The sequence below is a fragment of the Pan paniscus genome, chromosome 21, assembly GCF_029289425.2.
Source record: "Pan paniscus chromosome 21, NHGRI_mPanPan1-v2.0_pri, whole genome shotgun sequence".
Classification (NCBI taxonomy): Eukaryota; Metazoa; Chordata; class Mammalia; order Primates; family Hominidae; genus Pan; species Pan paniscus.
Window position 1 is genome coordinate 22,387,088 of NC_073270.2, and position 288,358 is coordinate 22,675,445.

At 43.6% G+C, this 288,358-nt stretch overlaps 2 protein-coding genes and 2 long non-coding RNA genes across 13 annotated transcripts; 2 read left to right on the forward strand and 2 right to left on the reverse strand.

Annotated features, from left to right (window-relative positions):
• Positions 1–12,541: 12,541 nt before the first annotated feature.
• NKX2-2 (NK2 homeobox 2) lies at positions 12,542–24,805 on the reverse strand. 6 transcript variants are annotated; one of them, XM_055104536.3, is made up of 4 exons: positions 17,044–17,316; positions 16,635–16,845; positions 15,456–16,159; positions 12,544–14,530 (listed from the first exon to the last, which is right to left on the reverse strand). In XM_055104536.3, the coding sequence occupies exons 3-4, from the start codon at positions 15,712–15,714 to the stop codon at positions 13,968–13,970; spliced, it is 822 nt and encodes a 273-aa protein (XP_054960511.1). In that variant the 5' UTR covers positions 15,715–16,159; positions 16,635–16,845; positions 17,044–17,316; the 3' UTR covers positions 12,544–13,967. The 6 variants fall into 6 exon arrangements, with proteins under 6 accessions (XP_063457102.1, XP_054960511.1, XP_034803669.1 ...); XM_034947778.4 differs by lacking the exons at positions 16,635–16,845; positions 17,044–17,316 and adding an exon at positions 24,630–24,805; XM_055104534.3 differs by lacking the exons at positions 16,635–16,845; positions 17,044–17,316 and adding an exon at positions 23,761–23,953.
• Positions 24,806–72,071: 47,266 nt separating this feature from the next.
• Positions 72,072–119,833, forward strand: LOC106634162 (uncharacterized). 3 transcript variants are annotated; one of them, XR_001337530.3, is made up of 5 exons: positions 72,072–72,294; positions 79,613–79,893; positions 113,674–113,856; positions 114,493–114,628; positions 117,331–119,833. It is a non-coding gene; the product is annotated as an uncharacterized LOC106634162 (long non-coding RNA). The 3 variants fall into 3 exon arrangements; XR_004668137.2 differs by lacking the exon at positions 113,674–113,856 and having other exon boundaries at positions 117,331–117,475; positions 117,561–119,833; XR_004668136.2 differs by lacking the exon at positions 113,674–113,856.
• On the reverse strand, positions 112,750–205,274 carry LOC130541040 (uncharacterized). The gene is made up of 5 exons (XR_008955081.1): positions 205,011–205,274; positions 129,268–129,361; positions 128,290–128,373; positions 114,299–114,622; positions 112,750–113,234 (listed from the first exon to the last, which is right to left on the reverse strand). It is a non-coding gene; the product is annotated as an uncharacterized LOC130541040 (long non-coding RNA).
• A 2,053-nt stretch (positions 205,275–207,327) lies between these two features.
• PAX1 (paired box 1) lies at positions 207,328–220,237 on the forward strand. 3 transcript variants are annotated; one of them, XM_034947087.3, is made up of 5 exons: positions 207,328–207,662; positions 208,102–208,731; positions 210,230–210,372; positions 210,894–211,116; positions 216,126–220,237. In XM_034947087.3, exons 1-5 carry the CDS (start codon positions 207,377–207,379, stop codon positions 216,215–216,217), a joined length of 1,374 nt encoding a protein of 457 aa, XP_034802978.1. In that variant the 5' UTR covers positions 207,328–207,376; the 3' UTR covers positions 216,218–220,237. The 3 variants fall into 3 exon arrangements, with proteins under 3 accessions (XP_034802978.1, XP_014198467.2, XP_063456963.1); XM_014342981.4 differs by having other exon boundaries at positions 216,136–220,237; XM_063600893.1 differs by lacking the exon at positions 207,328–207,662 and having other exon boundaries at positions 207,888–208,731; positions 216,126–216,357.
• The last annotated feature ends 68,121 nt before the right edge of the window (positions 220,238–288,358 follow it).

Genomic DNA, 288,358 nt, shown 5'->3' on the forward strand with positions numbered 1-288,358 from the left:
TGGGGTATTAGAATGTTGAAAGAAATACATTTGCTTTTAAGACCAGCCTTATCAGAATTCGTGAAGGCTATATTGTGGCATAAATGTATATATTATAAATGTTGGGGAAACAAAAAGAAAAAATCATATAAGAGTGGATAACTTCCTGTTGAATATAATATTACCAGTTTTTTGTTTTGGGATTTTTATTAAAGCATTCAGTATTGTCTTCTCGTACTTCTCGGCCACATAGTTGAACTCAAATCAGAACATGATCCTCCAACTTTATATTCATTAACAGTAAGGATTCAGACAAGTGTGGATTGCCTTGTTTATGTTGTGGCCTCTGCATGTGAACCCTCTGGGTTACTGCTGCAACACGGATTTTCATCCGCCTCCTCATTTGATTAATTAACCCAGCTTCGGTCATTGTTTCAGCAGCCCCTGCACAGGCAGCCTCTCCGGCCTGGCCCACCAAGTCTCCACTAGAGCCTCTTTCATTTCACCCAGGGAGTCTGGGGAAGGCGCTGGACAGCGGTGTTCATAATTCCTTTGTCTAATTGCATAGGATCAGGGTGATAAAGTTTAAAAGGGTGTTTGCATCAAGAGTGGTATTTCAATTTGCCCTGTTAAATTATTTTCACCTTTTGCTGATAGATAGCATGCCTAATTTTATGAAATGCCATTATGTTCACAGAAAGGAGATGGGAGTGGGGAAGGGTTAACATAAGAGCAAATGCTGCAGCCCATCTCAGCCCCTCACCCAGCCTACATGTCCATTAAGACCAAAATTCTACCTCAGGGCAGAGCTGCCCTTCAATACTGTTCCTTCTGTTGTCTCACTGTGTTGTAGCCCATGGTGACCGCAGGGGCTCTGACACAGAGAGCAGTCCTCTGCCTTCCATGGCACCCCTCCCAGGGGAGGGGGAAGTCCTGGCTGGCCCTTTCCTTTCCTTGACTCACCCAGGGTTGGCACAAAGGGCAGCTGGTGGGGGAGGGGCAGAGGTGCCGGAGCAAAGGGGCTCTGTTACTCTTTGCAGGATAAGAGTCCTTAATCTGCAGTCCCTCATCCCCAAGGGGTAGAATTACCTCTTAATCTAATTTACTTTATAACCTAAACTCATTCTTCTGAGAAGGGTTCTATAGGAGTCTTCAGCCTGGCAAAGGGGCCTGTGGGACACAAAGTGTTAAGAACCTCTGGAAGGTGGCACCATTCTTCCCTCCAGCTGAGCAGTAATGGCCATTTCTGACTGCTCAGCCACTCTCTTTGCTTCCCCCCACCCCAATTCCAGCCAGATACATAGTAAGGAATCAATCAAGACTCATATTTTTAAAATCTCTTTATTATTTGTGGAATTTTACACAGCCTGAGGCATTTTTGATTGAGGGCATAGAGTGTGTGAAGAGATGAATCTACATTGCCACTCCCAGCCCATTCTGTAACCCCTGCCACTGCGGCTGTTCATTTCAGAGTGGGCTGAGGTTCCACAGAGCAGCTGAAGAGCTGTGAATGGTAGTTAATTGCAGTGATGTTAATTAGCATGTTATAGGAGGTAAGAAGAGGGGATTCACATTTCTCTTTTTACTGCTTCAAACAAATGATCTAGATCTTTGCTACATAAGCCACTGGCCACATGTGGCTATTTAAACGGAAATTAATAACAACTAAAGAAAAATTAAAGATCAGTTCCTCGATCACACTAGCTACATTTCCAGTGCTTGATAGCCACATGTGGCTAGTGGCTGCCATATTGGAGAACATGGATACAGTACCTTTCCATCACCGCAAATATCCATGGACAGTGTGCTGCTAGTTCCCTACCTCGCTCACCTGCTGACTTCAGAGCCTAGCCTGGGCCTGTCCTTCTGGCTTCCTCCTTCCCCCGCCCCCCACCCCACTCCTTTGTCTCCCATCCTCATGCCTCTCCCCACCTCCCTCACCCCACCGATATCCTTGTCATGGAAAGGTGTGACAGGGTTCCTGCTGTGAGTTCAGCTCCACCGTTTTGAAGTGGTTCCGCATATTAACTACCTACCTCCCTGCGATGCCCTGTGAATTAGGAAGGGCAGGCATATCCTTTTCTATTTTTTCGGTAACCAGTGGGGAAACAGGCTCAGAGAGCAGCAATAAGTAATTAACTTGTCCAAGGTTGCACATGGACAAAAGCCATCTTCTGATTTCTGGTACAGGCTTTTTTCTCATGGTTTGTGCTTTGTAAATGTTTAGGGCAGTCATGGTCTTAATTTTAAAGATACTATGTTCAACATTTCCTGTGTCTCTCAGCAGGGTTTCACTGTGGAAGTGCATGGGAGTGCAGCAGGGAGACCTCGCTGACCGTCTCGCTCCTCAGCCACAGGCCACCTGGCTTTGTCAGTTTCCTTATCTGGAAAATTCATGGAGGGAGTCATTACAAAATGATGCTAAGATTTCCTCTGGTTCCAATATTCAACATATTTTTGATTACTTTTTACTCATATGGCTTGATTTATTTCCCAAATGATTCAAGGACCCTTTTCAAAAGGTTCTCCCCTTGATCTGGAGCGGCCGTCACTGTGGCAGCTACCTACTGACAGTGCAATAGCAGGCCATCTCTAGGGTGACACCTGGAATTGCCTGCCAAGCCCTTGCCACCCAAAGTGTGGTCCTGCCCCAGCAGCGCCAGCATCTTCCTGGAGCTCATGAGAAATGCAGAATGCCAGGGTTGCTGAACACGAATCTGCATTTTATCCAAATCCCAGGTGATTCGTTTGTATCCCAAAGCTTGAGGAACTGTGATCCAGGCCCTGGGGAAGCAAGAATGAGCACAACTCACCTGAGTAGAACTCGGCCGGAGGGGAATCAAGCAGACATGGGGGACGTGCCCAGCTCCAGACCCTCCTAGCCACACTGGGACATGGCTGTCCCCTCAGGGTTTGTCCAGGTGAGTCTGAGCTCCTTCCCTGGGTACAGTCATTCTTTTGGTGTGGAGAACACCTTTGGCTCTGGAGTCTATTTACTCAGGGACTCATTGTCTGCACTCACAGCCTCTTTCCTCCATCTCATTAATACTCAATTGAAGCACTCTGATTTGCAGCAGGCTTTTTACGCACACCCTGTGGTCCTGTAAGATCTTTAAAATTAGGATTAGAATACTGGTTCTACAGGATACACCTGGAGTTAGGTGGACCTTGGGCCATGTGCTTATAAGTCCCCAAAAGGCTCAAGGGAATGCTGACTTTACATTCCGGGAGTCCACAGGAGGCCTAGAGAAACATGAGGGAAGGAGGAACAGGATTTCATCAGATTGGGATTTGGGAAATGGCTGTTTCAAATAGAGGAGAGGACAAGGTGGGATTTAGCGTACAAAGACCCAAGGTGCCATCCTCAGAGGCACAGAGAGCATCATCATGTCATCCAAGCCCTATGGAGATGGGTGACCGGGATGTTCTGGGGCTGATACTGGACACTTGCCTGCTCCTGGGAGGGAAACGGTGATCCATCTGCAGGAGCCCTTGGCCATGGTGGCAGCCAATGGCTGGATGTGAAATTCAAGCTAGATGTGGACATTCCTAATCTGCCTTACCTCACAGATGGGAAGAACAGGATCGTCCACAATCCTGGACGTCCTGGATCGTCCCGCGGCGCTTACAAGCACGCTTCTTCAGAGTGGTGAGACTGAAGAAGGAAAGGTGCCAGGAGACATCAGGGAGGACCAAATGATGGAATACCACCTGCAGCTGAAACAGCTCCACCATGACCCTGACATGAAACATGGAAGCCTCCATACTCGGAACTGCAACCTGGGCAGCTGAAACATTTCTCCTTGTTTCTGAGGAAGTCATGGTTTCCAGGGGGAAAGCTCACCTTTTTGGATATTCTTACCTGTGATGTCTTAGATCAGAACTGTATGTTTGAGCTCAAGTGCCTGTATGAGTTCCCAAATCTGAGGACTTCATGCATCACATTGCAGCTTTGGAGGAAAGAGCTGCCCCTGTGCAATCTGCCTGTTCTTCGGGATGCCAGTCAGCAGCGAGATGGCCCGGTGGGGACCAAGAGCGTATGCTGAGCAGGACACAGACACACACTGCGTGTTTCGTTCCATCCTGTCTCTAGGGGCCTGCACTCTATCTTCTCTGCTCTTTTCAATAGGATTTAGGCTAAAAAACAAAACAGAAAAGTCTGAAGCAGAGAGAAATTCAAGATAGAACTCTAAGACCATGTGGCTTAAACAACAGAAATGTATTTTCTTACAGGTCTGGAGGCTGGAAGTCTAGGATCAAGGTGTCAGGAGGGCTGGTTTCTTCTGAGGCCTCTCTCCTTGGCTTGCAAGTGGCATTTCCTTCCCATGTCCTCACATGCCCTCCCCTCTGCGTGTCTGTACCCTGATTTCTTCTTCTGCTAAAGACGGCAGTCATACTGAAGTACGGCCTACCCTAATGAATTCATTTTAACCCAGTTAGCTCTTTAAAGGTTCTATCTCTAAATACGGTCACATTTTAAGATACTGGGGGTTAGGACTTCAACATGAATTTTGGGGCACATGGCTCAGCCACTCATCTCCACAGCCTCTTCTGAGGAATGAGAGTGGCTCTTTCTGCATGCAGTTGTCACACCCTGTGCCTGTGTCATGTGTCCCTGTGCCTTGAGTGTCCAAGTCAAAAGTAACCATGTGGGCTGGACTTCGAGAAGCCACTTGCCCCTCAGGTGTTTTGGAAACTGAACCTGACCAATGGGGGCTCTGCAAACCGGAGGTGCCTCCCTGACCCAGTCAGATTCTCCCTCTAGGAAGGGGGACTGCCACATTCTGGGAGCTCCTTTGTCATAGGAAAAGACCAAGTCACTGGCTTTGAGGATGGGTCCTGAGGGAACAAGTGCCATAGTTCTGGACCTGCACGAGGGCAGCTGTGTGTCCCAGGCTTGGCCATGAGAAACCAGAGAGATGGGCCAGCTGCTGTTTAGTCTCCATGTCCCTCACTACATAGTTCCCTGTGCTAACTGCCTCCTTGCAGCCCAAAACTCTACTTAGTACAGAAAGATGCATCAACAATGGACATTCCCAAGGAACACATGGGGAAAGAGGCCATTAAGATAGGCCCTTAAGTCATGAGTGACCTCTGGAGACCAATGCTAGGTCTAAGATAAAGGCAGAGTAAGAGCTCAAGTGTCTGTGTCTTTGGGGTCCCCCAGATGCAGACCCTGAGACAAAGATTCATGTGCAAGTAGTTAATTGGGACCAACAAGGAAATGGAAAAATGAGAAAGTGAAGGGAAAAAAAATCAACACGAGAGGTGGTAATGAGAAGATTGCCACTGAAGACAACTAGGACTCAGTCCCACCGGGGGCCTGTGGGAAATGGCGAACATGTCTCAGGGTTGTTCCACCTGGGGCCAGGAAGCTGGGCCATATATCCTGCAACCTCCACCTGAAACTGCGTGAAGACCATGAACTCCCCAGCCCTAGCCACTTGTCTAACGGGCCCAGCACCCTCCTGCTCACCTCCAGGCAGAGACTTGCAGATGCTGGCAGCGGGAAGCCAGCACAAGGGAAAAGGGAGTGCACAGGGGCTGTGGGCAGTGGCTGCATTCTGCGGCAAGCTCTGCCTCCTCCCCTGAGTCACAGAGCAGGAGTTCCAACCACAGCTCTCTCTGCTCAAAGCAGCTGGCTGTTCACTGGGTGAAAAGGACTGCTGATTTCTGAGCGATGCCTTGTGGTCAGACCATCAAGTATCAGATCCTCTGTCAGACACAAAAAGCTGATTCCTTTTGTTTTACCTTCTACATCTAACTATCCTTCATTTCACACCCATTCCACACAATTCATCTTACCCTACAGAGGCTGATGGGGTAATTCTTTTATTTTGTAGCTAGTAAAGAAACATGGAAAGATCTGGAAGTAGATACTTAAGTAAAATTCCTTTTAATAATTCTTGTGGTTAGACACAGTGGCTCACATTCGTAATCCCAGTGCTTTGGGAGGCCAAGGTGGGAGGACAGCTTGAGGCAGGAGTTTGAGACCAACCTTGGAAACACAGTGAGACCACATCTCTACACAAAAATAAAAAATAGCTGGGCACGGTGGTGCCTGCCTGTGGTCCCAGCTCTTGGGAAGGCTGAGACAGGAGGCTCTTTTGAGCCCAGGAGTTCAAGGCTGCAACGAGCTATGATAGCATCAATGAACTACATCCTGGGTGTCAGGGCGAGATCCTGTCTCAGAAAAAAAATGAAACAAAACAAAACAAAAAGTTGCAAATCTCTCAGATTAGGGAGCCCAACACTATGCACAGAAGAACAAGTTAACTTATTTTACCTTTTCCCCACATTAGGCAAAAAAGTAATCATTTAATTAAAGCAGTAAGATCAATTGGCTACTGAAAAATCTATTTTTTTGGTACACTTTATCATCCTGGGCGGAGAGGGGAGTTGCTCATGTCATCGAAACCATGGAAGGCCCAGGCCCAGGCCCAGGAGTGAGAACAGGCTCCGGAGTGTGCCCCTCAGGTGCACCCTCAGCCTACTCCCCCTCAGTTCTCGGGGGACACTCGCTGGCCGGGATGGCCACTTGGCACCCAGTGGAGGTGCTGGTGTACATACAGGCTTCCCCGAGGATGCCAAGGGGTTGGCCCAGCCCCCACCAACCAGGATGGGACCTGGGCACTGGCTGCCAGAGGAGAACTGGCAGAACCCTGCCCCGTGGAGAAGTCACCCAACTGCCTTCTGCAGAGTGGGAGGGCATCTTTGTCCTCCCCCACCCCTGCCCACTCTTCTGGAATAGGAGAGGACGCCCTGGTAGATCCCACCTCCACTTCCAGAATGCTTTTCTTTGTCAGAACACTGGCTTGATTATAAGATCGGGTGCTTAACTTCTCTGAAACAGGCTCCTCTGCAGAAGGACAGATTGGCTATGATGATCTGATTAGACGACGAGGAGAAGGAGCCTGGCCTAGAAGGTGCTCAGTACGTGGCAGCGGTGATGGTCATCGTCTTCAGGTGCGAGAGAGGCTGGGGTCAGCGACCTGGGGCTTTCTTTGTATCATTTTATGAAGAAAGGTAAAAATACCACAGGCGAGAACAAGCAACAAAGGGCGGATGAGATTTTTCATCTGCAGCTTTGAATTGATACCTTTAAGTATTGAGCTATTCTTTTGTTAGGACAGAACACGTTATTCCATTAGAAGGGAACATTTTGGGGTGGTGGAAGTGTTCCACGTCCTGTGTGGGGTGACAGTTACACGCATGTCACATCAGCAGCCGGAGGAGGGAGGGGAGAAGGGACGGGCTGGATAACTTCAGCCTCTTCATCGCACTCCAGGCACCAAGTGCAAGGGCAGGGAGTTTTCATTATTTAGGGAATGCAGCCCTGGTGTAGAGGACACCTCGCGGAGACATCTCGAATCCCGCAGGTGTCTGAGCTGCGCTGCGCGCCCCAGCCGGGAAGCCTTTTCTTATCCAACCGCGCCGCCCCGCGGAAAGCCTGGGTACTGCAGACGCCCTCACCGGCCCACCGACAGGTGGTTTTGAAGCGGGGGCTTAGAAAAGTAAAGGGGACAGTGTTTGGAGCCACGATGCCTTTGATGTGAGGCGGTTCCACCCAACAATCAACGAATCAAGCTGGAACTGAAGGCCCTGCTTTTGTTGGGGGGAGGACCTTAAGGAATGTCACCCTCTTGTCCCCTACCCTCTGCCCCACGCCCAGCCTCTCAGAAGGCACCAGGCGTGAGTAGAGTGCGAGGCATCCACACCCTCGTGTCCCTTCCATTCCCGGACACCTTTGCACCCTAGCCGAGGCCTCAGCACGGAGTGAGGGTTGCCTGGGGTGCCCTGCTGGGTGGGGGGCGTTCTTGCCTCCTGGGCCCTGACCCCACGGTCTGGGTCGGCGAGGCGTCTCCCCCTGGCGTCTGGACTGTGCGCCTGCCCCGCTTCCAGGCGACGAACGGCAGGAGCCGGGGGTCCGGCGGGACCCGGATCCAGGGCGGGCGGAAGGCGAGGGTCTCTCCTTCCCAGAACCCCCGCCCCGCAAACCTGCAACCAAACCGGGTCCCTCCTCCGCATCGCTCCCGCGCTCCCGGGCCGCCTCCCCACGCGGGCACCCACTCTCCGGGCCCTCGCAGCACCGCCCTCTCCGCGTCCACCCGCGCGGCCGACGCCGCCAGGGGCCCTGAGATCGCGGAGACAGCGCGCCCTGGCGCCTGGCGGGGCCCTCCCAGTGGCCAGAGCGCTCCGGGACCAGTCGGCTGTGGTCTGGCCCAAACACGATGGAAACCGGGGCTGGGACTGGCGGTGGTACGCACGTGGAGAAGAGGCATGGAGGGAAAACCACAGCCGAACACAGGTCGACTCGCACCTCCCAGGCACCCGCCGCCGTCTGACTCGCGGCTCTCCCCAAGGTTCCGACTCGCCGCCACCTCTTGGCACCACTCACCGGGCACCGACCCGGGCCGCGAGTCCGCTGATGCGCAGCTGCCTCCCGGCGGCTCCCGGGCTCTGCCCGGACCCGCGCGCAGAGACGCTCGGGAACGCTGGGCTTGGGCGCCTCCTGGCGGCGGCAGCACGCGGCACACGCTCGGTTCTCCGGCCCGAGGGGGCGCGTGGAGCGTACGCGGGATCCGCGCGAGGGCCTGGGCTGCTGGCCCACATTTCCCCGCTTGCTCGGATGGCGGCGCTGAGGCCTATTCGCCTCTTTATTAATAACGATGCCTCGGGAGGGAAAAAATAGAGACTTTAAAAATCAGAGTGCGAGAGAGGAGTGTGTGTGTGTGTGTGTGTGTGTGTGTGTCTCGGGGCGTTGGTGAAAGCAATAAAACTCAGATCGCTTCCTTGGCGAGATAGCGGCGGCTATAATGCGCCGGGGGGATCAGGGGTTTATTTGCAGATCCTGGATAAAAGATGATATATCGACACGGTTTAGAGTGTCACTGCGCCTGGCCTCTCAGGAAGCCACAAGTACATATTTCCTGAAATACCGCCCAGCACGGTATCTAATCCGCCCGCCACTTAACACCGGGAGGGGAACTTCAGCACCGCACAAGCGCGCTCCCGGTTTCCTGGTTCTGGGTGGGGAGAGCCCAAACGGGAAGGATCTGGTATGCCTAGACGCCCCCTCCCCTGGCCTTTGTCTTCAGTCCAAGTAATCACTTAGCGATGGGCCTTAATAAATACGTCTGAGAACTGTCCTTATGCTCGGTAAATATTGGATTAGCTTTTCAATGACCAGGCTCTTGAAAAGGCTCGAGAAATACACACCAGGTCTCAACTAAGCCCAACAGTCAATAGGTAAGGAAATAAGTTATTTCCCCATCTGAGGTGGGGAATGTTGGGAAGGGGGGGCTTCCACTCTTACCAAATTATCTGATTCTACTAAATATGACCGTTGTACTAAATAGGAAAGGGGGCGCCTCCAAGTTTCCCATTAGTCGGAATTTCCACCAGCTCAGTTCTGCTCATTAAGGGCCGAATGACTTTGTGGGGAACATATCTGGGTTCCAGTTTTTATTTCCACAGAGCTCAGCATAAACTATTTTTGTTTAGTACATATGGTTTATTTGGGGACTGCTTATGAGAGTTTTGACCTGGCAATTGCAGGGGAGAAGGCATGACCCAAATTATTTCCGACTGCCTCGCGCCAATTTGGACCGCTTAGAGGAGGCAAAAAATGGGCAAATTCCTTGGAAGCCCTGCTGTGTCTCCCTGGTACTGAATTTTGTAAGCACGCGATACAGGAGACATTGAAAATTAAAGAGGAAGTATCTCCCTCCTCCAACATGGGGAGAGACGCTGTTGGAAGAAGTTTCTGAAGTGGTTTCCCATCGCACCAAGAGGCCAGTGGGATGGATCCCCGCGCATAATTCAAAGGAACGCGCGCGTCTTTAGCTCTTAGGGGTTGGTAACCAAGTGGTCCGGCCGGGCGCAAGTCGCCTTGGAACCGGCTGCAGCCCAAGTCTAGCTGGGCCCGGGACTGAGCGGCACCCTTGGCCTCTCAGAACCTTTCTCGCGGTGAGTGGAAAGGCGGCTCCGCGCGCAGGCGCTTCGGGGCCGGTCGGTTGCGAAATCAGGGGGTGGATTTTCATCTACCCAGGAGCCGCTAAGCCCGTAGGGGACCGAGCATCACCCAGGCCCTGGGTACCCTGAGTTGCCTCCTGAGCCCCAGGACGGTCCGATGGTGCAGAGCTCCCAGGCAGAAGTTAGTTTCCTGATACACACACAGCAGTGAGCAAAGTGCGCACAAGTGAGCCAAACCCTGAAGGCGCAGGTTCGCCGACTCCCATCCCAGCGTTAGAGTCAAGGAGACAGAAGAGAGGAAGGAGAGAAGTGAGGAAGGGAGAGAGATTATGAGAAAAAGAGATTATGAAAGTAGAGAAAGAGATTATGAGAGCGAGATTATGAGAAGAGAGAAAAAGAGAGATTTTGAGAGAGAGAGAGACAGAATGAGAGAGATCCAGCTTTCAGTGTCACGGGGCCTAGGCGGGGCAAGCGCCCTCCGAAGCCATCAAAGACAGGGGTGGCTTTTTCTCCCCTCCTCCAGCCTCCTCCCCAATAGATATAGCACGAATTTTTAATGCGTCTTCCTTTCACAGACAACAATACAGGGTTTGAAAGCCGGACACAATTTAGGTTTTGTGCGGGTCCCTCCTCGCGCTCCCTCGGCCCAGCTGGCCATATGGAATCCAGCATGGAGCCCGTGGATGACAAAGGGACCCAGTGACAAGCCCAACAAAACCCCAAGGAGACTTCTGCCTGACTCCGGGATTCACTGCCCGCGATAAGCGCGCTGAATGGTGCGGGGTGGGGCGGGGGGTGGGGGGGGGCCCTTCTCCTTCTTCCCCTCTCTCTGTCCCCGCGATCCTTTCTCTGTCCCTTTTTAATATGCACGCCTCTAACATCTCCGGCTCCCAGCTTTCCCATTGTGCGGTTTTGTACCGCCCGCTGTAGATTGGGCGAAGATAGACTGCTGAAGCGGACCCCGCGCCGGGTGCGCTCCCAGGGCGCTGGGGTTAGGGCCACACAGGGCTCCGCAGGCGCTTTTATTGACTCCATGGGGACCCGAGGACAGAGAGAGGCGGGCGCCGGGTCCATCTCCCGGGCTCCCGGCCGGCCGCAGGAGCGCACACCCAGATTGCAGGCCCGCGGTCCTGGCCACCGCTCCAAATTTGTCCTCAATGAGCAAGTGGTGGAAGCCTGCCAGGGTGAGGACCTTCCACGCTTCCCCCTTCCTCTCTGGAAACCTGAGGGTCTCTTGTGATCATTCTCACCCTGGAAGCCCTGGGGCCTGGAAGAGTCAAAATGGCCTCAGGCCTTCTGACAGCTCCGCTCCAAGAGACTTGAAACCCTCACCTTTCCTCCCAAGAGGATTTTGGGATTAGGGGAAGTTGCAAGTGGATGTTGAGTGGTTAGTACCAGGGCAGGTTGGGCGTTCAATTATTGCACAACAAACTATTTGGGAGAAATTCGTTGGCCTTTAAAAACAGTAAGACATAAGCCCCCAAACATTGCCAAGCTAGTGTGGAGAACAAAGGGAGACATTTTAGCATTTAGAAAAACTGCCCTTTCCCCGAGGATGAGCCCGGAGATGGGAAAGGACCTTTACTGGGGTATTAGAAAGACTTCCGAGCCCTCAGTTATCCAGGGGCGGTGTGGAACGCGGGAATAAAGTGTCATCGCGTCCCTGGGCTGCTGCGCAGAGTGCTATCGACGCACAGATTTGGTCGCACGGATAATCATGTTTGCTTTAGATATTGAATTAAACCTGATCATCAACTAGAGGGAGCGAGAAAGTCAGCTGGGACCGCTCCTTTTGCCCGGCCTCCTCACTGCCACCCCACCCCCCAGCCTTGATGGTGCAGCTTCGGAGAGAACAGAGATACAATTTCCAAATGCACCGACGTTCAGTCCCTCAGCGTCTCGCAGCACCCGCTGGGCTCTGAGCTAGAGTCCCAAGTATTTTTAGAAACCCGCGAGATAGAGGAGAAAGGCTCATCCTCCAGTTCGCCAGGCTTCCTAAGACGCTCCCCCGCGTGGCCAAGTGTGCGCCAGCATCCGCCAAGGAGATCTTCCTCCAGCAACAAGGGTGGGACGGAATCCGTTCCCCGCCGGAAAGATGGATGCGCCCTTCCCGGGCGTGCCCGGGGCTGTGTGCCCACTTCCCATCCGGGGAGCTCACCCCACCCCTAAACCTCTACTTCCTAGCAATTCACCCAGTTCCACGCTCAAGGGCTGACCTGGGGGGACCGCACACCCTGGTTCGGACCGCCGAACGCTGGAGGGAAGGAGGCCCGGGATCCAGTCCCCGGAGAGAGGCCTGGAAGCCGGGAAAGGATGGGAGCGGAAGGGAAGGGAGAGGCATGGTTTGCTGGGATTGCCAAAGATTCTCGCTCCCTGGCTTCCTGGGGCCAAAGATCCTAGGGAGGGCTGCAGTATCCCCGCCCTCCCCCGAGCCCAGAACCCCGCGTACTTCCCCCAAGCCCCCTAAGCCAAAGCCTCGCGCGCCCTGACCGTTCCCACCCCCAGCCTTAGCGGTCTCCTAGGTCAGCACCAGCCCGCAGATTTTGAAAAGGAGTGGGGAGTGGGGAGAAGGCAGCCAGTCTTAACCCCAGACCCCCACCCACCCACTTTCTTAGCGTGAGGTAAGTCAAATGCAACAAAGTGAAAGTCATCGAGTGTAGTGGCTTCAACAGCTTCTCAGGCTGAAGGAGCCACTCACAGATTTGGGCCAGAGAGGGGGGTTTGCTCTCCTCGCCTTTGCGGCTCCCGAAGTCACTTTTCCTCCCGTAGCCGGACGCCGCCGCCCGGGGTTCAGACAGCGCGGGAGACCAGGAGAGAGGCCGGGGAGGGTGGGCGACCCTGGGCTTCCGGCCGACCGCTCGCAGGCCGGAGGCCGAGCGTTCCCCTCCCCGCCCCAATCCTAGGCGCGGGGTGCAGCCTGTGGTCGGAGGGGCCTGCACCGGGAGCCCCGCCCGCCCCAGGGCCCCGGTACCCCCGGCCTCCCCGCCCGAGAGGAACCGCCTGTGGGAGCCCCGCGGGCGGCCGGGCCCGGCTCCCAGGCCCAGGCCTCCGGCCCGGCGCAGTAGGACAAACGGGAGGGCAGGGATTTTTTCTTTTTTTCTTTTTTAAACACAGGATTTTTATTAAAATTCTTATTTAAAAAATCGAAAGCTTTCTGCGCCCGGCGCTGTTGGGGAACCGCGCCGAATAGCTGAGCTCCAAGTTCGGGGCTGAAGGCCCGGAGGACAGGGCAGAGGGCTCCCTGCCTACAGGGTTTTCTTTTCCATATTTGAGAAATGTTTGCACAATAAAATAAAAAGAGAAAGGAAGAAAGCAGGGGAAAACGCAAAAAACAAACAAACAAACAAACAAACAAACAAAAAAACCAAACCCAAACAAACCACAAAGAAAGGAGTTGGACCCAGACGGGAAACAGGCCGGTCCTGAAGGTCATTTTGGCAACAATCACCACCGATATTTACAACGAAAAGCGAAATCTGCCACCAGTTGTCAGAACGTTTACATGGCCATAAATATTTAGCATTTTCTTATTTTTTTTAAAAAAAGGAAGAAATTCTCTATATTTTTAAAGTGTTCTCCACTTGCTTTAGAAGACGGCTGACAATATCGCTACTCACACAAACATATTTTACAAAATGCACGAAAGCAGGGGTGGGGGGGTCGGTCTTTTTCTCGTTTTCAAGTGACGACATTAACGCTGGGACGGTTTGGTCCCCCCGGGGAGAGGCAAAGAAGTGAAGCTGCGCAAACATTCTGTAAACACGGCGTAGAGTTCAGCCCCCTCCAAAGGTTCAGAAGGAGAGGCATGGGCAGAGCTGGGTGGGTGGAATCTGCCACTCCAAGGAGACGCAGGCAACCTCCCGGAGCCTCCCTAGTGAGCCGAGAGTCAACTCGACTCCATAATAATAATTATAATAATAATAATAACCACCATAAGGACCGAGGCCTCCTCGCCGCCACCGCCGCCGGGGTGGGGCCTGGGCCTGGGGCCGCGAGTCTCGTTGGGGCGGCGCTCACCAAGTCCACTGCTGGGCCTGGACCAGGGGGTGTGCTGTCGGGTACTGGGGGGTGCTGGCCGAGCTGTACTGGGCGTTGTACTGCATGTGCTGCAGCGACTGCGCGCTGTAGGCAGAAAAGGGAATGCCCGCCTGGAAGGTGGCGGCTGCCAGGTCCTGGGCTTTGAGCGCGTGACATGGTTTGCCGTCCCTGACCAAGACGGGCACGGCCACCCGGCGCGGCGAGGGCAGGGGCGTCACCTCCATACCTTTCTCGGCCCGGGCGCGCTTCATCTTGTAGCGGTGGTTCTGGAACCAGATCTTGACCTGCGTGGGCGTGAGGCGGATGAGGCTGGCCAGGTGTTCGCGCTCGGGCGCCGACAGGTACCGCTGCTGCCGAAAGCGCCGCTCCAGCTCGTAGGTCTGCGCCTTGGAGAAAAGCACTCGCCGCTTTCGCTTCTTGCCGGCGTCCCCCCCGCCGCCCGGGGTCTCCTTGTCATTGTCCGGTGACTCGTCGGCCGAGGGCTCCGGGGACTTGGAGCTTGAGTCCTGAGGGGGCGCGCCGGCAGCCAGACCGTGCACTGGGGGGAGGGGGAGAGAGAAGCGCGTCAGGCGTCTGGAGGCCGCGCGCAGCCTGCACCAGACTCGGAGCACCCTGGATCCTCCGTGCGACCCTGGACCTCCGCGCCTGGAAGCCCAGCCCCGCTGCCTTTGCCATGACCCCTGCCTTCCTCTACGCCTGACGAAGACGTCGGGGCCTCCCAGGGTAAAGAGGGAAATCCGTAGGAGTGGGGGCTAGGGGCTCGCGTTTCAAGGGGCTCACATAGTGTGGGTGAGAATTTTGGTGGGGGAGTGGCACTGAAGATCATCGCGGGTTAAGGGCTCCGGCGCCCTTAAGCGGTTTCCTCTCCGGCGAGACGTGGGCAGATTTTTAAAAGAAATACCCCACAATCCCAGCATTGATCGGCTCGGCCATTTAAGGCAGGTTTTTGGGGGCTTTCGTTTCTGCTTTCGGGCCTTCTAGACACCCCCTGCACTGCACAAAGCGTCCTCTATGATCGCGCAGGGGGCAGGGTGAGCTATTTATACCCGGGCCACCCGAAGCCTCCCCACCCTCCACCCGTACCCGGACGAGGCTCGCTGACTACCTCCAGGGCGCCAGGCCAGTCCCTCCCAGCGGCCGGAGTCCGGGGGCTGCGGCTGGAGCCATCAGTCCGGGCTGACATCATATACCAGACCCTGGGAGGTATAGCCCTTCTCCCTCTTTCTCCTTAATTTCTCGCATTGAAAAAAATTTTGGAGACCAAGTTCTTTCCCGGAACTAAGGGGGCTTGAAGAGGAGGGCAGAGGACATCCTATACAAGTGTTAAAAATCTTTCTACGGATCCGAGTGAGGGGGTCCGGGCTTACATGGCCCCTTCCCCTTTCACTCCCAGCGTCCAACCCGGGCTGCGGCTGCAGGAATGGAGGGGACCACGGCCTCGGCAGCCAAGTTTTGCTACTTACGGGAGTACTGAAGGCCCTCGGTGCTGGCCAGCCAGCGCGTGTACGGGTTGTCGCTGCTGTCGTAGAAGGGGTTCTTCAGGGGCAGGCTCTGCACCGCGTCCAGGGCGCCCTGCCCCAGCGGCCCGGCCCTCTTGGCTGGCTCGGGCCCCTCGTTCTCTTCCTCCGGACCTTCGGCCACAGAGCCCTCCTCATCGTTGGTGTCCGGCAGGTCTAAGATGTCCTTGACCGAAAACCCCGTCTTTGTGTTGGTCAGCGACATGGTTCGAGACCCCAAAATTTATGTCGCAAAGTTGTAGCTTCACTTGGTCAATTCGTGGCGCTCCCCTGCCCCGGCGGGCGGGGGAGGGGGGAGTTGGGGGGAGGGACTGGGGGAGGGGAGGGGGGAATTGGCTTTAATTATTGGGATAATTATTATTTTTAAAAAGAGAAAGAAACTGGGGATGGGGAGGAAAAAAATGAAGCCCAACCCAGTGCCTCTCTCTGTCTTCTTTGAAAGCACGCGGAAATGGACGCAGGAAGCCGGGCGGCCTGCGCGCCCAGCGCCGCGGGCCCCGGCCTTAGTTTCTAACTCCAGGAGGGGTGCCAAGGCGGCGTCAGCTCGGGCTCCGGCGGCCGCTCGGCGCGCGGTGGCGGCTGGTGGCGAGGAAAAAATGGGCCATTGCCCGAGCGATCAGTCCATATAAGGCTGGGCTCCACTCACGAACCTGGGGAGGGGGGGAGAGGGGGAGAAAGAGAGGGAGGGAGGGAAAGAAAGAGGGAGGGAGGGGGAGCGAGAGAGGGAGCGGGAGAAGGGTGGAAAAAAGGGGGAAGAGATATTAAAAACGCAAAGGTTGGCCACGTGTGGGCGGGTCTTGGGAGTCAAGTGGATGAAGACAGTATTTGCAGATGTGAAATTGTGGGTTTTGGGGAGCTCCGCGCTCCCAGCCAACGGCCCTCTAGAGCAAGATGAGAGGTGTAACGTGTCAATTAATTGCAAAGACGGGGCGAGCCTTTTTTTTTTTTTAAACCCAGTATTTGCATACAAAGGGCCACCGCGTCGCTCGCGAGTCCACACACTTGAAAGGGCCGTTTTAACAAATTGCATCTTAAAAAAGATGGGGGTGGGGAGGAGGAGGAGAGAAAACAAAACAGAAACCAGGAGGAGGGAAAAAATCCTCTTTAACATTCACCGGTTCCTACCTCCCTGCCCCCGCGCGCCCACCCCAGGCAAGCCGGAAAATTGGCGATTTGTGGCGCCTTTGGAAAAGGGGGAGGGGGCGAAGGCCGAGCTGCGGAAATCTCTCCTTTCCATCGCTGGTGGTTCCCTAAACAAGATCCGGTTCAAATGGCAAGAGCCCAACTTCTGTAAGCCTCCTAGGTCAATATTTTGGTTGAGGCTTAAGGATGAGTGCTAGAAATGACAAGGCAAGTAATTGATTCCAGTTAACCGCGAGAGAGCCCGAAACCCAGGAGAGAGCTCCGCTCCGGGCCGGCCAGAGCCACCACCAAGCGACCCGCCCCCTTCCAGCCGCCCTTTATTTGCTAAAGACTCATTTATTTCCTTCACTCCGCCTCCCCCCACCTCCCACCCCCAACCCCCCGCCTCCACCTCTCTGCGGCCAAGGAGGACGCGCAGTTCACTTTCTGCTTTGCGGGCGGTCCCGGGGAGGGCGGGGTAAGAGTGAGGAGCTCCAACTTCGGCTGGGGTCGGACCCTGGCCCTGCTGCCTCTGGGGGCCTCTTTCCCCGGGTGGAGGAAAGGGCAGACGGCCCTGCTCTTTCCTGCCCTCTATTATCCCTCCCTCTCGGGCCCCCTCCCTCTCCAGCCTCCGGCTAGAGGTGGAGCAGCGGGAAGGCGGCGGGGCGGGATTGCGGGGGTGGGGGTGGGGGTTGTGTCTCCAGCCTGGGTGAAGACCCAGAAAGCTGCGGGGGAGGGGGGTCGCTGGGTGGCCCGACGATGCCCCGTTTTCTCCCCAATTTTCTTCTCCCACGCGGGTTCTTTAGTATGGTCTCTTTTTGGACGCCTTGGGCGCGTTCGGAGTACGCGCTCCACGTTTCCAGGTTAAGTCAGGTTAGTGTGAAGTTTCCAACCACTCTCGGCTCTGGGAACTGAACTTTCCCGGGACTTGCACTTCCTCCTCGGCGCTGGGGTTGGAAAAGACCACGCCGCATTTACCACCCCTTCTTCTAGTTAAAACTTTTTTGGAGGGGCGCAGGGGGGTAGATTGGCTACCTGATGCTCGTTCGCCCCAGAGGAGTGTCAGGAAGGAGCTTTGTCTGGGGGCAGGGAGGGGCACAGAAGGCCACCCCTGCGGGGTCCAGGTCTAGTTTTCTCACAACCTGGGCTCCTCCGCGCGGGCCAAGCTGAGCGCGCGGGCACCAGGTCCTCCTCGCGCGCAGCTGCAGCGGCCGCCGCCGCGCCCCAGCTGCCCCCGGGTTGCCAGCGCCGGGTGAGGGCACCTCTCCCCGAGCCGCTCGGCGGCTTTCTGCAGCCCTAGCTGCCTCGCCCCCAGTATGTGACGTGGGTGACAATGGCCCAGGTTAGAGCGAGCCCCTCGTCGGCGCGTCCTGGGTGGTCGGACCCGGGCAAACACAAATACAAACCGATTGCTAAGCTGCGGACAATGAGCGAAATGTAGACAAATGTCCCGCTCCCGTTGGAAGCCTTTGTCCCGGCTCGGTTTTTGCATTTATTTCAGTGGCGAAATAATACATGATTGACGCTCTCTTTCAATGTGTCCTAACTGTTTGGAATAAATCTAAGGTTGTTCCTAGTTGTCATGGCATTCAACCCTTTTCAATGGACTATCTCTTCATTCATTTCTGAATCCGTCCACAATATTAAGGAAACCCCTTCATGTCGACGCTCCCCGATTCCTCTTTCTCCTCCTACTTTTTCTTTTCTCCTTTCTCCCCCTCCTTCCCCCCTTTTTTCCCCTGGAAGAATTAGAAACTTGTTTGAATCGTCTTCCTCGAACCCGTTACTTTTCGTGCTTTTTTTTTTTTTTTTTTTTTTTTTTTTTTTTTTTTGCTCGCTTTCCGTCTCTGTCTTTCTCAGCGCCCCCCCTCCTCCGCCCTTTCACGTGGGAGCTCGTCGCTCTGCCCCGTCGGAGGAGGGAAGTGGGTTCTCCAGGAGTCGGGGAAGCGTCGAGTTTGGATCCAGGGGCGGGAGTGGGCCTGCCACTGCTATTGTTAACTCAGCTGCTAAATAAATAACTGGAGAGAAAAAAAGTTCCTCAACCCAAGCGTTGCAGCAAAGACCCTCCTTTTGTTCCTCCTCTTATTCCTCAGTCCTAAGGGGGTGGAGGCTCTCTTGGGGTCCAGGGCAGCCACTAGGTTGGGGACCCAGAATAGGACCTGGTTGGGCCAGGCAAATTCTTGGGTCAGGTGGCAAAGGGGTCTTTGGCAGCAAGTGTCGTTTCTCGCATATCCCCAGAGCCCTCTTAGGTGGGGGAGTGCCCGCAGAGGCCTCCCAAAGCGTGTTCATTTCTTCAGCTGGGAACCACCTCGCTGAAGTTCCATGTAGTTCCCAACTTCTCTCCCCCTTCCCCAGCATAGTGACCCTTTCTTCCCAGGATCTAAATCAGCACCGCTGCTATTGATCAAGTCCCCTCCCCTCACCCGTGGGAGCCTGCAAGGTCCGCAGAGCACCTGAGAGAGGATTGCTTTCCTAGGGGAATCCTGGCTCCTGGAATTAATCACGGGGAGGGAGTGCTGCCATAGGCGCCTAGAGAAGGAGGCCCTCAGCCCAGTTCTCAAAGGTCGGGTTTGCCTTTGCGCCTGCCCCTTAGCCTCAATGACCAGCCGAATCCTTCTGGGTCTCAGCTTGCGGTGTCCTCTTGTCGGAGCACCTGAGGCGCCCACTTCCCCTGCCCTCGCAGGACGCCTCCTGGACTCCGGCCCCTCCTACACTTTCACCCCAGCGAGTCTTCCAGTTTTTATTTCCCCTGGCCTAGGGGCAGCTGGGCAGGGAGGGAGAGAATTGGAGAGAGCTTCGGCCTTGCCTCCTCCGCGATCGGTGCTGCCGGGTCCACAGCACTCAGCCTCTCCCGGGACCTCGAGACTCATTTCCCCATCACTTCTCGTCCGTGTGGTTCCCGCGTCCGTTTCCAGAGCGTTAACATTTGCAATTGAAAAGGCGCTGGGAGACCGCTGGGAGGTCCGTAATTGAAGGGGAGAAACTGGGCTTGTTAGTGGAAGATCATAAAATGCAAGTCCCCCAGGAGCGGCCTGTGGACGCCGGGAGGCCTGCGCAGGCCCAGCTGGCGGCCAGGGCAAGTCCGGTGCCCAGAGCACAGTCCAGTGTCTCCTCAATTTCTTGGGCCCGGCTTGCGCCCAAAGAGCCTAGGGGCCAGGCGCCAAACGCACCTTTTCTGTCCCAATTAAACAGGTGATTGCATCCTGAGGACTCCCCAAGAGGCCTCCCCGAGAGTACCACAGCTAGGCCTTCTAGAGCCCAGGAGCTTTGGTTCTCCGCGATCCCGCACACCCGCAGGCTGAGAGGCCCTGTCCCGCTCCCTTCCCCCTCCGGAGGGTTCTTCAGTAAGGGCCCACCACTCCCACCCTGTCAGCGTCTGCCTGCACCAGTTTCAGCTCCTGGTCTCCCCCACTCGGCATTCTTTAGTAAATTCTTTCCAGGTACCATCTTGCACCCAAGCGAGTTCAATGTCCTCCGTTCCGTCAAGTTTGGGTTTGAGCTTTGGGCTCAGCTGCCGTGGTCTGGAGACCTCGTAGGCACTCTGCAAGATGCCTCGTTCTGCTGCATGCTTGGGGAGGAAGTTTAGGTGGGTGCTGGAAGTTCTGAACCCAGCGTGCCCCGGGCCGGAGGAGATTTGCTTGGTGTCTCCTTAGCGTCCCGAACACCGCGCACCCCTGCTGGGGTAACCTGAACAGCTGGACCCCCCAACTCGACCTTTATTATCAGCATTGGGGCTCCAGGTTCCGTACACATCTCTAGCTCTATTCATTCTTCCTAGGTTGAGAACGGACGCATTGGGAGTCCTACGCCCGGGGGAAAGGCAGGAGAGGGGAGGAAGAGAACCTGTGCCCCTGGAAGCTAGAGGAGAGCCCCGCTCTCTCTGCTGCTCTGGGTTCCGCAACGAATTGAGTTCGGGTTCAGGCGGCTGGAGCGGGCGCGGGGAGGCTGAACAATCGCCGGAGGCCCAGGAGGGGAGGCGAATGTACACAGGCTAAGTGGCCCCACTCCAGGACAAGTGGCCCTCTAAGTCGGCCCAGTGTTTACCTGTTTACTTTCCCAGGTAGCTCAAACACGAGCGCCTTTTCTGCGCTCCAGGGCACGGGGGCCGCCCAGAGGCACCCTGCTTTCCCGGCTTCTGCCCTCCCACGCCTCAGCTTTACGCCCCCTGTTGTGGGGGTGCGCTCTAAACAACAGCAAACCAGGCAAGAAAGGAAGATACAGGAAAGCAGGCGAGGCCTCGGCACACCCTACGGAGGGGAGCCTTTCTTGTGCCTGTGGAAGAAGTGGGCTCCGTGGACGGCATCCGACCCTTCCCCCATCTCTGTTCTGGGCACCTCTTTGGAGACGGCGCTCGCATCCTTCCCCGTTCAAGCCGGTGGTGAAAGCTTGCAGTGCAGGTACCTGCCCCCTGTCCTCCAGGGGAGTAAAGGGCAGAAAAAGTCTTCGGGGGTAGGGGTGGGGTCTTGGGGCCTGCTCTAAAGAGGGGGCGACCTTGAGGAGCCCAAAGCTTCAGCAGCCCTAGGCGGCACACCTCACACTCCCCACCCACAAAAGCGCTTCCAATCATTAAACACACAAGGTCTTTTCCCTTTATTTGGAAACACTAATTTGTTTGACTTCATTTCATTTCTTCGTCTTTTTTTTGGAATGAAAAAGGGTTGAAAAGAAACTCCTTTCCTGGTACAGTATGTGGCTGAGCTCTCAGGCCCTCGCACATCCCATCTCAGATAACAACCTTCAAGTGGATTAGTTTATTGTCTGGTTAGCGCCAAGGTGCAAGCGTTTGTCTTCATTCACTCCGGAAACAAAGCGCGTTGCACCTTCCTGCTCCAGCAAGGATTAACGGCGCGGACACAAAGGTTTTGTCGGAGGGGGAAGGTTTATTTTATCTTGGGTTGGAGACTCAGAGCGTGGCATGCACTTGAAATCAATGGGGAAGGAAAATGTCACCCAATCTGGTCCCTGAGTGTAGCGATAAAGACGTTCACCTTAAGGATGGCATCTCCAAAACAGCCCCACTTTGGCTTCGCCTTCCAATGCGGGAGCAGGGGCTGCAGGAAGCAGAGGTGTCAGCTCTCACGTCCTGGATGAAAGAAATAGGGGAATGTACCCCAGGAGTACTACCCCGTGCTGGGACCTTTGCTAACCAGAAAATGAAAATCAATCCCAGCTCCAATTGCCCTCACCTTCTGCCCCCAGAGAAGGAAACAGGGTCATAGGAAATCCCTTCTGTCTGTGGGGTGGCAGAGTGGAGTCTCTGGGTTGGGGAGGCCTAAAGCTGTGTGAGTCTGCAACTTTGGAGAGGCCAGACCGTGCCCGGCAGATCTCTGGCAGGAGAGACTCACAGCCATTGGACAGGTGGACGAGAAAGTGGGCATTAGTGTGAAAAGAAAGGAAATCTCAGCCTGCTTTGGGTTCAAGCCTAAGGTGAGTTTTTTTTTTTTTCCTTTGGTCCATATTATATTAACTCTTTAAATTGCCCCAGGAAGGGAAGAATGAGTGGATGCCTCCCAGATGGACAATCCTCCCAAGTCAACTAAGAAGGAGTTGGGTAGATAAGTTCTCCAGGCCCAGAGACTGAGTTCAGATTCTGTGTCTGGGGGAAAATCCCCACCCCGTTCCTACAGAGTGGCGGGAATCCCATTGATGCCACGGAGAGAACTGATCCTGGGACCTAGAGCCTGGAGTCCCCCTACGATTAACTGTGGGTGCAGGAGGAAGGCATCTAGGTGAGCTCCCTTCTCCCTATTCTTTTTCAAGGCAAAATATACAACACTTTCCCAATTATCTGCCTCCCTCCCACCACAAAAGGGGCTAATATCTCCCAAGGATGTAAATAGTAATAGAAATTAGTATTTGTCTTTCTATTAATCAGCCTCATTGTGTGGGCATAAGACCCTGCGGGCATATGTTAGGACTTTGATAAATGCACTTTAATGAGATCTTTAAAAATGCATCCAATAAAATAAAAGGCGAGGAAAGCCGTTTAACTTTCATGGATGTTAAATTGAACACGAACTGTGGCTCCGGGCACGCTACAAAATGGAACCGGCCTCTCTCCAATATTTTCTTTAAAAACCTAGCTTTAAGCCCCCCTCGGGCCAAACGAGCCTGTCCCAGCCAATCCATTATCACCGGTTTATTGGGGAACCAAACGCCACGTCCCCCTGGGCGAACTCCTTGGCTTTATTCGTTCGCGCTGCTCTAATGACTAAATATGTTACAATGAGATTACGCATCGTCAGTGTTGCCTTCAGGAACGTTCTTTCAGCCAAGCCCGACCTTCCCCGGATGAGGGCGATTTCAATACGGGAGATCTGGGTTTCTCCAGGAAACACGCGCTGAAAGCACTCTCTTATCTGAATTTACTTCTTAACACGTGACAAAATCATTACCACAAGACTTTGGAAAACAAGCGGCTCTCCTAACGGGTTGCATTCAGCACTTAAAGCTGGGTCGGGCAGGCTGATGTGAAAAGTAGTTGTCGGTGGCGCGGAGAAGGCACGCTCTTAGCTCGACCTAAGGGCTGGGTCCGGGAAGGACAGGGAATGCACCCTTGGGCCCTCGGACACAGAGAGGGGGTTCCTAGGGCTCTGTCTCTCTCTCTCCAATGTGAGCCCCAGAGGTCCACAACCTTCCCCTAGACGCAACGTCCCCTTTCCATCCCCAAGAGCCACTAAAGTCGAGAAGGCGCCAGAGGAGCTCCAAAGGGCCTCCTGGTAGTGTGTGCGTGTGTGTTGTGGGAGGAGGTTGGGGCGGAGGGGGCGCCCCTCGGAGACAAGGACCCCACCGAGGTTCATTTCTGATCCTCTGGCGATCTCTACTGACACAAACGAGAACTGTCCGGCGCCGGGCGCGGCCCAGGCGACACTCGCCTCCCAAACTCCAGTCTTCAGTCGCCTCTCCAGAGACCTCAGTCCACTGCGCGGGCCCTCAGCCCCGGCTCCTCCTGTCTGCGACTCCCACCACTTGCCCTCGTGCTCATCACCACCGTCCCCTCACGTCCCAGTTCCGTCTGAGGAGAAGCCCCTGTCTCCACTGGGCGCCATCTCCAAATTACCTTCGGGACTTCTGCCTCTGTTTCAATCCCCGATCCCGAGCTCCCCGCGACGCACAGGGGGCGACTTACCCGGTGGAGGTGGGTGCAGCGGCCGCCCCTTCCTCACCGCGGCCCCGCCAGCCGAGGCGCAACCGGCCCCGGGCAATCGGGAGGGAGCTAGCCAGGCGCTCCGCGCGCCCGCTCCGCCTCCTACTCCCGGAGCTGCGGCGACAGCCCCGCCGCATTTCAAGGCGCGTCTTTATCTAGTACTCCACCTACCCGGACCCCCCTCGCTCTGCGCCCTTCCCCCACCGCGCGCCCTACCAGGCGGGGCTCAGGGGACCGCAGGCGGGGACCGCCGCGGGTGCCGCGCCCCTCCCTCCTCCTCCGCCTCCCAGCCCCGCACCTTCCCAGCCCCTGGGACAGTCCCGCTTTCCCTGACCGCACCGGAAAGTGCGGAGCGGCGGGATCACCTGGCCTCGGCGGCAGGTAAAACTTTTCCTGACTGCAGGCGCGACAGAGGGGCCCTGCCGGTCCTCGAGTGCTCGCCACTCCTGCCGTGATCCGCAAAGTCGGGGAGAACTTCGGAGGCCCCGCACTTGCCCACCTGCTGCGTCCGGACTACGCGGCTTGGGGACCGAGCCGAGTCAGGACCCGGGAGAGCGAGGGGCTCATAACCGGGGTCCGCCGTGAACCCGAGCTCCGGCGCCGCTCGGCGGCGACGACGGTGCCCCGAGACCCCTCTCTGCTGGCAGGCCGCGGTGACCGTGCCCGGAGCGCGTTCCCGCGCCGGGCGGCTGTGGCAGGAGGACCAGACAGTCAGCGCCTGGCAGCGAGGGCGACGCCGGTCTTCCTCCATCGCCACCGCCGGGCTCCGCTGCGGCTCCCGGGCTCCGCCGGGTGCCCCGCGCCATCCCCATCCCGCGTTCACCGGAAACGCGTGCGAGCTGGAGGCTCACCTGGAGCGCGGCTGCGCCGCTGGAGCCTCGGCTGGGCGAGCGCGCAGGTCCCGGCCGCTCTTTATCCCGAGTCGCGGGCGGCTGCGGAGTCGCGGGCGGTCGGGCGGCGGCTCGACGCGGCCGGCGAGCGCTCCCCCTCCCGGCTCCGGGCTCCTGGCTCCAGGCTCCCGGCCCAGCGGCCCCACCCTCCTAGCTCCGGCCCCGCGGCCACCGCGCAGCCCCAGCGGAGGGGGCAGCTCCCCCGCGCCGCGCGCGCTCTGTTTGTTTTCCTTGCCGGACTGACGTGAGTCAAAATATTGGCCATATGTTCAGCGGTAATAAATTGGGTATGAGCGCAAACACACTTGGGCTTCGATGGCTCTTTCAGCTGCCACATGGTAGGCTTTGCGGGGAGGGGGCTTCCACCCCGCCTCGGCCCCCTGCCCCCAAACGCGCGGGTAGATTCCCTCCCTCCCGCGCCCCTCTGAGCTGGAGATCTGGGACCCCAGGTTTCTCCTGACCCTCGCCCCTCCTCCGTCCCCAGCAGTGCCTTGGACTCCGCAGCTCCTGGCGAGCCCGGACTGCTGGTTAACAAGGTCGCCATCTATAAATTGCTCGGTCGCTAAGACGCCATAAAACCAAAGGGCCAGATGTGGCACGTTATTTATGTGTGAAACCGCGTTTACACTAGATACGCGGATCCAAGGCCGATAGCACGACTTCGCGGGAGGTCACAGACCTCTCGCCCCGGCTCCAGGCTCCTCCCCCAGCACGATCTCCTCTCCAGGTTGAGGGGTGTCTGTCTTCCTGGGAAAGGGATTCACCCCTGCAGCCCAGGAGGAAAGTGATTTCAGTGCGCTTGTGCCAAAATGCCACCTGTCCAGGATTAAAGGCAGTCTCTGGGGTTTATTTCCGTAGCTTTCCTCTTTCCCCTGCTCTTGGCTTCCTTTTATTACGGGCCCCTGGGAGGCTGTTTTATTTTCCAGGCAGTTGATACGTTTCATGGGACCTAGATCTGACACAGCAAGGGTAGTGTGCTGGAGATGCCCAACTCTGTGGGTGGGCGGGATTTGAGGGTGGGGTCTCCTGAGCCCTGAGGGAAGGATTTTGGGAAGTGGAGCAGTTCACCTGGCTGAGGGAGCACCTGAAATTATTCTTGCCTCGGGCGGTGGTCGACTCCAGTGTCGCATGTCACCTGCCTTATTTAAATTGAGGGGCAGCCGGAGCACTGGGAGAGGCAGCCCTGGCCTCGGAATATGGAATCCGGTGGCCCTGGGTGCTGCAGGAAAGGGAAGTAAATACTCTGCTCTAATAGAAAACAATCGTTTTGCTTTCCTTCTTCAGAAGGCGGCCTTAGGACTGCAGGTCCCCAAACTGGTCACCTCGCACTTTACTCACATGAATTCATTAACTGTCACTGTCTCTCCATTGCCATTATTTTACTATTTCTTGAAGTGAACCAATTCTCTCTGTGGTTAATAAGCACTGAGTCAGGCCCCCTACCTTCCTTTTCATCTTCAAAACACCTGGGGTTCCCTGAATGGCATCTTCCGTCTGGCCAAGGAAAATAAGAGATGAAAAATGTTGCCCTACTGCAGGGAAAAACATAAGCATTTGACTTTACTATTACCAGTTACCCCAGGTCTGTGTTCACTAGATAACTGTCCTTAGGTGGCTGTTAAGGGTGGAAAAATGATGCTGTTGAAAGAGGGTGGGAGAGAAGGGGAGAACCAACATGAGCTGGGGGTGGGGAGGAGAGACCCATTTGATAGGGGCAAAAAGAGCTATAAAATGAACCTCTGAACCTGAAGTGCTGAGCAGGAACAGTGACTCTCTGGGTTTGCTCTCTTGGGCTTTAGATGAGCTCCTAGAAAGCTTTAGTTAACTGCAGAAAAACCTGGGACTAGCTTCAGTGCTGCAGGAGTGGTTGATCTTGGGAAATTACACTGTTTTTCACTCTTTTTTCTTGGATTTTTACATCTTTATTTATGGTTAAAAACCAAACTATAGGGTCTATTTTTGGGTTTACATTACCTCCAAGTGGAAGCGCTGAGATTACAGATCAATTGCTTCTTTGGGTGAAAATATTGCTTCATGACCAAAATTAGACAAGGGGATTTGAAGGCAGGCCTTCACATTTGTAGTCTTCATGGGAATGGGTGTCTTTGTCTCACAAGTGCCCTGTGAAGAAGCTCATGCTTTCTTCCTGCATGTACCACAGATATGTGCTAGGCAGAGGATTGAGACGCAGACAAGGAGCTTAGAAAGTCAGTGTCTGGTGCTCCCAGGGTGGAAAACTGAGAGACACGAAGCAAAGAGTATATCAAGGCAGGCTTTACATCATTCCCTAGTTAGGAAAACCCATTTTAAACCAGCAAATGTAGCAGGGCATCTACTAGGTAACTGATAATAAAAATCCATGACAAAGAAGATGCAGTGGGGAGCAAGCATAAATGAAATACGACTACTTAGATACAACTCCTGTTTCTTCTCTTTGGCCTTATTCAGCAATCCGGTGCTAAACTTCATACGCTACATCCTCCAACCTCAACAGATTGCATGCTGTTCTTAGTTCCACCATCTTTTATGCTATTCTTACTTCAGAAACATTCCTGTCCTACTCATGGACTCAAAATTCATTGACTTTTCACACTGGAAAAACCTTCCTCCATGAAGCTCCCCCCAGACGCACCATCAGCTACAGTTGTTCCCCTCTAGGAGTGATCAGTTCTCACTTGCAAGTCAACACATAGTCAGCGGAAATAAATACTCTAGTGTGTTTTGACTTGAACTAGGATATAATGGAATTGTCTTGAAAAGAGTTATTCAAAGGTCTTCTCATGGAGAAGTTCTTTGCTTGTTATAGCTGTTGGCACTGCTATGCAGTTGATTCAATTAAGGAAGCTAAGTGCCTTGCTCACACCTTACCTTAGCCTCACGTGTGGCCTCCAGAGAGGCACCATGGAGGTGAGAGCTGAGACGGAGTCTGAAGGAAGTAAGTACCCCAACCCCAGACCACAAAGGGCTGTCAGGAAGCAATGTACTTCTGCAAAGATCCCAGTGCACAATGGGGAGCTGAAGATGGGCAATGCCTCTCCGTGTGCCCTCAGCAAGTGAAAGTTTGAATGTGCTCTCCAGCAGACTTGATGCTCTTCCTTCAGTTCCTTCAGCAGCAGAGCCAGAAGGCAAGAGTCATGGTCTTATGAGGCTCCTGGGCTTTCAGAAGCCAAGAGTAATACCAGTTCCTTCTTATCTCCTGCAGAGAACCAGAGAACTGGGATAACAGACACTGCAGGACACAGATTGTTTTGTTAAAGAGTTGGCCACAGCCAAATAATTTGGCAACATGTATAAAATCTTCAAGAAGCAACAATCAAATTCATCTAGAGACAGAAACCAGACTAGCAGTGGCCTAGACTTGGGAGATAGGGGCTGGGGGGCTGGGGAGTAAGGGCTGAGGGGTGTGAGGTTTCTTTTTGGGGTGAGAGAAATGCTCTGTGATTGATTTTGGTGATGTTGCACAAATCTGTGAACACACTAAAAGCCATATTCAGTAGACATTAAATGGGTAAATTAATGTACACATTAAATGGGTAAATTGTATGGTGTACGAATTACATCTCAATAAAATAAAGCTGTTTAAAAAGCCAATGCATCTCTTGTTTATGTGGGCTAGAAGGTGCTGGGATAGAAGCCAGGAGGGGAGGGAGGCACTGGGGGAAGACAGGTGATCCTGAAAGTTGTCGTCCATCTTCCCAATTTTTATTCTGAGTATTTTCAAGCACACAGAAAAGTTGAAAGAATAGTGAACATTTGGGTATCTTCCACCTGGATTCAACATTTGTTAGTATTTTGCCACATATACTTTATCACTCTATATAAGTGTACTTTCATTTTGCTGAACTATTTGGAATGAAGATTGCAGAAACTTCCCCATGGAATAGTTCAGCAGGCATCTCCTAACAATACAATTCTTCAATATAATCACGACACCATTACCACACCTTAAAAATTAACAATAGTTACATAATACTGTGTGATATTAATTCTTTATTTACATTTCTCACATTTTACCAAAAACAAAATGTATTTTTATAGCCAGTCTATTTTTTCCATATCCAGGACTTATTCAGGGCTCATGTACTGTATTTGGTTCACAAAATATTTTAATGTCCTTATGCTCTTTTGATTTACAACAGTCTTCCTTATCTTCCTCCCTCCCTCCTTTCCTTCCTCCCTCCCTGACATTGACTTTTTAGAACCCAAGGCATTTTTAGAACACCCTACATTCTGGATTTGCCAGATTGCTTTCTCCTGGTGTTATCTGCCTTGTTCTTCTACCCCCGCATAACTGGAAACTGGATGCCAGATCTGGAGTCATGATGAGGCATATGCTACACATTTGTGGGAAGAATGCCACAAGGTAGTGTGTCACATTGCATCTCATTAGGAGGCAAATCATGTTCTTCTATTAGACAGGCTAAGTTTGATCACTTGGTTAAGGTGGCGACCACCAAATCATCTCATGTGAATTAGTAAGTGATTGAGAAGTCACTGAGGGATAAGTGACCTTTGGCATTGTTTCAATATTCTTTGTCACTGAGTAAATATCCCCATATTCTCCAACAACTTTTCACCTAGAGGCTTGTAGCATTCATTGTCTGAATTCTCCCGTTTTTTTCTACATGTACTTGGTTTTTCTCCTCCATTTCCATTTCTTTTAATTTTGTTTTCCCTTGTAGTGTTTTCCTTCTCTTCAGTCCATTCTACTGGTGGCAATGAGGGACACTATTTATCTCAGCTGCTGGCATTCAAGACTAAATAATGATTGACTCAGGCATCCTGTTATTGCTTTCCAGTAAAAAGATGCAGCAGAAGACTAGAGGTTTGCAGTGGAAAATCATGTCACTTTCCAGTAATATTGGTTTAGAGAAGTATTAAATTTGACATGTAAATCTGATCCTTTGGTTTTTGGTTGGAGGGTTTGTATTTGTGATGTATTTATCTTACAGATGCAAAGCCCCTAGACTGGAACAGGACTGAATTGCACTGAGTCCTGTGGTTAGAAGGGCTCCAGGCTCAAGGCAGTCTAGAGGGTGGGGCAGTTGTCTCATCACAGTGGGTTCACCATAGGTTAGCTCCTTCTCTCTTGCACTGCATGGATCACAGTCAGTGCCCCCTCCTTTTTCTTTGTCCTTCCTCCCTTTGGGGGTTATGAGTACCCCACTGAGAAAGGGAATGTCAAGGCAGGGCATATTGCTCTGGCAGGTACAACATGGAGAATAAATAATGAGCCTAGGTTTTTCCTCGAAGGCATCATGCAAATGTAAATATTGGAAGTAAAACACTTAGAAAAAGATGTGCAGAGAGAGTGGATTGGCATTTCATGGAATTATTCTGGATTCATGGTCACCGACTCTCTGACATGTCTAACGTGTTAGGAGTGGGAGAGCGAAGGCAGGAAATTATACTTAGTTATACTTTTCCCATCCTGAACAGATTTCCATAGGTGATGCACAATGCATCGGCTGAATTACAAGGTTTGCTTTTGAGCCCTCTAGGGTTTTCTTTGAGAAGTTAATATTTACCTGACCCTGGTGAGTTTACACGCTTTGGGTGATCTTTTGGGAAAAAAGGTATCATGGCTGATATCACAATAAAGTAAAAGATAAGGCCTGGTCAATTACAGCAGCAGGGGAAGAAAAAATTACATTTAGACCCAATCACAAAATTGTCATCTAGATTATGGTTGTCAAATTTTAACTGGTGTTGACGTTCTGTTGTGGATAGAAACAACTCATCATAAATCTCAGCGATTCTTTGACAGTTTTCAATTTCAATGGGAAGCATCATGGAAGTGAACTTGATAAAGGACTTGGCAATGAGGAAAAGTTTCCTTTTTTTTTCCTCTTGTCAATTTAGAGCTCATCTGAGAATTTAGAAATCTTCTTGGGTTTAACATTTAAAATTGTTTGCAGATCAACTTTTTATATTGTAAGGATTTCACTTCAGAGAAAATGGCATGGCCATTCTGCCTGCCACAGAGGGAATGAAATGACTCTAGACTTGTTCTAAAATAATTGAATTGATACATTAACAAGCGAACTGTTTTTACGTAAACGGTGTGTTTACTGGACGTATTTTTTTGCTGGGGGTGCAGTAACAAGTACCACAAACTGGGTGGCTTAAAAAGCAGAATCTTATAATCTCCCATTTCTGGAGGCCAGAAGTCCAAAGTCAAGGGGTTGGCAGCATGCTTCCCTCTGAGGGTAGTGAAGGAAGGGTCTGTTTGGGTCCTCTCTCCTTACCTTGTAGATGACCATCTTCTCTCTGTATCTCTACCCATCTGTCCATGTTTCTAAAGTTTCTCTTTTTACAAGGATGCCAGTCATATTGGAATTAGGCACCACCCTAATGACTTAAATTTAACTTGATTATGTTTGTAAAGACCCTATATTCAAATTAAGTCATATTCTGAGGTACTGCAGATTAGGACTCCAACATACCTCTTTCTGGACAGGAGGGAGCACAATTTAACCCATGACACTTTGGATGAGTTTAGGGTGGGGATGATGAAGATCATGGAAGGCCCAAAGGCTCCAAGCCATCGTACCCTCGTGATGCCAAAATTTAGTCCAATTCTAGTGCCTGCCTCTGAGTACAAACTCCTTGGGTTTGGGTGTTCAGTGCGGTGGCAGGCCTCTGGGATTTGATGTTATATGACTTTTAGGCAGATGAAAATAATTTGGGATAGCAATCCCATTAGGAAAGTGGGCATATATGTATTAAATAAAAAAGACAAGAAAGTTTCCTGGATCTGTTTTTCCTGCCAGTGAAACAATGATGAACTTGGCCTATTTGAGCTCTGCCTACTATGGCCCTTTCACATCTTTTTTTTTCACCAAACATACTTCTTTTGGATATTACAATATCCAACTGTATGTCTCTGATAGACATCTAATTCTCGCTGAATTAATGGGAGATTTTAGGCTTAATAATAACTTCCAGTGAATATAAAGATGTAATTATAAGGCCTCTGTCTTTATATGACTCAAGACTTTTAGGAGCTCACAGCATACCAAGCATGGCCTCATTACTGTAATCCTCTTAACATCCCTTGGACCCCAGTTACAAGTATCACTACCTCCACCTTAGGGGAGGAAAACCCAAGGAACAGGACAGCAAGGTCTATTGTCTGATGCTTCAAAGACGGACAGACAGGGCCCCACTGTTCCTTTATTTATTCTTTATTCTGGAGAGTTCTCCATTTAGCTAGATTGTCTTCCAAAGCTATCCTTGTTCTCCATTTTAGCCTCCCCAGTTGCTGTTTGCGTATGCTAGCTGGTATCTGGGGCAGGAGCAGTTCTGGATGAATTGAGAAGAAAAACGACAAAACTTCTATTATAATGCACTGTTTATTATTGGATCAATATGATCGATGACCACCTGTCAGATCTGTAACATTATCTGGGAACCAGCAGATGGAGCTGTTACAGATAGCATTCAGAGGTTTGTTTATTCTCCTGAGCACGTGTTTCCATCCTGGGGGAAATACCACTTCATTTTACAACAGTGGAGTTGTCTGTGGCCAGATGTTGAGCACACCTTTTCTCTTGGTCCACGTCTGCAGAACTGGAAGGTCATTTGTATGCAGGGCCAAGGTTTTTACTTGGAAAAGGTAGGATGACAATCTTCTACCTCTCACAGGCCCTTATAGCAGAAACAGATGATTTCTGTGAACGAGGAGAAAATTAGATGTATTGTTTTTCCAGAAACCGCACACTTCGAATCACAGAAGTGTTTACATAGGGCAGGCTGGAGGGGATGAGAGAGACCTTGGTTGATGGTGACTCAGTTCATAAACACAGCATCAATATTGATAGACTCCAAAAGATGCATATGCAGGACATCTCTTGGGATTTGCAGGGACCGACTGTTCAGGTGAACATCCCGTACTGTTCGTTCGAGCAGGACACGGCAGATGCTTCTTTCTTGTTTTATGGAGGGTGTTGGTGGATTACTCTTCCCATCTTGTGCTTTTGAGGATGCTCCAAAAACTAAAAATTTATCCATGTTCCCTTTCTCACAGTGGGTGTTTCTTTCCTCAGGCAGAAGGAAAACTTACCAATGGTTTTTGAATATGATAGGAAAGACCACCTGCAGGGAGAGAATGGGACCCCTGCTCTCTCCCTCTGGTGAGGTCAGAAGGAAAGGAAACGTGGGGGCCATACGAAGGTGGAGGTAACAAACTGTTCCAACAGCCAAGGTTGATAAGTGTTCAAAAGTGTGCCCAAGGCCTTTTCCTCTCCAGTGGTTAATACTGAATTGGAAAATAGTGTCTGAAGAATCTCAGATGATGTAAATGTGGGATGAAGAGGTGGGGTGGGAGACCTTGTGTGATGGTTTCTGAATTATGAGTCTTTAAAACCTACCTGCAGCCAGGCGTGGTGGCTCACACCTGTAATCTCAGCACTTTGGGAGGCCAAGGTGGGTGGATCGCCTGAGGTCAGGAGTTCAAGACCAGGCTGGCCAACATGGTGAAACCCCATCTCTACAAAAATACAAAAATTAGCCGGGCATGATGGTGGGTGCCTGTAATCCCAGCTACTCGGGAGGCTGATGTGGGAGAATCGCTTGAATACGGGAGGCGGAGTTTGCAGTAAGCTGGGATTTCGCCCTCACGCTCCAGCCTTCCAGTCTGGGTGGCCCTCACGCTCCAGCCTTCCAGTCTGGGTGACTGAGTGAGACTCTGTCTCAAAAACAAACAAACAAACAAACAAACAAGCAAACAAACACCCACTTGCTATTTTCCCTGAGGGAAGATGGTATGAAGCTCATTAGTATCAACTACTTCCTAAAATGTTTTGAGGTAAAAAAAAAAAAGTTTTCTTTTTTTAACCAAAACTACAAATCATTAGTGAGATTTTGGGTTAAATGTTTATTTTATTCCCTTCTAGCTGACATCATTTTAAGAGTAAAAATTTAAACTACAATAAGAGCTTGAAGAGTGGGATTTTTATGTGTAAAACACTTAAAATTTAATTTAGAGCTAATATAATTGTTTTGTTTTAATCTGCTGTTGGAAGTATTTCTAGAATGTATCTGTCCACAATTATTCCAATGTGATTAAAGTATTTTAAAGATAATTGAGCATTTTAAGAGGATCTTGTGATTTCTGGAGTTATTGCACAATTTCTGAAGACAAGAAGAGTGTGGGTGATTAGACTGGGTCCTAATGCTAGAGAATGACCTGGGTTTTTCCTTTTGGGGTGGGAGGAGTGGATGCTTTATCCCTGGTATGAGCAAGTTTATTCTAATGATGGACTTTCACCTTTCTCTAACAGGTAGCATGTCAAAAATTGGTTGGGGTTCTGATTAGTTCATTCCTAGTTAATTAAAGCTCTGGTATTTAGAATATAACTTCCCAGAGGGTATTAGGAGGAAAGTTCATTTTTTCTGTTTAGGTTTTTAAAGATTTGTTTATTTATTATAACTTTTTTTCACAACAAATAGAAATGAAGTGCTTTGCAGGAGAATTCTAATTTGCATAGAACCTTATGTGGATAGCACTGGGTCTGTGTGTACACACATGCAATGTACGTATATTCATGTACACACACAAACATATACATATAATATTATCATACAGTATGCATTGCTCTGTCTGCCTTTTTTTCACTTATCAATGTATTTTGAAGATCTCTGCAGGTCTCTAATCCTTTTTAATGGCTGCATAATATTCCACAGTATCAATGCATCACAATTTCTTTAACTTACCTCCTAATGGACATTAAGTTGTTTCCAAGTTTAACTCCAATTAATACTGCACCAAAACAATCCTCGAATGTACTAACCTTTGAACCCATAAGAGAGTATTTATTTAGTTTCCTAGAAGAATTTCTGGATTAAAAGGCTGAATTTAACACTTTTCTACATAGTGCCAACCTAAGGCATTAGTCTATGTGTCTACCTGCTGGTCCATAACACAGTTCCTGGAGAAAGTGGATCTTAAAAGAGATGAATAATTAAATCTGCAAGAGTTTCAAATATCTCTTCATAGCATTCCAAAATATAACTCCCTTCTCTACTTCCCATAACCATGCCAATCAGTCTCCTTACTTGCAGAAGAGGAAGGTAGTTGCTGTCTACTTTCTATACTTCTTGGCACTTGTCCTACAACAACCAGTCTTATCATATTTTTATGCTAGTAACTTTCACTGCCCTTGCAAAGTCATTTCTTTGAGTTGTCCTGAAAAGAACAGGATCTCAAGGTGGGTGGTGGTGGGCAAGGATCCCACCAGGCTTAAACTGAGGTGACAACAGGATTTTCCAGTGATGGGGATCCTCTGGACCATGGGGAAGGCATGCAAGCGGCACTGGGAATGGACAAGAGCAGGGCTGGAGCACATAAAGTGGACCTGAGACGGTGGCACTGGGCTTTATGTGTGCTACGGGAAACAGAAGAACCTAAGGGAGAGGGTGTTTATTTGAAAGTGGTGAGTTTGGAAAATGATATTGAGGAAATAAGCAGGCTGAATAGAAGGCACCAGAAAAAGAATGCCAGGAGAGAAAGTGAGCGACAACACCAGGGGACAAGACAATGGTAATTCCATAATTAGGTATGATCTGAGATCAATATGGTCTGTTTGCTTTGTGTTCACTTGTCCTTCATTCAAATGCTGCTCTTTGGTGTTATTTCTTGCCAGGCTTTTCAATACTTTATCTGACATGTGCAGTGCAGTGTGTGTGTGTGTGTGTGTGTGTACGTGTGCATTTTCCTTGAGGGATATTTTAATGCATGATTTGTGAGTAAGTTTGGATTCTCAAAACATGGCAATGCCAAAACAGAGAGAAGAAGTTGCTCATTGCCAACTCTGAGGTACAGTGGCAGTTCTCTTCAACAGGGACCTGTTTTCCAGAATCCAAAGAAGGGTATAAGTATAGCATCTTACAAGTCATGCAGCAAAACAGGTAAGAGATGGCCCCTCTTTCCCCTTGTGTTGAAATGTTGGTAATGCTATTTTTTGACATGAACAATATAGATATATTGCGGAGGAGAACACAGAATTTACGTGAATTTTTATGATAAAACATGAGTGGCCAAGGAAATTTCAAACCTGCTGCTGGTTGCTTCAGGCTGTACTACTCAAATAAACCAAAACATTTATTTTCATACACTTTGAACTCTGATTTCATCGTCTTTTCCATCTGGACTGTTAGGCGGGGACGACCAGACTATCTTTCTTTAATAGTCTATGTAATCATTGAAAGGGCCTATCTTTGTCATTTTAAAATGAGGATCTATGCATGTTTTATGAAATTTCATCCTATCCCACTTCAGTTCATCAGCTGGCCCAGATAGGTTACTTTAAAGAAAACCGGGAGAAGACCAGCCAGCCTGAGAACCTTGGAGAAGTGTTGGCTTTCAAATGGTTTCTGAAGTTAGGCAGATGTTTACTCTCTGTCATGGTTTGAATGCTCGCCCCTCTAAAACTCATGTTGAAATTTAATTGTCAATGTAATGGTATAAGGAAGTGGGGTTTTAAAACATGATTAGGCCATGAGGGCTCCACTCTCTTGGGTGGGCTTACTGCCTTTACAAAGAGGCTTTGGAGAGTAGGCTGTCTCTCTTCTCACCCTCTAGCCTTCCTCCATATTATGACACAGCAGGAAGGTTCTCGCTGGATACCAGCACCTAGATCTTAGATTTTCCAGCCTCCAGAACTGTGAGAAAATGATTTTCTCTTCTTTGTAAATTACCCAGTCTGTGGTATTCTGTTCTAGCAGCACAAAAGGGACTAAGACACGCTCATTCTTGCTTGTTACTACAGCATGGCTCCTACGAAGAGCGCCAAAACCTGCAGGGAAGTTGTGCTTTGGATGAACCTCTTACTTCTTGGGCACGGAAGTCCTTTCACCAAGAACAGAGACAGCCCTTGCCAAATCTAAACTCACCGGGCCTATGTTATTTCAGGTGAAAACACTGTGTTTGTTCCAGGCACAAACACATACAGGTGACTCATCAGGTTCTAAGATGGAACATAATGACACAAGAGTACCAGGCACAAAACCATGCTCTCAAGCCACTCAGAAGGCACTTTAGATGATGAAAACCAAACAGAAGCTGAGTGACCAACCTCCCCACCCCCATCACACTCAGCAAGCTGAGCAGAGTCACAGAACACACACACCTGGGTGGAACAGATGGCACCCCGGTGCTATTGTTATTTTACAGTCTGGCTGAATGGCAAGCTGAACTGTCAAGGACAATATGTAGACTATTGCAGTTAAACAGGGGATTGTGTCTCCCAAGAAAGGATTCCACCATCTCGGTGGAGTTAAGTATAGCTCCTCCTCACAGGGGAAGTGAGGACAGCTGAGATTTTCCAGGAGAAGTGATTTGATTATATAAAGACCCTTAATGAATTATTTCCAGGCATTGTCTGCAGTGTTATATTGCTTGAGCTTTCCGTTAGCAGCTTCCTGGAAAAGAACTTCTGCTTGTCTGGGTCTTGAGTTTCTGTTGCTTACAGCAGCCAGAGTTGCCATCTGTGCACATATAGAGCATATAATTTAAATTTTGAGATTTCCAAAATATGACTGTTTTGTAAAATTATTTGGATAAAATATGTCTGATGGGAAAGCACACAGCCTGTGTGTGAGAACTTGGGAAGCAAACTGACGAGAGGCTCCTGGCAGGTTGTATTAATTCTTAACATGCAAAACAGCCACATGTTGGAAGCTAATACTGTAGCAAGGCTGAAATCTATTATTATTTCAGAGTATTAGCATTGTTTGGTGTAGAATAACTTAACCGTAATGACACATTGAGAAATCAATATGACACGAAAGCCAGTGCGCATTTTCTTAAAGATGAACTGGCTGATGGTTTTAGCAATGTTTTAACAGAAGGAGTAAGCAAATTTCAAAAGTAGATGAATCCGAAGCTGATAAGCAAGTAATACATTTGTAGTACATAAATGATTTTGTTTGAGTTTGCGATTATCACCATATTGCTCTAGAAATATATAGTATGGCCTTTTACTTTGTGTTCCAATTACTCCACATGTGCTATAGTTGTATGCATTTTATATATTTGTCATTCATAAGCAAGGAACTCAAATTTTCTTTTCTTAAAAAACACTCAATTTAGTATTGTTTGACAAGATGGTATGAAAAGTTGAAGATGGAGAGAAAAAAGGCTGGATTGTAATTTTAGTGACCAAAAGAGAAAATAATCTCCTCCTCTAAGATTCCTTACTCTATTTTGTCAAAGTGGAAGTAACTTAACTTTTTGCTAATTACAAGAAAATTAAATTCTTGTTAAAAGTAATTTGAGTAGTACAGAAGTATAAAGTGAAAGGTGAAGGTATCTCTGTAATCCCACCCCACCGAGATTACAACTGTTAACAGTTTGATATGTGTATTTCTTGATTTCTAAATGCATAGGTATAAGCAAATATGTATAAATAAAATAATTGAGGTTACTTGGAATCCACTGCTCCATAAGCTGCTTTTTCATTTGACTGGATCTCTAGGACACCTTTCCATGTGAGTAAATATAGATCTAACATTTAAAAAGATGCTCCATAATTTATTTCACTAGTCTACCAACAGGTATTTAGTTGGTTTCAAATTTTTCACTTTTATAATCAATGTTGCAGGCATTATTTTGTACATACCTTAGAGTATAGTTTTTCAATTATATTCTTAGAATGAATTATCACAAGTACTGTTGCAGCTTTCTTTCCTCCTAATTTTTTAAGCAAAATACCTAGGTTTTAGGGTATAAGCCCCTCTCATTATCTACAAAGTGATTTATTATCCACAGTGAGACTGAATTCCTGGCTGAATTTCTCCTGTTACCAGCAGTCGTGGGAGATGAAATTCTAAGGGGGCCCCTGAGGTTCCAGCCCTCTTGTGTACACACCGGTATGAACCCTTCCCTTCTGCAAATATGACAGGATATCACTTTTGTGACTGGGTTACTCACCAGTTAACTTTAAGTTAATCACAGGGGATATTATCCAGGTGGGTCTGACCTAGTCATGGGAGCCATTTTGAAGAGGGTAAAACATCCAGGGTGACCTGGTGCTTGCCAGGAAGGAAGCAAACAGCTACTTTGGGAATTACCTAAGGGCCTGATGGCCGGGAACCAGAGCACCCCCTTGAAGGTGAGATGAGTCCCTGGCCAGAGACCTGTGTCCTACAACCACAGGGAAATGGATTCCATCAACAACTCGTGAGCTTGGGTGAGAACACTGAGCCTCATACGAGATAACAGCCCCAACCGACATCGTGAAGTCCCTGAGCAGAGAACCCCCATTAACCTGTACCGAGGCTAAGTTTGCCTTGGTTAAGTTCCTAACTTAGTGGTAATTTATCACACAGCAATAGAAAATAAATGTGACAGCAAACAGAGGCAGGGTACTTCCGGCATGTTCTGGATTTTCTCCAGCTATCATACCTGGAGAAGAGAACCCTTCCCTAGCACCTATCCTACAGAGAATGTGGTAGCCAGCTCTAGGGGTGAGCCTGAGGCTCTGTGGCCATAGCCTTCTTTCTAGACACCATAGTCTTGCCCTCAGGAGGATTTCTCCATATAAGAATCCAACTTTGCCTTCTCAGTTCTTAGAACTTAGGTCAGCTAACTAAAAGGCCTTTCTTAGTGACTTTTGTTACTCTAGCAGTTTTAAATTATTTAATTGACTTTACCTTTTCTCAAGAGATAAATAACTAATTAATACTGGTATGGTCTATTGATTCTTATTTTATTACAAGGATTATGACCTACTACCATCTTATCATTTTGATGCTCAGGTGGTCCTGGGTTTTTCCAGAGGGTGCTCCATTAAGCCGGCCCCAGTGTCCTTCTGGCCCATCTCATTATTTTTTGAGCACTTCTTTATGTGTTCTGGCACAACAATGTATTCTAGACTTATCTGGTACTTTCCATGGATCCTTTCCTTTCTCTAGACATATCTGGTACTTTCCATGGATCTCCTCTCCTCTCCTCTCCTCTCCCCTCCCCTCCCCTCCCCCTCCCCTCCTCTTTCTTTCTTTCTTTCTTTTTTTCTTTCTTTCTCTTTCTTTCTTCTTTCTTTCTTTTCTTCCTTTCTCTTTCTCTCTTTCTTTTTCTTTTCTCTCTTTCTTTCTTTCTCTGTCTCTTTCTTTCTCTCTCTCTCTCTCTCTCTCTCTCTCTCTTATTTTGTTTGAGGAAGGGTCTTACTCTGTCACCCAGGCTGGAGTACACTGGTGCAATCATAGCTCACTGCAACCTGGACCTCCTGAGCTTAAGTGACCTCCCACCCCAGCCTCCTGAGTAGCTGGGACCACAGGTACACACCACCATGCCTGGCCAAATTCACTATTTCTAATTCCCTTTTTTAATGGTGGGAAACCTGGCTCTGATTATTTATTCATTTGCTCAATCCCACATAATATAGAAAAAGCTTCAGTGTTGCAAACACATACCGTTGAGATAAACAAACATTCTAATTGAAGTTCAATATCTATTTAGTTCTTTTTGGTTTTAAACTGAGGAGAAATAGAGTACTGCATTCAAAATTACTTGGAATAGGTTTTTTTAATTAATTAAACATTTTTTTCTTTTCTCCAGTATGGATATGTTACTCATTTGAAGTAATATTAGATTCATTTGTTTCTGTTTGGTTTATCCTATTTTAATTTTCTTTCCTTTTTTTCTTTGAAACAGAGTCTTGCTCTGTCGCCCAGGCTGGAGTGCAGTGGCGCAATCTCGGCTCACTGCAAGCTCTGCCTCCCGGGTTCACGCCATTCTTCTGCCTCAGCCTCCTGAGTAGCTGGGACTACAGGCACCCGCCACCACGCCCGGCTAATTTTTTGTATTTTTAGTAGAGATGGGGTTTCACCGTGTTAGCCAGGATGGTCTTGATCTCCTGACCTCGTGATCTGCCCGCCTCAGCTTCCCAAAGTGCTGGGATTACAGGTGTGAGCCACCGCGACTGGCTTAATTTTCTTTTTTATCCTTTTTTAATTACCCATTTTATTCTTTTTTTTTTTTTCTTAAGAGATGGGGTCTTGCTATGCTGCTCAGGCTGTTCTCAAACTCCTGGCCTCAGGTGATCCTCCCACCTCAACCTCCCAAAGTCTAGAATTACAGGCATGAGCCACGGCACTCAGCCTTTTTTTTTTCTTACTGAGCAGGAAATATCTCAATAAGAGTTTATCTTCAGAAGTCCTTTTTGCCCCAGAAACTGAGTTTTAGATGCAGGGATCCTCTTGATCTTAAATGGCGTCCTCTAGGGAAAATGTGGTGGTTCTCAGCTGCTTCAGCACGAGCTCTCCAAGCCCGTCTACTCAGCATGAAAATCTAGGAGGGGTGAGCTGAAGAAGTGTCCTCATCTCCAGGAAAGTCCTTATGGTGGAAGGACGCATCCTTGAATGGATGACATCTCCTTACCAAACACAGTGCCCCAGTGCACATACATGGATGTAGCATCAAAGTACAGACAGCAAGCAAAAAACACGAAGAGAAATGTGCACAACACAAGTCTGCCAAATCTCTCTCAATCATACAGGTTAAAGGGAACAAAAAAATAAGTATCCTGGATCGGAATATGGATTGAAAAAATATTGCTTTGGAGGAGAATATTGGGAAAACTGGTGAAATGTGAATAAAGATAATATTAAATATATTTGATATTATATAATGGCATTGTATCAGTATTCAATTTCCCGAATTAAATATTTGCTCTGTGGTTTACAGAGATGGTTCTTGTTCTTAGGAGACACATGGTAGAGAATCTAGGGGTGAAGGGTCATTATATCTGCAACTTACTCTCAAATGGTTCACACACACACGCAGACATATACACACATCCACACACATCTACATATACACATACACACATTCACATACATATATATACACACAATCCACATATCCACACATAGACATCCACACACGTACACATCCACATACACATATTCACATCCACACACACACATACACACACCTCCACATATACACCCCTACATATACACACATCCACATATACACATATACACATTCACATACATCTACATATATGCACACACACATTCACGTACATATACACATACATGCACACAGCACACATCCACATCCACACGTGTACACATCCACATATTCACATACATACATACACACATCCATCCACACACATCCACATACATGCATTCACATACATATATGTATGCAGGCATCCACATGTGTACATATACACACCCATACATTCACATCCATATACATCCACATATACTCATCTGCATATACACATGTACACAATACACATATCCATACATACACATTCACATACGTACATGCGCACGTACATGTACACACATACACACCTGTACACACATACAAATGGCAAAGTGTGAGTAGCTGGTGAAGCATATATGGCGGTTCATTGACATTATTCTTATAATTTTCCTGTAGTTTTGAATTTCTTCAAAATGAAAAGTAAAAATATTGATAAGTAATAAGACAGATCAATTTTACATATGACAGACCAGCCACATCATGCATCTATGTTGAAATCTCTACACTTTTATTCAGACACCCATGTCAGAGTCACAAAAAAGGGACCACATTTTAAGCTACAACAAAACTTCCATAAATTTCAGAAAGAAAGTAAACAGTTTCATTATTAAACAAGAAATAATGAAAATAAAGGGTATTCTATTCAAGAAGTTAAGAAAACGATCAACAAAACATCTAAATAAAGCAGAAGGGTGGGATTAAAGTAGATAAAAAATCAGAAATAAGTGAATTTGTAAACAGAAAAACAATCATACCGAAGAAAAAACCCAAGCACTGGTTCTTTGAAATAATCAGTGATGTAGATAAACTATCACTGGTTTAATTTAAAAACACATTGTTATGGAGAGTTGTGCAAAACCCACTCATGTAGTTCAATCTATTAATAAAGCAATGAAGAAAAATTATACTGGAATCTCAAGAGTTGCCCAAAGTCACTTAATAAATTGTAATGCTCGATATGCGGGGGCCCTTCAGGCCTAAGCTTCATTAGCTGTGTGCAAAATCCACCGAACTTTGCCTCTGGATCCCAGGGTCCTGCGGGGACAATTCAAGTGTCTGCCTAGCATAGAGTTGTGCTTGCCTTAGCCAAGGGATGTGCAGGAGAGATTGGCTGCGGGAATCTCCACAGGACTCAAGGCAGTGTCCAAGAGAAAATATCCAGTGCATACCTGCCAGACAGAGGGGAGCAACTCCTAGCTGAGTAAGGATTGCTGAGTGCCTGGCCTCTTCCCCACATGCAGTCATATTCACCCAGGTGGGTTCTGGGGAGGAAGCTTGGCCCAAAACAATGACCAGGAAATGGAGGAGGAGGTGGGCATAGACAGGTGGATAGCAGAGGCTACCCACACCTGTGCCTGAAGGGGACATGAAGACGAAGATGAGAAAGGTGGGGAGAAGTCTTACTCTTGACTGAGGGAAGCCTTTTGATAACTAACTGGACACCCTGATTTATGACTCTGAGACTTTGGCTTAAAGTGTTTGTAAGACTTCTGCTTCCCAGGAATGAGCTGAAAAATCAGAGGCTCTGGCGGAGTTTCCATCTATGGCAAGGAAGGATTCCCCCGCACTGAGTAAAGTGAACAGGGCCAGTGGGAGATAAAAGTTAGGTGTGTTTTGCTGTCATCCTTCTCTCAGTTTATCTCTCTTCTTACATTTTACTATAAATTGCAAGAAGAGACCAAATGATATCTTCAGCTCTTTTCTTGGAAATCTCTTTAGACAAACAGGTTCATCAGAAGCATATTATGCTTTCTACGTAACTGCAGATGACAACTTTGCTAAGCTTTCTGCCACTACATAACAAGGATCCCTTTCCTCTAGCTTCTAAGAACATGCTCCTTACTTCCTTTTGAGCCCTCACTGGCGGCACCCTCAAAGTCCAGATTTCTACTAACCAATCTTTAGACTTTTTCTATGACGCCACTCAAAATCCTTCCCGCTGCTGTTCACTGCCTAGTTCCACAGCCACTCTTACATTTTCATTTGTTATGGAAGCACCCCACTTTCAGGTACCAAAATCTATACTAGTTATCCATTGCTTCATAACCAATTATAGTAAACTTAGCAGCCTAAAAGAGCATACATTTATTTCCTCACAGCTTTTTGTCTTTTGTATTGTATTGTATTGTATTTTATGGAGACAGGGTTTCACTTTGTTGCCCAGGCTGGTCTGAATCTCCTGAGCTCAAACAATCCTCCTGCCTCATCCTCCCAAGTAGCTGGTAGTACAGGCATGTGTCACCACATCCAGCTAATTTTTTTTTTTTTTGTAAAGATAGGGAGGGTATCTCGTTGTTGCTCAGGCTGGTCTTGAACTTCTGGTCTCAAGCAATCCTCACTCCTCAGCCTCCCAAAGTGCTGGAATTACAGGCGTGAGCCACCATGCCCAGCCTGTTCACAGTTTTTGAAGGTTGGGGATTCAGGCATGGCCTAGCTGGATTATCTGTTCCAGGGTTTCTCACACAGCTGAATCAAAGTGCAGACCGGGGCTGGGGTCTCATCTGAAGGTTCTACCAGGGGAGCTTCCACATCCTGGCACACAGTAGGATTCAGTTCCTTCTGGATTGTTGAATTGATGGCTCCAGCTCCTAGCTGGCTATTGGCTGGAGGCCACCCACAGTTCTCACCATGTGGGCCTCCTCAACATGGCAATTTGCTTCATCAGAACTGACAAGGAAAAGAGTCTACTAGCAAAACGGAGTCACAACCTTATGTAATCTAATCATGGAAGAAGCATCTCATCATCTTTGCTATATCCTGTAACTTTACAAGATAAAGTTTTGTAACTGGCCTCTGATGAAGAGTTGAAGATGAATTTTGAAAATACAGTCTTACTTCAATTGGAATAAAAATTTAAAGTGAATATTATAAATTTATTGAAATTGTTTAAAGAAGTTCCTAAAAAGGCACCTTTGTGGACAGGTTTCTCTACTGTGAGTGTTATTCAAGCCAAACTAGAAATGGTTTAGCTGTATATTATGCCCCTTGAGCAGAACTGTTGTCAGTCCAATCTGGGTTATATATGTTAACAAGCGAGAAGAAGGCTCGTTTGCTGTGTTAAAAACTTTACATATTTTTCTTTGGTTCTCTTTTTGGTTATGCTATAGAACAAACTGCCCTCAAGACTTAATGGCTTAAATACAAGAACAATTTTATTATCTTTTTTTTTTTTTGATGCAGGGTCTCAGTCTGTTACCCAAGCTAGAGTGCAGTGGTGCAATCATGGCTTATGGCTCACTGCAGCCTCAACCTCCTGGGCTCAAGCAATCCTCCGACCTCAGCCTCCTGAGTAACTGGAACTACAAGTACATGCCACCATGCCTGGTTAATTTTTGTATTTTTTGTAGAGACAGGGTCTTGCTATGTTGCCCAGGCTAGTCTTGAATGCCTGGGCTCAAGTGATCCTCCCACCTTGGCCCCGCAAAGTGCTGAGATTACAGGCGTGAGCCACCATGCCTGGCCCATTTTATTATATGTAGTGATTTTTTATGTTAGGATTTCAGATATGGCTCAACAGGCAATTCTGCTTTACCTGGCATTTGCTGGGATCCCTGGGTATTATTCAGCCAGTGGCTACTCTGGTCTGGAGGGTCTAGGACATTTTTGCTCACCTGCCTGGAGCCTTGGAGGGGATGGCTGGAAGACTGGGCTGTACCCCAGATAGAATCAGGGTTCCTCTTTGTGGTCCCTGCAACAAGGTCACTAGATTTTCTACTTGATGTTGTAGGGTTCCAAGAGAAAGGAAGTAGAAATTCCCAGCCTCTTGAGGTTCAGCTCCAGAAAGTGGTAAAGCATGACTTCTCCCACATTTAATTGGTCAATGTGGTCACAGAACCTGTCCAGATTCAACGGGAGGGGACACATCCCACCTCCCATGGGAGGACTGTTAAAGGAGGTATTGCCCAGATTAACTGTCCCACAATTGTAACTGCTGAGCAGCAAAAAGCTTAGAGTGTAATTGCAATTGTATATGATAATTGCCTATACACATCTTCTCAAAGGAGCATGTCCAGTTTTCACAATTTTTTTTCCTCATTATGTTTGTTTTGATCATATTTACTGAAATGTATGTTCCCTCTGATTAACCTAAAAATAAAGTTTGGGCTTATATTTTTAAAATTTTATTTTTCTGATAATTTATTTTTGTTGTATTTTACAAAAGTATGAATCTGAGGATGATAAAAAATTTAGAAAACCCTGGTTCTTACCCTCAGATAGTTTGCATAGTGCTATTATAGAAGATAAGAGTGTTAAATTAGGGAGCAATGTACACATGCTTCCCCCCTTATCATGGGGCTATCCCCTAACAAACCCATTGTAAAGCTGAAAAGTCTTAAGTCCAGTGATCATATATCGGGGACCATCTATACTGGATGGACTACCTGATGGATTGGAACAGGAGGGCAGTGGGGAGGGAGCCAGGACTCAGTCCCTGCTCCTATTTCGAAGCCCAGCTGTCTAGGACCTGGGCGTCCATTCAGAATAGGGATAACTGTTTATTCTCACAGACATGGGATTTGCTCAGCAAACCTGCATGGCTGTTCCCCAGCAGAGTGAGTGCTTTTTCCAAATCCTCCCAGAGAGATGGCTATCCATGGTTAAGCCATGAGCTGTCCAGTCAGAGGGGCAGCCATCTCTAGTTGGCATGGAGGCCCATAGATACTTGTGGCCATGTGAATCAGAGTCCTCATGGTCCTCATAAGTGGGACATCAGAGAAAAAGATATTCAGAGTGTGTTAGGCTGTTCTTGCATTGATATATTTTATAATGAGCAATTATAGACTGGGTAATGTATACATAAAAGGTTTAATTGGCCCACAGTTCTGCAGGATTTACAGGAAGCATGGTGATGGCATCTGCTTGGCTTCTAGGGAGGCCTCAGGAAGCTTACAATCATGGCAGAAGGCAAAGGGGGATCAGGCACTTCACATGGTGAGAGCAGGGGCAAGAGAGAGAGTAGGGAGGTGCCACACACTGCTGAACAACAAGATCTCGGGAGAACTCACTCACTATCATGAGAACAGCAACAAGGGGATGGTGCTAATCCATCGTCCAATCACCTCCTACCAGGCCCTGCCTCCAGTACTGGGATTATAATTCAACATGAGATTTTGGCAGGGACAAATATCCAAACCATATCACAGAGTTAAATGTAAAGGCTTGCATTTGGAAAGCCATACCCAACAGCACAAGGCTGGAGGAGAGATGACATGGAAAAGAGGGGCTTTAGTTGACAGTAAGGTCAATATAGGTCAAGATGTCTCCCCCCACCAAATTAACCTAAAAAAAGAGAGAATGTGTTCTTAGATTCCGGTCATGGAAATTCATATCTGGAACAAAGGAAGTGAGAGTTCCACTGTATTCCACCCTGCTGAGAAAATGTATTCATCCACTCATCAATTATGAATGAGCTATCTCCTGGGGTGGATGCTAGGAATACAGAAATGAAGGATACAAGGCTAGCCCCGGGGATGCTGCTCTGTCTCTATTAATCAGAATTTGGTATTCCTTCGTGGGATACCTGCAGAGGGATTCAGTTCTGATGCTACCCTTTCATGGGGATGTGGAAAATTAGAGTGAATCCCTGAGGACAGAACTGGGATGTGAAGGACTCAGATGATCACATATAGATGATGTGTAAAGGAACAGACAATGTTTGATTTAGTGAATAAAAGAGAGGGGACTCTTGTTGCTTTTTTAATGTCCAATACTTATGACCAATCTGAAAGCCACTAGCCATACGGGACTATTTAAAGCTAATTAAAATACAATAAAATAAAAATTCAGTTTCTTAGTTGTAGCAGTCACATTCCCAATGATCAATTGCCGCAGGTGCCTAATACTGGAGGCACAGATGTGGAATATTTCCATCGTCACGGAAGTTCTACTGGAAAGTGCTGGAAAGGCTTCCACGTGGGAGATAATTTATTATCTCCATGCTTTATTTAGATGTGAGGGTTGAAATAATGATGATAGATCGCTGAAAATTAGAGCAGAATAGATTTTAACTTTGTATTAGGAAAAACTTCTGAGCAGACATAGCTGTCCAGAGACGCCTGCAGGCAGTAAATCCCCTGTTACTCTAAGAATTCAGCTCAGAGTGGCCTGACTGAGATGCTCTGTATGATTGCTGGGGCTGGCCTTTCTCCCCTGGAGGCTTCTCTGTGGTGTGGAAGATGTTCTTTATCACATGCCTCTTCTGTTCCAGGGGCTCAGCTCCATGCCTTCCCTGCACAATCACATTTATCGTTTCATTGCAATTCTGCAAGTCAGGTAATATTATCCCCCCTTTTACAGATAAGGAAACTGAGACTCAGCCAGATAAGTTGTTCAGGTTCCGGTAAGTGCAGTGATTCAATGGATCCAGGTTGTCAGATTCCAAAGCTTGTAACTGGGACAACTTAATTCTGATTTTTTAAAATTATGCTCAGTAAATATTAGTTGATTGAACAAATTGCCTCAAGCACATGTTAGTTTCTAAAAAAACAAACACTTTTTTTGGGTGGCTTATATCTCAATGAAAGTAAAAATAAATTATGTACAGAAGAAAGGATATTAATAATAAAACATTAACATCAGTTAATAGTTCTTGGTAGAATTAAAGGTATTTTTTTCCTATTTGTCCTTTTTTTTAAATTGTTGTTTACTCAGCAAAACAAACAAACAACTTAAGAATGTAATATGGGCCCTGAGATAACTTAGTGCCTACACAGAGTATCAGTCAACTGTTGCATAAGAATCCACACCCAAAACATAGTGACTTAAAACAGCAGAGGTTTATTACTTCTTGTGGTGGTGTGGATTGGCTGGGTGTTTCCTTTGTTGGCTTCTCCAGGGCTTTCCTCTGCGGTTGTATTTAGCTTGAAGTGGGTGGGACTGGAAGGTCTACATGGCCTCACTCAGTGCTGGCACTTGGAACTGTCAGCTGGGGTAGGCTCTCCACGTGGCCCTTGCCCTCCAGGAGATTTCACCCACTTCCTTACAGAGTAGCTTTCAACATCATCCAAGGGTGTTCCAAGGGGCAAGGGTGAAGGTTGTAAGTTCCCTTGCAGCCTAAGCTCTGGACCATGTCATGTTCTGTGGCTCAAAGCCAGCTGACTTGAGGGATGGGGAAATAGACTTAACTTTTTGATGGGGGGAGCTGCAGGACATTACAGCTATGTTTTTAAAAACCTTCCATTTATTGTAAAGCATGCATTTAACCTCACAGAACAGGGCAGAGAATAGTCTAGGGATTGTCTCAAATACCATCTTGAAATGTTGGATTAATTTTTTGGTGGTCTGTGGATAATTTCTTTAGAATGTTCATAGCTGCTATTCATGGTATTCTTACCTCTATATACATCCTATTTTTGGCCTGTGATGGCTACAATATAATCCTGAACATTCAAATACCTAGGCTTTTCCCTTTTGAATGATTACGCTCAAGTAGAAATAATAGATGGAAACCAATAGTTTTTATCCAAGTGAAGGCACTCTAAATGATATTTTCAGGAGGGATTGATGATTGGGAGATAAAAGAAATAAAAACATGATCAAGGAAGCAAACCCAAATGTTTACCAACAGATGAATGGATAAAGAAGTGTGGTATATAGACACGTACAATGAAATATGATTCAGCCTAAAGAAGAAACGAAATTCTGTTGCATGCTGCAACATAGATGAACCTTGAGGACATTATGCTAAGTGAAATACATCAGTTACTAAAAGACAAATACTGTATGACTCTGCTTATACGAGCTACCTAGAGTGACAAATTCATAAAAACAGAAGGTAGAATGATGGTTGCCAGGGGCTGGGGAGGGAGAATGGGGAGCTGTTGTTCAGTGGGCACAAAGTTTCAGTTTTGCAAGATGAAAGACCTCTGGAGATCTGCACAATAATGTAGATATACTTAACCCTACAAACCGTACACTTAAAAATGGTTAAAACGGTTAATGTTTATTTTTTTTTAAGCACAGTTAAAAATTTAAAAATGAAAAAAAAAACTTGATCAAGGGCAAAAAAAAAAAAAAAAAAAAAAGTAGTGCATTCATTCAGAGGTCTTATCCCAGAGTATGGTTCCCAGACATGGTCTGCTTCTGTGCCTTTAGTTCTGGAAGCCTTGCTTCCCAGTGAGAACAGAATCAGGAGACCCTTTGAAAGAAGAAAGTAAGACCGGGCGCAGTGGCTCACGCCTGTAATCTAAGCACTTTGGGAGGCCGAGGTGGGTGGATCATGAGGTCAAGAGATCCAGACAATCCTGGCCAACATGGAGAAACCCCGTCTCTACTAAAAATACAAAAATTAGCTGGGTGTGGTGGCACACACCTATAGTCCCAGCTACTATGGAGGCTGAGGCAGGAGAATCGCTTGAACCCGGGAGGTGGAGGGTGCAGTGAGCCGAGATCGCGCCACTGCACTCCAGCCTGGCGACAGAGTGAGACTCTGTCTCAAAAAAAAAAAAAAAAAAAGGAGGAAAGTAAATAATATCTGGAGAAGATAGGGTTCCTGTCTTAGAAAAGCCCAAATGCAGCCTGTTGGTTGGAGCAGTTGAGTTAGTAAGCCACTCCACAGTGACCAGAAGATCTGCTTTATGCCATTTGTTTTAACTACGTTGCCGCGTAGGCACCCACTCAGCTCAGGGCCTTAAATGCCACCAGCAATAAAATCAAAACCTTACAGTTGCCAACCGTTTCATCTGGTTTTGCCCTGAGAATCTGCAAATCCTCTTCCATTGGTCAGAAGTTTCACAGCTGAAGAGATAGGTAATATTCTTGATGAAGTCAGTTCAAGATCAAGACAATGGAAATTTCTTGCAACGACTTTCATCTTCTGTGTCTATTGGCTGCATAACTTAAGCGTGTTGGTATCTCTGTTAGTGGTGAAGTCGGCTGCAAACCACAAAACACCTGACTGCTAGGGAAGATATTAACAGGGACTTTTTTCCTTCTGCATAACAAGAAGTCTTGAGTAGGTAGTCGAGGTTGGGTAGAGGACAATTCTGTTTCAATTCCACATCCCTAGGGCTTTGGAATATGAATGATTCATATTGCCTTGTGGTGGCTAAATGGCTACTGTCCCCCGTCCCTGAAGGCCTCACAATTCTTTTCCAGGTAGGGAGAAGGGTGGGGCACACTAAATGGCAAACAAATGTACCAGCTGAGTCTGTGTGTTCATCTGGAATGCAAAGCTTTTCTGGAAGCCTCTCCTAGCAGACATCTCACTGGCCCAAACCAGAACCCTACCCTATGACCACTGCTAGCTGCAAAGTGGCTGGGGGACAAGAGAGTATTTTTGGAGTGGGCTTGCTCAGGCAGGTAACAAGGCTACTACTGAAGTTAGTCATTAAAACCTTCTTTTTTTTTTTTTTTTTTTTTTTTTTTAGACAGAGTCTCACTTTGTCACCCAGGCTGGAGTGCAGTGGTGTGATCTCCGCTCACTGCAACCTCTGCCTCCCCGGTTCAAGCAATTGTCCTGCCTCAGCCTCCCGAGTAGCTGGGATTACAGGCGCCTGCCACCAAGCCCGGCTAGTTTTTTTATTTTTAGTAGAGACGGGGTTTCACCATGTCTGCCAGGCTGGTCTTGAACTCCTGACCTCAAGTGATCTACCCTCCTTGGCCTCCCAAAGTGCTGAGATTACAAGTGTGAGCTACCACGACCTGCCCATCAAAACCTTCTTAAAGGGGCACACATCCATATAATGCCCCCCAACTCCACACACCACTGTCTCTCCAGCAGTCACAAGCTGAAATGGATCTCCACCTTTGTGGCAGGGAATGCTTGTGCACAGCCCTCTGAACAGCCAGCCCATGCCTACCATCCACGTCCCAGGTCCTACTTCTAATAACTTCCTTAACAATGATAAATCCCTTAAAGATGGGAAAATTCTCATATCTTGATCTATTTGCAGGTATACCATACCTTGAATTTTGTTTGTGCTTAATATATATTTGCTGATTTTCTGAAGTGATTAAATTCTTTTCCTCTAAAGACAATTCCAGACTGTTCCAGGAGTGAACCTTGGGAATGGAGAATAGGAACACTTCTTAGCTGGATCTTAGGAACATTGGAGTTTTCTACCAGATAACACTGAATGACATTATCTTTCTGTAAGTTCTCTGTTACGGCTGGTGCTTTAATCTCATGCCTCTCCCTCCAGCCTCCATCTCCTGCTGGGTCTCTGTTGGCAGGTGTGTACCCAGGTACATCCAGTAGCTGAGTTGGTGACAGAAAGAACTGAAAAAACACAATCTCCAACCTCCACATGATGAAAATCACAGGGTTGTTTAAACAGAGGGGGCTATTAATATAGATTTGTCCTTTTCTCCCTTCTTCTGCTTAATCATTGTCAGGAGGGTGGTAGAATAGTCTGCACACCGACAAGGCTCTGGAATAACTAATTGAATACTATAAACTTCCAGCCAGGATTACAAGGAGGGACAGTTGCCCCTCCAGGGTGCTCATTTTGTTTTCGGATCCTGGCACAGGTGGGTCCCAGGCTCCTCTGCCGGGGCGACTATGTCCAGGGCCTCTGGGAACCATGGGCTGATTTGTATGTTCTCATTGTAACAGTTTCTGAAGCCTCAATTTCTGAGGTCTTCCATGGCACACTATAATTTCAGGATTGACAATGATGCTGACAAGAGTGAAAAGAAAACATATTTAGGGAAACGGGAATTTCTCTCAACCTTTATTTTGACATTCAGCAGTAGATGATGGATGTTTTAAATTACTCTTGATAAGAAGCTATCAGTAGGAGTTATTTTGTTTCACAGATACCTGGCAGGTCAAAAACACACTCAAATTGAACAAATATTCTCAAATTAAGTATGGGGAATAGTAAGGCCGAGTAGCTCGTGCTGCAGAGAGGAAGCACATCTAAAGCTACAGTGAGTGCTCAAGGGAGCCACTCCTACATCATTTCCACAAGAAGCAAAGAAGAGACAATGGCTGGGAGTCAGAATGGAAATTAGGTGCTTGCTAGTTTAATCTGGACAGCTGGAGCTGACTTAAGGAAGAGGTGGAGAAAACCTACCACCCGGGCTGTCGGGAAGCTGGGGAGCTTGGACTGAAAGAACACGTTGTTTCAAGGACTCTTCATTTTCAAATGTCTTTCACAATTCACTTAATCTCTCCGAGGCCTTAGTTTCCTCATCTATAAAATGGGCTGGTAATATCCTCATTGTTGCTGTGAGGGCCAAGGAAGTGATGCATATGAAACTGCTTTGAAAACTGTGATATACTCAGCTACGTGGGAGACTGAGGCTGGAGGATTGCTTGAGTCCAGGAGTTTGAGGCCAACCCAGGCAACACTGAGAGACCCTGTCTCAAAAAACAACACAAGAAAACAAAACTGTGATGCATTATGCAGCTGCTTTTCTTTGGATAAATAATATTTGCTAAGTAAAGATAGTAGATGTTCCTCCTTTGCAAACCATTTTCAACTTCTAACACAGCTATTAGAAGTTGCAAGTTACATATATAAAATTTATGTTATTTGTAAATAATATTCATTACGCAAACATTTATTGAGCACCTCTGTGTGCCATGCACTGTGCTTGGTGGCAGAGATATAAATCCAGTGATAATTTTCTCACTGTAAATTCCTACAAGTTCTTTCTTTCTTTCTTTTTCTTTTCTTTCTTTCTTTCTTTTTTTCTGTGACAGGGTCTTATTCTGTCACCCAGGCTGGAGTGCAGTGGCACAATCATAGCTCACCGAAGTCTCAACCTCCTGGGCTCAAGCGATTCTCTTCTCTCAGCACCCGCAAGCAGCTGGACTACGGTAGGGGCATGCAACCATGCCAAGCTAATTTTTGCATTTTTTGTAGACGTGGTTGTGCCATGTTGCCCAGGCTTGTCTCAAACTCCTGGGCTCAAGCCATTTACCTGCCTTGGCCTCCTGAAGTGCTGGGATTACAGGCATGATCCACCACACCGAGCCCCTATAAGTTATTTCTTTAAAATTATTGGGTTTACATGGAATACTATGCAGCCATAAAAAAAATGAATTCATGTCCTTTGCAGGGACATGGATGAAGCTGGAAACCATCATCCTCAGCAAACTAACACAGGAACAGAAAACCAAACACCGCATGTTCTCACTCATAAGTGAGAGTTTAACAATGAGAACACATGGACACAGGGAGGGGAACGTCACACACCGGGGCCTGTCAGGGGGTGGGGGCAAGGGGAGGGGGAGCATTAGGACAAATATGTAATGCATGCAGGGCTTAAAACCTAGATGACGGGTTGATAGGTGCAGCAAACCACCATGGCACATGTATACCTATGTAACAAACCTGCATGTTCAGCACATGTATCCCAGAACTTAGAGTAAAATAAAATAAAATAATTTAAAAGATAAAGTTATTGGGTTAAAGTAAGTGCAAATTTTAAAGATTTTTTATTTGTATTAACCAGATTGATTTCCAGAAAGAGCTTACTCTTTCATAGTTTATGAGAAGTGTTGGTTTTTCTGCCCTTTCGACAACACAGGGCATCATTTGAAATTTTTGTGCTGTTCTGGTTTATTATTTTAATTTTCATTTATTTTGTTGTTAATGCAACTGGATTTTTATAAAATGTGCTTAATGTATTTTACTATTATAATCATATTGAATTAGTGTTTTGTATAAAGCGCCCGCAGCAAAACCAAGCAAAAGAGAATATTGTCCTGTCTCTTTCTTCTACTTGCTGGATCATGGTTCTCATGAGTGGATGAGAAGGAAGCTGTGGGCTTTGGCGGGTCTAGAGAGAAGCTTGAAGTGACATCTAGGAAGGAGGGTCTCCCTTGGAGTCTTGGAGGGGCCATCGAGGGCTGAGGGAGACCGTGGTGGGGCAGACAGCACTATCCAGCCTCATCCACAGAGGTGGCATTTTCCAGGCTCTGGCTCCTATAAAGGTGTGGGTGACTTCTGAAGCTGGATCTATGGGCCACCCCACAGGAACAAATGGTCATGGTTGGAAATTCAGATGCCTTGGGAAGTACCAGTGAAAACACTGCCTAGTGGCTGTCTGCTACTACTGGTTGCTTAAAAAATTTTTTTTGTGTGTTTGGTAGAATACATATAATATAAAATTTCCCATCTTAACCATTACTAAGGGTACAGTCCAGTGTCACTAAGCACATCCATATTGTGCAACCATCGCCACCGTCCATCTCCAGAACCTTTCATCCTCCAGAATGGAAACTCCGTATGCATTGAACAATCACTCCCCATTCCCTGGTCCATTCAGCCCCTGGAAAACTCCATGCTATGAATGGAGGCTCTGTCTCTATGAATGTGGCCACTCTAGGTACCTCATATAAGTGGGATCCTACAGGATTTGTCCTTTTGTCATGGGCTTATTTCACTCATGTGTTCAAGGTTCATGCGTGTTGTAGCATGCGTCAGAATTTCCTTCCTTTTTAAGGCTGAATCATATTCTGTTTACTCTTGCAGCCCCCTTTGGGGCCTTATGAGGCTTCTATGTTCATGGAGGTGCCAGCATTGTGCTGGGGACCCAGCCTAAGATGAACCCACCTGGGAAAACCTCATGGAACTGAGCTACAGGGCCTTCCTCATGGTCCTCCCCCTCCATCCCTCTCAGGTCCCCAAAGGAGACCAGGAGGCCTCTCCTGATTCATCTGAGGAGGGTTTGGTGGGCTGGGAAGTGTCCTTCCACTTACTTGGAGCTTTTCAGCAGCCAAATCTCTATCTTTCTCCGTATAATAGGTTCTCTCCCTGTTTTTGCAGGGTGTTGGTGGTGGGATTTGTGACAGTATGGAAACAGTAAAGACAGGCCCAAAGGGTAACCGTACAGGAAAATATCTATTACTAGGTGAAAATTCCCCTTTTAAAAAAATGTGGGCTGGGCACAGTGGCTCACACCTGTAATCCCAGCACTTTGAGAGACTGAGGTGGAAGGATTGCTTGAGCTCAGGAGTTCAAGACTAGCCTGGGCAACACAGTGAGACCTCATCTCTATAAAAAAAAATACAAGAAATTGGCTGGGCATGGCGGCATGCACCTGTCCCACCTACTCAGGAGGCTGAGGTGGGAGGATCGCTTGAGCCCAGGAGCTGTGATTGTACCACTGCATTCTAGCCTGGGCAATCCTGTCTCAAAAAAAAAAAAGTGTAGAGTTTGAACACTTCACTTTTTTTTTTTTTTTTGAAATGGAGTCTCACTCTGTCACTCGGGCTGGAGTGCAGTGGTGCAATCTTGGCTCACTGCAACCTCTGTCTCCTGGGGTCAAGCAATTCTCCCGCCTCAGCCTCCCGAGTAGCTGAGATTACCGGCACCCACCACCACACCCAGCCAGTTTTTGTATTTTTAGTAGAGACAGGGTTTCACCATGTTGGTCAGGCTGGTCTAGAACTCCTGACCTCAGGTGATCCACCTGAGGGATTATAGGCTTGAGCCACCAAGCCCGTCCGCACACATTTTTTTAAAGAAAGAAATTTATGCACACCTTTTTGGAAAAGCAGGCAACTGAGATGGAATGGTCATTCTAGTCCTGTAGAGGATTTAAAAATATGAGAGCACTTTTGCCTTTTCCTACTCTCATGAAGCTGAAATCGTTTATTTATATAACTCCCACCTTAGGCGTGAACTTCAAATTAAACATAGTGTTATCAATTAATGTAAGAGAAACCCATCCAGAGAGGGGAGTGAGGCAGCTATAAAACCAGGTGGAATTGAATGCTTATAAAAGAGGTTCGACAATGTGATCTTCATGTCCTGGACTCCTGGGAGATTTTCCTTGAACTGGTTCACGTAGTCAAAAGCCTTACATTCTTTTCTGAAGGACAGTTGAGATCATTTTAATCATAATGGAGACTATATGCCGTGAAAGTCTTTAAAAGAATGAGCGGGAGAGTTTGCACGGTGAAGGATATAGAGCAGGCTGGCTTTGAGCTTACATTAGCATGCACCACCTCTTGTCTGGAAGCACCGCGTACCCTCACCAAGACTCATGATAACTATGAAAAGTGAAGCGAGGCTGGAAGAGAGGCCACGGATGTTAAGCATGTTAACATTTCCATTACGTCTAAAAGCAGAAAATGGAACAAATAAAGCAGGTTGGGTTTTCTTCCCCCAGTATAATGTATGCCGGAATGTCACAAGACTCATTGTCTGCAGTGAATACAAAAATATGGGCAATTCAGGCTGAACAATGGAAACGTTGGTGATTCCATAAAAGCATCCCATTCGCATTAAGTTCATCTGGCTTTGTTTTACCCTTATTTTTTCCCCCAATAAAGCTGTGTCTTGAATAATATGATCTTTAAAGTTTAAGCTGCATATAGAAGTGCTTCTTCTTTTCCTCTCCACTTTCTCTGGTTCTGAAATGCAAGAAATGCAGAATAAAAGACAATTGAACCATCGTATTTGTTTTTTCTGCCCCTTCTCTCCAGTTAAATGCTGTTGTGATTTTGATGTAAACATCCTAGTAATTTTCACAGGAAGTGGGTGCAGGGATCCTAGCAGTGTGTCTGCTCAATGGTACTGTTAGGCGTCTTTTTGTTCAAAGGAGGACTTGTTCCAACGCCCTGGCACTGATCCAGTGCAGGCAGCCCGGGGACTTGGTGGGCCACCAGGGCAGGTGGTCCAGGAGCTGGACTGTGCACTTAGAGGGGAGGCTGGGTGGTCTTTTCTTTCTACTCGGGATCTCCTGCTCTTAGAAGACCGGCCTTTTGGGATTGAGTCTTTGAGGACTCAGAAGTGATTTTGACCTTGAGCTGACATTTTCAGAGTGAACGAGCTTGCTGAAAGGATGGCAATGTGCAATGTTTGGCTCTCCCCATGATTACAGAGTTGAGTTTAAGAGACAGAGGGAGTAAAAGAAGATGACATTTGAGTTTTTGTGAGTCTTCATCTTATTCCTTTCTGCCTCTCGTTGGAACTGACTGCCAATTCAGAACAAAACAAATTGTGAAAACTCCCCTCCTGTGTCACTCACCCCTGGCCCTCGGGGCCCAGAGTTGGAACAAATTAGGATGGCTTTTGACATTAGGCACAGGACATAAAGCCACAAAAAGTTTGTGTATCCACAAAGAAGCAGAACCTTTGGGTAGACCCATACACCCATACATATATCTACACAAAACACTGTGTTTTCAACCCAACAAGAAAATCATATTTCTCAGTTCTGTTTGACTTCCTCAGCCTTGTTTTCTTATCCCTGTTTCCTCCCTCCCTCCCTCCCTCCCTCTCTCCCTCCCTCCCTTCCTCCCTCCCTTCCTCCCTCCCTTCCTTCCTTCCTTCCTTCTCTTTGCTGATCCTTCTGAGTCTTGAGTCAGGATACAGGGCAACACTCAAGACTGTCCTCATGCCCTTTCCTTTCCCCTGTGATGACGACTCCCAGACGTGTTTCTCAGGCCTGCAGCTTGAGTGCACATGATGAGCTGAAGGCTGGAAAAGTTGAGAGGCCAAATCAGTTCAGAAAATTTATTAATTTAAATTTTTTAATTTAAAAAAGGATTTCATATTTTACCCAAACAGAAATGATCGATACCCATGTACCCGCCAGCTTAATCTGACTGATGTTAATATTTCCCCTGTCTTATCTTCGGATCTCTCTCTCTCTCTCTGTCTCACACACACACACAGACACACACACACTCACACACAAAGTTTTTATTATTTTACTGCTTGTGCTCCTAAACTTTAGCTTGTGTTAGAATCCCCTGGAGAATGTGTGAAAAGGAAGGTTCTGAGTTCCCAGTCCAGGAAATTGGATTCAACAGGATGGTGGTGGTAGGGAGGTGACCCACATCTACTCTTTCTCCTGGTGGATTGTAAACCTTCAACGAGTGTTATCTTTTAGTAGTAATTTTAACAGTGGCTGCAGCAATATATATTTCTTTTTTGTAAATCCTTTGTATCTTGTAGTAATTTTAGACTTACAGAGGGGTTGCAAAAACAGTACAGAGAGTTCTGTTTATCCTTCACCCAGCTCATCCCACTGTTATTGTTTTATGCAATCATAGTGCAATGGTCAAAACCAGGAACTTACCATGGATGCAATGCTAGTGACTGAACTCCAGGTTTTATCTGGATTCCCTCAGCTCTTCTGCTATGTCCTTTTCCTGTTCTCAGGTGGAAGCCAGGACCCCACATTGCATTCACAGTCATGTCTCTGTAGTGTCCTCCCATCTGTGATGGTTCCTCCGTCTTTCTTAGCCTTTCATGACCTTGGCAATCTTGAAGAGTACTGGTCAGTTATTTTGTAGAAGGTCCCTCAGTCTGGGTCTGTTGCACATTTGCTTTGTAACAAGCACCCGAGTGCCCCTGACACAGGCTGTCCTCAGACCACGTTTTGGAAGCACTGCTTTATACCTGGTTTTGGATCAAGCTTTTTCCAGGTTGATCCCCATATGGTTCATAAACATCGAAATTCCAAAATATAATCCGTCCCCAGATTTGGGAGCTCCTCACCTTTGGAGATAATCAAAAGCATGTGTTCTAAGCCTTGACATGTTTTGAACAATTCCAGTGAACTGTACCATGTACCATGGCTTTCTAAAGTGACTACTTTGCAGAGAGAGACACTCCTTGGAGGCGTGACGGAATGATAGCTTTTTAAGGGATGGCAGAGGGACTGGAGAGCTTACTTAATTCTATCTCTCTTCATTTTACACAGAAGAAAACTGAGGCCCGTTATAGGGGCATGATTTGCTCAAGGTCTCAGAACTGATTGTTGGAAGAACCAGAAATAGAAACCAGGTTTACTCATTTTCAGCCTCGTGTTCTCCACCCCTCATCCACCCCCTGATTGTTGTTTATAAGCAGTCGCTGTATCACACCCAGCGGCAGTGATGAGCTCATACCCCTCCCTGGGCTGGCCCAAGGACACAAGCGGGCACAGGGCTGAGGGTGGGGCTCCTCATGGAGGTGGGCGGGGGACATGCTTTGCAGCCTCTGTCATCCCCCAGTGGCACCGCTGCTCTTGGCCACACCTGCCATACTCAGCTCCGACCTTGCAGAGCTTGCTGCATGGCCCCACATTCTTAAACAGAGCTTTCTCCCAAGTCGCAGGAGCTTTTGTTACCCAGCACAGCGGTGGGGGCTGCTCATGGCGTGCAGAGTGACTCCAACAACGAGGAACGTGACCGGGTAAGTGTGGTAGCCTCCTGACCTGCGAATGAAGAACCCGGAGGATGTGGAGGCTGGTTCTACAAAGTGCCTCAGGGTGACTGCTGTTCAGATGACGCAAACCATCAATGCGCCCTCATCTACTCTTCTTCGTCACTCTTGCTTCCTGCCACCCCCTCACAGGGGAGCTGCCTGTCCTGAGCACAGGAACCGCATCGGAGGGAACCCAAGCTAAGCCAGGAGGTGAGTGCCCATTGCCTAACCGCCAATTGTGGCTGTGCAGGAAGGTGGGCCCAGGGGTGCTAGGTATATTTTTTAGGGTGGGGTGCGGTGGTCAAGTTTACTGAGGTATGATGTATCGGTAGGACAATTCACTCTTTTTAGTGTGCAGTTCTGTGAGTTTTCAGCAAATAAATACAATAGTTGTGTAGCCACCACCAAAATCAAGATATAGAGCAGTTCTGGCACTCCCCACAAAATTCCTTCATGCTCATTTTAAGCAACACCCTCCCCACCCCAGCCCCTGGCGGCCATTGACCTGAAGTTTAGCCTTTTCCAGTAAGTCATGGAAATGGAATCAGACAGTGGACAGTCTTTGGAGTCTAGCTTCTTTTCCACTGCGTGAGGCATTTGAGATTCACTCATGTTGGTCATACCAGTCATGTGTTCTTTTATTACTGAGTGGTTTTCCAGGACATGAATGGACCAGTGCTTCTCTTCATTCACCTGTTGAAGAAGATTTGCGTTATTTTGGGGTAATTATGAATAAACCTGCTATAGACATTTAGGTGTGTATTTTTGTGTGAAGATAATTTGTCATTTCTCTAGGGTAGGGGAGGACATACGGTAAGTGCATGTTTAACTTTATAAGAAGCTACCAGGCTGCTTATGGACGCAGGTTCCAGTTGTTCTGTGCCTTCTTCAGCACTTGGTATTGTCAGCTTTACTGATTAAGTCATTCCAAGTGGTATCTCATCGTGATTTTAATTTGCATTTCTCTGATGACTAATGATGTTGAGCATCTTTGTTTGGGCATATTAGCTTCTTGTATATCTTTCTTTGGTAAAGTGCCTATTTGAAGTTTTTGGACATTAAAAAAAATGGGTGCTTGTTTTGATTTTTAATTTTTTTCAAGAGATTCTGGAAATTGAGATTTTTACACAAAATCCTCTGATTTTTAAAAATAAAAACCAGACGAGTCTCGATGGCTCACACCTGTAATCCCAGTGCTTTGGGAGGCCAAGGAGGGCAGATCGCTTGAGGCCAGGGGTTTGAGCCAAGACTGACCAACATGGTGAAACCCCATTTCTACTGAAAGTACAAAAATTAGTAGGGTGTGGTGGCGTGCCTGTAGTCCCAGCTACTCAGGAGGCTGAGGCAGGAGAATCGCTTGAACCTGGGAGGCGGAGGTTGCAGTGAGCTGAGATCCCACCACTGCACTCCAGCCAGGGTGACAGAGTAAGACTCTGTCTCAAAAAAAAAAAAAAATTAAAAAAAAGAAAAATTAAAATGAGAACCAATTTAAGAGATTTAGAGAGAGCAGGTGGCTTCTCCAAGATAACGAAGCATTGGATTTTCAGTCCCAATTCTTCTGAATCTAAACCCAGTGTGCCTGCTGCTACCCCAGGGATGTTCACATAAACAAATCCAGAGCAAAATACTGAGCAGAAAACCCCCACTTATGGCCACATTCTGTGAGTTCTGCTTTATGGTCATACTGGTATCCCAGAGATGCCTGAATCCGAAACTTGCTCGCTGAGGGGCTGAGACAATTTTACTCTCATTAGGATTTACCCAGTAACGAGTCGGGTAAAGGTCTCACTCAGAAACAGACTAGGGTCAAATTCGTAGAGACGGAAGGTAGAACGGTGGTTGCCAAGGGCTGAGGGAGGGAGAAACGGGGAGTTGTTTCACTCATAGAGTTTCAGTTTTGCAAAATGAAAGGAGTTGTGGAGATGGATGGTGGTGATGACTGCACAACCATGTGTGTTAATGCCCTGGGCTGCACGGTTAAGAATGGTTCAGATGATCGCTTTTATGTTATATGTATTTTATCCCAATTTAAAAAAAAAAAAACACAACAAAAAGAAATAGACTACAAAGAAACAAAATGCTGTTTTTCATCATTCTCACACCAATTAATCCCCAGAGCTGTCTTCTGATTTAAGACCACCACTGTGTCTTCATCTCAGGGACAGATGAACCCCGTCCTGAGACAGCACCTCTGGATTTTATGCCATCCTCATGAGTGACCAAGGTTTCTTTAGAGCTTTTATGCTCACGAGTTACATTTTGCATTTGGAGTCGAGGGTACACACAGTGCTGCGCTATAAAGACATTAAATGCGAGTCTGCTATCTTTTGAATGTCAGAGAATCCCACATAAACATGGTTAAAGAAATAGACGAACCCTTTAGGAAAGGGGTCTCAACAAAGCACTCTGCTCTCCTATTCAGTGGGGAGGTGGGTCCAACGGTGGCGACAATGATTTTCATGGATGTGGTTCAAGGCTGTTCTGAGCAGATGCGTCAGATTCACGAGGGACTGCAGCCCCTGGTGGGGCTGGGTTCAAGCATTCCGAGGGCCCCGCCTGAAATCCACGCTCTCATTATCAAGGAAACCACGTGCATCCCTGGTCCTTCTTAAGAATCTGCGTTCAAGGTCGTTATGGATACTCTGTGATTGTGAAGGCTCTTTCAGGCCCACCCTTCCCATGTGACGGGATGGTTTCACTGGGTCTCATGTGCTCAAGGTGAGCTGGGTTTGTATAACCAGCAGTGACTGTTATTCACCGGGAAATGTTCAAAGCCTTAGGGCCAAAACCTGTTTATCTATAACAAAGGGAAAGTCCCCAAGTCATCTGGGTAGATCATCTTAAAAGAGAGGACTCTTCTACTTTATAGTTTTCCAAATAGTGAGGGATAAACAGTCAAACAGGTAAACTCTCTGTCCCTCAGCAAAACAACACACAAACAAGTGATAAAGCCCCCCTTGCCAGCATAGGGGGACTCTTTCAGTGTTTGCGGGTGGGTTTAATCTCCCTGGGCTGTTATAGACCTTCCTTCCGTTGCACTCCTAGAGGATTCAGTGTTATAGGATGGCACTTCTTCATATTTGATCACTTCTGTACAGCTTCCTACATTTTTGCTATATTCACAAATCATTTACATTTACTTTGTAATTTTCATTAAATCGATTTTAAACCAATTTAAAAAATTTACTTAGCCGTAGCCAGTGGCTTTCAAAGTTGAACATGTATCAGAATCACCTGGAGGTCTTGTTCAATGACGTATGGCTGGATCTCCCCCTCAGGGTGCAGTAGGTCTGGGGAGGGGCTGAGAATTTGCATTTTATCAATTTTTCAGGTGATTCTGATGTTGCTAATTAGAAGGCTACAGTTTGACAAATACTTTTCTAAGCAATAGTATCCCAGGAATCATGGATTTGATATGGCTTTTTAAAAGGGGTGTGTTGGCTGGGGGTGGTGGCTCACGTTTGTAATTCCAGCCTTTGGGAGGCCGAGGTAAATGGATCACCTGAGGTCAGGAGTTCAAGACCAGTCTGGCTAACATGACAAAACCCCGTCTCTACTAAAAATACAAAAATTAGATAGGCATGGTTGTGGGAGCCTGTAATCCCAGCTACTCAGGAGGCTGAGGCAGGAGAATCGCTTGAACCTGGGAGGCGGAGCTTGCAGTGAGCTAAGATTGCGCCACTGCACTCCAGCCTGGGAGACAGAGTGAGACCCTGTCTCAAAAAAAAAAAAAGGGTGTGTTTTTTAGATTGCAATTAGAAACACGGAGACATTGAGAAGTGGGCAATAATAAAGCCACTTTTCATGAAGTAGTGAGATCCCCTCCCTACAGTGGGTGTCCTTGTGAAGGAGACCAGGGTGGCGCTCCCTGCTGGCTGTCACCCGCCCCCTGGCGTGGGTGTGCCTACTGATAGAGCCAAGGGCTGATATCCTATCTGGCTCTGTCGAAGGCACAACTTGGGGCAATTCCTTACCCTTCTTTGTCCCCCAGTCTTCCCATATAAGCAGGGAGGTGATGACACTGACTGACATCTAAGGGTTCTGTTGCTCCATCCTGGGGCCTTTTTGAAGATGGTTGCCTGATGGAGGCAGCCTCCAGAAGAGAGGCTGGAATCCCCCTCTGTGGGGTGGCGGGTGCACTGTGATGTTTCATGTATCAGCACTTTCTGAACTGCACTTGACAAAAACCCACCTCAAACTGGCTTGAGCAAGAAAGGAAACTTATTAGCTCATGCCACTGAAAAATGTATGTCTGGATTCAGGTTTGGCTGGATCCAGGGAATAAAAGGGTGCCATCTACTTCATCTCACAGTCTCTTTTGCTTTCACCTGCCTGCTCCATCCTCAGGCAGATTCCTCTTAGGCAAAGGTAAAATAGTCACCAGCAGCTCCAGGCCTATGTCTTGCCAACTTAGCACCTTTTCTCAAGGGTTTCAGCAAAAGTCTCAGCACTGACTCTCACTGGACTATATTATGCACCCATCACTGAACCCATTACTCACTGGAGCAGACACAGATTCTGTGGATTGGCCAGACTTGGGTCTGGTTTCTGCTCCTGAAGTGGTGAGGTATCACCTACACCTAAGAGTTGAGGAGGCATGGCTCTCCAAAGCATGTTGTCAGGAGCTATTACTAGAGAACAAAAGTATGCTGGGAAGGAAAAAACCCACAGTGGTCCTCCCAGATTCATCTGCATCAGTGGTGATCAAAGTGTGTTCCCTGGATCGAATGGGAAGCATCAACATCACACGGGAGCTTTTAGAAATGTGATTCATGGCTGGGTGTGGTGGCTCACGCCTGTAATCCCAACAGTTTGGGAGGCCAAGGTAGGAAGATAGCTTGAGGCCAGAAGTTTGAGACCAGCCTGGGCAACATAACAAGACCCCATCTCTACAAAAAATTTTAAAATTAGCTGATGTGGTGGCCTGCATCTGTGGTCCCAGCTACTTGGGAGGCTGAGGCAGGAGGATTGCTCGAGCCCAGGTGTTCGAGGCTGGAGTGAGCCATGATTGTGCCATTACACTCTAGCCTGGGAGACAGAGTGAGACATTATCTCTAAGAAAAAAAAAAAAAAGGAACAAGAAAAAGAAATGCAATTCTCAGGCCCAGCTGTGCAGTCACTGATGTAAACCAGAGGCTCTCGACCGTGATTTCAATTTCAATCACCTGGGGTATATTACACCATCTAGACTCTACTCCCAACCAATTTTACCACGGCAGGGAGGGGACGGGGATCCAGTCACTGGTGTTTTAAAAAAATGTTTCTCCAAATAATTCTCATGGCAGCCAAGGTTGACAGAACCACTAGCTTAAACAGACTCTTGTTCTCTGCTACTTCTCACTTATGAAATGGCAGTAAATAAGACTGTGGACAGTTTTTCTGTTGAGAATGGTGGTGCATTAAAGGAGCTATTACTAGACTTGGGAGATGGCAACTTGAGCTGAGGATGTGACGGTTTTTAGTTTTTTTTAATACACATTAAAATCAATATAGAACTGATTAAAATTTCTTCTGAGTACCAGCTAAAGTTACCTTGTACGCTATTAAGTATCCCTGGTGTAGGGGCAGGAACACTGGATTTGAATCCAGAAGACTTGCAGTTGAAAGCCAAGTTCGGTGATAGCTTGGAGAAGCCATGAAATCTCTCTTTATTTGCATGATGGGAAAGATCTCAGACACCTTTAAACCCCAAACAGAGAAACAGGTGGTGGCTTCAGTGGAGATGATGAGTGGGGTGAAGGCAGCCATTAAAGACAAGCACAAAAACCAAAAATACAAACAGGCAGTGGGATGGTTAGAATAGGATTACAGAATGTCTGTTGCTTTTTTTTTCTTTTCTTTTTTTCTGGAGACGGGGTTTCACTCTGTTGCCCAGGCTGGAGTACAGTGGCACGATCTCAGCTCACTGCAACCTCAGCCTCCTGGGTTCAAGCAATCCTCCTGCCTCAGCCTCCTGAATAGCTGGGACTACAGGTGCACGCCAACATGCCCAGCTAATTTTTGTATTTTTAGTAAAGATGGGGTTTCACCATGTTGGCCAGGCTGGTCTCGAACTCCTGATATCAAGTGATCCACCTGCCTCAGCCTCACAAAGTGCCAGGATTACAGGCATGAGCCACCGTGCCCGACCCACCAGAATATCTGTTGCTTTTGATGGGCTCAGTTTTGTGGAGAATTGTGAAAGTCTATGTGGAGGAAGGATCTCAGGTGGAAAAGAGGAAGAAATGACATTGGCGAGCTGGCTAGGACTGAGGGTACGGGATGGAGAGAGTATGCAGGAGTTGACTGAATCCAGAAAAAAGAGTTTTGGAGTTGGCTTAATTCAGGCAGGAAGTCAGCCCCTGAAGCAGACGTGTGACTAAACGAAGTGTGAAATGCAGGAGAGGCTCAGGGCAGAGATAACATTAGGAACCCAAGAAAGGGGCTGGAGAGCCCAGATGGCAGGCAGTGGAGGCCTTTCCTGGGTATTCCCACTGGGAAAAAAAAGGAAGGAAATAAGAGACTCAAGCGACTTTGAGGAGAGAGCGACTGTTTTAGTGTGGAGATGCTGAAGACCAGCATTTCAAGCTTGGGGAGCTGGATGGGTGGGCGGTGGCGGGGTCAATAGAGGGGAACCTGTGGAATGAGATGATCTGGGGGGGAAGCACCTGTGCGAATGGCAGGGGATAATGTGTAAGAAGGACAGGGTGCTTGTCCCTCAGGGACTCTGGTCTAATGGAGTCTTTCCAGGGCTGAGCGCCAGAAAATAGACCCAGGCTCTGCCCCAGGTTTCCGGCCGACTGCACTTCACCATGTGCCCTGTTGGACTCTGACCTCCTGTTCTCACACCGAGACATTTTAGCCATGGTCAGTGTTTATTTAAGTTACTTCCCCTTGAGTTCACTGGCACAAAACACTGCCCGGTAGGCAAGTACTGCCTGTGCCCCATGGGGTCTGGGACAGTGCCCGCGGGTGTGCGTCCAGGGGCATCAGGAGTGCAATGTCCAGGCTCTCTGCTCTGTGCAGAGGCTCCTGCAGAGCCAGAGCGCTACGAGGGGGAAGGGGAACGTCTGGTTTACATTTTAATTTTAAAGATACTATTCAAATGCGGTACCATTTTTTCAGATCCAAACTCAATTTTGCCCGTTTCATATTAAATTAGTCATCTCATAGTTTGCATTCTGTTTTGTCATTTGGAATTTTAAACACAAAAACTCCACGTGGTCCCATGGAGACAGAACTGAAATAACTCAAAGTTTGCATCTTCACCTCTCTAGGCATCCTGCTATCATTTTTTATTTGGAATCCGCCATTCATGGTGAATCTGCAGCATCCCAGGGCTTGTCTTGTGATTGCACCTGAAGGAAAGGCAGCTCAGACAACACAGCCATAGAAACCCACTTTTGAAACAGCCTGAGTCCACATGAGTCAGGTGCCGGCTGTAGAACTGAGAATTCTCTGAATTAACTTCTGAATAGGATGCAATGTTTATTAAAGGATCTGTAATAAAAAGATGCTATTTTGAAACTTACATTTATTTATATAAGATTATAACTTATCAGTAATCATCATGAATTATTTAGACCTTTGATCAACAAAATATTTTTTTTTAGAGAGGAGGATTTTATTCCTGATCTCTTTAAGAATTGCTGGACCATGATAATAAAAAGCAGAAAAGTTTTATCAGGATTAGTATTATTGTTAACTTTTCTACAGACAATGCCCCAGTGACTTGCCCTTGGTAGATCACTGACTCGCAAGGTGGTTATGAGGATTAAATGAATTAAAACAATTAAAGCACTTAGAAGAGGGCTTGATATTAGCTATTACTGTTTTTTTCTACAACACATAAATCCCACTGCTAAAAGAATCCACAGGTATTTGATGAGGGCTGCTCATGAATCTCAAAAATCCTTACATTAAGAAGGTGGAAATAGGCCAGGCACAGTGGCTCATGCCTGTCATCCCAGCACTTTGGGAGGCTGAGGTGGGTGGATCACTTGAAGTCAGGAGTTCAAGACCAGCCTGACCAACATGGTGAAATCCCTTCTCTACTAAAAATACAAAATTAGCCAGGCGTGGTGGTGCACACCTGTAATCCCAGCTACTCAGGCATGAGCCACCGTGCCTGGGAAGTTTATTTATTTTTATTGTTTGTATGGTATTGTATTGTATGACTATGCCTCCATTTATTTATCCATTCTACAGTTCATGAACATTGGAGTTGTTCCAGATCTGGGCTAATAGGAACACTATGTTAGTTACCTTTCCTTGGTTACTAACAGGGTTGGGCATCCTTCATATGTCTGTTGGCTATTTGGATTCCCTTTTTTGAAACGCATATCAGGGTTTTGGGGGCCCATTTTTCTATGTTTTGTTTATTCCTTTCTGATTTATAGACATTCTTTATGTAGTTTGAGCTCTCTGTCAGTTTTATGTGCCCCTAATATTTTCTCCCACTCTGTGGCTTGCCTTCTCGCTCTCTTAATGTTGTCTTTTGATTAACAAAATTCTTATATTTAATGTACTCGAATTTATCAGTTTTCTTTAACCTTCTAAAAGCTTTTTTTTCTTGGTCTTTTCAACTTGGTTTTCACATATACTGCACCTGGAATTGAATTTTGTATATGGTTTGAGGTAGGGGCCTCATTTCATGTTTTCCTTGTGGATACTCAATTGTCCCAGCCACATACATTTTTAAAATATTTTTTTCTCTATCCTCCTTCAATTTTATCTTTGCCATAAATCAAGTGTCCATATATATCTGGATCTCTTTAAGAACACTCTATCCTATTCCATTAATCTATTATCTGTCCTTGAACAAACACTAGGCTGCTTTAATTAATGTAGTGTTATTTTAAGTTGATACTGGGCAGAGCAAATCCACTCTCTTCTTTGTTCTTCAGGAATAGCTTAACTACTTTTGGTCTTTTCATTTCCATATACATTTTAGAATCTGCTTGTTGGGATTTCAGTTGGGACTACAGTAAATCTATACACCAAGTTCATGTAGGATTGGTATTTTTATGACATTGAGCCCTTCAGTGCATGAATATGGTGTTGCTTCTCATTTATTTAGGTCTTCCTTAATAAAAATTTACAGTTTTCTGCATAGAGGTCTCGAAATGTTTTGTTAGATTTATTCCTAGGTACTTGATATTCCTTTCAACATGAATGTAAATGATATATTTTTCTTTTAAATTAATATTCTAGCCATTTGTTACTAACACAGAGAAATGTAGTCAATTGTTGTGTAATGAGTAGCCTTGTGAAACTCACAGTTTCTAATATCTTATTCTGTCAGTTTTCTATGTATTCAATCATTATCTTCAAAATAACAATACTTTTGCTCTTTCCTTTTTAAATCTTTGTGCATTTTAGTATATTTTTCTTGTCTTACTCTATTGGCTGAAACCTCTACTCTAAATGTTGAAGGGAAGTGGTTATTATGGGCATCTTTGTCCTCATCATGATTTCCAGAGGAAAGTATCTAATATTTCATTATTAAGTTAGATGTTTGCTGAAGATTTATTGTAGGTAAACAATATCACATTAATAAGTCCCCTTCTTTTTCTAGTTTGTTGATAGTATTTATTTTAAATAATAAATGAATGTTACACCTTATACTTGATTTTTGGATCTGTGAAACAATCACGTTTTTGCTTTATATTCTCAGTGTGATAAATTATATTGATTGATTTTTTTAACATTAAGTCAGCTTTGTGTCTTTGAGATAAACTAAATTTAGTAATGAAGTATCCTTCTATTTCATATCCCTGGATTCAGACTGACTTTTTCTGTTGTTTAGAATTTTTGCATCTACGGTCATACATGATATTCATCTGTCATCTCCCTTCCACTACGAATTAAGGTTTCAAGTCTATACTAGTCTCAAAAATGAGTTGAAGAATATACTTTCTTCCATTTTCTGAAAGACAGTCTAAAAGATTGGAGTTATTTCTCACTTAAATATTTTGTGAAATTTATACATATGCAACTTCATTACCTAAAAAGGGCCATCTTCCAAATTACATTAAAATTTACACAATTACATAAAATTTCAATTGTAATAAGTTATAATCATGTAAAATTACAACCACATAATTAAAAAATTTAAAATGACGAATAGATAAAAATCACATAAATTACAATTTTATAAAAACTACATAATACATTACAAAATTACATGACAAAACCTTCCTCAAAACAGGCTTTGGAGTCAGACTGTCTCTGTATGAATTTTGGCGCTGAGGACAGGCTGTGCAATCCTGTGCCAATCTCTTTACTCCTCTGACCTCTCAACGTCCTTATCTACCATGGTCCCTCTACCTCCTTCAGATGTCAGGAGGAGTAAATGAAACAATGATATGTAAATCAATTCGCCCTGAGCTTGGTCTATAAAAGGTGTTTAATATTTGGTAACAACATTCATGATTATATGTTAATAATTTATTCACTCAAGTGTTTATTGAGCATCTATTGTGGGGCCAGGCATGCTGGATACTGGGAAAGCAACGGGAGGCAAAATTGGATGCGGCCTTTCATGCACCCGGAGCAAGGATTCAGCGTTTGTTCCCGCAGAACCATTACCCACCCCCACTGAAATGAAATGGAGGCCAGTGTTTACCGGGCCACCTCTGCGTACCTCTTTTGAGCTCTGCATATTGCTTTTGTGCCAGATGGGCAAGAATAAATGAAAGCAGCCATTTCTGCTAGGGAGCAATCAGAGCTTAATATTGAGCTTTTTGGAAACTGAACTCGTAGCAGTCATAGGCAAGGGCCACTTCCTTGAGGAAATGAATGAAGACGTCTTGCTTTTCCTAAGCTAGGTTCCCCGTTTGTATTTCTTGACAAGGGCCAAATGTGTCATACAAAGGACTGTTTTCATTGTCCCTGTTTTTCAGTTTCCTCCAAGCCCCACCAGCTTCTCTGCTTCTGCAGGAAGTTTACCAGGAAACAGGTGCACAAAAGGAAGAATTTGCCGAGGCCCTGGCAAACTGGAAACTGAATCCAGGTGACCAAGGTCTAATCCTCCCCTACACCAGGTAATTTCTCTCCCTTGCATCTGACCTTGTGAAGTCAATAGTTCTCAGGTGGCCCATGGCTCCTCCAGTACTTCTGGAAATCTTTGCACCAGTGCCTTTTTAAAAAATTTTTTATTTTTTGCCATACATGGCTTTGATTCTCTGCTACACATTTCTCAGATGGTTTTATGAGACCTCAGGAATAATACCTATTTCTTGGCTTTGTGTGAGGACTCAGTGAAACATGTTAGGAATGCTGAGATGTCTGGTTGGCAGCGCAGAATAAGGGCTCATTTATTGGACTGGTTGTTGGGTCAGGTGGGGCAGTCTATCTGTAGATATACAGACACATAGATCAATGAACATACAGATGGAGATACAGCTATAGGTAGATGCACATGTACACATACATATAGTGTATTCACATACATGTATTAATTCAACATTTTTTCTTTTTTGAGATAGAGTCTGAGTCTGTCACCCAGGCTGGAGTGCAGTGGTGTGATCTCAGCTCACTGCAACCTCTGCCTCCTGGGTTCAAAAGATTCTCATGCCTCAGTCTCCCTAGTAGCTGGAATTACAGATGTGTGCCACCACCATGCCTAGCAATTTTTTTTTTTTTTTGTATTTTTAGTAGAGACAGTGTTTCGCCATGTTGGCCAAGCTGGTTTTGAACTCCTGACCTCAAGTGATCTGCCCTCCTTGGCCTCCCAAAGTGCTGGGATTACAGGTGCGAGCCACTGTGTCTGGCCTAATTCAACACTTTAACAAATAATCCAGTGCCTACTATATGCAATTCACTGTATTCATATTTACATGAGTGGATCAATTATTAGTCCTATTTGTGAAATCCAAAAAAAGAATCTAACATTTGAATTTATGTAAGAAGTGTTGGAAAAACTGTTTTCCCAAATGAGCTAAGATGGAGCAATGGGACTTTTAGGAGTGGGCTTCACAAGTTACCTGCTAATCATTGATCTCAATGTAGGCTAATCCCGGGCAGTGAGAGATGGCCATTCGAGGACATCACTGCAGAAGACCTGGCATTCTGCCTCCTTGTGGAGTCAGACTTTGGTCCCCTGCAGTGTTTGCCATTGTGGGGGCATCAGATGCTGATGGGCAGAATGAATGTGGAGGAAGTTGGCTTCACTAGGGCAAGGAATGAATGGCCACCACTGCTTTTGTGCCAAAGGACTAAGCCTCCCTGGGAGAGAGGACAAGAACAGGCTGGAGGAGGGGTGCCCTTCATCATCTTGTGAGCATCTGGGCCAAGTTCAGGGCTGGTGCTCTCGTTCAGACAGATTTAGCTGGTGGTGCAGAGATCCGTGAGCTTGCTTTTACAGGACTTTAATGATATATAAAAGCAGCACGAGGTGCTCCTGACTGTGGATTAATTTGGAGATGACTTTCTCTGTTGAAGAGTAGCAAGACTCTCGCGAGTTCTTAAAAATGCACTTGTTTGGTATGAGAATGAAAAGCAGTGGCTGAAGAACCAATCTTCAATGGGCAAGCCTTCTCTGGTAAGTTAAACAAATTCAGGCTGGGATTTAGAGGAATTCGTGCTTGTGTAAGGATTAGGGCATGCCAAAGTGAAAACTCCAGTATGCAAAATATTACTGAGAGGTGATTTAGAAATACAGATACTTGCGTTTATTTGACAGATCTGGAGCAGTTACTGTCTGCTGCAAAGGTTGCCACTACAGATGCAAGAGGAAAGGGCCCTCATGATTTCTGTTTGATTGTGGCCACCAAGACTAAATGGCGGAATGTAGGAATTACAAAAGCATGGAGGAAGGGAGGGAATTTTTGCAACTCATGAATAACCTTGTAAATGGAAAAGCCTGTTTTACCCCTGAAAAAGGAATAAAAGACTTGAGTTTACATGAGAAGTGTTAAAAAAAATTTCCCGTATACCCTTGCCTTCTGGTTAATTCCATTTTAAAATTGTAATTTAAAGCTAAATTAAAAGTAAGCCAATGTTGTGGAGGCGTGGAGTGGAATACAAGTACCTGGGCCCCACTTCCCAAGATCTGGATTTAGCTGGTCTGAGATAGATCCTAAACTCTGAATTTCTAACAAGCTCCCAGGTATGCTGATGCTGCTGTTCTGCACGTCATACCTGGGGTGGCACTGAGTGAGAGGTTGTTAGTTTTCCATTTTTGAAGGTATTAAGCAGAGAATGGTTCTCAAATTTGGTTGCATTAGAGTCAACTGGGGAGCTTTAAAAAAGCCCTAGTATCCTGACTGCATCCCAGATCAACAACAGCAGAAAGTCCCATAAAAGCAAGCTCATGGATCTCTGCACCACCAGCTACACCCATCTGAACAAGAGCACCAGCACTGAACTTGGCCCAGATGCTCACAAGATAATGAAGGCTGTGGGGTTCAGGCATCTGTATTTTTAATAGCTTCCCACATAGTTCAATGTGTAGCCGAGGTGAAGAACTGCTGCTCTAGGAGGAAATTATTTGAGGCAACGGCAACCAAAGGTCTTAGTCATCATGAGGTGGCAGAATCACTTTGGAGACCCCGAATATTTTGTAACGCTTCCTGTCCTATCTTGAAATGAAATTCACAGATTGTATAATCTACTTACATGCATCATTACAAAAAGTTCTTTCTGTAATATAAAGGAGAAACAAAAGAGAAGTTGAAAAAGGTAACTTTTGGTAAACACACACACACACACACACACATATATTCGATAGGTAAATGCTTGGGCACAAGCTCTCTAGAAGACGTAATAAAGTATCCAGGTGTTTGTCTTGTAAGGATGTGATCCCGACAACCCCAGAGCCAGGCCAAGCCTGGAGCACAGGACCAGTGACTCAGACACTACCGGCTTGGCGTCATGGTGCCGTGGTTTTCCACACTGGTGAAAAACGCTCAGTAAATTGCTGGGCACAGCAACACACGTTGACTGACTCTGGGTTCCTGCATATTCCGCTCATACTAAACCAGGCGATAATGCTCTATGATTACGTGTCAGAGAGTTAGGGTCCAGGGTAGGTAATTAGCAACGGGTTGTTCACCGACATGCATTTCAGGCTGAATTTTGAGCATTTCAGAAATTCTAGCTTCCCTCTTCCTCCCCCAAATGCGAAGATGTCTCCACTATAATTGAGCAATCACAAACGGCCCCCTCCAATGTCTCAGGGCTCCCCGTTGAACACCCATGTGGAATAAGGAGTGAAGGTGAGCTCACTGAAATGCACTCGATGCCAGTTCCACCTTCCACACCGGAGCAGCGTCCCGCAGACCAGGGCTGGTGGGCGAAACTGGTGGGCAAAATGGGGTGGGCTGGATAAAGGACTCCCACCCGAAATGGCTGCAGGGGCCCATTCGAGGGAGTGGAGAGAGAAGGGCTGCGGGCTTCCAGCCAAGCTTTACCCTCACTGAAAGTTCAGGTTCAGGGCCCAGTCCCCCAGCGTGAAAAAGGGACCCTTATAAAGAGGTAAAGGGGCTTCCTTCAAATCCCCTGCACCCGCGCCCCCTCCCTCAAAGATAATCCTGGGAAATATTTAGCGATCTCCAGTGCCCTCTAGTGGCAGATACTTGTCATGCCAGGCACCAAAAGATGGTTAATAATTTTTATTGTTTAAAAACATCACACAAGCCCATGCAGGTTCATACAGTAACAATCTCAAGCTTTCCTGCATTTCCTTTTATCATCCCGATCTTACTACACCCCTAGAGAACATTTACATTCCTTTCCTATGCATTTACAAATGATATATATGTATATTATATATTCGTTTCTATATGTTACACAGAGATGTAGACATGTAGAAATATACATTACATGTGCACATATGAAGTGTATGACTTATACATAAGCATAAAATATATTTTGTATGGCATATATGTGTATATATTTTATATTTACAAATGTAAAAATATTTTAAAACTTTATATAAATATATAAAAATATAATACATTTAATTATATGCTTTATACAATATGTTTATATAAAGTTTATGCTTATATTGATAATATATTTTTATGTACTATATAAAGTCTGAAAATATATTGTATAAGGTTTATTTTTATTTTTATTTATTTATTTTTGCGACAGGGTCTTGCTCTGTTACCCAGGCTGGAGTGCAATGGCACAGTTCACTGCAGCCCCGAACTCCTGGGCTCAAGGGATCCCCCCACCTGAGCCTCCGAAGTAGCTAGGACTACAGGTGCAAGTTGCCATGCCTGGCTAATTTTTTGTAGAGACAGGATCTCCCTGCGATGCTCAGGCTAGTCTTGAACTACTGGGTTCAAGCAATCCTCCTGTCTTGGCCTCCCAAAGTGCTTGAATTACAGGTGTGAGCCACACACCCGGCCTGAGGTTTTTAAACACAAAGTGATCTGACTGTTTTACTGCTGCATGCTGTTGTGCAGTGTGGAAATAATCTGATTTGTTTGATTTTTCTCCCCTACAGATGGACATTTAGATGGCTTTCATTTTTCTTCCATTGCAAGAATACTTTGTACATATATGTGAGTTTTTCTATAAGAAACACTTCCAGCTTTTCATTTAAGTCAGAGACTCAAATCTGAAATGCAAAAGCTTGTAAAACTGTGAAGTGTTAAAAATCATCCCGCCAAAGGAGTGAGGTGAAGGGAAGTTTTATAAAATTGGAATGGAAGGAAAAGGCTGGACAGGAGTGGGATGGCATGGCTGAGAGGGAGATAGGAGGCTGGATATGGATGAGGAGTGGGAAGTGTGGGATGGCGTGGCTGAGAGGGAGATAGGAGGCTGGGTATGGGTGAGGGGTGGGAATTGGGAACACCGTTTTCACCTAAAGCTGTATTCAGGGCCTGGGGTTTTTGTTTTTGTATTTATTTAGAAAATAGATAAAACTTCTATCTGGTTCAAAATTCGACAACAACAGAAAGGTGTTAGATCTCATCTTCCTTATTCTTCTGTCTTCCAGCCGCTCCGTTCTCCCCAGCAGAGCCAACTAAAGTAATCAGCGTCTTCTGTATCCTTCCACAGATAGTTCATGCATAAGCAAAAAGAAAAAAAAAGTTTCTTTCTCTTTCTCATTTTCCCTTCAAAAACCACCAATAATTGTACCTGACATACACAGCCTGCCCCTTTTCCTCATTAAATAATGGGAGATTATGTCATTAGGAAGAAACAGATTTCTTCATTCCCTTTGCCTGGCATTCCATTATGTGGATGAGGTGTTATTTATTTAGGCAGTCCCCACCTGAAGGACATCTTGGTTGGTTCCAATCTTTGCTATGACAACAGTGCCACAATGAGTAGCCTTGTACAACTGTCATTATGTGCATGTGTGGGGACACATGTAGGATACAGTCCTGGTAGTGGAATTCCTGTCTCAGAGGGTTTTTTAAAAAAGAACTGCAAGTTGCCGTCTGTGGAAGCCTTGCCAGTTTGTACCCTTGTGTGATCCGCTTCACCTCTACCAGCACCTGAGTCACTGAGCGTTATGTTATTTGCCAACTGGATAAGTGAAAAATGGTATCTCAGGGCACGTTATGGGACATGTTAAAGTATAAGCGCAGCCAAATATCTTTTCAAACACTGATGAGGGGCCCTGGAGTTTTAGTGCCTTTCTTTAGAGGAATTTTAGGTGCTGGTCTTACTGACTCGGAGCCTCTTCCTCAATCTGCATCGCCTTAGCTGACCCCAGTGCACTTTAGGGCATTACGTGGATTTGGGGTTTTCTCATCCTGCTCTCCTTCCTTTGGGAGTGGCCTCCAAGGCAGCCGTCTTCCCATTCCCCTTGCTTCCCTCCTATCTCCGTCTCAGCCACGCCATCCCACTCCTGTCCACAAGCCGGGTGCATGAGCCATTCCAGAGGGACTTTACCTTGCTGGAATGAGCGTGGTAAGGGGCCTGGGTGTTGTGCTCCTCCCTCCTTGGGCTCTGGTGCTCTGGCTCCCAGACTGTGACCCACGATCCTCTCGCGTCCCATGTGCGTGACCTCTCCGTCCGATAGCACAAGCAATTCTCAAACAGCCACTTGAGCTGGACGCCCCCGGACATGCCCTGCACTTTTCCAGCTTTACATCGTGGCCTGTGTTGCCCCCTCCATGTGTGATGCCCTCCTTGAGTCCTGCATGGGTGCACGGCTGCCCGCTCCAGCAGGTCAACCCTCGGGCCCATGAACTTCCCCTACACACGCTCTTGTGGCACCAACTGTCTTCCTAGGTGGTGGCCACACCAGGAAACATTTCCCAGCCTCTCATTGCTCTTGAAAATTGTATCATCAAATAGCAGCACATGTTAAACAGTTAAGAAGAAAATTAACATGCAAAATTAACAGAAGAAAGGGAAGAAAGAGAAAATGCAATCTGCCCAAAGCTGTTCTTGACAATTTTGGGAGTGATTTAATGTTATTTTAAGTTTTATGAAGAAAGTACAATCTTATCAATATTTGTATCTTGCTATTTCATATTCACTGCAATTTAATATGTAAAAGTTACCACAGGGACACTAAGTGGTAAAGAGTTAATGGTCTTCCCATCCACTAAGTGCATGGAACCAGAACAGAACAGGGGCCTGATTCCCACTGCCTGAGGCCAAATTTCCATCCACGCCAAGCATGCTTTTCAGCATCTCCACCTTCAACTGCTGTTATCTGTCTGCCCTAGCTTCTTCCAGCACCCCAGGGAAAAAGCTGCATCACATTTTGGAGGGAAATAAAGAAAGAGAACTAAAGACCTATTGGATTTCAGTCTTTGGTTGGTGGTTAATAACCTAGATAGCTCAGGCGTTTTCCAGGCTGGAGTGCAGTGGTGCCATCATAGCTTACTGCAGCCTCGAATGCCTGGGCTCAAGCAATCCTCCTGCCTCAGCCTCCTAAGTTGCCTAGTTAATTTAAAAAATATTTTGTAAAGACAGGGGCTTCACTATGTTGCCCAGGCTGGTCCCAAACTCTTAGCCTCAGGAGATCCTCCTGCCTTGGTATCCCAAAGTGTTAGGGTTATAGGCCTGAGCCACTACACTTGGCCCAAGAATTTAATTAAAGAGGTGGGATGAGCAAAGAGTTCCTGGAGGGAAGCTAGCTTTCACCTGCCTTCCTGCTACCTGGAAGGTGCTGTTTATGAATTCAGGATTCATCTGTCCACATTGATGGTTTTCTTAGCTTGTGAGGTTACTGAAACACAATTATTATAGATAGAAAACTTTCCCCAGTGGCCCCTTGAGACAGGTTGAATAATGTCACTTAATCTCTATAACCTTCCTCTGAAATAGGCATGGTCATTCTCTCTTTTAATGATGAGAAAAACAGGAGAAGAGAAGTACATAGGAGGATGGAAACTTGGCCTCGGGCGGTGGGGCTCAGGCCCCTGTTCTGTTCTGGTTCCACGCACTTAGTGGATGGGAAGACCACTAACTCTTTACCACTTAGTGTCACTGTGGCAGCTTTTACACATTGAATTGCAGTGAATATGAAATAGCAAGATACAAATATTAATACAATTGCACTTTCTGCATAAAGCTTAAAATAATGTGAAGTCACTCAAAAAAAGGTCAAGAACAGCTTTGGGGCAGATTCCTTCCTTCCTTCCTTCCTTCCTTCCTTCCTTCCTTCCTTCCTTCCTTCCTTCCTTCCTTCCTTCCTTCCTTCCTTCCTTCCTATGGAGATATTGTTACAGGGAGGCCTATGGGATCCTGCCTAACTAGTTTTGGAGGCAAATGCTATGTGGGGGCTTGTAGGAGGCAGCGCTGTGCTTGCTGGAGTTAAGCTCTAACCTGAGTTGGGTTTGCATCCAGCTGCTGGTTGGTCCAGGGAGGTCTCTAGCTGCTGCTTGGAAACCAACAAAAATAGTAGTGAGTTCCAGAAACGTTGGAGTAAGGTGATGACTTGGTGATAAAAAGTCTTTCTGGAGGAAAGGGAAAACACTCCCATTTTATTATCTGTGAAATCTGGTGGCCAATGAAACCACTTCCCACTGACTTGGGTGAGGAAGGCAGATACTTAGATTCACGTTCCCAAAGAAGAACATTATGCAATGGAAGATGTAGCTTCACAGTATATCCCACTCTGTCAGGACTCTGTGCTGCATATAAACTCTGATGTGAAAGGCATTCTTCCTCCCTGGGATTGTGCAGTTCCCAGGCTGGGCAGCTGTATACTCTAGCCCTGGATAGGTTGATTTGTTTAAGGAAGGCTGTTTGCTAGCAGGTATACAGAGATAATGCATTTTATATGCAGAGTTAGTGTCTTTTAAAAAGAGAAAGCTGAAAAAGCCTGAAGACATACAAAACAATCTATTCACTCCTGCACCTCTCCCTTCTGCAGACACAGAACTTCCCTGGCAGCTCTGATCTGGGGGCTTCCTGTAGGTGCAAAGACCTGGTTCTTCAGACTCCATCCATGGAAGGAGGGAACACCAGTCACGGGGAGGTGGGCTCTGCACTGGGTTCCAGACACAGCAAAACAGGGCTTGGCATAGGTAGGAAGGGGAAAAGGAGGCCCTAGTCAAAGGGCAGGGCAGCCTCAAAGTTGACCCCAAGGCTGGGACCAGGGGGTACTTCTGCTCCTTTCTGTACCCAGAGTCAAAAGAAACAGTTCATTCCTCTTAACCCTTTCATTGAATCCTCCCTGCAACTTGGCACCCCTGAAACCACATAGAGAAATCACTTCTGTTGTAAACCCTTTCTTGGTGGCCCCCTGTGGCAGCAATGACTTAAAGCCTCATCACTCATGATAGTTGTGTTCTATAAAGCTGCCACGAACACTGAACTAGTAGACGCTGAATCGTTGCTCCTAGGAGAAGCATAGGGTTAGATTCCTGCTGGCCTCTGGTCATGTTTTGTCAGCTGATCGGTACATAACATCATTCTATGTATGTTTCTGTTGACAGATGCCTTGTTTGAGGTATAGTGTGAATCCATTAGCACTGAACTCAGGACCAGCAACGGTGTGACTCAGGCCTGAAGGAAGCTTTTCTAGCACATGGATTTCCTCTGTAAGGCACCTCACAGCCTCTCGTGCCTGGGAACTCTAGCCAGCACTGCAGCACGATGCCTAGGGCCATTATAAATGTGAAATCACCAAAGAAACCCCACAAAAATGTGAAAATCACGGCACTAAATAGACCACAAAAAGGATGCTTGTTTGCAGTATGAGAACTGGAACCAGAAGGTAGGATGTCATCTTGTTCTTCCTTAGCACTGGATGACTCAAATTTCTCTCCACTCTGCCAGTGTCTTTGAATGACCAGGAAATTGCTGGGAATATTGATTTTGGGATAACAAATAAATTTTATCGACTAGCTGAATTTGCAAATATGGAGTCCACAAATAATAAGGGTTGTTTGCATCTTGAGTTAATTGCCATTTAAAAACAATGTCCTTTTCCAGTTTGTTCATTCATCGTGGTCCAGGTCTCAAAAGTGATTCCTCCCAGGGGTCAGGTGGGCAGTGCCAGGGTCTGGTGGTGACTCAGGTGGAACAGAGGTCACTGGCCTTGTCCAAAGGAGGCTGCAGCTCCTTTCCTCCTGCAAGCTTGGTAGGGGTTGGGGCCTCATCAATTTTTCTTGGGTGGGGCCCATAGTGGCATCTGTGTGAGTGTGGCCAGGGATGTCTCTGGAAGAGGGGGTTGCAGACTGAGATTTTCTGTTTATTTGGAGGGTGAATTTGGGGTGCTGAAGGGCACTGGGCTGTCTAGGGCTTCCTATGTCTTCCCTTAGTGCTACCTCTGGGACTCCATTTTGTCAGAGTTCCTGATATTTCATGAGAAAGCTGGAAATCCAGGTTTTTTTTTAAATCAGAAATGTCAGGATTTAAAAATATAAGCAGCTAACTAAAAATTCAAAAATCCCTAACCATTGTGCAAGCCAAATGAAACAGGCATAATAAACATGAGCTGCTATGTTCCTAGGTGCCTGGTCAGCTGGGATACAGGTGAGGGGCTGACGGCAGGTGCAGGTGACCCCCTTGCCCACTGCCTGTCCATTCCATGTGTTGTTGCTTGGACCCATTAATATTGTCTGCCTCATATTTCTGTTTGAAGAAAGTTCTGCTACGTGGGTGAGTCTTGTCTATATTGAGAGCAGGGTTGAGCTGCAGTCAGTTATAAAGTCTACCTTCAGTGGGATATTATAAGGGTTCACAAGAATTGAATTAACAACATTTTTATATCTGAGGCTACACAATCCTAAAGGAAATGTGACTTCTACAGAGAGAATGAAGATGTTCCTAGCACTTTCAAGTATATCGAGCGTTCCTCCAATAAGTGTATTTTTTTCATCTTGTGCATCTTGTGTATGAAAGCTTTCTGTGAGGTTATGTCCATGAAAACAAACGCCTTTTTTTCTTTTCCTAATAAAAGTGGAATAATGAAAGATAAGGTTAAGGTTACACCATGGCTACAGTGGTTGTCAACAAGCCTTTTGAGATTGTCTTTTTCTGTTGAAATCAGTTAATGAATTGGAGTTTTCCACTGAGCTCACAGAAGGTAGCTTTTCAGATCTGGGAGCAGATAATCAGAGAGAGACTTTTTCCATGCAGCATGTTGAAGGGCATCATTTGGTCTTGTGGCTACACCAACTGAGTCTGGTCCAGGACCAATCTCGCTAATTACCACAGGTGGACCTTTGGCCCAAGGAAGCAAACAAGGCTTTGGGGCACTTCTCCATGGCCGCCTTGGGACCCTTCAGAAGTGATAAGCCGCCAATGTGGAAGCTGCTTGGGTGATAATGATTCTCGAATGGGCTTTTATGTGGACGAGCAACATGACCTAAGGCACCAGGGATACCAGAAAGGACACTTTTTATGCAGCTTGAAATGTGAGTAGAGAGCAAAACAGATTTCAAAAGATGAGCACCACCGCTCTCTCGACATTATAAAGTGTCTTCTGAGTGACAACAGTGCATCCTTGTGCATGAATTGCACTTAAGCTTTGTATTTTTGGAAAATAACAATCTGTGTTTTCTGGTTACTATAGACCCAGTGTGGGCCTAGAGGTTTTATGTGTGCAAGACCTCACTCGTGTAACCCTTTCAGTGATTGGGAGAGGCAGGAGTGGTTCTTGCCCCCATTTTACAGGGGAGGAGACGGAGATCCCTAAGCTAGTGAAGGATCCAGCTGGGACTCTCGAGCTGAAGTCTGTGGATCCCAAAGCTTGTGCTTGTTGAGGATCAAGAGACGATAGAACTTGCAGTGGCTTGGATGTGGCAGGAACTCATTTCACTTATCTTTTCTCAAGACATGGGTGGTGGGAGTCGTCAGGCTGATAGAGCATCTGACGGGAAGTTAAAAGAACTTTAGCCTGGTTAGTAGTGTGTTTGGAATCACCTTGTAGGGTTTACCTTAAATCATGGGGATTGTTGCAAATTCATTATCTATGTAAAAAAAAAAAAAGCCTCTCAGTGATGCCATGGGAGGGCCATTGTGGATTACTGCTTGATTAATCATGGCTGAGTAGGGAGAGTTGCTGTCATTTTCCTTTTTCTCTTGTTTCTGTGAAGTTCCTCACCTTCCTATCTCAGCCAGATGTCTTCATCAACCCCATCTCCTCCCAGCTCCTTGGGAAACTTACCACATCTGTTTTCTTTTTACTTTTGAATAGTCTTTTTCTGTCAACTGGACTCTTCTTATTTTCTTTTTCACCAATGTTGCAAAAGTTGAAAGAATTGTACAGAGAAAATCACGCACTTACCACCCAGATGCCACAACTGGCATTTGCTGTATGTGCTGGATCACACATCTGGTCTTCTGTCCATTCTTCTAACCGCCCACCAAGACTTTAAAAAAATGCATTTCAAAGCAGGTTGCAGACATTATATACTTGCTTCCTACACACTTCAGCCTGCATACCACTGACCAGATTTCAAGATTCATTTTTGTTGCTTTTTCTGTTAAGTAAAAATTTACAGTGAAATGCATAATTCTCATATGTAGCATTGGGCAAGTTTTCCCCATTAGCTTTTAATACATCTGCTAATCTCTTCTATTAAAAAATCAAGCCAAATCTGCCCTCACCTCAGGCCCATTCAGCTACTGCCCCGAATTGCTCCTCCTCATTTCCAATCAGACTTTTCGAAAGCACTGCACCCGTTTCTTCTCTCCAGCCTCTCCCTGCACCCATCTGGCCCCGTCCCTACCCATCCTGCCATCTTCACTGAGGTTACCAATTCCTTCTGTGTCACCAAATCAAGGGGTATTTTCTAGTCATCACTCTCCTTAGCCCTCGGTGGCACCTCAAGCTCCTTTCCTCTGGACACACTCCCTTGCCTGACTTGCAGGGTGTCATTCTCCCTGGGCTTTCCCCCCAGCCCTCTGGCCACTTTCTTTCTCTCATTTGAAGTCTCCTTCACCATTTTATCCTCTGAAATTAAGTATTGGAATTGCTTAGGGCTCAGCAATTCCATACTTTTTTCCTGACTCCATATTTTCACCGACATGATCTCATCCTCTTCTGTGGTTTCAATTTCTGCCCCCACACACATGACCCTCACATTTGCGTGCTGCCTGGCATCTCTCCTGGAGCTCTAGGCCTGTATTCCAGCTCAGTGCCCCTTCTTAGATGGTCCAGAAGCACCTAACATGTACATGTCCAAAACCTGAATCAGTCTTTCCTCTTCACACTTGTTCTCTGTCTTAGTCCATTTTGTGTTGCTAGAATGGAATATCTGAGGCTGGGTAATTTATAAAGAAGAAAAGGTTTGTTGGCTCATAATTCTGATGGTTGGAAAGTTCACGGTTGGGCCTCTGCATCTGGTGAGGGCCTCAGGATGCTTCCACTCATGGTGAAAGGGGAACCCCGGCTCTCAGAGATCACTGGTGAGAGAGGAAGCAAGACAGAGTCGGGAGGTGCCAGGCTCTTTTTAGCAAGCAGCTCTTGCTGGAACTAATAGAGTGAGAACTCACTCACTCCCATGGGAGGGCATTATTCTGTTCATGGGAAATCTACCCCATGACCAAAACACCTCCCACTAGTCCCCACTTCCCAGCATTGACACACTGGAATCAGACTTCAGCAGGAGATTTGGTGGAAACAAACCATGTTCAAACCACAGCATCCTCCTCTAGGATTCCCCCAGCACAGGGAGTGGCGTTACCATTAACTCAGGGGGCATTGCTTGTCCCTCCTCCATTGCCAAATTGTATTGATTTTGCTTCTTACAATTATGTCTTAATGCTACCTTCTGCTTCTCTCCACTGCCATAGTCAGGGTTCATATCCAGCTGGGCCTCCCACCCTCTTGACGCCCTCCCAGCATGCATTCTCCACCCAGTAGCCAGAGTTCTGTTCTCAAAACACTAGCCTGGTCCTGGTGCTCCCCTGCCTACACCCCCCAGTGGATTTCCAGTGTCTTCTGTCTTTGCAGGGATTGCAAGGATCTTCTGGGTCAGGCCCCTGCCCACCTCTTCAGGCCCCTCTCCCTACCCCCTGACCCCACCACTTTCTGCTCTCTAACCTCACCAGCCCATCATGCCTTGGTTCCTCCCACTGCTGGCCTCTGCCCATGCTCTTCCCTCTTCAGGAAGCCCTTGCCCCTCTCCTTGCCTGCCCAGGCCTCCCCATATACACAACTTGCCCTGCAAATGCCTCCTTCATGTTATGTGTCCCATGATGCCACATGCCTCTCCTTTCAGATACTTAGCATGGCCACACTTTTATATTTCACTGTGAGCATCTTTGATTAATGTCCTCTTCCTCATGGAAGCTTCATGACTATATTTTTTCCCTCTGCCTTTGTTTGATCTTCAACATCTAGTGAAATGCCTGACACATATTAGACATACAACTGTTTGCTGACTGAATACATGAAATTTCATTCTTTACATTTTCCTAATTTTTTAATGGAAGGCAATTAATGTTAGCCAAGGTACCAAAATTGGAGAATTAGTGTAATAGCTGTGGCTCAGATTTTAAAAAATATTTTGATAAATCTGGGACATCTAATTCCTTGGGCAGGAAACAAAGGCTCACTCATGTCACCTCAGTTTTTAAAAAAATTTGGACAGTGGTCATATACTCTGTGGCTTACAGAGCAGGGGCAGGAGACCTGGAGCCTGGAGCCTGAAAATCATGTGGCTATTAAGGGTGAATGCCTCCTGGTCGTGCTGTTATTCTTGTTTGCAGAATGGGACAGTCACATGCCCCTGGGGTCTCCAGGACTTGTGAGAATGGGATAATATTTGGGTGTCTCTGCAAAACGATAAAATCACATTAGTCCACCGCGGAACGGGCAATCATGTTTAGGATCAGGATTCCACCAAATTTTCCTGTTCTGTCTTGCAAAGGGCAGGACACCACCCCTTGGACCATAGTGGAAGGGGCTGCTTTATTGGGTCCTCCTGCTTTGGAGACTTGAGAACTGGGCTGAATCAGTGTCACTCTTATTATTATTAATGTTGTGATGATTGGTATTTCAGTAGGACTGGCTCTCTGTAAGCTCCGGCCATCCCATCAGGATTCAGTGGCCTGCAAGAGCTTGACCATGATGCTCCAGCTGAAGGGCGCTTTGGTCCCTGGTGCCAGGGTGATGGGCAGCTCAGTGGGAATGCACCTCCATCCGAAAGCACAGGGAGCCGGTAACCCAGGGGATGGGCTCTCGAGAAGCTGCCAACCCAATACTTCTGGGAATTGGCTTTCTCTTTTCCTTGTTGTGGAAACCTCACCAGCTGCTTCATGGGGGAGGTTAATTAATGCAATTAACAACAAATGCCTTAATTGCAGATGTTTAGAGAGACACTTTACTATTATTATTGTTATTATTGTTTTGTGTGCAACTCTCTGCACACTTGGATATCTCTTTATTAAAGCAAATAAAACCATAATTAGGTGCAGCCCAATTCAAACAGCAGCAGCAGCTTGGAGCAGGAAACCATAATTCAAGAACAAGAGGCGTTCTTGACAAATATTATGTTGTCTGCCTAGTAACTGGTTGTGTGCCAGGGTGCTGTGAGCCACTTCAGGAGAGCTCTTACCTGCTTTCTCTAAAGCCTGGACAGAGGGGAGAGGCCAGATTGAAGGAGACAGGCCGTGGGGAGCTAGGGCCATGCTGGCAGCCCCCTCAGAGAACAGGCCCTTGAACAAGCCCACGGGCCAGGGGAGCTTGTATTCCAGGAGGCTTTGATCAGAAATTGGGAATTACACAGGAGCTTGGAGTTAAGGGAAAAGAAAAGGAAGACAGTTTACTGCTCTTAAATTGTGGTTTTGGAGGATTAGAAGAAAGGAACCAGAGATCAGGTTAGCATTTCAAGGCGAAACAATCGATAAAACACACATTCCGGGCCTTGACCATGGATCAAGGCCTTGACCATGAAGTCTTTAGCTGTGTTTCCCGATTGCACGGACGGCTTATAGTGTGAAGTTGTGTGCATCGATATGCTAATGACGGCCTCTTTAAGTGAAATTAATGCCCGGATTGTGTGCTTAGAGCAGCCCTTCATTATTCCCTGTGATATGAAGATGTGTTGGAGATTCTTCCCGGCTTCTCAGTGACACTCTTCATACAAAATTTATCTCTTTTATGGGTTTGAAGCTCTTTCAGATACATATCAAAGACCTTTCCATGCCTCTACCCTGCATAATATATTCTGCAACAGCTTATAATAAATCATCCTCCTTCCCTGACTGGTTAGCCGTGAGCAAACATGGCTATTGCTGGCACCGAAAGGATGCGAGATCCTCATATTTAATGCTTTGCCTCTTATGTTACTACTGTCTGTCCTTCCATCTTCCCTGGGGAGCCCCACAAAATAGCAAGGGGCTGGAATCACCGGCAATGCTGTTCTGATTTTAAAGCCATTGTCTGGGTTGATAATATAGAAAATGTAACATGTTGTTCTTTCATGTTGAAAGAATCTTTTCCTCTCGTTTGCCTCATTTTCTGATTTCACAAGTAGACGTGGCACAGGTGCCCACTGTATTTCCAAAGGACTTAGGTTGACAAGGGTGACCATATTGGTGGTTGCTAATGAGCTGAGCATAGATGGGCTTTGTTGCATCTTGTTGAGGAGAGAAATCAAATAGAACAAAGGGAAAGATTGTCCAAAATGGTGGTCTCTGGGGTAGGAACTGCACCATGGCTGCTGGCTGCTAACACGGGAGGCGGATTCCACTCTAACATGGGTGACTTGGGAGAAAGCCTCCCTCAGAGAGGTTCCCTGTGTGGGCACAGAGGGATCAGGCTTTCCAACGCTCATGGGTCAATGGGGCTCTTGTGTTTGGTGTGAGTGGTGGGGTAGAAGGATAGGTATTTTTTTTAAAACAGAAACAGAATTTGCTTTTGGTGTGGTTATTCCCAAAGGCCAATGTGTGTTAAAGGAAATGCACCCTGTGATGGATATGGCTAGCTGCACCCCCTTTCCTCACCCAAATCTGCTGGCTTTATCTTCTGTAGAAATTTATAGCCGGAGAGATGGTTGCATAGAATAAATGGGACACTTTCCAGATTCCCTTGCAGCTAGCTGTGGCCACTGAGGTTGACCAAAGATTAAGTAAAATTCCTGAAGTCATACAGCTAGAAAAACAACAGAGGTAATATTTGAACCCATATCTGTTTGATTCCAAAACTATGATCTTTATTGTCTCCTTTCATTCTCTGAGAGGATGGAGAATTTCAATCAGGTAGTTTTTAAAATTTCCAGAGAATAAAGAATACACTTAACAAAAATGGCTTATCTTAAATTTATAGTATTATTATTAACTACAGATAATCTATTGAATAGGTAACATGTATTACCATACATCAACAGATAAAAACATATCATTGGGACAATTACCGAATGGTTTCTCATAAATTATAAAAGTATTTCAATTAGTTTTATTGAGGTATAATTTACATACAGTAGAATCTGTAGACTTCTGTTGGATAGCTTGATTAATTTGGCAAATGTACACAGTCATGTAACCATCCTCGCAATCAAGATGTAGGACATTTCCATTACTCCAAAAGCTCTCCATGCTGCAGTGTATTCAACCCATCCTTGCAACTCCAGCACCTGGTAAACACTGACCCGTTTTCTGGGACTATTGTTTTGCCTTTTCTAGAATCTCACATATATGAATTAACTCTTGCTTTCCAATTATTATGTTGGGGCAGTTTTTATTAGAAGGCTGTTTTGGAGTAGAAAGTTTGGAGTTTTCCTTTATAGCACTACAGACTGAAGTCATGTAGACCAAGTGGCTATTGCTTTACAGACTCAGTCAAGTGTTCTTTTCCCTATTGCAGAGGGAATGGGATTTACATTGTAAGCAGCACTATAAAAATGGCTGTGCACTTCCTCAGAGCCGCTCTGCCAGTTACCTAAACTGAGCCACCAGAATTTACTGATGACACTTGTGAGTAGGTGAACTCTTTATGCACTTAAAGAGGAATGTTTAATATTTGTGTAGAATATTGGAAATGTCCAAGTCAGAGCAGGTTAATTGGATGCATGCAGTAGTTGGGAGGTGGGCTGAGGACACTTCCAAGCTCTGAAGGCTCTTCCAAAAGTCCCATGACTTGCTCAAAGTCTGAGGCCCCCTGCTAAGTTAGCAAATGTTTTGTCCAAGTGTAGGTCTGAAAAAATGCAGCATTGTCTCTCTGCAGTTCTCACCAGAGCCAGACCTGCAAAATCAGGCACCTCTGCGGTCAGCTGTGTTGGGTATTATTCTTGGAGTCTTATGGACAGCACCAGAGTCTTGACTACAAAAGCCAGTCATGGCTGGACTCCCTCAGACGCTTCCCTACATCTGCCTCACATTGACTTATAACCCTTGAGTAGGTAGGACTAAGAAAACAACTTCTGTTTCAGGATATTTTAGTTTGGATTTCCCCAGAAGCAGACCCTGAGACAAAGATTCGAGTGACCATCTGGATAAACATCCTCAGGGGATGGGGCAGTGCGACAGGGAAGGGAAGCCAGTTACACTGGCAACTGGAGGACGGCTCCTCTAGGAAACTCTGGGAGATGGTGGCGAGCTCGCAAAGAAGAGGCCAGGAAGCTGAGGTCCTGGTGCTGCCAATCCCTGTCTGTGGCTGGGTGAGGGCTGCATCCAGAAGCATGGGATCGCCAGGACTCCTGGCTCACCCTGCGAGCTTGTGGTCAGTGCATTCCAGAGTACACAGGAAGCAGCCTTTGGTGTGCAAGGGTAGCACTGAGGGGCTTGGGCAGGGCACCTGCAGGGACTGCTACACAGGCCATACCAGGTTCCCTTCCTCATGCACCGTCTAAACCGTGCCTACTCTCCCTGCACCTGCCATAAACACTGTGTTCCTCATCAGTTTGCACTGGGCCATGTCTCTTTAGTATCTTACCATTATTGCCTTTTCTAGAAGACTTCTAGGATCTGCCTAGATAACTTCTCCTCAGCCATCAGATCTCATCTAAGCACGCTTTTCTCAGAAAGCCTTGCCCTGGCATCCTGGTGAGCGCAAGTCCCCCTGCCACATGCGGAGGGGGCGTTGGTGGACAGGCCTGCCCAGTGCTCCTCAAGAGGTTTTTCAGCAGAAAATCACATTTTCCAGACTCCCGTGGGGCTGGGCTTCTGGACATCATTGGGAAGTGTCTTTGTAGCACAGGTGGAGTGGAGCCTGCCTTCTGATTTTTCCACTTTGTGCTTTCTGCATTCCTGTGCATTTCTGGCAAGCAGACCTGGAGATGTGGGGTTGTTCTGTGGTTCCTTTCCAGCAGTCAAGTTTTGTAGTGTCAAGAGATCAACGGAGGGAAGGTCACTCATTATTTTGTCCTTGTGTATCTATCTGGTGTGCTGTGGTTTAGACCAATAGTTGAGATGATAATGGTTTCCTTACTGATCTTTGGATCAAAGAGAAGGTGGTGTGTTCCCAGAGCCTCTCGATTCTGTCTCTCTGATGGTCCCATGGTTGGTGGTTGTCCTTGAGGAACAGGCCCATGGTATTGTTGAGAGTAAATGGAAGTCTATCCTAGAGTCTGCTGCTTCCGCTCTTCCAGAGATTTTGTAAGCACTCAGCCCACCAATTAAATACTCTCTGCTACAAAATAAGATGTGATGGCTTATGTCTCCTAAAATTGAACTTCAGTGGATATGTCTAATTGCACCAATACTTTTTATTTTCTTTTATTTTTAAAATTAACACATAATAATTGTACATATTTATGGGTATAATATGATGTTTTAATACGTGCATACCTTGTGTAATGATAAAATCAGGGTAATTAACATATCTGTCACTTCATGCATTTATAATTTCTTTGTGGTGAGAACAATTGGAAACCTCTCTTCTAGCTATTTTGAAATATTCATTATATTATTGTTAACTATAGTTGCCCTACTGTATTTTTTAAATTTTATTTTTATTTTCCACATACTTCTACTTGGAAGCAGTTTTATATTTATTTGTGGGAGTATATAAAATAGGGGTCTTCTATTCAGAAGGTGCCGTGACGATGGGCTTATATCAGCTTTGGCTAGTATAATAACTTAGGGCAATGGTTCTCAAACAGGGGTGACTTTGTCCCCCAGGAGACATTTGGGAATGTCTGGAGACTTGGGTCATCAAAACTGAGAAAGGTGCTTTTGGCATTCAGTGGGTAGAGGATGGGGACACTGCTCAGCATCCTACGGTGCACAGGACAGCACCGACAGCAACGAGTTACCCGGCCCAAACTGTCAATGGTGCTGAGGTTAAGAAACTCGGATTTATGGACTTCTGTCTTTTTTTTGAGACAGGATTTCACTCCCATAGCTCAGTCTGGAATGCAGTGGCGCGATCTTGGCTCACTGTGCTTGGGTGATCCTCCCGACTCAGCCTCCCAAGTAGCTGAGACTACAGGTGCACACCATCACACCCAGCTAATTTTTTGTATTTTTAGTAGAGATGAGGTCTAGCCCTGTTGCCCAAGCTGGTCTTGAACTCCCGTGCTCAAGTGATCTGCCTGCCTTGGACCCTCAAAGTGCTAGGATTGGGCCGGGCGAGGTGGCTCATGCCTGTAATCCCAGCACTTTGGGAGGCCGAGGCAGGTGGATCACCTGAGATCAGGGGTTTAATACCAGCCTGGCTAACTTGGTGAAACCCTGTCTCTACTAAAAATACAAAAAATTAGCCAGGTGTGGTGGCAGGTGCCTGTAAGCCAGCTACTGGGGAGGCTGAGGCAGGAGAATCGCTTGAACCCAGGAGGTGGAGGTTGCAGTGGGCCGAGATCACGCCATTGCACTCCATCACTCTTGGGCAACAAGAGTGAAACTCCATCTCAAAGTAAAAAAAAAAAAAAAAAAAAAAAAGTGCTAGGATTACAGGCATGAGCCACTATACCTGGCTGGTTTTCTGAAACTATATCAGATAGTGTACAGGATCTTTGGGAGAGCAGAGAGCTTGGTGAAATGCACAAGCACAACCCAGACTGCTCCAGGAATCATCCTGATGCTGCCATCCCATGCCTTTAAGGACTAGATGCCAGAAGCCCTCCTGGGCAGGGGCGTGATTATTGATCCTTACTGTGCAGAGAAGGACGTGGAGGTATGCTTGTCTTGACACAAGCTTGGGTCTGTTCTAGTCCATGCTTTCCTGGACTCCCACACCCTTCCTTTTGTGGGACGTTTGTTTGGAAAAAAAATCACTAATAACCTGACTGAATGACTTGTAAGTTCTAGCAAGTAATAGAATGGCATTTGTCTCTTTTATCCAAATTGGTAATGTTTTAAAAGATTTTATGACTTTAAGGTAGTCATTTTGTCTAGTCATATTTCTGTGTGGGGAGGTGCTACATATTTATGCACACATAGGCTATTTATTTAATTTTTAAATAATTCAAGAATATATTATCATCATAGAAAACATCAGACAATAAAGAAGTGCACAGAGAAAAAAGTGAAAATACCATTTGAACCCCTCTCCCTCTTCACTTTCAAACCCACCGCCCTTCCCAAATGTACCTGCAGTTCCGTTCTGGTGTATATTCTAGATATTTGGTGTACATATATTTTCTATGTGTTTACATGCACAAACATGCATGTAAAAAAGGCATCGTCTTGTTTTCAGGATTTGTCTAATCCTTGTGATCATATGTATTATTTTGCAACTTCCTTTCTCCATCTCCCCTCCCACACTTTCTTTTTCTTTTAGCTTGATATGTCTTGAAGAACTTTATACCCAGGAATGTCTGGCTTCACCTCATTCTATTGGCTGCTGCGTAGTGTGGCTTGGGACAGATATGCTGCATTCAGGCAACTATAGAGTGGTGATCACAAGCTCTCATCCTGCTGTCAGCCTGCTGGGGTTGAAATTGTGGCTTCACTACTTTGTACATATGTGACCTTGGACACTTTACTTAGCTTCCCTGTTGCTTGTTTTTCTCATTTGTGGCCTGGTTCTTCATCTGTTAAAAAAATGTGAGCTTGTTGAAGTCATCCAACAGATTAACAAGATGTGCTTATACTGTAGACACCATCTACCACATTTTCCCCAGGTCTTGACATGAGAATGGATGCAGTTTGAATTGCATTGAAACATTACTTCTTCTTTTCTAAAATTTTCTTTTCCCTAGCAGAACAATTCTAAGCAGATGTAGTTGAAACCCAGGTTTTGAAAATTCTGAGCTTAAGAAATTATATTTTTTATAGTTTCCTAGAAACTTTTCCTTCATGACCTGCTGGCTACAGGCAGGATATCAGTTGATTCCAATGATTCTTTATTTCACCTTGGCATGTCTTTTATCAGAAATCATATGGAAACTTTTTAATTTATGGGCTTTTATTGCAATCCTCAATTCACCCTGAGTAGTCTATTATGAAGTGTTCTAGAGGTTCTTATTGTCCCTTATCAGAGAATTGTATCTCGGTGCAATTCATCTGTAGTCATTCTTCACAGAGAAAATCTTTCATATTACCTTTCTTTCATCATATAACGACAACTCTTGAATACATCATTATTCCACAATGAGCTTATAAATTATTATCATTAGGCAATTTTTCATATAATCTGATTTTATAAACTGTTTCTTTTTATTATCGTTAGAGGGGAACCAGTAAATGCATCTGTCTGTTTTGATCCACCATGATAACAGTAATAGAAAAACTAAGTAAGGACATCTTACTGAGTCGCAAACATACTGGATTTGTAATGACTTCAGACCAGGATATTCATGTGCAAATGGCCCAGCACCATGGCCCTCTCTTATGAGTCACAGTGCCACCCATAGTGGCATCTTAATTGGTAATGCTGAGCTATCCAGATGTCTTAAACGGAATTTTTTTCCCCACAGAAATGAGTTTTTATTTTTATTTTTTCTTTTTTGTTTTGATACAGGGTCTTGCTCCGTCACCGAGTCTGGAGTGCAGTGGTATGATTATGGCTTACTTGAACTTCTGGGCTCAAGCAATCCTCCCACCTCAGCCTCCAGAATAGCTGGGACTATAAGTGTGGATCATCAACCCTGGCTAATTTTTTGATTTTTTTATAGAGATGAGGTCTCACCATGTTGCCCAGACAAGTCTTTAACTCCTGGGCTCAAGCAATCCTCCCACCTCAGCCTCCTAAAGTGCCGGGATTACAGGCATGAGCCACTGTGCCTGACTTCCAGATTTGCATCTTAAAGGGCTGTTCCATTGAAGTAAGTTTTAAAAATGTAAAATAAAATATTTTTAAATGAAGAAAAAGCCAAAGTAGATTACAAAGTAGAATATGTGATTTGCTGTGTGTAATGGTAACCCAAGAAAGACCCCTCACCTGTGACCTACCTACCTCCCCGAAACCTACTTACCTGTTCTTAGAGAATGCATATTTTTTTCATATGGAAGTAGGGAGGTACATTTTTCACATATGGCTTTTAGATCAGCATTGTCTAACAGAGCTTACTGTTCTGATGATGCACATATTTATCCTCTGTTCTGTTCAGTATGGTGGTGGTGGCTGCATGTAACATTGGGTTGTGAAATGTGGCTACTGCTACTGAAGAACTGAATTTTAAATTTTATTTAACTTTAACACTGAAATAGGTTCATGTCGCTGGTGGCTATTATCTTGGATAGTGCAGTTTTAGGTTGCCCTTAGTTGTGGGATGTATATTCTGTGTTACTGCTTGTTTCCAATAGTATGGATAATTGAGAATTGACTACCTTTTTTCCCCCAGTCCAATTAATCCTTTAGGTGAGTAGGACAAGTAACATTCATTAGGAAGACAACTTTTTTTTTGAGACGGGATCTCGCTTTGTCTTCCAGGCTGGAGTGCAGTGATGTGATCTCAGCTCATTGCAACCTCTGCCTCCCAGGCTTGAGCAATCCTCCCACCTCAGCCGCCTGAGTAGCTGGGACCACAGGGGCGCGCCACTGTACCTGGCTAATTTTTTTGTATTTTTTGTAGAGATAGGGTCTCATTATGTTGCCCAGGGTGGTCTTGAACTCCTGAGCTAAAGCGATCCACCCGCCTTGGCTTCCTAAAGTGCTGGGATTACAAGTGTGAGCCATGATGCCCAGCCAGGAAGGCAACAATATCAACAATAGCCAGCCTTCTCAGGTTCTGGTTGTGTTCTCACACATTGCCTGGGTTAACTATCAAATTTTCCCACTAGTTATGAGGGAGGTAGTACTTTTATCTTCATTTTGCACTTAGGGAATGAAGGAAGCACAGAGAGGTTAAGTGCCTTGCCTAAGGCCACACAGCTGGTGGCTGTCCAGCTGCCCTCTTTCATATCCCATCTATGTGTGGGTTTGGCTTTTGATTCTGCTGCATTTACAAATGTGTCTACCCCTGTACTGCTTCCACATAGTTTTATTAATATTTACTAACATTTTATATTAAGTTCTGATAACTGCAGGCAAGTCTCCCTCTGTGTTCTTTTTCAAATTAGTCTTTATCCATTCCAGAGCCTTTGCTTGTTTATATTAGGGCCTCACAACTTTGGTACCATTGGTACTTGGGTCTAGATTATTCTTTGTGGTAGGGTCTGTCCTGTGTGCTCTAGATGATGAATAGCATCTCTGGTCTCTACACCTGGACTTCAGACATTGCCAAATGTCCACTGGGGCCAAAAATCACCCTTTGTTATAAACTATAATTCTGTATAAATTGTAGAGTCGGTGTATCAAATTTCAAAAACAGTTTGGTTTGAGTGTTGATTGAAACCCTGTCAAATTTATAAATTAGTTTTGGGAAGAATCACTATCATTATAATATTGAGTCTTCTCAAACATGGACCTGTTTCACCTCAACATCTTCTCAATCTCATTTCATGTCTTTTAATAACATTTTATAATTTTCCTCATGAAAGTTGTGTGCATCCTTTGTTAAATTTATTCCTGGGAGTCTTGTAGTGTTTTGCTATGATAAAGAGATTTTTTCTTTTCTGATTCCAAGAATTGGTCATTACTGGTGTAAAAGAACATTACTAATTTTTAGTGTGTCTTGCATATGAAAATCTTCTTGAACTCTTTTATTAATTCTAATAGTCTGCACATCTTCTAGAATTTTTTATGTAGATAATTATATTGTCTGCAAAATAATCACAATGTTGACCCATTGTTTAACATTCTTATACCTTTAACTTCTTTTCCTCATCTCATTGCATTGACTAAGACCTCCAAGAAAATGCTGAATTCTCGCAAGGACAGAGGGACACTTTCATTTTGCAAGCAAAGAGACAAAGACTTGGGCCTGTCCAAGGTCATTCAGCGAATTAGAACAGAGTCAAGGCTAGATTCTAAGGTTTACAAACTTCTTTTTCCTTTATTCCTTCTTGCTGCTTTTGTTTTTGGTTAATTTAGTTAACATAAAAACAATTTGCTGTCAGACCCTTTTCATTTTAAACGTATTAAAGTCTGAAAAGAAAGTTACTTACAGTCTTTTATTGCCTGCGGAGTATAATGCATCAGCACACTAATATTGACACGAAACCTCTGTTATTCTTTCATTACAAAAGCATGTCAACTCTTTAATATCTACTAGTCTGCAAGTATGTTTCCCCTTGGGAAATGCCTGCAGTAGTGTCTTCCTGTTAGTGAGAGATATTAAGAGGATCTGAGTCTTATAATAACAATAGCTATGTTTGATGGATCACTTAAAATGAAGCAGGTACTGTGATAGATACTTTACAAGTATGCCCTCACTATGTCTTTATAACAATACTCTAAGGTGTATATTATTATCCGTGTTTTACAGATGAGGAAACTGAGCTTCAGGGTATTAGGTAATTTGCCCAAGGCCTCTTGTTTCTAAGTTTGCTGAGCCTGGACTCAGACCTGGGTTGGACACCAAAGTAAATGGCCTACTTGCTATAGATTTTGGTTGCCGTTAGGTGTACAGATGTAAAATTAATATGGGATGAATTCAAATTCAGTTTGATGGGTCTAGGAATTAATTCTTTTCACTGCTTTAGCTTAAGCAAATGAAGTTATCTCCTAGCATTACTTCCACATAAATACATACAAAGTAGTAATAGATTTGATTTAGTAAATGCCTCCAATATGCTGGGCACATCATACATATTATCTCTTATCTGCGTAACAAATTTGAATGGAAAGCCTTGTTAGTACCACTTTAGGGATCAAGAGACTGGGGTTCATAGAGATTTAGTAACAGGTAAGAAGGAGCACAGCTAGGTTGCACACTGCTTTTTGCACCACGTCAGGCCCACCAGTTGGCTTGTGAGCCCAAAGCTGTGTTTTGGTCACACTAGATTCACAGTTGAAAGAATATAGTCCAGCAGCTGCATTTTAAAGAATCATTTCCATCATTATGCAGTATGTGGAACCCAAGAGAGGCTTCTATAAACATGAGTACATGTTCCCAGACAAAGGAGATAATATCGATGACAAACAGCCATTATCTAGAACATCTGTTAGGCTGTTTCTCCTGGTTTTAAATAATGCATGGCATGCTCTAATTCAGGTGTACTCTGAAAACCCAGCAGCTTCTCCCGTGATTTCTGTGATCTCTGGGTATGATGAATGAGAATATCTGTTGATCATGGAGTACACCACTTAATCAAGCACTTTGGCTGCAGATCAAATTTTCTGTATTTTTAACTATAATTATAGCTATAACCAACACTACTTATCTTGCTTTATAATTTACACAGTGATTCCACATTCAGTGTCTCATAAGCATTTAATCCCCAAAATGGCTCTGCTCGGCAGTCATTAATATTGTCCTCACAATAGTGTTTTTGAGATTGCCCACATGTATCAACAAAGAGAGACATCCAAGAGATATTGTTCTTTGAGAAGAATGGATTTTTACAATATGGTTTAATGTGGTACCATTTTAGTTTAATTGCATTCAGAAGAGAACATATATTAAGCAGTTAGTTGATATCTCTGGGGGTAAGAGTTTCAGAAAAGCTTCTTCATTCTATTTTACATATGCCTGAATTCCTTTTATTAGTTTTTAAATTTAAATTTTATAAATGCAGATGGTTTCTTTAAATATATATTTTACACAAATACAAAGTCATACAGGGATATTGTTTAAAAAATCATACAGTCCCATAAGGCTGGTAATAAGAGAGATATTCTACCTTGTCACCTCCCTCACCCCCACCAGTATTAGAAGGTAACAACTCTGAACTCTTATAGAGCACCGTTTTAGGGATTAGGAGACTGGGGTTCATAGAGATTTAGTAACAGCTAATGAAGAGCAGAGCCAGGTTTGATATTTATTACTCCATCTTAAATTGAGTGGTTTTACTGTTATTTGTTATTGATTGGTTTTAGATATTATATATTGACTTCCTGCTGTGGAAGATGAGGATTCAGACCCCTTCCGTACCTTCCTTCCATCCCTCATCATTCCACTGTGGTCATATCATTAGTCAATGTGAGATATGCACATTATTATGACTCTAGGTCAATACCACTTGCAGCCAAGCCACACCATGTGCTGTGTAGACTTATATTTCTATTCATGTACAACTTCTCCTCCAAAGTTGGTAATAGTCTCTTTTTAAAAAACTTTTGCTTGTTATTAAAAGAAAATCACTCATTCATTTTCAAGCTTTCTGCTGGGATCCTGTTTCTTCTCAAGATGATGCAGGGCAGGGAAGATTCAAAATTGAGACTTAGCATGAGAGGGTTCTTTGCTTCACCCAGGGAAGAATTCAAGGTCAGTGGTGAGAGAAAGCAACTTTTAACAAGCAGTGCCTGGCTCATAGGCAGTGTGCCCAGCATCAGCAGTGTACGCTGGCAACTGTATTTATACCACTTTGAATCACATGCTAATTAAGAGGTGGGTTATTGAGAAGTTTCTGGAAAAGAGGCGGGAAGTTTCAGGAACCATTTAAGTTAACTTCCAGGCTGTTGCCATGGCTTGTTGCCATGGCGTTTACAAGCTGCCATGGCACTAGTGGAAGTGTCTTCATGGTAATGAGCAGTTAGGCCAACTGGAGGTTGCTTTCGTTGCTGTCTGCTGGTTTTGGGTGGCTTCTTCCCTGCATCCTGTTCTGACTAGATCCTGCTTCCATCAGCGGGGTTGTGACTCAAAAATAAGTCCTGCCAGTCTCCTGCCTCAAGGACATTCAAGTATTTTGGGAGCAGTTTCATCATCTTGATGACACCCCTCCTAGATGTCCCCGTCCTCTTGTCCCAAGATTGCAGGCCTCTCTCCTGACCTGCTCGGCCACCCTAGAAGCTCCCTGAACCGTCATCTGGTTCTTTCTGCTTTTCTTTTGGGATGGATCTCACCTCAAAAGAATGTGCTCTGGATCCCACATCTTTCTTTCTTGATTTACTGCCTCCACCCCTGCAATTTCCTTGCCTCTTTTCAATTTCTGCTCCTTTAAATCATTTTAGAAGTGTTTGAGGAAGAAATAGTGATCAATACTTGCATTCGGTCTCCAGGTTTAACCTGAAGTTCCCCATATTTTATGACCAGAAAAAAAAAATAAAGATTTTTTTCCATTTGGGTAGAGAAACCTATATTTTCAAATTCCACTACTTGAATTATTCTGTGCCTTGTCTTCATTGTGTGGGTGTACCATTCACCAGCAACTTGTAAAATCCATGTAGGGAAGCACCTCTCAAGTTGCTTTCTGCAAAAGGGTACCCAAAAGAGACACAAAAGTTTGGCCTCAAAAGTTTGAAAATGTCTTTATTTTATCCTTGTGCTTGTCGACATCTTGCTGAATACAGAATTTCAGGTTGGAAACACTTTTTTCTAGCTTTGGTGGTGTTGTTGAGAAGTCCAACAACAAAGGATTCTTAATCCTTTGTATACACAATTTTATTTTCTTTATGGAAATGTTTAGAGCCTTCTCTTTGTTTCCAATACTCTAAAATTCCCAAATAATAAGCCTTGGTATAAATCTATTTTCATCTATTTTGAAGAATATTTGATATGGGATTGCAACCTGGAGACTCATGTCTTTCAGTTCTGGTAAACCTTATTGAGTTAATTTATTTACTTTAAAAAAGAATATTCTCCTCTCTGTGTTTACATTCTTGAACTTTCATTGCTGGTTATGGACCCTCCTGGACTGATCTTCTAATTTTAAAGGTATTTTAAAATTTAAATTCTAACTCTTTTATTTTTTTTTAGAAGAGCTATACTTCCCAAACTTCTTCTGAGTTTTTTTCTACTATCATATTTTTAATTATTTTTTTTAAGAGACAGAGGCTTGCTATGCTACCCAGGCTGGAGTGCAGTGGCTATTCACAGGTGGGATCACATAGGGCACTGCAGCCTTGAAATCCTGGACTCAAGTGGTCCTCCTGGCTCAGTCTCCTCAGTAGCTGGGACTACAGGCAAGTACCACCATGCCCAGCATATTTTTAAATTCTTAAGAGCTCATTTTTTTGTTCTCTGATTGTTCCCTTTCTACATAATGTTGTTTTAGATTCATTGATATAATAGCTTCATTTGATTTCTCTGAAAATATTAAAGATACTTTTTTGGTATAATTTTTGTCTTTCTACATGGGCTCTGTTTCCTCTAATTTACTTTTATCTGTTTTTTTCTTAGGGGGGATCTACTTCATGCTAGAGCTTTTCTTACATGTCTGGGGATCCTTAGCTGTCTGCTGAAATTTAAAAGTGGAGCATTGAAAAGTAGATTGGAAATGTTGAGCATATAGTTAAGGCTTATCACTTATGGGTTCCACTGTGTGGTAATCTTTTCGGGTCATCATAGGAGAACTCTTGATGTCAGGATCTAGGTCCTTTCTTTTGTGTTGGTCAAATTTCCCAGAGAATAAGCTTCTCATTTCCTTTTGGGCAGTATATTTATTGGCCAGTGAGTCTGGGGGTAAATAGGTTTGAGGGTTCCAATATTCAGTATGGAAATTCCATAAAATGAACTATTTGTAGTAGGGACACCTGTCCTCCCATGTGCCTGGTATCCCCCAGGCCAGAAACGTTCTACTTTATTTCCAAGAGAGTCAAGCTCAGTCTTCTAACACAGTGAGGGACATGCAGCTCTCTGGAAGTGTATCTTCCTCCATAGGTTTGCATCCAATTCCCCTATGTTCAATTCAGGCCCAGCTGGGCTCCCATTCTGTAGAGTAGGTACCTCCAGAATTGTAGACTTCATGGGTTCTGAGGTTTTGCTTCTGGGCACTCCCATGACCAGGTTAGAATTATCTTTCTCAGGTGTGCATAAGTCAGGAAGTCTATTATTTGTTGCAACTCCTTCATCAGCTCTCTACCACCTCCCCAAATTTTGTTGCTGCAATCTACTTTCCCATTCTCCTTGTCTCTTTTTAATCCCTCCTGCCCCACCCCACCCCACTTTAAATCATTTTAGAAGGGTTTGAGGAAGGAGCACTGATAAGTGCTTTTGTTCAACCTTCCAGGATTAACTGGAAGTTCCCTATGTTTTATGACCAGAAAAAAGAAAAAAATATATATTTTGCATTTGGGTAGAGCAAACTATTGTCAAAATTCTACTACTTTAATCATTGTGTGACTTGTTTTTATTGTATAGGTGCACCATTCACTAAGTATTGCTGAAATCCAAGTGGGGAGTGAATTTTAGTTTGCTGTAATAAGAAACAAAACCACTCAGTTTTTCTCTTTCTTTCTTTCTTTCTTTCTTTTTCTTTCCTTTCTTTCTTTTTCTTTCTTTCTTTTTCTTTTCCTTTCTTTCTTTCTTTCTTTCTTTCTTTCTTTCTTTCTTTCTTTCTTTCTTTCTTTTTTTTTTAAAGAAACAGGGTTTTTCTTTGTTGCCCAGGCTTGTCTTTCACTCCTGGGCTCAGGTGATCCTCCTGCTGTTACCAAAACACTAGTTTATTCTAGGTGCTGGTGCTTGCTGCACAGAAAGCCAATTACTGAGACAACAAGTATTGCCAAGGAAGAAGGCTTTAATCGGGTGCTGCAGCCAAGGAAATCTCAGTCTCAAATCTGTCTCGCTGACCAACTACAATTGGGGCATTTATATCATAGGGTAGGAATGTAACTAAGTGTAGGAAAACAGGAATTATGGAGGGGTAAGGAAGAGGAGTTGGTCTACAGGAAGCAGGTGGTCAGTTAGGCAATCATGATGAGTGAGGGGTCTGGTGTCTCATTGTCTAGATGCAGTGATCTGGTGAGTTTCAGTTCCTTGATACCATCTGGGAGGTCTGACAGTTGGTATTCTGAGGAAGGAACTCAGATAAGACAAATGCATTTCAAGCTTTAAGACCAAGACAGTATATTTCTATGTTTATCAAAAAAAAAAAAAAACCCAGTGAACATCAATTCTATGGGACAATTGGGCTAGTTTCCCCACCTCAGCCTCCTGAGTAGCTGGGACTACAGGTGTGAGCCACCATGCCTAGCTTAGCTCAGTATTTTTCAAATGATTTCCTTAATTCATTAGTAGGCTGTGAAATCAGTTCATTGGATTATGGGCAGTTTTGATTTTTTAACTAATGAAATTGAACAGACTAGAACAAAATGGAGTAAAATAGAAAATATGAGGGTTGTTATATATGGTAAGTGTAGGAATTATTTTATAAAATTGTTTTATATTGATATTAAAAGCATATGTGTATTACATTGTGATATAATTCTCATTTCTTATTCAGAGTATGTCCAACAACATTTGAAGGTCATGCTTTTGCTAAAAGTTATTGAGCTTAGCTAGAGAATTTTTGATGTTTGCCTTTCCAACCAGTTGAATCAAATTCAATTTAGTGGTTGTAGGACATGCCCTAATCTGAGGGCTTTTGGAAAATTTTCTCAGTGGGTTGATGAAGAAGGTAAATGGTTCTTGGTCACTAGGCATTTTTGTTTGTCCACATAAACCTTTCACTTTTCTATCCTAGCTCAATCCAAAACTTTAATGTGAGTGATAACAAACAGCTCATCTCTTCGGACCACTATTATTTTGTGTCTCTGACTAGAAGTCCAATGTCAACCTAACTGATACAGATGGGTACTAGCTGAAATTATCAGAATGGTGGTCACTCTAAGAGTTCTACTGAATGTTAAGTAATACTAAGTACATGAGATTTAATATTTCCAAATATTTAAGATCACCTATTAGGCAATGCATCACTCTTCACTTTTGTTATCTCATCTAATCATGAAACAGACTTAGAGAGTTATTAACAAGGAGCTATTCTTAGCTCCCATTTTATATAAAAGGCAACTGAGAACCAAAGACATGTGGAGAATTGACTCAAAATCACAAAGCTAAGTGACAGAGTTGGCTCTAATTCCATTGCTCCAAGTCAGAAGTTGTAGCTGTTTTGTGGAAGATGGCATAAAATAGCATTTAAGGAGGAAGGATTGGGGGCCACAGAGAATTTGGGTTAGGTCTGTCACATGATAGTGCTTTGATCAGAGGCAAGTAACAAAAGTTCTTTGTCTCTTCATTGGTAAAGGGAAGGCTAACACTATCTGCCTTACAGGGATGCCATGAGAATTAAATGGAATAATGCCTCTGTGGAAGATTGTGTTTTCTAAAAATGGCCACAACAATATTTTCAATCCCCATGGTTGCCTTACAATGTGATTTTGATACTCTTCTCATCAAGAGATGAGCTCTGTGTTCCACTATCTTAAATCCGAACTCATGTGTATGGTGGAAATGGCACTATGTGACATCTACGGCTAGGTCATAAAAGGTGATGCAGTTCTTACCTGGTCCTCTTGTCCTGTTTGTTTTTGAAACCAGCCACCATATTGTGAGGAAGCCCAAGCAGCTCATGGAGAGGCCCACATAGAAAGAAACTGAGAGGCCAGGCATGGTGGCTTATGCCTGTAATCCCAGCACTTTGGGAGGCTGAGGCGGGCGGATCATACGGTCAGGAGTTCGAGACCAGCCTGGCCAACATGGCAAAACCCTGTCTCTACTAAAAATACAAAAATGTGGTGAGCACCTGTAATCCTAGCTACTCAGGAGGCTGAGGCAGGAGAATCATTTGAATTCAGGAGGCGGAGGTTGCAGTGAGCTGAGATTGTGCCATTGCACTCCAGCCTGGTTGACAAGAGCAAGACTCTGTCTCAAAAAAAAAAAAAAAAAAAAAAAAGAAAGAAAGAAACTGAGAATCCTGGCCTCCCACCCTGCTTGAGCTCTCAGCCAGCACCAACTCACCAGCCACATATCTGAAGAATCCTGGAAATGAACTCCTAGACTCCATTTGAGCTTCCCCAGTTGACACCAGATGAAGCAAAGATGATGTTCCCCACTGGTCCAGGCTGACATGCCAGATTCATAAACTAAATAAATGATGTTTTTAAAAAGCCACCAAATTTTTGAGTGGTTTATTTATGCAACAGTAGATATATGGGAACAGATGTGCAGCACAGCATCTGCTGTTTAGTAGTACTTGATGAAAGCTCACAGTGATTATTATTACTAATATTATTCTTATTGTTTAAACTGCATTCTTTCCTCCTGACCACTGATGAAGATATTTGGAAACTGGACCAAAAAAGTCAGGAGACAGAAATCTTTTTGGAGATTTCTCTACAGAGCCTTAATGAAAAATGTAGGATTCTGACTCATGACTACAGTTTAGTGCCCATGGAATTATAAAAACAGAAAGGGTTCCATGTCCCTGTCTTATCAATTCCTCATCTTTAGATTGGCAAACATCCAAACTACTCAAACGTGGTATTTTCTCCTGCTATCAGAGCTTTTAGAGGGGAGGGGCTGCAACTTATTCTTCTAGGGGCAGGGAAGCCCGTAAAAATCTCCCATGACTCCATGGGGAAGCTGAAGGAAGTTTGAACTGAATTGTTGGTCCAGTGAAGTACCCTGGACCAATGCAGGGGAACCATGAACACCACCGAGATGATGATGAAGGTGGCATGGACTGCATCATGGGGATTCTGAGGACAGAGATAATCAGACTTCAGGGTTCTATTCACCGTTTCTCCTGTGAATGAAGCAACCTCTGGCTGGGGTTCCTTTCACAATAAACATCAATAAGCTCGTAGACAGCTATTTTGTCTTTCTTTTTCTGGGCTGGTTATGCAAACTCAACTTTCTTCATTGCTCTTCGCCAAATCTCCTCTACTGTTTTTTCCACACACACTTGAAAGTGAGAAGACTAAATCTAGACACAATTAGAGTTCAACCAAGCCTGCTTAAAACAAAAGGGCTGATCCCTGACCCCCACATTTCATACATGTGCAAGTGCTCCTAAGGGCACCATTCTCACATGCTACCTTTATAACTTTTATTGAGCTTAGGGTTCACTATAACTCCCAGATTTTCTCTATCTCCTGATATCTGTGCTCTTTTTTTCTTCCTCCCAATTGTTACTGCTTGGCATAATGTAGCCAATCCCAATTAATACACTTGGCTGACAGGGCCCTCCGTGATTCTTACCACTTTTCTGGCTTAATCTTACCATTCTCCCGCTTGTTCATTATATTCTTGATATATTGGCCTTCATTCAGTTTTTTAGTCCAGCTAGCTCTTTTTCTTTTTATTGTTCAATGTGCCTGGTGTTCAGTAATCTGTAGCAAATGCAGTCAGTGCCCCATTCATATCCCCTCAGCATTCACTATCAATGGCTTCCTCCTAAGCATATATGACGTCTCCACCTGAGGCTTCCTGGGGCTTGGGAAGAAAGCTCTACTGTGGGTAGGGAGGGCTGGAGGTGGGGATTGGGTGGAGTGGGGTGGGGGGAGAAGGAAATGGTTGATCCACTGGAAGCAGCTCTCAACCATGGTGGATGGGAATTTGTGAATCAACAATCCACCTTCATGTTCTACACCATCTCCCCAAATTCCCAAGCTGGAAGGGCTGCGCCTCCATTGCTCATAGCACTAACTTGCTCATTGGCGCTCTTCCCTGCCTTATTTCCTCACTCCCCTACCCATGTTTATTGAAGTCATCTCTCAAATAACTACATACACTCCAATCCTTTTCTCAGATCGAAGACATAGGGGTTTATTGTATGTTTGTGGTTATTATTAACAGCAGAATGGCTATGGTAAAACAAAATGTCTCAACCAGGCACCTCACAAGGTGCAACCAGCTTCAGTTCATAGAGGGTGTTTTGCAGTTGAAATACCTGGTTATACTCCGATAGGGTTCACATTCATTCATTCAGCCATTCAGCAAATATTGATTGAGTGCTTACTCTTAGCCAGAGGTAGGGATTTCAGCATCAGAAGTGGCTGCAAGTGGTTGCAAATCTGAGTTAGAATTACTGTTGGGAAAACAGAAAGGTAGCCCTAATTCCAGGGAAATAGAAGGGCAGCCCCAATCCCTTCCCACTCCACTCTCTGACTCCATTTCCCTTTCCCTCCCCTCAGCATTCTGGCTGCTCCTTAAACAGAACTCAGTCAGCTCCCCTCTGAAGTATTCCACCTTCTTCATGAGATCTTTAGACCTCAACCCCCTTTCTTTAACAGCTGCTCCTCCAACCCCTTAGCCTGAACTGGTTCCTCAGGGTGAATCAGCCTATTTCCTCTATCCCCTCTTCTAAGCATTTAGTTTCACCTCCCTCTGCTTTGGCATCACCTATTACCTAGATATGTCCTAGACTATGGCACGGCACATGCCTACTTGGAACTGTGTCTCCCTTTCTAATTTGTAATAGACATACATGGCGGCTATTGTTGCCATAACCATATCCCACTGCCCTTACCACTTCAGGGGCACACTGGCCCGATTTCCAGCTGGCTGCACCTGCATTTATTGATCTGAGCTTGACTTCCCACCTGTGCAGCGATCACCCACAGGGATGGCAGGCTTGATAATGGGCCCTTTCAAGGCTGCTTCCTTTCCCTATCCCACCTCCCTATTCCTCTACCGATGTTTTATTCACCTTCCAAATAAACCACCTGTGGCTGAATCCTTAATTTAGGATCTGCTTCTGGGTTAGCCCAAACAAAGATTTAGTTTTAAATTTATAGTTAATTTTAAGCAAAATATATGGATTTCTATTTTTTGTTCCATCAAGTACAGACACTATATCTTAATTCTTTTTTATTTTATTTTACTTTAAGTTCTGGGATACATGTGCAGAACATGCAGGTTTGTTACATAGGTATACATGTGGCATGGTGGTTTGCTGCACCTATAAACCCATCATCTGGGTTTTAAGCCCTACATGGATTAGGTATTTGTCCTAATGCTCTCCCTTCCCTTGCCCCCCACCCCCCGACAGGCCCCAGTGTGTGTTGTTCCCCTCCCTGTGTCCATGTGTTCTCATTGTTCAACTCCCACTTATGAGTGAGAACATGCAGTATTTGGTTTTTTGTTCTTGTGTTAGTTTGCTGAGGATGACGGCTTCCAGCTTCATCCATGTCACTGCAAAGGACATGATCTCATTCTTTTTATGGCTGCATAGTATTCCATGGTGTATATGTACCACATTTTCTTTATCCAGTCTATCACTGATTGTCATTTGGGTTGTTCCATGTCTTTGCTATTGTAAATAGCGCTGCAATAAACATATGTGTGCATGTGTCTTTAGTAGAATGGTTTATATTTCTTTGGGTATATACCCAGTAATGCGATTGCTGGGTCAGATGGTATTTCTGGTTCTAGATCCTTGAGGAATCGCCACAATGTCTTCCACAATGGTTGAACTATTCAGAACTTGTTATCGGTCTATTCAGGGATTTGACTTCTACCTGGTTTAGTCTTGGGAGGGTGTATGTTTCCAGGAATTTATCCATTTCTTTTAGATGTTCTAGTTTATTTGCGTAGAGGTGTTTACAGTATTCTCTGATGGTAGTTTGTATTTCTGATTCTTTTCAGTCTAAGATCAGATATTTCCCCTCCTTTCTCTTCCACCTTTTCTCTACTTTTCTATATGTATTTTTAGTTCTGTCTTCATTTTTACAGTGTTTACGTTGCTAACATTTACTTTCTGTAATAACATTTGAATAATCTTGAGATATTTTTTCCCTATAAGTTGTTTCTAAAAGTTGAAAACCAATAAACTAAGTATACATTATTATGCCTTTATATCCATCTAGAATTGCAGGGCCAAGTGGTTTTGCCTTTCCTTCTTCATGAGTTCCACACCAAGAATCCTACATCACTCAAAGGAGGATGTTTCTAGCACCAAGGGCAAATAGAGTCCCCCTTTTACCCACCATTGATTTCTCACAATCATGTCACAGTGTAGTCTGTTTTGCAGTGCGAGCTTGATTCTCTTGTGCAGTTTTATTTCCCTAGTACTCCTCCTCTTATCCCAGGTTTTGCTTTCTGCAGTTTCAGTTACCTGCAGTCAACTGTTTTTATATTTTGAGAAAGAAAGAGAACACACTTACCTAATTTTTATTACAATATATAGTTATACTTTTTCTATTTTATTATTAGTTTTTGTTGTTAATCTCTTACTGTCCCTAATTTATAAGTTAAGCTTTATTGTAGGTCTGTACAGAAGAAACAGTATACATAAGGTTTAGTACCATCTGTGGATTCAGGTATCCACTGGGGTTCTTGGAACATATTCATTGAGAATTAGGGAAAACTACTATATATTTTTTTCTTGTAGAGATATGTCACCACGTCACAGCTATTTTTAAACTTCTTACTGATTCTATCAGTCGGTTTCATCCCAGTCTTTCATGAATATATTCTTTGTGGAGCCTACTTATTTTCTGTTCTGATTTGGAGTTTTGCTTTATAGACCTACTTTACAACTCTCACCCTTGCATTTCTTTTAGTTGCACTTTAGGGCTCATTCTACTGTTTTTTTTGTATATGACTCTTTCAGTCTATTAATTTTTATTCTTCTTTTGTTGTGGCACAGCCTTAAGTAATTTCTATGAAAAAGATATTGGGAAATTTACTTTCTGAGTCCTTGAATTATTAAAAATATGCTTATTTTATCTCAGATTTAATAATAGTTTGGTTGGGTATAAAATTCTCACATACATTAATTTGAATATAAAATTATTGTAAATTAATTTTCTGATAGAAGCTTCAATACTTTTCTGCATTGGCTAATAACACCCAGTATTGTTGATGTTAGTATGATCCTCAATCCTTTGTATATGATCTAAGTTTTCTGTCTTTAAGCATTTTATATTTTCGTTATATCCTTGGGATTCTGATATTTCATAAGTATGTACACAGTTCTGAATCCTTTTTCACTCATTTTGCTGGCATGCTGTGGGCCATTTAAAGATGAAGATTCGGATTAAATTCTCTGGCAGCCTTTTTTCTGTCATTGCATGTCTTTGATAATCCCCTCTCCACTACCCCCGTGCCCCGGCATTTCATCTGAAACTGCTAATGCTCAGATCATTTTCCTGAATTGATTCTCTATGCATTGTATCTTCTCTATTATGATTTTGGCCATTGTGTATTTACTCTGGATTCCAGAAAATTACCTTGACATTATTTCTCAACATTTCCATCTGATTTTCAAAACCAGAAAACATATTTTTAATTTCCAAGAGCTCTTTCTTATTTTTTGTTCATTTTTTTAGAGCATTTCATTCTTGTTTTGTAGATGTGATATAATCTCTAATCCTTCTGAGGTCATTAATTAGAGTTTTTTTTTTTCTTAATTTCTTCTTTGGTTGCCTGAATTGTGTTTGTTTCCTCTGGCGTTGTTCAGTTCTGTTTGTTTGGTGCTTCTGCTTTGTGTAGTAGTTAGTATTCTCCATATTCTTGGTGATCTGTTTCGGTGTTCATTTTTAAGAAGGAAGACATGGATCCATTTTTCTAGGTAACTTGGTGTGCACTTTTGCTGCTGTAAGCTGTGTGGCTTGGGTGAGGCGCCTGCATGAGGGCAGGGCTAACTGACTGATAGGCTTCACATTAGAGAGAAGAGGCAGGCAAGGAGGTTTTGGGCCTGGGGACCCCCAAATGCCAGAATGAGGAGGGCATGGCCATGGGTGCTTTTACACACTCTAGGAGTCCTGGATCCTAACTCCTAGAAAGCGTGTTCAATTTAGAAAAGAAAGCTTTGTCGTCGCTGTTGTCTTTCTCTTCGCCAGGAGCCAGAGGTACAAGCTGGGTGGGCAGCCTGCCCTCTTTGTGCTCAGAGTTGGAGGAAAAGTAGGGCAGGGTGTAAGAAATGAATGGTGCAGTGGGTTGGGAGTACGTTTTTAATTCCTCTCCTCTTTTGCAGTCCTTTTTCCTCAATTGCTCAGCCCTGGTATGCTGGCTGAGGAGCCTGTGTCCTGCTGGCAGGGTGGCCCTTTCCCTGCTGTCCCCTCCTGTGCCTTCTGAGCCACCGTTTCCCTCACACAGCCTTGTTCATCAATACACTCCGGCCACGCAGGCCCTAGCATTGTTTTTTAGAAACCTCTCATCTTTTGCTTGTTGGTTTCCTTACTGTTATCCTTTGCTCTTAAGAGATTTTTATTCCTTGATTCCTCCATGTTCAAGGTGTCTTAGGAGAAGAGGAAGACAAATAGTATGCCCTGTCTCTATCTACAATTTGTCCCTTTTTTAAGATTTCTACTTTGGGTTAATTTTCCTGGTATTAGAACAAGTCCTGCTTTTGGCCAAGCCCAGGTATGGGGAATAATTTGGTGTTCCTTTCAACAGATGTTTCAATATTTGTTCATTTGAGGAGAGGTGTCTGGGAGGGGTGCTGGACAGCAGCAGCTGGTGGTGGCTTGACAGGTTCTTGGCCATCCCTGGTGACTGTGCCTAGTCCCTAACTCACAGGCCCCAGCCCACAAAACAAAAGCCAGTTCTTAGCCAGCACCATCCGCTCTAGGTAGAAGTTCACTGACCACCTGTAGTTACCTAAGCTTGACTCCTGGGAACTCTGATTCCCTACCCCTAGAAGCTTATTATAAAAATTCTCCTTTGGCCACACTAGATGAGACATGCTCCGGTGAATGCAGTTTTCTTCATGTGATTCTATTTCCAGTGGCGTTTGGGCATCTCTCATGGAGAGCTCTCCCATTCACGGGCACCTCTGTGCAGGTGGGTTTCCAGGAGAGCCCAGCTGGGAGCACAATTCGGGAGAGTTTGAGAGCCCTCCTTCTGTGCCCAGCAGAGCCACTCTAAGATCCACTGGCGCTGGGACTGCGCCCACTCTTGGCTGCCTTTCCAGGCCATTCAGCAGCCCATTGTTTGCCACAGCCACACTCGAGTCTCTCGGGCTGTGCCCATTTCCAGCAACTCTGAGCGGGGTCACCAATTAAAGGAGGAAACAAAACGTTTCCTGAGCCGGCGGCCTCCGGCTGGCTCTGCTTCCTGTTGCTGTGTGAGTGCGGGGTTCTCGCGTTGCCCACGGCTCCCACCGTTCTCCGTGTGTGTCCCTCTCCACGTCTTCATTATTCCTCATTAGCTTTGGTTTCCTCTCTCCCCCTCCCCTTTTTACACGTCTGTTATTTCCAACCCTTTAGCCACACAAAATGAGGGGTGCCCTTTTCCTGTCGCCTCGGGAGTCACTCCTCCCTCTGCCGTCACCTGCGGATGCCGGGCCATGGCACTCGGCCACTTCTCGGCCACAATGGGAGCTCTCAGAGCCGGGCGGCGCGGCCTGGGCCGGGTGCCAACATGCCACAGCGAGGCAGCTCGGCCTGCAGAGGGGCGTGAGCCTGGCAATCAGACCCTCGCAGAGCCGCCACCGACTTGCTGTGGGGTCTGGGGCAAGTCACTTGACCTCTGCTTAGCTCCTCGTCCCGGAGAGGAAGTGAAGATGGCTTTCCTGGGACGCTGGAGGAATTACCAATGAAGGCAGGATGCCTCCTGGCCCAGGCCTAGAGACCCACTGCCAGCCTCTTGGATGGGTGATTTTGTGCATGCTCTCAGACACACACACACACACACACAAAAATACACATGCACATGTGTAGACACACATGCAAGCATACATATATTCATGCATTCATATATGTACTCATAGACAAAAACATAAATACATATGCACACAGACATACAGACATACATTTACACACAAACACACATGAACAACCAATGCAGACACACACAAACACATGCACACTCAGGCACAAAAATATTTCCACACCCACACAAACACATTTATATACAGACTTACACACTTTTTGTACACTTATACACACAGTCACAGACTTATTCTTACCCAAAATATGCACATATACATACACACATTTACACACAGACATACACACTCACATACAAATGCATGTTCACCACATCAAGGATACATATAAGTGTGTGTATATGAGTGGGTTTCCCAATGAAACAAATATAAACCAAATAAAATTTCAACTTCTCTTTATGAAAACAAAACAAACAGCTTGAAATCTCTGGGATTTTGCCTGTTCTTTTCTTGTTATACAGCAGTCAAAAGTCCTTGGCCTGTGTGTGCTAGTCACTGCGCCAGGCACAGTGAGGCATATGACAAACAGCTGATGTGGCCTCAGGCCTTGAGGGACTTATGGGCTATTCGGGGAACACAAGCCAATGACTCAGGGCACTGACATGCTAACACACTCGGGTAGAGAGCTTATGGGAGGGTCCAGCTGTGGCACAAAAGATGGAATGTTGCATCCTGCCAGAGGAGAAGGATCAAGGAGGGCTGCATGGAGGCAGGGGCTCTTGATTTGGATGGCCCCGCCAGATCAGGGCAGACCACTCATTTAGCTGGGCTTGGTGTCAGAGCCACAGACAATGACTCTGACTCCAGACATGCATGTGGAATGTGTGGGAAAGAGCAAAGGGTCCCATCAATTCATTCTTCTTTGAAGAGGTGGCTTCAAGTGCCTGCCATGACCACAGTGGGTTGGGGGATTCTCAGCTACATCTGGGCCACCGCAGGCATCAAAGCTGGAGAAGCAGAGCTGACCGCCCCTCGAGCACCTTCACACCTAGCCTTGCTCGACACTGTCAGTGAACTCCTTGCATGTTTTTCTTCTGTAGCTGTGTATCTGTGGTGATAGACTGTATTTTTCAAAGGCAGTTGCGTCAGTATTTTTGTTCCACATGCTCTTCCAGAACCTTGCCTCATCTGCACCAAGAGGTAGTGTCTGTTTCCCTCCCCTTGCACTTTGTTGCAAGGGTATGGCTTTGTTGACTACCTTGGTGAATAGAATGTGTGACCTTGAGGCTATGTCATGGAAGGTGGTAGGGTTTCCTCATGGCTCTCTCTTTGGGTCAAGTGCCTTGGGAGCCTGGCACACATGGGAAGTCCAACTGCCCTGAAGCTGCTGGGCTGGAGAGACCATGTGGAGAGACCACACAAGGACAGAGAGAGATGCTGGGGTCAGGGAGGACCCCCTGCTTGTCCAGCTCCAGCTGTTTGCATCTCCCCAGGGCCGGCACCAGCCATGAGTGAGGGGCTTTCTGATGACTCCATTCCAGCCTTTGGGCTGCCCAGCTGATGCCTAGTAGAGCAGAGATGCACTCTTCCTACAGAGCCTTATGCAAATGGCATCTTCAGGAACCAAACACACTTGCTGTGGGCTTAAGCCACCAAGTTTTGTGGAGGTTTGGTACCCAGCAACAGACAACTGGAGCATCAGTTCAAGCAAATGTTTGGTCACGTTTGCCCTTAAGGGCTGAGACAAACCTTGCAAAATCTTGTTTACTCTTGGAGGTCTTATTCAAAAGGCAAAGTCTTCACATGTGGACTTTAAAAAAATTGCACTCCTCCTGGAACACTGGAGAGGAAAAGCCCAAAAGATCCAAGGTGCCTCTTTACAAGCAGGTGGCTTTATCTAAACACACGATCATACAAACCACCTGCTGTCCTGCCTTTTCATGAACTTGGCTTCTTTTCTACCAGGTGTAGGGAACACAGCCATTCAGCATAAACAACACTTACACTGGGCTTAGAAAGTCTAATGAAATGAAAGTGACAATCCTGGCATATTTGGGATTAGTCTTTGAATCCGTATGGTTCATTCTGCAAGGCAGGCTGACCTCCCACACTAGCAAAGGGACAGACCCTTACAGCCAGGGATCTCTAGAATGGAGAGCCGCCTGTTCCATCTGCTTCATGATGCATGAAGTACCTTGAATGTGCCTGCTAGTCAAGTCATGGAAAGTTAAGAGACAGAGAGAGGACATCTTGACTTAAAAATAGATGTTTAAGTGCATTTTCAATCCACCATAGGTGAGCATTTTCATAAAATACCATAACAGGCTGGGTGTGGTGGCTTACTCCTGTAATCCCAGTGCTTTGGAGGCCAAGGAGGGAGGATCACTTGAGCCCAGGAGTTTGAGGCTGCAGTGAGCTGTGATGGCAACCCTGCACTTCAGCATGGGCTACAGAGTGACTCTGTCTCTAAAACAACAAAAATAAACATACAATGCAATGACAATGAATTACTAAGAAAATGAAATAAAAATATACACTAAAATTCAAGCCTAAAATTATTATTAGATTTAACAGACCTAAAGTTACCCTGCTTAATTGGTATCAAAGTCTCTAAGTGGTTGCCCTCCAAATCTCCACCCATCTCACTGCAGATCAGCACAAATCTTCAGTGCACAAGCTCAGGTGCCCAGGACCACTCACTGACTAGCACAGGTCTAGAGAGCAAACAAGCTATTTTCAGGAAGGCAGAGTTGGAATGGGAAAGGTGCAAAGGAAAAAGCCATAAAATATGTGGGACCCAGGTGTAAGAAGTAAGAGAAGTGGGCTGTCTTCAGCAGGGGAAGCGCCAAGACAGAGAATGTTAGGGTTCCATACAGACTGACTTTGTTCACTCTTTGTTTTTTAGCCTGAGGTTGATCTTAAGATCAGATTAAGAAAATGTGGCACATATACACCATGGAATACTATGCAGCCATAAAAAACGATGAGTTCATGTCCTTTGTAGGGACATGGATGAAGCTGGAAACCATCATTCTCAGCAAACTATCGCAAGGACAAAAAACCGGACACCGCATGTTCTCACTCATAGGTGGGAATTGAACAGTGAGAACACATGGACACAGGAAGGGGAATATCACACACTGGGGCCTGTTGTGGGGTAGGGGGAGGGGGGAGGGATAGCATTAGGAGATATACCTAATGTTAAATGACGAGTTAATGGGTGCAGCACACCAACATGGCACATGTATACATATGTAACTAACCTGCACGTTGTGCACACATACCCTAAAACTTAAAGGATAATAAAAAAAAGAAAAAGAAAAAACACTGAACAGGAAAACACACACACACACACACACACAAAGAGTCTCCACTGGAGAGAGGGTGGACAGGGCATGAGGATTTGTAACTTCTGGCATTCTGGCAGAGACTGGTATTAGGGCTCCTTTAACTAAAAGCAAATTCTATTTCCAGTCCTTCAGAGACACCAAGTAGGCTCCAAAGAGCCTGGCCAAGCACACAGTCCTCACCCCACGGTATTCTTCTTGGACGTTTGAACCTGGGAGTTGCAGGAATTCTGAGGATGCTTCAGCATGTGTGTGTGTGTGTGTGTGTGTGTGTGTGTGTGTGTGGTGTATGCCAGCCCAGTATCTAGCAATCAACTTCCATGGTGGCATGACACTTGTAGCATGGCTGACAGATATGTCCTTTCCTTCTTGGATAGTGTCTGTTCTAACACGTGCCATTTGGGATCCCTTGGAATCTTCATGTACAGAACTGGTTGCTGCCTCGTTGAGTCGGTGGGGACAGAATAGCTCCTGGTTGACAGCATGGGTTGTGCAGAAGGACGGATCCTGCAGGTAAATCACAGCAGATCTCAGCCATGTTTGCAAGTATGTTACTTAAAAAATTCCAATTCTAATGCATTTAAGAGTTTTCATGATTCACGTCATTTTCACCCCTCTTTCATTCTGCTGTGCTTTCTTGAGTGGAAGGGAAAAGCATAGCCTTACAATTCACAAGCATCACCCACTCCTCTCTCACCATTATTGCATCTCATGGCCCTCAAATCTTACTGATGTTTTGTTACCACTTATAGCAATTTGAGGTTATTATAGAGTTTCAAATCCCAACATTTTTGGGGGGAGCCTTTATAAAAATCTCATATGATATTTATGTCAGTTTAATAAAATATGATGATACCCAGCAATTTCACTTTCATCATTTAGACCAAAGGAATATTTGTACACATGCATGAGGCAGTATGTGAAAGGAAATACATTATGGCAATTTCTGGAAAAATACGAATTTAGAAATGCCCTAAATGGCCATCAAAACGGGGATGGACAGATAAACTCAGATTCATTCATACAATGGGATGCTCACAAGACATATCTGTAAGTGGGAACATGGAAGGGTCTCAAGATGCACTGTTGACCGAGGAAAGCGATTTCCAAATAATACACGCAGCACGATAGCATTGCTGAAGGAAACAGAACCTCATAAACTATAAAGCGTGACCACAGGTTTTCTAAGGGTACATACCTCATAGAAAATAATTTGTAGTGCAACATCCAAAACGATGACAATATCTCCTGTAGTAGGAGAGGAGGAAACCGAGAGCGGTGGTGCTCAAAGGGGATTTTTAGTCTTACTTGTAATTCTTGGAGTTTTTTTTTTTAATGAGGAAACATTACTCACGTCTTATTTATGTAGTAATAAAATCATGTCAGAAATCTGGGTATACTGATGAGCATGACCATCACTCCGGCAACGTCTATCTGAGTAAAGGCCAAATAAAGACGAGAGAAAGAGACAAGAGCACTCACAGAGCAGTGCTCAAGGCCAGGGCCCATGACTCCAACTGCCAGAGCCTCTAGCTCCAGCTCCACCCCACAACCCACCCTGGCTGCGGCAGCCCTCAGAGGTTTCCTGGGCTTGCTGCCAGCTGTGGGGTTAGGAAGTTAAGAGAATGAACCCTGGAGCCAAGCCACCTGGCTTCCCATTTTTCCGATCTTTCCAAGCGATGTGATCCCTGGGGAAGTCAGGCACCCCTCAGTGCTTCAGCTCCCTTGAGTGTCAAGTGGGTACAAAAATATGGGGGTGTTATGGGAGTTAAATTAAATGATATGACCAAACCTTTAGAATGGTACCTAGGACAGAGACATCTCCAAGTAAATATTATCTGCTACTATTAATCTTCAAAAGCTTATTTTTCTTCCCTAGAAGTTTCTTTAGGGACTCAGATGTTTAATTTCCACTAAGATCAAGCCAGCTCCAAAGCCTCCTCCTTTATTTCAGATCCTTGATAAGTAGCAACATGGGAAGGTTTAAAAGAAAGTCAGGTCCAACATTTCCTTGTATGAATGGAGAAACTGAGGCCCAGAGACGCAAGTCTCATTGCTGATCCTCCCAGGAAGTTAGCAGAAGAGCTAGCCCAGATGTCCTCCCTCCTGACCCCTCTGGCCAGCTCTGTGACCATTGGCACTACACACTCCTCTGACAGAGGAAAGAGCGGGAGCTGAGCTGGGCGCCCTGGCTCATGCTTGGAATCCCAGCACTTCGAGAGGTTGAGGCAGGAGGATTGCTTGAGCCCGGGAGTTCAAGACCAGCCTGGGCAACATGGTGAAACTCCATCTCTACAAAAAATATAAAAAATTAGCTGGGTGTGGAGACGTGCACCTGTAATCCCAAGCTACCTGAGAGGCTGAGGTGGGAAGATCACATGGGACTATAGTGAGACATGATCACGCAACTGCACTCCAGTCTGGGCGATGGAGTGAGACCTTGTCTAAAAAAAAAAAGGAAGCTGGAATTGGCTTGTGGAACAACAGAATTGTAATTTTTCTCAAAAGACTGACTTATTCCACTTTGGAAAATGGGCAAAATACTCCTGCAGCTCCGGCAACATTCTATGGGGTCCTCAGTTATGACCATGACAATGGTACAGACAGGCTCGACCCTGCTGGTGCCACAGAGCAGGGACTGTGGGAGCCTGAAGATGAGCTTTCATGGCTCCAGGACAGGACAGAGAGGAGGCACCTCTGCAGGAGGCTCGGATATTGAGATGTGCTCATTGCAGGCAGGCAGCTGCCCTTCCCATGGATGAGAGCAGCCCCTCTCTTCTGCAATATTGACCAGCAAAGAAAAAAAAATCCATCTTAATACTTTTTCAGTAGAAAATGAAGCAGTTTATTTAATATTATTTGGATAACAAGCCTTCACATGAACAGGATTCGAATGTCAGTTGTCTTAGGGGAAAAAAGATTTATTGGTTGGTAAATATTGAGAAAGAAAAGCTGATAAAGAACAGTTTCAGCTGCGGCTTCTGCCCGGAGCAGGAGAACAGGCCTGTGTTGTATTTTGGGGCCCTGGGAAGGCAAAAAATTGTGAATGTCTTTCTTTGTTGGTGGGTGTAAAAGTGGAGCCCGCTACAAATAATTTCTTATTTCTTGTCGCATAGATTTTAAATTATGTAGCTTCCCTACCTTGTTAAGTATTAAAGCGGTCTTGTTTAAGGAAGAGACACTTAAATAATGAAGCTTATGTATCTTGTTTTCAGACATCAATATCTGGCTTTGAGTGGCACAAAGAAATAAAGGAATGTGGATTCAGACCTCACTGGGATGCTTGGCAATTCTAATTCTACCCCAGACTGCAAATGGACACACAACTGTTGTGACTTTTGTTGAAGAGGAGAAGGATGGGTGAGCATGTGACGTTGGGAAATTGTATTTTCTTCTTCGAGTTCTTCTGTTTCTGAATATTTAATCCTACTGTTCTCTTCTTTAGTGAAGGTCTCTTTAGTCAATAATCTCTTTGCTGAAATTGCTTCGGGCAGCACAGAAGCTGGATTCAGAAGCACACAGGTCTGGGGATGCAGGCTTCGGCCAGCCTGATGCAAGGAAAGACTGCCATCTCGTGGTCAGCTCAATCCTGGCACCTTGGTGAGGGTCCAGGCTGCAGAAAACCAGGCTTGGGGAGGAAATGGTGCTGCAAACTGGATTTCTGCCGGACAGTGTGGATGCCCTTAGAAAACACCCAGAAAAGAGCTGAGTGCCCCCCAAGGTAGGCTTCAGTGAATCCTCTGCAGGTGTGTTGTCATCCCTTGAGCCAAACACATGCTTCACACACACACTGCAGGCTGTGTGAAAATGAGGTAGAAATGTGGGGAAAACATAATCCCATGGAGAGAACAAAGAGCTGAACACGTAAATGCCTCCGGCGTGCCTGGCAGAGAGAACACTCAGGCTGAGAGAAGGGACAGTGACTTGTACCAAAGGTAGGCAAGTAGCCTCTGGGGGGGGTCTCAATCAGCAGGGCATCTGGTCAACCCCTCAGACAAAGTCAGGTCTGAGCAGGCAAGATCCATGGATCTGATTTATTAATATTTTTACAATTAAATAGAATCTGATTGTAAAACTGTTACATGTGTTGTAAGAAAAAAAGAAAAAACGAACGATATAGAAATGTACAAAGAAGGAAATAAAAGACTGGAAGCGTCCTCACCTTAGGGACCCATGATTAACGCTTAGGTGGCCAATCTTCCAGACATCTTGCTACGAATATATTCAAACGGAAATAAAAATGTACTTTTACACAAGTGCAATCAGACCTTGTACTCCTCTATCCCATAACCTGCTTTTTCATTCAACACTATGACAGAAGCGTCTTTCCAGGTCCATAAATAAAGGTTGGCCTCATCGTTTTTTATCAATTACATAAAGCTAATGGTATATAATACTGATTTCATACCTGCTATATGCCAGGCACATACATGATCTTGCATAATCTCATAACGACTCTATCAAACGGGAGTTTGTATTATGCCCATTAAGCAGATGAACAGGCTGTGGCACAAGAAAATTGATCAGCACTGCCAGGGTATCTGACCTCAGAGCCCAGGATCTTGACTAGTAGGCTAGAAATGAACATAATTTACTTACTAGTTTTCCAGTGATGGACATTAAGCTATTTCCTACTTTTCTGGTATAAAAAATAAGATTGCAGTGAAACTTCAGGGCATATACATCTTTGCACGTTAGTGAGTTCTCTCTAAGTTAACCTGAAAGTGGTGGGCTGTGGAGTTTGTGGGTCAAAGTGTATGCTCGATTTATGCTTTACTATGTGCCCGACTTCCCTCCAGGCAGCATGTGCCAGCTCACACTCCCAACAGCTGCGCAGGAGAATTTCCAGTGCCCCACGACCTTGTCAATACTAGGCTTCCTCATCAGTTTTTTCTCTCCTTTATTTTTCCTTAGGAAAAAAAAAAAACAGCCTTTGAAAAAAATTGTACGAACAAGTGCAATGTGCGCTTGTAAGTGCTTCACCAAATGTAGATCCACCCGGTGTTAACCTTTTGCCACATCTGCTCTCTATTAGTTTTTATCAAACTTTGGAATTATCTATAGACATCATAACACTTGATGCCTAAATACTTCAGTGTGTGTCTCTTAAGAACAAAGACACAACCTTACCTAAGCATAATATAATTGGTACACTTGGGAATTGCTAAAATACATTGCTAAAATACAGTTTTCTAATACAGAATCTATATCAAGTCATTGAATAAAGACACTTCTTGACTTAAAATGAGATTACATCCCATAAACCCATCATAAGTTGAAAAAATGTAAGTAAAAATGCATTTAATACACTAAATCTGCTGAATATTATAACAACTTTGCCTACATTAAATGTGCTCAGAACACTTACATTAGCCTACGGTTGGAAAAAACTATCCAACACAAAGGCTGTTTTATAATAAAGTGTTAGATATCACATGTAATGTATGGAATACTGTACTGAAAGTGAAAAACAGAATGGTTGTATGGGTTCTCACAATACGGTTTCCACTGAATGTCTATCACTTTTGCACCATTGTAAAACTGAAGAATTGTAAGTTGAACAATTGTAAGTTGGGGACTGTCTGTACTTAACAGATTTTTGTCTTGATCCCGAATGGAATCAAGGGTCACATATTGAGTTTTGCAGTCATGTCTCTTGAATCCAGAACAGATCTCCAGTCTTTTTGTGGTCTCTCATGACATTGGCATTTTGAAGAGTTTTACAGAGTGTACTTAGACCTGGATTTATCTGATTGAGCCTCAGGATTAGATTTAGCATAAATATTGTTGGCAGGTATATTATATAGATGCTGTTGCTTCCTTCTCAGGGCGTCATATCAGGAGGAACAACAAGATGCCAATTTGTCCACAATTTGTGACATTAACTTTGATCACTCAGTTAAGTGAGTGTCTGCTATATTTCTCCATTGGAAATGTACCCTGATCTTTTGTGATTATTAAGTGACCTACTGGGTGATACTTTGAGACAGAATATCGTGCTTCCCAACAATCTCTTACCCAGTGATTTTAGGATCTATTGATCATTCTTGCCTGGATCAGTTGCTGCTTTGCTGGCTATAAAGTGCTCTTTCATTTCCCATTCTTTCTACTTTTAAAAAAAGTTATCACTCTTCTATAAAGAAAAGCTTCTTATCCTATCCCTCAACTTTTTTAGTATCAGATTGTACTCATGGCTTCTTTCTCTATCCAGTGTATTTCTGTAACTATCCATTTTGACAGCCAGATCATCCCAAATTTGGCAAGTGGCAGCCTCTTCAAGCTGGACCTGTGTCCTCTGAGCCCCTCTCTGCTCTCTGGCACGAGATGCTCCAGGCTCATCTTGCATTTTCCTTGCCTCAGGCCTGGCATCAGCCATTTCTCCAGAAGCCCTCCCATCTTTGTTTATATATTTATTAATATTTAATATCTCTTATTATTATTAGTTTTAAAATTTATATAAAATAAAGTTGGCGTTTTTTGTGTAGTTGTAGGAATTTTAATATAGGTATAGGTTTGTGAAGCCACCACTGTAATTGAGATACAGAACAACTCCAAATCATCAAGTTACACACCTTAAATGTATACAATTTTTAATTGTCAGCTATACCTCAGTAAAACTGGGGACAAAAGATACAGTTTCATGCCCAGAAGCTACTTTGTGCTTCCTGTTTGTGGTCAAACACATCCTTCATCCCTGACAGCTGCTGGCCTTATCTCTGTCTTTATAGTTTTACCTCTTCTAGAATGTTACAAGAATGAGATTGCACAATATGCAGCCTTTTGAGTCTGGCTTCTACTTTCATTTAGCATAATGCCTTTGAGATTCAGCTGTTGCATGCATCAATAATTCGTTCCTTTTTATTGCTGAGTGGTAGATATTCCATCATGTGGATGAACCACAGTTTGCTTATCCATTTACCCATTAAGACAAATGGGTTGTGTCCAGTTTTTGTTGATTAAGAATAGAGCTGCATAAACATTTATGTATAGGGTTTTCTTGCATGAACGTAAGTTTTCATTTCTCTTGGGTAGGTGCCTCGGAGTGGGATTGCTGAGTCACACAGTAAGTGTATGTTTCACTTTTTAAAAGCCGTCAAGCCTCTTCCAGAGCAGCCAAGCCAGTCTGCGTTTCCACCAGCAATTTCTGAGAGTTCCAGTTGCTCTGCGTCCTTGCCAGTGCTTGGTATTGCCAGGTTTCTAATTTTTTAACCCATTCTAAAATATGTTTAGTGCCCCCCATTTTTTTTATCTTTGTAAATGTTATAGGTGAATTTTAAAAGTCAATCTCAATATATATTGGCTGTTAATAATACTATTAATACCTATTACTGTTAATAATGCTAATAAGTAACTATCAAATCTCATAGATGAAAAAGATGATTTATGATCTTTAAAATTTTGCATTTTTATTATTAGGAAAGTCAGAAGGGCTCAATTTTAAACAGAGAGAGAAGCGGATAGAGAAGTGTGTTCTTGCCTGAAGGTGTCTTTCTTCTTGGGCTGCCTCTATCTATTTCTGGAATCACTGGCAGCCCTTGTACTCCTATCCTCAGCTCTTTCTGTAGGCTTTTTCATTTCATTGAGGACATGGATGGGAAAGAATGTCCAGCCCATTCTCTCTCCCTCTTTTGGTTAAAAGGAGGGAAGGCAGAAGTGGAAAGGGCAAAACCAATTACAGGTTGTAGCCTACACTATCCAAAGCAATGTATACATTCAGTGAAATCCCTATCAAAACACCAATGACATTCTTTAGAGAAGCAGAAAAAAATAATCCTAAAATATATGTGGAACCACAAAAGACCAAAATAGCCAAAGTTGTCCTGAGCAAAAAAACAATCCTGGAGGAATCACATTACCTGACTTGAAATTGTACTACAGGGCTATAGTAACCAAAACAGCATGGTACTGGTATAAAAACAGACACATAGACTAATGGAACAGAATAGAGAACCCAGAAATAAATCCAGACATGGTCAGTGAACTCATTTTCGACAAAGGTGCCAAGAACATACACTGGGTAAAGAAGTCTCTTCAATAAATGGTGCTGGGAAAACTGGCTATCCATGTGCAGAAGAATGAGACTAGACCCCTGTCACTTTCTACCCACAAAAATCAAACCAAAATGGATTAAAGACAAATGTAAAACCTCAATCTACAAAACTACTAAAAACAAAAACAAAAACAAAAAAACATTGGGGAAGTTCCCCAGGACATTGGTCTGGGCAAAAATTTCCTGAGTAATACTCTAAAAGTACATGCAACTAAAGCAAAAATGGAAAAATGGGGTTATATCAAGTTAAAAAGCTTCTGGCCTAGCGTGGTGGCTCACGCTTGTAATTCCAGCACTTTGGGAGGCCAAGGCAGGTGGATCGCCTGAGGTCAGGAGTTCGAGACCAGCCTGATCAACATGGCGAAACTCCATCTCTACTAAAAACACAAAAATAAGCTGGGTGTGGTGGTGCATGCCTATAATCCCAGCTACTCAGGAGGCTGAGGCAGGAGAATCATTTGAACCTGGGGACACAGAGGTTTCAGTGAGCCAAGATTGCTCCACTGCACACCAGCCTGGGCAACAGAGTGGGATTCTCTCTAAAAAAAAAAAAAAAACAGTTTCTGCACAGCAAAGGAAACAGTCAACAAAGTGAAGAGACAACCCACAGAATGGGAGAAAATATTTGCAAAATATCCATCTGACAAGGGATTAATAACCAGAATATATAAGGAGTTCAAACAACTCAAAAGGAAAAAAATCCAGTGATTCAATTAAAAATGGGCAAAAGATCTGAATAGATGTTTCTCAAAAGAAAATATACAAATGGCAAACAGGTATACGAAAACGTGCTCAGCATCATTGATCATCAGAGAAATGCAAATCAAAACTACAATGAGATATCCTCTCACCTCAGTTAAAATGGCTTATATCCAAATGACAGGCAGTAACGAATGCTGGCAAAGATGTGGAGAAAAGGGAACCCTTGTACACTGTTGGTGGGAATGTAAATTAGTACAGCCACTAGGGAGAACAGTTTGGAGGTTCCTCAAAAAACTGAAAATAGAACTACCATATGATCCAGCAATCCCACTGCTAGGTATATACCTGAAAAAAAGGAAATCAGTGTATTGAAGAGATATCTGCATTCCCATGTTTATTGCAGCACTATTCACAAGAGCCAAGATTTGGAAACAACCCAAGTGTCCATAAACAGATGAATGGATAAAGAAGATGTGGTACATATACACAATAGAATACTATGCAGCCATAAAAATATGAGATTCTATCATTTGCAACAACATGGATTGAACTGGAGGTGGTTGCATTAAGTGAAACAAGCCAGGCACAGAAAGACAAACTTCACATGTTCTCACTTATTTGTAGGAGCTAAAAATTAAATCAATTGAACTCATGGAGATAGAGAGTAGAAGGATGGTTGCCAGAGGCTGGGAAGAGTAGTGATAGTGGGGGTAGGGTAGTGGGGAAGGGAAGTGGGGATGGTTAATGGGTACCAAAATATAATTGAATGAAGGATGTTCTGTCAATTGAATAATTGATAGAATGAATAAGATCTCATATTTGGTAGCACAACAAGGTAACTAGTCAATAATAATTTGATTATACATTTAAAAATAACTAAAAGATTATAACTGGAATGTTTATAACATGAAGAAAAGATAAATGCTTGAGGTGATGGGTACCCCATTCACCCTGATGTGATTATTACACATTGTATACCTATGTAAAAATATCTCATGTACCCCATAAATACATACACCTACTATGTATGTACCCATAAAAATTTATAGAGTGTGGTTATCAGAGCATGGAGTCATGTTCCTACATAGTGCTTAAAACTTCCACTAGGAATTATCATGCTCAATTCAGCTTGTTCCAGCTCTAGAAAAACAAGAGTATCAGCTAGGCTGTAGGTACCAGGCTGCACTTCCGATACATAAACAAGACCCTAGCCTTGTTTTCAAGAAGCTCATTCTAGTGGAGACAGGGTGGGAAGGAGACACAGACAAAACCAGCCATGGGGGTTAATGTGTCTTAACAAAATGACACATATGTCTGACCCAGGAAGAAAAGGAGATAGCTTTCAGAGGCCAGAGCTGAGCTCTGAGTAACTGTGGCTGCCGGAAACTACCTCTTCCTTTCCAGCACCGGCTTTCCCAACCTGAAAAACTGGTTCAGTCTCACATGTGGATCCTGAGGACATTTAAAGAAGACATTTTACAGTCGTCCAGGGAACTCTGATGAGATCTGAAACGTTCTGTTGGTTCTGCAGCTATAAAATAACCTGCCTAGCACAGAAACATATACCGACCATGCCTGAAAGAATGAATCTGGCTTTTGAAAGTGCTCAAATAGAAATCTGTTTACTGAGCAAAGCCATCATCCTGGCTGACTTACAGAAAATTGATAGCACCATTGTCCAAGATTCATGCTGTCTCCTGGCACATCAGAGACAGCCCTGGGGGACTTGATATCTGAAGTCATTTTCTTGGAGTTAAGGGACACTGTCCATGGGAACCACAAACTGCACTGGTCCAAACATTTGGTCAATGCAGCATACATACAAAGCCTGATTCATCTAGGAAAGCCACCTTCTCATCCTTTGGCAATGTGTCAGCATTTATGTAGGGGGGACTCTTTCCTCCCAGATTTGTACCTAATATAGAGCTTTAGTGGTGGTTCATAGTGAGTGCTTTCATCAGTCAGGAGATAAAACCATACCTTTTAACAGGCATAATTTTATATAAAAATTGTTAACTGGGTTCTTTCGCAGAAAGGCAAAAAGAGAACTCTAAGAAATCATGGTGGTGGCAACTGCAGGAAATAGCTACTTCCCCTAGGGGTGAGGGAATAGAAGGAAGAACAGAAAACTATTAAAATATAGAAGCTCAGAGGAGGGGCCCCATGGAGCTGGGACTAAGATGTCTGAGTGAGGACGCATTGAAACTGGGTCTGTGTATACTGTAAAAACTGCAAACTGGATGGAGTCACTGCTACAGGAAAGAACTTCCAGTGCCTGGGTTATCATTGAGGAAGTGATGCAGACAATAAGAGGAAGTATTCAGGAATAGGAGCTAATCAGAAACAGGAAGTGCTCAGGAACAGGAAATATTCAGGAGCAGGAAGTACTCAGGAACAGGAAGAAGAGGGCCACTTTCCCTTCCCCAGCCTCACGGTCTCCTTTTACTACCCACTCTTGGTGGATCCCAAGGAGCAGCTGGCTGGGCAGAATGGTGGATGCAGAGTTCTAGCCCTGGCATTACAAAGCTGGGTAGAAAAGGATAAGTTTGGAGCTTAGAGATAATAGCTCAATAACTGGCAAATTGTTCAATAGATATTTTTGAGTGACTGGATAATTTTACATGCAATAAAAGTCCAAGCTTTGACTTTCATTCAAAAATTTATTAACATTCCTAGGATTGCTTTCTCATGGGGAATTCTCATTTGTGCCAGACTCTCTCTCTCTCTTTCCTTCCTTCCTTCCTTCTTTGCTTGCTTCCTTCTTTTCTTTTCTTCCTTCCTTTTCCCCCCTTTATTCCCTTTTCCCTCCCTCCCTCCCTCCTTCTCTCCCTTCCTTCCCTCCCTTCTCTTCCTTCCCTCCCTTCCCTTCCTTTCCCTTCCCTTCTCCTTCCTTTTTTCCTTCCTTTCTTCCTTCCTTCCTTCTTTCCTTTCTCTTTCTTATTTTTTCCTTTCTTCCTTCCTCCCTCCCTCCCTATCCCCGTGTCTTGTTTCTTTTCTTTCTTTGTTTCTTTCTGAAATTTGGCCTCAATGAATCTTCTGAGACAATTTAGCATCCTCAACTGTTTTCACTGCCTCCGTCTCTATGTTCTGACCTTCCCCATATCTGTTCTGGGGTATTGCAGGTTTCTGTGACAGTGACAGAATGTGACTGATAGCACCTCTTGGCCCATGGAATCCCAGACCAGGACTCAGAGCCCAACATTTCTTATCATTGGATAAAGCATATGACTTCTTTGAGGCTCACTTTTCATGAAATGGGAATGAGAATATGGTCTTCACCCATCTTACATAGATGTTATTAAGATAGAAATGAGACATAAGGCTGGGGGTGGTGGCTGACACCTGTAATCCTAGCACTTTGAGAGGCCAAGGTGGGGTGATAGCTGGAGGCCATGAGTTCAAAACCAGCCTGAGCAAGAAAGCAAGACCCCATCTCTACAAAAAATTAAAAACTTAGCTGGGTGTGGTGGCGTGCACCTGTAGTCTCAGCTACTTAGGAAACTGAGGTGGGAGGATCTCTTGAGCCTGGGAATTTGAGGTTGCAATGGGCTGTGATCACACCACTGTATTTGCCCAGGTGACAGGTGAGACTCTGTCTCTAAATTAAAAAAAAAACAAAAAACAAAAAACAAATGAGATATAAGATGGATAAGTGAACCAAAAACTTTTCTAGGTGAAGTTTGCTGATTGAACATATGTGTCTGCATTTTTCTCCTCCTGAAGTCCCACTGGAATAATAACAAGCAATGGATTGTTTTGAAAAAGGCAAAACCCACTACAATGGAAAAAATGGGAGAAGAAATGACAACAACATGGTTTTGGAGTTGGAATACAGATAGATGAGTGGTAACTGATGAAAGAAAAAAAAGCTCAGAAGGCCATAGTGGGGGAAAATTATAAAACAGCAGATGTGTGCTGCAAATTCCACAAACCTTGGGAACTAGGGGCAGCAGGTACCTCTGAAGTTGGGGGTAAGGCAGAAAGACTCAAATAAGGAGGATTTGTTTAGCAAGCCCTCCGATCTCTATGTCTTCACCCCACTGTGGGCAGCCAGGCCACTGCCCACCTCTCTTAGCAAAGACTGGCTGGAGAGGGTAAGGCATGGTCTCTGGACACCTGGGCTGTGCACTGCAGCAGTGCGATGAGGGACAGCTGGATGCTGACGAGCCTCAGCCCGCTTTCCTGACCTGGGTCCCAGGATGCTGCAGTCAGTCTTCACCTTCCAGTCAGGAGACCTGGAGAGTGTTCTCTCGGGAGTCTGTCCAGCCAAAGAAGAAAGAGTTAAAGGTACTGAAATCAGCAGTTTCCCAGAAACATGGCCCATCCGGAGTCTCCTACAGTGGAGCTGCAGATGCTGAGTGTGGTTCTTGCACTCTGATCTTCCAATTAGCATTTAGTTCCTTACTCTGAAATGCTAGCAGAAAACTAAGAGTTACTAATGGGATTCATTTCCTATGACTACTATAACGAATTACCATCAACTTGGGGCTTGAAACAATACACATTTATTTTCTTGCAGGTCTGGAGGCTAGAAGTCTGAAATCAATTTCACTGTCAAGGCAAGGTATTGGCCAGGCTGGTTCCTGCTAGAGACTCCAAGGAATATGTTCCTTTGCCTTTTCCAGCTTCTGGAGGTGCTTAGATTTCTTGGCTTATGGCCCTTTCACTCCAATTTTTGCTTCTGTTGTCACATGTCCTTCTGTCTCTGTTGATCTTGCCTCCTTCTTTTAAGGACTCTGGTAATTACGTTTAGGTCTCGCTGAGATAATGCAGGATAATCTCCTCATCTGAAGATTCTTAATTTGATCTGAGAAGTTCCTTTTGTTATATACAAGTCCTGGAGATTAAGGCATGGGAAGCCCATTATTCAGCATACCACAACTATCCCATGAATAATCAGGATTTCCTTGAAAGAAGTAAGCCTAAGGCCTCCAGATGGACATAGAATCATCCTATTATGTACCATTTTGAGGGGGCAGAATTAAGAAAATAATCACAAATAATTTTCTATGATCTGTGGTTCAAAAGAAGAACCTAGTTGAGAAAGACTGACTTAGAATAAAATAAAGGTGAAAGTAATCAGACAGAAGAGGCATAGAATAGTTAGGAAGAAGACACTCTAGAAACAGACTATTAATACTTTATGGCAGTGGCCTGCAACCTTTCTGACACCAGGCACTGGTTTCATGGAAGACAATGTTTCCACTATGGGGGTTGAGGGGGTTGGGGGTCGGGATGGTTTCGGGATGAAACTGTTCCACCTCAGATCATCAGGCATTAGATTCTCATAAGGAGCACACAACCTAGATCCCTTGCATGTGCAGCTCACAATAGGGTTCACACTCCTATGAAAATCTAATGCTGCCAGCAATCTGATGGGAGGCGGAGCTCAGGCAGTAATGCTCATTCACCAGCCACTCACCTTCTGCTGTGTAGCCTGGTTCGTAACACACCATGGACCTGGCTTATGGCCCCTGGTTTGCATCCCAGGGATTGGGGACCCCTGCTTTGGGGAGATAAGAAAATAAACTGCAATAATCAAAAGAGAACAAGATGTTATAAAAAACGTTCAGAGAATACAAATAAACTCTTGGAAATGAAAATAACATAGCAGCAAAGAAAACCTCAAAATAAGTTTCCAGATAAAATTGAGGTATTCTTACAAAAAACAGAGCAAAAAGAAATAGATGGAAACCAGAAGAGAAAAGAAAATTAGAGAACGAGTCCAACAGACCCAACATCTGATTAATAGAAGTTGCAGAAATAGGATTAAAGAAAACTTATGGAATAAAATAATAAATGGAAAAAATTCAAAAAACTTTCCAAGTTTTTTAGAACATAAGTTTTCAGATTGGAGGGGTCCCCCAAGTTTCTATCATAATGGGTGAAAATAGGCCTATGACAAGGCACATCATCACTGTGGTCAAAAAAAAAATGTATATCTATCGATATCTGTAGATATATGTATATCTATCTATATCTGTAGGTATACGTCTATCTATCTATATCTGTAGGTATATGTCTATCTATCTATATCTGTAGGTATACGTCTATCTATATCTGTAGGTATACGTATATCTATCTATATCTGTAGGTATACATATATCTATCTATATCTATAGATATACGTATATCTATATCTATATCTATACCTACATCTATAGAGAGGCTTATAAAGAACCTAGGATTAGGAAGGCTTTGAAGTTCTCAATGCCAACTAGAAGGCAGTGAAGCATGCTTTCAAACTAGTGAAGAAAAATGATCTCCAACTAGAATTCTACTCCCACCTGAACCACCACCAAAAGCTATTCAAGGTGTGTGTTCCATCAAAATTACAGAGTAAATCCAAAAAAGGAAGACAAGAGGTATAGGAATGAGAAGATCCAACACAGGAGGTTACCGAGTGGCAGCAGACTCTGGAAAAGACCTGTTGCATTTGGCTGTGCAGGATGTACACTGCTCAACTTCTGGTCATGCCATTCTTTTCATTTTCTCTGTGGATGACATAGAAATAGAGAGAAATCAGGACAATTTAGAGCCCCTCTGAAGGCTCCTGGGGAGACCTCCTTAGGAAATTAAAATCAATAGAAAGCCTCATGCAGTAAGAAGAAATTTAGACAGTTGATAGCATTTGTGATTGAATGAATGATAAATACACAGAAATCTAAGCAAATCAAAAGAAAACAATGATTAACTTTGGAGTATTAATAACTACAAAAATTAAATCATAATAAGATCTGAAGAGTATTTACATATTCATAATAATTCAAGCACTGATGATTTATCTCTAACTACAAATTTTGAAATAATTATGTTGGGAGAGCCAGGGTTATGGGAAAGTGGCGTGTGTGCAGAGGGGTGACGTAAAAGTCAAGATGTAGCAATAAAAACATATTCTTCAAGAAAGGTCAGCATATGCCAAAACAGTCAGCTAAGATCCGTGAAGGGGGCTGATGAGTAGGGGCAATGATATTTTATAACAAAACTTGAATTGTTAGGCTCTTTAAACTGTATGTATTTGTAACTTTGCTAAAAATAGAAACTAGTAAACGTTTTAAAAGTTCTTTCAACTCTGGGAAAGTCATTTAATCTCTCTTAGCCTCGATTTTATCTGGGTGAGTGTGCACAGGGGCATATGTGTATCACTCCTGGCACAGCTGAAGTGCAGAGTGAAGGCTAGTGTTACACATGTCATCAGCATCATTGTGAGCTGATGTTACTGCCGTAGAGCTTGCTATGCACAGAGTTGGTGTTTGAGTCAGAGCAGCAAAACTGAGTCCCTGATACACATCATTTAATTACCTGCACCTGTGCTCCCCTCTTACTTCTGGCTTGCCAGGAATTGCTCACATTGACACTGGCCCAATTGTCCCATATAACTAATGTTTATGGTTTCTTTTGAATAAACATAGAAATTGACTCTCCCAGTCTTAAAACTTGAGAAAGTTACATTTGTCTTACCTGAGTTTCTTCCTCAGGAAACTTATAATCAGGCCTCCCAGATTGTATCAAGGACCTGAAACTCATCAGATCACTGCATCTGGACAATGAGATGCCAGACCCCCCACCCCCACCTGTCATGACTGCCTGACCGGCCACCTGCTTCCTGTGGACCAATTCTTCTCCCCTACCCTCCCTAATACCTATTTTCCCACACATGGTTACATTTCTTCCCTGCTATATAAACCCCTAATTTAAGTCAGTTGAGGAGATGGATTTGAGATTGATTTCCCATTTCCTCAGCTGCAGCACTGAAATAAAGCCTTCTTTCCTGGCAATACTCATCTCAGTGATTGGCTTTCTGTGCTGCAAGCAATGGGACCTAGACCGAAACTCTGGTAACATCAGCAGGAGAAGTTATGCCCAGGTGTGCGTGATGGTTGAGGCCAGAGTTGGGGATCCTGTCCATTCCCATGGCTGGGAAAAGAAGAAGCTTTCTGGTCTTGGAGATGAGGCAAATCTTCAGCTCTTAGAGAAAGATTAGAGATAACCCGTGTGGAAGCAACGGTGCCGATAGACCAAGGCAACACAGCTTTGTTCAGTGAACAATGACAATGAGGAAATCAGTCATTTCTAACCTGGGAACAGCTGGCAGCAACCTGGTCTCCTGGTGGGTAGGGAAACTTTACCTGTCTGAGCTCATCACTGGTGCTGAGGTGTGGAGATGCGGAGATTGTTCTGGATGCTCTTTTAGAAATGTGGGCTCGTAATGACGTGTCGGGGATCTTCTCCCCGGTCCAGACCAGCAAGGGCTCTAGATAAAAGGGTTCTAGGACAAAAGTCCATTCTCCTAATCAGACTCCAGGGGCCACAACAGCTGAGAAAGGAAGGTCTGGCTGTAAGAAGAGCAAGCTCTACAAACATGTGCGAAGGAGGGCCACACAACCCTGTCTCTCTCTCCCACCATCTGGAAAGCTGGTGAATATTTCCCATCATCATCATGTCTCATTTCTATCTTTGTGTGTCCTTAAGTAACCACATTGTATTGTGAGGGAGTGTAAGGAACATGGGTTCAAAATTTTGAAAAAGGAAGACTGGATTCAAGAATAGCCCATGTTATCCCTGACTGTGTGATTCTGTGTAATTTTATCTCTCTGAGTTTTCATTTCCTTGTCTATGGAATAGGGGTAACAATCGCTTCCCTAGCTACTGCAAAAGGTTTAACACAGCTTAACTAAAAGGTTTGACAAAGGGCAAATGGTACAGCATAGGTCAAAACTGCTTTGTAAGGAGCTGAGAGACAGGAAGGAAACCAGCATTTATAAAGCGCCAACCCAGTAGCAGGTGCACGGTAGCTACGGTGATACCTGCCCTTGATGTATATTCTCTTCTTCACATTGATATGGTGCTGTAAGTGTTAGGACTTTTTCTATGGAGCAAGAAACTGAAGGTGGCAGGGAGAATAACTGCCTAAGTCACATGTGAGTGGATGTGTGAATGAGGTCCTCAGGATGTCACTGGCTGGGTGCTGGGGCTTCAGTAATGAACAAGCCATTATATCCCACTGGTGGGAAATGAAAAATAAAGAAGTTAATAAATAAACCAGACAAGTATAGAAAAAATATTGTGCAAAAAATAAATGAGTACATGTAAGATGGGGCTGTCTCACACTAAGGGGTCAGGAAGGGGCTTTCTGAGGAGGTGATATTGGCACTGAGACCTGAACAACCAGAAGAATCAGCCATGTGAGGATTGTGGGGAAAAGCATCCCAGGAGATGAGAAGAGCAAATGCAAAATCCCCAAGGGGTATTGAGGTGTGTGCATATGAGGGGCAGAGAAAACCAGCACAGCCGCCACACTGTGAGCACAAGGTAGGGAGAGGATGTTGTAGAAGATGAGGATACAGAGGCTTATAGGAGCCCTTCTGGGCCTTAAAGGTCACAGCAAGGAGACTGATGTTCATTTGAGGTGTGTTGGGAAGACACTGGACAGGTCTAGGCAGGGGCTGCTCCGTCTGGTTTGTACTCTTGGTGTGGTCATTGTTACATGGTTTTGTGTTTGGCGGCTCCCCAGGCTTTGTTTCCATTAACATCGACTTGTTGGGAGAAATCGCACAGCTGGGGGATCCTCCTCTCCACCCATGGTTTCAGCACTTGCCTGCCACCCCTAACCAACTTTAGGCATTGGGGTGGTGTTGGGGTGGGGGTGGCTGTAGGGAAAGAAAGAGTCAGGGAAAAACCCCTAAGGCAAAAAGAAGTGCTCTTCTTCCCTGCCAGTAGTGAACCAACCATCAAAGCAGGGAGCTGGTGATCACTACAGAAGGCAGTCCTGAAATCTTTGGCAACAAGCACCAACAAGCACCAACAAGCCATCAACAGCCAAGCAGTTCTGTTGTTGTAAATAAAGACCTTCTATCCTTCTACCAGCTGGGGTGGGCTTTTTTGGCCAATAACAGACACATGGAATTTCAGGACCTCCTCAAAAAATACTTTCATTGATCTACCTCTGAAGACAAATAAATAAAAAATATAAAGAAATATTGACTGAGTGTGGTGGATCATGCCTGTAATCTCAACATTTTGGGAGGCCAAGGTGGGAGGATGGCTTGAGCCCAGGAGTTTGAGACCAGCTTGGACAATGTAGTGAGACCCCAATCTCTACAGAAAAATTAAAAATTAGCTGAGTATGATGGCATGCACCTATGGTCCCGGCTACTTGGGAGGCAGAGGTGGGAGGATTCCTTGATCCCGGAGGTCAAGGCTGCAGTGAGCTGTGATTATGCCACTGCATGATCATGGCTCACTGCCCTCCAGTCTGGGTGACAGTGTGAGACCCTGTTTCCAAAAAAAAAAAAAGAAAAGAAAGAAAAAAGAAAAATATTAATAAAAACATTTTTGCAAGGTAATTATTTGGTAAAATATGTATTTCTACGTAATAATTGATACATATGAAAGACTCTAATATATTTCATTTTGAATTGATGAAGCATTGTATTAAAATAAACATTGAACCCACCATCCACCTTGAGAAAGTGTACATTACTAAAACTGTTGAAATTAACTGTATGTATCTCCCTGATTCCATTCACTTACCTTCCCTGGAAGGTACCCTCTACATTACATTATATGGAAGTACAAAATTTATTTTTCCTTCTTCCTTTTCTAAAGAGTTTCCTTCCACATTTTTGTTTTGAAAATTTTTAAACCTATAGAAAGTTGCAAAATAGTACAACAGATACAAATTTACTCCTCATCTAGATTCACCAATTATTAACGTTTTGCTCAATTTGTGCTTAGTTATCTATCATCTATCTATCTATCTATCTATCTATCTATCTATCTATCTATCATCTATCTATTTATCTATCTATATCTTTCTTCCTTTCTTTCTCTCTCTCTCTTTCTCTAATCTTTTCTGAACCCATTTGAGATGCAGTTATGCACACATAACCTTTGATCTGCAGATGCTCTAAGACCAAGGATCTTTGCCTACACCAAAATCAGGAAATTTTGCATTGGAACAACACTGTTATCTAATATGGTGTATATTCAAATTTCCCCAGTTGTCCCAGTATGTGTCCTTAATAACCGTTTTCCTGTGTGTTTGCTCCAGGATCCAGCCCAGGTTCACACATTGCATTTGCTGACTTATCTCTTTAGCCTCCTCTATTCTAGAACAGTTCCTCAGCCCTTTCTTCCCCCATGGCATTGACAATTTTGAAAACCCCAGGCTGTTATTTTTGGAATGTCCCTCATTTTGGATTTGTCTGATTGTTTCCTCATGAGGAGATTCAGATTAATAAAAAATCAAAGCCCCTTTAAAGGCTTCAAACTGAATGAAATCTGCTCTCAATTTGCTTCAACACCGGGGACGCTATTGCACAGGGGAATTGAGTCTGGATGGCATAGTCCACCTCTGGAACAGATTTCAGCTAAGCTGGGTAAGGCTGGTAGCTGAGTTGTCAGCCTAACACTCCAACAGAGCTGACAGGAACTGTAGATATCCCTGTTACACCCTGAGTTAAGTCTTTATTTCCAGTTCATCTCTGCAGTGGGCCTTCCCAACCCAGAGGTCTGCTCTGTTCCATGCAGACTGAGATTATCGTCCATGAGGAATCGCTGAGATATGAGAGGAGGCCCTGGGTGCCAGTGAGGTGGACTCGATGGCTGGCAGATGTTCACTGCACTGGCTGCTGGGACAGAGGCCAGCAAAGTGAAAATGCATGTGGAGTCCCAGTAGGCAAAAAGCAATTTCCTGAGCTGGGCCTTGGCCAGGAGGCTGCAGTTTTACCCTTCCCTGCATTCAATGGCTATGGGGAGGCTGACGGCAGGACTTGAGCCTGATGCTTCATTTCCAAAGGCCCAGCCTTCAGGAGCCCTCATGTCCTGCACAGGCAAGAGGCAGTTCTTCACCTCCTAAGTGTGCAGGGCCTCAGCAGTGCTCCCTGGACACTGCTCATGCTGATATTAACCAGCCCCAAATGCGTGAACTCCCAGGAGGCTTGGGTTTCCTCATGAGGTGGCACAGTTTAACTGCAGGCCTAGTCGAGTGGAATTTTTCACACATTTATTTCCCCTCTGAAGGGCTTACATGTATAGCCACATTTCTCTCCATCACTGAGAACGGCTCGTGGGGAAGTGGGAAGCAGAAATGGCTGCAGGGTTGCTTGTTTTGTTCCTGGCGTTGGGGGTGTGGACTTTCCACTTCATCTCCCCTCTTCCTAGAGACAAGGCATGAGACACTGGCTTCACCACGATGAGGCTGCTGAGACAGAAGCAGGAAAACAGGAAGGCCATGGGCTCCAGAGCCGGGTCCACTCACTGCTGTGCCTTCCCATGGTTTAGCCTTTTCCAGCCTTAGTTTCCTGAACTGAAGAATGGGGATGACAACACTCACAGGGCTGCCAAGAGGATGGCTGTAGACACCCATACATGGATGTTGTAATGTCAGACACTCTAGAATGTCACTTGGTTCTTAGCCTGGGATCTGCTGAGAGTCCCTCAAAATTCTGGGAGTAGAATTCAAGAGAATAATATAATTGCACCTTTATTAACATGGAAAGTGATGCACAGCTTAGCATTTCCTTCAATTCTGTGGACAACAACTCGTGGCAGTGTTAGTAGTACCTGTGACTGTCATCAATAGAAACCATAGATATTTTCATATTACATTACATTTTTATAGGCATTTCAAAACATTATTTACACTCATCATGACTTCAAAATCATGTTAACGTTTAGACATACAGCTAGATCCTGCTATTTAGTGTGCCAATTAATAGTCACAGATATTAGCATATCATAAATTTGTTGTAAGATATTTTGATAACTGTAGTTCAGTATAAGTGGTTTCCTTTGTACTCCTGTGTATTTTACTTAATGTGCTTACAAGCATTTTGAGAAGGGATTCAAGGGCTTTACCAGAAGTGTCCTGTGTTCAAAAAATGGTTCAGAAGCGCTGCTCTAGCTACTCGGGCTTTGGGTAGTAACTTTCCCTTCTCAGGGGCTCTTGCTGGGTCCTGGCTGAAGACGTGAGGTGGCTTTCTTACTCGTAATTTCTTCCTTTGCTGCCCTTCTGAAAATGGAGATAGTTAGTGGGAAGGCAAGGGCCTTGAGGGGATCTGAACTGTTCCCCAGTGTCTTCAGATTGGTGGATGACAGACAGGCCTGCCAAGGGCATTCATATGTGCAACAGAACAGACATGCATGAAGTATCAGAGTTGTTGCCCAGATTATACCAGAAAAGTAAAAAACAAACTGAGCTGCAGGTCAAATTGAGGAAGCAATGACTCTCTTCTCTTCTGCAATGAGGCTGAGAATTAGAAATCCCTGCTGGGTGCAGTGGCTTACGCCTATAGTCTCAGCGCTTTGGGAGGCCGAGGTGGGCAGATCACCTGAGGTCAGGAGTTTGAGACCAGCCTGGCCAACATGGTGAAACGCTGTCTCTGCTAAAAATACAAAAGTTGGCTGGATGTGGTGGCGCATCCTCTAATCCCAGCTACTTGGGAGGCTGAGGCAGGAGAATCACTGGAACCAAGGAGGCGGAGGTTGCAGTGAGCTGAGATTGCGCCACTGCACTCCAGCCTGGGTGACAGAGCGAGACTCTGTCCCCCCCCCCCAAAAAAAAAAAAAAAGAATTGGAAGTCCTCACAGTCACGAGCTAGGAGATCCAGGAATCTGCCTCTTGAATTCTGGGAAATAGGGATGTGAAGCTGGAGGCTCTAGTGAAGCCTCTCAGGCTACTTTCTCTTGGATGCCAGCTTTGACCAACAGACAGAGAAGTGCATGATCGCCAAACTACAAAGCTAGACTTGTGGGCCAGCTTGTCATATCCAAATCCAACAGAATGTAGAGACAGGAGCTCCAGGAAGAAAAGCAAATAACTTCTAATCTGGACACGGGTCGAATCATGCCTTCTAATGGTGCAGCACTGGGCAAGTGGCTTCACCTCCTTGACCTTAGTATTCTCCTCTATAAAATGGGGGCACTGGGGATCATGTCTACCTTTGAGGATTTAATGACAGCATATAAATAGAGCCTGGCAAGTGGCAGAACCATGATATATGTTCAGCATTGTTAGTTCTTGAGGTGGGTAACTGTTGTTTTTTCCCAACCAAACTCCATCTTCCTCTTGTTCTGGTGACAGTACCTGGACTTTCCTTTAGAAAATCACCTTCCTCAGTTCTGGCCAGGGCAATCAGCAAGAGAAAGAAATAAAGGGTATTCAATTAGGAAAAGAGGAAGTCAAATTGTCCCTGTTTGCAGATGACATGACTGTATATTTAGAAAATCGCATCGTCTCAGCCCAAAATCTCCTTAAGCTGATAAGCAATTTCAGCAAAGTCCCAGGATACAAAATAAATGTGCAAATATTACAAGCATTTCTATACACAAATAACACACAGAGAGCCAAATCATGAGTGAACTCCCATTCACAATTACTACAAAGAGAATAAAATACTTAGGAATCCAACTTACAAGTGATGTGAAGGACATCTTCAAGGAGAACAACAAACCACTGCTCAATGAAATAAAAGAAGGCACAAACAAATGGAAGAACGTTCCATGCTCATGGATAGGAAGAATCAATATCGTGAAAATGGCCATATTGCCCAAAGTAATTTATAGATTCAATGGTATCCCTATCAAGCTACCACTGACTTTCTTCACAGAATTGGAAAAAACTACTTTAAATTTCATATGGAACCAAAAAAGAGCCTGCATAATCGAGACAATCCTAAGCTGCCTCAGAACAAAGCTGGAGGCATCACGATACCTGACTTCAAACAGTATTACAAGGCTACCATACATTACATTAATATTGTAATATTACAATATTACAAGGCTACCATAACCAAAACAACATGGTACTGGTACCAAAACAGATATATAGACCAATGGAACAGAACAGAGGCCTCAGAAATAACACCACACATCTACAACCGTCTGATCTTTGACAAACCTGACAAAAACAAGCAATGGGGAAAGGATTCCCTATTTAATAAATTGTGTTGGAAAAATTGGCTAGCCATATGTAGAAAGCTGAAACTGGATCCCTTCCTTACACCTTATACAAAAATGAACTCAAGATGGACTAAAGACTTAAATGTAAGACCTAAAACCATAAAAACTCTAGAAGAAAACCTAGGCAATACCATTCAGGACATAGGCATAGGCAAAGACTTCATGACTAAAACACCAAAAACAATGGAAACAAAAGCCAAAATAGACAAATGGGATCTAATTAAACTAAAGAGTTTCTGCACAGCAAAAGAAACTATTATCAGAGTGAATAGGCAACCTACAGAATGGGAGAAAATTTTTGCAATCTATCTATCTGACAAAGGGCTAACATCCAGAATCTACAAGAACTTAAACAAATTTACAAGAAAGAAACAACCCCATCAACACGTGGACAAAGGATATGAACAGACACTTCTCAAAAGAAGACATTTATGCAGCCAACAGGCATATGAAAAGATGCTCATCATCACTGGTCATCAGAGAAATGCAAATCAAAACCACAATGAAATACCATCTCACACCAGTTAGAATGGCAATCATTAAAAAGTTAGGAAACAACAAATGCTAGAAGGGATGTAGAGAAATAGGAACACTTTTACAGTGTTAGTGGGAGAGTAAATTAGTTCAACCATTGTGGAAGACAATGTGGTGATTCCTCAAGGATCTAGAACTAGAAATACCATTTGACCGAGTAATCCCATTACTAAGTATATACCCAAAGGAATATAAATCATGCTACTATAAAGACACATGCACAGGTATGTTTATTGTGGCACTATTCATAATAGCAAAGACTTGGAACTAACCCAAATGTCCATCAGTAATAGACTGGATAAAGAAAAGGTGGCACATATACACCATGGAATACTATGCCACTATAAAAAAGGATCAGTTCATGTCCTTTGCAGGGACATGGATGAAGGTGGAAACCATCATTCTCAGCAAAATATCACAAGGACAGAAAACCAAACACCGCATATTCTCACTCATAAGTGGGAGTTGAACAATGAGAACACATGGACACAGGGAGTGGAACATCACACACAGGTGTGGGGGGAGGGGGGAGGGATAGCATTACGAGATGTATCTAATGTAAATAATGAGCTGATGAGTGCAGCAAACCAACATGGCACATGTATACCTGTGTAGCAAACCTGCACATTGTGCACATGTACCCTAGAACTTAAAGTATAATAATAATAATAAAAAGAAAATCACCTTCCTCTATGTGTTTTACGTGGAACCAATGCTGCCTAAATCCTGCAGTGCATACGCAAGTTGGTGTTGGCCAACCAGAGCATCCTTACTGCTCTACACCATGATAGATTTAGGGTTGGCCCATCATCAGGCCAGATTCGTGAGAACTCCATCCTAGACTTATACTAGAACTGTCAAGGAAAAATAGTCCTCCTTGCACTGAGGCCACTAATCCTGGCGCTGCAGGCATCAATCTCAGCCCTCTAAGGATACAACCCCCCTAAGAAAGCAGAACTGAGAGATGGAGGTGGCATCATTTGAGCTCCGGACTCCCATGGTGCCTGAAGCTAGAAGACTGCTGGAATTTTTAGTTAAGTGAGCAATAAATCTCCTATTTCTCTGAGCTAATATAAGTTTGGTTTCTGCCCTTTACAGTTACAAGGGCATTGCATAATTCCATTCATTTTTGTCTCCCTCTCTATGGAAAGAGTGGCTAGGATGGGTTAAAACCGGTAGTCAAGAGGACAAGTAGCAGAGGTGAGGACCAAGGGGACAAACTAGGGGATTCTTCCTCCACCCCCAGAGATAAGAAGGCGGGCTCGGAAAGCTGCGGTATTCACCGCCACTCCTGCCTGTCTGTGGCTGAGTGTCTCACTAGGGGTAACTCCCCAGCACTTCCAGGGAGAATGCCCTGATGCAGTGATTCCGGAAGCCAAGAATAAGCACAGGGACAGTTCCCGGTGGGAGATGTGGCAGGCCTGGCAGAGACTGGCTCAGAGGTCACAGCACTCTCCAACTCTGCTTCATCTCTCTCTTAAAAAACCCAAACAAACAACACTTTATTGAGGGATGATTAACATACAATAATCTATATATGTATGTTATTAAAAGTTTTTATTTTTAATTTTCATGGGTACAAGGTTGTACATATTTAATGCATGCAACTTGGTATGTGTGGAGATAAGTATGCAAGGTGAAACCATCACCACAATCAAGGCCATAACCATATCTATCACCTCCCAAATTGTCCTTGTCCCCTTTTTATTTATTTGTTTTTGTGATAAGAACACATAACACAAGATCTATCCTCTTAACGAATTTTTAAGTACACAATACAGTATTGCTGGCTATGGACACTCTGATGTACAGTAACCCTTTAGGACTTACTCACCTTTATAACCAAAACCTTGTGCCCTTTGACTAATACCTTTCTCTTTTCCCCTCCCCTCAGCTCCTGGCAACCATCACTCTACTCTTTGCTTCTGAGTTTAATTATTTTAGATTCCTCATGAAAGTGGTATCTTGCAGTAATTTTCCTTCTGTATCTGGCTTATTTCACTTAGCATGGTGTCCTCCAGGTTCCTTCATGTTGCTGCGAAGGCAGGATTTGCTCCTTTGTTAAGGCTCTTTTGTACGCATCCGTTACATACTCATACTCTGCTTCCTCTCTTGAATGCTGCCTCCCAAGATGCTCATTTTATGCATGCCCTCTTCCCTCAATCATGCATCTTCTCTTTGCCCACTTATCTTAAAGTATAAATCTCTCTCGTCCCCATCAAAACTTGGCTATCTGGTGTTCCAGTCTGCTAACATTCTGCTAGCCAAGGTGGCACTTTGTAATAAACCAGGGATTCCAACCACACACCAGATTTTATATTGAATGACCCTAATGCTTAAAACGGATAAAAGTGGAGCTGCTTGTCAGAGGGCCAGCAGGCTCCACGTCCGGCGTGCATGGCCTCACTGGCCTCTGTGTGCTGGTCTGGGGGTGCCCTTCGGTATGGTAGCATCCTTATTGCAAGTGAGAAACTAGTCTCCTCTGAATCTTTGATTTCAAAAGAAATAAATTTGGAGCCTTTTTAGATGGGTCGGAGAAGAAAACGAAGGTGAGAAAAGTCAACCAAAGCATGAACATTCCCTGGCAAACTCACAGCAGGGCGTGGTTTGGAGCCAGCCTTGAACCCTGCATGCTTCCAAAATGGCACCTCCTCTCAGGTTTTGTCTTCACAGGCTCCTGGTGGAGCCCAACGTTTCATGGGAATTGGCTACACTTGGAGAGCCACAAGCATGTGCCATGTACCTAGCATTAACTGTCATTATCTCCTTGAATCTGAACAATGCTCCAAGTAGTCATTGTTAATGCCATTGTACAGATAAAGACTTTGATCCTCCATATGGACAGTGGAATAATGAGGCCTATCTTGTTCTCTCTTCTGTTAAGGTCTGTGTTAGCTTGTCTTAGAGATGGTGCCTACAGTCCTCCCCTCCACATAGGCTTTTATCATTTTATTCTTCCTGTTGATAGGTGGAATCTGTTTCCTGCTCCCTGAATCTGGGCGAGCCTGTGATTTGCTTTGATCAGTAGAATGAAGCAGAAGTGACACTGTGTCAATTTCAGGCCTAATGGTTGAGAGATCTGGGAGTTTCTGTGTTGGCCCTCCTGGAAGTGGGCTGCTGTACTGTAAGAACATCCATGCTATCCTGGTAGAGTGATGCCATGGGAAGAGGCCCTGGGGGATGAGTCAATATGTGGAGGAAGAGGCCACCCAGCAGCACATGCAGGTGCAGATACCTGACAGAGGCTGTCTGGGAAGCTCTAGCCCCACCCAGATGAACACAGGTGTGGCCACAGCTGACATGGTGTAGCTTTAATAACTTTTTTTAGTTTAATAATAAATTGTTTCAAGCTGCTACATTTTGAGGTGGTTTTTTATGCAGCAATACATAACTGAAAGAGTTTGCCTCTCTTTTCACTGAAAATTAACTTCTTGTGGCAAATGGTCAGCTCTGATGTTTTTCAAAATTAGGAACAATTGAGCTATATTCTTCCTGGAGCAATGGCAGACAACGAATTGGAACCAGGAAAAGCCCAACTTTAAACCCTGGCTTCCTGAGAAAATCAGCATCAACTTCACTCCCTGCAGTCCATTCTAGCCAGATTTTGTTTGGTAGTGGCGGTGGTCTGAGCTCATAGCCAGGAAATCTGAATGCAAAAATTTCCACTTTTGGTGGGTTGTGACACAGTCTACATTCCACTTTGGGAAATACTTGTGTTTTCCAAGGATAGCTTAGTTTATCATGTGAGATTCTGCTTCAGTGGCCATCCTTATGCTGATACTATGTGAAGAGACAGGATTGTCTTTCATCTTAGAAAGATCTAGATGACGTTTTTGCTTTGCTAAGGGGTGGGATTTTAGGCCCTGGCAAAGGCAGGTAACCTAACAGATGCCTCATGGATAAAAATTCTGCAGAAGCAAGGTGCTTGGGAAGGTGGGCCTGGAATAGTAGTTTTTCTCTGAATGTGGGGTAGTTCATCTCTCTATGTTAATTTTTATTGGGTAGGGCTTGCCTGCCTTTATGTTTTTAAAACAAATGTTGGTTCTATATTTGAACTCCCTGAGACAACTTTGATGAGGGGCAGGAAGACAGAGCCAAGATGGCAAAAGCATTCTGCAGGCATCGATTCCCTACATGGTGGCTTCTCATGTGATCATTTTCCAGCCCCTGAAAGCCTTTTGGGAACTCGGAAGCACTTATCCTCAGACATGTGGCTCATTCTTGTTTCCTCCAGGAGCCAATAGGTGGTAGCAACGGGCCAGCAAAGAAGCACCTGCTAAGGTGGGTGGTTCAGCCTAGCTGTCAAGGCAATAGAAGCAGCTATGTGGTTTAAGTCAAAGAATACCTCTAGAGAAGAACTTTAAGTCTGAATGTATGTGATGCAGACACTAGCTTCTCAAAACAGCCTGGCTTAGCACAGACTCCATCTTCCAAGGATTTTTCATCTCTCTGAATATCTCTCTAGAATATCTACCTTCTTGGCAGATGGGAGTAGCCAGGCACATTAGGAGTAGCCAGGCTGCATCTGAGCACCTGCCAAATGGTGTGCAGCCTTTAGGGGTTGTGAACACATGCCAGTTGTGCTCCTTTCCCTGGTAGGGCCTGACCGTACCCTGGGCATGTGGTCCAAGCCCAGAAAGGTGCAGGGAGGCACAAAGATGCAAACAGCTGGATGGGCAAACACAGGCACAAACATCCCATGAGCACTGACTGTGGGGATATGTGGAGGCTGTGAGGATGAGAAAGACATGATGGAAGGATGATGAGGCAGGGATTGGCATGAGGCTGGGCTGCTCAAGGAAGGTTTGGTGAAGATGTGGAGTTTGGGAAGAATTTGGAAGAAGGAACCCAACTTGGTGGGGAAAAAATACTGTGGAGGTGGAGGAAGCATCGGAGGAGCTGCTGTGATGGACTTTGATTGGTTCAGCAGATGAGAAGTCTTGGGCCAAAGCAGCTGTTGGCTAGGGGGGTACCTGGGAGCTGATGGTGAGAAACATTAGTGTGCGGATCCCTGTGCACCAGGTTATGGCCCATCGGGGGGGCAGCCGCATCAGTGTTGATAATATGAATGTCAACAGCAAACCAGATTCAGAGGCACTCACAAGGCTTGACTTGCCTGACACCTTTTATCCCACATTCATGTTCTTGAATAAATATCTTTCAGGACTTCAGAACTTTCTAGACTCAAGTCTTTATTAGAAAAGGTGGCATCATAAAGAGTCTATCACAGTCTCTAGGGGGCCTCCTGTAGCTCCGCTGACCCCTATTACTGCAGGTGTTCCGTACATTTTCTATTTGGTGTGATTTACACAGACTCACAAGGTGAAGAACCCCACTGGGATAAAAAGACCAGAGATGTCCCAACTTGGGGGCAATGATTTGCTTTTTAAGAACAATGTCTTTCAAATGTTATTGACCACAAGTTATACAAAAGAATACATTTTTACAATATAACCCGGTATACACATTTTAATGTGCAATTCGTAATGGAAATTAAAAGTTCATGAAACAATTTTCACTTTGTATCATATCTTTTTTATTTTTTAAAAAGCTGACAGTGACACACTAAATGGATCTGATAACCCCAGCAGTTTTCTTTTTACAGTTTGTATCTTTCTTTCCAACCAAGATACCTCTGGGTTGACTTCTAAAAACAGATGCTCTCACTTCTTCAGAGACCGCCATTAATCTGCTTCTTGTGATCACTTGACTGGGTACTGGGCAGAAGTTTGTCTTCTCGATAAGAAAGAGCAGTGCTCAGCAGATTGAGAGAACAAATTGTAGAACTTAAGACAAAAACAGTGACAGAAAGCCTAGAAGCAAGGATTTGATTTATTCACATAGAGTTGATGTGATTATGTGTTTAGCATGTAATTGCCTTGGTTGCTTTCTTTGGGAGCGTTTCTCCCCCATCCCCCACCTGTATTTTAAAAACCTTAGGGTCAAGGAGCAGGCAGTATAGCCTAAAATAGGCTTGTGGTACCAATGTCATGAACCCTTCCCAAGGGACGTGCAGTTTACAGCTTCTGGTGTCTTTCTGGGCATTGTGCAGCAAAATCGTTAAAAAGCCAGAACTCCAGCTTTCCAACACTGAGCATGGATCCCAGCTCCTCCATGTCTTTGCTGTGTGAACTTGTGTAACTTCAACTGTCTGTGCCTCAGTTTCTTTACCTGCATGGAGCAATAATCACAGTACCTACACCACAGGGTTACTGAAAAGACCAGAGGAGAGAATGCTGTAACATGAACTCAGTGCTGGGGACATGTGAGTGTCACCTGTTGGTATCTGATAGGGCTCCCTGAGGCTTCCTGTTAGACAATATCTTTTTACCAGCCTACTTCCAGCAATAGGCTGGAAGTGATAATAAAAGCATATTCCTTTCTTTAAAAAACCCTATAAACCTAAACTTTTAATAAATTCTGATAGGCCTTTCCATCAATAGACTGGTTTTTCGAGTCTCATAAGATAAGCTAATTTTTGGAAAAATTTTGCTTGTTAATATCTTACAGCCAACCCAGAGTCAGTAAAATCAGCAGAGAAATGAAATACAGGCAGGTTAACAAGTTTCAGCAATGTGTCACAGTGGAACCCTTTAAAAAATACTGACCAGGCTATAGTGTCAGTAAGATTCCAAATTATTGTCTAATAGTCATCACTTTCTTGAACTACATAGGAATGGACTAGATAAAAAAAAATACATTTAGAAAATCAACATAGTTTTACTCATAAGAGATTGCATGAAAGAAGTTACCTTGAGACGTTCATGGCAAGCAACACGATTCCATATACTGATGAATTTTATTTTTCCATTTGTGGCATTTCCTCCCCTAATAACTGCTCTGTTGTGACCACGGGAATGTCAGGTATATAAAAATACCCAAATAATGAGCCCTCTCCTAAAATGATAAAGAAAACCAATTTTTTTCTTTCTCCTTGTCCTCTCCAGCCCAGCTTCATACTGACCTTAAAACTTTGGGCAATAAACCTGTCATATAGTGTTGCGTGCTTGGTTCCATCAGCATTTTTTGGTGTGTGTGTGTGTGTGTGTGTTAGCCAAAACAAACAGCGTATTGTCTACTACGAACATGCAAGGACAAGTTTTTTGGAGGAGCTTGGGTAAGCGTTGTGCAGGGGCTTAAATTTCGGCTTCATGTGCATGATGGTTGAAGGCTCCCTTGTCAGTCAGCCTGGGGCAGCACAGGAAGGGGGAAGAAGGTGAGAGAAGGAAAGCAGTTGTCTCCTAGGAATACAATGAAAGGTGGGGCTGAGGGGAAAGAAAGAAGAAGGAAAGACATACAGGAGGCCTCTCTGACCTAACAGGACACCAGTAATCCATGCTGCTTTCCAAGATCCCTGGGATTAGCACAAACACAATTGATGCGTATTCCGCAGGTGCCTAGTATGGAGGCTTCCTCAGGCTACCTGAGAGGAATAATTTTCCTCTTGTGGGATGCTCTGCCTAAATCCACTTTGATTATTTTTCTGGGGTTCACTGTGGTTGCATTAAGATTTCTAAGGTAGGAGGCATTATTGTTTCTTCTCTCTGTCTTGCACCTGCTAAGGGTGATCAGTCACTTCCTATCTGGAAAACCTAACCTTCCACCCCATCATCACCCTTAGCCCAGGCCCACATCCTTCCTTAGCTGGATAATGGCAGTGGTCTTGTCTCCTATACCTGTTTCCTGTGTCACCTTTTCAACTTGTTCTCCCTCTTGGAATCATAATCATCCTTCTAAAATGAAACGCTGACCATGTTATTGTTGTAAGCTCATGGACATCCACTGCCTTCACAGTGATATTCTAACTCCTTAGCATGGCGTGTGAGACCTTTCACCATCTGACTAGCCCTGCTCACTTATCTCAGGAACACGTACCTTGCTACAACATAGACACCTATTCTCTATGAGTCCATACTTCAGTTCCTTTGTAGGTGTTATCTTCTCTTCTGAGAAGGTAACCTGCTCCCCATCCCTGACTCATTCCATGTTGTTCTGTGACAAACTCCTACTTATAAACATTAATCACAAATATTACTTAGTTAACCCTACAATGATAATTGGAGACTCCAAAACCCAAGCTCAACAATTGACATAAAAGCCAGAAAGAAGATAAGTAAAGAAACAGAGGACTTGACCAACAAAGTAAAACAACTAGATCTAATAGATATATACAGAACACTCCACTCAGCAACAACAGAACAACTTCCTCTCAAGTGAACATGGGACATTTTCCAGGACAGACCTTATGTCAGGCCACAAATCAAATTTCAGTGGATTTCAAGAAACAGATATATTCAAACTATCATCTGTGACCATGATGGGGTCAATCTATACATCAATAACAGAAGAAAAACTGTAAATTTCACAAATTTGTGGAAATTAAATAAGCCACTCTTACACAATTAAAGGATCAAAGAAGAAATCACAAAAGAAATTAGAAAATACTTAAAGATGAATGAAAATAAAAACACAACATACCAAAACCTATCGGATTCAGTAAAAGTAGTGATTTAAAGCTGTGAACACATTAGGCCAGAGGTGGTGGCTCACACCTATAATCCCAGTACTTTCAGAGGCCAAGGCAGGTGGATTACCTGAAGTGAGGAGTTTGAGACCAGCCTGGACAACGTGGTGAAACCCCGTCTCTACTAAAAAAAAAAATACAAAAAATTATCTGGGCATGGTGGCTCATGCCTGTAGTCCCAGCCACTTGGGAGACTGAGGCAGGAGAATTGCTTGAACCTGAGAGGCAGAGGTTGCAGTGAGCTGAGTCACGCCACTGTACTCCAGCCTGGGTGACAGAGCGAGACTCCGTCTCAAAAATAAATAAATAAATAAATAAATAAATAAATAAAGCTTTGAACGAATTAAACAAGAAGAAAGATCTCAAGTGAACAAATGAACTTTACAACTAAGGAACTAAAAAACCCAAATTAAACCCAAAGTTAGCAGATGAAACAAATTGTAAAGATTAAAGCAGAGATGATAAGATAGAGAAGAGAAAAATAATAGAGATCAACAAAACCAAAAGTTCACTCTTCAAAAAGGTTAACAAAATTGATAAACATTTAGCTAGATTGGCTAAGAAAAAAGATAGAAGACTCAAATAACTAAAATCAGGAATGGAAGTGGGGGACATTACTAACTGGTTCGCAGAAATAAAGTAGATTATAAGACGGCACTATGAACAACTGTATGCCCACAAATTAAATAAACTAGATGAAGTGATAAATCAGAGACACAAGTCCTATCAAATCTGAATCATGAAGAAATAGAAAATCTGAATAGACCTGTAGTTAGTAAACAGACTGAATTAGTAATCAAAAACCTCCTGAGAAAGAAAAGCCCTGGACCTGATGCCTTCTCTGGTGAATTCTCTTAAGCATTTAAAGAACTAACATTAATCCTTCTCAAACTCTGCCAAAAAATTGAAGAAGTGGGAACACTTCCTACCTAATTCTGTGAGGCTGGGTGTTGACTGATACCAGGCCAGACAAAGACATTACAATAAAAGAAAACTACAGATCAATATATATGATAAACTTTAATGTAAAAATCATCAACAAAATACTGGCAAAATAAATTCAGCGGCATACTAAAAGGTTTATACACCATGACAAAATGTGGTTTATTCCTGGAATGCAGGGATGGTTCAATATGCAAAAATGGGTCAATGTGGATCTGTCTTTATTTTGCTTTGTTTCACCAATGAGCTTAAGCCATTTTTAAAAAGCAAGAAAATATATGTGAATATAAAGGTATTCTCAAGTTAGAGTGACAAAGAATGCAAATGATTTCAACACTTTTTATATTGATTGCATGTTAAAATGATAACATTTGGATATGATTGGGCTAAATACAATATATTATTAGAATTAAAAAGTTGGTCAGTGTAATATACCACATTAACAGAATGAAGAAAAAAAATCCACAGGATCATTTCAATTGATTTAGAAAAAGCATTTGACAAAAGTCAACATCCTTTCATGATTAAAAAAAAAAAAAACACATTCAAGGTAACTACCTCAACAATATAAAGGTATATATAAAAAATCCACAGCTAGAATCATACTCAATAGTAGGAGGCTGATAAATTCCTTTAAGATCCTGAACAAGGAAAGGATGCCCACTTTCACCCCTTCTGTTCAGCGTAGTATTGGCAGCTCTATCCAGAGCAATTAGGCAAGGAAAACAAATAAAAGGCTCCAAATAGGAAAGGAAGAAATAAAAATATCTCTGTTTGTAGATGACATGATCTTATATGTAGAAAACACTGAAGGTTCCACAAAAAAGTCTTTAAACTAATAAACAAATTCAACAAAGTTGCAGAATACAAAATCAATATGCAAGAATGAATTGCATTTTCATACACTAACAATGAACAATTCAAAAATAAAATTAAATGAACCAATTCCATTTACAATAGCATCAAATATAATAAAATACTTAGGAATTAGTTTAACCAAAGAGTGAAAGACTTCTACACCGAAAATGATAAAAAGTTGGCTGGGCACAGTGGCTCACACCTGTAATCTCAGCACTTTGGGAGGCTGAGGTGGGCGGATCACCTGAGGTCAGGAGTTCGAGACCAGCCTGGCAAACATGGTGAAACCCCATCTCTACTAAAAATACAAAAATTAGCCAGGTGTGGTGGCATGTGCCTGTAATCACAGCTACTCAGGAGGCTGAGGCAGGAGAGTTGCTTGAACCCAGGAGGTCAAGGTTTCAGTGAGCCATGATGGCACCACTGCACTCCAGCCTGGGTGACAGAATGAGATCAATCTCAAAAAACAAACAAACAAATGAAAGAAAATGATAAAAAGTTGCTGAAAGAAATTAAAGAAGACATAAATAAAAAGAAAGATATTTATGTTCATGAACTGGAAGACTTAATATTGTTAAAATGACAACACTACACAAAACAATCTGCAGCCTTAATGCAATCCTTATCAAAATCACAATGGCATCTTTTGCAGAAATAGAAAAATTTGTCCTAAAATTCGCGTGGAATCTCTAGGGGTTCCAAATAGCCAAAAACAATTTTGAAAAAGACCCAAGTTGAAAGTCTCACACTTCTTGATTTCAAAATATATTACAAAGCTACAGGAATCAAAACAGTGTGGTACTGGCATAAACACAGACATATAGCTCAACAGAACAGAAAAGAGAGCCCAGGAATACATAACCCCACATATAAGGTTAAATGATTTTTGACAAGATTGCCAAAACTATTCAATGCAGAAGTATTATCATTTGTTGAAGGCACTTATCAAATGATACTAGAAAAACTGGATATCCATGTGCAAAAGATCGAAGTTGGACCTTTGACTAATGTTATATATAAAAACTAGAGATCATGGCGGATGGGAAGCAGGACTAGATTGCAGCTCCAACTTGGACGGACAGAGAAGCAGGGGGAAGATAACATCGTGAATTTTTGCTCCAGAGTGATTAGAGGAATAAATCAGAAAACCTGAGAGGACCCACAGACCCCCTGAAGGAAGTGGATTGCTCCTGCAGGACCCAGGAGACACCCCAAATACTGTGCTGTTATCCATGGCTGAGAGACCCAGAGATGGTTCACATCACAGGACTCTGCAGACAACCCCTAGTACCAGCCTGGAGCCTGGGTAGACTTTCTGGGTGGCTAGATCCAGAAGAGAGATAACAATCACTACAGCTGGGCTCTCAGGAAGCCACAAAGAGTACTACAACAAGGGAACCCCTGTGGGAAAAAAGAAACTGAACAACAGCCTTCAGCCCTAGATTTTCCCTCTGACAGAGCCTACCCAAATGAGAAGGAACCAGAAAACCAGCTCTGGTAATATGACAAAACAAGGTTCTTTAACACCTCCAAAAAATCACACTAGCTCACCAGCAATGGACCCAAACCAAGAAGAAATCCCTGATTTACCTGAAAAATAATTCAGGAGGTTGGTTATTAAGCTAATTGGGGAGGCACCAGAGAATGGTGAAGCCCAATGTAAGGACATCCAAAAAATGATACAAGAAGTGAAGGGAGAAATATTCAAGAAAATAGGTGGCATAAATAAAAAACAATCAAAACTTCAGGAAACAATAAACACACTTATAGAAATGCAAAATGCTCTGGAAAGTCTCAGCAATAGAATTGAACAAATAGAAGAAAGAAATTCAGAGCTCAAAGACAAGGTCATTGAATTATCCCAATCCAACAAAGACAGAGAAAAAGAATAAGAAAATACAAACAAAGCCTCCAAGAAGTCTGGGATTATATTAAACAATTAAACCTAAGAATAATTGGTTTTCCTGAGGAAGAAGAGGAATCTAAAAGTTTGGAAAACATTTTGGGGGAATAATTGAAGAAAACTTCCCCGGCCTTGCTAGAGACCTGGACATTCAAATACAAGAAGCACAAAGAACATCTGGGAAATTCATCGCAAAAAGATCATCACCTAGGCACATTGTCATCAGATTATCTAAAGTTAAGACAAAGGAAAGAATCTTAAGAGCTGTGAGACAAAAGCACCAGGTAAACTATAAAGGAAAACCTATCAGATTAACAGCAGATGTCTTAGCAGATACCCTACAAGCTAGAAGGGATTGGGGTCTTATCTTCAGTCACCTCAAACAAAACAATTAACAGCCAAGAATTTTGCATCAAGTGAAACTAAGCTTCATATATGAAGGATAGATACAGTCTTTTTCAGACAAATGCTGAGAGAATTTGCCACTACCAAGCCACCACTACAAGAAATGCTAAAAGGAGCTCTAAATCTTGAAACAAATCCTGGAAACACATCAAAACAGAAACTCTTTAAAGCATAAATCTCACAGGACCTATAAAACAAAAATACAAATTAAAAAAACAAAAACAAAAAACAAAAAAACCAATGTATACAGGCAACAAATAGCACAACGAATGGAATGGTACCTTACATGTCAATACTAACATTGAATGTAAATGGCCTAAATGCTCCCCTTAAAAGATACAGAATTGTGGAATGGATAATAATTCACCAACCAACTATCTGCTGCCTTCAAGAGACTCACCCAACACATAAGGACTTGCACAAACTTAAGGTAAAGGGGTGGAAAAAGACATTTCAGGCAAATGGACACCAAAACTGAGCAGGAGTAGCTATTCTTATATCAGTCAAATCAGACTTTAAAGCAACAGCAGCTAAAAAAGACAAAGAGGGACATTACATATTGATAAAAGGCCTTGTCCAACAGGAAAACATCACAATCCCAAGCATATATGCACCTAACACTGGAGTTCCCAAATTTATATAACAATTACTAATAGACCCGAGAAATGAGATAGACAGCAACACAATAATAGTGGGGGACTTCAATATTCCACTGACAGCACTAGACAGATCATCAGGACAGAAAGTCAATAGAGAAATAATGGATTTAAACTATACTCTGGAACCAATGGACTTAATAGATATATACAGAACACTCTATCCACCAACCACTGATTATACATTCCATTCAACATTGCATGGAACTTTCTCCAAGACAGACCATATGATAGGCCACGAAATGAGCCTCAATAAACTTAAGAAAATTGAAATTATATCAAGCACTCTTTCAGACCACAGTGGAATAAAACTGGAAATCAACTCCAAAAGGAACCTTCAAAACCATGCAATTAATATATGCAATATTAAATATTTTATACAATATTTAATACATGGAAATTAAATAACCTGATCCTGAATGATCATTCAGTCAAAAATGAAATAAAAATGGAATTAAACAACTCTTCAAACTTAATGACAATAGTGACACAACCTATCAAAAACCTCTGGGACACAGCAAAGGCAGTGCTAAGAGGAAAGTTCATAGCCCTAAATGCCTACATCAAAAAGTCTGAAAGAACACAAACAGACAATCTAAGGTCACACCTCAAGGAACTAGAGAAACAAGAAAAAGGCAAACCCAAACCCAGCAGAAGAAAGGAAATAACCAAGATCAGAACAGAGCTAAATGAAATTGAAACAAAAAAAAAATACAAAAGATAAATGAAACAAAAAGTTGGTTCTTTGAAAAGATGAATAAAATTGATAGACCATTAGCAAGATTAACCAAGAAAATAAGAGAGAAAATCCAAATAAGCTCAATAAGAAATGAAAAAAGAGATGTTACAAGTGACACCACAGAAATGCAAAAGATCATTCAAGTCTACTGTGAACACCTTTATACACACAAACTAGAAAATCTAGAAGAGATGGATAAATTCCTGGAAAGATACAACCCTCTTAGCTTAAATCAGGAATAATTAGATATCCTGAACAACCAGTAACAAGCAGAGAGATTGAAATGGTAATTAAAAAATTACCACCAACAAAAAAAGTTCAGGACCAGACAAATTCACAGCAGAATTCTACCAGACATTCAAAGAATTGGTACCAATCTTATTGACACTATTCCACAAGATAGAGAAAGAGGGAACCCTCCCTAAATCATTCTATGAAGCCAGTATCACCCTAATACTGTCAGAGGCATCTGAACCAAAGCGACACCATCTTGAGTGAGGGCTAGGAAAATGAGGCTGGGCCTTGCTGGGCTGCATTCTCAGAAAGTCAGGCATTCCTAGCCTCTAGATGTTTATAGTTAAGGGAACAAATTAATAATGTTTACTAAACAGACCCAGACTTGGGGGTGTCCAGCTATCCTAATATCTGGAGAATGAAGGCATTCCTAATTTTGCTTTGAAGACAATATTGATTCTTGCAAAATATAGTAATTAAGAAAATTAATCCTTTATCACAAACCCTTGTAGCAGAACACATCTCCCCATATATACAAGCATTGTACCTAAGGTGCACGCATTCCTTCTCTTACTTTCAGGAATGTCCTACACTGTCTATGGAGTAGCTGTACTTTCACCACTTTATTTTCTTAATAAACTTGTTTTTACTTTGCGTTGCAGACTTGCCCTGACTTCTTTCTTGTGCAATATCCGAAAACCCTCTCTTGGGGCCTGGATCAGGACCCCTTTCCTATAACATCTTTCTGGCGACAACAGAGGGACAATGGTGTGGAATCCCCCTTCCCAAATGCTACTTTTAGGTAAGTATTGGGGTCCTGTAACATATTTCTGGCAAACCATGGAAAGGACAATACTGAAGAAACTCGCCAACCCAAAGGATATAGACTGTAGCACTGATTGGACGACTCTGAGCAAGTGGTGGGGTACCTGGGTAAAGAATCGGATGGGATTAGAGGCCCAACTGGGTGAGTTAGAGTCTCTCCCAAGCCAGAGTGGGTTAGAGGCCCCTCTTAGTGAAAGGCAAGGACGCTTGACCCACCTTGGGTGGGTTAAAGTCCCTTCCAAGATTTAGGGGGCTGGAGGCCCCTCTCAGTAAAGTCCCTCTCAGCTAAGAATGAGTTTGGCACTGCAGGCTATGCTCTTTGTATTAATCTTCCTTGTTCTTCTTGCTGCATCAATCAATTTCTCGGTTGCTGTCTGTTTCGCTGTCATTTTCAGAAGACTTTATTTAACGGGTCTTAGGGATTTTAACTTACTCTTTTCCTATGTGCCTCCTGATTTTTGTCTGTTTACTTGTGAAACATTGGGAGCAAAAACCATTGAAGGCTCTGTCTCTAAAATTGCTCATTGAGATTTGGTATTTAACAGTTATAAGCAATAAAATTAAACAGATGTGGTTATGTTTGGTTGCCGCTATGCTGACTAGGTGTGATCGAGAAGCACTAGGATGGAAATCAGGGGACTTTTCTCCTTGCTGTTTTGTTTTATTTTACACACTAAAAAAACTTCTTTCCTTTCTTGGATTCAGGCAAACTGACTTTGCTTGTTCAATCCACACTGTCGCTATTTCCCAGAACCTGCTTGCTCTGGTCATTCCCATCTAAATCCTCTTCATTTCCTTTGCCTTATTTGACATTTTTGTCAAAGTCCATGTTGTGGTTTATCTGAGATTCATGGCTTGGCTCACTTATGTTATTTGGATAATGTGAATCATGTTTGATGAGAGGAAAGGAAGGAAAATAAGAAAAAGAGCTAGATATACTAGATGATTCTTTAATACACCCCTCCCCTCCCCGCCATTCAGTGGGCAGTTTTGGGTGGAGCAGACCCTCCTTCTCTCAGTTCTGATGGTTCAGAGCTGGTCCTTTCTCCCTCCAGTCCACCTGAAAGTTCAGTTGAGAACTTTTGTCCCCTCTTCCTTACCTGTCTAGCCTACTCTATACCCACCACTCCCTGAGGAACTTAGCCCAGTGAGTACTACTCATAGTGAAGCCTACTATCAGCCTCCAAAGGGAAATCTTTGTCTATTTAGGGAGGTGGCAGATGGGGAAGAAGGCACTGTGAGAGTACATCTTCCCTTTTCTATGTCTGATTTGGCTCTATGTAAAGAGAAGTTTGGTCATTTCTCTGAAGATCCAGGAAAATTCATGGACGAGTTTGAGAAATTAACTCTGACCTATACTTTAACTTGGCAAGATCCGCATGTTTTGTGTTCTCTGTGTTGTACAGTGGAAGAGAAACAATGCATTTTGGGGACAGCTAGGACTCATGCAGATGAAGTATTGGCTCATAATCTGAACCAAAATATATATCAGGCAGGAGGTATAGCAGTTCCAGATCAAGATCCAGAGTGGAACTATCAAAGGGGCAGTGAGGACTTGGGGAGGAGAATTATAAGGTCACTTGTTTGTAAGAAGGGATGAAGCAATGTATGAAAACTCCCATTAACTATGAAAAGGTTAAGGATGTTTCTCAGGGCAAAGATGAGAATACAGCTTTATTTCAAGGGCATTTAGTTGAGGCAATGAGGAAATATACTAACACTGATCTTGCTTCAAAGAAGGACAAACCCTCTGGGAGTGCATTTTATAACCCAGTCTGCCCCTGATATCCATAGGAAACTACAAAAACCAGCTATGGGTCCCCAAACTCCTATGGACAGCTTTTGGAGATGACATTTTTAGTTTTTAACAACAGGGACAAAGCAGAGGAAGCAGAAAGAGCAAGAAGGACCTCCCACAAGGTGCAGCTCTTGGCTGCAGCCTCAAACTTACCTCCCACGTGGGGCTGCCCTCCTGGCTGTTGGCCTGGACAAGGGAAGCTGAAAGGTGGGAAGCCCAAAGCTGGTAGTCTGAGTCACCATGCCTTGGGCATAAATCAGTGTGCACACTGTAAGAAAACTGGCCGTAGGAAGAAGGATTCCCCAGGGCTCGGAAGGGAATCACTGGGACCTGAACCAATGATGGCCGAAATAGCTGGGCAAGCCCAAGAGTGATGGGGCCCGAGACCTTCCACTGAAGCTCCCATTGGACAACTAGCCATATCTCCAGAGAAGCCTTGGGTAACCCTTAATGTGGCAGGTAAGAATATTATCTCCTTTATGGACTGCTTACTCTGTTTTGACCCATTATAATGGGAATTTGTCACCCCAAAATGGTATAGTCATGGGGATAGATGGACAATCCCATAGACACCATTTTAAGAATCCTTTAAGCTGCTCATCAGGGACTTTGGTTTTTCTCCTGAATGCCCCATACCTTGTTGGGAAGGGATTTGTTAACTCAGCTGCAAACAGTAGTATCTTTCATAAATCACAAGGCAGACAGAAATTGCTCCTTCTCCTTTCCTATGAATAAATATCAGGCTTTGTTGCTAAACATCCTTATATAATTCTTAAATTATGCCAGACTGAACCCAGCTACCTATTTACCTGAACTGGCACCCTAGATCATTCTTGTATACAAATTATGGAGCTAGTTTACTGCAGCCATCTGGATTTAAATGATCAGCCTCTAGATAATCCTGAGGTAGAATGGTTTACAGATGGAAGTGGCTTCGTGCACCAGGAAAACTGGCAAGCTGGGGCTGTTGTCAGTCAACATGAGGTAATTGGATCTCAAGGCTTACAAGCTTCTACCTTAGCTCAAAAGGCAGAATTAATAGCTCTTATTAGAGCCCTGCAATTGGGAAAGGACCTAAGAATTAACATTTACACTGATTCTAAGTATGCCTTTCTGGTACTTCTGCTCATGCTGCTATCTGGAAGGAATGGGGACTCCTAACTGTTAAGGGTTCCCCTGCAAAACATTACTTAGAAATTCGGAGAATATTGGGTGCTGTTTTGCTGCCCAAGGAAGTAGCTATAACCCATTGTAGAGGTTATCAAAGAGGAGACTCTGGTGCGGCTAAGGGAAACTCCTTTGTAGATGCAACTGCTAACGCAGCAGCACTAAAGGAGCCAATAGGACTTATTGGCATGTTGGTGCCCTCAGCCACTGCATTGACAGACCCTAGATATACTAAAGAGGAACAAGAATGGGCTAAAGGTCAGGGTTTAATTAAAGATCCTCTGGCTGGCTTATCAATGACAACAAACTGTTATTACCAGGTGCTAATCAGTGGAAAACAAGCATTTGTGTGACTCTAGTCATTTGGGAAGATATTCCGTTTCAATTAACTTTTTATAGGAAAAGACTTAAAACAGTAAAGCAGCTAACTCAGGCCTGTGAACTATGTGCCTGGAATAACCCAAATAACCAATCTTCACCTCCTCCTCTAGTAAGGCCTGTTCAGCACAGGGGAACGTACCCTGTTGAAGACTGGCAAATAGATTATACTCAAATGCCCCTATGTAAAGGGTTTAGGTATTTATTAGTATTTGTTGGCACCTTTTCTGGTTGGATCGAAGCTTTTCCTACCTGGTCTGAAAAGGCAATTGAGGTTTCTAAACTCCTGCTAAAGGAAATAATTCCTAGATTTGGTCTGCCTTAAGAGCTTGCAGAGTGATAATGGCCCATCTTTCACAGCGACAATTACCCAAAACATATCTTTAGCCTTGGGAATTCAGTACCACCTTCACTAAGCATGGAGACCACAGTCTTCAGGGAAAGTAGAAAGAGCTAATCAAACTCTAAAAATGACTCTTGCAAAACTATGCCAAGAAACATCAGAAACCTGGTTGTCTTTATTACCTGTAGTCTTATTACTGGTTTAAATAGCCTCTAAGGGAAATCTGCAGCTCAGTCCTTTTGAAATAATGTACGGCAGACCTTTCTTAACTACAGACTGCCTAATAGACATAGATACTTTCAAGTTACAGAATTATGTGATCAGCGTAGGACAAGTGCAAAACGCACTCCTTGAATATGGAAATCAAAGACTCCCTTCCCCCACTAAGGAAGAGAATCTTGTTACAACCCAGCCGGGAGACTGGGTCCTATTAAAAACTTGGAAGAAATGATCCCCAGCAGATCAACTGTTCCCCCAAATGGAAGGGATCCTATCAAGTTCTCCTTAGTACCCCAACTGAAGTTAAACTTCTGTGAATAAACAGCTGGGTCCGCTTATCTTAAATTAAATCTGTCTCTTATGAAGTCCCACAGGCCAGTGGAACACAAGAGACTAATCCTGTTTATTCCTGTGAGCCAATAAGTGACCTCTGACTCCTGTTCAGAAGAAATGAGAGGGATGAGTAACATAAAGATATGAATTGGCATTCTACTTTTGGGTGTAAGTTGGAATCATGCAGAGAGTAACTTATTTACTGAGTGGGCATAGACTTTAGCCTCTTTACATAATCAGACAAACTGTTGGATATGTGGACATTTTAACATACCAGCGGCCCAAGGGGGAACTCGCGTATGATCGAAACTGAATGTTTTGTGTATGTTCCAGACTATTCACATGACATTACTCAGGCTATGAAAGCTTTAGACACTCAGATCTCTGCCACCGACGTGCTATCAGTCAACCCTATATTGGCTTGGTTCCAACAACTGCCCAGTTCTTGGAAAGCTTTCCTGTTTAGTTTACTTGGAACGACTTTACTTATTTTGCTTTGCTGTTGTGGAATATATTGTGGCTGTACTCTTTGTGTAGAAATGCAAGACAAGCTCACTCAATGCTTTTTTAAATTGAATACTTATTAATCTTCCAGATATCACCTTTTGTCGGAACTCGGAGTTGGTAATGACCTTCACCATACCACCACTCTGGGACTGAGCTTCTCTCTACCCTGATGCAAGAGACCTTAATAGGCAGGAATATGACCACCCCTATTCAGCCTGAAGAAGTTACAGAAGTTCTGCAACCCTTAGAAATGAGGGTTTTCTTGTAAAGGGAGGGGGGAGATATATCAGAGGCATTTGAACCAGAGCAACTCCATCTTGAGTGAGGGCTAGGAAAATGAGGCTGGGACTTGCTGGGCTGCATTCTCAGAAAGTCAGTCATTCCTAGCCTCTAGATGTTTACGGTTAAGGGAACAAATTAATAACGTTTACTAAACACACCCAGACTTGGGGGTGTCCAGATATCCCAATATCTGGAGAACAAAGGCATTCCTAATTTTGCTTTAAAGACAATAATATTGATTCTTGCAAAATATAGTAATTAAGAAAATTAATCCTTTATCACAAACCCTTGTAGTAAAACACATCTCCCCATATATACAAGCATTGTACCTAAGGTGGATGCGTTCCATCTCTTACTTTCAGGAATGTCCTACACTGTCTAAGGAGTAGCTGTACTTTCACCACTTTACTTTCTTAATAAACTTGTTTTTACTTTGCACCAAGGACTTGCACTGAATTCTTTCTTGCGTGAGATCCAAAAACCCTCTGTTCGGGTCTGGATTGGGATCCCTTTCCTATAACATCCTTCTGGCAACCATAGAAGGGACTATAGTGTGGAAACTCCCTTCCTAAATGCTGCTTTTGGGTAAGTGTTGGAGTCCTGTAACATATTTCTGGCTGTCACAGAACAGATTATAGTGCAGAAACCCTGACCCAAAGGCTACCTTTGAGTAAGTGCTGGGGTCCTTTAATAATATCAAAACCAGGAAAGGACATAACCAAAAAAGAAAACTACATTCCGATATTCCTGATGAACATAGATGCAAAAATCCTTAACAAAATGCTAGCTAACCGAATCCAACAACATATCAAAAAGATAATCCACCATGATCAAGTGGGTTTCATACCAGGGATGCAGGGATGGTTTAACATACATAAATCAATAAATGTGATACACCACATAAACAGAATTAAAAACAAAAATCACACGATCATCTCAATAGATGCAGAAAAGGCATTCAACAAAACCCAGTAACATTTATTATTAAAACTCTCAGCAAAATCAGCATACAAGGGACATATATCAGTAAAATAAAAGCCATCTATGACAAACCCACACCCAACATAATACTGAATAGGGAAAAGTTGAAAGCATTCCCTCTGAGAACTGGAACAAAATAAGAATGCCCACTCTCACCCCTCTTCTTCAACATATTACTGGAAGTCCTAGCCAGAGCAATCAGGCAAGAGGAAGAAATAAGGGGCATCCAAATCAGTAAAAAGGAAGTCAAACTGTCACTGTTTGCCGATGATATGATTGCTTACCTAGAAAACCCTAAAGACTCCTCTAGAAAGCTCCTAGAACTGATGAAAGAATTCAGCAAATTTCTGGATACAAAATGAATGCACACAAACCAGTAGCTCTTCTATATACCAATAGCGACCAAGCTGAAAATCAAATCAAGAACTCAACCCCTTTTACAATAGCTGCAAAACAAAAGTAGGAATATACCTAACCAAGGAGGTGAAGACCTCTACAAGGAAAACTACAAAACACTGCTGAAAGAACTTATAGATGACACAAACAAATGGAAACACATCCCACGCTCATGGATGGGGAGAATCAATTTTGTGAAAATGACCATATTGCCAAAGCAGTCTACAAATTCAACACAATTCCCATCAAAATACCACCATCATTCTTCACAGAATTAGAAAAAACAATTCTAAAATTCATGTGGAACCAAAAAAGAGCCCATATAGCAAAAGCAAGACTAAGAAAAAAAAATCTGGAGGCATCACACTACCTGATTTCAAACTATACTATATAAGACCATAGTCACCAAAACAGCATGGTGCCTATACAAATAGGCACATAGACCAATGGAACAGAACAGAGAATCCAGAAATAAACCCAAATGCTTACAGCCAACTGATCTTCGACAAAGCAAACAAAAACATAAAGCGGGGAAAGGACACTGTTTTCAACAAAGAGTGCTGGGGTAATTGGCTAGCCACATGTAGGAGAATAAAACTGGATCCTCATTTCTCACCTTATACAAAAATCAACTCAAGATGGATTAAGGACTTCAATCTAAGACCTGAAACTATAAAAATTCTAGAAGATAACATTGGAAAAACTCTTCTAAACATTGGTTTAGGTAAGGATTTCATGACCAAGAACCCAAAAGCAAATGCAATAAAAACAAAGAAAAATTGCAGGGACTAAAACTAAAGAGCTTTTGCATGGCAAAAGGAATAGTCAGTTGAGTAATTACAGATAACCTACAGAGTGGGAAAGAATCTTCACAATCTATCCATCTGACAATGGACTAATATCTAGAATCTACAATGAACTCAAACAAATCAACAAGGAAAAAAACAAAAAATCCCATCAAAACGTGGGCTAAGGGCAAGAATAGACAGTTCTCAAAAGAATACATACCAATAGCCAACAAACATATAAGAAAACACTCAACATCATTAATGATCAGGGGAATGCAAATCAAAACCACAATGAGATACCACTTCACACTCATTAGGATGGCTATTATCAAAAAACAAAACAAAACAAAACAAAACAAGTGTTGGCCTGGATGTGGATAAATTGGAGCACTGTGCATTGCTGATGGAAATGTAAAATGGGGCAGCCACTGTGGAAAACAGCATGCAGTTACTAAAAAAAAAAATTAAACATAGAATTACTACTTAATCCAGCAAGTCTACTTCTGGATATATCTACATATCAATTGAAAGCAGGGAGTAAGACAGATATTTGTACTCCCATGTTCACAGTAGCATTATTTACAATAGCCAAAAGGTGGAAACAACCCAGGTGTTCATCAATGGATAAACAGATAAACAAATATGGTATACACATAATTAATGACACTGAAATACCTTCAGCCATAAAAGAAAGGAAATTCTGACATGCTCTATATAATATGGAGAAGCCTTGAAAATGTTATGCAAAGTAAAATAAGCTAGACACAGAAGGAAAAATATTGCATGACTCCACTTATATGAAGTATATAGAATAGGCACCTCATAGAGACGAACATAGGTTAGAGGTCACAGGGGCTGGGGGCTGGGGAGTTATTTTTTACTGGGTACAGAGTTTCTGTTTGGGTGATTTTAAAAGTTTTGGAAATAGTGGTAACGGTTGTACAACATTGTAGTGTAATTAATAGCACGGAATTATACACTTAAATATGGTAAAATGGCAATAATCACTGATCATACTTATATCATATTGATCATATATATTTCACCACAATTAAAAAATAGTAAAAGGAAACCCTACCCACAAAAAACATAAATGATTAAAGCATTTTAAAATATGATAGTAAGTATTTATCTGATCTTTAAATGGGAAAGGTAATTCAAAGGATAAATCCAATAAGAAACTCATAAATGAAAATATTAATAGAAATTTTCCAAACAGGAATTAAAATCCCTTTAATTTCCAAAAGGGTGTATAAACAAAATAAAGATGCATCCAGAAAGACATTTAATAATTATAACATTTGACAAAAGGTTAACCCTTAAAATATAGTATCATATAATTTAATAAAAATCACACCATGCCCCACAAAAATTCATGGGCAAAAGCAAAATATGATAATTCACCAAAGAGAAATACTTTTATTTAATAAATATTTTATGCTTTTCAGCCTCATTGGTAAAAAAAATAATAATTTTTAAAATGAAATATTTCTTCCCAATTATCATGAGAATATACAGGACTGGTGAAAGATTATAAATTTCTCCAACAATTTTTGAATGCCTTTTTAATAGTATGTACCAAAGAATGTTTGTATTTTTAAAAATAATAATTTCACTTCTAGGAACTTAGCCTAAGAAATGTTTCCCTGACTGCAGTATATAATTAAGAATTATATTCATTTTGCATTATTTAAAATTGTGAACAATTGGTAACAGAATGAACAATAGGGGAATATTTTGGAAAACCACATTTCATCATGTTAAGGAGAAAAGCCAGAAGATAAAGTTGGATATAATGTAGGATCACAATTAACTAAGTGTGCATGAAAATACACCAACAATTTTACAGCTATTGGTGATACTTTGGCCCCTTTTTTCTTTTTTGTACTTCTCAATTTTTCTATAATTAACTGTCACTTTTGTAATGAAGAAGAGAACTTAACCAATGGTATTGTATAAGATAATGACTTAGAAAATCTGAAAGAGTACTATTTATTTTGATTCTTTGGAGGCAAATAAAGTAAAAAAAATCTTCTTTCTAATTAAGTCAAAATGATTTGGGAACAAAATGAAATCCTGATAGAATAAGAGGGCATGAAAATGTCTATTTCAAGAGACCTGGCTTCTGGCTTTTCTAGAATCATGTGTAGGCAACAATTATTACTGTTATTCCTGCAGACTCAGTAGTTTAGTCTCAAAATATGTGATCTGATCTTATTTGTTTGGGTTCCATATTTATGCAACAAATATTAACTGAGCCCCTACTCTGTATCTTAGACTGTTACAGAGGGAAAAAAAAGAAAGTTTGTTAATAACAGCTGCTGCTTATTGAGTACCTACATGAATGTTGGAGGTGTTACAACTCTACAAGGTGGAACTATGATTCCCTCTTTACCAAGGAGGTAACTAAAGACCAGAGAGGAACCTGCTCCAGTTCCTTTATTGCTCCCATAGCAATAAAGTAATGGATGTGGTTTTTAACCCATCCCACAATCTTTCAGTTGCTCCATGCCATCATGCTTCCAAAATAGTGAGTGATGGCATTCCATTACAGAACATAGATACATCTTGCCATGAGCAGTCTTACGGCCCCAGGCTTGGCTGTGCTCTCTCCCCTGGCATACTCTCCTGTGCTATATGCCCCTCCCACCTCTGAAGTGCAAATGTGCCAGCTGGACAAAACACCTAGATCCCCAAGAAAGGTGCGGAGCAGGCAGCTCTCCCAATGCATGCTGGTCTGACAGGTTTGCTTTGGTGCCCAGATCCTATCGAGGTCTTGAACCTGTCCTGAGGGAGAGTTGTTGACAGAAAGGTGTAGAGGGATAACATATTTGTCAGCAAAATCACTAAGGGGTAAGCAGAGCTCTGCTGGCAGCCGAGTTTCTGTGGGATAAAGAGACACATGCCCTTAGTTGGTTATGCACACAAAGCAACCAATAGGTCCAGGCTTTCTGGCTCTCCTTCAGCTTAATCAGACAGAAAATCACTGAGGTATTAAAACATTTTGGAGAAACTCAAACAACTCAGCCCTCAGATGCCTCATCTTGTAAAGTTTGCACGCTGAGCCAGAACTAAATAATTTCCAAGGTTTCCTACAGTTCAAGGAGCTTGTGATTTGGTTTGCACAAGGCTTGGAAAATCATTTATCATTTGATATTAAATTAAAATCTAAGATAATACTATATTCCTAGAATGGTCCCAAATAGATTTAAAATAATTACATTTTCATAGGAAAAAGGATGGGAGAGATTTCTAAAAATATTTATAACATGTGATCATAGGTGATGTAAATTTTTTGCTTATTTCTCTTATGGGTCTTGTTAAATATTAAATGTCTATATTATTTAATTATTAAATGTGTATATTGTTTAATTATTAAATGTTTATATTGTTTAAGCAGTTACTTGCAGCTGAATGTAACCTAACTAATAGAAGAGATTATTTTAGAGTGTTTGGGGAAGGGTCTCTGAGCAGGTGACATTTAACTGATGTGAAGAAGTGAGCCATGTGAAAGAATAGGGAAGGACATTCTTGGCGAATGGAACAAGAACAAATTGGTTTGTTCCAGGACAGCAAGAAGGAAGACTAATGTGTCTGGGGCACAGGGAGGTGGGAGATGAGGTCACCAAAGGGGGCAAGGCAGATAGCGAGAGTGAGTATGGGTTAAGAACCAGGGCTGGAGAGGGAGGCATGGACTAGACCACAAAAGCCTTGGAGTTGTACCATGTTCTGTGATTCCAGGTACAATGGTAAGTAAGCCATGGTTGGGCTTCGAGTATAGTGACATGTTCTGATTTTTGGTTTAGAAAGCAAACTGCTGAAGGCAGAGAGATCAGTTAGGAGCTATGGCTGTAGTCCCTGTGTAAGATGATGGTGGCTTGGAGAGGGTGTCAGCCATGGGGGTGACAAGAAGCAGTCAGGCTTTGTTGATGGATTGGATATGGGGTGTGAGAAGTACAGAGGAGTGAAAAATGACTCCCAGGCTTTTTGTCTGAGCCACTGGGTGGATGGTTGTGCCATATTCCAAGATGGTAAGACTGCAGGAAGAAGGAGCTTAGGATGGGTTAAAAAGAAAGTTTTGCTTGGACATATTGAGTTTTAAATGCTTATTTGGCAACCACATTGAGATGCTAAGGAGATAATTGATGGCTGCATCTGGAACTTAGGGAAGACGTATGAGGCAGAAATATACATATGGGTGTCATCAGCATAGAAATGGTGTTTGGAATCAAGGGACAGAGATCGCCAAGAGAAGGAGGTAGAGAGGGAAGAGAAGAGCCCAAGGCTGAGCCTCAGGTACCTTAACACTTAGAAGTGCAGAAGGAGGAGCCTGGAGAAGGGGCTGTGAAGAAGTGGTCAGTAGGGTAGGGAGAACGAGGAGGGTGTGGGGTCTTAGAAACATGTGAAGAAAGTGTTTTCAGGAGGTGGAAGTAACCAACTATTCCAAATGTTGCTCAAAGTTTGAGTAAGACAAAGATATGGCATTGTCCATTGGATTTGGAAAAATGGAGATCCATTATGACCTCAAAGAGTGTGCTCAGCGGCATTGATTAAAGAGAAGAAGAGAAGTGAATCAATGGAGTTGTCAAAACATGTGCCTTTGTTATGAGTGCACATGGGGGAATGGTACAGTATGTAGAGAAGAACGTAGAGTCCTGGGAGGAGCTTTTGAAGACAGAGAAACCGGAACATGTTTGCATGCTGCTGAGGATAGTCCAAGAAGAAATCCATGATGTAGGAGAGAGAATTACAGGGAAGAATCCCTGGGAAGAGGTAGAGGAGATGGTGTCTGGGCAAGAGTGGTGAGCTAAATTTGGATAGAAGATGGGTCAATTTATGTATGGAGCTGGAGGGAAGGAGGCTGCATGGAGACAGATGCAGCTGGGCTGGGAAGTTAGTGGTGGGAATATGAGGCTGTTGTCCTCCCTCCTTTTTTCGAGACAGGGTCTCACTCTGTCTCCTAGGTTGGAGTGCAGTGGTATGATCATAACTCACTGTAGCCTTGAACTCCTGGGCTCAAGCAATCCTCTGACCTCAGCCTCCTGAATAGGTGGGACTACAGGTGTACACCACCATGCCCAGCTAATTTATTTTTATTTTTTAGTAGAGACAAGGTCTCTCTATGTTGTCCAGGCTGGTCTTGAACTCCTGGGCTCTCGCCTTGGCCTCTCAAAGTGCTGAGGTTACAAACGTGAGCCACCTTGCACAGCCAGTTCTCCATTCTTCTGATTGATTTTGCTCTCTCTGTGAAATAAGAAACAAAGCCATTGTATTGGAGTGGGAAAGTGAATGAACTAGGTTGGGCAGTTTTCAAACTTTTTGGTCTCAGGACCCCATTACTCTCTTAAAAATTGAGGACCTCAAGGAGTTTTTATTTGTATGGGTTATCTCTATCCAAATATACTGTTTTTTTAACTGAAAAAAATTAAATTTAATTATACATTTTTAAAGTAAGAGTACTAACCTCATTACATATTAGCATGACTCATTGTATTAAAAAATAACTATTATCCAAAACAAAAAAATAGTGAGTGTGGTAAGAACCAGGGCTGGGAAGTGAGTGAAGTGGCAGTTTTACCTTTCTTTCCCAAATTATTTTAATGTCTGGCTTAATAGAAGATAGCTGGATTCTCATAACTGCTTCTGCATTCGATCTGCTAAGATGACGTACTTCCTGTAGCCTCTGGGAAACTGCACTGTACAGTTGTGAGAAAAGGAGAATGGAAAAAATAACTTCTTGATATTACTATGAATATTTTTAGACCACACAGGCCCCTGAAAGGGTCTCAGGCACCCCATTCACACTTGGAGAAATGCTGGGCAAAGGAAAGATGGTAAGATTGCTTGGCAGAGCCTGGGCTCAAATTCAGGTTTGTCTGATTCCAAGTTCATGGAAGATTATCAGAACAGTGAGCCTGGGTTGACCAGCAGCCTCAAATAAGGAAACACGGTTTTCAACTCAGCCAGTAAGTTAATGCTGAAATGCTGTGGTTCAAACACCTCTTGTGGTACAAAAACCAAGAGGTATCAGTTTAACCAGGAATATTTCAAAGGCTAAAATTTTCCTGAAGTTTCTATAATCTCAGGAAAGGAGAACCCTGAAGGGTGGGCATAGTACTGGCTCAGCTAGCACTGTCTGGGGCTTAGAGCTGTACTTTGTGTTTCCAGCTGCAGTTTCTGATTTCTTTTGGTTCTATTCTATTTAACCATTCTCGGAAGGTCCACTGGATAGCAAGCCCTGTGGGAGAAGCTTGTATGTGGCTGCTCACTCCTTACACGCTGTAGGCAATGGGGAAACATTTTTTGAGCAGATTGACCCTAAGGAGACAAACATGCATGGGTAGCCCCATTCCATCTCTTCAAAGGGCTCCCTTGCACTCAGCAGACCCCTGCTGCAACCAGGGGTGTAGAGGAGTGTCTGAGGACGTGAGAGCAATGCTTCTGCTGACCTTCTCTTGGAAGCTCCTACCTACCCAATACGATGTCCCGGGGTATCTAAGCCACCTTGAGTTTCCTTTAAGTGTTATCAACAGTCACCTTCATGTTCACGTCTGGGGTCAGGATTGCAGCTGCAGGCGCAGCTTAACTTGGGAGCTCACTTTGCATTACAGCAGGAAAGATGTTGATAAACCCTCAATCTTCATTTCCCACATGCACTTCACTACCGTTGGTGTATTGCTTCTATCAATTCTACTGGAAGGTAGGGAGCAGAATATCCACCCCAAAGGGAGAAAACACTACAAATGCGGATTTGGGATGATGAAAAAAAGCTCCAGCGAGGGTAGAATTAGGGTCTAGCTCCACCCTTTGTGCAACAGTGTCATGTGACCTCCACAAATACTGGGACTCATTTTAAAATGATGTGCTCACCCCCGACCCTTTCTGCTGTGTATTTACTGACTTCCTTTGTCGTCAGTGATTCAGATCTGGGTGTTTACTTCATGAGCTCAGCCAGTAACCTTGAAGAACTTGAGTTTCCTCTACTAACCTTTTAACCAAAATTCCTTTTTCCTTCTCCAGGCTGTTTCCCATATAAGGTTCATGACCCCCAGTGAGGATGAAACTGCCTGCAAGGTTTGTCTTCTCTCCTGTTCACTGGTTACTCAACCGGGCTGATTCACGGGCTTCTCAAAGGAGCTTGTTTATCAGAAGCTTGTCTAAGACACCATGTCTTCCAGAAAATCTCACCTGAGTCACCAACAGATTCCTCTAAGAATCTGTAAGCCACTCCTGACCAGCAGGAAATCCCAACAGAGGCAAAGAATAGCAAATTAAATATTTCGTCAAGAAAAAATGAGAGGCTGGGTGCGGTGGCTCATGCCTATATCCCAGCACTTTAGGAGGCCTAAGCGGGCGGATCATTTGAGGTCAGGAGTTTGAGACCAGCCCGGCCAACATGGTGAAACCCTGTCTCTACTAAAAATACAAAAACAATTAGCTGGGCATGGTGGTGGGTGCTTGTAATCCCAGCTACTGGGGGAGGCTGAGGCAGGAGAATCACTGAAACCCAGGAGACAGAAGTTGCTGTGAGCCGAGACCACACCACTGCACTCCAGCCTGGGTGAGAGTGAGACTGTCTCAAAAAAAAAAAAAAAAAAAAAAAAGCAAGAAAGCTCCCATTTAGATCACTCGGACAAAAGATTTCTTTTTGTGCCAAAATGTTCCACTAGGCTTCCAGTTTTCACCACATAACTTGACAGTCATGCAAGACTTAAATGTATTTTCATCTATCCTTTCTCTTTCATTTATTTCTGTTTAATAAGCTCTGTCCATTGATTCTAGTTATTACATTATATATCTTTTTAATCACTTACCTGCAGTGAGCATCTTTCCATGTTGGTAAATACCGGTGCTACTACTGTTACTACTGAGTACTTACTCCATGTCAAATCCTCTGCCAAGCATTTTCAAGCATTGTCTCATTGCCTTCTTGCCACAACCCTATGAAGAGGCCGTGACTGTCCTCATCCAATGGAGGAGGAAGCTAAGGCTGAGAGCAATTAACACAGCTGTGAGTGAACAGGTAGGATTTAAAGCCAGGCAGTATGATTCCGGAGCCTACGCTTTTAATCACTGTTATTTTACTCTCCTCCACTCCCCAAATATACTGCATTTTTTGTGTGTGATTGTATTGTATTATTCTGTTCTAGATGTACTATGATTGATTTCACCCATGCTGTAATTACACTTCGGTTGGTTTTAGTTTTCACTACTACAAATGGTGTTGCAACGAACGTCTTTGTGGGCAAATCTTTACAGGTCATGAATGACCCTTTCCTTAGGACACATATTGCCAAGCTGATCTCCACAAAGGTAGTACATGCCCATCATATTGTACAAAAGTACCCTTTGCCCTCCACCCTTGACACTGGGTTGCATCTATTTTTTAATTATTGCTGTTAGGATAGAAGAACAAGGCTGACACATCGTTGTTTCAGTTTGTAAGCTAGAACACTTCATTGCACATTAGCTGTATTCCTTAGGTGTATTTCTTGTTCATGTCCTTTGCCCTCTGAGGTTTGTCTCTTTATCACAGATTTGAGAACTTTTTGTATATGTCTTATATTTTTAGAATTAATAAATTTAGGGCATAAATCCAATAGAAAGAAAAACAGACTCATTCTGTGTTTTGCATAGCATCTTACCTCCTATCCTTCCTCCATATTGACAGTAAAGCATAAGAAATTATTCCTGTGCCCAGAGGTTGAAAGCAGGTCCATTTTAACAAAGTCACTTGGAAGCATCCCCTTTCTCCAAAAGAAGCTCCCAGCTTCTCCTCCTGCTCTTTGGTCTCAGAGGAAGGGAAGATGTTGGAGAGGAGCATAAAAACTTACTTTGGGCCAGGCGCGGTGGCTCACGCCTGTAATCCCAGCACTTTGGGAGGCCGAGAAGGGCAGATCATGAGGTCAGGAGATCGAGACTATCCTGGCTAACACAGTGAAACCTTGTCTCTACTAAAAATACAAAAAATTAGCCAGGTGTGGTGGCGGGTGCCTGTAGTCCCAGCTACTTGGGAGGCTGAGGCAGGAGAATGGCATGAACTCGGGAGGCGGAACTTACAGTGAGCCGAGATGGCACCACTGCACTCCAGCCTGGGCGACAGAGTGAGACTTTGTCTCAAAAACAAAAACAAAAACAAAAACAACAAAATAAAACAAAACAAAAACTTACTCTGTAGGGGCCACATAATCAGACAACTGGCTTGAGCAGGCCCTATGCCATCTTTTATTGATAATGATGAATCGGAGTGGCCAGGCCTGGTATGTGAGTTTTGGACGTGATCCTAAGTGGAGTTGTCTTGTTTATACTTGTTTTCCCTTTGTTATTATTTTGGCATTATCATGGATAATTCCATACTTCTAGGGTGTAATTCCAGTGTAATTAAACTTGAACAGCCCAATATCACACAATTGATTACCTACAGCATTTATTTCTAAGTATTTCAGGGCTACGAGTGTGACCAATGCCTGGGGGTGTTGAGAGCTAATTCAGGTGCCACCCTGCTGGTCTGATGGCTCAAGAGGGCTGGTCACACACAAACCATGGGGTTCATGGGATGTAGATCTTCAGAGCTGGTTGGTTGGGTGGGACCAATGGTTTGGTGCCTGAATCTCAGGCCTCTCTTGGAAGGCTGGCCTCTCCACCCATGCCCCAGAGATCCCATAGGTCCCTATTGTTCTGTCCACAGTCTCACAGACCCTTGATCCCACCCGCCACAAGAAGGGTCCTCAGGAATCAGGCTCGACATGGAGTGTAGTGTGCAGGCTGTATATGAAGCAGCACCCTTGTAGAAGGGGAGGGAAGGAGGCAGGAGAGGGCAGAGGGAGAAGTGGAGCTGTGATTCCCATCCAAGGACACCCTTGGCCAGCTCCATAGGGAGATCTGCAGCAGGACGGCCCTTTCGAGTTGGCCTGAGTTGGTCAAGATAGCCAGCTCTCCACTCCCATAACAATCAGCTGTGGGACCTGGGACCACCTGGGAAGGGGTTTCATTGTGGGTGGGGCACTCTCTGACCCAGACCCTGAGGCTCTGATAGTTGGAGGCCCCTGGAGGCAGTGCTTTCCCCAGCAGGGCTGCAAGCGTGGAAGGAGATGGGGTCAGCATGCCTTGCTGTCCACCACACCCCTCCTTTCTCTGCTTCTCCTGCGCTACTAGGTCTTCTTCCTCCAGGCTGTCTGCATCTCAGAGTCTTTTCTTGACACTTGCTCTCATTCCTTCCTTCTGCTTCTAGGTATGCCTCTGTTTTGATATCATCACAGCCCCTTCCAGTGTGATGTGTCCTTCCACTCTACTGAAAATATTCCCCTAAGTCGCCAAAAGTCCAGGTACCCAGCTTGTCTCCCCTGACCCACCTCTGACTTCAGCTGCAGCTGGGAGACCATCCCTGGCATCTTAAGGCATCTGGATTGGTGATGGGCAAAATGCCTTCTGCCAAGTCACTGGCTGAATGTGTAGGTGCTGCCAGCCTTGCAGGGGGTTGAGGATGGCTTTGTCCTGCCCTGATATTCCACAGGTGAACACTTGATCCTAACCTCTCCTGGCCTCACTCAGGTGTTCACTAGGGACAGAGAGCAATGCCAGGACACAGTTTTGTCCTACTGATGTAACCAGGTCACTGCCCCAAGCAGAGGGTGGCCATGGTCATGAGGAAAGAGCAAAGGGAAGCCTGGGGTGCCGGGGAGTTGGGGTCAGGGAGCGGGTGGCCTAGAACTCATCCAAGGTTTTGGACTGCAAGACCATGTGTGAGACGCGGCTCCAACTACCTGGCCTGTGCCCCACTGTCCCATGGGATTCAGCTGCAAAACACAAATCCAAAAATAATACAAGAATTTCAAGATGGCAAATGCAGAACGATAAGCCCCAAGCACGAGTTCCTCTTGCAGCTTCCAGCTCTGCCAACTCGTTTCAGTCCCAGTCTCAGGTTTCTGGGTGCCAGGAGGGCAGTTCTGCCTGCATCTCCGTCATCTCGCAGATTCGACAGGCCCAAAGTCAAATTTCATATGCATCTCTGAACTAGTGTTACCCCCCAAAACCTGGGGTTTGTTTGCCTGGTGAGTAACAAACAACTCTCCACGAGAATTCAGGTTTTGATCAGGACTTTTATTCCTAACGTAAGGAGAGCACAGGAATACTTTCCAAAGGCGTGCTTCCCCAAGGGAAAGCGACAGGAGGGCTTTATGGGGCGATGGTGAGGGGAGAGGATGCGTCATGGCACGTGGAGGAGGGGTCCCAGTGGCACAGAGGCAGCGAGTCATCACGCCAGCATGTAGGTCGCATGTTACGGTAATGAAGCTGTGGCTCCTCCCAGGGTGGAGACGCTAGCATGGTCATGTGGAAAGTTCACTTGGGCCTGTCTGTAAGTTGCTGAGGTCTGTCAGGAGCTGGTTCCAATGACTAGGTGACCTCATTCCACTCAAGGTTTGGGAGAAAACCAGCTGCAGGCCAGGCGCGGTGGCTCACGCCTGTAATCCCAGCACTTTGCGGGGCCGAGGCGGGCGGATCACGAGGTCAGGAGATCAAGACCATCTTGACTAACACGGTGAAAACCTGTTTCTACTAAAAATACAAAAAATTAGCCGGGCGCGGTGGTGGGCGCCTGTAATCCCAGCTACTCAGGAGGCTGAGGCAGGAGAATGGCGTGAACCCAGGAGGCGGAGCTTGCAGTGAGGCGAGAGAGGGCCACTGCAGTCCGGCCTGGGCGAAAGAGCGAGACTCCGTCTCAAAAAAAAAAAAAAAAAAAAAAAAGAAAAAAAAGAAAAGAAAACCAGCTGCAAGGCAGGAGGCTGTAAAACAGGCCGATTGCTTAAGTCAATTAAATTTCTATGGTCCCTGGAGACCCTCCCCATCTGCTTACATTAGCACCCTACTGTCAAAGGTACCCCCATTCACCCAGGACAGGTTTTAAACTGGGGAATCATCTGTGTTTTATTTTTCAGAAGAGAGTTATTGATAAGCACAAGGTCAGTCTATCGGGTTTCCAACCTCCTTCCTACATTCACACACACACACACTACAGCCCCCCCCACATATACATACACAAATTCACACCAACACACATATTTACACACTCCCACATGCATACACACTCCCACACATACATGCACTCACACACATTTACACACACTCACACACATGCACACACATCTACACACACACATGCACATATACAGCCCCCCCCACACTTGCACATTCACACATTCTCTCACACACACACACACACTCACACCTCCCTTTGATTCTGTGGGTCCTGGCATAAGCCAGAACTTGACTCCTATCTTTGTGAATGTGGCCTGAAGCAGGATGGACTCAGAACACACTTTTTTTTTTTTTTTAAAGACAGAGTCTCTCTCTTTCTCTGTTGTACAATGGCACAATCATGGCTCACTGCGGCCTTTACTTTTTGGGCTCAAGTGATCCTCCCACCTCAGCCTCCTGAGTTGCTGTGACTACAGGCATGTGCTGCCATACTTGCCTATTTTTTTTTTTTTTTTGTAGGGCTGAGATCTCACTATGTTTCCCAGCCTGGTCTCAAATTCCTGGGCTCAAATGATCCTCCAGCCTCAGCCTCCCACAGTGCTGGGGATTACGGGCATGAGCCACCGTGCCCATCATGAGGACAATTTTGATGATGAGTGGCTTTTGCTCATGGTCACAAGGATAAATTCCACGTGCCTGGGAGTTATTTTTTATTTAACCTTTTTTAGGCTTTTAAAATATATTATCACTTGAACAGCATTAGGAATTATTGTAAAGTTATATTTGTATTGATGTAAATTACATTGTAAAGACTTTTTGAAGGGTGAGTTTTTGTTGGTGTGCACCCTTTTCTTTCTTTACTTTCTTCTCTTTTTTTCTTATAATAATTTTGTATCAGATTTGACTTCAATCATTTTTTTGGTTCTTATTTTTCCATGAAATTACACTTTTGGAGCTTTTAAAAGGGAAGTATACTTTGAGAAGTTTTCTAATGTCATGGCTCCCAAGGGCTCTTCCCTTGTCGGTGTGAGTGTGAACAAGCCTGGCAGCTGGCATTGAGATCTTCTGGGTCTGTGCCTCTTCCACATTTCTCTGGACTTTTCCTTTCTGTTGTCTCTTCTGCACCTGCACTGTTCAGGTTGGATTCTGATCTCGGCAGTTTATTCTGAGAGAGTTTAAGGGGTCAGTTTTGACAGCATATTGTTTGCTCCGGCCACTCAGACCTTAACTAAGCACTGCGGCAAATGCCTCCTGGCTCTGAGGAGAAAACTGGGTTCAGGGCTTTCAGACACCCCCTCACCTCCCTCTCCTTCCCCTTGCACAGCCCATGCTGACCCTGTAGCTACTGGGCGGTTCATCTCTATAGGCTGGTATTTTTCGGCCTCTGGGGTTTTGGTTTCTCCGTTTTAATATTTCTGTGTGTTGTGAAGGGGGCGATGGGAAGTCTTCAAAAATCATGCCACCCTTGCCACTGTCTTCCAGTATCCCCTCTTTATACTCTGGGATCCTCTGCTGCCCTGAAGAAGAAAGGCCACTCAATACCGTAACATTTCAGAGACACCTTTATCATCTATTTTTATTTATTTATTTTGAGACAGGGTCTCACTCTGTCAGCCAGGCTGGAGGGCAGTGGCCCAATCATGACTGACTGTAGATTCAACCTCCAGGACTCAGGTGATCCTCCCACCTCAGCCTCTCAAATAGTTAGGACTACAGGCAAGCACCACCATGGACGGCTAATTTGTTTGTAGAGACAGGTTTTCGTCATGTTGTCCAGACGGGTCTCAAACTCCTGGGCTCAAGTAATCCATGTGCTCCTTTGCTCACATTATTTGCTGCCTGTCCCAAGGAGAGCCTTTGAACCTCTCTGAGCCTTGGTTTCTTCATCAGTAGTGAGGCTCGCCCCTGCTACATCACAGGATGGCTGTGAAAATGCGGTAAGTTATTGTCGAAGAAATCACATTCCAAATTGTACAACTCACAATGTAAGATCTTGCTATTATTGTCATTAGAGCTCATGATCAGTCTGAGTATCCATCTATGTTTAAGGCATAACTGAAGTACTAGGGACAATGTTTATGAATATATCACTGTCTTTGCTCTTTGTGGCTTCCCCCCAGTTGCCTCCAGGAAGAACAGGATCATTACAAAAAGAATGCCGAGACAAGAATCTATGTCCAGCTTTTGAGATAGAAAGGAAGTCTTCTTTTTCTTTTTTGGTTCTCAACTTTAATATTGGAAGCTAGGCTTCGGGGAGAGACCAAATTGTTTTCTAATATCAAAAGCCCAACACTGTGGGCAATGTCAAGACATTTACTATGAGTCAGGAATAGAGGGAATCTCAAGACATGATGTAAGAGAAGCCCTTGACACATAGAAAAAAGATAAATGGATGAAGTACCTGCTGGACTTGGTACAATAGGAAAGGCACGTGGTCAGATGTGCACATGCTCTGGTTTTCTGGTTCTGAACCAAAATCCTGCAAAGGATATGTTGGATATTTTGAAGGGTTAAATGTAAAATCAGGGGGACTTATTGCCTTTGCTTGCTCTGAGACTTGGAAGGAGGAGCTCACTCACAGGGTGATGTGTGGACTCCATGAATGCAGGAAGGAATGGTGCCATGATAGAAGAAAGAGGTGGCCAGACAGATGAACCAGAGTTAGTATTCTCATCTCATGGTTCACATGTGGCACAGAAGGAGCCACATGACCAAGTGGGATGACAATGGCTTCAGTTATCTTTATTTAGCTGCCCTACAAACCATCTCAAAACTTAGTAGTATAAAAACAACAACCATATTTTTATGCTCAAGGATTCTGTGGGTCAGGAATCCAGAAAGGCCACTGTGGGAATGACTTGTCTTTGCTCCATAATGAGGTCTCGGTTAGGAAGATTCAAATTTCTGGGGGCTGGAATCATCTCAAAGCACCTTTCCGTCATGGCTGGTGCTTGGACTGGAATGCCTGAAGAACGGGTCAGCTGAGCCTGTTGACTGGAGCACCCACATATGACCTTTCCATGTGGCTTGGGCTTCCTCTCAACAAGGCCGCTACAGGGCAGCTGACTTCTAACATGGCAGCTCACAGTTTTAACAGAGAGCATTCCAGTGAAACAAGGCAGAAACTTTCATGGTCTTTTATACCTTAGCTTCAGAGGTCATAAACCTTTACTTCAGCCATAATCTATTGGTCAAAGTATCCACAAGTCTTCCAGATTCAAAGAGAAAGTACAGAAACACCACTTCTCAATGGAAACCATGTTAAAAAATGTGCAGCTATGTTGTAACAATGTATCTAAGAGTGTGGTTTGAGAACCACATGGACAGGGGAAAATGCTAGCGCCTGAAAGCTCCAGGGAAGGTAACCAGGCTGAAGACCAATTAGGAGCCAGGAGGGCTCTGCAGTCATGGTGTCATGTAAGAGCCTTGGTGTTGTGACTCAATAAGAGAAACCATCTGACCCTTAGAGAGCTGAGAGAAGACCATGAGTTCTCCAGGTGCAGAGACTAGAAGAAATCACCAGCAAGGTTCCCTGGGATAGACTCACATGAGCCACACCCCAGCTAAATCAGCCTGCACACACTCAAAGACCAGACCCACTGCCCCTCAGCCACATCTCCACAAGGATAGACAGGAGTCCAGGGAGACCTGCCGCAACCTCCAGGGGGACTCTCAGCTGCCCCAGGCGACATCTTGGGAAGGAGGCAGGGTGCTGCAGTTTGAACATATTGAATGTTTCATGGATGGAGCCTCTTTTAAGTAGAAGGTAATTAATTAAACCAAAGAAGGCAAAAATACTGTGAATTAGCAACCTATGTCTCCCCACTGGGGATGGCGGGGCCCCAGAGAATGATGGAAGCAGTGATGGAAAGTAAGGAAGCTGCATTTTTCGGCTGGGCACAGTGGCTCACACCTGTAATCTCAGCACTCTGGGAGGCCGAGGCAGGCAGATCATGAGGTCAGGAATTCAAGACCAGCCTGGCCAACATAATGCAACCCCATCTCTACTAAAAATACGAAAAATTAGCCGGGCGTGGTGGCAGGCACCTGTAATCCCAGCTACTAAGGAGGTTGAGGCAGGAGAATTGCTTGAACCCGGCAGGCAGAGGTTGCAGTGAGCTGAGATCACACTATTGCACTCCAGCCCCGGGGTCCGTGTGAGATTCTGTCTCAAAAAAAAAAAAAAAAAAAAAAAAGAAGTTGCATTTTCTTGTACATCTGAGTGGAGTGAATATGAAACACACCAGCAAAGGACACTTGCACATATACTATTTTTGGAAGTGATGTCACAGAACTTCTGCAGCAAATTCATGACAGACCATGCAGCTTCCAACGTGGACACTGGAACATCTCAGTCTTAAGCCACATGTAGGAAGTCCAGTATCCTGAGGCCACCATGTTGTTAGGAAGCCCAAGTCATGTGCAGGGCCTTGTGTTGGTGCTCCAGTCAGCAGGCTCGTTCTTCTGGTCACCCCAGCCTGGGAACCACACATGTGAGTGAAGATGTCTCCAGATGATTCCAGCAGCTGCAGTCACTCCCAGTCAGGTATCCCCAGCTGAGGCCTCAGACATGGAGGGGCAGAGACAACCACCCTCCCTTTTTCCCACTTTGACATACAGAATACTTGGGTGAAATCAAATGGGTATTCTTTGGCAGCGTTAAGTTTTGGGGTGGTTTGTTATGCAGCGGGGATCACAGAAGAACAGGGATGGCATTGTTCTTGCCAGTGTGTTCTCAACCTTATGACATACCCGGTGCCTTCAACCTCCTTCAACCCTCAATGCTCAATGTGTAGCTGCAAATTTAGGCCAATCTACTTTTAGCAGAACACTCAGAAAAACTTGGCTGCTCTATCTCACTGGGGGCCATTCTTGCTTAGACTGTTGTGATCAATTTGAATATATATATTTAAATTTAAGTAAAAATGTCACAGTTTCACATTGTGGACAGTTCCTGATTACCTTATGGAGAGGTCAATTTTCTTCCTTATTTTTTTAGAAAAAGAATTTGGCAAACAGAAATCCAAAGCAAGCAAGCACACACACACACACACACACACACACACACACACACACACGCATCAAGGTCATAAATTCAATGCCTAGTGCTCTGGAGAATTGATTGTGTCTGACATGACTAGAGTTAGGTGAGACAATGGCCAACATTCCTCAGTAGAAGTTCTTTGAATACCCGAATTTAGGAGAAAGAAACAAAGTATTGGACCCATATGAAGCAGCCCTTCTGCCTTGCCGCGTCCAGAATCCGTCCCCTGCTCCCCATTGGTAGCCTCTAGTTCCTGGTCCTCAGCTGGACTCTTCACTGTGCTTTTCCCTAAGTTGTTCTTCAGTTTTCAGAGGGATTCAATGGGCACAGTGTCTGGAGAGACTTGAGTTGTCAGTTCAACCATGTAATTGGATTGTAGAATGGAAGAGACATATAGGATGTCAGGGTGGGAGAGGAGGGGAGCTTTTTCAGAAAGAAAACCCAGTTCAGAAGGCAGGGCTGGAGTCCTGGGCCACAAGTTGAGTGGAGTGATGGTGACGGGAGAGTGGGACTGGAGCAGCCATCGAGGTTAGGGAGCAGTGGGAAGCAAGGCTGGTGAGCAGGAGGGATGGTACCAGGCTTCAGAGCATGACAGAAGGAGATGGGAACCAGGACAGGCTCAAGCCAGCCCAATCAGCGACTCCACAAACACAGGTGGTGAGATCCTTCTTCTCCCCAAGAGCCATTTCCTGGAAATGTTTTTGAATCCCCAGTGAGATTTGAGATTTCAACGTCTACAGAAATAAGATAAGCATGGACTACAACATCCCCCTCATCTCCTCAGCATGGGCATGCTGGTGAGCAGGACTGCAGGCCCAAGCAGGGGTGCAATGTGTCTGTTGATGGCGGGCCTGCCTGACAAATCGCAGACAGCTCTTGTTCAAAGCCAGTGTTTTTAGGCAACACAGAGGGGCCCTACCTAAGAGGCATCCTCCACAGTCTTCCCATTCCAGTCTGATGCAGTGGGGAAAGGCATCCCAATGTGTGACGTTCTTGAGCCCATGTCCTGCACACTGTGGGCAGGTGTAGTAGGCAAGTGTGGCTTGTCAATTACTTTAAAGAGAATGTCTTCTCAATTGGCTTCCCATCTTCCCTGGAACAAAAGCTTTTGGGATTTTCTTCACCAGCCTTCTCTCTTGGTAGAATTTTCCATTAAAAAGCTGCCTGAAGTCTGAGGCACATTCCCCTCTCCTAACCTTTTCAGTTTTGTATTCCATGTGACTGGGCCCAGCATATACATTTGAAATAGAATTATATGCATAGAAATAGGATTTCCTGATTGTGTGATAAAAGTTTATCAATTGCCTACCATGTACCTAAATCCTCATTTAATCTTTACAGTGCCCTTATGCGATTAATGTTATTATGACCCATTTTACAGATGAGAAAACTGAGGCACAGAGCAAGGAAGCATTTTGTCCAAGGTCACACAGCTAGCAAGTGGCAGAGCAAGGTCTGAGCCCAGGGAGTTTGGCATCAGCATCCATGCCCTAATTAAATATCACCGTTGGCTCCTGCACCATCCAGCTATGCACCACATTTTGATTTTGAACTTATATTGCAAAAAATATCACCTTATTTACTCATACAGAGTTCCCCCCACTCCACACCTTACTCAACTTTTCCTACAATCTGATTTATTTCAAGAAGAGGATAATGTTCAAAAGTCAAAACTTCAAATACCATTTTTCAGCAAAGAGGTTCCACAATCTTTATGTAGCCTCTATTTCTCCAGGCATAAAATAAACTGAGCCAGCCGTGGTGGTTCACACCTGTAATCCCAGCTACTTTGGAGGGTGCGGCAGGAGGACTGCTTGAGCCCTGGAGTTTGAGACCATCCTGGACTACGTAGTGAGACTCAATCTCTAAAACAATAAAGAACTGAAACAACATTCCAAAGCATTGCCACAGCCAGAGGTTCAAATATTTATATGTGTGCTTCTTGGGAGAAAAGATAACGTCTTGATTAGGGTTGTGGTTACATGACTATGCATTTGTCAAAACTCATAGAACTGTATACCAAGAAAGTGGAATTTCACTGTATGTAAATTGGAAAATTTTAAAAGTTAGAATGAAAGGGCGTAAGTATTTGTGTCAATAATTCAACAGAAGAAAATAAATCTTTCATGTCTACTTAAAAGTGTCAGGGCAGAAAATAATACAAATGTTTTCTTCAGTAGTTCATCAAAAATGATGTGTTCGTAAATTATTCTATGAGATCTACTTCTCACCACATAGTGAGGGTACAAGACTCACTTAGCACATTTGCCACAATAGCTGTAGGATTCACCCCCCCACTTCACATTGAATATGCCTTATCATTCCTGTAGGAAACACCGGGGAAAAAACAGAACTGGGATTTAATTTACAACTTCATGGAGCTGTTTGGCAACCAAGTGTATTATCACATCACTTCTGATGATTATCTTCAAGCCATCTGTAGTTTGGTCTCAAAGAAAAGAAAGTTTGGCCTCAATTTATAATTGAGCAACACACCTCTGAGGCTTTAGAAACTGCATGACAAACACACATTTATTTGTGGTAGTGATCACAAAATCTATTGGACCTCACGTGGGAGAGGTCCTCAGTGGCCCTTATAGGGTGGGCTGGAGGTGCAGAACCTGTCTACTCTACATGGCAACACTGGCCTCAATTTCCACTTCGAGCAGTGAGAGAAGCAAGGTTATAAAAAGCAACTTCTAATTCAAACTGACACATTTTCTCAGAATGTGAACATAAGCAAGCCATTTCTAATTCCGATACTTAGAAATAACCCCTTTTGACATTTTCACAAAAAATGGAATGAAATATATTTAAATATCAGGAGAAATGTCATTAAATATTCTCTGTCATCCTGTTCCTTATATTTTTAATAACAATTTCAAATACAGAAAGGTGACAGAAATTATAGGCAGAGAACACCTGCATATCCACCACCTATTTCTGTTACTAATCTTTTGCTATATTTGTTTTATTAACTATCTGTTCATTTCTCCATCACTGTATCCATCGATCATTCCATCTTCTGTTTAACAGATTTCAAAGGTTTTAGTCTGTTCGGGCTGCTGTAACAAATTACCACAGACTGGGTCACTTACAAACCAGATAAATTTATTTCTTACAGTTCTAGAGGCTGGGAAGTCCAAGATCAAAATGCCAACAGATTCAGGGTCTGGTAAGGACCCACTTTCTGGTCCATAAATAATACCTTCTTGCTGTGTCCTCACATGGTAGAAGGGTTAGCTGTCTTTCTGGGGTCTCCTATACAAGCGCACCAATCTTGTTCATGAGAGCAGAGAGCAGAGACCCCATGGTAGAAGGTTTAGCTGTCTTTCTGGGGTCTCCTATACAAGCGCACCAATCTTGTTCATGAGAGCAGAGAGCAGAGACCCCATGATGACCTAATTACCTCCCAAAGGCCCCACTCTCCAACATCATAATATTGGGGATCACGTTGCAGTGCATGAACATTCGGGGCACACATACATTCAGACTAGCCTCAAGTAAGTTGCAAAAAACCAGTACACTTCAGCATGCACACAAGTAACTAGAGCTCAATATTTCTTTATGGCTCTTTGCTTAAGGGAGATTTAATACACTGAAACGCACAAATCTTGAGTGAACAATTCAAAGAATTTTGACACATGCATACACCTGGGTAATACACACCCCTGTCAAGGTATAAAGCATTATCGTCAACCTACAAGTTCTCCCGTGTCTCTTCCTGGTCAAACCCCCACTCCACTCTCAAGAAAGTACTGCTCTGATTTTTTCACCACTTGTTAGTTTTTTGATATCATGTTCATTTTGGTTGCATATTACTCTATTGTACCATAGTTTAAACAATTTTCGATACAGTCATGTGCTATGTAACAATGTTTCCTTCAATGTCAGACCGCATGTATGACGTGGTCTCTGGCTGCATAGAGCGCACATAAGTTAAGTGTTTCGCTGAGACTTAGGATGCCTTGAGGATGGAGTGGTGAATTCATTCCTATGGATTAAAAATGTTTCCGGAATGCACCACTTAACAGGGCAGAGACAAGTGATGTGGTATGCTCTCTAGGACCTGTATAGAATAATGTCTCCTCGGCGGAGCTTGCAGTGAGCTGAGATCGTGCCACTGCACTCCAGCCTGGGTGACAGAGCGAGACTCCGTCTCAAAAAAAAAATAAATAAATAAATAAAAAATAAAAGTATAATGTCTCCTCAACCTTTTTATGGCATAATAGAAGAATAGGATGGTTTATGGTGTAGGCTTATGGGAGGAGAGAGGAAATAGATAAATAGATTTATTTATTGAAAATAAAAGAAAGGGCTGGGAGCAGTGGCTCATGCCTGTAATTCCAGCACTTTGGGAGGCCAAGGCGGGTGGATCACCTGAGGTCAGGAGTTTGAGACAAGCCTGGTCAACATAGTGAAACCCCATCTCTACTAAACATCCAAAATATTAGCTGGGAATGGTGGTGTGTGCCTGTAATCCCAGCTACTCAGGAGGCTGAGGCAGGAGAATCATTTGAACCCAGGAGGCAGAGGTTGCAGTGAGCCCAGATCGTGCCACTACGTTCCAGCCTGGGCAGCAGAGTGAGACTCCATCTCAAAAACAAAACAAAACAAAACAAAACAAAACAAAACAAAACAAACAAAAAACAGAAACAAAAACAAAAAGCCAAAAAAAAAAAGAAAAGAAAAGAAAAGAAAGACTGAATTCTTAAGAGCTTTGGGTCACCAAAATGAAATAAATATATGTCCATGTCACCATCATGCAAAGGCACTCAGGCCTTTGAAATATACTCCATTTATTTACTTTTCAAGAGTTTGAGCTGAATTCACTTAGAAAACCCCATGTTCTGTCAATAGACTAGGTTTATGATGATGATTTTTAAACCCAGTAACCCATACATTCCTCACTGCCACTGCCTTATGCATGGGTGGTCACTGTATTACTCCCATTTTGCAGATGAGGGAGTGGAGGTGCCAGGTTGTTAATGAGCTGGTCAGGGACTGCTGGAAGTAAGTGTCAGGAGTGAGACTGGAACACTGTATATCCCCACCTGGCTGCCTCTCTCCCACAGAACGTGTAGATTGAAATAAAATGAGCCTGACAGGGGTTTCACCCAGTTCCGGACCATTGCTTCTCCCTGCAGAGCTGGCTTTGATGAGGGCCACCTCCATAGGAAAGAAATCAGCAGAGGAATCAGCTCTGGATTCTCAAGAAGCCAAGGTGTATTATAATAATTCTGCTTTCAAAACCCCCGGGACAGGCTAAGTAGCCCACCCACCAAATGCACACAGAATGACCGTCATCTGTCCAGCAGATGAGACGCCTGGGAGGTCAAGAGAGGAGACTGAAGCCCATGTGGAGGCTTGTGGCTCACAGTAGCCTCAGCCGCCAGGCCTCCCTCCCTTCCTTGAAAGCTGCAGAGATATGCATGCCTGCAGCCTGTTGAGAAATCCGGTCTCGGGCCAGACAATCTGAACTCCACTCACACACACTTTTCTAAGGTCTGAGCTGAGAAGGGGCCCCCAGATGTAGATGTCTAGGAACAAATCCCAGGCAGCTGGTGGGATTTGCTCTCTGGTTACTGCTCATGCCTCTTCCGTCTTCCCCACTCTTGCATCTACTCTCTGTTTCAGACACTTGGTTTTGTGCAGCTTTTCCCATGCCAGACAGGAGGCAACACCCATTGGAAGCTGTTGGTGCCGCAGCGTGCTGGCCTGGGCTGAGATGGTGTGAAAACCCTGCCTGTCCCGCTGTTTCCTAACTCTCCCAGGCAGTGACAGCCTCTTGGCCTGCTCCACTGGCAACGCCTGCCGTGGGGTCCCACCAATTCATCATATCTCCAATGTGCAGTTGCTGCAGGCAGTGCGATCTCTTGGCGCTTCGCTGGGCTGCCACATTTGGAAGTGATTTGGGACTCAAAAAGGCTGTGGATCGAGGAAACTCTGAAGCATTGTTCCCTTCTATTTCTGGCCACCTATTTCTGAGCTGAGGGAGTGGGATCTGGCCAAGTTGAGCCAAAGTGAAACTGCTGAAATCAAGAAAGATAGTAGCCAACGTGACGGCAGTGGGTGGTGAGAATCCCCTCCTCCCTCTCAGTTTGGTGGACTGTCAGTCCGGACGCCTGAGTGGGGCCTCGCTAACCCTGCCTGCTGCTCTTGCTGCCAGGCCTGGCATCCGTTTTCCATCTCTATATGATTGTTTGCCCTGAGCCCAGTGAGTGCTGTCTGCATCTCTGGCTGCCGCAGACAGCAGCCTGATTTCTCAAGCTGGACATTGCTTTGATTTCCCCTTGGCCTACAGACCACACCACAGTTCCCCCTCTTCTCATAAGCGCAAGCATCCCTTTGCAGTATCTAAAGGCTCCTGACGCAGTGGAGGTCCTCAAGATTTTCCTCCCCTTAAGCTGGTGCACCGTCCCCTCCCCATTCCGCTCTTACGCCTCAAATCCAATTGCATGGACATCACCAACTGCATGTCAAGTGGTGATGTTAGAAACGACTTTCCCTAATGATCCAGAAAAAGTCCCATTTTTCACAAAGGTTTTTTTTTCTTTCTCCTTGACTTAGTTTTACATATGACTATTGTTTGCAATAAAGATCAAGTTTTGCAATCCATCATGCTCCCTTCCGACTCCCCTGTCCCCATGGTACTGTCTCCCACTCCATGTCCGAGTGCCCTCCCTCCTCCCTCAGCCCCCACCCTTTGGTGGGCTGTGCCAACAGTGTAGCAAGAGGAATTTCTGGAAGGAGGCCAAATTTGGCTTCAGATCATTTCTCTTCAACACACACTGGCCTCTGAAAACCAGATTCTGTTTGTCATTTGGTTTGCTCTCCCAGCGTTGTGTCATTCCGATGGTAATGCTGATGGATTTCAAGCTTGCCTCGTAGAGTAACGCACAAGGTTTTCATAAGCACATTAATCTTAAAAGAAAAACTGTCAGATGCAAACAATACCCATATGACTGATGTTGTAAAGACACAAACTAACTCTTAACATCCATTCCCAAGGAATATTATCTTACAGGGGCCTGATGCTGCCTTTAACTCTCTTCCAACATAGGTACTTGTGTTGCAGGATTTTGTGGCACCTAAAAAGCTTGCTTTCTACACCAAAAGGCTGAGGATTAATGGCCTATCTGCTCATTTGCCAAGTCCAAATAATAGGCTTGGTCACATGGTGGTGTAAATAAGACCATGATTACAAGAAATATGTAATTTCATTAGTTTTCAGAAAATATAATATAAGCAGTCCTTATGAAAACCAAATTGGAAAATCATTATTCCTCAAGAAAAGGGATTCTGATCTCCGCAAAACCCTAAAATCTCATTAGCAGATGAGACATGCTGCCCCAAACTCTTTCCATGGTGGAAGAGTTCTTAGCTCACAAGCTGATTTGAAGGCATTTTCCAATTTTGTTCCGAGGTTTGCAAAATGTGTGGTATGAATTAAATATATGATATTGCTATAAATGTGTGCCAGGCCATGATCAAGAACAAGCTAGTAGCTTGCATTAATTTAATGGTGTTGAAGTGTTCCACTGTAATTAAGCATCTGAAATTCAAATAGAGACAGTCATTAGGCTCAGCGATACAAAGCCACCAGACCAAAGACTATAAATTATTTCAAATAGAGGCCTCAAAAAAGTGTTACAGGGTCTGAGATGAGGTTCTTCAACAGGGGTGAGTAGTCACTGGCCCTTAGGGCCATCAGTATTAATGAATACGGTTATTAATGAATACATTGAGACTGTCGACGGAGGAGCCTGCAATTTGTTAGCAATTGCCATATTTGGCTAAAAATTTCTGGACAAGGTTAGGCCCAGCTACTGTGATTCCACCTTCCTCCTACAAGGTCAGTGTGGTTCATCACCTGAAACAGAGGTGGGGCCAAGCAAGACAACTTCATAAAAAGATAAAGGAGACTCAAGCCTTTAATGTTCACTGCCAGGCCCTGAATTCTCAGCGAGGGTCTCCTCTGGCTGTAGACGGACCTCATGGCACTTGGGCCGCTCAAGAGTCCAGAGTCCTTGCAGCCTGAGAAGGCAGCAATATTTCCCAACGTTCAACATAAGGACAAGTAGCTGCTTTTCCTTTCATTTTAATGCCCACCTTTCATGGAAGTGAAAGATTGTTGTGAATTTGGCCAGGCAAGAGGATTGCTTGTCCTTCAGATCATTCCCTGAAGGACAAATATTGTCCTTAGGAAATATTATCCAAAGCTTAGGAAAACATTGTATCTAAACTCCATGGACATTTTCAAGGGCTAATGTTCTTTCACAAGACAATGTAATATTTTTTAAACCCATAACTGAACCATTGGATTTAGCAGGCAGGGCAAAATCTTGCTATCCTCCTTCTACGAAACAAGCCAGCTGAGAAATACAGGCCTTTCCTTGGGACACACAGCTGGTGAATGGCTGAGCCGGCCTAAGAACCGAGGTCTTCTGATTTCAAGATCAATGTCTTTTCTAAGAAGCAAAATTGACTCCTGGTAGGAAACAGAATAAAACTTGTGCTACCTTAAATGACTGCATTTGCCACTGTGTTGCCTATTTCACAATACACTTTTACTTATTCACAAGTTTGAATAACAAAGATAGCAATGATTTTAGAAATTTTTTAGTAAGACTTTTGACAATATAATGAAAACAAAGGATTATTTAAGGTACACAAATTTGCAATCCGTGTTAGTGGATTTGTGGATCCAGAAGCCATCCATGGCACCTGGGATCTCCATTAAAATGTAATGGATAGATAATTAAAATCTGTAAATTCTATTAGGTCTTCACCTTACAAATCATCTACTAAATATTTTTGAAAAGAGGCTTAGTCAAATTCCCCAATTGCCTTCTTTGCCTCTCCTCCCATCAGCCGCCTCCTGGTGGAGGCAGTGGTGAGCACTCAGAGCATCCCAGTGGGGCTCTAGAGGGGGCTACAGGAGTCGTTCAGGGACTGGGTAGCCCACTGGTCAGAAATCCCTCTGGGAAATTCTGAGTGGGCTGCATATTAAACCTTAGAGGAGGGTTGGATGTTCCTGAATTGAGAACAAAGTGTTTGTGCCCCAACGTTCTCATCCCTTGAATAGCACAGGGAAGTAATGTGCACTCTGGAGTCAAATGCCAGGTTCAAATCTTGGTTCAGGCACTTCCTGGTTTGCATGGCTGGAGGTGAGTTGTCATTTATAGCCCTCAATTTCCTCGTCTGTACAATGGAGATAACTTGGTTAGTTTAGCCTCCCAGGGCTGTTGTGAAGCTCAAGCAAGATAGTAAGTGGAAATGCCTGGAACGATGCCTGGCACAGAAAAGTTGCTCAGCAAGCCTCAGCTCTTCCTAGCAAGGCCAAGAAGGAGCACATCAGTTTACGACCATACGGACCCAGTGGAGTGGGATAGTTGACAGTGAGGCAGCTGCTGTAATTTCTTCGGTAACCAAGCAAGACCCGACCTTGAGGTTTGCTCATCAGCTGCATTTGTAGTCCTTGTGGGGCTAAACATCCAAGTTGGCATTTTTCTTCACTTAAATTGGTAAGGTAAAGAATGTTTTATCAAAAAGGGGCCTGTTTCCTTTGGAAGTGACTGCATTGTCTCCTTTGTCCCCTTTAATTGTTCATTTGCTCTATGTGTGCGGCTACTGTGATTTTCCAGTATTTCAGATGCAGGTCCTCTCATGCAGGGGCTTAGCACTAGGTCATAAAACTATCCTCACCTCACAAGTTTCACCTTGGAAACAGCTTCTATTCCTAGGCATAAAAGGAATGTTCCCTGGAAATAGTCTTTTTTTTTTTTAAACTTATAAACACCTTATCTTCTTTTTTTAAAATTTATTATCTTTTTAACACAGGAAGCCTCTTCACCTCTTTTGAAATTCAGAGTTCCAATTCTGCTTTCATGACCTGAATGGTGAGTATAATGCAATTCAGGTGATTCCCAGCTGGAAATACTAAACAACACTTTTTTTTTTTTTCTGTGCTCCAGTGACTGCTGCAGAAAGGGACACTTAGAGGGGCCTTCATTATTAATGAGATACAGTTGACTCCCTGGCTTGGGCAGCCATTTCTCAGTGTGTGCTCCCATCTGGGGCAGCTCTGGCTTGGGAGTACAAATGACTCAAGTCAATCCACCAGTGGTGGGAGAACTCAGACTTCCTTGCACTGCCAAGAGCCAGATGCAGATGCCTCTGTGGCGGAATGTGCAGTTGAAGCAAAGGATCAAGAAGTCCTAGGAATGATGACACACTGAAGGTCATGGTCAGAGCATTGCTGCATCTGAGCTCCAAGCCACTCTGTGGTTTCTGAACAGAATCTGCTTGTGGTTATCAGGAATAATGTGATAATCTCTTTGCTGTCCAAAGTTACCCACACAAAATTTCTGAGACTAGAGATGAGAAAAACAAATGGAACGGGATGGCCAATGTCCCATTCCAGAGAAAACAAAATGTATCCATTGGTAGAGTGTTTTATGCAAGATCATTATGAATGGTGAGAGGACTTCCCCTCAGATCACCAGGCCATCACCCATCTTTGCCTCCCATTACATCAAAACCTGACATTTTTCAAAATCATATCCAATAGCATCTGACAGCTTCTACACATGTTAGGCTTCCATAAAAGTTCTAAATATCTGCTTTATTTTATATTGGTGTGTCAGTAGGGTTGTATGTCAATAAAGCTAATAAAATAAAAAATTAAACAGCAAGGCCAAAAATGGATGATGAATATTCCAGCAGTGATAGCCAATATAGTAGTTGAAGTTGAACATTAAAATGTTGGGGAAACATGATGGAGTATAGAGTAGCGCATCTGAAGAGGAAGCAGGCCAGCTCTTTAAGAAAGACAATTTGGGTCTAAAAAATGTTCTCCTTGATGGACATGTTTTACTGGTGTTCTTCATGCTGATTTGCTGATAAAGTTAAAGCTGGAAAACTGTGCTTCATATGACATGAATAAACTCAGCCTCAAACTTTACATTTTTTTTTTTTTTTTGAGATGGAGTCACTCTTTTGCCCAGGCTGGAGTGCAATGGCATGATCTTGGCTCACTGCAACCTCTGCCTCCCAGGCTCAGGTGATTCTCCTGCCTCAGCCTCCTGAGCAGCTGGGATTACAGACACGTGCCACCATGCTCGGCTAATTTTTGTATTTTTAGTAGAAACGGGGTTTCACTATGTTGGCCAGGCTGGTCTCAAACTCCTGACCTCAAGTGATCCACCTGGCTCGGCCTCTTAAAATGCTGGGATTACAGGTGTGAGCCACCACGGCTGGCCTCATCTGTGTATTTTAAGTAAGCAGGAATTGTAGCTCTCTAAATTGCAGGTGAACAGGAGGTTAGCATTTAGGAAAAGAAACAGAGCAGTGGACTCTGGCCTGTCTTTAGAGAGCTCTTTGAGTTCAACTATGTTTGGGAACAAAACACTAAAAGCCTTAAAGACCATTTTAAGTGGACTACATAGTGTTTTATTTTCCTGTGCTCCACACAAGGGGGGTTGGATGTTACAATAATGAAGCTCTTGTTACTGCCATTTCCCAGGCTTCTGTTGGTGGAAGGAGACTAGGTGCTGAGCATAAGTTTGGCAATGTTTTCCATGAAAAACTAAGAAGGCCAACTCTCACCAGACTCCTATCATCTTGTCATATTCATGTGATGACCCAAGTTACCCAACCCTCAAAATGAGGGACACTTGGCAACCAAGCTCTGCTCCTCTGCTGATGTGAATGTGTTCAGAAAATTCAACATATGCCTCCTGGAAAATCTACACTCAAGGACCAGTGGAAGAATGTCTGCTCCCTGACCTTGAGTGGCTTCTGATATAATAAGCATGGGCAAGAAATGCATTGGAATATAGCTTGTACATTTGCTGGATTGTGCTGAAGCCAATCTCAGATGCCATTTCATCAGAAAATGTTTCAGTATGTCTCGCTAAGAGATTAGGACGTAAAAAAAAAAAACACACAACACTACTATGCACCTAAACAATTAACAATAATTTAAAAATATTTTCTAACATTTTGTCAGTGTTCACATTTCTGTGGTGGATCAATAAATGAATTTTCGCAGTTGATTTGTTTGAATCAGAATTCAAACAAGGTCAACCCTCTCCACTGGTTGATCTATCTCTTAGGTGTCTTTTATTCTAATTTTACTTTTATGTGTTACATACCCTTCTGTTTTCCACTGCCATTTATTTACAGAACGTGTTAGGCCATTGTTCTGTAAAATTTCCCACATTTCAGATTTGGCTAATTGCATCCTCATGAGGTCATTTAATAAGAACCTTTATCTTATAATTCCTGTAAGCTGGTGATTAGATTCAAAGTTTTTATCAGATTCAGTTTTACTCCATGGGCCTGGGGCTTCCTACTGCACCATACAGAGACACATAAGGTCCGGTTGTTTCTCTCTTTGTGATATTAAGATTAATAATTGGAGACCAGGAATGGTGTCTCACACCTGTAATATCAGTGCTTCAGGAGGTTGAGGCAGGAGCATCACTTAAGTCCAGGAGTTCAAAGGTGCAGTGAGCTATGGTCGTGCCACTGAACACTGCACTCCTCTAGCCTGGGTAACAGAGAGACACCCTGTCTCCAAAAAGAAAAAAAAAGAAAAAGAAAAAGAAAAAGATTGATCATTTGGTTCAGATGTTGACAGCCTTATTGATGAATAGGATTTCATTAGGGCCGTGAAAGATCTGAAGACAATTTTTTAACTCTAAAGTGTTCTGGGTATAGCTAATAAACTAATATCAAAAATGGAAACCTCATAGAGGGAAGCAAAGCAAGATGAAGCTAGAAATATGGATAATAATACTTTAAAAACACATATAACAGGCCATGTGCTAAGTGCTTTGTATATATATACTTAGAACAGAGTCTGGTGCATTGCAAGACTAAATAATGATATTATTGCCATTGTTAGCTTGAACCACTTTATTCTACTACCTCCCTAAGTCAGCCTGGTAATACAGAGGAGGTGAAGATTCCTCCCTAGGCAGAATGACCTGGTTGCTCAAAAGTGAGAAATGGGAACTCCTCTCCTTTCTGTTTTTGGTAACATTGAGCCTGGACCATTTGTGGAATGTTTGGCCATAGGTGCTGCAGAGTAGGGAGGAGGAGTATTGAAAGTTGTAGGTTGGAGAATAGCATTGTCAAAGGCATTTGAGAATGAAGAACTGGTCAATTACTGTACACTGAAGGAACCGCGTAGAATGGCAGGATAAGATGCCAAGAGAGTGGGTTCAGAGCTTTGGTAATGGTCAAGCTCAGACCTCCAATTCTATGGGTTGTTCCTCTACTAGGTGACTTGAAGAAAGACAGATTCATAGCTCACACCACACACTTAGGTTTACCCTAGCGGGTTAAATATGGAAAATGATGCCATGAAAGTACTAGACAGAAGCATGGAATAATTTTTTATATCATGGAGGAAGGAAAGCTTTTCTATTTGTAACACAAAAATCCAGAATCCATTAAAAAGAAAAGACTACTCTGACTCCTAAGAGTCAAGAACTTGTACATCAAAAAAAAAAAAAAAATCACCATAAGCAAAATCAAAAGACAACTGAGAAACTAGGAAAAAATATTTGCATCTTATATGACAGAGAAGTACAAATCTTTCCAGTATGTGAAGATTTCCGAGAATCTGAGAAAAGGGCCAACAACCCAACATAAAAATAAACAAAAACATTTCACAAAACCACTACAAAAGGGCTTAAACATGTGAAAAGATGTTTAATCTTATTCTGAAGAAGAGAAATGCAGATGTAATTGTAATAACTGTCATGATATGTAATAATAACTTACCATCCAGCCCTATTAGATTGGCTGAAAAAAGTGACTGTTGGGGGCAGAAGATGGTACAACCCTTGGAAAGGACCATTTAGGAATATTTATCAAAATTACAAATGCATATATTATCTGCACAGAAATCCTACTTCTGGAACTTATCCCACAGATGCATACCTGTGTGCCCACAAAATGTCAAAGAACTAGACACAATTCAAAGGCTAAAAACACTTTGGTACCTCAGTCAGTGGAACACCACGCAGCTATTAACAGAGACTGTGAGGTTTTCCATGTGCTGTTATGGAAAAATCACTGGAGTCAGTGAATACAGGCAAGTGCAGAAAGAGTACCTGGCATGCCGCCTTTTGGGTAAGAAAGGGAGAGAAAAGACCATGTACTCTTATTTGCATGTATTTGCATAAAAGGAAACAAAAGAAACAGATTAAAAACTGACCTCAGGGAGGACAGGGCAGGGTGTGAGTAAGAAGAAGGCTTCTCAAGGTGAACCTTTACGTATCATGTGGACCCTCAAGTCACGTGAATATCTTACATTTTTAAAAAAAAATAAAATTTAAAAACGGCTGAGTGCAGTGGCTGTAATCCCAGCACTTTGGGAAGCTGAGGTGGGTGGATCACCTGAGGTCTGGAGTTCAAGACCAGCCTGGCCAAAATGGCGAAACCCCGTTTCTACTAAAAATACAACAATTAGACGAGAGTGGTGGTGGGTACCTGTAATCCCAGCTACTCAGGAGGCTGAGGCAGGAGAATCGCTTGAACCTGGGAGGCAGAGTTTGCAGTGAACTGAGATCATGCCACTACACTCCAGCCTGGGCAACAGAGCAAGACTACGTCTCAAAAGAAAAAAAAAATTTAAACATGAATGGTACTGGGTCTGAAAGATATACAGCTTGTTCAGGAAGGAGAAGGCTTGTGTACCAGTATGTGTAACAGGAAGCCCCAGCAACAAGGTGCACCCTGCAAAAAGCACTCACTGGGGAACAGTGGCCCATGATTTTGAGGGGGCAATTTTAAAAATGTGTCATGGAAGGGGAAGCACTTGAGCTGGATCTTGGTTTCAACAGGTGCTGATTGAGGAGAAGCTGACAGGCAGTGGATAGCAGGAGGAAAAGCTCAGAGGAGCAATGTCTGGGTGAGTGTGGGCAGCAGCTGAGAGCACCATGGGCCTGCTGGGAGCAGAGGGCACTGGAGGACAAAAATGGCCCTTGGGGTCAGCACTGGGGGGCCCCACCTGTCCAGATGGGAGCCTGAACTTTATTCTGCAGGTGGTGGGGTGCCATTAAAGGGTTTTGAGTCTCTTTGAATCCACTGGAGCTGCAGTTCTATTTATCTGTTCATGCATTTCCTGTGTGCCTAGGACAGTGGGCACTGCTCCAGGTGCTGGGGCACGGAGATGAACACCACTCAGCACCCAGCCAGTAGCTGGTGATCTCCTGGGGAGACAGGTTTATCAAAAATGACTAGGGGCCATGTGCTGAGGGAGGCACTAGAAGTCTGAACCAAGTAACAGGAAACAGGTTCAATTCATTCATTTTAGGGGAAGATGGAGGGTTGGGGAGCCTCCAGAGAAGTTGGGATGCTTAAATAAAAAGTGGAAAGGCTCATCTGGTGGATGGTTACTGTTGTAGGGATTCGGGAGGAGAGAATGGTTAGTGTTGTGGAGATTTGGGAGGAGAGAAGATGCTGGAGTCAGGAATCCAATCAGCAAAGCAGGTGAATCAAGGCATCTAGGAGAAGTTGCCTGGAGATGGAATGAAGGGGGTTCCAACTGTACGAAAAGTACCAGTGAAGCAGGACAAACAGGATTAGGGGTGATGGTTGAGGTGAGGTCATGGGGAGGTGGTGAAGTGGAAAACAGGGTGCCGGAGTCACAGCCAGGAGAGGGGCAGAGCTGGGAGAAAGAGCCTGTCAGCTTCCCAGGGTCCCGAAGGCCTGTGTCATGGGGCGGGAGTGCAGCTGGTGGCTGGAAATGAGAATCAGGGCTCTGGGAAGAGGTGGCAGCTGGGGAGGGGGCTGTGATGCTGGAATTCCTGTGAGCATGGCTTGAAGCAGTGGATACAGCAGAGGTCCTCCAGAGAGGAAAAAGTAAGACTAAAGAGATTGAGAATAGTTACATTTTAGGGTGCAGGGGCTGAAAGGAGGAATAAGTGAAGGAAGAGAAAAAAATCACAAGATTTGGGCGATCTTGGGGAGATTAGAGCCTTGAGAGCAGAAAGGCAGAAGGGACGGAGGGCAAGGCATGGTGCAAAGACCACTCCGGAGAAGCCTGGAGCACGTTCTGACACAGGCAGCAGCAACGGAGGACCACAGCAAGAGAGGCTGGCTGAGCCAGAGGTGAGGAGAGTGAGGAGGGAAACAGCACTGTCCTTTCCATGGAGCTCGAAAGTGAGAGAAGACAGGAGGGTAGGCCAGGGGTCCATGCGAAGCAGCGGCACGGTCCCACAGCAGGCTGAAGATGGGGCTCCCTGAACTGCAGGGCTGACCCCACCATCACATAAGAAGCCTGAAGGCTGGACCCAGCCCTTGGCTTTGGGGAACCCCCAGTTACTAGCAGCTGGGCAGAGACCCAGAAGACAGAAAATGGCGGAGAAGTTGGTGTCTGAAAGTCAAAGTTAAAGGAAGCAAACAGGTGATTCTGCCCAGAGTCCTCCCCCACTGAAGCCCACGGGGGCCCTTGACTGGGCTCCTTGACTCCTGCCTTTGCTTCCCTCTGCGGTCCGGCCCCTCAAGGCCATCCTCCAAGGGCTGCTTTGATTTCCAGGGGTTGCTCCCAAGACTGAGTGTTTTAGGGTGGGAGCACAGAGAGGAAGAACATTGTGAAAGTGCAACTCAACTCAGAAGAGATTTTAAAAATGAGGCTTTGTTGCTTTCCAGGGAGGAATATCTAGGATGCCAGCAGGCTAAGGCTTGCAGAAATTCTGCCTTAGTGAATAGCTAAGATCATCTCATAGTTAGCCAAGCAAGGAAGTCTGTCCGAGCATCTTTCCTCTCTTGGCATTCTGAGCTCACAGCTCATCTGGCTTCCTCTTGATTTCTCAGTACTCTCATGGTTAGTCTTGAAAACCATGATAACAATTATGTATTATATGAAAATTGTCATCTATTATAGCTATATAATATTATTATAATAACAATCATTTATTGAGCACTTGTTATGCAGCTGACATTGTACCAAACTCCTTATCTTTTTCATCTCATTTAATTGTTGGCCATCCTCACAAAATGGGTTCTGTTGTAACTTCATTTTCCAGATGGAAAAACTGATGTCTGGAGGTTAGATGACTTGCCTGGGTCACAGGATGCAAGTGGGTGAGTCAGGAGGCCTCTTCAGGCTGAAGTCAATGTTCCACCTCCCAGGACTTGGGCCTCTCCCCTCGCTGGATGCCCCCCTCAAATCAGTAACCGCACTTTAACCTGCCTTTTGGGCTCATGAGTGATCAACTTCAACCCTCTTTCCTGCTCTCCGCGCCACCACATCCCACACTGCCCAGCTCCTTTCTTGAGCCAAACTGTCTCAAGCCTGCTTTCCTGTGACTTTACCTCTGCGACCACCTTTGCTTTCCCAGGGAGACGTTTCCTGTCCTTCCTTTGGCCTCTGGACTTCCGCCTGTCAAACTCCACCCATTGGTCAAGGTCCGTCTGAGATGCCAATTCCTTCCTGAAATGCCCCGTATTCTTTGGCGGCCCGTGGCCTCCTCAGTCTCAGAAATGTGTGTTTACCTTGTTCCCTCTGCTTACAGTGGGGCTCAAAGTATTCTGCTACAGCACCCCCTCCTGGTTCCCAGAGGTAAATGTCCTGCCACTCTGGAAAGGGACCTCAACCTGTTCTAGACAACCGGGGCGGCATTTTTAAATGTTTTCTATTCTGTCCTTCAAATGGACAAAAATTTCTATCCTGTGCCAGGAAGAGTTTACACTTGTTTTGATATCAAAATAATGTTATTTTCCAAAATCATTAGGTGAGGTTGAGATTTCAGGAAGATGTGCTTTCCTGTGGTGGGCCCTTCCTCCATCCCACTGCCAAGTACTAAAAGGAGAGGCACATCCAAGTTTAAGAAGCAGGTGAGCAGAACACAAAGTCCTCAAAGGCAAAAACTGCCTCTCGCCCTGCCTCACCAGCGGGTGTCGACTGTAGAAAGAATGAACTTTATATTTGCTCAAATGGATTACACGTTAACATCACCTCTTAAAGGGTCTGAAAATCATTTATTTCTCAGCAGATGTGGGTTTTCCTTGTGATCAAAATGACTTGATTAATTTGCTCAATGAAGCTATTTTTTAGAGCTGGTATGAGCCCACCAACATAGTTTATGTTCCCAAGTTCTAATTTGTGGGGTCCCTAGGAAGTTCTGTCGCTTTTCCATTTCAGAAGTCTACATGTGCTGGAAACAGAGCCAGACCACATTCTTAAATCGCTGCATTTGTCCCAGAGCCCTCCCACCTCCATATTCGTTGCCTTTCTCTTGCCGCTGAGATTCTAAGAGACCCGATGTTAACCTAACTCTGACGTGGCCCTGCTGTAGCTCAGCCTGTCCCCTCCTTGCTCTTGGGGCACCACAGGCTAAATCATTTCCTTTGGGCAAGAACTCCCACTTTCTCAGAATAATTCCTCCTGCCAGGGCAGGGGGGCTGTGGCTGGAGCCACAGAGATAGAAATCTCTGTGTGATTGGGTAGCAATGATTTTATCTCCATGCCTTCATCTTTGCAGCAACAAAACTGTTATAACAAACCCACATGGTTGGCATGGCATGGGCTGGATTTCCCGGCAGGCAGCTGGTGTACTGGGAAGAGTTATCGAGATTGATGCCTGTGAGGGATGAGGAGCAGGGCTGACCAGGAGAGAAGTCTGACTGTGATGCAGTAGCAAAACAGATCCAAGCTGATCTTCCGTGGAGCTCTGGTGCTGGGATGGTCCTCAGAGTTGTCCTCCATTGAAGCTTTTGTACCCCACAGTGAGTGGTCCCCAGGAAGGGGGTGTTTGCTTGGGTTTTATGGTTCTCTTTAGCCTAAGGCAATGGAAAGGAGGCTCTGCTGTGAGCCACCAGCCTTGAGGGAATGAGCGTCTCAGTGCTGGTGGGGGGATCTAGGCATGCTGGGCAATGTTAGCTACAATACACAGCTGCCCAGCCTCATGGTGAACAGAGGCCATGAGCTCCCTACAGCACTCCACCGCATTAATAAGGACGAATAACTAGGAGCCTGCTTATCCCAAGAGTACAACATTTTCATAACAGAAGATGTCACTTCACTAAAATCTTAGACATCAGGCACCTCAGGGAATGGGGAGAAGTTATAGATGGGGGCAACCCAAGAGAGGCGTGAATTTTTTGAAAAATGGTAATTTGGGATAAATGGAAGAGTCAAGTCTCACTGTTCCTTAGTCAGGAACCCTTGTCACAAGCAGGGGCCTGCTCAGAGAGCCAGTCCCTGAACCCCAAGCCCAGGCTTGATTTGTAAGGGACTGGGCCCATTCCCTGAGGGAGCGCCTGGTGAAGGAACATGTTCAGAAGGCAAACAAGGAAGGGGAAAAACCACACTCAGGACAAAAAAGCATAACAGTAAACACAGAAGTAAAATATCTTCTTTCTGGCAAAGGAAGAGCTTGATGTTACAGTGGGTTTAGCCAGAACAAGCCGGTGATTCCTGTTTAGCGCAGGGCCCAGCATTTCAAGAGGACTGGACCTCAGGAAGAACCATAGTTCTCCCATGATACAGGAAAATACCTGGCCAGCTGTGGATTGCCGTCTTCCTCAGCTTTCTGAAACTGGAGAGCGTATAGCTGTCACTCACCACCTCCATCACTCATCTTCTATTGGCAACAGACGCTGCTGACCCTGTTTCCCTAGTGAGTGTCACTTCAGGGTCTTGAATGCAGCCCTGTGAAGTGCTTCTCAACCGAGGAAGAACGTGACAAGCTAATGGAAACTCAGAAAAATAGGGCTGTTTTCTTCTCGAGACTCAATTTAAGATGGCTTGATTTATACATATTTCCATTGGCAAATCATTCACTGCATGTTTAACAGATGTCCTATAAAAGAGACACAAAGGCCGGGAGCAGTGGCTCACGCCTGTAATCCCAGCACTTTGGGAGGCCGAGGTGGGCAGATCATCTGAGGTCAGGAGTTCGAGACCAGCCTGACCAACATGGAGAAACCCCATCTCTACTAAAAACACAAAATTAGCCGGGCGTGGTCGTGCATGTCTGTAATCCCAGCTACTCGGGAGGATGAGGCAGGAGAATCACTTGAACCTGGGAGGTGGAGGTTGCGATGAGCTGAGATCATGCCATTGCACTCTAGCCTGGGCAACAAGAGAGAAACTTCGTCAGAAAAAAAAAAGACAGAAATTAAAATGTATTAGTTTTTTAAAAGTATAGAAAAATAAGCAGGGCATAGTGGCTTATGCCTGTAATCCCAGCATTTTGAGAGGCTGAGACAGGAGGATTTCTTGAGGCCAGGAGTTCAAGACCAGCCTGGGCAGCATGGCGAGACAAAAAATTAAAAAATTAGCCAGATGTGGTGGCGTGCACCTGTAGTCCCAGTTACTCAGGAGGCTGAGGTGGGAGGATGGCTTGAGCCCGGGAAGTCGAGGCTGTAGTGAGCTGTGTTTGTGCCACTGCACTTCATCCTGCTTGACAGAGCAAGACCTTGTCTCAAAAAAAAAGTATAGAAAAATAGTGTAATGAGAATAATGGCCAGTGATTCAGCATCTCCTGTCATCAAGTGTTTTCTGTGGTTAGGTCATTTGGCCCTGGCCATGACCCTATCATATAGATGAAAACACTGAGGTCCATGAGATCCATGAGATTAAGCCTCAGGAGGTGGAATCCAGAACATGGATTTCAGCCTGAGGACTTTTGAGCTAAAAAAAATGGCTGGACTTGTCCATATTGTGCTTTTCTGTAGCCAGGTGGTTTTCTGAGTTCGAGGTGCATATGCATTTTTTGACCTATAAACACTGAGCCTTAAAGAGCATGTGTAGATCCTCTGTGTGCTTACTCGACAATGAAATACACACACACACACACACACACACACACAGGCACTAGCCATGGGTAGTAGCTCTAATAGTGTCTGGTCACAAATTTCTTCAACCTTCCTAGCAGCCTAAATACTAGAGCTGCAAAGAGAAGCTCTGAAGGCACAATGAGAACAGAGGGTCATTAATTAAGTCCCCACTCCCTCTGTAATGAAGGGCAGGTGAGTACAGCCTAAAATGGCAGAAAATCCTCAAGCCTGAGTCGTAACAAAACGCCATCAAACCCTGCCTAAAGCTATTCATCCAAATTAAAGTTCTGCTGAATGTCAAGCCCCAGCCAATTCCACAGCTCCTCTTCCACAGTTACCTACACCCCAGTTTAAAGAGAAAGTAAGACGAAAGTGCCTGATTCACTCTGCCCAAATCAGCTGGCTGACATCGGAAACATGAACACATATCCCGCACATGAAATGACCAGCCCCTTGCAAAACGAACTGGGTTATATTTTGGATAACAAAATTGCATAACAGAGATTAAACCACACAGAATTTGGGCTCAGCCAGAGGTGTTATTATGCAAAACGAAATGGACAGTACCGTTACAGGGTACCCATTACAGGGGAGCAAACCTCTCGCCTTGTTGGCCTGCCAAAAAGAGATATTCCAAGTATAGAGCATTTCCCAGTCTGACGGATGTTGATTCAATTAGCCACTTTGCCAATGTTGAAATGCCTAGAAACCTTGTCAAAACTCATTTTCTCAGCATACTCGTTCATAAAATCTACAGTCCTGCACCCTCGTTCAGCATCTGTTACTGCATTTCCTGTAACCCTATAACCCTTAAGCTTCTGGGTGTTGCCGAGAAATACCATATATTAAATGTCATTTTAAGGACATTTTAGTTTCTGTTGTTGCTATTATTAATTTTCATGTACCTATAAATTATTTTAACATCATCATATAACACACAGTTAATTTTAGTAAAGTAGATGAATGTAAAGAATATTTTACAAGATACTTTAAAAAACTGATGAGGTTTCTAAAATATGCATTTCAAGATCTTCTCAAGAGGTGTCCATGCAAGATTTTAAAAGATAAACGAGACCCAAAGCCCCTCAAGAATTTGTGTATTTGCTCTTTTAGTCTTAATAGTGACTTAGTAACAACATTTTACAGCTAAAAAGAATCTGAAAAACCATTGCTTACAATGCTGCACTTTTATGTACCTTTTGAGGACACAAAGGTCCTACAGTGATGCGGTTACTTCCAGATTTTTTGCAACTTGTTTAAAAAATGAAATGACGTTTGTATTTTAGAATAAGCTTACAAAACAATAAAAATCAAATCAAATCAAGCAGTTTAGATTTTAACATGTATTACCAAGGTGAGGCTAGCGAAAATGAAAAGGAGCTTTCTTTTACTTGATTTCTGAGACTTGGAAGAGCATAAGTGAAGTGTTCTATGAGGACCACAAGTCTGGGTCTGGATAAAAGCAACACTCAGATCTGCAATGCAGTAGTCCCTAGCCAGTGTGCAAAAGTCACCCCCGTTCTAAGCTGCATGGCAATGAAATAATGTTAACAACCCCACTAGTCATAAAGATACAAACTACACTGAGCCCTTCAGAAGATTCTGTATTTCTCAGATGGCATCAGAAGCTTGAGGGTTATGATTGCTCTGTGACCTTACATATCTAGAGAACTGTGCTATTTAACAGTGCTAAGAGTCGAGTTCAACTCCCACCTCCTCAGACAATGAAATCATTCTGACTCCCTCACTGGGTAGCATTTATGATTCATGGCCACCTCTCCCAAATTTGATCTGTCAGCCCGAGAGGCTAAGTCAGTCGCTAACTCTCTGCTGCTCCCCAACCCCTCCAGCTTACTGAACAGTGAAGCTGTACAGACGGTTACACCTAAGCAGGAGGCTGGGGTCACCTGTGTGAGGGCAGGAAGACAAAGGGATCTTTAAAGACGACAAACGTCAGGCAGCCAACCCAGCCTGGGAAGGCAGTGTTCTCCCTGTTTCCAGGAGGGGTCAAAGTGACATAGTGTGAAAATGCACAGGAAGGCTGTTTTAGACATGGATTTAAATATATTTTCGTGAGCCACTGTAAGGTGTTCACAGAGGTGAGACCAGTGAGCCACCAGCCTTTCCTCTGGCATCCAGGAAAACACTTGTGAAGCAAGAAGTATCATGTTACACCAGCCCTTCTCTTCCCAGTTTCTCCTAAAGCAGATTCTGCAACTTTAATACGCATTAGAATCACCTGGGCAGCTCTTAAAAATCCCAGTGTCCAGGCCACAGCCCAGAAAAATTCAATCGGAATCTCTGGGGATGGGGCCCAGGCATCAGGGCCTTCTAAGTCTCCCTTTGGTGAATTCAACATGCAGCACCAGTTGAGATTCGGTGTTTCTTAAAGAACCCTTTACAAAAGCAGGACTGGTTGAAGTGGTGTCTATTCAACGGCACAGAACTGAACATCGACTCTAAATGACTGTTCAGTCGGCTTATTGCTGGACTGGGGAGAAGCACTCACCCGCGGTGGTGATGCGGGTCTTTTCCTGCATAAAATCTACAGACCCTGTCTAATATTTTCCATGCCAGGCAATGAGATCACAAACTCCAAAACATTAAATCAAAACCGGAGGCATTACAGGTCTTCAATAAAACTTCATAGTCCGTACACAAGGGGGAGGGAGAAGAAAATTAAAACCATCACCAAGCTGCGGACATATTATATGTGTGTGTGTGTGTGCATTTTTTTGTGTGTGTATGTATGCATGTACGTATGTATGTATATGTAGCAAGCATTGGGATGTCATAGCAATTAGAGACAAAAATATGTAGAACAATAATTAGTTAAAAGTGATTGGCTAGGCAGACAGTAAAAAGTTACTCACAAGTAAAAAGAATCCATTTGTGCCTTAAAGAAAGCTCATCATAAAAGATCCTTGATTTCTAACAAGGAAAATGATTTATGCCAAGGTGGGTGGAAATAACAGTGATATACATATGATAAATTAAATGAACATGAAGGAGATCCTACTTTCATGAGAATATTCAATTATAAAGGACTTCAAGACTTCTGAGTTTACAAAACCCTGTAACAAAGTCTTTATTCCAAAATAGCGGTGTTTCTAAATAGTATGCTGGATATAAAAAATAAAAGCCTTAACATCTAATTCTAATCATAATTTTAATAATGGAAGAAATGGATAACTGAAGATGAGAGCAGTACTTTGGTTTTAACACCTGCAGTAGCTGCAGGTGTTAGCGTTCCTTTGGCAAAACTTCTACCTATCTCATTTTCAGGGCTTGAATTATGTTTTTGTGTGGGTGTGTGCTGAAGATTGGAGAGGACTGATCTTTAATAAGAAACTAGACAAATCCAGGCAAACAAGGACTGGCTTGACATTGTCTTTAATCAAGACAAAGGGCTCCACATGGGTCCTTCAGCTTCCTTGTCCATTATTCAGGTTCTATTACCATGTAGGAACAGAATTTCCAAAGCACTACCCTTGCATTCAAGGGCAACACACTTCAAGCTGGTTCCAATTAGGCTGGGCCAGTGTGGATGTCTCACACGCGTCAATATTTGCAGCTGAGCTAGTCAGATCTGCAGGGGTATCCTCTAGACAGCAGGAGACTCTCCTTACTGCTGCCTTTGTGAACAATCCTGCAGGCATTTACACCACCTCCCTCTCACCTCCCTTCACAAATACCATTTCTATCCTTTGTACCCCTGTGGCTACTCTTAGATCTCCCCTTTTCCAAATACCTGGGAGATATGCCACATGGACATTTCAAGTTTCCCAAATAATTTCCATTTTATTAGTGACATTTAGACTTAATACTGTCACTTAAACATTTTTTGAGTGCTCACTGCAAAGGTGGAATTTTGACCCATGTCTGGAAATTTCTGCAGGCATTAATGTTGATGAAATGAAATTAAATAAGATCTAATTGCACGGTAGAGGTCATTTTATATAAGAGGAAATTGAGGCTTATTTGACATGCTCATTGCCAGGGAAAGAGAGAGACATAATAGCAATCTGCAGAACTCGATTTGGGGCTAGTGAGAATATACACACAAGAATGGCAAGAATGCCAGATCCTCCTGAAGGCTCTAGAAACCGTTTCTTCCTACGAAGGGCACCAACCCTCTGTAGTTTATTTTTATCAGCCAAATTCCACGTTTAAAATATTTCTACTCCAAAATAAATGTTATTAATGTAGTAGTCAGATCCCTGCATTGCAGGGTAGAAAGTATCTCAGATCTTCGTTGCCAATACTCAATTTCCCCCTATTTATTTCTAGTGCAGGTTTCACAGCAAATCTGTTTTCTAATCTGCTTTTTTCTTACATCTCTGAACAGAACTGAGGAGCACTGGGCTTCCACCGTTTTGTTAATCACATTGAAAATGTTCACCTATTCTTTTTTATTCATTTCACTTTAGGAAAACGAAAAAAGTTTTCCTGGCTTCTCTCGCCATGCATTGCCAAGGACGTTGTTCGCTGGTAGTGGCCGGTGTCAGCGGAAACGGTGCTCCATCCACCACTGCTGACCCGACTCATTTTCGATAATAAACATTTCCAGGGTAGCGAACATCATGGAGGCCTAGGCAAAGAACCAACTTTACGACCGCCTTGGTCAGCAGCAGGCCAAATGAAAATAAGCCGCGGGAATGGGTCCGCGAAGCCAAGGACGTTATTTCTCGCTCTTGGGGGCTCTGTTTTAATGCCAGTTGGCAGGGTCCTCAACACCTTCCATTTGGGGTCTGGAGAGTGTGTGTGTCCTAGTCAGGAGAGGCAGGTTCTGTGCAAAACGCACTCCCCACCTCGTCTTTGAGGATCCACACTGTTGGGAGGACGCTCTGACCTTGCGCTCCGAGGCGGCGCTCACAGGCGCCAATTCAGAATCTAGTCTTCCTCTCCCCTTCCTCGCTCCCTCCTTCCACCGCCGCAGTCACTCCCCGCGGAGTTTCGTTGCTTTGTTACACAAGCCAGCTTTTGGTTTGTTAGTTGTTCGCATTCCCCCAGGGTTTGCAGCTCCCGGATCTGGCTCAGCTCTTCTTCCCATAGTTTCTTTGCAGCTAGCAGCTCCTCATTTCTCTTTTCGTCAATTTTCTTCTTATTTTTAAGTATGATGTGGCGGATCTTTTTTGCAAAACTATGGGCATGTGTACGTGTGGAGCTTGGTACTATAACCTGATGCATAAAGTGCGTTTTTAGCCCGAGCTGCTTTTTTCCCCCCTTCAAACGTAAATTTAAGAAGAAAATTAAGAGACTCAATTTGACTTTGATTTTGAACCACAGGACTCACGGCTCAGTGCTCTTAAAACTCTTAAAAACACAGTAAAAGCGCAGGTCCTGAGCAGAGCCAGGACTCATGCAGGAGCGAAAGCGGGCCTATTAAGGCCTGAGGCTAGGACGTCGTGAGGAAGACCCGGGATCCCGGCCCTGCGGCCCCTGCGGGCTGCTGCTGGTGGGTACCAGCTTTCGTTGTTAGGCCCAAGTCTGGTCAGGGCTCTCGGGGAGTGCCACCTGTGTTTTCTGCCCTCTGTTACTTCCCGCAAGAACCGAAATGCGCACCTGTATGCCCAAGTTGGACTTAAATCAGCTTTTTCTTAAGGTTTCTCCTGGAGTCCTTGAAATGCATGGGCCCGGGGAACATCCCGGCCTATTGCTTGTTTTAACTCCCGGAAACAAACCCACCAAAAATCAAAGCCAAGTATGAGACATGAAGTGGGGGCGACTGTAGCTCCAAGAGCGGCCCTGTCACCGAACCCCTGGGTGTTTAGCAGTGTGAAGTTTCGGGTGCTGAGTTCACGGCTCAGGTGGCGTGCAGCAAGGGAGTACTCATCAGTAACCCCCCTTGCCGCCAACCCCCAGTCCCCAGAAGGGCAGGCACCCCTTCGCGCCTCCTTTTTGACTCCCGCTTTTGGCAAAGAGTTTTCCTCTCTTTCTTTTCCTGCCTTGGGAAAACTGGGCGAGGGCCCGAGGCCTCTCGGGTGCCCTCAAATCCATCCTCTGCCCTGCTAGGAGTCCAGCCCCAGGCGGAGGAGTTTTGCCCCAGGTTTCTGAGTGCGCCCTCAGCTAACAGGCTCCCGCGACCCTGGAAGCGGAACTTTGTTGCACTCCGCGTCCAGAGGACGCTGAAATACGGTGCCAAACCCAGCCAAGCAAAAACGCAGAATCCGCGAGCTCTTTACCTCTGTGCGCTCAGCGCTGACTAGTAGCTGTCCCCGGGCCATGGAGAGGGCTAAGCTGCCTCCTTGGGAGGTGGGAGAGACGTTTCTTTTCCATCTGCAATCTCATCTTAGGGCCATCTCTCACCAAGCCTAGCCTGCAGCTCGGGAACCCGCGATACCCGGCCGGGGGACGACAGGGGGCGACAAACTGTAAGGTTTTCCCTATGCCCGACCGTGCAGAAGGCTGCAGCGAGGGCTGTGTGCTCCCGATCGCGCACAGCTGGCTGCGGGAAAGGGGCCAGGATTGAGACGAGGGCTCGCGGACTCTGCTACCGGGGAGAACCACCCCCTCTCATCGTGCGCAGTCCCCAGACTCACCCCTCTACAGTAGCCCCCAGCCACGGGCGGCCTTCACGGGGACGGGGGCGGAGTTTTGTCCTGGACTGCGACTCCTTGCCACTTTTCCAAGCTCGGCAGCAGAGGTCGGGTGGACGTTCCCCTGAAAGGGTAGTTGGGCGAACCAGCTCTCACGGTGTCACGACCGGCTTTATTTCCTCATCTTTAGAGTGTGCCTGTTGGCTCCTCACCTACTGGGGGGAAGAAGCGGCTTTAGCTGCTTTTCTGGATCACGAGTATCCACTGGACTGGGGCAGGGATGTGGCGTTCCTTTATCTCAGAGACTCCAAGGTCTGGAAATCAACCTTTCTTGGTATCTCGCGCCCGACGAAGCTAGCAGATTCCGCAATGGAGAGCACTGGGCAGGGTGCCCCGGAGCCCCGGGCATACTGTGCGTGCTTAGTCCTCTCTTCGCTGCCTTCGCGGAACTCCTGGCTTAGGCGTGCCCACTTTAATCCAAACCATTCCCTTTCCCTGTTCCTTACTCCAAACCTACGCTGTCATGGACAGGCCTAATCTTCTACATAGGTTCCCCTGCTCCCACTCTCGCACCCTCCTGCCAGTGCACTGACCCTCAAACCTCCTCCAGGTCTCCAGGACCTCCCAGAGCCAGAGACTGTACTGTGTTCATGCCGCCGGAGAGGAAGAGTTCACTTCTTTTAAACCTGATTTTTCTTTTTCCAGGGGTAATTCTTGTCTGTGGCCCCACCGCGTGCTCTCTCTAGAGAGCCCAGGAATTATGAGCCAGTCACTCCTGACAGATACATTTAGACAGGTGGATTAGGAGCCAGGGATGCTCTCTGGCCCTACAGCGGAGGCAAAGGTGTCGGGGCCTCCGCAGCCATGGCACCCCAGGGTGGGCTGATAGGGTCCATGTGCTCCTCAGCCACTGTCACCGCGCTGGCGCCATACTCAACTCTGGGTGGCTAAGGAGAGCTAGACCCTTGGGGTGGGCAGGAGGGAGGGGAAGAGGGTTCTCTCCTCTAGGGGAGCGCTGGGAGTCTCAGAAACCTCGGCTGTTCCTACTCTCTCCCCTATGCCCTCTTCCTGGTCTAGCACATTCAGCCCAATGCCTTTGGTGCTTACTGGGCTCAACCTCAGAACTCTCAGATCCTGACCCCCTCAAATCAGTTCATGTTCAAAACCACGAGTTTCCTCCTCTTGGCCCTCACCGCATGGCTCCCGGACACAGTTAGCTGCACAGGTTGGGGAGTTCAGAACTGCTTTGGTGCAGGGTAGAAACAGAGAAATTGTTGATGTTCAATCTCAGGGGTAAATAATTCAGGGCTGCGCAAAACCTCATTTAAATGAAGGAGAAATGACCATTCTGTGGTTTAACAGAGACTTCCTGAAGCTGCAGGTGCTGGGAGAAAGACGAGGCCAGGCCACCTGGGATAGAGTGGTGCGAGATTCTACCGCCAGGGAGAAAGGAACTTGTCCTTCAGACCTAGAGCTGGAGCTATGCATTTGGCCTCCCGCTGGTCGCGCTTGGGGACAGGAGGGCGCCGGATCTATGCGCCCCTTAGCAGCAGATCGGGATCCTTTTGCCTCCTGCCCCTTCTGTCACTTCTTGGAGAGGGATGAGTTCTGGTGGCTGGGCCTGGCTGTAGGAGACAGGATTTGGATCGTGCCCCTCTCGCGTCACCGAAATCACCCCCACTATTCCAAGAGTGGTTGGCTATTAAACGTGAAGATTTCCTGAGAGAAGGATTGAGGACCTGGCCAGGAATGGGACACAAGTTCCGCCTTGTGTCTTCCTGACAGGAGCCCTGCACCGCGCTGGACGCTCCCCTTGACACTCCCAGCCAGCTGGGGTACTGATCCCACCCTTCCCCGGCCGCTGCCCCGGGAGTGGGGAGGTAGAGAGAGCCACACCCGAAACACCTTTCCACGATAAACTTTTATTCTCTATCTTATTATTAATGGTGGCGGAATTAAAACTAAAACCCAAACGAAAACGAGTACTAGTACTAACACACTAATCAATTTGAGATGACTTCCCCATCATTCCCAAAGCTAGAGGAGGAAGGGGGCTGCAAGGGGCTTAGAGCAGTGGAAGGTCCCAGGCCCAGCTGGGGTTGGGACGAGTGTGTGTGTGTGTGTGTGTGTGTGTGTGTGTGTGTAGAGGGGTGGGTTCCGGGGGGGGGTGGAAGAGGGCCGAGGGGGGAGGATAGAAGGAGGCGGTAGAGTTTCAGGGCGGGGAGGGGGGCGCTGGGGCGCAGTGACGGGAACCAATGAGCTGCCAACTCGCGCGTCTCCGGCGTGACTGCCGAGATTGACGTGGAGGACACGTCAAATTGATTCCCGCACGCTGCAGCCTCCCGGTCAGACGAATTTCTCCCAATCGGATGAAGTTCACCCTGGGCCTGGGGTCGCGGGCGTGGAGAGTGTCCTGGGAGGGGGCAGCAGCGGCGGGGGCAGGCCCTGGAGCGGGCGGCAGCGCGCTCCGCTGCCGCGCACAGCGCGTCTCCAGCCCGCGGCTGGGCCGCCGCGGCTCTCGGCTCTCGCGCGCCCTCCCTCTATGCCTCTCCCGCGGCGGCGGCGGCGCCCAAGCTCTCCCGGACTGCGCCGGGCCCAGCCCCGGCCACCCCGGCCACCCCGGCGCCAGGCAGCTGGCCGGCCCGCTCGCTATGGGTAAGGGGCGGGCGACAGGCAGGGCTCGGGCGGGCTGATGAGGTGGGTCGGGTCCGCCTGCCTCCCTTCCCTCTCGTCCGCTTTCCCTGGGCGACCCAGTCCTGGGTCCTGGAGAAGCTGCATTCTCCTCTGATCCCCAGCCTTCAGGGGGCAGTTGAGCAAGTCTGGGAAGGGAGTGTTCCAAGTAGACGCGCTAAAAGTCGCGAAAGGGCACGGAGGGCTACAATGCGCCGCGCTCCACTCCGCGGCTCCTCTGCGCCCTTGCCCACTCCAAGCCAGACCCAGGCGGTTTGCCCTTGGACTCCGAGCTGTCTGGGGACCCACAGGTCACCTTTGGAAGTGCGCCTGGGTGCAGTCCCTCGCTCCGCGTGGGGACCCTTGGCTAACCCGCCGGGTGTTTTCTCCCCTTCCGGCTCACTCTTGTCTGGCGCATCCGCAGAGCAGACGTATGGCGAGGTGAACCAGCTGGGCGGTGTGTTCGTCAACGGCCGCCCCCTGCCCAACGCCATCCGCTTGCGCATTGTGGAGCTGGCGCAGCTGGGCATCCGACCCTGTGACATCAGTCGGCAGCTCCGCGTATCCCACGGCTGCGTGAGCAAGATCCTGGCGCGCTACAACGAGACCGGCTCCATTCTGCCCGGGGCCATCGGGGGCAGCAAGCCCCGCGTCACCACTCCCAACGTGGTCAAGCATATCCGGGACTACAAGCAAGGAGACCCTGGCATCTTTGCCTGGGAGATCCGCGACCGGCTGCTGGCCGACGGCGTCTGTGACAAGTACAATGTGCCTTCGGTGAGCTCCATCAGCCGCATCCTGCGCAACAAGATCGGCAGCCTGGCGCAGCCCGGACCGTACGAGGCAAGTAAGCAGCCGCCGTCGCAGCCTACGCTGCCCTACAACCACATCTACCAGTACCCCTACCCCAGTCCCGTGTCGCCCACGGGCGCCAAGATGGGCAGCCACCCCGGGGTCCCGGGCACGGCGGGCCACGTCAGCATCCCGCGCTCATGGCCCTCGGCACACTCGGTCAGCAACATCCTGGGCATCCGGACGTTTATGGAGCAAACAGGTCAGTTGTGGCGGCCTCCGTAGCCTTCTATTAAGGGGCAGAACCTGGGGCGGGCAGGCTTGCAGGAGAGGACTCACACTCGCTCTCCTCCCGGGACCGGTTCTGGCTCAGGGGAGGGCTCCACACTGGCCAGGGAGGCTGGGGGTCCTGGGCCTTTTGTAAGAGACCTCGGACATCTTGAACTTTTTATGACAAATATGGAAAATATTTCCCAAATAGAAGAGCAATCGCCGACCACAAATTTGGAGGCCTGAAATTGTGCCTTTTCATTCTTGCAAAAAGTATGCAAGCCCCTTTTGCCAAATCTAAGGGGGAAAAAAACCCGCTCAATTTTGAGACCCTTTCTTTAGCTCTCAGAATCATTCACGATTTCCCAAGGGTTCTGTCCCCCACTCCCAGGCCCAGTGGCTCTTCTGAGTTAAAGGAAAAGGGATCTTGTGGTCGATTGAGTGGCCTACATCTCTAAGGTCCTGTGGCCTTGCAGGTCCTGGAGTTTGCGGTGATGGCTGGTGGGGCTGCAGCCACCTTCACAAGGATTTGTCATTTATCTGCAATTAAAGCGTAACACACTATAGGTCAAGTGGGTGACGAGGAAGATGGGGAAGGCGAGAGGTTTGGAACAACTTTGATGCCTGGCTGGGAAAGAAACCAGCCAGAATCGGGTCTGGATTTCTTTGCGCTCTCCCCAGCTGCCAGCAGCTGGCCAGGGGATGGCACACTCTTAGGTGATCAGACTCAGGAGGAGGGCAAGAAGCAAAATTCACCATAGCCTAGGAGGAAAGAGTGGTGGCTGGAAAGAAACTGTGAGTGCTCAGCTCCAGCAGCAGCAGCGCCTCTGTGGCCCTGCTCTGGCTTTGTGTCTCCTGGTGGCTCTAACCCAGCCTAAGGCTAAAGCTTCCCATGGAATGGCAGTGGGCAGCTGGTCCGGAGGTGACTCCACCAAGCCTGCACGCAGATCTGGAGGTTTCCCTTGGTTCCTGGCACACACAAGGGCCCGGGGAGCAACTGTGTGCTTCTATCTGACCGGTGGGGACAACAATGTTGACGCTTCTTTTGGGAAACCCTGGGCGTTTCCAGAGGCAGTTCTCGTAGAATCGTCTCCCTGCCCTCCAGATGCTTGTGCAGATGTTGAGAAATCAATACAATTTTCATGAGGTTGCTGTAGCTTTGAACTCGGAAATTTCTGGGAGCCGTGTCTGGACAATGGAGCGGCCGCTTTGGCCGAGTCTGCCCAGGCTTTGACTCAGCAGCAGCCTCCCGTTCGTGGGAAACGGGTTGAAGTCTAGGAGGACCGGGCAGCAGGCCTGGCTGCCTTTCCTCTGCCCCACCCGGAGTGGTGAACATCCCAGTCCCTGCCGCCTCCTGGTGGAGTGTCAGGCCACCTACAAATTTTGTGGGACCCCTGGCCGTGTCTTCAGATACAAATTGGGTGGTTGGCCACACGTGTGCCCAGGGCAGATTCGGAGGCACCTTTTAATCCGTCCTCTCTCTCCTGCAGGGGCCCTGGCTGGGAGCGAAGGCACCGCTTACTCTCCCAAGATGGAAGACTGGGCCGGCGTGAACCGCACGGCCTTCCCCGCCACCCCCGCAGTGAATGGGCTAGAGAAACCTGCCTTAGAGGCAGACATTAAATACACTCAGGTAACCAGGAGGCACGTGAGGCCGTGACCTTAAGTAGGGAAGCAGAAGGTTTGGGGAAGTGGAGAAAAAGAGAGAGAAAGAAAAGAAAAAATTTCCAGGCAGAGAGATGGTTGTATCTGGCAGCCGGCCAGCAAGCGTCCTTTCTGTCCTTTCCTCAAGCGTACTAGTTTGGGAGAGTCTGACTTTAGAGGGGTTGACTTGCCTTTGCCAAGATAGCTTAGCTAAAAAAAGCTGGAACTCCAGATGACGAATCCACAGTCAAGGGCCTTCTTTCTCTAAATCCCGATATGAATACCATGACCCCTTCAAATCGTTATTTGTAACAGTTTGAGTGAATTCTTAGAAATCACTTTGCCAAAGAGTCCTGACTAGGAAATTTAGAGGCCAGGCCTCGCATGGGGATAATGGATGGGCACAGGACGTGGGGGAGCGATAATGGACGAAAACCCCCGTCTCAGTGATGGCGTGGGCTAGAGAAGGCAGGATTTTCTGCTGCTGACGGTCCCTCTCTGTCCCCGCAGTCGGCCTCCACCCTCTCTGCCGTGGGCGGCTTTCTCCCCGCCTGCGCCTACCCGGCCTCCAACCAGCACGGCGTGTACAGCGCCCCGGGTGGCGGCTACCTCGCCCCGGGCCCGCCGTGGCCGCCTGCGCAAGGTCCTCCTCTGGCGCCCCCCGGGGCCGGCGTAGCTGTGCATGGCGGGGAACTCGCGGCAGCAATGACCTTCAAGCATCCCAGCCGAGAAGGTGAGGAGCGCAGGGAGTGGGGCGGGTGGATGCTGGAAGGGTTAGGAAGGGTACTGGGGAGCGGGTGTGAGCCTGGGAAAAGGGAGAGCGGGTGGGGAAGAGGTGGGTCCTGGGCATGAACCCTTCTTCTGGGTTAACCTTTAAGCATGTAGCTTCTTGGAGCAGATTAGTTCTGACAGGTGTCCCTATAAAGGTACCCGAGGTTGATAGAGACTGGCCCCAAGACTGTCCCCTCCACTTATGATGGGAGAGGAGAAAGGAGGTCCTTCTGGCACACGGGACGCGTGGGTTTGGATCCGGTTCTGGCACCTTCGACCAAGTTCCTGCTTCTTTCTGGGTTTCTGTTTCTCCATCCAGAGACACGTCTAGCAGGCACCCTCCAGGCTCACCTTTCTGTAGACCTGTTCTGGCACCTAAGCCCTTTAGGTGGGGTTGGACTTGCTAGTGGCACCTAACCTCCATCCCAGGACCCTTCCCGTCTCTGCCCCACTGCCCATCTGTTTTTTCCAGGTTCCTTAGAGAGAAAAAAAGGCGTTTGGATTCTTTTTCTTAAATACACACTGTGGGAAAGTAGAGGCCATGTGAATCAGTGTCCTTTACTCCAGGCTCAGGAGCTTTCTGTGGTTGTGGGTGGTGGTGGTGGTGGGTGTGGGGGGGGGGGGTTCTCTCTTTCTGTGGAAAATGTGCCTGGGAGTCTTGCCTCCTTTTCCGCTTCCTCCTCCTCTTCCTTTTCCATAAGTCCACTTCCTGAAAAGTCAAGGAACAGATTTTAGGTATTTCACTGACAGTCAGCAGTGTGAGGGGGATCTTCTCACACAACCAGGAGGGTTCCAGTTTTTCCTTTAACTTGGGAAAAGCTCACCAGCCCTTGAGTCCTCATTTTCTTTGTTGTTAAAAGGAATGGCTTGATTTGCTAAGTTCAAACTTGCCAGTGCTTAGGTTCTGAGCACCAGAAATTTGCAACTTCAACCAACCTGGGAAAGGAAAGGGTCACCCCAGGGCGTCCCAGCCCCAGCAGAGAAAGAGACAAGGCACAAACCTGGGGGACAGCGTGGAGTTCCCAGATTATAAAAGGATTTTTACTAGCTGCTTTGCCTCCACCTGTCCAGGGCTGGAAGCGAGGTGGATGTAGTGGCAGGTGGCAGTGGGCAGGCAGGGGACAGGAGGGCCATCCTCCTTGGTGCTGCCCAGGCAAAAAGTGCTATTTCCAAGTAGTCTTGATAAGATAGGAGGGCATGCCCTGGGGAGTGGGGGTGGGGTTGGGGGCAGGAAGGAAATAAAGATGCCATCCACAACAGTGAAATGAAGGGAGAAAAATACTTTTTCTATTTCTACCTTTCCTAGAGCACAGACATCCTGGGATATTAGGATAATGTTCACTTGCATAGTTACAGACAAATCCAAATAAGGAAAATTTATAAAAATTGGGATTTAGAGCTCTTTTAAACTTTAAGTTTAATTTAAATAGGATACTATCATTTACTCATTTATAGAAAAATCCAAGTGAAGGAAATGTTAAAAGTTGAGAGTAAGAACTCCTTTAAGCTTTATGTTTAAGGATAGTTAAGGGGTCGCAGATGAGCTCTTCACTCATCCTCAGCCTCCAATCAACCTGTTTTCTCAACAACTGAGGTTATCTGTCGAAATCGAAATCAAAATAAAATTTACCACATTACACAAATCACTTAAATAAGCAGGTTCTTTTGAATTAAAAATGTATAACCACAGATTTGAAATATTTCCCTGGGTTCATCTTAAGGAGAAGGAAGACTTAGAAAAAAGACCCACAGTCTTCAGAGGAATGCATTTGTTTTCAATAGAGCCACTTTGCTCTGGAGGCATTTTAAGCTCTACATTAGACACAAATTATAAAGTGCAGATAATAAGCCAAAGGTAACACACACAGTTCCTAATTCTAAACTACCTGTCTTAATTTGTGGTGAAGTTGCGGGGAAGCTGATTTTAACATTAAGCCTCACTGGTGATTGATTTTCTTTAGAAGACACTTTCCTTTTCAGAAATACAGGGTCATTGAATGGTGCTGGCATAAGTCCCTTTTACCATTATATCGGTTTCCTATTATGTAATATCCCACCTGTTTTTAAAAACTACAGCAATAATTTGTTACTCTAGTTATTAAATTAATAATTTAATTTTGTGGTCCTCCAAGTTCTTTAAAGGTTCTAATAAAAGATAATCAGATAACTTGGGGACACCATTAGCAATGATTTCTCAAGCTGGCATGCAACTGTTTGTGTTCGAACAGGAATATAGAAATAATCATTCATTATCTATCTATTTTCACAGCCTGAAAATTACATACATGCTTGGGTTATGGATTTTTACTCCTTACTGGTAGAACAGCTGACTTCAAAGATCTATTCCCTCAACACAACTGGTCTTTGGAAAGACAGAAAAATAATAAGAATCACTGCCTTTTATTTTCTGATCAGTTCTTAAGAAATTAATATCTTCAAAGAAACCTGTCCCAGAGGACAATTTACTATCAGCAATTGTTCAATTCATAAGAATAGTGAGAATAGTATTTAGTGAATTCCTTTTCAGTAAGAAAAAATTTTTCTGTGTAATGAAAAGCAATTTAATACAATAAATGCTCAGTAAAAGCAAATACCTTTGATCACCTAACACATACACACCACACACGCACAGTGCAATATATATCAATATGTCCTCCAAATTAGTGCAAATGAACAGCTTAACAGTTACTCTAAGTGAAACTTAATCAAATGTCAAATAGAAAATTTAGCATTTAATTAGATATTAATTGATTAATTGTGTTATTTAATACTATAATTAATTTTTTTTCTTATTTTTTAAAAAGGTAGTGAGTCTGGGTTTCCTATTATGTAGGTAAAAAGTATGATTTACATTTCCCATCCCCTGAAAGGAAACTTTAATTTTTGGGAATTGAGAAGAATAGAAAAAGTTTCGCTTAATCTTCACTTGGAGAGGCTGACATTCTAGCAATCTCCACCCACATCCAAATGTCTTTTCACAGCCAGGGCACGACCATCTCCCCTTCCCCACCCTTAGGTGACAGACACCACCAGATGTTCCCTCAAGACAGCTGGTATTTACAGGATGTTTTCAGAGACCCTCGAAACCTCAGGGTTTTAAGTCCCTCCTCGTGGGGCTCTGGAATGACTAAAGATTTGGAAATCAAATCTATAAGATATTGCATACGCACAAAGAAAATGTATTGCTTATATTTGTTAAAGATAACTTGCAGCTTCGCTCCAGTTACCTTTGCCTCGGGATTGGTTCTTGGAAGATCCTAAAAGTAAACTTTGTCAAAGAGCACTAGGGCGCTGGCATTGTCGCACCCGGACGCTGGCAACCCCGGCCTCCGTTTGACCCAGCCCCGGGGATCCCTTCCCAGACCCGTGCCTCCCCTCAGCGGTGGTCTCAGAGTGCCCTGCAATTGCAGTTGAATATTTAAAAAATGCCTCTCCCCATTCTTAGCCCCTGAATTAAATGAGCCTGACCTAGGCCCCGGCCTCCGAGGGCCCAGAAGTACCCATCCATGTTGTCCTATGGAGGGAATGGAGGGCAGGAGGGGCCCTATGAGGAAGGATGGCTCGGACAGGGCTAAAAACACAGCAGGATTCGCCCCTGTAGGGTGGGATGCAGTCTTCCTGGGTGTTTATTTTTCATGAGTTCAGTTTCTTGCTTGTCTCTAAGGTAACCGTCCCTTGGCTGAGAAACCTCCACCTCCTCAGATGTTTTCTAAACAGGTCCTCACTTTGAAGTGTGTGTCCACGGTAGAAAGAAAAGGTCTGAATACTTGTTGGCTGGGCGGCCACAACTTTGTTTAGGAAAAAGAGCTGAGAGCCAGGGAAAAGCAGAGGGGCCACTCTGTCCTGGGAAGGTCTTTAGACCTCTTTAAAACCTCAATGAAACCGTGTGTTTTCGTGTGTGTGTGTGTGTGTCTTGCACAGAGGTGGTTGGCCCAGCTCTGCGCAGCCACAGCAAGTTGCGCCTGAGGCTGAGGCGAGGGAAGCTGCAGGAGAAAAAAAAATCCAGAGTTCCCCTTACTTCAAATCGAGGCGCTCCAAGCTCCCCCTTTAAAGGAGGACTTGGGGAAAAAAGAAAATTGAAAATAGGCCCCTGTAGGTATAAACAAACTGTGGATCCTAGTGTAGGAGAAGCAGAGTGGCCCAAGGTTGGGAAAGGAAAAACAGGCTTGCGCAATCGTGGCGTCACTTTCTGGCTTCCAGTGGCAAAACTTGGGCCCCTTCCCAAGCCCCTAAATAATAGAGTAAGGCGCAGAATACTGCCCGATCTGGCAATCCCACTGTCACTTAATCCGGAGGCCCACAGGTCCCAGGACGTGCTGTGCCCACAGTGGTGAGCGCATCTGGATCCCCGGACCTCGTGGGCACAACGTAGTTTGCCGCTCACTTAAAGCGCAACTGCCTCCTACGTCGGAGGAATCCAGGCCGCTCCAGGGAAATCTCTGGTGGCTCATTTCCCGCAAGATTTCCCCATGCCCACAGCGAGCTCCGAGCCGCGGGTGTCAGCGGACTCGACGCATTGGCTGCTCTTCGCACTTGTGCGCGCGCCTGGGGTTTGGAAAGGGTGAGGGTCCGCGCAACGTTAGAGTCCCGTTCCCTTCTGCGGAAGTCGCCATCAGACCTGAAACCTTCCCAGCCCTCAGCGCCCTTCACTTCCTTTACTGAGCAGGTGGTGAGGGGGTTGGACGGCAACGGGAATTGCACCTGGCCAGCGGTCAGTGTTTGCAGATGGCCTTGCGAGGAGTCCCGCTTGCCAAGGCTCTCCTTGCAAGTGGCTCTCCTAGCGGGAGAGGAAGGGCTGGTCGCCCATGGAAGCTTGGGGTCTCTGGAGAGCGCGAGTCTCTGCTTCACTCTTCCAGAGCCTTCAAGGGTTGAGCGCTCACGACCTCGCTCTGCAGGCGTCCTGAGTCCCAGTGCCTCTCGCACTGCGCGGCGCTAGGTAGTGATCCGACGCCTCTGTGCTTCCTCCCGCAGTGGCTGACAGGAAGCCTCCCAGCCCCGGCAGCAAGGCCCCGGACGCCCTCAGTAGCTTACACGGACTGCCCATCCCGGCCTCGACCTCCTAGGGGCAGCTCTCCCCGGACCCAAGCCCGGAGGGAACGGCAGGCGGACCCGGGCGCACAGGTCTGCGCGGCGGCCCCGGCAATCGGCGCCGGCAGGATCGGAGGACTCGCGGAGGAGGAAGCCAGTGCCGGCCCGCGGGGTGCACGCCCAGCCAGCCCCCAGGCCCAGCCCTGCCTCTGGCCCGACCCACCACACTTCCTTTATTGGTCTGGGTTTTTAGGCTTCTCTGAACTTTGGTTTTAGACTGTCGTACCCTCTTCGCAATCCTTGCTCTGACGTGGCCTCCTTCGCTCTGCCAGCTTCAAATTTCTTTTTTGTCACTCTCTTGTCCGTCTCCGTCTCGCCTCTCTCCCTCTTTCCTTCCCCCCTCTTTCTTTCTCACTCTCCCTCCCTTCCCTTTCTCTTTCCCTTCCGCCCTACCTTCCACCCCGGCTTTCCCCGACCTTCCAGGGCTCCCTCTGCCCTTCCACTCTCTTTTCCTTGCTCCGACCTCTGCTCCAGTCCCGCTCCTTCCCCCGTCTCCTCTTTCTAGTCCTCTATATGCTATCAGCCCTTTTTCCTGGTCCATCCCTGTCGTTCCTTCTCTCTCTCTCTCTGGTTCTACTGCCAAGGGCCCTAGTTCCCTTTGTTTTACTGCTTCCCCAACCCTCCCTCAGTCCCTGAGAGCCCTAGAGCCATCTCGGTGACAGTCCCTTCTCTGGCACCTGGGACTTTGTAGCCTTCACTCCTCTGAGCCCACCAGCCCTAATGGAGGGGGGCTCAAACCTAGGAAGTGGACAGAAAAGCCACAGCCTTTATTTTGTATATTTTTTTGTAATAACAAACCCTAAATAACCCTCCATGAACTGTCCTCTCCCGTCGATCCCCGCAGCATATTGTCTGGAAATCTGTTTTCTTTCTCAGAGCCCAGTGGCCGCCGGGCTTCTCTTCCCTTCTGAGATGATGTCACCCCAAAGAAGACTGGGGTAGGAGTAGGGAGCACAGGGGTTGTTGGTGTTTTCAGTGCTTAGAAAACTGGGTTGTCCTGCAGGTGTCTCCTCCCACCCCTCCACTCGCAACACTTGCTAGGGAATCCGACCAGTGGTAAACACATCAGCACCTTTTGGTGTTCAGGGGTCAGCACATTTGTTAATTTAAACCACAGACTGCTTCCAGGTACAAAGGTTCATTTGGACTTCTGGTTTGCAAGGGATGAGGGTTAAAACAAAACAAAACAAAACAAACAACAAAAACAACAACAAAAACAACCCAGAAAGTATCTTCTAGAGCCAGCCGCAAGAGCTGTGAGCTGCTTCCAAGTTAGGCGAGCTGGTGGTGGTACCCTGGACATAATGCAATTCTGTAGTCATAGCAATATCCCTGGCGAGAGCCTAACATTGCCTGTTAAAGGTGGCTGCCTCTGAATAAAGGAAAGCGTCTGAAAGGTGTGTGGTGAGGTGAGCAAGTCTGTTTCTGAGCGCAGAGTGTTGAGTTCTTACTCCGCAGCTACCCTCTCCCCTGAGTTCCTAGGATGAACACTATCAAGGGAAATTATGCAGAAACCACCTTAAAATGCAGTTAATTCTGAAAAGAGTAAAATGGGCAAAAGGCAATGAGGCAGAATGGAGGATTTCTTCAGAACATTTCTAGGATTCTAAAAGCTAAAGAAGACAATCCCAGGCTACCAAGTAATCTAGGGGGTTTGCACTACAAAGGGGCTTCCGGCTAATTGTTTTTTTTTTCCTCCCTCTGTTTGACTTTCTAAAACTGATGGAAGAGATTTTTGAATTGAAGTTGCTGTTTGTGAGTGGAGCTGCCTGCTTGGTGTGTGCACTGGTCCCACCTAGGGGACTAGTGGTAAACAGTTTTTGTCTCAACTCTTTGTGATAGTATCTGTTGAAGGTATCAATTATAAAACAGTACTTACTTTTTTCCTAGAGAGACTCTTCTTCTCAGATTCAAAGTCTCTTGTCTTTTTTTTTTTTTTAAAGTTTCACTTTGTAGACAGTGTTAGTGATGGCTAGGGATTTGATTTATTTTCTTTAGACTACATAGCAAGGTATGAATTAGAGGGCTTGTGCTTGGAAACTGGGTGACACTATCTCATCAGAGAGGCAGGATTGAGACTTGGACTTTGAGACTGAAGTCCTCAGCCTTCCATGGCAGCATATCCTGTAGAAGAGCTTGTCATACTGATAATAGGATAAAAGTATGACAGAGAAGCATGTTCGCAAGTCCCCCATCCTCTCAGCCTGTCTCCTTGTGCTTAGATGAGCATTGCATGCTCCATCGTGACGTCCTGGACAGAATTTTCATGCACCCATTTGTGCTGCCTGGAGAAGGACTGGCTTGCTCAGGCCAGGAGGAAGACATCACATCCCTTTCTGAAGGAATGAGAAGAATCTATATGACAACTTCTACCTTTGAGTTGTCACCATCCCCATTTCCCTGCTATGGCCCACTTCTGTGTTTGAGCTGATCAGGGTTATGGGGGAGAAGAGCTGGGAAATGTGCCCCAGGGTGGATGCAAAGCACCTGTGTTTTAAGTGCCACCTGCAAAGGGAGGCATTTTTCAAATCTGCCTCTTGTTCCCTGTATCCTGTGGCTGGAGGCGGGTCTTTGAGTTCCCTGGCTCTGGGGCGAGCATTCACTGAGGATAGGCAGCCTTCGTCCCAGAGACAGCAGGCTCTGACATTTCATGTGGGGTGTGGAGGGACATACCCCCTCTCTCGCGGCTGGGGGTCACGGAACATCTTAGTGAACTTGGCTTAAATCTCTGCTCCACTGTATGTGTCAGGGGACTGGGACCTCTTGGAACCTGTCTGTGAAATGTAGCCTTCAATGCAGTAACGCGCAAGGTGACCTGGCCTGTAGGAAGACTGCCACTGGTGTGGCTTCACCTCTCTGGAGACAATTTTGCTTATCTGTTAACAAAAGTTAGAGGAATCACTTGTAAGGTTGGTGGGAGACCCAGAATTTAAATATTTTCCAAAAGATCCCATTGGAATATTGCACTTTTGCTCTTTGTTCGTATGGATCTGTGGAGGAACTGAGAGCTCATAATAAAATTATGCAGCATCACGTCAGGTAGAATAATTTGAGAAACAATCACTCCCTAAACGCAGTTTGTCTTTGCCTTTTATTTTTTTAATTTAAGAATAAGTTTTTTTAGAAAAATATAGAGATGTAACCCAAAGAAAATAAAGACATAATCAGATAGCCCTCTGATTTTTTGAAAGAATAGAAATAATATATGCATATCACTAAAAAACTCAAGCAGTACAGAAACATTAAAATGAAAAGTGGAAGTTCTTCCTGCTCTCATTTTTGTTCTTAAAGGTGAATGCTGTTATAGTATTTTGTGAATCTTTCCAGGAAAAACATGCATGCAGGAAAATATCTGTTTCTGTCTATGTGTTATTTGAAAGTGCACACTAATGAGTTGTGCTGTGCACACACAGACATGAGCTGAAGATCTGCTCTTTGTGTACCACCAGCTTCAGCTCCAATGTACCCACTTTATTCTCGTGAATGGATGTCTATTACCGAGGATTTATTAAAAACAGGGTATTTGTAAAGAGGGCCAGCTTCGTGCTTTAAATGAATAAAGACAGGATTTTGTTGTGTTCATTATTGGAGGAAGTACTTGCAATGGATTGTAATAACTTCCCTGCCAAAGGTAGCTGTTTTTTGGCAAGAAGTAAGGAAAACAAACCAAAGGAAAGGAGGATTGAGGGGCAAGAGGCATGAAGTTTTGCCCTTCTTGAATATGCCCCGAGTTGTTCTACAGATCACTGAAGGGCATTTGAAAGTGTGAGGGGAAGGCTTCCTCTCCTTTGGAGGGAGTCAGTCTCTCTGGGCCAGGAAAGAGACATGGAGGCAGAGGGGTGCGGGAAAACCTTGTGTGAAGAAATACTGGCTACAAATAAAGTTTAGATTTTCAATACTGGCACAAGCATTTTTTTAAACCTATCCCAAATTCAATTTACTAAAATCCACGTGGAATTAACCTCCTGACGAGTGAACTCCACTCACTGACAACTGTATTTCTGCCATTTGTGTGTTTCTGGTAAGAAGGATGGAATTTATTTAATTGAACTGTGGTTTCGGTAAAGCACACTGTAGATTTCCTGGCATCAGCTTCCCTAGCTAGGATTACATTGGCCTGGGTTTCTTTTCAAAAGAAACTCTACCTGCCCCATGTAATGCTGGATGATATGAATTTAGAATCTTGCTAGAATGTGCCTGAGGAACTCAGTTGAAAGGACTGTGCATCCAGACAGGCTATATAATAAGAAACATTTGAATCCCTTCTTTTAATGGGCAAGATTTATGCACAAAGTGGTATTTGGTTTTCACCTTGACCTTGCTGTCTGAACCATAGCCTTACTCACTGAAGAAATGTCCTATGGTTGAGATATTTCTAGCCAAACGTTTGTATCTCAACCTTAAATTTTTTTTTCGGTTTTTTTTTTTTTTTTTAAACAGAACAAGGAAGAATCACACTGTCTTCTTTTTCAAGGCCATAAAATGAGAACCACACATTTAGCCCCAGTCCAACTTGGGAATTCTAAACACTTGGAACAATTATACTCAGTTTAGTCTGGTCCTTTCTTTGGAGTTGAAACCAGTTGAAACTCCTGCTGCACTCTAAAGAGCTCTTGTCCAGGAGATGCAGCCTGTGATTCTTGTTGGAACACACATCTGTTTCTGGCTGGCCAAATCCAAAAGTGGAATCCCAATTGCAGTTTTCATGGGTGGCAGAATTTCAACTGCATTATAATGTAACCACCTGGGTTGGCTTCACTTTCCTTTTTCTTCTTAAGGATGAAATAGGCAGATTAGTATTCATTCAGCTATTAAATTACATTTCCATCCTGTAACGTCTTATTTCCTTTTTCTCTGGTGAAATATATTGACTTGATGGATTATCTGCAGTGTCATTTCTTATATAGACCTCACAATTTTAACTTTCAGAGTTTCTTCCAGTCATTTGCGGATGTGGTTTTAGCTTTGTAAGATTTTATTTTACCCCAAACAACAAACAACAAAACAAAAATTACTAGATGGTTTTGATTTAACAACAATCTCTTGGATGAAAAGTAAGCAAGATATTTAAATGAATGGAAAGAAATTGACTTCTTAAAAAGTTGAATTGGAGCCTGAAACTTGTGAAACATAAAAAATGCTTCTCTGGCAAACAAGTTGTAATATGATTAGCTTGAACCGGGAAGCTGAAAGTATTATTCTGGCCACCAGGGGGAGCACATATTGTTCCAGGAGATGAAGACAAGCATGAAGATAAATAATACAATGTAAAAGATTTGTCGTTTTGTTAAAGTGGCGACTTTCCTGTTGTGAAGGTCTACTTACAAGAGAAGGGCTCTTGTTGTTGTTGTTATTATTATTATTGTTAGCCAGATGCTCGCACATGTGGTAAAAAATGGACTTTCTAGGCTCATCAACACATGACTTAGCAAACAAGTTAGCTTAGACATCAATAGCACCTCGAAAATAAGTTTCACTTCCAACTTTGACTGTAATATATACATAGATTGAAGTCTTTGAGTTTAAAATAAACATATGTGAATTTTAAAAGCAACTAGCCAGGCACAGTGGCTCACACCTGTAATCCCAGCACTTTGGGAGGTTGAGGAGGAAGGATTGCTTGAGCCCAGGAGTTTGAGACCATCCTGGGTGACCTAGCGAGACCCCATCGCTACCAAAAAAAAAAAAAAAAAAAAAATTAGCTGGATGTGGTGTGCATGCCCATAGTTCCAGCTACTTGGGAGGTTGAGGCAAGAGGATTCCTTGAGCCCAGGAGAGGGAGGCTGCAGTGAGCTGTGATTGCACCACTGCACTCCAGCCTGGGTGACAGAGTACGACTCTGTCTCAAAAACAAAAAACAAAAAACAAAAAACCAACCTAATCTAAACTGATATTTTTGGGAAATAAAATCAATTTCATTTATATTTGTGAAATTTTAATTTTTTTTTGGTTCATTTGAGTTTGTCTCTCATTTTAAGCAACTTATCTATATTTAGTGATCTTTTTGAAAGTTTTAATCATTTAAAGTGACAATACAATATTCTCTGTAAGGACCAACATATTACAGAGGCAACAAACAGCAAGGAAAATGATTATCTTCTCACTCTCTATTTATTTTAGGATAAAATCCAGAAAGATTACCATGGGTGAGGCAACGATAATTTATTTCTTAGATTTAAAAAAAGGAGCCTCTCTTACCATCTGTAATGTGGTCGTTTGCACATATTTAACTCAGAATACCAGCTGTGGAACATCTTTATGCAGGAGGCAGTTTAGGAAAAGATAGGGGATGTGTAGCTAAAAGTTGGCAGAGCTATCTGGTTCAAAGTCTCAGTTTTACCACTTACCAGTTGTGTTGCTTTGGGTAAATTTAGGCAAAACCTTTCAGCCTTAGTTTCCTCATCCGTTTAATGGAAATTATACCTCTCTCCCTGGGCTGCTGTGAGAACTAAATGTAATAATATACATAAAGAGTAGGGACTTGCTTTGGGTCACAGTCAGCTTTTATTAGTGTTATTATTGTTGCTGTTTTCTTCTTTTTCTTTGTACATCAACATTTTATGGTGAATTAAATCATGTTTTAACCTTGTAGACCACATTGGCTATTACATATATATTTAATATATATGTAATATATATATAATATATATGTAATGTATATAATATATGTAATGTATATAATATATGTAATGTATATTATATATGTAACGTATATAATATATGTAATACATATATAATATATGTAATGTATATTATATATGTAATGTATAATATATGTATTACATATATGTACATATATGTACATTACATGTACACATATATGTAATACATATATAATATATATGTTATACATATATATATATAATTTTTTTTAAAATTGTTTCTTGAGATAGGATCTCACTCTGTCACCCAGGCTGGAGTATAATGGTTTGATCATAGTTCACTGCAGCCTTGAACTCCTAGACTCAGGTGATCCTCCCACCTCAACCTCCTGAGTAGCTACAACTACAGCCATGCACCACCACACCTGGCTAATTTTTTAATTTTTAATTTTTTGTAGAGATGCAGTCTTGCTGTGTTGCCCAGGCTGGTTTTGAACTCCTGGGCTCAAGCCATCCTCCCACCTTGACCTCAGCCTCCCAAAGTGTTGGGATTACAGGCATGAGCCACCGCACCTGGCCTTGGCTATATATTAGATTCGTTGATGATCCAGAGCCCATCAAGACTGCTAACGCAAGTCTCTGAATTTACTGGAGCACTCGACAGCATCAGAGGGAAGAGCCACCATCACCTACTAATCATATCTGATGGCCCTGGGACATTCACCAAGACCTTAAGACTACTTGATGATTTCATGGCTAGACCTGTGAGGATTAACAGCCAGCAGGTCACTGCCATTACTGCATTGAAGCAGAGTTTGTGTAGCAAGTCCACTTAGATCAATTTTATGTGATCATGCTTTGTGTCATGTCTACAGATCCAGAATTGGTGTGCAGAGACCTCGTCCTGCTTGGAAAACGCATTCACCTCCAGGGGGCTGAAAAGCCTGTTGCATCTGCTGCTGACTTTAGTGCAATGATTACGGGCAGCCATGTTGGGCTTCAGTTTGTGTCTCTTTGATGAGTAAATGACTTTCGTTAAGGCAAAGCTACGTATTCTAGCTGCTACTGGAGACACCGCAAGATAGCACAAAAGCCTTTAACTCATCATCTTCGGGAAGAGTTACATTTCAAATCTTCCCTCTTTGAAAGATCCTATCAGATTTTTATGGCCATTGAGAGAGGAAACGTCCTGTCCATCTCAGATGTCATTTGAAATTCAAAATGTAGGTAAGAGCTTCATATATTGCTGAACTTTAACTAGAGGAAATCCTCAAATTCTCAAAGCCTTCCAAGGCACACACACCAAATTAGTGACAAAAGATGACTTAAAAGGTAGCAGTAGAATTTACTGTTACAGTAACATTCACAAGCATTCATCAGGCCTTCTTACTTAACAGTGCGTCTTAGTTTTAGAGTGTCCACGAGTTTGTTCCAGATGTCTACAGCCCTATTAGTCATCTGTGAAGGGTGCATGCTAATTGAATATGGCAGCTGGGTTCTGATTCCAAATTTTTGGAGTTTGTCCTCACAAACCGGATGCTTGCAAAAGTAAACAAAGACATTAAAAGATTTATGAAGAGACTCTGTCACACATTTTGAAGTGCAAAGTGTAAATGAATTTTTACAAGCATATGGATTTCATTTCTCTGATAATATGCATGAATTTAAAAATTAAAAGAAAATGTGCTGGCTACAATATGTTTTTCGTTCTTGTTGAAACTTTGAAAATAATCAAAGGTGCCTAACATATTCAAAACCGCGCAGACTCCTCTATCCTATGATGTCATTTGAACCATCAGATAGTGATTAATATTACCCCAAAAGGATGCTTTTCTGAAAGAAGCTCCAGAGAGGCACTTGCAATTTGAATTTCTATTTTTAAGCACATTCCACAGCTTATGGCCAGTCTCATCTCTTCCTGTATAAACTTCCAGGTTTCTATGCTCAGCGCACTATCACTCTCTTAAATTTGGATAACACCGTAGTCAAGTCTAACAGTTGAGGCTTCATGATAATATTTACATTGAGGCATAAGAGGACTGAGAGAGGAAAAAAGTGCAGGGAAAGCATGTTCAGTTCCTTGTGGTCACATGGAATGGATTCTGTCAAGAATGTAAAATAACATTTGTATCTGAGTGGTGCTTGGAATCAATTAAGATCTACCAGTTCAGTCAAGAATGCAGCCAACATTTTATTTTTAATTGTCTTGATAACATAGCCTTAGAGAATTATTCAGGTTACACTAGGCTCAGCATCAGAAGGAATTTTGGCTGCAAGAATTTCATTTTGTTTAGTTAAATAAAAACAAATTAGCACAGATTTTTTTTTTTCTTGCAATTTCCATTTTTAGCTGTGATGTTACAATCGGTAATGGTGGTAAGTATTGGTCCGGTAAAAGGTTTATTTTGAGAGTTTAATACAAATGAAAATAATAAATGGTCTAGTTCACTTCCATCTGTTTTTATCCATGTAGAGCTTTTAAACTTGTGATTCCCTTGGATAAAAATAAATTTCTCATACCCTCACATGTGTAAAGTATTCAAAAGAAGTATTATGGCTTACAAAAGAGAGAATAGTAGGAGAAAAAAGTTAAAGGCTTGAAAGAGCCATATTTTTTATGAAACTCTCTTGTATAGGTATAAATGTGGAGTCCCTTGTTTTCCCCAAACTTTTCTGGAAAGAAAGACGTGACACTGACGGCATCCAGTGCGAAGGCTACAGTTTTAAAAGTCAGAGGACAGGAAAGCCAGCTGCACAAATGGAGGCTGTCATCTTCTGATATTAAATTTGCTTTTATGAAGTATGTAGGCTTTCTCTACCTCCAATGATAAAGGCTAATATTTATTACACTCTTACTAGGTACCATGTATGTTTCAAAATATGAACACTTTCTAATTCAGTCCTTGCAGACTTCAGGGGAAGTACTTGTTTCTATCCCTGCATCCCAGATGAAGAAATTGAAGTAACATAACCTGACTGAGGTTACCCACCTAATAATGGCAGGGCCAAAACTTGAATTTATACAGTTTGGCCTCAGAGCCCTGCTTAATCCCTGCAAAACCAGGAGATACTTGTAAGTCCTTCAGTGGCTCTTCTCTCCCTGCCCACAAGTGAAGAGTCTACCCTTGAGATCTCACTTGTTTCTGGTGTCTGTATAATGTCACAGTTGGAGAGTCCCTACATTTGCAATAGCCTCCAATGCAATGCAGAGTTATTTGTATATGACATTTGCAACATTACTGTATATATATCAGCCATCTATTGCTGTGTAACAAACCACACCAACATGTGGTAGCTTAAAGCAACAACAATTTATTATTTATCATGATTCTGTGTGTTGGCTGGGTGGTTCCTTAGCAGGTTTCCCCTGGGCTCACTCATGCAGCTTCCTTTAGCTGGAGGTTGGCTGGGCTGGAAGGCCCAAAGTGACCTCACTTACGTGGCTGGCCGTGGCTGCTGACTGTTGACTGGGGCTCTCAGCTCTGCTCTGCATGGCTTCTTTTCATCCAGGAAGCTAGACCAACTTTCTTACCTAGCAGTCCCAGGGCAGCAGTCTAAGAGGGTGACAGTGGAAGCCGCAAGGTCTCTTAAGAGCCAGCCTTGAAAGTTGGATAATATCACTTCTACAGCATTCTAATGGTCAAAGCAAATCACCAGGCCAACCCAGATTCAAGAGATGATAAAGTAGACTCTACCTCTTTATGGAAGAACAGCAAAGTCACATTACAAAGGGGCATGCATACCTGGATGGAAGAAACTTATGGCCAAGTTAGGTGATCTACCAGAGTAGACACCACTAAAAAGATAAATAATTGATATTAAAAGGGTTTTTCAATTTCTAAAATATTATAAAATATAGTTTTTGCAGCATCATATTTACAATATTATTTTTAATGGTTGGAAGTCACTTCTGCATCTTATTTCAGGGTTCTCATTAAAAGCACTGGCTATCACTGTGCTAAACAAACATTAGGTATGAAATTGGGGGGCCCTCTGAATTCTTATCAAGTGAGATATGAGTGAGAAAAACAAATAAATGTCTTTTGAAAACTTCAGTCCAGTTGTCTGCATCCTGAAGGGACTGTGGGAAGTATGAAAAGGTAAATATGTTTGATATTTTATTTTGATGTTTATATGCAGAAAGTAAACTGGAAAACTGAAGAAGTTACATATATACATGGAATATATTTAAAATATATATATTTTTTCCCTGATTTTGGCTTAAATCATGCAGATGGTTCAATTCTTGTTTTTAGCTTTGTTTTGGGTCTGTAGGCAGCCACAAAAGCAGATAAGTAACACAGTGCTATGAACAGGTCATTTTGATTCTACTGTTTTTGGCAGGATCAAAGGCAGAAGGTTAATCTAATGCAAATGCTTGTAACTGTCGGCTTTTAAACTCTGCTGGGTGAGGGCAAGGTTTAAGTAAGCACCTGAAATGCTGGCCACTTACATGGAACCTGAACACTTGGGATTTTGAGATGCAATTGCCCAATCCTTAATGTTCTATGCAAAAAAAAATTTTTTTTTTTAACTGAAGCTTGGCATTCAGTTTAGAACTAGGAAAACAACCTGCTGTTTATACAGAGGAGAAAAAAATTCCTTGCCTTTATACGAAAACAGAGTAGCTCCACCTCCTTCAGCCCTGAAATGCGGGCATACAAGTTCAGTGGCATTCAGGAGCTTTGGCTCTTTTACAAGTACGAGGATCATCTTAAGAATGCATGACATGCAATACGACCAGGTGAGCCTCCCTACTGCCTTCCTGTCTTGGTCCATTTTCTGTTGCTTACAGTAGAATACTTGAAACTGGGTAATTTATGAAGAACAACATTTATTTCTTACAGTTCATGGAGGCTGAGAAGTCCAAGACTGAGGGGTTGCATCTGTTAAGTGCCTTCCTGCTGGTGGTGGACTCTGTGGAGTCCGAGGTGGTGCAGGCCATCACGTGGCAAAGGGCTGTCTGTGCTGGCTCTTGTCTCTCTTCCTCTTATAGAGCCTTTAGTCCTAATCTCCTGATAACTCATTAATCAATAACCCATTAATTCATTAACTCATTAATCTTTTAATCCATGAATGGCTTAATCCATTCATGAAGTCAGAACCCTCATGACTCAATCACCTCTTAAAGGTCTGACCTCTCAATATTGCCACATTGAGAATTAAGTTTCAACATGAGTTTTAGAGGGGGCAAATATTCAAACCATAGCACTTTCCAAATCCAGATTTTCACTTGTGTTTGTAGAAGGTGGGACCAGTCATCATGATGTCAGAACAACACGGAGGCCAAGAGTGAGGCTCTGAATTCAGACCCGAATCTGAGCCCTTGTTCTGCTGCTGACTGTCAGTGTTAACTGGGGAAGTTACTTGCTCTCCTTCAAGCCTCAAGTTCTGCATCTGTAAAATCGGTGAGCCATCCATGGGTGAACCATCGGTAAAATGGGTGACTCCTTGACCCATGAGATTGCCATGAAGGTTTTCCTGTAAACACTCTTAGCCCAGGATCTTGGCCAGAGATCACTATTGGCAGTTATTATCTAATTATGGAATTATACTTTGGGATCTTCAAAGATAATAGATCTCAGATTTTAACTTCAAATATTGCCCCCAAATTGTTTGCAGAACTTTCAGCCTAATGACATCCTCACATTTCCCCCCATCCTAATAGATCCACCTAATTCAGTTAAAAAGAATTCAATCACATCTTTTTAAGAACTAATCAAGTGAAAAACTCATGAAATATATTTTTGACTGACTTGACTAATCTAATTGGTAAAAGGAATTGATCTAGAAGGTTTGCTCTTTGTGTTCTGAGCAGGATAGTTTCATGGGTGTGAGACCCCTGTGCAACCTCATACTTAGTTTAATGCTTTGTTGTTACCCTCTTGACATTCTTAATACTTTTTGAGCAAGGGGCCCCACATTTTCTTTTCACACTGGGCCCTGCAAATTATGTCGCTGGTCCTGGTCCCAGGAAATACAGTTTACAAGGCAATAAAGGCCAAGATAGTCCTGGAGAAGACTGCACCAGGACACCTGGTTGGCTTGTGAAAATGAATGAGTTCAGAGTCTGCAAGAGGGAGGGCACAGGCCTTTCTGAATGTCATAGTCGTTGATTTTTATCTTCTCCCTTGATAAATTAAGAGTTTTTTTAAACATTGACAAAACAAATAACAGTTTTTCCCATTTATAGACAGCTTCATAATGTTCACTGAAATAATTATAGACATCTTTTCCCTCTGGTGAATATTCATATAATCATGGAGGGACTGAGAATTGTGTATATATGATATTAGAAACGCTAAGTCACAAAGGAAAAGACTGAGACATTTGGCCTAATACAAACAAAAACCAGCTTATTTCAAAACATTATAAATAGCATTAGACAATAAAGAATACATCTAGGAATAGAATTGTAATGTATAGCAAAGCTTTAACAATTCATCTAAGAAGCTCTTACCAATCAGTAGGAGAAAGTGGTTGAGTGAAAATAATATGATTTATATAACAGTCACAAACTGCAAGTGAAAATGCCCAGTAAGCAAGAGAAACAAATGTCCACTTCAGTAGTGATCAAAGAAAGGCAAAATAAAATCAGCTACCATTTTTTTTTTTTTTTTTTTTTTTTTTTGAGACGGAGTCTCGCTCTGTCTCCCAGGCTGGAGTGCAGTGGCGCAATCTCGACTCACTGCAAGCTCTGCCTCCCGGGTTCACGCCATTCTCCTGCCTCAGCCTCCGCAGGAGCTGGGACTACAGGCTCCTGCCACCACACCCAGCTAATTATTTTTGTATTTTTAGTAGAGACGGGGTTTCACCGTGTTAGCCAGGATGGTCTCGATCTCCTAACCTCGTGATCCACCCACCTCGGCCTCCCAAAGTGCTGCGATTACAGGCGTGAGCCACTGCGCCTGGCCCCATTTTTTTTTTTTAAATGAATATACAAAGATCTGTTAAAATGTTGAGGGGCCAGGGGAGCCTGGTGGTCCGCAGAGGGAGGAAAAATCGGTGCTGCTGTTTCTGGGATCCCATCTATCAGTGCAAGGCTGGGGTCCCCAGTGAGCTGACTCAGATGGAGATGAGCCTGAGGGATGCCTGTTGGTGAGAGGTGAGGCCAGCTGAACTTCCTGGATGGAGTGGGGACTTGGGGAACTTTTCTGTCTTACAAGAGGATTGTAAAATGCACCAATCAGGAACTTTCTCACTCCACAAGAGGATTGTAAAACACACCAATCAGCACTCTGTAAAATGCACCAATCAGCAGGATACTAAAAGTAGCCAATCGCGGGGAGGATTTAAAAAAGGGCACTCTGATAGGACAGAAATGGAAAATGAGAGGGGACAGTAAGGGAATAAAAACTAGCCACCCCAGCCAGCAGCAGCAACCCGTGCGGGTCCTCTTTCAGGCTGTGCAAGGTTTGTCCTTTCACTCTTCACAATAAACCTTGCTACGGCTCACTATTTGGGTCCGTGCTATCTTTAAGAGCTGTAACCCTCACCCCTAAGGTCTGCGGCTTCATTCTTGAAATTAGCGAGACCATGAACCCACCAGCAGGAGCAAACTCTGGACACATTGGGAGCTGTTCCTGGGATCTGCACCTGGAGGGCAAGGGGCAAGAACGAAGCAGGAGTGGGCGGCAGAAAACTGTCTGCCAGGCTGTAGGGGGCAGCTCTGAAGATGAGTGGCCCTCCAGAGCGGTCCCAACTTCCGGCGAGAGAGTCGGAACTTTAAATCCCGGAAGTGGGCCAAGTTGAGCATAGTTTGGGGGTGACTCTGCAGCTAAGGCCACCCCTCAGGGTTGGCTGCTGTGGCCTGGGCGCTGTGGCACTCTCAGCAGCTGCTCGATGGGTCCTGCGTTCCAGCACATTCCACACCATCAGAGGCGGAGCACGGAGGACCTAGGATGTGAGGACTGGGGTGCTGGGGAGGAGCGGGGAGGAGCGGGGAGGAGGTGGATGGATATGATTCCCTTAGCTTTTTGAGGGCCAGTATGGGATTCCACGGATGCAGCTGACAGCACGTCTGGGCCCAGAAGTGGGGCACGCGGACGCTTCCACGGGTGTGCTGGGACATAGCCGCTTCCTCTCCACGCTGCGCCCCAGGGCCAACCACAGGCCCGCTCGCTGCTGCCAGTTGTAGATTTCCCTGTGAATTACCTGCAATTTCACTAGGCCTATCCACAAATATCAGTTTACAGTATGCTTACATTTTAATAAAAACTATTTACATAGCAAAGGTCTGGAAGTATATACAGTACATCGAAGTATTGAAAATGCTGTCCAAGCGGTCGTTCAGGAGTTAAAAAAAATTTTAAATCTATCTGTATTTCGAAAATTTTTCAATAAAGATGTTTAATGTGACAGTATATTTTAAATTTCTACTAAAAGTGGTGTAAGAGTAATAAAAATGCCCAATAGAATCATTCGAATTTATTAAAATATGTGACTATAAAATTAGAAATAAAGAAGGTTTAGAAAAAATAAAGAAATGAAAAACTGTGGAAGTGTAAGCATAGTAGAAAAGAACAGTAAAGGAATAATGTAGGGAGGATGTAAAGACAGTGAGGTAAGAAAAAAGAAGGTATGGCAAGAAGAAGGTAGAAAACTAACTTTATTCATACAATTTTTCTTCTGTGAGTCAAGAAGTTAGAAGGTGAAAGTGTATTGAGAAAAGATTAAAAGTGCAAAGAAAAAAGATTTGAAATTTTCATACATCAGTGGTAATAACATTTAAATCAATACTGGAATTTGAATTTTAAAAGAGAACTCATTTTTTTTTTAAGGAAAGAATCTTTGAATTATTGTCAGAAAAATTGAGGAACAATATTTTAGTTTTCCACTATTTAAACATTTTTACTATTAGCAGGGACCTACGATGACAGCATTTTATTAGTACAGGAGCAGAGAAACAATGGTTTGGGAAACATAATTGAAACTGGAAAATAAATTGACCAGCCTTATTTTATGAAGAAGACAAGGGAAAGGAAAATATCACCATAGGAATTAAATGTGGCTGTGTTTAACTTATAAGTGAGAGCTAAATAATGAGTACACAAGGTCATAAAGACAGAATTAAGAGACTCTGGGGACTCCAGAAGCTGGGAGGATGAGAAGGGGTTGGAAAATTACCTACTGGGTACTGTGTCCTCTATTTGGGTGATGGGCTCATTAGAAGCTCAAACCCCAGCATTACACAATATACCGACGTAATAAATCTGCATGTGTACCCCCTCAATCTATGTATGAAAAAAATTCCCAGAAATCTAAGCCATTGATTTTCAAATGTTTTAAGTTGGGAACCCCTGTTTTGCTTTGTTTGTTTTCTAGAGGGGATCTTTGTGCAGGAGCCCAGTGTATACAGCAGGTAAGGTGGTAATGATGGCTGTTCTGGCTGGGGGTGGGATCCAGCCGCCTCTACCCTGACAGTTACGCACTTTCCCTTCCCCTCTCCCCCATGCATCCCCCGTTCCCAGCTCAAAGTACAGGTTTTTAATATTTATGTAATAATGGATAATACAGGTTTAATATTTGTGTAATAATGGATCAGAGCAGCCTTGAGACCTCATACTTAGCGTTACACTTGAACAGATCCTTTCACCCACATATCTAACTAAGCAAGTATTACGTTTAAACTTTCTCCTGAGGCCCAGAAAGATGCCCTTCACATCATGGAGAGTCATTTATAGTATTTTGGAAAACAAGTCTAAAACACAAATTTGTGTTCTCATTAGGAAGATTTAAGTTCCCCGAGGAGAAGACCAAATTCATTTATTGAAATGTGCGTGTAGGAGTTGAATTGTTGAATTGTCGAAAGATGTGTTGAAGCCTCAATCCCCATTACCTGGGAATGTGATCTTATTTGGAGACAGGATCTTCGCAGATGCAACTAAGTTAACATGAAGTCATTAATGTGGGCCCTAATCCAGTATAACTGGTGTCCTTATAAGAAGAGGAAAATGCCATGTGGAGACAGACATACTGGGAGGATACTGTGTCACAACAGGGCAGAGGTTGGAGTTGATGCAGCTACAAGCCGCAGAATGCCAAGGACTGACAGCTACCCTCAGATGCAGGGAAGAGGCAAGGAAAGGTTCTGTCCAGAGTCTCAGAGGGAGCCTGGCCCTCCTCACACCTTGGTTTTGGGCTTTTGTTGTTGTTGTTATGAATGGCAACCCTAGGAAACTAAGGCAGTATGCCTTAGTTTTTAATGCCAAATAATTCCTATTTTTAATAATTTTAAGAATAAAGGGAAAACATTTATTCTCAACATCTTAGGTAAAGGCAAGTCCCTCAAAGACAGTTTCTATGTCTGATTTATTTTTCCACTCATGTAGTTTACAGAACTGTGCCTGGCATACTTTGGACACTCAATGATTGCTGGCTGAACAAATAAGGAGATAACCACGTGGAAGATTTGAGTCAAATCCTGATTGAGGGAGGTTAGAACCTGAACCTACACAATGCTGAAATAATCATCTTTGGAGGTGAAATGTCTGTCATCTTAATTTTGGGGATTGTGTGACAGTCATATAATGTTTTCAGAGGTAAAACACGGGAGAACGGAGTCACATGAAATTTTATACTCTGACTTTGGTTTTAAATATAAATCCAGGCAGCACCAGCAACATTTTAATTAGGGTTCACGCTCTTGAAATTTTACTTTTAACCAGAATTTGAGCCAAAGCTGTGGGAACAGTTGAGGAACCCAAGATGAAGGTCTTTGAGCAAATTACCCACTCACCCCTATTTTAAAGGGCCACTCTGCCAATTAATTTGATTCCTAGATGGTATAAGTTTAGGCACATTTTGCCTTTGGTTTCAACTTACTGTATCAATAATTCCTCGTTACATAAATATGCAAGAATGAGCAAATGGATATCCTCAATTTTATCAGGTACTGTGGGTGCTAGATGTGTTCAGGCACACACAAACACAGACACACCCACACGCACACACTTTTTTTCAATTGCAGAGTTTTAAAAGTATTACTTTTCTGTAACTTTTTTTTTTAATTTTGAAATAATTCTAGACTTACAGAAAAGTTGCAAAAATGATACAAGGACTCTTCACCAAGATCCCCCAAATTTATATTTATGTCTAAATCCTTAAGTGAAAATTTCCAAAAGACAAGAACATTTCCTATAAACCACAGCACAATTACTAAAATCAGAAATTAACATTCATATGATGCTATTATCCAACTGATAGACTTTCTTCAAATTTCATCAATTGTTTCCTTCGTCTGGGCCAGAAGCCAGTCTAGGATCACACATTGCATTTAATTTGTGTCTATTTAGCCTCCTTTCACCTGGAACAGTTCCTTAACCATTGTTTTCATAACCTTGAGACTTTTGAGTACAGGTTAGTTATTTTGTAGAATATCCCTCGATTTAGGTTTTCTTTTTTTTTTAATGATGAGATGCAGGTTTGAGATTTCCGGCAAGAAAGTTGCAAAAATGATGCTGTGAGCCTTTCAATTTCTTCTATCATGAGGCCCACGGTGCCCTATTGTTTCATGACTGGTACACATTGTCATGGGCTGAGTCATGTTCCCTAAAATTCAGATGTTGAAGCCCTAACCTCTAGTTTCTCAGAATGTGGTAGGATTTGGGGACAAGTTCTTTAAAAAGGTGATTAAGTTAAAACGAAGTCATTAGGGCGGGCCCTAATCCAACATGATTGGTGTTTTCATATGAAGAGGAAATCTGCTGGGTGCGGTGGCTCGTGCCTGTAACCCCTGCACTTTGGGAGGCCTAGGTAGGTGGATCATTTGAGGTCAGGAGTTTGAGACCAGCCTGGCCAACATGGTGAAACCCCTGTCTCTACTAAAAATACAAAAATTACCTGGGTGTGGGGGCACACCTCTATAGTTTCAGCTACTTGGGAGGCCAAGGCATGAGAATTGCTTGAACCTGGGAGGCAGAGAAGGCAGTGAGCTGAGATTGCACCACTGCGCTCCAGCATGGGTGACAGAGTGAAACTGTCTCAAAAAAAAAAAAAAAAAAGATAAAATTTGGACAGACATGTACAAATGGAGGATGCTATGAAGACTCAGGGAGAGAGTGGCTGTCTGCAAGCCAAGAAGAGAGGCCTGGAAGAACAGTCCCTTCCCTCATGGCCCCCAGAAGGAAACAGCCCTCCTGATGCCTCGATCTTGAACTTCCAGCCTCCACAGGTATGGGAAAATATATTTCTGTGATTTAAGCCACCCAGTCTGTGGTACTATGGTAGCCCTTGCAAACTAACACATATGTTAATGTTGATAAGTTGATCACTTGGTTAGATGGTGTCCTCAATTCTCTTTATTGTAAAATTACTATTTTTTTCTTTGCGAGTGATAAGTGTGTTGTGGGTAGAGAGTGAGACTCCAGATCTCCTGTTCTCCATCATGCCTTCAGGCCACACAGTTCAGCATCCACTGATGATTCTGTCTTTTTCCCCTCTGTGGGGCTTTGCTTTACTTTTATTTATTTATTTTTATTTCAATAGGTTTTTGGAAAACAGGTGGTGTTTGATTACATGAATAAGTTCTTTAGTGGTGATTTCTGAGATTTTGGTGCACCCATCATCCAAGTAGTGTACACTATACCCAATGTATAGTCTTTTATCCCTCATCCCACTCCCACCCTTTCTTCCGAGTCCCCAAAGTCCATCATATCATTCTTATGCCTTTGAATCTTCACAGCTTATCTCCTACTTGTAAGTGAGAACATATGATGTTTGGTTTTCCATTCCTGAGTTACTTCACTTAGAATAATGGTCTCCAATTCCATCCAGGTTGCTGCAAATGCCATTATTTCATTCCTTTTTATGGTTGAGTAGTATTCCATGTTATATATATAACATTTTCTTTATTCACTTGTTGATTGATGGGCCTTTGGTCTCGTTCCATATTTTTGCAGTTGCAAATTGTGCTGCTATAAACATGCATGTGCAAATATCTTTTTCATATAATAACTCATTTTCCTCTGGGTAGATACCCAGGAGTGGGATCGCTGGATCAAATGGTAGATCTACTTTTAGTTCTTTAAGGAATCTCCACACTGTTTTCCATAGTGGTTGTACTAGTTTACATTCCTACCAACAGTGTAAAAGTGTTCCCTTTTCACCACATCCATGCCATCATCTATTATTTTTTGATTTGCAGGAGTAACATGTTATCTCACCGTGGTTTTGATTTGCATTTCCCTGATAATTAGTGATGTTGAGCATTTTTTCATATGTTTGTCGGCCATTTGTATATCTTCTTTTGAGAATTGTCTATTCATGTCCTTAGCCTGCTCTTTGACGGGATTGTTTGTTTTTTTCTTGCTGATTTGTTTCTTTGTAGATTCTGGATATTTGTCCTTTGTCAGATCTATAGATTGCAAAGATTTTCTCCCACTCTGTGGGTTGTATGTTTACTCTGCTGATTATTTCTTTTGCTGTGCAAAAGCTTTTTAGCTTAATTAAGTCCCATCTATTAATCTTTGTGTTGCATTTGCTTTTGGGTTCTTGGGCATGAAGTCTTTGCCTAAGCCAATGTCTAGAAGGGGTTTTCCAATGTTATCTTCTAGATTTTTTTTATGGTTTCAGGTCTCAGATATGTCTTTGATCCATCTTGAGTTGATTTTTATATAAGGTGAGAGATGAAGATTCAGTTTCATTCTTCTACATGTGGCTTGCCAATTATCCCAGCACCATTTGTTGAATAGGGTGTCCTTTCCCCACTTTATGTTTTTGTTTGCTTTGTTTAAGATCAATTGACTGTAAGTATTTGGGCTTATTTCTTGGTTCTCTATTCTGTTCCATTGGTCGATATGCCTGTTTTTATACAAGTACCATGCTATTTTGGTGACTATGGCCTTATAGTGTAGTTTGAAAACAGGTAATGTAATGCTTCCTGATTCGTTCTTTTTGCTTAGTCTTGTTTTGGCTGTGCAGGCTCTTTTTTGGTTCCATATGAATTTTAGGATTGTTTTTTCTCTATTCTGTGAAGAATGATGGTGGTATAATATTTTGATGGGAATTACACTGAATTTGTAGATTGCTTTTGGCAGTATGGTCATTTTCACAATATTGATTTTACCCATCCATGAGAATGGGATGTGTTTCCATTTGTTTGTGTCATTGATGATTTCTTTCAGTAGTGTTTTGTAGTTTTCCTTGTAGGGGTCTTTCACCTCATTGGTTAAGTATATTCCTAAGTATTTTATTTTATTTGCAGCTATTTTAAAATGGGTTGAGTTCTGGATTTGATTCTCAGCTTTGTTGCTGTTGTTGTATGGCAGGGCTACTGATTTGTGTACATTAAGTTTGTATCCTGAAACTTTGCTGAGTTTATTTACTAGTTCCAGGAGCTTTTTGGATGGGTCTTCAGGGTTTTCTAGGTATGCAATCATGCCATCAGCAAACAGTGACTGTTTGGCACCCTCTTTACTGATTTGGATGCCCTTTATTTCTTTCTCTTGTCTGATTGCTCTGGCTAGGACTTCCAGTACTATGCTGAGTAGAAGTGGTGAAAGTGGGTATCTTTGTCTTGTTCCAGTTGTTAGTGGGAATGCTTTCAAATTTTCCCGTTTAGTATAATGTTGGCTGTGGGTTTGTCATAGATGGCTTTTATTACCTTAAGGTATGTCCCTTCTATGCCAAGTTTGCTGAGTGTTTTAATCGTAAAGGGATGCTGGAGTTTATCAAATGATTTTTCTGTGTCTATTGAGATGATCATGTGATTTTTTGTTTTAAATTCTGTTCATGTGATGTATCACATTAATTGACTTGCAGATGTTAAACCATCCCTGCATCGCCTAGTATGATACCCACTTGATCATGGTGGATTATCTTTTTGACATGCTGTTGGATTTGGTTAGCTAATATTTTGTTGAGGATTTTGCATCTATGTTCATCAGGGATATTGTTCTGTAGTTTTCTTTTTTGTTACGTCCTTTCCTGGTTTTGGTATTAGGGTGATGCTGGTTTCACAGAAGGATTTAGAAACGATTCCCTCTTTCTCTATCTTTTGGAATAGTGTCAATAGGATTAGTATCAATTCTTTGAATGTCTGCTAGAATTCAGCTGTTAATCCATCTAGCTTGGACTTTTTTTTGTTGGTAACTTTTATATTACCCTTTCACTGCTTGTTATTGGTCTGTTCAGAGTTTCTGTTTCTTCCTGGTTTAACATAGGTAGGTTGTATATTTCTGGGAATTTATCCATCTCCTTTAGGTTTTCTAGTTTATGTGTGTAAAGGCATTCATAGTAGCCTTGGATGATCTTTTGTATTTCTGTGGTGTTGGTTGTAATATCTCCCATTTCATTTCTAATTGAGCTTATTTGGCTCTTCTCTCTTCTTTTCTTGGTGAATCTCACTAATGGTCTATCAATTTTATTTATCTTTTCAAAGAATCAGCTTTATGTTTCACTTATCTCTTGTATTTTTTTGGTTTCGATTTCATTTAGTTCTGCTCTGATCTTTGTTATTCCTTTTCTTCTTCTGAGTCTGGGTTTGGTTTGTTCTAGTTTCTCTAGCTGCTTGAGGAGTGACCTTAAATTATCTATTGGTGCTCTTTCAGACTTTTTAATGTAGGCATTTAATTCTGTGAACTTTCCTCTTAGCACACCTTTGCTGTATCCCAGAGGATTTGATAGGTCATGTCACTATTATCATTCAGTTCAAAGAGCTTTTAAATTTCCATCTTGATTTCATTGTTGACCCAAAGATCATTCAGGAGCAGGTTATTTAATTTCCATGTATTTGCATGGTTTTGAGTGTTCCTTTTGGAGTTGATTTCCAATTTTATTCCAAGTCTGAAAGAGTACTTGCTATTATTTCAATTTTCTTAAACTTGTTGAGACTTGTTTTTTGGCCTATCATATGGTCTATCTTGGAGAATGTTCCATGTGCCGATGAATAGAATGTATATTCTGCAGTTGTTGGGTAGAATGTTCTGTAAATACATGTTAAGACCATTTGTTCTAGGGTATAGTTTAAGTCCATTGTTTCTTTGTTGACTTTTTGTCTTGATGACCTGTCTAGTGCTATCAGTGGAGTACTGAAGTCCCCCACTATTAATGTGTTGCTGTCTATCTCATTTCTTAGGTCTAGTAGTAACTGTTTTATAAATGTGGAAGCTTCAGTTTTAGGTGCATATATATTTAGGATTGTGATATTTTCCCCTTGGACTAGTCCTTTTATCATTATATAATGTTCCTCTTTGTCTCTTTTAACTGCTGTTGCTTTAAAGTTTGTTTTATCTGATATAAGAATAGCTACTCCTGCTCACTTTTGGTGTCCATTTGCATGGAGTATCTTTTTCCATTCCTTTACCTTAAGTTTATGTGAGTCCTTATGTGTCAGATAAGCCTCTTGAAGACAGCAGATACTTGGTTGGTGAATTCTTACCCATTCTGCCATTCTGTGTCTTTTAAGTGGAGCATTTAGTCCATTTACATTCATCATTAGTTTTGAGATGTGAGGTGTTATTCTATTCATCATTGCTATTTGTTGCCTGCCTGAAAACCTTCATTTATTTTTTAATTTTTTAATGTTTTTTTAATTGTGTCATTGTTTTACAGGTCCAGTGGGATTTACGCTTTAGGACATTCTATTTTGGTGTATTTTGAGGATTTGTTTCAAGATTTAGAGGTCCTTTAAGCAGTTCTTGTAGTGCTCGCTTGGTAGTGGCAAATTTTCTCAGCATTTGTTTGTCTGAAAAAGACTATATCTTTCCTTCATTTATGCAGCTTAGTTTCACTGGATACAAAGTTCTTGGCAGATAATTTTTTTAAGGAGGGTAAAGATAGGACCCTAATCTCATCTAGCTTGTAGGGTTTCTGCTGAGAAAATCTGCTGTTAATCTGATAGGTTTTCCTTTATAGGTTACCTGATGCTTTTGCCTCACAGCTCTTATTTTTTTCCTTTGTCTTGACTTTAGATAACCTAACGACTATGTGCCTAGGTGATGATTTATTTTTATGATGAATTTCTGAGGTGTTCTTTGAGCTTTTTGTGTTTGGATGTTTAGACCTCTAACAAGGCCAGGGAAGTTTTCCTCAATTATTTCCTCAGATATTTTTCCAAACTTTTTGATTTCTTTTTTGCCTTGAAACACCAATTATTCTTAGGTTTGTTTGTTTAACATAATCCCAATTTCTTGGAGGCTTTGTTCATTTTTTTATTCTTTTTTTTGTCACCATTGGGTTTATTTGAAAGCCTTGTGTTTGAGCTCTGAAATTCTTTCTTCTACTTGTTTGATTCTGTTGCTGAGACTTTACAGTGCATTTTGCAATTCTCTAAGTGTGTCCTTCCTTTCCAGAAGTTGTGATTGATTTTTATTTATGCTATCACTGAAGATTTTCCTATTCATATCCTGTATAATTTTTTTTTGATTTGTTTAAGTTGGGCTTCACCTTTCTCTTGTGCCTTCTTGATTGGCTTAATAGTAAACCTTCTGAATTCTTTTTCTGGCAGTTCAGAGATTTCATCTTGTTTTGGATCCATTGCTGGTGAGCTAGTGTGATTTTTTGGGGGATGTTAAAGAACCTTGTTTTTTTCATATTACCAGAATTGTTTTTTTGTTTCCCTCTCATTTAGGTAGACTACGTCAGAGAGAAGATCTGGGACTCAAGAGCTGCTATTCAGATTCTTCTGTACCACAGGGTGCTCCCTTGATGTAGTGCTCTCCCCCTTCCCCTGGAGATGTGGCTTCCTGAGAGCTGGACTGCAGTGATTGTTATTTCACTTCCGGATCTAGCCACCCAGCAGAGCTACCAGGCTCTGGGCTTGTCATGGGGAGTGTCTGCAAAGAGTCCTATGATACGATCTGTCTTCAGTTCTCTCAGCTGTGGATACCAGCACCTGCTCTGGTGGAGGCAGCGGGGAATGAAGTGGACTCAGTGAGGGTTCTTGGTTGTATTTTTGTTTAGTGCGCTGGTTGGCCTCCAGCCAGGAGGTGGCCCTTGCAAGAGTGCATCAGCTGCAGAAATATAGGGAGGATCAGGTGGTGGGTGGTAGAGCTCCCAAGATAATATGTCCTTTGTCTTTGGCTACCAGGGTGGGTGAGGAGGACCATCAGGTGGGGCAAAGTTAGGTGTGTCTGAGCTCAGCCTCTCCTTGGGCAGGGCTTACTGCAGCTGCTGAGGGGGATGGAGGTGTGGAGGCCAATGGAGTTATGTTTCCAGGAGGATTATGGCTGTCTCTGCTGTGTCATACAGTTTTCCAGGGAAGTGGGAGAAAGCCAGCAGCCACAGGCTTCCCCCAGTTCCCATGCAGCCCAAAAAGCTAGTCTCTCTCCCAGCATGCCCTGCTCCCCCTGCCACACCCCAACAGCACTGAGTTTATTTCCAGGCAGCCAATGAGCAGGGCTGAGAACTTGCCCCAGGCTATAAGCCTCCCAGCTGGGAAAGCAAGCCGACTCACAGTTCCTCAGCTGTCTCACAGAGCCTGCAGGGGCAATTCACCTCCTTCAAAGGGCCTGTGGATTCTCTCAGCTTTCCTGGTATGTTCCTGTGGTAGTTCCTGGAGCAAAATTTCACAATGTGGTCTCTGCATGCTGCTCTGTCTGAGTGGGGCTGCAAGTTACACCTGCCTCCAATCAGCTATTTCCCCCAACTGATGATTCTTGCTTGAAAGAATGATTATTGTGGTGGCAGCCAAATATATTTTTAAAGTAAACTATTTTATCAAAGTAAAGCATATACAGAAAAGTGTACAAATTAAAGGTTCATATCTTGATGAATTTTCAGATGGTGAACACATCCATGTGGCCTCTGACTTGCTCAAGAAGAGAATAATATCTGCACCCAGAAACTTCCTTTTGTCCCTCTCAGTCTCCATATCCCACTTTCCCTCAATGCTAACTGCTCTCATGATTTCTTATCCCAAATGAATATTAATTTTTCCCAATTTGTCCTAATTTCCATTTATATTGTGGAATAATTCATTGTGGATTATTTTTGTGTATGTTTTCTTTCAGTTAGCATTCCTTTTATGACTGTATACTATTCCATTGTGTAGAATATACCACTATTTATCTATTCCAATGGGGATATATATTTGGGTAGTTTCCAGATTGGGGCTGGTATGCATAAAGCTACTGTGAATATTTTAAAAGTATTTTTGTTGGCACGTTTTTGTTTCTCTTCAATATCTAGGAGTGAGATTTCTGGGTCATAGAGTGTGTATATGCTTCTAGAAACTATGAAACACTTTTCCAAAATTGTTGGCTTCAACATACTCTTCCCACCAGCAATGGGTTACTCCAGTTACTCCACATCCTCACCCACACTAAGAAAGTTTTGCCTTTTTCATTATGTCTATTCTAGTGGGTGTACAGTGATATCACATTTTGGTGTAAATTGTATTTTTGGATGACTAATTATGCAAATGCTTTTTATTGACTTGCTGGACATTTGTATAATTTCTTTTGTAAATCTTTTGCATATATGTATGCAAAAAATCTTTTGGGAGATAGAGATAGAGAGAGAGAAAGAGAAAGAGACAGGTCTTGCTCTGTTGCCCAGGCTGGAGTGCAGTGGCATGATCACAACTCACAACTCACTGCAACCTGGACCTCCTGGGCTCAAGCAATCCTCCAGTCTCAGCCTCTCAAGTAGCTGGGACTACAGGTGTGTGCCACCATGCCTGACTAACTTTTGTACTTTTTGTAGATACAGAGTTTCACCATGTTGCCAGGCTGGTCTCAAACTCCTGGGCTCAAGTGATCTGCCTGCCTTGGCCTCCCAAACTACTGGGATTACAGACATGAACCACCCTGCATGGCCCTTTTAATTATATTTTAATTGGGTTGTTTGCCATCTGCTTATTGGGTTATAAGACTATATTTCCTGTATTGGTTTCCTAGGAATATCTCTTTTAATTTAATTTTTAAGTGGTTGCTCTATGGCTAACAATATGCATCCTTCAATTATCAAAGCTTACTTAAAGTCAACCTTGTACCATTTCTCAGTTTGTACTTCACACCTGGTCTGAAATGTTTCACTTCCTACTTTACAAATGTAATAACCTTACAAGAGTAAACTCCCCTGAACCTGTTCCCCTGACATGAACTTCAATATACTTTGTAAACCTCACCTTACAGTGTTATATTTTTCTCTGTATAGTCAGTTGTGTTTTAAGACAATTATGAGAAGAAAAGAAACTCCATGTTATTTTATGTTTTCCTACTCACTTATCATTTCTCATGCTTTTCCTTCTTTCCTGTAGATAGACATTCCTATCTAGAATCAATTGCCTTTGGCCTGAGGAACATTCTTTACTATTTCTTATAGTACAGATCTGCTGGTGATGATTTTTTTTCAGTTTTTATTTTCTGTGAAAATGTCTTTGCCCTCATTTTTTGAGGTTCTCGGTGTTCTCTTTCTATTGTTTTGCAGCAGAATGCCCACATAGAACATAACTGCAAATATTTGGCGGTGCAAATGAGGAGCCAGTGCTTAAGTACAAATGGGACACATGTTTCTTTTGTTTTACATAAATATTTACACACATCTCAGGCCCTACAAACAACTAGACTCTAGGTCTGAGCAGCAGAGAAAATGCCCCTGGGCCTGCTTCCCCCCAGCGATCAGTTCATGGAATTGATCATGGTCATTGATTGTGATGCTGATGGTCGAACGTGATCACAATGCACCCAATTTCTAGAGCCTTCCCCCACCCTCCACAGACATATCTGGCCAGGACAGACAATTGGAGTTTCTTGAAGGTCAATGGTCTGCAGCTGTTGAGTACTCACCATGATTCTGTTGTTTCCTGTTTCTGTGGAGGAGACAAACGCACTTCATGACTTTCTTCAGCTCCTCTTACAGGACCAGCACCAAAGCCCCTGACACCTCCAAGGACATTGGACCTCGCCCTTGAAGAAGCCTTTGCCCTTTTCATCTTTAAAGATCTTCCTCCAACAATCTAGGGTCCCTGTATACATGATGTGGGCTCCTTTGAGCTCCATGTGGGAGGATAGGAGATCATGTTGGCCATGGCCCTCATAGTCTTTGCAGTAACTCAGCTTGCCAGGATGTGCATGTTCTTGGGGCTGGGGAGTATGCCCTCAGCTGTATCCTACTAGTGGAAGGAGGCTGCTGGGTAGATGATGATGTCTTGCATGAGATGCTGAAGCCCTGGTACAGGCCCTGGGTCCATTGGATTTGGTGATCCTCACCGGCCAGGCTCCCAGGTCTTTGAACTCATGCACTGTGCCCAATTTCCCAATGTCTGCTGCCAGGAGGTTCTGGGAAATCCAGGGAGTACATGAAGCAGAGTGAGGTGGTGCCAGCCAGGCCACCCAAGGCCGGGTGGCCAGCGAAGCACCTCCAGAACTGCATGCGCTTGTCTGCACCCCCAGGAAGAACTGCTTGTACTTATCCTTGAAGGCAAAGTTAAGGGCTTGCATGGGAAGTAATGGATGGCACTGGCAAGGTTGCCCTTCCAGGAGGACAGCCCCATGCTCCTTGGAGATGCAGAGGACGCAGTCCATCCACCATGCTTCGTGCTGCTTGTGGGCTGCAATCTGCTACTGGCATGTTGCCCCTGCAGCAGCAGCAACTTGACCTGCTGGATCTGAGCCACGGCCATTTGGGAGTCCTTGGTGAAGGAGTTGGACTGTTCCATCATGGTGGCAGGCAGGACAATGGAGTGTGGAGAGCTAGGGAGCAGAGGGAGGTGCTGGTGGCTCAGCCCTGCCACCTTGGACCAAAGGCTACCCTCAATGTTGAAGGGTATTGTCACCGGATATTAATCTCTGGGTTGACAATCTCTCTCTGCCTTTCAGCTGGCACTACAAATGTAGTGTTCTATTGTCCTTTAGTTTCTATTGTTTAGGACATGAAGTCAGCTGTTGTATTTGTCTATTATTTTCATACTGCTATGAAGAAATGCCTGAGACTGGGTAATTTATAAAGTAAAAGGTTTAATGGACTCACAGTTCCACATGGCTGGGGAGGCAAAGGAGACAAAGGCACATCTTATATGGCAGCAGGCAAGAGAGCATATGTAGGGCAACTGCCCTTTATAAAACCATCAGATCTCATGAGACTTACTCACTATCATGAGAACAGCAAGGGAAAAGCTGACCCTCATGATTCCATTACCTCCCACTGGGGGGGTTTACGGGATTATGGGAGCTACAATTCAAGATGAGATTTGGGTGGGGACATAGCCTAACCATATCAGCTGTCATTTGTAATTATTTTTTTCTTTTATGTAATACATCTTTTCTCTCCACTTTCTGTTTTTGAGATTTTTCTTTTTACTTTTAGCAGCTTTACTCTGATATATCTAGATGTGCTTTCTTTGTATTGTTTGGGGTTTGCTGAATGTCTGGAATCTCAAATTGATGTTTTCCATTGTATTTAGTTATATTTTGGAAATTATTTCTTCAAATATATATATATTTGGCATCATTCTCACTCTTTTCTCCTGTTGGGCTCCAGTTACACATATGTTACATTGTTTGATATCATCCCATAGTCTCTGAAACCATCTTTTTTCTTTCTACCCTGTAGATTGGATAATTTAAGTATCTTTAGAAAAAAGAAGTCCGGGTCCAGGTGCAATGGCTCATGCCTGTAATCCCAGCACTTTGGGAGGCCGAGGTGGGCGGATCACGAGGTCAGGAGATCGAGACCATCCTGGCTAACACAGTGAAACCCCGTCTCTACTAAAAATACCAAAAAATTAGCTGGGTGTGGTGGCGGGCGCCTGTAGTCCCAGCTACTTGGGAGGCTGAGGCAAGAGAATGGCGTGAACCCGGGAGGTGGAGCTTGCAGTAAGCCAAGATTAGGCCACTGCACTCCAGCCTGGGCGACAGAGCGAGACTCTGTCTCAAAAAAAAAAAAAGAAAGAAAAAAGATGTCCGGATACTATTGGGATACTATTGATATGTGATCATGTAAATTTTCCATCTTTTTCTTTAAGATTGTTTTGACCACATTGGCCCTTTGCATTTACATATAAATTCACAACTTTCTACATAGAAAAAGTCTGTCAGCGTGTTGATTTGGATTGCTTCAGATCTAGAGAGTAAATTGGAGATAATTGATATAAATACAAATTTGAGTCTTCTAATTCCTGAAGATGGTGTACCCCTCTATTTATAGTCAGATGTCACTTAAAGATGGGGATACATTCTGAGAACTGTGTCAGGTGATTTTGTCATTGTGTGAACATCACCAAGCGTACTTACACGAAGTTAGATGGCCTAGCCTACTACACACCGAGGCTATGTGGTATAGCCTATTGCTCTGAGGCTACAAATCTGTACAACATGTTACTTTGCTGAATACTGTAGGCAACTGTAACATAATGGTAAGTGTTTGTGAGTGTAAGCATATCTAACATAGAAAAGGTACAGTAAAAATATGATATAAGAGATAAAAAATGATGTACTTTGTATTAGCTTGTTCTTGCATTGCTATGAAGAAATATCTGAGGCTGGGAGAATAGAGGTTTAATTGGCTCATGGTTCTGTAGGCTTTACAGGATGCATGGTGCTGGCATCTGCTTCTGGTGACACCTAGGATGATTACACTCATGGTAGAAGGCAATGGGGAGCCAACATGTAACATGGTGAAAGCAGGAACAAGAGAGAGCCAAGGGGGAGGTGCCAACTTTAAACAACCACATGCTCATGTGAACTCAGAGCAATACTCACTGGTTATTTTGAGGACAGCACCGAGAGAATGGTGTCAAGCCATTCATGAGGGATCGACACCCCAATCGAATCACCTCCCACCAGGCTCCACCTCCAACATTGGGAATCATATTTCAACATGAGATTTGGTTGGGGGCAAATATCCAAACCTTATCACACCTGTATAGGGCACCTACCATGAATGGAGACTGCAGGAATGGAAGTGGATCTGGGTGAGTCGGTGAGTAAGTGGTGAGTGAATGTAAAGGCCTAGGACATTACTGTACACTACTGTAGACTTTACAAACACTTTGTACACTTTATACAGAGTGTATCATTTTATAAACTGTACACTTAGGGAACACTACATTTATAAAAGTATTTTTTTCTTTAATAATAAATTAACCTTGGATTACTATAACATTTTTACTTTTTAAAACTTCAAATTTTTAAAAAAGTCTTGACTTCTGTAATAATATTTAGCTTAAAACATGAACACACTATATAACTGTATAATTATTTTCTTTCTGTATATCCTTATTCTATAAGCTTTTTTCTACTTTGTTTATACTTTAAGTTCTAGGTTACATGTGCACAAAGTGCAGGTTTGTTACATAGGTATACATGTGCCATGTTGGTTTGCTGCACCCATCAACTCGTCATTTACATTAGGTATTTTTCCTAATGCTATCCCTCCCCCCTCCCCCCACCCCACAACAGGCCCTGATGTGTGATGTTCCCCACCCCCGTGTCCAAGTGTTCTCATTGTTCAATTACCACCTATGAGTGAGAACATGTGTTTGGTTTTCTGTCTTTGTGATAGTTTGCTGAGAATCATGGTTTCCAGCTTCATACATGTCCCTGAAAAGGACATGAACTCATTCTTTTTTATTCCATGGTGTATATGTGCCACATTTTCTTTATCCAGTCTGTCATTGATGGACATTTGGGTTGGTTCCAAGTCTTTGCTATTGTGAATAGTGCCACAATAAACATAAGTGTGCATGTGTAGTTATAGTAGCATGATTTATATTCCTTTGGGTATATACCCAGTAATGGGATGGCTGGGTCAAGTGGTATTTCTAGTACTAGATCCTTGAGGAATTGCCACACTGTCTTCCACAATGGTTGAACTAATTGACACTCCCACCAACAGTGTAAAAGCATTCCTATTTCTCCACATCCTCTCCAGCATCAGTTTTTTCCTGACTTTTTAATGATCGCCATTCTAACTGGTGTGAGATGGTATCTCACTGTGGTTTTGATTTGCCTTTCTCAGATGAGCAGTGATGATGAGCATTTTTTCATGTGTCTGTTGGCTGCATAAATGCCTTCTTTTGAGAAGTGTCTGTTCATATCCTTTGCCCACTTTTTGATGGGATTGTCTTTTTCTTGTAAATTTGTTTAAAGGGATATTAGCCCTTTATCAGATGGATAGATTGCAAACATTTTCTCCCATTCTGTAGTTTGCCTGTTCACTCTGATGGTAGTTTCTTTTGCTGTGCAGAAACTCTTTAGTTTAATTAGATCCCATTTGTCTATTTTGACTTTTGTTGCCATTACTTTTGGTGTTTTAGTCGTGAAGTCCTTGCCCATGCCTATGTCCTGAATGGTATTGCCTAGGTTTTCTTCTAGAGTTTTTACGGTTTTAGGTCTAACATTTAAGTCTGCAATCCATCTTGAATTAATTTTTATATAAGGGGTAAGGAAGGAAGCCAGTTTCAGTTTTCTACATATGGCTAGCCAGTTTTCCCAGCACCATTTATTAAATAGGGAATCCTTTCCCCATTTCTTGTTTTTGTCAGGTTTGTCAAAGATCAGATGGTTGTAGATGTGTGGTGTTATTTCTGAGGCCTCTGTTCTGTTCCATTGGTCTATGTATCTGTTTTGGTACCAGTACCATGCTGTTTTGGTACCAGTACCATGCTGTTTTGGTTACTGTAGCCTTATAGTATAGTTTGAAATCAGGTAGCGTGGTGCCTCCAGATTTGTTCTTTTGGCTTAGGATTGTCTTGGCAATGTGGGCTCTTTTTTGGTTCCATATTAACTTTAAAGTGTTTTTTTCCAATTCTGTGAAGAAAGTCAGTGGTAACTTGATGGGGATGGCATTGAATCTATAAATTACCTTGGTCATTTTCACAATATTGATTCTTCCTATCCATGAGCATGGAATGTTTTTCCATTTGTCTGTGTTCTCTTTTATTTCATTGAGCAGTGGTTTGCAGTTCTCCTTGAAGAGGTCCTTCACATCCCTTGTATGTTGGATTCCTAGGTATTTTATTCTCTTTGAAGCAATTGTGAATGGGAGTTCACTCATGATTTGGCTCTCTGTCTGTTATTGGTGTATAGAAATGCTTGTGATTTTTGCACATTGATTTTATATCCTGAGACTTTGCTGAAGTTGCTTATTAGCTCAAGGAGATTTTGGGCTGAGACGATGAGGTTTTCTAAATATACAATCATGTCATCTGCAAACAGGGACAATTTGACTTCCTCTTTTCCTAATTGAATACCCTTTACTTCTTTCTTTGCCTGATTGCCCTGGCCAGAACTTCCAACACTATGTTGAATAGGAGTGGCGAGAGAGGGCATCCCTGTCTTGTGCCAGTTTTCAAAGGGAATGCTTCCAGTTTTTGCTGATTCAGTATGATATTGGCTGTGGGTTTATCATAAATAGCTCTTATGATTTTGAGGTATGTTCCATCAATACTAGTTTATTGAGAGTTTTTAGCATGAAGGGCTGTTGAGTTTTGTCGGAGGCCTTTTCTGCATGTGTTGAGATAATTGTGTGGTTTTTGTTGTTGGTTCTGCTTATGTGATGGATTACATTTATTGATTTGCGTATGTTGAACCAGCCTTGCATCCCAGGGATGAAACTGACTTGATTGTCGTGGATAAGCTTTTTGATGTACTGCTGGATTTGGTTTGCCAGTATTTTATTGAGGATTTTCACATCAATGTTCAAAAGGAATATTGGTCTAAAATTCTCTTTTTTTGTTGTGTCTCTGCCAGGCTTTGGTATCAGGATGATGCTGGCCTCATAAAATGAGTTAGGGAGGATTCCCTCTTTTTCTATTGATTGGAATAATTTCAGAAGGAATGGTACCAGCTCCTTTTTGTACCTCTGGTGGAATTTGGCTGTGAATCTTTCTGGTCCTGGACTTTTTTTGGTTGGTAGGCTATTAATTATTGCCTCAGTTTCAGAACCTGTTACTGGTCTATTCAGAGATTCAACTTCTTCCTGGTTTAGTCTTGGGAGGGTGTATGTGTCTAGGAATTTATCCGTTTCTTCTAGTTTTTCTAGTTTACTTGCGTAGAGGTGTTTACAGTATTCTCTGATGTTAGTTTGCATTTCTGTGGGATCGGTGGCGACATCCCCTTTATCTTTTTTATTGCATCTATTTGATTCTTCTCCGTTTTATTCTTTATTAGTCTTGCTAGCGGTCTATCAACTTTGTTTTCAATCTTTTCAAAAAATCAGTTCCTGGATTCACTGATTTTTTGAAGAATTTTTTTGTGTCTCTATCTCCTTCAGTTCTGCTCTGATCTTAGTTATTTCTTGCCTTCTGCTAGCCTTTGAATTTGTTTGCTCTTGCTTCTCTGGTTCTTTTAATTGTGATGTTAGGGTGTGGATTTTAGATCTTTCCTGCTTTCTCTTGTAGGCATTTACTGCTATAAATTTCCCTCTACACACTGCTTTAAATGTGTCCCAGAGATTCTGGTACATTGTGTCTTTGTTCTCATTGGTTTCAAAGAACATCTTTATTTCTGCCTTCATTTTGCTATTTACCCAGTAGTCATTCAGGAGCAGGTTGTTCAGTTTCCATGTAGTTGTGCAGTTTTGAGTGAGTTTCTTGACCCTGAGTTCTAATTTGATTGCACTATTGTCTGAGAGACAGTGTGTTGTGATTTCTGTTCCTTTACATTTGCTGAGGAGTGCTTTACTTCCAACTATGTGGTCAATTTTGTAATAAGTGTGATGTGGTGCTGAGAAGAATGTATATTCTGTTGATTTGGGGTGGAGAGTTCTGTAGATGTCTTTTACGTCCGCTTGGTGCAGAGCTGAGTTTAAATCCTGGATATCCTTGTTAACCTTCTGTCTCATTGATCTGTCTAACTTTGACAGTGGGGTGTTAAAGTCTCCCTTCATTATTGTGTGGGAGTCTAAGTCTCTTTGTAGGTCTCTAAGGACTTGCTTTATGAATCAGGGTGCTCCTGTATTGGGTGCATGTATATTTAGGATAGTTAGCTCTTCTTGTTGAATTGATCCCTTTACCATTATGTAATGGCCTTCTTTGTCTCTTTTGATCTTTGTTGGTTTAAAGTCTGTTTTATCAGAAACTAGGATCGCAACCCCTGCCTTTTTTTTTTTGCATTTGCTTGGTAGATCTTCCTCCATCCTGTTATTTTGAGCCTGTGTGTGTTTCTGCACGTGAGATGAGTCTCCTGAATACAGCACACTGATGGGTCTTGACTCTATCCAATTTGCCAGTCTGTGTCTTTTAATTGGGGCATTTTAGCCCATTTACATTTAAGGTTAATATTGTTATTTGTGAATTTGATCCTGTCATTATGATGTTAGCTGGTTATTTTGCCTGTTAATTGATGCAGTTTCTTCCTAGCCTCGATAGTCTTTACTATTTGGCATGTTTTTGCAGTGGCTGGTACCAGTTGTTCCTTTCCGTGTTTAGTGCTTCCTTCAGGAGCTCTTGTAAGGCAGGCCTGGTGGTGACAAAATCTCTCAGCATTTGCTTGTCTGTAAAGGATTTTATTTCTCCTTCATTTATGAAGCTTAGTTTGGCTGGATATGAAATTCTGGGTTGACAATTCTTTCCTTTAAGAATGTTGAATATTGGCCCTCCCTTTCTTCTAGCTCATTGGGTTTCTGCTGAGAGATCCACTGTTATTCTGATGGGCTTCCCCTTGTGGGTAACCTGACCTTTCTCTCTGGCTGCCCTTAACATTTTTTCCTTCACTTCAACCTTGGTGAATCTGACAATTATGTGTCTTGGGGTTGCTCTTCTCGAAGAGTATCTTTGTGGTGTTCTCTGTATTTCCTGAATTTGAATGTTGGCCTGCCTTGCTATGTTGGGGAAGTTCTCCCGAATAATATCTTGAAAACCATTTTCCAACTTTGTTCCATTCTCCCCATCACTTTCAGGTACACCAATCAAATGTTGATTTGGTCTTTTCACATGGTCCCATATTTCTTGGAGGCTTTTTCATTTCTTTTTACTCTTTTTTCTCTAAACTTGTCTTCTCACTTCATTTCATTAATTTGATCTTCAATCACTGATACCCTTTCTTCCACTTGATTAAATTGGCTATTGAAGCTTCTGCATGTGTCATGAAGTTCTTGTGCCATGGTTTTCAGCTCCATCAGGTCATTTAATGTCTTCTCTACACTCTTTATTCTAGTTAGCCATTTGTCTAACCTTTTTTCTAGGTGTTTAGCTTCCTTGAGATTGGTTTCAACATGCTCCTTTAGCTCAGAGAAGTTTGTTATTACTGATCTTCTGAAGCCTACTTCTGTCAACTCATCAAAGTCATTCTCTGTCCAGCTTTGTTCCATTGCTGGCGATGAGCTGCAATCCTTTGGAGGAGAAGAGGCACTCTGGTTTTTAGAATTTTCAGCTTTTCTGCTCTGGTTTCTCCCCATCTTTGTGGTTTTATTTACCTTTGGTCTTTGATGTTGGTAACCCACAGATGAGGTTTTGGCGTAGATGTCCTTTTCATTGATGTTGATGCTATTCCTTTTTGTTTGTTAGTTTTCCTTCTAACAGTCAGGTCCCTCAGCTGCAGGTCTGTTGGAGTTTGCTAGAGGTCCACTCCAGACCCTGTTTGCCTGGGTGTCACCAGCAGAGGCTGCAGAAGATCAACTATTGCAGAACAGCAAATATTGCTGCCTCTGGAAGCTTTGTCCCAGAGAGGCACCCGTTTGTATGAGGTGTGTATTAGTGTCTTCCACCTCCACGTCTCGTCCCAAGAGAAGATCTTCTGGGGCAATAACACACATGGAGCTGTCATCTCCTTCTGGAATACCTGGTGAAGGACCTGCCTGAGCCTGTTTTACATTAAAATGTTTTTTATGAGTAGAAAGAGTGCACTCTAAGGTAATAAAACAGTATAGTATAGTAAAGATGTAAACAAATAGCATAGTTATTTATGATCATTATCAAGTATTATGTATTATACATAATTGTTGTGCTATACTTTTATATGACTGACAACACAGTAGGCTTGTTTTCACCAGTATGAGTAATGTTACAGTGACTAAGACATCACTAGAAGATAGAGATTCTCAGCTCCATTATAATAATCTTATGAGACCACCGTTGTACGTTGTATATACAGTCTGTTGTTGTCCAAAACATTGTTATGTGTTTCATTACTCTATTTAGGTTTTCTTTAATTTCTCTCAATAATGTTCTCTAGTTTTATGTGTAGAGATCTTGCACTTTTTTTTAGGTTTATTTCTAGAAATTGGATGCTATTATTAGCATTTGTAGAATCAGTAGGATCTGTTTAAAATTTCATTTCCTAGATGTTTACTGCAGTGTATCGACCTCTGTTGCCCCAGCTAAAATTCACTTACTGATTTAAATAATTTATAAGTAGATTATTGTGTATTTTAAATACATGCTTTTATGTATTCTGTAATTAATCACTTTATCTTTTTCCTTTTCAACCTGTATTTTTTACATTTCCTTTTCTGCTTTATAATGTTCTAGACTAATATTTAACAGTGGACATCTTGTGTCAATCCTCATTGCAGGTAAAAACTTTAAATAGCTCACCATTATGTATCATATTTGTTTTAGATTTTCACATATCATTTTTATTATATTAGGAAAGTTTCCTTATATTTTTAATTTGTTAACAATTTTTGTTTTCTATTATGAGGGTATTGAATTTTTTCAAAAGCTTTTCTGCATTTCTTATATAGTCATATGATATAACTTTCTTTTTATTCTAACAATGTGGTAAATTATGTTGTCATCTTTGAATTTTAATCACCTTTGCATTTCTGAAATAAACTCAAGCTGGTCATGATATATTATTCTCTTACGTATAACAACTTGGTTTTCTAATCTTTTGTTAAAAATTTTACATCTGTATTTACAAGTGACATTAGTCTGCCAATTTCCTTTTTTGTAATGACTTTTTCAGATTTTGGCATCAAGGTTATGCTGGCCTAATAAAACGATTCGGAAACTTTTTCTGTTTTTCTGTATATAGGTCATAGAAAATTTTCAGCTGTATTATAATAATCTTATGAGACCACCATTGTATATACAGTCTGTTATTGACCAAAACATTGTTATGTGGTGCGTTACTGTATTCAGATTTTCTTTAATTTCTCTTAATAATGTTCTCTAGTTTTATGTGTAGAGATCTTGCACAGTTTTTCATTTATTATCATGATAATAATAATAAATGACTATGTTATTGATTAATGTCTTTTCTATACTATATTATAGTATCTACTATCTACTATACTATACTGTTTATTATTTTAGTGTACTCTTTTCTGTTATAAAAAAAATTAATGTAAGTCAGCCTTAGGCAGGTCCTTCAGGTCCTTCACTATATTGCCCAGGTTTTTGGTACATGGTTTTAAATTAGTTGTTTATCATGTTCTCTCATTATGTAGAGATGTTCTCTCTTTCATTCCTGATATTAGTAGTTTGTGTTCTCCTCCCTTCATTTCTAGAATCCACTTCTGACTTTCTAGATTTTTCTCTATTGTATGTTAGTTTTGTTTCACCAATTTCTGTTATCATTTTTATTATTTTTCATCTTTGTCATTTCTTTGGGTCTAATTTGCTGTTGTTTTCCTAGTTCTTTGGTTGCTCATTAATTCTACCTTTATTACTTTCTAAAATATTCACAGATGACCATACATTTTCCTCTGCGTATGGTTTTATCTGTATCCCAAAGGTTTTCATGTCACATTTTTATTACTATTCAGTTTCATATAATTTATAACTTCTATTGTGATTTCTTCTTTAGCCCATAGGGAATTTAGGGTGTATTACTTACTTTGCAAACACTGGGATTTTATTAGTTATCTTTTTTCTATTAATTTCTAGTTTAATTCTGCTGTGACCAAAAACATGACATCTCTGATGTCAAACTTCTGATATTCATTAAGATTGCTTTATTACCCCTTACTTACATTTACTTTTATCTTTATGTTTACTTTTCTTATTTTTTACATGGGTTTGAAAACAATGTCTATTCTGCTATATCCTACATATGTCAAACAATTCAAGCTTATTCATTGCCTTATTTAAATCTTCTATATTCTTCCTGATTTTTTCTTCTGTTTGCTCTATTTAACAAAACCCTGATAGGCCTTTGTGGCTTTCTTTGTATGTTTTTCTTTTCGGGTTCATAGCACTTCCTAAATGTAAGACATTCTGTCTTCCATTGCTTTTGGAAAGTTTTGGGTCATTATTTCTTTAAATATTGCATCTGTCACATTCTCTCTCTCCTCTACTTTGAGATTCCAGTTATACTATGTATTATGCTTTTTCATGTGTCCTGTATTTCTTTTATGTTCTTTTCTGTACTTTCCATCTGTTTTTCTTCTGTGCCTCAGTTTGTTTAATTTCTGCTGATCTTTCTTCCCCCAAGTCTAGTCTGCTTTTGGACCCATCTAGTTTAGCTTTTATTTCCAGTTTCTTTATTTTTCAGCACGGAACCTGGATTTAATTCTTTTCTAAAATTGGATTTATATGCTGAAATTTTTTGTCTTCTATTTTCTAGAACATGTTTATCACAGCTGTTTTAAAGTTCTTTTCTGACAACTCTGTTAACTGGATTACATTTACATTTACATTACATTCTATAAGACTGTTCTTTAAACTTCTATATTGTCATTTTGTCTTATCTCCTGGTATGCCTGGTATTTTTTATTAAATACCAGATATTATATATAATACATTTTAGTGATAATTGGAGGTTCTGGACAGTCGTATCTTCCTGTAGATAGGGTTTACTTGTGCTTCAGGCAGGCTGTGATGGAAGGAGAGATCATCAGTCTAGCCCCAGGAGGTGAGCCAGTGTTTGTCATGGCTTGTTTAATTCTAGTTTGCCTTACTCCTAGGGTTCATCCCTGTGACAGTCCCAACCCAAAGCCTGTGGTGTTTTCCAGAGCTTCTCTTCTTTGTCAGGCTCTGAGTTCTAATTTTTGTTCCTCCCACCCCGCTTTGTGAGACTGCTTAAAGCTATGCCTAGTATATCTCAGACTTTTGGAGCTGTCACTTCCTTCTCTGTTCTCCTCCCCTTCAGTTTCTAGGTCCCTAGGCTGCTGCTTTGGAATCCGTCAGTCTCTCAAGGAGAAAGGCTGGACTTTTTTCTTCTGTCTTGGATCATGGCTCTTCAGATTCAAGCAGCCTTCACAGTACTCTGATATCTCCAAACAGGTATTTTTCATGATTTGTTTTCCAAGTTTTCTAGTTGTTCTGGATAGAGGGTTTGGTTTATTCTAAGCTAGCCCACCATAGCTGGATTCACACATACAACTTTTAGAAGGCTGGGCACCGTGGCTCACACCTGTAATCCTAGCACTTTGGGAGGCCGAGGTGGGAGGATCACTTGAGGCCAGTAGTTCAAGACCAGCCTGGGCAACATGGTGAAACCCACATCTCTAAAAGGAAATAAAAATAAAGAAATTAGCCTGCTATAGGGGCAAATGCCTGTGGTCCCAGCTACTAAGTAGGCTGAGGTAGGAGGGCTGCTTGAGCCCAGGAGTTGGAGGCTGCAGTGAGCTTTGATTGTGCCACTGCACTCCAGCCTGGGTGACAGAGCAAGACTCTGTCTCTACCCCCACCCCCTGTTTTTAAAGAATAAATTCTCGTCTTGTAGGTTATAAATCTGAGACTAAGAATGATTTACTCAAGGTGACATGCCTATTAAGTGCAGAACCAGAATTTGAACCAGGTCTTTTGAAATTAAGTCCTATTTAAGACTCCCCAGCTCCATGTATCAACCACATCTAAGGATTGGCACCTCAGTGAAGGCAACAGTGAAAGTGTTTGGACATGTCAAAAAGGGAGGGAAGGGCTCTCGGCCTTAGCGCCATTTTTTTGGACACCTCTGCGCCATGAGAGCCAAGTGGAGGAAGAAGCGAATGCGCAGGCTGAAGCGCAAAAGAAGAAAGATGAGGCAGAGGTCCAAGTAAACCGCTAGCTTGTTGCACCGTGGAGGCCACAGGAGCAGAAACATGGAATGCCAGACGCTGGGGATGCTGGTACAAGTTGTGGGACTGCATGCTACTGTCTAGAGCTTGTCTCAATGGATCTAGAACTTCATCGCCCTCTGATCGCCGATCACCTCTGAGACCCACCTTGCTCATAAACAAAATGCCCATGTTGGTCCTCTGCCCTGGACCTGTGACATTCTGGACTATTTCTGTGTTTATTTGTGGCCGAGTGTAACAACCATATAATAAATCACCTCTTCCGCTGTTTTAGCTGAAAAAAAAAAAAAAAAAAGGGAGGGAAGGAGTGAGCTGAGTGGTGGCTGTTTTGCCAACAGGGGTCAGCTTAGCTTGTTTGTTCATCTAGCTGGTGTTCTTACCCTGAGCTTGGTTGTAGCCACACTTCCAATGGAGACAGTCACATTCATCACCCATATACAAACACAACCTACGACTTGCAGCCACACATATGACTGTGTCTGCGACAGATCCAAAGAAGTATATACAGTAGGAAAGCTGTTCAGGCAGTATTGGTCCCAGTAGTCAGTTGACTCAGAAAACTGGGCAAGGATTTTTATTGCTTTTGGGACATATAGGCAGTGATACAAATTGTACCTTAGGCCGGAAAGACAATTGGCTAGGCCTAAAAGGGATTAGGCATGTAAGTGCTTTATTCATAACATAAATAGTGCAAGCCACAAAACTACTGTTACCATGTTCCCTCCTCCAGGGACCAAGCCAACAGAAATCACCCGTGTGGGATGAAGTTTGACCTGAATTGGAGCCACATGGAGAATGCTGCCTCAGGGTTAGGTGTGGATGGGGAGGCACTGAGTACGATGAGGGAGAAGCCAATTTGATACTTTGTGGAAGAGGAAAAATCATAAGATTACTGCTTGGTGGCCCCAGAGGACTGGGATGACATGGTCTTGATTGTTTCTCTCATTTCTCCCTGCAAAGTCATGGTAGCTGGGTAACTGTGATTGTCAAAATGGAGGCTGGGATTAAATTCTTGCCCCAATTCCTTTGCCCTCCACCCTCAAGAATGAAGAATATTAGTTATGTTTACAAATAAAAAAGTTTTTTCACTGACCCCCCTCTTCTGACAAATGCATGTGAAATGGGCAGACTTACAGTTGACTTTTGAATAACACAGAGGTTTGGGGGTACCAGTACCACCCCCAACATCATCTGCCGCCAAAATCTGCTTATAACTTTTGACTTCCCCAAAACTTAACTACTAATAGGCTAGGTTGACCAGAAGCCTTCTTGATAACATAAACAATTTACCCATATGTCTATGTTATATGTATTATATACTGTATTCTTACAATAAAATAAGCTAGAGAAAAGAATATTACTAAGAAAATCATAAGGAAGATAAAATATATTTACTCTTCATTAAGTGGAAGTGGATCATCATAAAGGCCTTCATCCTTGTTGTTTTCACGTTGAATAGGCTGAGGAGGAGGAGGAAGGGGAGGAGTTGGTCTTGCTTCTCAGGGGTGGCACAAGTAGAAAATCCATGTATAAGTGGACCCACAGAGTTCAGACCCAGATTATTCAAGGGTCAGTTGTATTTCCCTTCTCATGTTCTCTCTCCGCTTTTCAGGGGGAAGCAACATTGGAATGGGGACTTTTAGTGTTTCTTCTGCTTCCTCTTCCCCCAAGGAAGGAGCTAATATAATTGGTAAGGACCTACTGTTTTTAAGGTCTGTGCTGCCCAAGGGTGGGGTTATGGGGCTTCAAACACAAACCCCAGGGCCCAGTTTCTCCTCTTTTGTGCTGTCTCTCTCATGAGTGAGTAAAACATCCCTGGATCCCCTGGCTCCCATACCACAGGCAACCCAGGGCAAGTCTTTCTCCTCCTTTCACTCTTCTGAAGCCCTCTGCAGGGAGATCCAGTGAATCTACCTGGAACTGGACAGGGAGCCAAAGAGGTGTAGGTTTCCCTCTTTCAGAGTCAGGCTTAGAGAGCCCCACTGCAGCCTCAAATCTAGTATCTACATCTTTCCATCTAAATACTGCCAAATCTCCTATTAAAGCTGTCACTTTGACCCCCACAGGGTTATGTGCCATTCTCTGGGGAGAATCACCTTGAACCTAATCCTACAGGAAGAAGAACATCTGTCTCTGTTTCTTCAGACATTTTTGCTCCCAGCGGCTGGATGTGCATTCACTGGCACTTTGACAAAAGCAGGACATGCTGTAAACATTTCTCAGTGTGCTGATGCATTTATTGAACTTGTAATATATAAAAGGGTGAATCACCATGTTGCAATCATAAAAAATTCCATTTTTAAGCATGTCTTCTTGGTCTTCTAGATTCCTAAAACATAAGTCTCAAGTGCTTTAGGTAAATGGATATAACAGAACACCATTACAACCATGAGCAGCAATAAGCAAAAGAAAGGGAACAAAGAACCCACAGCGGAAGCAGAATTGAGCAACCAAGCAAACAGGCATGAACAGAAGAACCATATATAATGTTGACTTGTGTTCAAACAGCCCCCTGATCTTCTCGGAGAAAGGTGCTACCTGAAATAGAAATAAGATAGATATTTTTCACACATTCCTCATACCCTTTTTCCGTTCTTGGTTACAAAATGTATAGGGCTTCAGGTTACTCCTCAACCAAAATTATATTACAGGAGACCTCAAAACAGTTGCTCTTGGGAGCTCGGGTGCTGACCTGCTGGTATGTCATAAGATTACCTTGTTTTTCCATCAGTTCTGATGCCTGAGCTCTGGGAAAGTGAGATCTCTGGGTTTTTGGAAGAAGAACTTGAGGAAGGTAAAGTCCATCTTTGTCAATCCTGGTCCTCATTCAGGGTGGTGACTTGGAACATCACTCATCTTATCCCAGGGCACATGTCTGCACTCATAGTGATGGAAATTACTTACTGTCAGAAAACTGGACTGCAATCCTCTAACTTGAATTGCAGGTGGTTCTGTGAATTCTACACTGGTGAGGCTAAGAGATTTGGAATGCTGTCCACATTGTCACTTGCTGCCTGTTCTCCTGAGTACGCTCAGCATTTGAGTCCCCAGTAACTGTCAGGGAGGCTTAGTAGGTAACAAGCATTCTGTTCTATTTTCTGAATGAAAGTATGAACACTTTTCCTAGAAAATGTACCCATGTGGAGTGGGAAAGGTGTATGTGGAAAAGGCGAGGAATTGACAGCCTAAGGAGGAAAAGGGGCGGTGGACTGAATAACTGCTTCTTTGTAGGGGTTGGCTTCATCTGAGGAGATGACCAGCTTGCCATTGTGCCTGCAGGCCTGACACATGCACATACATGCCTGTTAGGTAATCAACCCTGCCAAGTCCTCAACATCACCAAGCAAGGAGAGAATGTGTTCCTTAGTCCCTCAAGAAATGACTCCTAGAATAGCTTGGAGAGATGCAGCAACCAAAAATCTGGCAGAAGTATTCAGTAACAGCCTCTATGGTTTGGTCTTTGATTCCCCAGCGAAACCCAAGGAAACTCTTGGGGGCAGCTTGTCCTTCCTGAATACCCCTTTTGGGGCCACCCTCCAAGTGGGACCCGCTGACCCTCCCTTCCTGCTGCTCACGCTCTTTGGTAGTCCTTTCCCACACTGATTAGAGCTGATCCATGTTAGCAACAGGACACTGTGGACATGAGAGTGTGTGACTTCTGAGATGAGGTCATAAAAGACACCGTGGCTCCCACTGTGCTTCAGAAGGACAACTTGCTTGGGGGAGGGGGAAGCCAGCTGCCATGTTGTGAGGAGGCTCAAGCACCTCATGTGGAGGTTCATGTGTTTAGGGACTGAGGCCTCCTGAAAACAGCCATGCTGAGCCTGTTTCCTTCTCGGTAAAGTGTGAATGATAATAAGATACACCTCATATAATTTTATGAGAATCAGATGACATAATCCCTGTCAAGTGCTCCATGCATTCTTCAAATAAATAACTTTTACTGGTTGCATGATGTTCCATGATATGGACATATTACAGTTTAATTAGTTCCTTTTAGGTGGACATGTAGGTTGTTTCCAAATCTTACTATTTTTATAAATCACTTTGCAATACATATTATTGAATGTGTGGATTTGTCTAGGTCTTAGATTATTTCTTTAGGGTGTGTTGTTTACTAAATTGCATCAGAGGCTGTGAGAATGAAGGTTATGAAGTCTAATATATGAGCAGGTCCTCCTACTTCTACTCATCTTTATCTCACCAGGGTACCATTATCAAAAGCTAAAAACTGGGCACACAAGAGACCATGCTTTTATGCATGGTTATGGAGGACCCCCAGGGGACATCATCTGTACGAAATGGGACTGATAAGTGGATGATTTTGCCACAAAATAGAAAATGGACAGTAACAGGCATATGTCTCTTGGGTAGCCTCTGAAACCCTGAGAGAGGAAGACCTGTGGATATTTCTGTGAGCTTCTGACCACACTACAAATGTAAACATTTGTACTTCTTTGAATATGTTCTTGGTTAACTCAGTGTTCATAATCAATATTTATTTCAGCTTTTCTGCAAATGCTTATCTTTCCTAGTAATCAGATCTCCTAAGACCTCCGGGCTTTTTGGCCTCTCAGGGGAATGGATCTGATTCCACACTAGGCTGGATATGCAGGATTTAACCAGTTGTATTAACCTAGCTTATTGAACATTTTCTCCATCGTTGCTCATGTTGGACAGTTCTTTTATAATAAATTAAGTGGTGTTTTTTTCAGGGTTGTCTAGTTTATTCACTTAGTTTGTCTGTGTACTCTTGCACCTTTGCACATTGAGTTTTCTTACTTCTTTAGTATATTTTGATATGTAATTATAGGCCACTTTCCTCTACCTCACTTTTTTCTTTCAAAGTTCTAGTTGTTATTAAATTTACTCTTCCTGATGAGAAAATAGGAGACTAGAAGATAGGTGTGAAGAAACTGTAGATCATGTAAGATTCTACACAGATTAAGTATATAGTTAATTCATTTCTTTTCTTTCATTCAAAATTAATGCTTTTCTTTCTTGCTTCTCCTCCTCCTTCTTTCCTCTCTGTTTTCATTCTGTATTCCTCTGTTATCCCCTTATATTCTGAAACTTTTACTTCCCATTTTTGATTTGCTGGTTTCCTGTTGGATCTTTTCTATGATCACCATTTCTTGTTTTAGAGTTATTTACAGTCTCTTAAATTTTCATTTTAGGGCTTTTTAAAATTAAAGGTTAGCATAGATACAGGAAAGTGCACATAGTACAATAGTCTTAAGTACAGCTTGCTGAATTTTTATGAAGGTATAGATCCGTGTAACTACCATTGGGATCAAGAATCTAATAAGGCTTTCTCATGCCCCTTCCCAGTCTACACCTCATCTCTACCCAGAATGAACCACTGTTTTGACTTTTATCAGTATATATTGGTTTGCTTGTTCTTCACCTTCATATAAATGGACTCATACTGTGAGCACTCGCCTGTGTCTGGCTTCTTTTGCTTATCATTATGTCTGTGAGATCCACTCATGTTTTATGGGTACTAGTAGTTTGTTCTTTTTTATTGTGGGGTAGTATTATATTATAAAAATAAACCATAATTTGGGCCAGGTGTGGTGGCTTATGCCTGTAATTCCAGCACGTTGGGAGGCCGAGGCAGGAAGATCACAAGGTCAGGAGATTGAGACCATCCTGGCCAACACGGTGAAACCCCATCTCTGCTAAAATACAAAAAAAAAAAAAAAAAAAAAAAAATTAGCCAGTCATGGTGGTGCGTGCCTGTAGTCCCAGCTACTCAGGAGGCTGAGTCAGGGGAATTGCTTGAGCTCGGGAGGTGGAGGTTGCAGTGAGCCAAGATCGCGCCACTGCACTCCAGCCTGGTGACAGTGAGACTCCATCTCAAAACTAACAAACAAAAAAACAAAACAGCCCCCCATCCCATAATTTATTCATTCTCTTCTTGATAAGACAATCATATTCTTATACAGCATTTTAGTAAGCTTCACTAGAAAGAATATCCCATAATTAAAATAGGAATCTTTGTATTGTGTTAAAAAAACTCTATTTAGATTCTTCCATTAATTTCCAGCTCTAACTCACTCAGCAAAATAATAAGACAACCACCAAATTGGGACCCTTTGCAGTTCATTATCACAGAATTGACTGAAGTATGTATCTTCTCACTTATGATATAAGCATCTTTTTCTTTATTTTATTGTAACATTGAGATACTGAAGCTTAAATATGCTTTCCTCAAAGTTCCACTGGTTATCAGGAAAGAATTGTGGTCAGAAAAGACAGAGAAGACAGTCAAAACTGGTTTGAATGCCTTGAACATTTATTCATTAGTTACATTTCAGGTAACATTCTTCTCCCCTTGTATAGAGAGTTTCAGGTGATATGAAATAGTTGAAATGAAGAGGTCTATGTAAATTTTAAGACAATAAGTAATTCATGATCATTTCCCATGATCACTTGAGACAGAAAGGGGGCTGAAGGACTGACAGCTGGCAAAACAGGTTCCCCAAAGGCAGGACCGGACAGACACTGCCCTGTTTTCTTTGGAAGCCATTTGTCACTGTCAAAAACACATAGTGGCCTCTCTTTTAGCTCTATTCAAACAAGAATATAATTTGTATCCTGACGTTTCCCTGAAAATAGCAAGTTTCATTTGTCACCCGGGTGGTTTTCAAGCTTCATATCCACTGTTGTAAAGGTGAGTTGAGCTTTTTAAGAGTGGCTTTGTTCAGCAATGTTATTTCCTCATGAAAACCCATAACTTGACTTTTCAAGCTTATATCCTTTCACATCCTCTTGCTGTCTCCATGAAACTTGACAATTATTTATTTTTGTATTATATGCTTATTAAGCTCAACTTCATTCTTTAAATAATCATATTAGTATTCATGTTTATGATTGTGGGTCACTGATTCTTCAGCTATTACTTTTCATTCATATCTCTTCTTATAAAAGAAGGTAATAATTTAAATATATGAGTCAAAGATGATATTAAGACTGTCTTTTAGAACAATCTAAAGCTCAGCTTTGAATGGAAATTACAGTTTAGCCATGATAGAACTGTAGTTTCATTGTAACTGGGAATAAAATGAATTGCTTTTCACGTGAGGTAGGAAAATATGGAAGAATTAAGAGACTTTCATATTAGAAGAATGCTAAGAAAGTGACTACTATATTATTACATGTATGTATCTCATCCAGCCCGTTTTTCCTTAAAATAATTCCTAAAACTATGAAAGAGAAAGACTTGTGAAGTTGTATTACTTTTTTTCCTCTTATAAAGGAAGAGCGCCTAGATTGTAGAAATAGTAGAAAATAAACACACTTTAAAACAGAGAAAAAATTCATGTTAGAATACAGCAACTCCTATATTGAAAGCCTGGAATTCTGGAGCTTGATGATACCTAGGAGATGTTTTAGTTCAGCAGTTGGCAAACCATGGCCCCTGTGCCAAATCCAGCCTGCTGCTTGTTTTGGTGAATAAGATTTGATTGGAACCCAGCCACATGCATGTGTTTATAGTTTGTCTATGGCGGCTTTCATACTACATGACATAGTTGAGTAGCTGTGACAGAGACCAAATGGCCTGCAAAGCCTAAAATATTTGCTATCTGGCCCTTTACAGAAAACATTTTCTGATGCTTGATCCAGTTCCCAGTAAAGAGTTAATTATGCAGGAGAGTGCTCTTGAACATACTGTGATATGCCTGGGCCTTCCGCACAAAGCTTACAGTCTAATTGGGAAAGTTAAGTCATGGGCATTAGTACAATTTGGAGGAAGAAAATGACTAGTGCCCTGGAAAATACAAAGGGTTTCAGGATTTCAGTGGAGCCTTGGGGAAGGCACCATGGAAAAGTTTAGGCTCAGTTTGATGAATGGATAGGGTTCAACTATGCCCAAATGTCTGTAGAATATTCCTGTTCAAAGGAACATTGATAAGAAAGGCTGAAATATGGGAAAGCACTGTGCATGCATGAGAACCACCAAGCAGATCAACTGGGCATGTGCAAGAGTGGGCTAGGGGATCCATCCAGAATGACGGGGCTGGGGGATCTAAATGTAGGCTGAGAATGATGTCTTTTATGTCATAGGCTTAGAGGGGGTTGGAGGAAAACATGGTCATTATAGTGGCTTAAAATATATCCACAAACCCTTTGATACTCTCTTCAAAAGATGGGACTGGATTCCTCTCCCTTAGGTGTAGACTGGATTAGATTTGGTGAGCTGCTTCTAAAGAACAAAGTCATGTGAGGATGATGGTGGGTGATTTTCAAGACTAAGTGATGAAAAGCACTGTGGCTTTCTTCTTGCTGTCTCTTGGGTCACTTGCTCTGGAGGACGCCAGGTGCCCTGTCTTGTGGATACAATGATAGCCCTATGGAGAGGCCCATGGATTGAAAACCTGAGTCTTTCTGCTAACAGTCATCAAGGAATGGAGGTCTTCTGACAACGGCCATGTGAGTCAGCCCTCCTGGAGGCAGATCCTCCAGCCCAGGTTGTGCTGTCAGATGGCTGTGGCTGTGGCTGAGAGCTTGGCTGCAGCCTCATGACATATCTTGGTCCAGAACAACCCAATTAAGCCACTCCTGGATTCTTGACCCTCAGAAACTTTGTAAGACGTTTGTTGTTTTAAGCCACTAAGTTGGGGGAAATTTGTAATATAGCAATAGATAATGAATAGAATTATTGCCTTTATGGTGTCACTTTGGGCAAAATAAGCCTAGTAATTTTCATTAATTCATTAATTCATTCACTGACTGCATTCAATGGCATGTGCTCTGTGCAGTGCCCTGAGGGAGCCTTGGTCTTCAGGCTTCATGGAATGTTGCAGCACATGGGATAGGCCTTGCTAATGAGTGACTACCGTGGGCATTCAGTCCCATTGCAGTCCAGGAGAAGGGGAATTGTGGCACTCACTTGTTGCTCTTCCCATAGAGTTCCCGACACACCAATAACCTCCTACCTCTCTACCCATGGGATTTCGGACTATTTCCAGTACTCCCCATCATTGTAGAGTTTATTTCTAAAAAGCCCACCCACGCTATAGATGAAAGCTCAAACACAGAGGCTGAGAAGTCCAGGGACCTACAGCTCATAAATGACAGGGTCAGGACCTCAACCTGGTCAGTTGACTCCTGGCCAAAGTTGTCGTTGGCCCTTTTTTGAGAAGCTACATATAACTTTGCTTACAAGTTCAAAGGAAAGTGATTCAAAACTTCCTCTGTCAAATGTCTTGATTTTAGGATTCACAGGTAGAAATAAAATGAGTGAAAAAGCACTGAATTCATGTGAGAATGGGTTCCAAAAAATATAGCAGATTTATTCACTCATTCATTTATTTATTAAATATGATGATCAGGCCATTACGCTAGTGATCCAGATAAGAAATGATTCTGATCTCTCCCAAGCTCAAAACAAGAGACTTCTTATGTGAGAAATGCTAAAATAGAGGTATCAACACAGTGCTACCTCTAGTCAGGAAATAGTGCAAAGAACATACACACACAATACACACACATACACACTACTTTTTCTACCTCAACAAACTTAGGCTGTGGATTACCCACTGCATGTTTTATGGTCTCTAAAATATGGGACATTCTCTTGTATTTTTCCTGTAATAGCCAGGAAGAGAATTTTTTTTATTACATTTTTTAATTTCCATAAGTTATTGGGGAACAGATGGTGTTTGGTTACATGAGAAAGTTCTTTGGTGGTGATTTGTGAGATTTTGGTGCACCCGTCACCTGAGCATTATACACTGCACCCAGTTTGTAGTCTTTTATCCCTTACCCACTTCCCACCATTTCCCCCTGAGTCCTCAAAGTCCATCGTGTTATTCTTATGCCTTTGCATCCTCATAGCTTAGCTCCCACATATGAGTGAGAGCATACGATGTTTGGTTTTCCATTCCTGAGTTACTTCACTTAGATTAATAGTCTCCAATCTCATCCAGCTTGCTGCAAATGCCATTAATTCATCAGGAACAGAATTTCTTTGTGGTTAATTCAGCTTGACTTTTAAAGCTTTTAAGGAAAAGATAATACGTGGTTATATGTAAGGTGTAAAGTTCATGTCATTAAAAGGTGCTTGTCTATATGGCATGATCTGAGGCCCCATTGGTTTAAATATCTCATTTCTTACTTGTCAAAGTGCATGAATGTCCAGCATTAGAAATGCAGTTCCTTGGGGTCTGGAGGGCATTGAGAGCTCCCAGCCCTGCTTCTTAAGTGCATCTGCTGCTGCATAGTATCAGGCTTAAGTCTTAGCATCCACACCTTGTCAGCAATTAGGTGACAGCTAACTGTGGTCAAGGCTTTCTGGGGACTGAATGAAGAACTGGGGTGGCACAGGTAGTGAAGGAGGGTGAGAGGCTGGTGGGGCCATGACAGGGGATGTTGGGGGTTGGCAGAGCCCAAACTTCCCTGCTTTCCCTGGAACTGGCTGCACCAAGAAGTTGAGGCTCCTGGTTTGTTTGGAATCAGGTATGGTACAATCCATTGTCCCGTGGACCATTGTTGTCATAGAGGCCCAGGTCTCCTAAGACCAAGTAGAGGTGTACTGTTTTTGTTGGTGTGTGCACTAGTTATCTGTTCAAATGATCATTCTCTTGGGCAACAGGTAAAAAAGTTCCTTGCCTTAATTGGTTCCTCAGGTAAAGCACAAATAAGTCACTAGCTTGACAGTAGAATCAGCAGCAGTTTTTTTTTTTTTCAGTAAGACAACAGAGAGCTCACAGTCCCCAAAAGAAAAAGTTAATTTCTTGCCAACATTGGTCAAAAGTATGATTCTTTTAGAAAAATTCAATGAAGATTTCCTCTCCCGACCCCATCAAGGCAGGAAATGGAATTGTATTTCCTAAATGAATGAATGTTTTCATAATATTTATGGTTTTGGATATATGTGATCATTAAAATGTGACTTCTATTTGCTATGCGAAGTGGAGACAAATTAGAATTGATTGCATATGGAGATTTTGTTTGTTTTTTATCCTTTTGTATATGCTACGAAATCTCAAAACCATTAGACCCGGAGGAACCTGGAGAGGCCATTGGATCCATCTTATGTCTCTCTACTTTAAAGTGTGGCCCTTGGACTAGCAGCATCAGCATCTTCCAAGACCCTGTTAGAAATGCAGTGGACCCCATCTCAGACCTAATAAACTAGAATCTGCTTTACTACAAAAAAAAAAATTCCGTGCCTTAAGCTTCCTTCCTACCACATTAAGGGGGTTTTCTATTGGTCGGTGAGGTATTATTTCTGTAGTATTAATTTTCTGTGCATCCTTGTAGAATTATTTTATTTATGTGTTTATTTTTAACAGATAAGGTCTCATTTTGCTGCCCAAGCTGGAGTGCAATGGCACAATCATAGCTTACTGCAGCCTTGAATTCTGTGCTCGAGTGGTCCTCCCACCCCAGCCTCCCAAGTAGCTGGGACCATAGGTGTGTACCACCATGCCTGGCTCTTATAGAATGTATAGAATGACTTTAGCTGGAGCATTGGTAGATATTTTTATATCACCTTTCAAAGTTATGTATCAGCTATGAAAGTCACCTTCTATTTATGGTAATATTGGTTTTCTACTTATGGTAGTGATGTCGAGTTTCCATTTAAAATATATTTATTTAAGTAAGAAAGCAACTAGATTTAATGGCATGTTTTAATTAAATACTAGCTGAACAGTCAAGGTGGTAAGCAAATAACTGATATTTGATGGAATGGGAAAAATTAATTTCGAAACTTGTTCTGGCAGAAAAGGAACAAAATTAACTTTGAAACAGCATTTTGTCCAAGCTGAACTGGATGCTGTGAGATTTTTGTTTTTAACTCTGAACCCCCTTACCTTATTCAGGTTTTGCTTTGTGAGGAGGAAGTTATAGGGAGTGAGTTATACTGAACCCTGGACAGTCTAGCATATCTCTGAAAGAGATATAAGTTTTGGAGTTAAGCCAAGCTGGGTTTGAAATCTGGTTTCTCCACTCACTGATTTGAAATCTTGTCTTCACTCAGACCTCAGTGTCATCATCTGTAAAATGGGTTAGCAGTTCTGGGAAGGTTTGTGGTAAGAAATAAAAGAGGAAACGTTTGCAAATACTGAGCACGCAATCAATACTCGATAATCGGTGGCAGGCAGTATTACCTCCTTGTTTGATGTTCACGAGGAGCCTGGAGTTGGCGGTCATTCGGCTGCACGCCTCCTGGCTTTGTGGACAGTTATCTTGGAAGAAGAGTTGGGGGCTTGTGGCTGTTTCAGGTGTGTGTCCAGGTCGTGCTCAGCTAGCATGACTGCTGCATGTTGCACACTTTTTGTGCTTTTTACTTTTAATGCCTATAAGAAAGCAACTCATTTTCTTCATTTGATGTGATTAATGGGTGTCCCTCGGAGAGGCCGCACCCGGGAGAAAGCGCTGACGCCTCCGACCCAGCTCCGCGCACAGCAGCGCCCCCTTCTGGCCCTCGTCCCGCCGGAGCTGCGCTTGCGTGAACAGCCCTCAAATGCGTGTTTGCCCTGCTGCACCTTTGTCCCAGACATTTGTAAAAAGTGCAGGATTAGAGTCACACTAGCACACAGAGCATTTTTCCGCTTTCCTGTCGTGCCTGTAGATATACTTGCTCTGGATTTCCTTTGTCACAGAGAGCGCTAGTCATGGAGGCAGAACCACGTAGGAGATTTGCTCCTGGAAGGGCTGAACTGGCTGCTGCTGACTGCCTTATCTACTGATCAAGGCTCCCTGGCCACTGGAATGTGACCTTCCGACCACTGGCTGAACAGGGTCAGTGCAATCACGCCTCAAATGAGCTTTTGATGAGCCTAAATGGAAGGAATCTGCACAATACAGGTGTGCTGTGATATTCTAGGTTGGCCTTTGATGCTTGAGCTAAAGGACTTCATTTTAAAGTCCCTTGGTGGAGACAGTGAAAGGCTGGCAGAGGGATAGGATCTGGAAAAGAAGCTTAATAGGCATTGCATTTTGTTAGTAATGATAATAATTTACATTTTAAAAAGTATTCAGATACAATATTATTAAATCTGTTTGTTTAAAACTAAGCTGATCATTAAAAAATCAGCTTTAACCCAATTAAATTTTTTTTCCAAGGGAGAGACTAAAACTCGAATATTATCACTGTAAGCAATCAAGAATTTTATTATGAAAACTGTCAAACACATAGCAAAGATGAAAGATTTCTACAGGAAACTGTTATACCCACTCTTTAAGTCCTGCTACCAACATGGTACTGTCCTTGCCCCATCGTATGTGTATCCATCTATCCAGAGAATGTAGGGATTTTATTTTGATTCACAAGTCTCAGAAATAATTTTGACTTCTTAGAGTTCTTTTGCACCATTACTGTAAAACTATCCAGAATAACTTAAGATCATCTGATTAAATGTGTACTAGATAATAAAAATAAGAACAGTATAAATATTTCCAAAGAACAAAATTTAACCATCGCACAATTTCAGCCTCATCAGAATTCTGGATCTCAAATAGAATGCAGTTAACTCTTTGAAAAGGGAATTGGAAGGGTCTGTCCCTTGATCTAGGGGCTGGTTCCATGGGTGTGTTCAGTTTGTGCAAATTTGTTAAGCTGTAGATTCAATAAGTAGTTTTATAAATAAACAATAAAAATGAAACTGTGCAGTAGTTTTATATTTTGGGAGCAAAATGTTTGTCTCCTCAGTTTCCCATTTGTCCAGCTGGCCCTGGAATCCTGGCATCTTTCTTCCTTGGACAAGGCATAGCCACCTCTGAGCCTCTGTTGTCTAACATTGGGCAGGGGGTGTAAAAGCGCATGCTTGATTTGGGGTCTAGTATTTCTGTTTGTCCAGGTTTCACTGTAACGGTACCAATGATTTGAATTCCTTTGCAGGTAAATTGGCCTTTATTCTGTAAATGGTGCTGAGAAGTCCTATTAGTGAGGTGCAAGGAGAAGTGGGTTTGAGATCAGGGAGTCCTGGTTTAGCACTAGGAACACAATACAACCTTTTTTGTCTTTGTTTTTGAGACAGGATCTCCCTCTGTTTCCCAGGTTGTAGTGGCGTAATCACAGCCACTAGAACCTCTATCTCCTGGGCTCAAGCTATTCTCCCACCTCAGCCTCCCAAGTCCAAGTAGTCGGGACTACAAGTGTGGGCCACCACGCCCGGCTGAGTATTTTATTTTACTTTTGTAGAGATGGGGTTCTTGCTTTGTTGCCCAGGCTGGTCTTGGAACTCCTGGCCTCAAGTGATCCTCCTTCCTTGGCCTCACAAAGTGATGGGATTACATGTGTGAGCCACTGGGCCTAGCCGTGATACAACTTTTTAAAAATTTATTTATTTATTGTTTTTAGTATTTTATTTTTTTCCAACTTTTATTTTAAGTTCATGAGTACATGTGCAGGATCTGCAGGCTTGTTACATAAGTAAATGTGCGCCATGGTGGTTTGCCGCACGGATCATCCCATCACCTAGGTATTAAGCCCAGTGGCCATTAGCTATTCTTCCTGATGCTCTTCCTTCCCCCACCTCCACTCCTTTCAAAAGTTCCCAGTTTGTGGTTCTCCCCCACGTGCCAATGTATTCTCATCATTCAGCTTCCACTTGTAAGTAAGAACATGCGGTGTTTGACTTTCTCTTCCTGTGTTAGTTTGCTGAGGATAATGGCTTCCAAGTCCGTCCATGTCCCTGCAAAGGACATGATCTTATTCCTTTTTATGGCTGCATAGTATTTTCTCTATCCAGTCTTTCACTGATGGGCATTTAGGTTGATTCCATGTCCTTGCTATTGTGAATAGTGCTGCAATGAACATAGTGTGCATGTATCTTTATAATAGAATGATTTATATTTCTTTGGGTATATACCCAGTAATGGGATTGCTGGGTCAAATGGTATTTCTGCCTCTGGGTCTTTGAGGAATCACCACACTGTCTTCCACAATGGTTGAACTAATTCACACTTCCACCAACAGTGTAAAAGCATTCTATTTTCTCCACACCTCGACAGTATCTGTTGTTTTGTGACCTTTTAATAATAGTCATTTTGACTGGGATGAGATGGTATCTCATTATGGTTTTGATTTGCATTTCTCTAATGATCAGTGATGTTGAGCTTTTGTTCATATGTTTGTTGGCTGCATGAATGTTTTCTTTTGAGAAGTGTTTATTCATGTCCTTGGCCCACTTTTAAATGGGGTTGTGTGTTTTTTTCTTGTAAATTTGTTTGATTTCCTTGTAGATTCTGGATATTAGACCTTTGTCAGATGGATAGACTGCAAAAATTTCTCCCATCCCGTATGTCATCTGTTCACTCTGATGATAGTTTCTTTTGTTGTGCAGAGACTCTGTTTAATTAGATCCCATTTGTCATTTTGTTGCTTTTGTTGCACGATATAACTTTTAAATGTCATCTCCCCTTTCCCATTACCTCCTGCCTTCCCCTGCAGGGGCCTGGGCCCTGGGCCCTGAGTCATAAAGGTATGCTTAGGTTTTGTCCAACTATTCTGAGAGCTGAGAGGGCATGGAGATGAGGTGGGGACCAGGAGGCAACATTTGGAAGTAAAAAAGCCACATAGAGGCATAAAAAATAAAAGAGGGGCACTATAGGAATGTATTGATTGAATTGCTAGAATATCTCTTATTTAGACTTTGGACAGATAGAAATATCCTTTGCATATCCTTCTTGCTGTGGCTGGTAAAAGAAATCTATGCAACATGAGATTTATGAAAACACAAAGTGTGACCTCAGGCTCTGAATTGGAAAGAGAAGCTGGTAAGTTTCATCCTTCCTGTGCGCCTTCAGAGTTTGCCTTGGTTGCTTTCTCTGCCTATTTCCTGACTTGAAGTCCACAATCAGCTATCACCTACTTTCCTGCTCCTGTTTGTGACAAATGTCCAGAGATCTTCATGGGTGCTGTCTCCCTTCTTTGATTTATTCCCTTCTTTGTGTTTTCCAGTAGGGCTGTCATCCCCATCACTGCATTGTCTCTCATCAACACCACCGGTGGCCTGGTCTTGGCAAAGCCAATCTCCAAATCTTACCTGACATCTCAGCAGTATTTGACTTTGGCGACCACTTTCTCCTTTTTGAAATGCCATCACAATGTGCTTACCTGGTTTTTTTCTGTTGCCCTCACCTCTCCTCCGCCCCCTTTCCTGCTAGATGTTGGCATGTCTCAGTCCTTGGCCTTCACATGTACTTTCTCGTATGTTGATGATGTCAACAGATCCATAATGTTAAACATCGTGTATACTTTATGATTCCTAATTAATTTTTCCAGTCTGAGCTTCTCCCCTGAGCACCAGACTCATGCATGAAACTCCCCCTTAACATGTCTTTTAGGAAACTCCAGCTTAACATAGACTAAGCATTTTATCCATCCATGGTATTCCTTTCATCCCAAGCCTTCTTCATTTCAGTAACCAACATTACTATCTCTTCAGTTGCCCAGACACATTTTCTATTAACCTTTGTAAGCCTCAGTTTCTGATCTGTCTAGCGGAGCTATGCTAATAGTATCAGCCTTAGAGCCTCAGTTCCTTCATCTGTAAAAGGATCATTGTAATAACTGCTTTGCCTACTTTATTGGGTTGCCATAGGATAAGATAAAAATGCTTTGCCAATTGTAAAGTGCTGTGCAAATGCAAACTACTGTTATATCATTGGAGGATTGGAGGTACCTTATTTAAATATTTATATAATAAATTTATCTTAGATTCTTTTTGTAAACAGACTGTGTTTTTTGATGAACTGGCACATTTCCTTCTGGTAGTTGACAAGGGTACTGTCACACAATATGTTTGTTTCTTTGCTTTGACTTACAGGAGGCTCAGAGCAAAACGTAATGTTTAGCTGTACTCGTTCTTCTTCTTTTTTCTTATTTTTATTTTTGAGACAGGTTCTCACTCAATCGCCCAGGCTGAAGTGCGATAGCACAGTCATAGCTCACTGCAGCCTCCACTTCCTGTGCTTGGGTGATCCTCCTGCCTTAGCCTCCCAAGTAGTTGGGACTACGGGCACACACCATCATGCCTGGCTAATCTTTATATTTTTTGTAGAGACAGGGTTTCACCATGTTGTGCAGGATGGCCCTGAACTCCTGGACTCAAGCCATCTGCCTTCCTAGGCCTCCCAAAGTGCTGGGATTACAGGTGTGAGACACCATGCCTGGCTACTCAGTATTCTTAAGTTAGCTTTTAATTATGATTATGTTTTCTTTCTAAAAACATGTTTTATTAATTTTTTCTCCCTATTTTAATCGCGGTGGTACATTCATCTTTCATTAAAAACATTTTTAATGAAATGTGTGTGTGAAGATTCTAGGTATAAACAAATAATAGATCAATAAATGAAAAAGTAGATCCCATGGCCATGACCCATTCTATTCAGAGATACATTATCATTATTTTATCATCATTGACCTGAAATACAATTTTTTAGTAGGCTAAATTTAGTGGGCAATGAAAATGAAATAATTGTTAATTTAAATCTTTCTTATTTTGTGCATATTTCTTAAAATATATATTTTTTGATAAATCTAGTTACTGTTTTATGTTATCACAGAGCCAGTTTACTTTTTTAAAACAGTAAGCCCTGTTTGTAACGTATGGAACGTTGGAAATATAAGCTGTAAACTGAAATAATATATTTTCTATAATAATTATGAATTCAGCTGGATGGAACAGAAAACTTAAATGATAGCAGCTATTCTTTCCCATCCAGCAAGAAGGCAAGTGGTGGATGGCTGAGGGCCAGTGCAGGGCTCCTGATGTTATAAATGTCCAGGTTGCCTCCCTCTTCAGGCTCGGCACCCTAAGTTGGAGACTTTTGCTCTCAGTATCACAGGATGGGTTTCCAGGCGTTGAGACTGCATTCTAGGTGGGGAAAGGAGGAAAGAGCAAAGGTAAAAATTCAGCTGAATCTACACTGCTTATCTGGAGAACAATACTTCCCCAGAAGCTCCATTTGGTACATTTCTGCTTATGTCTAATTGGACAGAACTGAGTCACATGGCCACTCTTAGCTGCAGGGAAGTCTGGAAGGCTCAATATTTTTAACCAGGCACATTGTTGTCCCAAACGAAATTGGCTTTCTCTTAGTAAGGAAAGGAGAAGAATGAATATTGGATAGGCAGTTAGCACGGTTTGTCATGTTCCCCAATTTCTTTTGCTTTGGGAGTCAAATTTCTGAACACAGAAGATATTTCTAGCAATGTTAATAGCGTTTCAGGAACTTATCATACTTCATTTTTTAAAATGAAAATCTCACTTTGACAGTGGTTTTGAGAATTGGATGAGGCACATAGGTGAAGGACCTATAAGACTTCCCTGACGTAGTGACTCAAATGATGTCAAACATTCATCATCATGACTTCTGAAAACCTGTACCACTTTCCAGCTTTTGTTTCCACTTTTCCCCTTTAAAAAATTTGTAGAAGTTTAAGAGGTACAAGTACAGTATTGTTCCATGGCTGTACTGCATAGTGGTGAAGTCTGCACTGTTAGTGTACCCACCACTCAAGTAGTGTACATTGTACCTATTAAGTAATTTCTCACCACTCACACCCCCACCCTCCCACATTCTGAGTCTGCAGTGTGCATTATTCCACTGCCTATGTCTATGTGTACACATTATTTAGCTCCACCTTGTAAGTGAGAACATGTGGTATTTGACTTTCTGTTTCTGAGTTATTTCATTTAAGATAATGGCATCCAGTTCCCTCCATAATGCTGCAAAAAACACGGTTTCATTCTTTTTACAGCTGAATAGTGTAATATATATATATATATGTGTATACAACATAATTTATAACATTTTCTTTATATATCTAAAACGTGATATATATATATTTCTTTAATCAGTCATCCACTGATGGACACTTAGGTTGATTCCATATCATTGCTATTGTGAATAGTGCTGCAATAAACATACGAGTGCAGGTATCATTTTGATATAATTATTTCTTTTTCTTTGTGTAGATACCCAGTAGTGGGATTACTGAATTGAATGGTAGTTCTTTTGAGAAATATCCATACTGTTTCCCACAGAGGTTGCACTAACTTATGTTCCCACTAACAGTGTGTATGCATTACCTTTTCTTTGCATCCTTGCTGACATTTGCTATTTTTGACTTTTTTTTTTTTTTTTGAGCTGGAGTTTCACTCTTGTTGCCCAGGCTGGAGTGCAGTGGTGCAATTTTGGCTCACTGCAACCTCCGCATCCCAGGTTCAAGTGATTTTCCTGACTCAGCCTCCCAAGTAGCTGGGTCTACAGGTGCCTGTCACCACACCCAACTAATTTTTTGTATTTTTAGTAGAGACGGGGTTTAACCATGTTGGCTAGGCTGGTCTTGAACTCCTGACCTCAGGTGATCCACCTGCCTCAGCCTCCCAAAGTGCTGGGATTACAGGCGTGAGCCACTGCGCCCGTCCTATTTTTGACTTTATAATGACCATTCTGACTGGTGTAAGATGATATGTCATTGTGGTTTTAATTTGCATTTCCCTGATGATTGGTGATGTTGAGCATTTTTTCATATGCTTCTTGGCCATTTGTATATTTTCTTTCAAAAAATGTCTCTGCATGTCTTTTGCTCACTTTTTAATGGGGTTATTTGCTTTCTTTCTTTTTTTTGAGTGTTTGAGTTCTTTGTAAATTCTGCATATTAGTCCCCTGTCAGATGGATAGTTTGCAAATATTTTCTCCCACTCTGCAAGCTGTTTGTTCACTCTGTTGATTGTTTCTTTTGCTGTGAAGCTTCTTCGTTTAATTAAGTCTCATTTGTCTACTTTTGTTTTGTTGCATTTGTTTCTGAGATATTAGTCATGAATCCTTTGCCTAGACCAATGTCCAGAAATGTTTTCCCTAGGTTTCTTTCTAGTATTTTTATAGTTTCAGGTCTTACATTTAAGTCTTTAATTCATCTTGAGTTAGTTTTTGCATATGGTGAGAGACAGAGGTCTGGTTTCATTCTTCTGCATATGACAATCCAATTTTCTCAGCACCAGTCATTGAAAAGGATGTCCCTTCCCAAGTGTGTGCTGTTGTCGACTTTGTCAAAGATCAGTTGGCTGTAGATATGTGAATTTATTTCTGTGTTCTCTATTCTGTTCCACTAATCTATGTGTCTATTTTTATAACAGTACCATGCGTTTTGGTCACTATAGCCTTGCAGTATAATTTGAGGTCAGGTAATTTGATGCCTTCAGCTTTGTTCTTTTTGCATAGGATTGCTTTGGCTGTTTGGGTTCTTTCTGGGTTCCATATAAATTTCATCACCTTATTTTTGTATAATAAGCTTCTTATTCCAAAATACATTAAATAAATATAATATAAGAATTAATTTTTTGATATTACAGTTTCAGGGAAAGACACACTCATCAATTTACTCAACGCCAAGTTCACTAGTCAAAGAATATCTCATGGGACACATTTGAACTGTGTGCCCTATTTGGGTGAACCCACAAAATTTTCCTTCATGTGTTTACACCAAGTGAGGTGTGAAGTGGCAGCATCTTCTACACATGTTGAGTCTCTTCTACATGTGTGCCATTCATATACGTGTTAAAGCACTTTCATGTTCAGCCTTTATTTTGCCCTATGTTTTTCTGCATCACATTTATTAAGTGCAATTTGTGTGCAACATAACCATTAATTCCCCCAAAGTTGAAGAATTGGTGAATAAAATGTGCAGAAAAAAGAAAAGAGGGAGTAATTTTTACTACTTTACATTTTATGTATAAACTTAATTTTAATTTTCATATTGCTGTTCATTGCTTATGTCAATTTATTTTTGTTGTTCAAGAGATACATTTTTCTATCTGTAAATGTTTTAAAACTTAGGTTGAAATGAAGTACATTCTATTCCCTGCCCATTAGTATTTGTGAAAAAATTGAAGGTTAATGACTTTTAAGTTATGGACAGGTTTTCATGAATAAATTAAAGTTTTTCAGCAAGGGATAGCTGTGTGTGTTTTAAGTCTCTGGGTAGATTTATATAGTAACAGAGAATGGGGAACTCAAGTTTGTGTGTTGAGGCAAAATATATAGGATATTGTTGTATGCATTATCTTGCTTCCCAGCAGCTTTCTGGGAGCAGGCACAGTAATCCGTTATTCAGGAAAGTTTTAATGGCTTTCTGCTCTGTCAACTTAGCTTTGGTGGAACTACATTTCCCAGAGCTCCCTCCCCTGCGTAGCTCTAGTCTTTTGCTGTGTGGGTCTGGAAGGCAGAAGGGAAGCCTCAACACTTGTGAACACTCACTCATCCGGAGGATGTGGGCAGCGCTGCGCTGGACCCTCAGGTCCCCCAGCTCCCATCCACCTCTTCCTTCAGCTTTTCCAAGTCTTGGGCTGCATGGGTGCAGCTCTATGGCATATGCACCCGTTATCTTCTCAGTGTTAACTGCGTCATCAAGTTTGATGGTGGTGAGAACAGAAATGGGCTCCAGTCTGTCCCTGTGGGTTCCTTCTTCACACCTAGCTTTTCTTCCAGCTAGCCCTTCCTGCTGACCTCAGTGACTTCAGGCCCCTGTCAGATGCAGAAGCGATGGCCTTTCTAGGCTTTTCCACCAGCTCCCACATTGCTTGCCCAAGATCTAGTCCATGTAGTGAGTCCCTAATTCTATGCCACCCATGAGGTTCAAACTCCCTGAGTAAGCCCTGATTGTTTACTGATCTAGAAATTATCAGACTCAGAGAAATGATATCCCTCAGACTTGGCAGTGCAGCTCCTTCGTGGACCTGGGGGAGGTGAGCACAATTTATTCAACTCCTGTGCCAGGCCCTGGCTCAGCACTGTTATTGCATTTAATCTTCACAACAGGTATTATTATCATTTTATAGGTAAGGCAGCTCGATTTTTCTTAGGGCTAGCTCTACAAATAATTTTTTTTGTCTTAGAACAAGCTGATGTCCAAAATTTGCTTTTTATGGAAAATCTGTCGTTGTAAAAATATGACTCTGGAGACAAATTTTCTGAGAGCAGTAAATACCAGAAGCCCAGCCAAAAAACTTCAGCACCCTGTTGAGATTGGGAAAAGGCAACATTGACTTATTTTCACTTAAGTTTGTGACTTAGAAAAAAACTAACAGTGATGGTTTTCTTCTTCTCTGTTAGGCCTGTGGCTGCAAATTCTTTGCATGGCCGTTTATTTCACTGGAGCAAATGATAGCCCAAAAGTCCTTGAGATATGTGAGCTGCAAAATTCTACAGCTGTATGTTCATTTTCCAGAATTCAGAAAAGTGCAGTGCTCAATTTGGTAAACATCACCTCCATGGAAATTATGTTTGCCCAGGTTGTGTATTTGAATATTAAACATACCCCGCCATGAATCATGATTGCTGATTGACCAGCTGCCTAACCATTTCTTTGTGTTCATTCCTCCTCGTGTCTTTGACTACTTCAGGCTGGCATTCAAATGCCAGGTCCTGACCATGTTTCTAAAGAATACATTTGAATGCAATTACTAAGCCTCCTTTAGAAGTCCACCAGCCCTGTCCATTATAATAATTGATAGTCTAGAAACTGGTTAGAGAGAAAGGAATTTAATCAAAGGTAGAAGTAATTTATAGGGTAAGTCCGACATATACATACTTTCTCTAAGCCTTGGTTTGATTGGTTTTCATTTTTGGGATGTGTATTTGACATTTGAAACAATTTTGGTCAATAATGCTTTCATGCGAGGCTGAGAGTTCTTTGACCTATACATATAAAATGAGGGGGAGATCCAAGAGAAATTTGGTGCTGGCAGTGACTGCTGAACTTTCAGGATCATTAAAATATACTGCTAACTGCATGAAATAAGCACATTTGACTCAGGTTTCTCCTTGGGGATGGTATTGGCCAGTTTCTCAGGAGAGAAGCCCTCTTCTTCTCCCTTACCAAAGACTCTGTCTCCAGTTAAACAGGGAGCTGCTTCTTTGGTTATTAGTGGCTGCCCCACCTTGGTGCATCCTTGGTGTTTAGCACTGACCACCTTATGTACCAACATCTTCCTACTAGAACCCTGAGATTCTTCCTGAGCTTTTCCTGGACTTGGGAGCATGTTGGCCTGGGCACATGCAAGTTGTAAATTCTTGGGAGTTAATGTAGAAGCAATGGCCTGTAGCCATTGGTAGATGATAGATAGGAACTGATGGGTAAATACACAGCCACACCCTGCCACCATGAGGGAGAACCATCAGGTGTATTCCACATAGTTCCTTATAGTTCCCCAGTGGGATTGGGGCCCAGTTGACCATAGAAGGAACTTCCTCCTTTGCCCAACCTTTTACTGGATTCCTTCCCTTCCCTTACTTCCTCACTCTTCTAGCAGTGCTTTCTGGGAATATCTCCCAACTAGACTCTGCACATGAATCCTTGTCTCATAGTCTGCACTGGGGGAGCCCAAATCAAGATGATGGTCTTCATCTTTGTACTTGCTAGGTCTTCCTTTGAGAGCTAAGCCTGAAGAGTAAAGCCTCTTGTGCTGATCAGATGAGTAGATTATTACTGGTTGGCCCATTTGCAGAAGGAACCACCCAAGAACAGATGAGAGAACTGAGTTCCAAGGCATGTTTCTGCAGAGACAAGGTAGAGAGGAGCAGAGAATTGGGCACTGATCAGCAGCGGAGTGGACGAAGGGTGAAACTTTACTAACCTGGAGCAGAGGTCTAAGCCCACAGGACACTGGCCAGGAAAGTCTTGTTTCTCTGCATACTTGGCAAGGCACTTCATCTTCTTCTGTCTTCTCTTTACCCTCCATGTATGAGCTGATGACTCTAACATGTCTAGTTCTATCTCTACACAAACACCTAAGAGATGCTGACAGCACTCCTCACAATAAGTGACAATTCCTGCACCTGACGCCCTTGGTGGACCTCAAACTCAGCATGTCCTGAACCAAGTTCATTATTTTCCCTCCATAATCCTCCTTTTCACCCCACCACAAAGCACTGAATATTTTCCATCTTCAGCATTACTTCCTTTAGCTAAAAGCAAGCTCTGCACTTCTAAGCGATTTGCTGTTCCTATCTTCCACATCTGACTCCTCACCAAAACTGCTCCATTCTGTCCTGTGAATACTTCCCGAATGAGGCTTCTCCTCCCCATCACTGGTTTCATGTTCCCATCATCCCTCATCGAACCTGTTCAGTCATCTCATGACTCCTTGCACTCTCCCCCTTCATTTATCCCTCCATTTTGCAACCAGAGCAGTCTTCCTAAATGGTGAATCTGACCATGTCATCCCTACCACCAAAACCTCCATTACTTACAAATAAAGGTTTAAATCATTTTTTCTGGCATTCAAGGCTGTCCTGTCGTCGTTCCATTTTTTCCCCTCTTCCCTCTTTTCCTATCTTGCATGTTCCTCTATCTCCATGCTCCATGTGCTCGAGACCAGCACTTTTCCAAAGTGTGTTCCACAGAATGCGGATACTTTGAGATGCTCCTCTGCAGAAGGGTTTCAGGGTAAGAAACTGGAGAGCACTGCTCCCTTTGCCTCACTCTTGGATATTCAAGTGGTACATTAGGACATTCTAGACTCTTGAGAAGTCCTGAAATGAAGAAATCTGTTTAATTTTGTTTAACTTAATGTTTCCCAACTTATGTGACCATGGAATCTGTTTCTCCCCTTTACAGAATAGCAGCTATTATAATCTTGTAAAGGACTAGTATTCGTTGGATACATGCCACTTTTTCTAACCACACCAGACTTCACATCTGAAACATGTCAAACCCCAGGACTAGAGTTGTTTTTTATTTATTTATTATTCCTTAAGCTCTTTATTTAGTCTTAAATGATTTTACCCCAATGTGTCTCTTAAATGCCTGACTTATCCTTTGGGGTCTAGCTCAGATGCCACGCTCACCATGCAGCCTCCTCCGAGACCCCCCAGCATCCCTGCCCAGCACTTTTGGTGCCACTGTGAAAGGAGTGGTTTTGTTCTGTCTTGTAGTGTAATCAACTTACATACTTATTGAACTGCAAGATCTTTGAGGACAGTGTTTAATTTTCTTTTCTAAAAAATGATACCTACAGTGCTGCACAACTACATTGACTGCAAGTAATGACGGATCAAGCTTTTCTTTCTGAATTGATTTTACCTCAGATCATTATTCTCTGTGAACAACAAGCAACAGAGGAGCATGATTTCTTCTGGGTTGGATCAGGTTCGAATACCAGCTGGGCTGCCCACAAGGTGGTGACTTTGGCAATCTATGGAGCTTCTCTGAGCCCCAGTTTTCTTACAGGGCTGTTGTGAGAATTAAATGAGTTAATCTATGGTGGTGGTGGTGGAAGGAGGCTTAGCATGGTACCAGCTAAGTACCATAAATTTCAAAACCACAGTGATAATAAAGATGGTGATGGAGATGACGCCCACAGTGATAATGGATGACTAGCACTTAGCGGTCTTCAGGTACCAGGCCCCATACTAAGTGCATTGCAAGCACAATTTTATTTAATCATCACAGCAGCCATATGAGGTACATGTTATTATTCTCATTTTACAGATGATGAACCCAAGGCTGGGGTCTGAGCTGTGTAGTCTCACTCCAGAGCCTGTGGTCTGCTTAACCATCACACAATACTGTAGACTGACCTAGTAAAAATATTTACTAGTTGTTATTTTTATTCACAAATATTGCAAAATATGTGGAATTCAACAGAAAAAAGGATACCAGAAACTGCTGGATTGGAGGAGACTTTGGTGTTGAAATCTATATTTGTCACTGTCACTAAATTGTGAGGTCTGGAGCCAAATAAGGCTGACCTAAACCTCACTTCTTTTATCTGTGAAGTGGGTATCCTTTTTTCTGTTGAATTCCACATATTTTGCAATCTTTGTGAATAAAAATAACAACTAGTAAATATTTTTACTAGGTCAGTCTACAGTATGTGTGATGTACCTCATATGGCTGCCAGCTTGTGGTTATGCAGATTAGAAGCATTGCACATAAGTTGTTAGTTCATCTTTTCACTAGAGGGAGGGAAAGAATAAATTCAACTCTGAAATTGCATCCCACTTTCCTCTGAAAAACAAGCAAGCAAGCAAGCAAACAAACAAAAAACACAAAACCCCAAAACCTCCCTCTTTAAAATCTGGGACTGATGACAAAAGGTATCTGGAAAACACGGAGCCCATGACAGTCTGGGAACAGGTGCAGCTGCAGATCTTTGCTTGTGCGGATGAGGAGCCGAGAGGGTCGCCATCGCCATGACCCCGAAGCCCACTGAGGCTGTGTCCTTGGAGGCTCGCATCCAGCCTCTCCTCTTTAACGCTTTGCTGCTGCCCAGCTGCAGTCTCCTTTCCATCTCCCTCCGCCGCCCGTTAGACCCCAGCTGCTCTCCCTCGGGCCAGCCTTAGGTCCCCTTGTGCCACCCTTACTACTGCTGCGGAAGTGATGTGGGAATCACAGGGCGGAGCGAGTGATATATGGACAAACCCCGTCCGTAAACTCCCAGACAGAGGCAGGGTACGGGGCTAGCACGGCGTTCAAGGCTCATCGTGCTTCACCCCAGCTCACCTACTCAACCGGACTTTCGCTACCCACCTGCAGCCCTTCTGTGTCAATCACCTGGGGCCTCTCACGGCTAGGGTTTCAGGTTTCAGTGTCCTTGTTCACCCTGGAAGCCTGAAAGTTCAAAACAACACCTGATTCGCTCTTGTTCTCTCATTCTGGAATCTATTTTCTCTCCTTTAGCTCTGATTTAAATCGATTTTCAGCACGCTCCATGATGCAGAGCAAGTGTCTTCTCTTCCATGAAGGCTTCTCTTACGGACCAAGACAAAAGGTATTTTACCTGGAAGGTCCCCTTCCCTCATCATCTCTGCCTGCAGAGTGGTTTCCTTATCTTCTACTATAGCCCTTAGTATTTTCTAATCTATCTTATGATTGGAAGTTGACATATTTATGTTTCAACTGTATTGTAAAATCCCTATCAGATTAACCAGCCACGTCTCTCTTTGGCAGCATCCAAGCAGATCTGGTCTTGAATATTGCTTCTGCAACTCTCTCTCACTTTGATGTTGCATGAGGTATCCAATTTCTCTCTTTTATTCATTGTTAGTGTTATAATTATTGAATTTATGTAACTGTTAGCTAATCTCCAAACCCACTTTTTCCAGCTAGACATAATTCTACAGCCACTTTTAGGATTAGGTATGGTCATGTGACAGAATTCCAACCAGAAGAGTGTGAGCAGGAGTGATGTTTTGCCATTTTGGGGCCTGACCCATGAAAACTTCCTGTGCCATCCTCCGTGCTTTTTTCCATTTCTGCAGCAAACTTGGGTGCCATGTTTTGAAGATGGGGGTGTGGTAGCAAAATTTCAAGATGTTCTCCAATGATCCTTGCCTCCTGGTATTCATGCCCCATGTAATTCTCTACTGTCCTGAATACGATGGATGTGTGCCACCAATAGGATATTGCAGAAAGGGCAGTGTGTGACTCCCAAGGCAAGGTCATAAAAGCTATGTGGCTTCTGCTGTAACCTCTCTTGCATCATTCTCTTTGGTGGAAGCCAGTCACTATGTCATAAGGACACTCAAGCAGTCTTGTGGAGAGGTCCATGTGGTGGGGAACTGAGACCTCCTGCCAGCTGCCAGCACAAATTCTCATTTATGTGAGTGACCATCTTAGAAGTGGATGCTCCAGTCCCAGTTCAATCTTCAGATGACTGCCACCTTGCAAGAGACTCTAAGCCAGAACAACCCAGATAAGCCACTCCCAAATTTCTTATGTATGGAAACTGATAATGCCTATTGTTTTAAGCTGCTAAGTTTTGGGGGTAATTTGTTATGCAGAAATAGCTAACTGATACAGGGGGCCACAAAGTGAAAGGGGCTTAGGTCTCTGTGACTCCCTAAATAGGAGCTGCCCACTGAGACTTGGGCTTTGTCTCTAAGTGGGAATCCCAAGGCTTAAGCTCCTTTAGCTTTATGGTAAATCTGCCTTTGTTAGACTCCAGTACATGTCTCTGCTTTTTCAAGTCTTTCTTTTATGGCTGTTAGTAAAGTTTTGTAATTTTTTTCCTGTAGGTTTTAAATATTTCCTTTTTTTCATTTTCTTTTTTCCTCCTGTTTATTTCTATTTCTAGCCATTTAATAGTTGGTTTTGTCTTTGTAGATTGAATGGAATTTAAATGATTTGTGTATGTTGATCTTTATATTCTGCAACTTTGCTCAATTCTCATGTAAATAAAGAAATTTGCCAGTTAATCTTGAATTTTCTAGGTAATCATATCATGTGCAGAAAATAACAGTTTTCCTTTCCTTTGTCAGTGTCTTATTTCTTTTTCTTATTCTATTGTGTTGACAAGTACTTCTAATAGGATATTGAATGGTTATGGTGAGAGTAGTTTGGTCTTGTCATTTACATGTCTCTCCATTAAGCATGAGACTTGCTGGAGACTTCTAGTAGATTGAATTTAGCACATTCTTTTTGATGTCTAGTTTGCTAAACATGTTTTTTTTTAACCAGATATTGTTTTGAACTTTATCAAATCATTTGTGACCTCTATCGAGATTATCATACAATTTTTCTAATTTAATATATTAACACAGTTGTTAACATAAATAGATCTTTGTAATTTCAAATGGGTCTTGTATTCTTAATATAAACCTTATTTGGATATAACATATGATTCTTTTAATATATATTGTTGATTTTGACTTGATAGTATTATACTAAGGTTTTTGGGTGCATATTCACTAAAGAGTAGCACCTATTATTTTGTTTTCTGGAGTTGTCTTTCCCTGATTTGGATATTCTTGTTTTTTTTAACTAGGGAAATGAATTAGTAACTTTTCGTCTTTTTCTGTTCCCCTGAGCAATTCCTGTATTAGAGGGTCTGTTTCTTTAATGTTCAGTAGTACCTCATGCCTAAATCTGTGTGGGCCTAGTGTCCTTTTTTCCCCCTCTTTTTTATTGAAGGACTAAAGCTTTGAATGCTTTTGCAGTTTCTTCCAAAGTTTATCATCTACTCAGCCTTTCTACTTTTTCTTAAAGTTAATTTTACCAATTAAAAAAGTCTTCTCTACAATTCTCTTTCTTATTCTTAAACTTGTTTATTCTCTACTAATTTCTTAGTCAGATTTTCTAAGGCTTTGCCTATTTTATTGGTTTTTAATAAAATAGCTTTTGGCTTAATAGATTAATTATAATTCTTTGGTGTCATATCTTAGTAGCTTCTTTTACCTTCATTCATTCATTTCATAAATTTCCTGTATGCTTATTTTGATCTTTTTCTAGATTCTTGAGCTAAAAGTTTAGATAATTTATTTTTAGTCTTTCTCGTTTTTAGATAAATGCATGAGTGCTGTAAATTTTTCTTTGAGTACAGATTAATCTTTATCTGATACGCTTTGATATAAAATGTTACATGGCTTATTAATAGTGTATAATTTATAATTTGAGTTTTAGCTCTTTGGTTCAGTGTTTTAAATTTTTAGATAGTTCTTATTTTCATCTTCTTTTCCCTATTTATCTTCTCTGTTTCTCTTCTTATTCTAATTTTACATAAATATGGTCACCTTATTGATGTATGACTTTAAATTCGTTGATATTGTTAAATACTTAATATTTTTTGGTCCATTGGCCATATCAATGAGAGCAGTAATTAGGAATTTCCTACCATGATAATAAGTTTGTCAATGTCTCATTTTGGTTTTGAATCAATTTTTGCTTTACTAATTTTGAGGTTACTTTATTAAGTGCATTCAAGTTTAGAACTGTTAACAGCTTTTTGAAGACAGGGCCGTTTTATCATGATGTACCACCCTCTCTATCCCTCTTAATGATTTTTGTCTTCAAATCTATTTTGTCTAATTATAACATAGTTTGCCCAGCTTGTTTTTGATTAATATTTACCTGGCATTTATTTTTGCATCTTTTGTTCAACCTTTCCATGTCCTTAGCTTAAGTTATGTGTCTTGTAAACAGTGTAGAGCTGGCTTATGTTTTTGTCTTATTTCAAGCTGATAAGCTCCCCCTTCCATTAGTGAGTTTCATTCATTCTGGTGTATTGTAATTATTTATACATTTGAGCTTGCCTATTCTCATCTTGCTTTTTAATTTCTATTTGACTCTTTGCTATGCTTCTATTTTCTCCTTCATTGAATTTAGATTGAGCCAAAGTTTCATGATTTATTGATTTTTATTTTTATTTTTTTTTTTCAGAGTCTCATTTTGTCACCCAGGCTAGAGTGTAGTGGCGCAATCTCGGCTCACTGCAAGCTCCACCTCCCGGGTTCACGCCATTCTCCTGCCTCAGCCTCCCAAGTAGCTGGGACTACAGGCGCCTGCCACCACGTCTGGCTAATTTTTTTTGTATTTTTAGTAGAGATGGGGTTTCTCCGTGTTAGCCAGGATGGTCTCGATCTCCTGACCTCGTGATCTGCCTGCCTGGGCCTCCCAAAGTGTCATGATTTATTTTTATTAGATTTTCTCTCTGCAAGTTTAGATATTATGTACTTATATAATTTACATATGTTATTTCCATTTTATATCATATTTTATTTCTATTATTTCAGTGGGTCCCCAGTGATATTTAACCATATTTATAGAATGTAACAATGTCTAAAGCCTGAGCTCACATTTTGGGGGGATACAGGTGAGTAGGTGAACGGAGGAGAACCTAGGGAGTCTATGATTCATAGAAACCTCTGGCCAGAGTCCAGGCAGCATGGAATTGTGAGGAGGACAAATAGAAAGTCGACAAGACCGGCAAAAGGAGCAAGCCAGGAAGCCCAGAAGAGCACAGAGTCTCAGAGGCATGAATGTCGGTCTCTCATGGGACTGTTTACGGACCTGCCAGTGTGCATGCGCGTGTGCTCCTGAGTATGTGAATGTGTGTGAGTCATGCTTGCACATGTGTATGCGAGTGTGTATGTATGTGTCTGTGTGTGTCTGTGTGTGTTTGTTACTTGAGAACTGAGGACAAGGAGAGGCAAAGGGTAAAAGGCAAAGGGTAAAACGGAAGCAGTAAATACGTCTGACAGTAAGCAAGAGTTCATTTTCACTGGACATAGTACCAAAGAGCAAAGTCTGAAAGGGAAGAAGGCAGTGAGGGGGCTCAGCCCTTCCTGTCACAGGGGAAGAACACGTTAAAGGTGGATTTGGAAGAGTGAGTTTCTTTCCGGAAGACAAATGGATCAAGAGAAATTCCATCTACTTATATCAGAGGATACAGGTTGACCTAGAATAGTGACCTAGGCAGACAGGACTGGCGTAGTTCAAAAAATCTCCTTTTTCACAGTGAAAGCCCAAATGACGTTATTTCTGAGACTTTTATCCTGTGATGTTGGTGTTCTGTTTTGTACACTAGCTATCAGCACAAGAATCATTTGTCGACAATGGTTACTAAAGAAGTTTCAGGTCTCATCTCAATGTAATCTGTACTCTGATTAAATTATAAACAGACTTCTAGAATTGAACAGTGATAGTCCATATGGTGTAGGAAGGGAGAATTCAAATAGAATATTCTCTCAATCGGTGATGACAGCACTAGTGACATGTCAGTTTATGAGAAACAGATATAGTACATAAAATATTCCCTTGTCTGGTTTACTTCTTTCCATAGTCAGGGCTATGAAATCTTTTCTGAACTAACTGACACACAAAATGAAGTTAATTAATATGATTTTAAAAAATATTATGTTTTTCATTCTACACGGTGTTTTTTGTTGCTAATAGAACTAAAATCTCAGCACATTCACTTCCAACCCAAAATGAAATGC

Excerpts from the sequence above, each read along its gene's own strand:
- NKX2-2 (XM_034947778.4), bottom strand. The coding sequence starts at position 15,714 with ATGTCGCTGACCAACACAAAGACGGGGTTTTCGGTCAAGGACATCTTA. Across the intron at positions 14,531-15,455 it reads CGAGGGCCTTCAGTACTCCC|TGCACGGTCTGGCTGCCGGC; the intron begins GTAAGTAGCAAA and ends CCCTCCCCCCAG.
- PAX1 (XM_014342981.4), top strand. The coding sequence starts at position 207,377 with ATGAAGTTCACCCTGGGCCTGGGGTCGCGGGCGTGGAGAGTGTCCTGG. Across the intron at positions 210,373-210,893 it reads CAGACATTAAATACACTCAG|TCGGCCTCCACCCTCTCTGC; the intron begins GTAACCAGGAGG and ends CTGTCCCCGCAG. Across the intron at positions 211,117-216,135 it reads CAAGCATCCCAGCCGAGAAG|GAAGCCTCCCAGCCCCGGCA; the intron begins GTGAGGAGCGCA and ends AGTGGCTGACAG.